At 45.3% G+C, this 288,358-nt stretch overlaps 2 protein-coding genes across 4 annotated transcripts; both read left to right on the top strand.

The window, feature by feature from the left end:
* Positions 1–67,046: 67,046 nt before the first annotated feature.
* Positions 67,047–257,496, top strand: LOC142032810 (glypican-1-like). Of its 3 annotated transcripts, XR_012650998.1 has the most exons (4): positions 67,047–67,630; positions 181,259–181,417; positions 255,037–255,428; positions 256,078–257,494. XR_012650998.1 is itself a non-coding variant. In XM_075031942.1 (3 exons), exons 1-3 carry the CDS (start codon positions 67,474–67,476, stop codon positions 255,354–255,356), a joined length of 636 nt encoding a protein of 211 aa, XP_074888043.1. In that variant the 5' UTR covers positions 67,047–67,473; the 3' UTR covers positions 255,357–257,495. The 3 variants fall into 3 exon arrangements, 2 of the variants coding, with proteins under 2 accessions (XP_074888043.1, XP_074888045.1); XM_075031942.1 differs by having other exon boundaries at positions 255,037–257,495; XM_075031944.1 differs by lacking the exon at positions 181,259–181,417 and having other exon boundaries at positions 255,037–257,496.
* Positions 257,497–264,420: 6,924 nt separating this feature from the next.
* On the top strand, positions 264,421–266,161 carry LOC142032811 (G-protein coupled receptor 35-like). The gene has a single exon (XM_075031945.1). It carries the CDS (start codon positions 264,436–264,438, stop codon positions 265,369–265,371), a length of 936 nt encoding a protein of 311 aa, XP_074888046.1. The 5' UTR covers positions 264,421–264,435; the 3' UTR covers positions 265,372–266,161.
* The last annotated feature ends 22,197 nt before the right edge of the window (positions 266,162–288,358 follow it).

Raw genomic sequence — 288,358 nt, 5'->3', positions numbered from 1 at the left:
TTTCGGAAACAGGCTCTGCCGAGAACGAGCACCGTGAGATATGACATCTCTGGGAAAGCACAGATCCCCAGTGCTGTTGTGCCTGTGAATAGGCTGTCAAGGGAAGGTGAGGACTAGCAACAGCTTTCAGGGCTGGCACATTTCTTGTAGGAGGAATAGCCAGACGTTTGCCTTTTCGGAAACAGGCTCTGCCGAGAACGAGCACCGTGAGATATGACCTCTCTGGGAAAGCACAGATCCCCAGTGCTGTTGTGCCTGTGAATAGACTGCCAAGGGAAGGTGAGGACCAGCAACAGCTTTCAGGGCTGGCACATTTCTTGTAGGAGGAATAGCCAGACGTTTGCCTTTTCGGAAACGTGCTCTGCTGACAACGAGCACCGTGAGATATGACATCTCTGGGAAAGCACAGATCCCGAGTGCTGTTGTGCCTGTGAATAGGCTGCGAAGGGAAGGTGAGGACCAGCAACACCTATCAGGGCTGTCCCCTTCCTTGTGGGAGAAGGATCCGGACGTTTGCCTTTTCGGAAACAGGCTCTGCCGAGAACGAGCACCATGAGATATGACATCTCTGGGAAAGCACAGATCCCCAGTGCTGTTGTGCCTGTGAATAGGCTGCCAAGGGAATGTGAGGACCAGCAACAGCTTTCAGGGCTGGCACATTTCTTGTAGGAGGAATAGCCAGACGTTTGCGTTTTCGGAAACAGGCTGTGCCGAGAACGAGCACCGTGAGATATGACATCTCTGGGAAAGCACAGATCCCCAGTGCTGTTGTGCCTGTGAATAGGCTGCCAAGGGAAGGTGAGGACCAGCAACAGCTTTCAGGGCTGCCACATTTCTTGTAGGAGGAATAGCCAGGCGTCTGCCTTTTCGGACACAGGCTCTGCCGAGAACGAGCACCGTGAGATATGACATCTCTGGGAAAGCACAGATCCCCAGTGCTGTTGTGCCTGTGAATAGGCTGCCAAGGGAAGGTGAGGACCAGCAACAGCTTTCAGGGCTGGCACGTTTCTTGTAGGAGGAATAGCCAGACATTTGCCTTTTCGGAAACAGGCTCTGCCGAGAACGAGCACCGTGAGATATGACATCTCTGGGAAAGCACAGATCCCCAGTGCTGTTGTGCCTGTGAATAGGCTGCCAAGGGAAGGTGAGGACCAGCAACAGCTTTCAGGGCTGGCACACTTCTTGTAGGAGGAATAGCCAGACGTTTGCCTTTTCGGAAACAGGCTCTGCTGAGAACGAGCACCGTGAGATATGACATCTCTGGGAAAGCACAGAACCCCAGTGCTATTGTGCCTGTGAATAGGCTGCCAAGGGAAGCTGAAGATCAGCAACAGCTTTCAGGGCTGGCACATTTCTTGTAGGAGGAATAGCCAGACGTTTGCCTTTTCGGAAACAGGCTCTGCCGAGAACGAGCACCGTGAGATATGACATCTCTGGGAAAGCACAGATCCCCAGTGCTGTTGTGCCTGTGAATAGGCTGCCAAGGGAAGGTGAGGACCAGCAACAGCTTTCAGGGCTGCCACATTTCTTGTAGGAGGAATAGCCAGACGTTTGCCTTTTCGGAAACAGGCTCTGCCGAGAACGAGCACCGTGAGATATGACATCTGTGGGAAAGCACAGATCCCCAGTGCTGTTGTGCCTGTGAATAGGCTGCCAAGGGAAGGTGAGGACCAGCAACAGCTTTCAGGGCTGCCATATTTCTTGTAGGAGGAATAGCCAGACGTTTGCCTTTTCGGAAACAGGCTCTGCCGAGAACGAGCACCGTGAGATATGACATCTCTGGGAAAGCACAGATCCCCAGTGCTGTTGTGCCTGTGAATAGGCTGCCAAGGGAAGGTGAGGACCAGCAACAGCTTTCAGGGCTGGCACATTTCTTATAGGAGGAATAGCCAGACATTTGCCTTTTCGGAAACAGGCTCTGCCGAGAACGAGCACCGTGAGATATGACATCTCTGGGAAAGCACAGATCCCCAGTGCTGTTGTGCCTGTGAATAGGCTGCCAAGGGAAGGTGAGGACTAGCAACAGCTTTCAGGGCTGGCACATTTCTTGTAGGAGGAATAGCCAGACGTTTGCCTTTTCGGAAACAGGCTCTGCCGAGAACGAGCACCGTGAGATATGACATCTCTGGGAAAGCACAGATCCCCAGTGCTGTTGTGCCTGTGAATAGGCTGCCAAGGGAAGGTGAGGACCAGCAACATCTTTCTGGGCTGGCACATTTCTTGTAGGAGGAATAGCCAGACGTTTGCCTTTTCGGAAACAGGCTCTGCCGAGAACGAGCACCGTGAGATATGACATCTCTGGGAAAGCACAGATCCCCAGTGCTGTTGTGCCTGTGAATAGGCTGCCAAGGGAAGGTGAAGACCAGCAACACCTTTCAGGGCTGTCCCCTTCCTTGTGGGAGAAGGATCCGGACGTTTGCGTTTTCGGAAACAGGCTCTGCCGAGAACGAGCACCGTGAGATATGACATCTCTGGGAAAGCACAGATCCCCAGTGCTGTTGTGCCTGTGAATAGGCTGCCAAGGGAAGGTGAGGACCAGCAACAGCTTTCAGGGCTGCCACATTTCTTGTAGGAGGAATAGCCAGACGTTTGCCTTTTTTTGAAACAGGCTCTGCTGAGAACGAGCACCGTGAGATATGACATCTCTGGGAAAGCACAGATCCCCAGTGCTGTTGTGCCTGTGAATAGGCTGCCAAGGGAAGGTGAGGACCAGCAACAGCTTTCAGGGCTGTCCCCTTCCTTGTGGGAGAAGGATCCAGACGTTTCCCTTTTTTTGAAACAGGCTCTGCTGAGAACGAGCACCGTGAGATATGACATCTCTGGGAAAGCACAGATCCCCAGTGCTGTTGTGCCTGTGAATAGGCTGCCAAGGGAAGGTGAGGACCAGCAACAGCTTTCAGGGCTGTCACATTACTTGTAGGAGGAATAGCCAGACTTTTGCCTTTTGGGAAACAGGCTCTGCCGAGAACGAGCACCGTCAGATATGACATCTCTGGGAAAGCACAGATCCCCAGTGCTGTTGTGCCTGTGAATAGGCTGCCAAGGGAAGGTGAAGACCAGCAACACCTTTCAGGGCTGTCCCCTTCCTTGTGGGAGAAGGATCCGGACGTTTGCCTTTTCGGAAAGAGGCTATGCTGAGAACGAGCACCGTGAGATATGACATCTCTGGGAAAGCACAGATCCCCAGTGCTGTTGTGTCTGTGAATAGGCTGCCAAGGGAAGGTGAGGACCAGCAACTGCTTTCAGGGCTGGCACATTTCTTGTAGGAGGAATAGCCAGACGTTTGCCTTTTCGGAAACAGGCTCTGCCGAGAACGAGCACCGTGAGATATGACCTCTCTGGGAAAGCACAGATCCCCAGTGCTGTTGTGCCTGTGAATAGACTGCCAAGGGAAGGTGAGGACCAGCAACAGCTTTCAGGGCTGGCACATTTCTTGTAGGAGGAATAGCCAGACGTTTGCCTTTTCGGAAACGTGCTCTGCTGACAACGAGCACCGTGAGATATGACATCTCTGGGAAAGCACAGATCCCCAGTGCTGTTGTGCCTGTGAATAGGCTGCGAAGGGAAGGTGAGGACCAGCAACACCTATCAGGGCTGTCCCCTTCCTTGTGGGAGAAGGATCCGGACGTTTGCCTTTTCGGAAACAGGCTCTGCCGAGAACGAGCACCATGAGATATGACATCTCTGGGAAAGCACAGATCCCCAGTGCTGTTGTGCCTGTGAATAGGCTGCCAAGGGAAGGTGAGGACCAGCAACTGCTTTCAGGGCTGGCACATTTCTTGTAGGAGGAATAGCCAGACGTTTGCGTTTTCGGAAACAGGCTGTGCCGAGAACGAGCACCGTGAGATATGACATCTCTGGGAAAGCACAGATCCCCAGTGCTGTTGTGCCTGTGAATAGGCTGCCAAGGGAAGGTGAGGACCAGCAACAGCTTTCAGGGCTGCCACATTTCTTGTAGGAGGAATAGCCAGGCGTCTGCCTTTTCGGAAACAGGCTCTGCCGAGAACGAGCACCGTGAGATATGACATCTCTGGGAAAGCACAGATCCCCAGTGCTGTTGTGCCTGTGAATAGGCTGCCAAGGGAAGGTGAGGACCAGCAACAGCTTTCAGGGCTGGCACGTTTCTTGTAGGAGGAATAGCCAGACATTTGCCTTTTCGGAAACAGGCTCTGCCGAGAACGAGCACCGTGAGATATGACATCTCTGGGAAAGCACAGATCCCCAGTGCTGTTGTGCCTGTGAATAGGCTGCCAAGGGAAGGTGAGGACCAGCAACAGCTTTCAGGGCTGGCACACTTCTTGTAGGAGGAATAGCCAGACGTTTGCCTTTTCGGAAACAGGCTCTGCTGAGAACGAGCACCGTGAGATATGACATCTCTGGGAAAGCACAGAACCCCAGTGCTATTGTGCCTGTGAATAGGCTGCCAAGGGAAGCTGAAGATCAGCAACAGCTTTCAGGGCTGGCACATTTCTTGTAGGAGGAATAGCCAGACGTTTGCCTTTTCGGAAACAGGCTCTGCCGAGAACGAGCACCGTGAGATATGACATCTCTGGGAAAGCACAGATCCCCAGTGCTGTTGTGCCTGTGAATAGGCTGCCAAGGGAAGGTGAGGACCAGCAACAGCTTTCAGGGCTGCCACATTTCTTGTAGGAGGAATAGCCAGACGTTTGCCTTTTCGGAAACAGGCTCTGCCGAGAACGAGCACCGTGAGATATGACATCTGTGGGAAAGCACAGATCCCCAGTGCTGTTGTGCCTGTGAATAGGCTGCCAAGGGAAGGTGAGGACCAGCAACAGCTTTCAGGGCTGCCATATTTCTTGTAGGAGGAATAGCCAGACGTTTGCCTTTTCGGAAACAGGCTCTGCCGAGAACGAGCACCGTGAGATATGACATCTCTGGGAAAGCACAGATCCCCAGTGCTGTTGTGCCTGTGAATAGGCTGCCAAGGGAAGGTGAGGACCAGCAACAGCTTTCAGGGCTGGCACATTTCTTATAGGAGGAATAGCCAGACATTTGCCTTTTCGGAAACAGGCTCTGCCGAGAACGAGCACCGTGAGATATGACATCTCTGGGAAAGCACAGATCCCCAGTGCTGTTGTGCCTGTGAATACACAGCCAAGGGAAGGTGAGGACTAGCAACAGCTTTCAGGGCTGGCACATTTCTTGTAGGAGGAATAGCCAGACGTTTGCCTTTTCGGAAACAGGCTCTGCCGAGAACGAGCACCGTGAGATATGACATCTCTGGGAAAGCACAGATCCCCAGTGCTGTTGTGCCTGTGAATAGGCTGCCAAGGGAAGGTGAGGACCAGCAACATCTTTCTGGGCTGGCACATTTCTTGTAGGAGGAATAGCCAGACGTTTGCCTTTTCGGAAACAGGCTCTGCCGAGAACGAGCACCGTGAGATATGACATCTCTGGGAAAGCACAGATCCCCAGTGCTGTTGTGCCTGTGAATAGGCTGCCAAGGGAAGGTGAGGACCAGCAACACCTTTCAGGGCTGTCCCCTTCCTTGTGGGAGAAGGATCCGGACGTTTGCATTTTCGGAAACAGGCTCTGCCGAGAACGAGCACCGTGAGATATGACATCTCTGGGAAAGCACAGATCCCCAGTGCTGTTGTGCCTGTGAATAGGCTGCCAAGGGAAGGTGAGGACCAGCAACAGCTTTCAGGGCTGCCACATTTCTTGTAGGAGGAATAGCCAGACGTTTGCCTTTTTTTGAAACAGGCTCTGCTGAGAACGAGCACCGTGAGATATGACATCTCTGGGAAAGCACAGATCCCCAGTGCTGTTGTGCCTGTGAATAGGCTGCCAAGGGAAGGTGAGGACCAGCAACAGCTTTCAGGGCTGTCCCCTTCCTTGTGGGAGAAGGATCCAGACGTTTCCCTTTTTTTGAAACAGGCTCTGCTGAGAACGAGCACCGTGAGATATGACATCTCTGGGAAAGCACAGATCCCCAGTGCTGTTGTGCCTGTGAATAGGCTGCCAAGGGAAGGTGAGGACCAGCAACAGCTTTCAGGGCTGTCACATTACTTGTAGGAGGAATAGCCAGACTTTTGCCTTTTGGGAAACAGGCTCTGCCGAGAACGAGCACCGTCAGATATGACATCTCTGGGAAAGCACAGATCCCCAGTGCTGTTGTGCCTGTGAATAGGCTGCCAAGGGAAGGTGAAGACCAGCAACACCTTTCAGGGCTGTCCCCTTCCTTGTGGGAGAAGGATCCGGACGTTTGCCTTTTCGGAAAGAGGCTATGCTGAGAACGAGCACCGTGAGATATGACATCTCTGGGAAAGCACAGATCCCCAGTGCTGTTGTGTCTGTGAATAGGCTGCCAAGGGAAGGTGAGGACCAGCAACTGCTTTCAGGGCTGGCACATTTCTTGTAGGAACAATAGCCAGACGTTTGCCTTTTTTTGAAACAGGCTCTGCTGAGAACGAGCACCGTGAGATATGACATCTCTGGGAAAGCACAGATCCCCAGTGCTGTTGTGCCTGTGAATAGGCTGCCAAGGGAAGCTGAGGACCAGCAACACCTTTCAGGGCTGTCCCCTTTCTTGTGGGAGAAGGATCCGGACGTTTGCCTTTTCAGAAACAGGCTCTGCCGAGAACGAGCACCGTGAGATATGACATCTCTGGGAAAGCACAGATCCCCAGTGCTGTTGTGCCTGTGAATAGGCTGCCAAGGGAAGGTGAAGAGCAGCAACAGCTTTCAGGGCTGGCACATTTCTTGTAGGAGGAATAGCCAGACGTTTGCCTTTTTTTGAAACAGGCTCTGCCGAGAACGAGCACCGTGAGATATGACATCACTGGGAAAGCACAGATCCCCAGTGCTGTTGTGCCTGTGAATAGGCTGCCAAGGGAAGGTGAGGACCAGCAACAGCTTTCAGGGCTGGCACATTTCTTGTAGGAGGAATAGCCAGACGTTTGCCTTTTCGGAAACAGGCTCTGCCGAGAATGAGCACCGTGAGATATGACATCTCTGGGAAAGCACAGATCCCCAGTGCTGTTGTGCCTGTGAGTAGGCTGCCAAGGGAAGCTGAAGATCAGCAACATCTTTCAGGGCTGTCCCCTTCCATGTGGGAGAAGGATCCGGACGTTTGCCTTTTCGGAAACAGGCTCTGCCGAGAACGAGCACCGTGAGATATGACATCTGTGGGAAAGCACAGATCCCCAGTGCTGTTTTGCCTGTGAATAGACTGCCAAGGGAAGGTGAAGACCAGCAACACCTTTCAGGGCTGTCCCCTTCCTTGTGGGAGAAGGATCCGGACGTTTGCCTTTTCGGAAACAGGCTCTCCCGAGAACGAGCACCATGAGATATGACATCTCTGGGAAAGCACAGATCCCCAGTGCTGTTGTGCCTGTGAATAGGCTGCCAAGGGAAGGTGAGGACCAGCAACAGCTTTCAGGGCTGGCACATTTCTTGTAGGAGGAATAGCCAGGCATTTGCCTTTTCGGAAACAGGCTCTGCCGAGAACGAGCACCGAGAGATATGACATCTCTGGGAAAGCACAGATCCCCAGTGCTGTTGTGCCTGTGAATAGGCTGCCAAGGGAAGGTGAGGACCAGCAACAGCTTTCAGGGCTGGCACACTTCTTGTAGGAGGAATAGCCAGACGTTTGCCTTTTCGGAAACAGGCTCTGCTGAGAACGAGCACCGTGAGATATGACATCTCTGGGAAAGCACAGATCCCCAGTGCTGTTGTGCCTGTGAATAGGCTGCCAAGGGAAGGTGAGGACCAGCAACATCTTTCAGGGCTGGCACATTTCTTGTAGGAGGAATAGCCAGACGTTTGCCTTTTCGGAAACAGGCTCTGCCGAGAACGAGCACCGTGAGATATGACATCTCTGGGAAAGCACAGATCCCCAGTGCTGTTGTGCCTGTGAATAGGCTGCCAAGGGAAGGTGAGGACCAGCAACAGCTTTCAGGGCTGTCCCCTTCCTTGTGGGAGAAGGATCCGGACGTTTGCCTTTTTTTGAAACAGGCTCTGCTGAGAACGAGCACCGTGAGATATGACATCTCTGGGAAAGCACAGATCCCCAGTGCTGTTGTGCCTGTGAATAGGCTGCCAAGGGAAGGTGAAGACCAGCAACACCTTTCAGGGCTGTCCCCTTCCTTGTGGGAGAAGGATCCGGACGTTTGCCTTTTCGGAAACAGGCTCTGCCGAGAACGAGCACCGTGAGATATGACATCTCTGGGAAAGCACAGATCCCCAGTGCTGTTGTGCCTGTGAATAGGCTGCCAAGGGAAGGTGAAGAGCAGCAACAGCTTTCAGGGCTGGCACATTTCTTGTAGGAGGAATAGCCAGACGTTTGCCTTTTTTTGAAACAGGCTCTGCTGAGAACGAGCACCGTGAGATATGACATCTCTGGGAAAGCACAGATCCCCAGTGCTGTTGTGCCTGTGAATAGGCTGCCAAGGGAAGGTGAAGACCAGCAACACCTTTCAGGGCTGTCCCCTTCCTTGTGGGAGAAGGATCCGGACGTTTGCCTTTTCGGAAACAGGCTCTGCCGAGAACGAGCACCGTGAGATATGACATCTCTGGGAAAGCACAGATCCCCAGTGCTGTTGTGCCTGTGAATAGGCTGCCAAGGGAAGGTGAAGAGCAGCAACAGCTTTCAGAGCTGGCACATTTCTTGTAGGAGGAATAGCCAGACGTTTGCCTTTTTTTGAAACAGGCTCTGCCGAGAACGAGCACCGAGAGATATGACATCACTGGGAAAGCACAGATCCCCAGTGCTGTTGTGCCTGTGAATAGGCTGCCAAGGGAAGGTGAGGACCAGCAACAGCTTTCAGGGCTGGCACATTTCTTGTAGGAGGAATAGCCAGACGTTTGCCTTTTCGGAAACAGGCTCTGCCGAGAATGAGCACCGTGAGATATGACATCTCTGGGAAAGCACAGATCCCCAGTGCTGTTGTGCCTGTGAGTAGGCTGCCAAGGGAAGCTGAAGATCAGCAACATCTTTCAGGGCTGTCCCCTTCCATGTGGGAGAAGGATCCGGACGTTTGCCTTTTCGGAAACAGGCTCTGCCGAGAACGAGCACCGTGAGATATGACATCTCTGGGAAAGCACAGATCCCCAGTGCTGTTGTGCCTGTGAATAGACTGCCAAGGGAAGGTGAAGACCAGCAACACCTTTCAGGGCTGTCCCCTTCCTTGTGGGAGAAGGATCCGGACGTTTGCCTTTTCGGAAACAGGCTCTGCCGAGAACGAGCACCATGAGATATGACATCTCTGGGAAAGCACAGATCCCCAGTGCTGTTGTGCCTGTGAATAGGCTGCCAAGGGAAGGTGAGGACCAGCAACAGCTTTCAGGGCTGCCACATTTCTTGTAGGAGGAATAGCCAGGCGTTTGCCTTTTCGGAAACAGGCTCTGCCGAGAACGAGCACCGTGAGATATGACATCTCTGGGAAAGCACAGATCCCCAGTGCTGTTGTGCCTGTGAATAGGCTGCCAAGGGAAGGTGAGGACCAGCAACAGCTTTCAGGGCTGTCCCCTTCCTTGTGGGAGAAGGATCCGGACGTTTGCCTTTTTTTGAAACAGGCTCTGCCGAGAACGAGCACCGTGAGATATGACATCTCTGGGAAAGCACAGATCCCCAGTGCTGTTGTGCCTGTGAATAGGCTGCCAAGGGAAGGTGAGGACCAGCAACAGCTTTCAGGGCTGGCACATTACTTGTAGGAGGAATAGCCAGACGTTTGCCTTTTGGGAAACAGGCTCTGCCGAGAACGAGCACCGTGAGATATGACATCTCTGGGAAAGCACAGATCCCCAGTGCTGTTGTGCCTGTGAATAGGCTGCCAAGGGAAGGTGAAGACCAGCAACACCTTTCAGGGCTGTCCCCTTCCTTGTGGGAGAAGGATCCGGACGTTTGCGTTTTCGGAAACAGGCTCTGCCGAGAACGAGCACCGTGAGATATGACATCTCTGGGAAAGCACAGATCCCCAGTGCTGTTGTGCCTGTGAATAGGCTGCCAAGGGAAGGTGAGGACCAGCAACTGCTTTCAGGGCTGGCACATTTCTTGTAGGAACAATAGCCAGACGTTTGCCTTTTTTTGAAACAGGCTCTGCTGAGAACGAGCACCGTGAGATATGACATCTCTGGGAAAGCACAGATCCCCAGTGCTGTTGTGCCTGTGAATAGGCTGCCAAGGGAAGGTGAGGACCAGCAACAGCTTTCAGGGCTGTCCCCTTTCTTGTGGGAGAAGGATCCGGACGTTTGCCTTTTCAGAAACAGGCTCTGCCGAGAACGAGCACCGTGAGATATGACATCTCTGGGAAAGCACAGATCCCCAGTGCTGTTGTGCCTGTGAATAGGCTGCCAAGGGAAGGTGAAGAGCAGCAACAGCTTTCAGGGCTGGCACATTTCTTGTAGGAGGAATAGCCAGACGTTTGCCTTTTTTTGAAACAGGCTCTGCCGAGATCGAGCACTGTGAGATATGACATCACTGGGAAAGCACAGATCCCCAGTGCTGTTGTGCCTGTGAATAGGCTGCCAAGGGAAGGTGAGGACCAGCAACAGCTTTCAGGGTTGGCACATTTCTTGTAGGAGGAATAGGCAGATGTTTGCCTTTTCGGAAACAGGCTCTGCCGAGAACGAGCACCGTGAGATATGACATCTCTGGGAAAGCACAGATCCCCAGTGCTGTTGTGCCTGTGAGTAGGCTGCCAAGGGAAGCTGAAGATCAGAAACAGCTTTCAGGGCTGTCCCCTTCCTTGTGGGAGAAGGATCCGGACGTTTGCCTTTTCGGAAACAGGCTCTGCCGAGAACGAGCACCGTGAGATATGACATCTCTGGGAAAGCACAGATCCCCAGTGCTGTTTTGCCTGTGAATAGACTGCCAAGGGAAGGTGAAGACCAGCAACACCTTTCAGGGCTGTCCCCTTCCTTGTGGGAGAAGGATCCGGACGTTTGCCTTTTCGGAAACAGGCTCTGCCGAGAACGAGCACCATGAGATATGACATCTCTGGCAAAGCACAGATCCCCAGTGCTGTTGTGCCTGTGATTAGACTGCCAAGGGAAGGTGAGGACCAGCAACAGCTTTCAGGGCTGGCACATTTCTTGTAGGAGGAATAGCCAGACGTTTGCCTTTTTTTGAAACAGGCTCTGCTGAGAACGAGCACCATGAGATATGACATCTCTGGGAAAGCACAGATCCCGAGTGCTGTTGTGCCTGTAAATAGGCTGCCAAGGGAAGGTGAGGACCAGCAACAGCTTTCAGGGCTGTCCCCTTCCTTGTGGGAGAAGGATCCGGACGTTTGCCTTTTCGGAAACAGGCTCTGCCGAGAACAAGCAACATGAGAAACGACATCTCTGGGAAAGCACAAATCCCCAGTGCTGTTGTGCCTGTGAATAGGCTGCCAAGGGAATGTGAGGACCAGCAACAGCTTTCAGGGCTGGCACATTTCTTGTAGGAGGAATAGCCAGACGTTTGCCTTTTCGGAAAGAGGCTCTGCTGAGAACGAGCACCGTGAGATATGACATCTCTGGGAAAGCACAGATCCCCAGTGCTGTTGTGCCTGTGAATAGGCTGCCAAGGGAAGGTGAGGACCAGCAACAGCTTTCAGGGCTGGCACGTTTCTTGTAGGAGGAATAGCCAGACATTTGCCTTTTCGGAAACAGGCTCTGCCGAGAACGAGCACCGTGAGATATGACATCTCTGGGAAAGCACAGATCCCCAGTGCTGTTGTGCCTGTGAATAGGCTGCCAAGGGAAGGTGAGGACCAGCAACAGCTTTCAGGGCTGGCACGTTTCTTGTAGGAGGAATAGCCAGACGTTTGCCTTTTCGGAAACAGGCTCTGCTGAGAACGAGCACCGTGAGATATGACATCTCTGGGAAAGCACAGAACCCCAGTGCTATTGTGCCTGTGAATAGGCTGCCAAGGGAAGCTGAAGATCAGCAACACCTTTCAGGGCTGGCACATTTCTTGTAGGAGGAATAGCCAGACGTTTGCCTTTTCGGAAACAGGCTCTGCCGAGAACGAGCACCGTGAGATATGACATCTCTGGGAAAGCACAATCCCCAGTGCTGTTGTGCCTGTGAATAGGCTGCCAAGGGAAGGTGAGGACCAGCAACAGCTTTCAGGGCTGCCACATTACTTGTAGGAGGAATAGCCAGACATTTGCCTTTTGGGAAACAGGCTCTGCCGAGAACGAGCACCGTGAGATATGACATCTCTGGGAAAGCACAGATCCCCAGTGCTGTTGTGCCTGTGAATAGGCTGCCAAGGGAAGGTGAGGACCAGCAACAGCTTTCAGGGCTGTCCCCTTCCTTGTGGGAGAAGGATCCGGACGTTTGCCTTTTCAGAAAGAGGCTCTGCCGAGAACGAGCACCGTGAGATATGACATCTCTGGGAAAGCACAGAACCCCAGTGCTGTTGTGCCTGTGAATAGGCTGCCAAGGGAAGGTGAAGACCAGCAACACCTTTCAGGGCTGTCCCCTATCTTGTGGGAGAAGGATCCGGACGTTTGCGTTTTCGGAAACAGGCTCTGCCGAGAACGAGCACCGTGAGATATGACATCTCTGGGAAAGCACAGATCCCCAGTGCTGTTGTGCCTGTGAATAGGCTGCCAAGGGAAGGTGAGGACCAGCAACAGCTTTCAGGGCTGCCACATATCTTGTAGGAGGAATAGCCAGACGTTTGCCTTTTTTTGAAACAGGCTCTGCTGAGAACGAGCACCGTGAGATATGACATCTCTGGGAAAGCACAGATCCCCAGTGCTGTTGTGCCTGTGAATAGGCTGCCAAGGGAAGGTGAGGACCAGCAACAGCTTTCAGGGCTGGCACATTTCTTGTAGGAGGAATAGCCAGACGTTTGCCTTTTCAGAAACAGGCTCTGCCGAGAACGAGCACCGTGAGATATGACATCTCTGGGAAAGCACAGATCCCCAGTGCTGTTGTGCCTGTGAATAGGCTGCCAAGGGAAGGTGAGGACCAGCAACAGCTTTCAGGGCTGTCCCCTTCCTTGTGGGAGAAGGATCCGGACGTTTGCCTTTTTTTGAAACAGGCTCTGCTGAGAACGAGCACCGTAAGATATGACATCTCTGGGAAAGCACAGATCCCCAGTGCTGTTGTGCCTGTGAATAGGCTGACAAGGGAAGGTGAGGACCAGGAACAGCTTTCAGGGCTGGCACATTACTTGTAGGAGGAATAGCCAGACGTTTGCCTTTTCGGAAACAGGCTCTGCCGAGAACGAGCACCGTGAGATATGACATCTCTGGGAAAGCACAGATCCCCAGTGCTGTTGTGCCTGTGAATAGGCTGCCAAGGGAAGGTGAGGACCAGCAACACCTTTCAGGGCTGGCACATTTCTTATAGGAGGAATAGCCAGACGTTTGCCTTTTCGGAAACAGGCTCTGCCGAGAACGAGCACCGTGAGATATGACATCTCTGGGAAAGCACAGAACCCCAGTGCTGTTGTGCCTGTGAATAGGCTGCCAAGGGAAGGTGAGGACCAGCAACATCTTTCTGGGCTGGCACATTTCTTGTAGGAGGAATAGCCAGACGTTTGCCTTTTCGGAAACATGCTCTGCCGAGAACGAGCACCGTGAGATATGACATCTCTGGGAAAGCACAGATCCCCAGTGCTGTTGTGCCTGTGAATAGGCTGCCAAGGGAAGGTGAGGACCAGCAACAGCTTTCAGGGCTGTCCCCTTCCTTGTGGGAGAAGGATCCGGACATTTGCGTTTTCGGAAACAGGCTCTGCCGAGAACGAGCACCGTGAGATATGACATCTCTGGGAAAGCACAGATCCCCAGTGCTGTTGTGCCTGTGAATAGGCTGCCAAGGGAAGGTGAGGACCAGCAACAGCTTTCAGGGCTGTCCCCTTCCTTGTGGGAGAAGGATCCGGACGTTTGCCTTTTTTTGAAACAGGCTCTGCTGAGAACGAGCACCGTGAGATATGACATCTCTGGGAAAGCACAGATCCCCAGTGCTGTTGTGCCTGTGAATAGGCTGCCAAGGGAAGGTGAGGACCAGCAACAGCTTTCAGGGCTGGCACATTTCTTGTAGGAGGAATAGCCAGACGTTTGCCTTTTCGGAAACAGGCTCTGCCGAGAACGAGCACCATGAGATATGACATCTCTGGGAAAGCACAGATCCCCAGTGCTGTTGTGCCTGTGAATAGGCTGCCAAGGGAAGGTGAGGACCAGCAACAGCTTTCAGGGCTGGCACATTTCTTGTAGGAGGAATAGCCAGACGTTTGCCTTTTCGGAAACAGGCTCTGCCTAGAACGAGCACCGTCAGATATGACATCTCTGGGAAAGCACAGAACCCCAGTGCTGTTGTGCCTGTGAATAGGCTGCCAAGGGAAGGTGAGGACCAGCAACATCTTTCTGGGCTGGCACATTACTTGTAGGAGGAATAGCCATACATTTGCCTTTTCGGAAACGTGCTCTGCCGAGAACGAGCACCGTGAGATATGACATCTCTGGGAAAGCACAGATCCCCAGTGCTGTTGTGCCTGTGAATAGGCTGCCAAGGGAAGGTGAGGACCAGCAACAGCTTTCAGGGTTGGCACATTTCTTGTAGGAGGGATAGCCAGACGATTGCCTTTTCGGAAACAGGCTCTGCCGAGAACGAGCACCGTGAGATATGACATCTCTGGGAAAGCACAGATCCCCAGTGCTGTTGTGCCTGTGAATAGGCTGCCAAGGGAAGGTGAAGACCAGCAACACCTTTCAGGGCTGTCCCCTTCCTTGTGGGAGAAGGATCCGGACGTTTGCGTTTTCGGAAACAGGCTCTGCCGAGAACGAGCACCGTGAGATATGACATCTCTGGGAAAGCACAGATCCCCAGTGCTGTTGTGCCTGTGAATAGGCTGCCAAGGGAAGGTGAGGACCAGCAACAGCTTTCAGGGCTGCCACATTTCTTGTAGGAGGAATAGCCAGACGTTTGCCTTTTTTTGAAACAGGCTCTGCTGAGAACGAGCACCGTGAGATATGACATCTCTGGGAAAGCACAGATCCCCAGTGCTGTTGTGCCTGTGAATAGGCTGCCAAGGGAAGGTGAGGACCAGCAACAGCTTTCAGGGCTGGCACATTTCTTATCGGAGGAATAGCCAGACGTTTGCCTTTTCAGAAACAGGCTCTGCCGAGAACGAGCACCGTGAGATATGACATCTCTGGGAAAGCACAGATCCCCAGTGCTGTTGTGCCTGTGAATAGGCTGCCAAGGGAAGGTGAGGACCAGCAACAGCTTTCAGGGCTGTCCCCTTCCTTGTGGGAGAAGGATCCGTACGTTTACCTTTTTTTGAAACAGGCTCTGCTGAGAACGAGCACCATGAGATATGACATCTCTGGGAAAGCACAGATCCCCAGTGCTGTTGTGCCTGTGAATAGGCTGCCAAGGGAAGGTGAGGACCAGCAACAGCTTTCAGGGCTGGCACATTACTTGTAGGAGGAATAGCCAGACGTTTGCCTTTTGGGAAACAGGCTCTGCCGAGAACGAGCACCGTGAGATATGACATCTCTGGGAAAGCACAGATCCCCAGTGCTGTTGTGCCTGTGAATAGACTGCCAAGGGAAGTTGAAGACCAGCAACACCTTTCAGGGCTGTCCCCTTCCTTGTGGGAGAAGGATCCGGACGTTTGCCTTTTGGGAAACAGGCTCTGCCGAGAACGAGCACCGTGAGATATGACATCTCTGGGAAAGCACAGATCCCCAGTGCTGTTGTGCCTGTGAATAGGCTGCCAAGGGAAGGTGAGGACCAGCAACACCTTTCAGGGCTGCCACATTTCTTGTAGGAGGAATAGCCAGGCGTTTGCCTTTTCGGAAACAGGCTCTGCCGAGAACGAGCACCGTGAGATATGACATCTCTGGGAAAGCACAGAACCCCAGTGCTGTTGTGCCTGTGAATAGGCTGCCAAGGGAAGGTGAGGACCAGCAACATTTTTCTGGGCTGGCACATTTCTTGTAGGAGAATAGCCAGACGTTTGCCTTTTCGGAAACATGCTCTGCCGAGAACGAGCACCGTGAGATATGACATCTCTGGGAAAGCACAGATCCCCAGTGCTGTTGTGCCTGTGAATAGGCTGCCAAGGGAAGGTGAGGACCAGCAACAGCTTTCAGGGCTGTCCCCTTCCTTGTGGGAGAAGGATCCGTACGTTTGCGTTTTCAGAAACAGGCTCTGCCGAGAACGAGCACCGTGAGATATGACATCTCTGGGAAAGCACAGATCCCCAGTGCTGTTGTGCCTGTGAATAGGCTGCCAAGGGAAGGTGAGGACCAGCAACAGCTTTCAGGGCTGTCCCCTTCCTTGTGGGAGAAGGATCCGAACGTTTGCCTTTTTTTGAAACAGGCTCTGCTGAGAACGAGCACCGTGAGATATGACATCTCTGGGAAAGCACAGATCCCCAGTGCTGTTGTGCCTGTGAATAGGCTGCCAAGGGAAGCTGAAGACCAGCAACACCTTTCAGGGCTGTCCCCTTCCTTGTGGGAGAAGGATCCGGACGTTTGCCTTTTCGGAAACAGGCTCTGCTGAGAACGAGCACCATGAGATATGACATCTCTGGGAAAGCACAGATCCCCAGTGCTGTTGTGCCTGTGAATAGGCCGCCAAGGGAAGCTGAGGACCAGCAACACCTTTTAGGGCTGCCACATTCCTTGTGGGAGAAGGAGCCGGACGTTTGCCTTTTCGGAAACAGGCTCTGCCGAGAACGAGCACCATGAGATAGGACATCTCTGGGAAAGCACAGATCCCCAGTGCTGTTGTGCCTGTGAATAGGCCGCCAAGGGAAGCTGAGGACCAGCAACACCTTTCAGGGCTGGCACATTCCTTGTGGGAGAAGGAGCCGGACGTTTGCCTTTTCGGAAACAGGCTCTGCCGAGAACGAGCACCATGAGATAGGACATCTCTGGGAAAGCACAGATCCCCAGTGCTGTTATGAATGTGAATAGGCAGCCAAGGGAAGGTGAGGACAAGCAATATCTTTCAGGGCTGGCACTTTTCTTGTAGGAGGAATAGCCAGACGTTTGCCTTTTCGGAAACAGGCTCTGCCGAGAACGAGCACCATGAGATATGACATCTCTGGGAAAGCACAGATCCCCAGTGCTGTTGTGCCTGTGAATAGGCTGCCAAGGGAAAGTGAACACCAGCAACACCTTTTAGGGCTGGCACATTTCTTTTGGGAGAAGGAGCCAGACGTTTGCCTTTTAGGAAACAGGCTCTGCTGAGAACAAGCACCATGAGAAATGACATCTCTGGGAAAGCACAGAACCCCAGTGCTGTTGTGCCTGTGAATAGGCTGCCAAGGGAAGGTGAAGACCAGCAACACCTTTCAGGGCTGTCCCTTTCCTTGTGGGAGAAGGATCCGGACGTTTGCCTTTTCGGAAACAGGCTCTGCTGAGAACGAGCACCATGAGATATGACATCTCTGGGAAAGCACAGATCACCAGTGCTGTTGTGCCTGTGAATACGCAGCCAAGGGAAGGTGAGAACCTGCAACACTTTTTAGGGCTGCCACATTCCTTGTGGGAGAAGAAGCCGGACGTCTGCCTTTTCTGATACAGGCTCTGCCGAGAAGGAGCACCATGATATATGACATCTCTGGGAAAGCACAGATTCCCAATGCTGTTGTGCCTGTGAATAGGCTGCCAAGGGAAGGTGAAGACCACCAACATCTTTCAGGGCTGGCACATTCCTTCTAGGAGGAATAGCCAGACGTTTGCCTTTTCGGAAACAGACTCTGCCGAGAATGAGCACCGTGAGATATGGCATCTCTGGGAAAGCACAGATCCCCAGTGCTGTTGTGCCTGTGAATAGGATGCCAAGGGAAGGTGAAGACCAGCAACACCTTTCAGGGCTGTCCCCTTCCTTGTGGGAGAAGGATCCGGACGTTTGCCTTTTCGGAAACAGGATCTCCTGAGAACGAGCACCATGAGATATGACATCTCTGGGAAAGCACAGATCCCCAGTGCTGTTATGCCTGTGAATAGGCTGCCAAGGGAAGGTGAAGACCAGCAACATCTTTCAGGGCTGGCACATTTCTTGTAGGAGGAATAGCCAGACTTTTGCCTTTTCGGAAACAGGCTCTGCCGAGAACGAGCACCGTGAGATATGACATCTCTGGGAAAGCACAGATCCCCAGTGGTGTTGTGCCTGTGAATAGGCTGCCAAGGGAAAGTGAACACCAGCAACACCTTTTAGGGCTGGCACATTCCTAGTGGGAGAAGGAGCCAGACGTTTGCCTTTTCGGAAACAGGCTCTGCTGAGAACAAGCACCATGAGAAATGACATCTCTGGGAAAGCACAGAACCCCAGTGCTGTTGTGCCTGTGAATAGGCTGCCAAGGGAAGGTGAAGACCAGCAACACCTTTCAGGGCTGTCCCTTTCCTTGTGGGAGAAGGATCCGGACGTTTGCCTTTTCGGAAACAGGCTCTGCTGAGAACGAGCACCATGAGATATGACATCTCTGGGAAAGCACAGATCCCCAGTGCTGTTGTGCCTGTGAATACGCAGCCAAGGGAAGGTGAGAACCTGCAACACTTTTTAGGGCTGCCACATTCCTTGTGGGAGAAGAAGCCGGACGTCTGCCTTTTCTGAAACAGGCTCTGCCGAGAATGAGCACTGTGAGATATGACATCTCTGGGAAAGCACAGATCCCCAGTGCTGTTGTGCCTGTGAATAGGCTGCCAAGGGAACCTGAAGACCAGCAACACCTTTCAGGGCTGGCACATTCCTTGTGGGAGAAGGAGCCAGACGTTTGCCTTTTCGGAAACAGGCTCTGCCGAGAACGAGCACGATGAGATATGACATCTCTGGGAAAGCACAGATTCCCAATGCTGTTGTGCCTGTGAATAGGCCGCCAAGGGAAGGTGAAGACCACCAACATCTTTCAGGGCTGGCACATTCCTTCTAGGAGGAATAGCCAGACGTATGCCTTTTCGGAAACAGGCTCTGCCGAGAACGAGCACCATGAGATATGACATCTCTGGGAAAGCAAAGATCCCCAGTGCTGTTGTGCCTGTGAATAGGCTGCCAAGGGAAGGTGAAGACCAGCAACTCCTTTCAGGGCTGTCCCCTTCCTTGTGGGAGAAGGATCCGGACGTTTGCCTTTTCGGAAACAAGCTCTGCTGAGAACGAGCACCATGAGATATGACATCTCTGGGAAAGCACAGATCCCCAGTGCTGTTGTGCCTGTGAATAGGCTGCCAAGGGAAGCTGAGGACCAGCAACACCTTTTAGGGCTGACACATTCCTTGTGGGAGAAGGGGCCGGACGTTTGCCTTTTCGGAATCAGGCTCTGCCGAGAACGAGCACGATGAGATATGACATCTCTGGGAAAGCACAGATCCCCAGTGCTGTTGTGCCTGTGAATAGGCCGCCAAGGGAAGCTGAGGACCAGGAACACCTTTCAGGGCTGGCACATTCCTTGTGGGAGAAGGAGCCGGACGTTTGCCTTTTCGGAAACAGGATCTGCCGAGAACGAGCACCATTAGATATGACATCTCTGGGAAAGCACAGATCCCCAATGCTGTTGTGCCTGTGAATAGGCTGCCAAGGGAAGGTGAGGACCACCAACATTTTTCAGAGCTGGCACATTTCTTGTAGGAGGAATAGCCAGACGTTTGCCTTTTTGGAAACAGGCTCTGTCGAGAACGAGCACCGTGAGATATGACATCTCTGGGAAAGCACAGATCCCCAGTGCTGTTGTGCCTGTGAATAGGCTGCCAAGGGAAGGTGAAGACCAGCAACACCTTTCAGGGCTGTCCCCTTCCTTGTGGGAGAAGGATCCGGACGTTTGCCTTTTTGGAAACAAGCTCTGCTGAGAACGAGCACCATGAGATATGACATCTCTGGGAAAGCACAGATCCCCAGTGCTGTTATGCCTGTGAATACGCAGCCAAGGGAAGGTGAAGACCAGCAACATCTTTCAGGGCTGGCACATTTCTTGTGGGAGAAGGAGCCGGACGTTTGCCTTTTCGGAAACAGGCTCTGCTGAGAACGAGCACCATGAGATATGACATCTCTGGGAAAGCACAGATCCCCAGTGCTGTTGTGCCTGTGAATAGGCCGCCAAGGGAAGCTGAGGACCAGCAACACCTTTCAGGGCTGGCACATTCCTTGTGGGAGAAGGAGCCGGACGTTTGCCTTTTCGGAAACAGGCTCTGCCGAGAACGAGCACCATGATATATGACATCTCTTGGAAAGCACAGATCCCCAGTGCTGTTGTGCCTGTGAATACGCAGCCAAGGGAAGGTGAGAACCTGCAACACTTTTTAGGGCTGCCACATTCCTTGTGGGAGAAGAAGCCGGACGTCTGCCTTTTCGGAAACAGGCTCTGCCGAGAAGGAGCACCATGATATATGACATCTCTGGGAAAGCACAGATCCCCAGTGCTGTTGTGCCTGTGAATAGGCGGCCAAGGGAAGCTGAGGACCAGCAACACCTTTCAGGGCTGGCACATTCCTTGTGGGAGAAGGAGCCAGACGTTTGCCTTTTCGGAAACAGGCTCTGCCGAGAACGAGCACCATGAGATATGACATCTCTGGGAAAGCACAGATCCCCAGTGCTGTTGTGCCTGTGAATAGGCTGCCAAGGGAAAGTGAACACCAGCAACACCTTTTAGGGCTGGCACATTCCTAGTGGGAGAAGGAGCCAGACGTTTGCCTTTTCGGAAACAGGCTCTGCTGAGAACAAGCACCATGAGAAATGACATCTCTGGGAAAGCACAGAACCCCAGTGCTGTTGTGCCTGTGAATAGGCTGCCAAGGGAAGGTGAAGACCAGCAACACCTTTCAGGGCTGTCCCTTTCCTTGTGGGAGAAGGATCCGGACGTTTGCCTTTTCGGAAACAGGCTCTGCTGAGAACGAGCACCATGAGATATGACATCTCTGGGAAAGCACAGATCCCCAGTGCTGTTGTGCCTGTGAATAGGCTGCCAAGGGAAGGTGAAGACCAGCAACATCTTTCAGGGCTGGCACATTTCTTGTAGGAGGAATAGCCAGACTTTTGCCTTTTCGGAAACAGGCTCTGCCGAGAACGAGCACCGTGAGATATGACATCTCTGGGAAAGCACAGATCCCCAGTGCTATTGTGCCTGTGAATAGGCTACCAAGGGAATCTGAAGACCAGCAACACCTTTTAGGGCTGGCACATTCCTAGTGGGAGAAGGAGCCAGACGTTTGCCTTTTCGGAAACAGGCTCTGCTGAGAACAAGCACCATGAGAAATGACATCTCTGGGAAACCACAGAACCCCAGTGCTGTTGTGCCTGTGAATAGGCCGCCAAGGGAAGGTGAAGACCAGCAACATCTTTCAGGGCTGGTACATTCCTTGTAGGAGGAATAGCCAGACGTTTGCCTTTTCAGAAACAGGATCTGCCGGGAACAAATAACATGAGATGTGACATCTCTGGGAAAGCACAGATTCCCAATGCTGTTGTGCCTGTAAATAGGCCGCCAAGGGAAGGTGAAGACCACCAACATCCTTCAGGGCTGGCACATTCCTTGCAGGAGGAATAACCACACGTTTGCCTTTTTTGGAAACAGGCTCTGCCGAGAACGAGCACCGTGAGATATGACATCTCTGGGAAAGCACAGATCCCCAGTGCTGTTGTGCCTGTGAATAGGCTGCCAAGGGAAGGTGAAGACCAGCAACACCTTTCAGGGCTGTCCCCTATCTTGTGGGACAAGGATCCGGACGTTTGCCTTTGCGGAAACAGGCTCTGCCGAGAACGAGCACCATGAGATATGACATCTCTGGGAAAGCACAGATCCCCAGTGCTGTTGTGCCCGTGAATACGCAGCCAAGGGAAGGTGAGGACCAGCAACACCTTTTAGGGCTGCCACATTCCTTGTGGGAGAAGGAGCCGGACGTTTGCCTTTTCTGAAACAGGCTCTGCCGAGAACGAGCACCGTGAGATATGACATCTCTGGGAAAGCACAGATCCCCAGTGCTGTTGTGCCTGTGAATAGGCTGCCAAGGGAAGCTGAAGACCAGCAACACCTTTTAGGGCTGGCACATTTCTTTTGGGAGAAGGAGCCGGACGTTTGCCTTTTGGAAACAGGCTCTGCCGAGAACGAGCACCATGAGATAGGACATCTCTGGGAAAGCACAGATCCCCAGTGCTGTTATGAATGTGAATAGGCAGCCAAGGGAAGGTGAGGACAAGCAATATCTTTCAGGGCTGGCACATTTCTTGTAGGAGGAATAGCCAGACGTTTGCCTTTTCGGAAACAGGCTCTGCCGAGAACGAGCACCATGAGATATGACATCTCTGGGAAAGCAAAGATCCCCAGTGCTGTTGTGCCTGTGAATAGGCTGCCAAGGGAAGCTGAAGACCAGCAACACCTTTCAGGGCTGTCCCCTTCCTTCTGGGAGAAGGATCCGGACGTTTGCCTTTTCGGAAACAGGCTCTGCTGAGAACGAGCACCATGAGATATGACATCTCTGGGAAAGCACAGATCCCCAGTGCTGTTGTGCCTGTGAATAGGCCGCCAAGGGAAGCTGAGGACCAGCAACACCTTTTAGGGCTGCCACATTCCTTGTGGGAGAAGGAGCCGGACGTTTGCCTTTTCGGAAACAGGCTCTGCCGAGAAGGAGCACCATGATATATGACATCTCTGGGAAAGCACAGATCCCCAGTGCTGTTGTGCCTGTGAATAGGCCGCCAAGGGAAGCTGAGGACCAGCAACACCTTTCAGGGCTGGCACATTCCTTGTGGGAGAAGGAGCCGGACGTTTGCCTTTTCGGAAACAGGCTCTGCCGAGAACGAGCACCATGATATATGACATCTCTTGGAAAGCACAGATCCCCAGTGCTGTTGTGCCTGTGAATAGGCTGCCAAGGGAAGCTGAAGACCAGCAACACCTTTTAGGGCTGGCACATTTCTTTTGGGAGAAGGAGCCGGACGTTTGCCTTTTCGGAAACAGGCTCTGCCGAGAACGAGCACCATGAGATAGGACATCTCTGGGAAAGCACAGATCCCCAATGCTGTTATGAATGTGAATAGGCAGCCAAGGGAAGGTGAGGACAAGCAATATCTTAAAGGGCTGGCACTTTTCTTGTAGGAGGAATAGCCAGACGTTTGCCTTTTCGGAAACAGGCTCTGCCGAGAACGAGCACCATGAGATATGACATCTCTGGGAAAGCACAGATCCCCAGTGCTGTTGTGCCTGTGAATAGTCTGCCAAGGGAAAGTGAACACAAGCAACACCTTTTAGGGCTGGCACATTCCTAGTGGGAGAAGGAGCCAGACGTTTGCCTTTTCGGAAACAGGCTCTGCTGAGAACAAGCACCATGAGAAATGACATCTCTGGGAAAGCACAGAACCCCAGTGCTGTTGTGCCTGTGAATAGGCCGCCAAGGGAAGCTGAGGACCAGCAACACCTTTTAGGGCTGCCACATTCCTTGTGGGAGAAGGAGCCGGACGTTTGCCTTTTCGGAAACAGGCTCTGCCGAGAACGAGCACCATGAGATATGACATCTCTGGGAAAGCACAGATCCCCAGTGCTGTTGTGCCTGTGAATAGGCCGCCAAGGGAAGCTGAGGACCAGCAACACCTTTCAGGGCTGGCACATTCTTTGTGGGAGAAGGAGCCGGACGTTTGCCTTTTCGGAAACAGGCTCTGCCGAGAACGAGCACCATGATATATGACATCTCTTGGAAAGCACAGATCCCCAGTGCTGTTGTGCCTGTGAATACGCAGCCAAGGGAAGGTGAGAACCTGCAACACTTTTTAGGGCTGCCACATTCCTTGTGGGAGAAGAAGCCGGACGTCTGCCTTTTCTGAAACAGGCTCTGCCGAGAACGAGCACCATGAGATATGACATCTCTGGGAAAGCACAGATCCCCAGCGCTGTTGTGCCTGTGAATAGGCTGCCAAGGGAAAGTGAACACCAGCAACACCTTTTAGGGCTGGCACATTCCTAGTGGGAGAAGGAGCCAGACGTTTGCCTTTTCGGAAACAGGCTCTGCTGAGAACAAGCACCATGAGAAATGACATCTCTGGGAAAGCACAGAACCCCAGTGCTGTTGTGCCTGTGAATAGGCTGCCAAGGGAAGGTGAAGACCAGCAACACCTTTCAGGGCTGTCCCTTTCCTTGTGGGAGAAGGATCCGGACGTTTGCCTTTTCGGAAACAGGCTCTGCTGAGAACGAGCACCATGAGATATGACATCTCTGGGAAAGCACAGATCCCCAGTGCTGTTGTGCCTGTGAATACGCAGCCAAGGGAAGGTGAGGACCAGCAACATCTTTCAGGGCTGGCACATTTCTTGTAGGAGGAATAGCCAGACTTTTGCCTTTTCGGAAACAGGCTCTGCCGAGAACGAGCACCGTGAGATATGACATCTCTGGGAAAGCACAGATCCCCAGTGCTATTGTGCCTGTGAATAGGCTACCAAGGGAAGCTGAAGACCAGCAACACCTTTTAGGGCTGGCACATTCCTAGTGGGAGAAGGAGCCAGACGTTTGCCTTTTCGGAAACAGGCTCTGCTGAGAACAAGCACCATGAGAAATGACATCTCTGGGAAACCACAGAACCCCAGTGCTGTTGTGCCTGTGAATAGGCCGCCAAGGGAAGGTGAAGACCAGCAACATCTTTCAGGGCTGGTACATTCCTTGTAGGAGGAATAGCCAGACGTTTGCCTTTTCTGAAACAGGATCTGCCGGGAACAAACAACATGAGATGTGACATCTCTGGGAAAGCACAGATTCCCAATGCTGTTGTGCCTGTAAATAGGCCGCCAAGGGAAGGTGAAGACCACCAACATCCTTCAGGGCTGGCACATTCCTTGCAGGAGGAATAACCACACGTTTGCCTTTTTTGGAAACAGGCTCTGCCGAGAACGAGCACCGTGAGATATGACATCTCTGGGAAAGCACAGATCCCCAGTGCTGTTGTGCCTGTGAATAGGCTGCCAAGGGAAGGTGAAGACCAGCAACACCTTTCAGGGCTGTCCCCTATCTTGTGGGAGAAGGATCCGGACGTTTGCCTTTTCGGAAACAGGCTCTGCTGAGAACGAGCACCATGAGATATGACATCTCTGGGAAAGCACAGATCCCCAGTGCTGTTGTGCCTGTGAATAGGCCGCCAAGGGAAGCTGAGGACCAGCAACACCTTTTAGGGCTGCCACATTCCTTGTGGGAGAAGGAGCCGGACGTTTGCCTTTTCTGAAACAGGCTCTGCCGAGAACGAGCACCGTGAGATATGACATCTCTGGGAAAGCACAGATCCCCAGTGCTGTTGTGCCTGTGAATAGGCTGCCAAGGGAAGCTGAAGACCAGCAACACCTTTTAGGGCTGGCACATTTCTTTTGGGAGAAGGAGCCGGACGTTTGCCTTTTGGAAACAGGCTCTGCCGAGAACGAGCACCATGAGATAGGACATCTCTGGGAAACCACAGATCCCCAGTGCTGTTATGAATGTGAATAGGCAGCCAAGGGAAGGTGAGGACAAGCAATATCTTTCAGGGCTGGCACTTTTCCTGTAGGAGGAATAGCCAGACGTTTGCCTTTTCGGAAACAGGCTCTGCCGAGAACGAGCACCATGAGATATGACATCTCTGGGAAAGCACAGATCCCCAGTGCTGTTGTGCCTGTGAATAGGCTGCCAAGGGAAAGTGAGCACCAGCAACACCTTATAGGGCTGGCACATTCCTAGTGGGAGAAGGAGCCAGACGTTTGCCTTTTCGGAAACAGGCTCTGCTGAGAACAAGCACCATGAGAAATGACATCTCTGGGAAAGCACAGAACCCCAGTGCTGTTGTGCCTGTGAATAGGCTGCCAAGGGAAGGTGAAGACCAGCAACACCTTTCAGGGCTGTCCCATTCCGTGTGGGAGAAGGATCCGGACGTTTGCCTTTTCGGAAACAGGCTCTGCTGACAACAAGCACCATGAGATATGACATCTCTGGGAAAGCACAGATCCCCAGTGCTGTTGTGCCTGTGAATAGGCGGCCAAGGGAAGGTGAAGACCAGCAACATCTTTCAGGGCTGGCACATTTCTTGTAGGAGGAATAGCCAGACGTTTGCCTTTTCAGAAACAGGATCTGCCGGGAACAAACAACATGAGATGTGACATCTCTGGGAAAGCACAGATTCCCAATGCTGTTGTGCCTGTAAATAGGCCGCCAAGGGAAGGTGAAGACCACCAACATCCTTCAGGGCTGGCACATTCCTTGCAGGAGGAATAACCACACGTTTGCCTTTTTCGGAAACAGGCTCTGCTGAGAACGAGCACCGTGAGATATGACATCTCTGGGAAAGCACAGATCCCCAGTGCTGTTGTGCCTGTGAATAGGCTGCCAAGGGAAGGTGAAGACCAGCAACACCTTTCAGGGCTGTCCCCTATCTTGTGGGAGAAGGATCCGGACGTTTGCCTTTTCGGAAACAGGCTCTGCTGAGAACGAGCACCATGAGATATGACATCTCTGGGAAAGCACAGATCCCCAGTGCTGTTGTGCCCGTGAATACACAGCCAAGGGAAGGTGAGGACCAGCAACACCTTTTAGGGCTGCCACATTCCTTGTGGGAGAAGGAGCCGGACGTTTGCCTTTTCTGAAACAGGCTCTGCCGAGAACGAGCACCATGATATATGACATCTCTTGGAAAGCACAGATCCCCAGTGCTGTTGTGCCTGTGAATAGGCCGCCAAGGGAAGCTGAAGACCAGCAACACCTTTTAGGCCTGGCACATTTCTTTTGGGAGAAGGAGCCGGACGTTTGCCTTTTCGGAAACAGGCTCTGCCGAGAACGAGCACCATGAGAAATGACATCTCTGGGAAAGCGCAGATCCCCAGTGCTGTTGTGCCTGTAAATAGGCCGCCAAGGAAAGGTGAAGGTCATCAACATCTTCCAGGGCTGGCACGTTCCTTGTAGGAGGAATAGCCAGACGTTTGCCTTTTCGGAAACAAGCTCTGCCGAGAACGAGCACCATGAGATAGGACATCTCTGGGAAAGCACAGATCCCCAGTGCTGTTGTGCCTGTGAATAGGCTGCCAAGGGAAGGTGAGGACCAGCAACACCTTTCAGGGCTGTCCCCTTCATTGCGGGAGAAGTTTCCGGACGTTTTCCTTTGCGGAAACAGGCTCTACCGGGAACAAACACCATGAGAAATGACATCTCTGGGAAAGCACAGATCCCCAGTGCTGTTCTGAATGTGAATAGGCAGCCAAGGGAAGGTGAGGACAAGCAACATCTTTCAGGGCTGGCACATTTCTTGTAGGAGGAATAGCCAGACTTTTGCCTTTTCGGAAACAGGCTCTGCCGAGAACGAGCACCATGAGATGTGACATCTCTGGGAAAGCACAGATTCCCAATGCTGTTGTGCCTGTAAATAGGCCGCCAAGGGAAGGTGAAGACCACCAACATCCTTCAGGGCTGGCACATTCCTTGCAGGAGGAATAGCCACACATTTGCCTTTTCTGAAACAGGCTCTGCCGAGAACGAGCACCGTGAGATATGACATCTCTGGGAAAGCACAGATCCCCAGTGCTGTTGTGCCTGTGAATAGGCTGCCAAGGGAAGGTGAAGACCAGCAACACCTTTCAAGGCTGTCCCCTATCTTGTGGGAGAAGGATCCGGACGTTTGCCTTTTCGGAAACAGGCTCTGCTGAGAACGAGCACCATGAGATATGACATCTCTGGGAAAGCACAGATCCCCAGTGCTGTTGTGCCCGTGAATACGCAGCCAAGGGAAGGTGAGGACCAGCAACACCTTTTAGGGCTGCCACATTCCTTGTGGGAGAAGGAGCCGGACGTTTGCCTTTTCTGAAACAGGCTCTGCCGAGAACGAGCACCGTGAGATATGACATCTCTTGAAAAGCACAGATCCCCAGTGCTGTTGTGCCTGTGAATAGGCTGCCAAGGGAAGCTGAAGACCAGCAACACCTTTTAGGGCTGGCACATTCCTAGTGGGAGAAGGAGCCAGACGTTTGCCTTTTGGAAACAGGCTCTGCCGAGAACGAGCACCATGAGATATGACATCTCTGGGAAAGCACAGATCCCCAGTGCTGTTATGAATGTGAATAGGCAGCCAAGGGAAGGTGAGGACAAGCAATATCTTTCAGGGCTGGCACATTTCTTGTAGGAGGAATAGCCAGACGTTTGCCTTTTCGGAAACAGGCTCTGCCGAGAACGAGCACCATGAGATATGACATCTCTGGGAAAGCAAAGATCCCCAGTGCTGTTGTGCCTGTGAATAGGCTGCCAAGGGAAGCTGAAGACCAGCAACACCTTTCAGGGCTGTCCCCTTGCTTGTGGGAGAAGGATCCGGACGTTTGCCTTTTCGGAAACAGGCTCTGCTGAGAACGAGCACCATGAGATATGACATCTCTGGGAAAGCACAGATCCCCAGTGCTGTTGTGCCTGTGAATAGGCCGCCAAGGGAAGCTGAGGACCAGCAACACCTTTTAGGGCTGCCACATTCCTTGTGGGAGAAGGAGCCGGACGTTTGCCTTTTCTGAAACAGGCTCTGCCGAGAACGAGCACCATGATATATGACATCTCTTGAAAAGCACAGATCCCCAGTGCTGTTGTGCCTGTGAATAGGCTGCCAAGGGAAGCTGAAGACCAGCAACACCTTTTAGGGCTGGCACATTTCTTTTGGGAGAAGGAGCCGGACGTTTGCCTTTTGGAAACAGGCTCTGCCGAGAACGAGCACCATGAGATAGGACATCTCTGGGAAAGCACAGATCCCCAGTGCTGTTATGAATGTGAATAGGCAGCCAAGGGAAGGTGAGGACAAGCAATATCTTTCAGGGCTGGCACATTTCTTGTAGGAGGAATAGCCAGACGTTTGCCTTTTCGGAAACAGGCTCTGCCGAGAACGAGCACCATGAGATATGACATCTCTGGGAAAGCAAAGATCCCCAGTGCTGTTGTGCCTGTGAATAGGCTGCCAAGGGAAGCTGAAGACCAGCAACACCTTTCAGGGCTGTCCCCTTCCTTGTGGGAGAAGGAGCCGGACGTTTGCCTTTTCGGAAACAGGCTCTGCTGAGAACGAGCACCATGAGATATGACATCTCTGGGAAAGCACAGATCCCCAGTGCTGTTGTGCCTGTGAATAGGCCGCCAAGGGAAGCTGAGGACCAGCAACACCTTTTAGGGCTGCCACATTCCTTGTGGGAGAAGAAGCCGGACGTTTGCCTTTTCGGAAACAGGCTCTGCCGAGAACAAGCACCATGAGATATGACATCTCTGGGAAAGCACAGATCCCCAGTGCTGTTGTGCCTGTGAATAGGCCGCCAAGGGAAGCTGAGGACCAGCAACACCTTTCAGGGCTGGCACATTCCTTGTGGGAGAAGGAGCCGGACGTTTGCCTTTTCGGAAACAGGCTCTGCCGAGAACGAGCACCATGATATATGACATCTCTGGGAAAGCACAGATCCCCAGTGCTGTTGTGCCTGTGAATAGGCTGCCAAGGGAAGCTGAAGACCAGCAACACCTTTTAGGGCTGGCACATTTCTTTTGGGAGAAGGAGCCGGACGTTTGCCTTTTCGGAAACAGGCTCTGCCGAGAACGAGCACCGTGAGATAGGACATCTCTGGGAAAGCACAGATCCCCAGTGCTGTTATGAATGTGAATAGGCAGCCAAGGGAAGGTGAGGACAAGCAATATCTTTCAGGGCTGGCACTTTTCTTGTAGGAGGAATAGCCAGACGTTTGCCTTTTCGGAAACAGGCTCTGCCGAGAACGAGCACCGTGAGATATGACATCTCTGGGAAAGCACAGATCCCCAGTGCTGTTGTGCCTGTGAATAGGCTGCCAAGGGAAAGTGAACACCAGCAACACCTTTTAGGGCTGGCACATTCCTAGTGGGAGAAGGAGCCAGACGTTTGCCTTTTCGGAAACAGGCTCTGCTGAGAACAAGCACCATGAGAAATGACATCTCTGGGAAAGCACAGAACCCCAGTGCTGTTGTGCCTGTGAATAGGCTGCCAAGGGAAGCTGAAGACCAGCAACACCTTTCAGGGCTGTCCATTTCCTTGTGGGAGAAGGATCCGGACGTTTGCCTTTTCGGAAACAGGCTCTGCTGACAACAAGCACCATGAGATATGACATCTCTGGGAAAGCACAGATCCCCAGTGCTGTTGTGCCTGTGAATACGCAGCCAAGGGAAGGTGAGAACCTGCAACACTTTTTAGGGCTGCCACATTCCTTGTGGGAGAAGAAGCCGGACGTCTGCCTTTTCGGAAACAGGCTCTGCCGAGAAGGAGCACCATGATATATGACATCTCTGGGAAAGCACAGATCCCCAGTGCTGTTGTGCCTGTGAATAGGCGGCCAAGGGAAGCTGAGGACCAGCAACACCTTTCAGGGCTGGCACATTCCTTGTGGGAGAAGGAGCCAGACGTTTGCCTTTTCGGAAACAGGATCTGCCGAGAACGAGCACCATGAGATATGACATCTCTGGGAAAGCACAGATCCCCAGTGCTGTTGTGCCTGTGAATAGGCTGCCAAGGGAAAGTGAACACCAGCAACACCTTTTAGGGCTGGCACATTCCTAGTGGGAGAAGGAGCCAGACGTTTGCCTTTTCGGAAACAGGCTCTGCTGAGAACAAGCACCATGAGAAATGACATCTCTGGGAAAGCACAGAACCCCAGTGCTGTTGTGCCTGTGAATAGGCTGCCAAGGGAAGGTGAAGACCAGCAACACCTTTCAGGGCTGTCCCTTTCCTTGTGGGAGAAGGATCCGGACGTTTGCCTTTTCGGAAACAGGCTCTGCTGAGAACGAGCACCATGAGATATGACATCTCTGGGAAAGCACAGATCCCCAGTGCTGTTGTGCCTGTGAATAGGCTGCCAAGGGAAGGTGAAGACCAGCAACACCTTTTAGGGCTGGCACATTCCTAGTGGGAGAAGGAGCCAGACGTTTGCCTTTTCGGAAACAGGCTCTGCTGAGAACAAGCACCATGAGAAATGACATCTCTGGGAAAGCACAGAACCCCAGTGCTGTTGTGCCTGTGAATAGGCCGCCAAGGGAAGGTGAAGACCAGCAACATCTTTCAGGGCTGGTACATTCCTTGTAGGAGGAATAGCCAGACGTTTGCCTTTTCAGAAACAGGATCTGCCGGGAACAAACAACATGAGATGTGACATCTCTCGGAAAGCACAGATTCCCAATGCTGTTGTGCCTGTAAATAGGCCGCCAAGGGAAGGTGAAGACCACCAACATCCTTCAGGGCTGGCACATTCCTTGCAGGAGGAATAACCACACGTTTGCCTTTTTTGGAAACAGGCTCTGCCGAGAACGAGCACCGTGAGATATGACATCTCTGGGAAAGCACAGATCCCCAGTGCTGTTGTGCCTGTGAATAGGCTGCCAAGGGAAGGTGAAGACCAGCAACACCTTTCAGGGCTGTCCCCTATCTTGTGGGAGAAGGAACCGGACGTTTGCCTTTTCGGAAACAGGCTCTGCTGAGAACGAGCACCATGAGATATGACATCTCTGGGAAAGCACAGATCCCCAGTGCTGTTGTGCCCGTGAATACGCAGCCAAGGGAAGGTGAGGACCAGCAACACCTTTTAGGGCTGCCACATTCCTTGTGGGAGAAGGAGCCGGACGTTTGCCTTTTCTGAAACAGGCTCTGCCGAGAACGAGCACCGTGAGATATGACATCTCTGGGAAAGCACAGATCCCCAGTGCTGTTGTGCCTGTGAATAGGCTGCCAAGGGAAGCTGAAGACCAGCAACACCTTTTAGGGCTGGCACATTTCTTTTGGGAGAAGGAGCCGGACGTTTGCCTTTTGGAAACAGGCTCTGCCGAGAACGAGCACCATGAGATAGGACATCTCTGGGAAAGCACAGATCCCCAGTGCTGTTATGAATGTGAATAGGCAGCCAAGGGAAGGTGAGGACAAGCAATATCTTTCAGGGCTGGCACTTTTCTTGTAGGAGGAATAGCCAGACGTTTGCCTTTTCGGAAACAGGCTCTGCCGAGAACGAGCACCATGAGATATGACATCTCTGGGAAAGCACAGATCCCCAGTGCTGTTGTGCCTGTGAATAGGCTGCCAAGGGAAAGTGAACACCAGCAACACCTTTTAGGGCTGGCACATTCCTAGTGGGAGAAGGAGCCAGACGTTTGCCTTTTCGGAAACAGGCTCTGCTGACAACAAGCACCATGAGATATGACATCTCTGGGAAAGCACAGATCCCCAGTGCTGTTGTGCCTGTGAATAGGCCGCCAAGGGAAGCTGAGGACCAGCAACACCTTTTAGGGCTGCCACATTCCTTGTGGGAGAAGGAGCCGGACGTTTGCCTTTTCTGAAACAGGCTCTGCCGAGAACGAGCACCATGATATATGACATCTCTTGAAAAGCACAGATCCCCAGTGCTGTTGTGCCTGTGAATAGGCCGCCAAGGGAAGCTGAGGACCAGCAACACCTTTCAGGGCTGGCACATTCCTTGTGGGAGAAGGAGCCAGACGTTTGCCTTTTCGGAAACAGGATCTGCCGAGAACGAGCACCATGAGATATGACATCTCTGGGAAAGCACAGATCCCCAGTGCTGTTGTGCCTGTGAATAGGCTGCCAAGGGAAAGTGAACACCAGCAACACCTTTTAGGGCTGGCACATTCCTAGTGGGAGAAGGAGCCAGACGTTTGCCTTTTCGGAAACAGGCTCTGCTGAGAACAAGCACCATGAGAAATGACATCTCTGGGAAAGCACAGAACCCCAGTGCTGTTGTGCCTGTGAATAGGCTGCCAAGGGAAGGTGAAGACCAGCAACACCTTTCAGGGCTGTCCCTTTCCTTGTGGGAGAAGGATCCGGACGTTTGCCTTTTCGGAAACAGGCTCTGCTGAGAACGAGCACCATGAGATATGACATCTCTGGGAAAGCACAGATCCCCAGTGCTGTTGTGCCTGTGAATAGGCTGCCAAGGGAAGGTGAAGACCAGCAACATCTTTCAGGGCTGGCACATTTCTTGTAGGAGGAATAGCCAGACTTTTGCCTTTTCGGAAACAGGCTCTGCCGAGAACGAGCTCCGTGAGATATGACATCTCTGGGAAAGCACAGATCCCCAGTGCTATTGTGCCTGTGAATAGGCTACCAAGGGAAGGTGAAGACCAGCAACACCTTTTAGGGCTGGCACATTCCTAGTGGGAGAAGGAGCCAGACGTTTGCCTTTTCGGAAACAGGCTCTGCTGAGAACAAGCACCATGAGAAATGACATCTCTTGGAAACCACAGAACCCCAGTGCTGTTGTGCCTGTGAATAGGCCGCCAAGGGAAGGTGAAGACCAGCAACATCTTTCAGGGCTGGTACATTCCTTGTAGGAGGAATAGCCAGACGTTTGCCTTTTCAGAAACAGGATCTGCCGGGAACAAACAACATGAGATGTGACATCTCTGGGAAAGCACAGATTCCCAATGCTGTTGTGCCTGTAAATAGGCCGCCAAGGGAAGGTGAAGACCACCAACATCCTTCAGGGCTGGCACATTCCTTGCAGGAGGAATAACCACACGTTTGCCTTTTTCGGAAACAGGCTCTGCTGAGAACGAGCACCATGAGATATGACATCTCTGGGAAAGCACAGATCCCCAGTGCTGTTGTGCCTGTGAATAGGCTGCCAAGGGAAGGTGAAGACCAGCAACACCTTTCAGGGCTGTCCCCTTCCTTGTGGGAGAAGGATCCGGACGTTTGCCTTTTCGGAAACAGGCTCTGCTGAGAACGAGCACCATGAGATATGACATCTCTGGGAAAGCACAGATCCCCAGTGCTGTTGTGCCCGTGAATACGCAGCCAAGGGAAGGTGAGGACCAGCAACACCTTTTAGGGCTGCCACATTCCTTGTGGGAGAAGGAGCCGGACGTTTGCCTTTTCTGAAACAGGCTCTGCCGAGAACGAGCACCATGATATATGACATCTCTTGGAAAGCACAGATCCCCAGTGCTGTTGTGCCTGTGAATAGGCCGCCAAGGGAAGCTGAAGACCAGCAACACCTTTTAGGCCTGGCACATTTCTTTTGGGAGAAGGAGCCGGACGTTTGCCTTTTCGGAAACAGGCTCTGCCGAGAACGAGCACCATGAGAAATGACATCTCTGGGAAAGCGCAGATCCCCAGTGCTGTTGTGCCTGTGAATAGGCCGCCAAGGAAAGGTGAAGGTCATCAACATCTTTCAGGGCTGGCACGTTCCTTGTAGGAGGAATAGCCAGACGTTTGCCTTTTCGGAAACAAGCTCTGCTGAGAACGAGCACCATGAGATAGGACATCTCTGGGAAAGCACAGATCCCCAGTGCTGTTGTGCCTGTGAATAGGCTGCCAAGGGAAGGTGAGGACCAGCAACACCTTTCAGGGCTGTCCCCTTCCTTACGGGAGAAGTTTCCGGACGTTTTCCTTTGCGGAAACAGGCTCTACTGGGAACAAACACCATGAGAAATAACATCTCTGGGAAAGCACAGATCCCCAGTGCTGTTATGAATGTGAATAGGCAGCCAAGGGAAGGTGAGGACCAGCAACAGCTTTCAGGGCTGGCACATTTCTTGTAGGAGGAATAGCCAGACGTTTGCCTTTTCGGAAACAGGCTCTGCCGAGAACGAGCACCATGAGATATGACATCTCTGGGAAAGCACAGATCCCCAGTGCTGTTGTGCCTGTGAATAGGCTGCCAAGGGAAGGTGAAGACCAGCAACACCTTTCAGGGCTGTCCCCTATCTTGTGGGAGAAGGATCCTGACGTTTGCCTTTTCGGAAACAGGCTCTGCTGAGAACGAGCACCGTGAGATATGACATCTCTGGGAAAGCACAGATCCCCAGTGCTGTTGTGCCTGTGAATAGGCTGCCAAGGGAAGGTGAAGACCAGCAACACCTTTCAAGGCTGTCCCCTATCTTGTGGGAGAAGGATCCTGACGTTTGCCTTTTCGGAAACAGGCTCTGCTGAGAACGAGCACCATGAGATATGACATCTCTGGGAAAGCACAGATCCCCAGTGCTGTTGTGCCTGTGAATAGGCTGCCAAGGGAAAGTGTGGACCAGCAACACTTTTTAGGGCTGCCACATTCCTTGTGGGAGAAGGATCCGGACGTTTGCCTTTTCGGAAACAGGCTCTGCTGACAACAAGCACCATGAGAAATGACATCTCTGGGAAACCACAGAACCCCAGTGCTGTTGTGCCTGTGAATAGGCCGCCAAGGGAAGGTGAAGACCAGCAACATCTTTCAGGGCTGGTACATTCCTTGTAGGAGGAATAGCCAGACGTTTGCCTTTTCAGAAACAGGATCTGCCGGGAACAAACACCATGAGATGTGACATCTCTGGGAAAGCACAGATTCCCAATGCTGTTGTGCCTGTAAATAGGCCGCCAAGGGAAGGTGAAGACCACCAACATCCTTCAGGGCTGGCACATTTCTTGCAGGAGGAATAGCCACACATTTGCCTTTTCTGAAACAGGCTCTGCCGAGAACGAGCACCGTGAGATATGACATCTCTGGGAAAGCACAGATCCCCAGTGCTGTTGTGCCTGTGAATAGGCTGCCAAGGGAAGGTGAAGACCAGCAACACCTTTCAAGGCTGTCCCCTATCTTGTGGGAGAAGGATCCGGACGTTTGCCTTTTCGGAAACAGGCTCTGCTGAGAACGAGCACCATGAGATATGACATCTCTGGGAAAGCACAGATCCCCAGTGCTGTTGTGCCTGTGAATAGGCTGCCAAGGGAAGGTGAAGACCAGCAACATCTTTCAGGGCTGGCACATTTCTTGTAGGAGGAATAGCCAGACTTTTGCCTTTTCGGAAACAGGCTCTGCCGAGAACGAGCACCGTGAGATATGACATCTCTGGGAAAGCACAGATCCCCAGTGCTGTTGTGCCTGTGAATAGGCTGCCAAGGGAAGCTGAAGACCAGCAACACCTTTTAGGGCTGGCACATTCCTAGTGGGAGAAGGAGCCAGACGTTTGCCTTTTCGGAAACAGGCTCTGCTGAGAACAAGCACCATGAGAAATGACATCTCTGGGAAAGCACAGAACCCCAGTGCTGTTGTGCCTGTGAATAGGCTGCCAAGGGAAGGTGAAGACCAGCAACACCTTTCAGGGCTGTCCCTTTCCTTGTGGGAGAAGGATCCGGACGTTTGCCTTTTCGGAAACAGGCTCTGCTGAGAACGAGCACCATGAGATATGACATCTCTGGGAAAGCACAGATCCCCAGTGCTGTTGTGCCTGTGAATAGGCCGCCAAGGGAAGGTGAAGACCACCAACATCTTTCAGGGCTGGCACATTCCTTCTAGGAGGAATAGCCAGACGTTTGCCTTTTCGGAAACAGACTCTGCCGAGAATGAGCACCATGAGATATGACATCTCTGGGAAAGCACAGATCCCCAGTGCTGTTGTGCCTGTGAATAGGCTGCCAAGGGAAGGTGAAGACCAGCAACACCTTTCAAGGCTGTCCCCTTCCTTGTGGGAGAAGGAGCCGGACGTTTGCCTTTTCGGAAACAGGCTCTGCCGAGAACGAGCGCCATGATATATGACATCTCTGGGAAAGCACAGATCCCCAGTGCTGTTGTGCCTGTGAATAGGCTGCCAAGGGAAGCTGAAGACCAGCAATGCCTTTTAGGGCTGGCACATTCCTTTTGGGAGAAGTATCCAGACGTTTGCCTTTTCGGAAACAGGCTCTACCGGGAACAAGCACCATGATCTATGACATCTCTGGTAAAGCACAGATCCCCAGTGCTGTTGTGCCTGTGAATAGGCCGCCAAGGGAAGCTGAGGACCAGCAACACCTTTCAGGGCTGGCACATTCCTTGTGGGAGAAGGAGCCGGACGTTTGCCTTTTCGGAAACAGGCTCTGCCGAGAACGAGCACCATGATATATGACATCTCTTGGAAAGCACAGATCCCCAGTGCTGTTGTGCCTGTGAATAGGCTGCCAAGGGAAGCTGAAGACCAGCAACACCTTTTAGGGCTGGCACATTTCTTTTGGGAGAAGGAGCCGGACGTTTGCCTTTTCGGAAACAGGCTCTGCCGAGAACGAGCACCATGAGATATGACATCTCTGGGAAAGCACAGATCCCCAGTGCTGTTGTGCCTGTGAATAGGCTGCCAAGGGAAGCTGAAGACCAGCAACACCTTTTAGGGCTGGCACATTCCTTGTGGGAGAAGGAGCCAGACGTTTGCCTTTTCGGAAACAGGCTCTGCCGAGAACGAGCACCATGAGATATGACATCTCTGGGAAAGCACAGATTCCCAATGCTGTTGTGCCTGTGAATAGGCCGCCAAGGGAAGGTGAAGACCACCAACATCTTTCAGGGCTGGCACATTCCTTCTAGGAGGAATAGCCAGACGTTTGCCTTTTCGGAAACAGGCTCTGCTGACAACAAGCACCATGAGATATGACATCTCTGGGAAAGCACAGATCCCCAGTGCTGTTGTGCCTGTGAATACGCAGCCAAGGGAAGGTGAGAACCTGCAACACTTTTTAGGGCTGCCACATTCCTTGTGGGAGAAGAAGCCGGACGTCTGCCTTTTCTGAAACAGGCTCTGCCGAGAAGGAGCACCATGATATATGACATCTCTGGGAAAGCACAGATCCCCAGTGCTGTTGTGCCTGTGAATAGGCTGCCAAGGGAAGGTGAAGACCAGCAACACCTTTTAGGGCTGGCACATTCCTTGTGGGAGAAGGAGCCAGACGTTTGCCTTTTCGGAAACAGGCTCTGCCGAGAACGAGCACCATGAGATATGACATCTCTGGGAAAGCACAGATTCCCAATGCTGTTGTGCCTGTGAATAGGCCGCCAAGGGAAGGTGAAGACCACCAACATCTTTCAGGGCTGGCACATTCCTTCTAGGAGGAATAGCCAGACGTTTGCCTTTTCGGAAACAGACTCTGCCGAGAATGAGCACCGTGAGATATGACATCTCTGGGAAAGCACAGATCCCCAGTGCTGTTGTGCCTGTGAATAGGCTGCCAAGGGAAGCTGAAGACCAGCAATGCCTTTTAGGGCTGGCACATTCCTTTTGGGAGAAGTATCCGGACGTTTGCCTTTTCGAAAACAGGCTCTGCTGAGAACGAGCACCATGAGATATGACATCTCTGGGAAAGCACAGATCCCCAGTGCTGTTGTGCCTGTGAATAGGCCGCCAAGGGAAGCTGAGGACCAGCAACACCTTTCAGGGCTGCCACATTCCTTGTGGGAGAAGGAGCCGGACGTTTGCCTTTTCGGAAACAGGCTCTGCCGAGAACGAGCACCATGATATATGACATCTCTTGGAAAGCACAGATCCCCAGTGCTGTTGTGCCTGTGAATAGGCTGCCAAGGGAAGCTGAAGACCAGCAACACCTTTTAGGGCTGGCACATTTCTTTTGGGAGAAGGAGCCGGACGTTTGCCTTTTCGGAAACAGGCTCTGCCGAGAACGAGCACCATGAGATAGGACATCTCTGGGAAAGCACAGATCCCCAGTGCTGTTATGAATGTGAATAGGCAGCCAAGGGAAGGTGAGGACAAGCAATATCTTTCAGGGCTGGCACATTTCTTGTAGGAGGAATAGCCAGACGTTTGCCTTTTCGGAAACAGGCTCTGCCGAGAACGAGCACCATGAGATATGACATCTCTGGGAAAGCAAAGATCCCCAGTGCTGTTGTGCCTGTGAATAGGCTGCCAAGTGAAGGTGAAGACCAGCAACTCCTTTCAGGGCTGTCCCCTTCCTTGTGGGAGAAGGATCCGGACGTTTGCCTTTTCAGAAACAAGCTCTGCTGAGAACGAGCACCATGAGATATGACATCTCTGGGAAAGCACAGATCCCCAGTGCTGTTGTGCCTGTGAATAGGCCGCCAAGGGAAGCTGAGGACCAGCAACACCTTTTAGGGCTGCCACATTCCTTGTGGGAGAAGGAGCCGGACGTTTGCCTTTTCGGAAACAGGCTCTGCCGAGAACGAGCACCATGAGATAGGACATCTCTGGGAAAGCACAGATCCCCAGTGCTGTTGTGCCTGTGAATAGGCCGCCAAGGGAAGGTGAGGACAAGCAACATCTTTCAGGGCTGGCACATTCCTTGTAGGAGAAGGAGCCGGACGTTTGCCTTTTCTGAAACAGGCTCTGCCGAGAAGGAGCACCATGATATATGACATCTCTGGGAAAGCACAGATCCCCAGTGCTGTTGTGCCTGTGAATAGGCTGCCAAGGGAAGCTGAGGACCACCAACATTTTTCAGAGCTGGCACATTTCTTGTAGGAGGAATAGCCAGACGTTTGCCTTTTCGGAAACAGGCTCTGCCGAGAACGAGCACCGTGAGATATGACATCTCTGGGAAAGCACAGATCCCCAGTGCTGTTGTGCCTGTGAATAGGCTGCCAAGGGAAGGTGAAGACCAGCAACACCTTTCAGGGCTGTCCCCTTCCTTGTGGGAGAAGGATCCGGACGTTTGCCTTTTCGGAAACAGGCTCTGCTGAGAACGAGCACCATGAGATATGACATCTCTGGGAAAGCACAGATCCCCAGTGCTGTTATGCCTGTGAATAGGCTGCCAAGGGAAGGTGAAGACCAGCAACATCTTTCAGGGCTGGCACATTTCTTGTAGGAGGAATAGCCAGACTTTTGCCTTTTCGGAAACAGGCTCTGCCGAGAACGAGCACCGTGAGATATGACATCTCTGGGAAAGCACAGATCCCCAGTGCTGTTGTGCCTGTGAATAGGCTGCCAAGGGAAAGTGAACACCAGCAACACCTTTTAGGGCTGGCCCATTCCTAGTGGGAAAAGGAGCCAGACGTTTGCCTTTTCGGAAACAGGCTCTGCTGAGAACAAGCACCATGAGAAATGACATCTCTGGGAAACCACAGAACCCCAGTGCTGTTGTGCCTGTGAATAGGCTGCCAAGGGAAGGTGAAGACCAGCAACACCTTTCAGGGCTGTCCCTTTCCTTGTGGGAGAAGGATCCGGACGTTTGCCTTTTCGGAAACAGGCTCTGCTGAGAACGAGCACCATGAGATATGACATCTCTGGGAAAGCACAGATCCCCAGTGCTGTTGTGCCTGTGAATACGCAGCCAAGGGAAGGTGAGAACCTGCAACACTTTTTAGGGCTGCCACATTCCTTGTGGGAGAAGAAGCCGGACGTCTGCCTTTTCTGAAACAGGCTCTGCCGAGAATGAGCACCGTGAGATATGACATCTCTGGGAAAGCACAGATCCCCAGTGCTGTTGTGCCTGTGAATAGGATGCCAAGGGAAGGTGAAGACCAGCAACACCTTTCAAGGCTGTCCCCTTCCTTGTGAGAGAAGGAGCCGGACGTTTGCCTTTTCTGAAACAGGCTCTGCCGAGAACGAGCACCATGAGATATGACATCTCTGGGAAAGCACAGATCCCCAGTGCTGTTGTGCCTGTGAATAGGCTGGCAAGGGAAGCTGAAGACCAGCAATGCCTTTTAGGGCTGGCACATTCCTTTTGGGAGAAGTATCCGGACGTTTGCCTTTTCGGAAACAGGCTCTACCGGGAACAAGCACCATGATCTATGACATCTCTGGTAAAGCACAGATCCCCAGTGCTGTTGTGCCTGTGAATAGGCTGCCAAGGGAAGGTGATGACCAGCAACACCTTTCAGGGCTGTCCCTTTCCTTGTGGGAGAAGGATCCTGACGTTTGCCTTTTCGGAAACAGGCTCTGCTGAGAACGAGCACCGTGAGATATGGCATCTCTGGGAAAGCACAGATCCCCAGTGCTGTTGTGCCTGTGAATACGCAGCCAAGGGAAGGTGAGGACCAGCAACACCTTTCAGGGCTGTCCCCTTCCTTGTGGGAGAAGGAGCCGGACGTTTGCCTTTTCGGAAACAGGCTCTGCCGGGAACAAACACCATGAGATATGACATCTCTGGGAAAGCACAGATCCCCAGTGCTGTTGTGCCTGTGAATAGGCCGCCAAGGGAAGGTGAGGACAAGCAACATCTTTCAGGGCTGGCACATTTCTTGTAGGAGGAATAGCCAGACGTTTGCCTTTTCGGAAACTGCCTCTGCCGAGAACGAGCACCGTGAGATATGACATCTCTGGGAAAGCAAAGATCCCCAGTGCTGTTGTGCCTGTGAATAGGCTGCCAAGGGAAGGTGAAGACCAGCAACACCTTTCAGGGCTATCCCCTTCCTTGTGGGAGAAGGATCCGGACGTTTGCCTTTTCAGAAACAGGCTCTGACGAGAACAAGCACCATGATCTATGACATCCCTGGGAAAGCACAGATCCCCAGTGCTGTTGTGCCTGTGAATAGGCCGCCAAGGGAAGGTGAAGACCAGCAACATCTTTCAGGGCTGGTACATTCCTTGTAGGAGGAATAGCCAGACATTTGCCTTTTCGGAAACAGGATCTGCCGGGAACAAACACCATGAGATTTGACATCTCTGGGAAAGCACAGATTCCCAATGCTGTTGTGCCTGTAAATAGGCCGCCAAGGGAAGGTGAAGACCACCAACATCCTTCAGGGCTGGCACATTCCTTGCAGGAGGAATAGCCACACGTTTGCCTTTTCTGAAACAGGCTCTGCCGAGAACGAGCACCGTGAGATATGACATCTCTGGGAAAGCACAGATCCCCAGTGCTCTTGTGCCTGTGAATAGGCTGCCAAGGGAAGGTGAAGACCAGCAACACCTTTCAAGGCTGTCCCCTTCCTTGTGGGAGAACGATCCGGACATTTGCCTTTTCGGAAACAGGCTCTGCTGAGAACGAGCACCATGAGATATGACATCTCTGGGAAAGCACAGATCCCCAGTGCTGTTGTGCCCGTGAATACGCAGCCAAGGGAAGGTGAAGACCAGCAACACCTTTTAGGGCTGCCACATTCCTTGTGGGAGAAGGAGCCGGACGTTTGCCTTTTCTGAAACAGGCTCTGCCGAGAACGAGCACCATGAGATATGACATCTCTGGGAAAGCACAGATCCCCAGTGCTGTTGTGCCTGTGAATAGGCCGCCAAGGGAAGCTGAGGACCAGCAACACCTTTTAGGGCTGCCACATTCCTTGTGGGAGAAGGAGCCGGACGTTTGCCTTTTCGGAAACAGGCTCTGCCGAGAACGAGCACCATGAGATATAACATCTCTGGGAAAGCACAGATCCCCAGTGCTGTTGTGCCTGTGAATAGGCCGCCAAGGGAAGCTGAGGACCAGCAACACCTTTCAGGGCTGGCACATTCCTTGTGGGAGAAGGAGCCGGACGTTTGCCTTTTCGGAAACAGGATCTGCCGAGAACGAGCACCATGAGATATGACATCTCTGGGAAAGCACAGATCCCCAGTGCTGTTGTGCCTGTGAATAGGATGCCAAGGGAAGGTGAGGACCAGCAACATCTTTCAGGGCTCTCCCCTTCCTTTCGGGAGAAGTTTCCGGACATTTTCCTTTGCGGAAACAGGCTCTGCCGGGAACAAACACCATGAGATATGACATCTCTGGGAAAGCACAGATCCCCAGTGCTGTTGTGCCTGTGAATACGCAGCCAAGGGAAGGTGAGGACAAGCAACATCTTTCAGGGCTGGCACATTTCTTGTGGGAGGAATAGCCAGACTTTTGCCTTTTCGGAACCAGGATCTGCCGAGAACGAGCACCATGAGATATGACATCTCTGGGAAAGCACAGATCCCCAGTGCTGTTGTGCCTGTGAATAGGCTGCCAAGGGAAGGTGAGGACCAGCAACAGCTTTCAGGGCTGGCACATTTCTTGTAGGAGGAATAGCCAGACGTTTGCCTTTTCGGAAACAGGCTCTGCCGAGAAAGAGCACCATGAGATATGACATCTCTGGGAAAGCACAGATCCCCACTGCTGTTGTGCCTGTGAATATGGACACTTAGTCTTAGGTAGATATTCATTTAATTACACACCTGACTTTTGCTATGTAAAGTGAAACTGCATACTCTCTGTATTCAACAGAAAATACTTTCCCAGACAAGGGAATACTTGGCCCCAGACAAGGCCAACTTCTATCTTACTGTTCTTACACAAAGGAAGATACTCAAGTGCTTCTTTTGCCAGGTTATTGGCGATTTATAGTCGAAAATGTGACTTCAGGCACCTGAACTGTAGAATGATTAAAGGCCATCTGTGGTGCCAGAGGAGCATGTGGCAGCTTTTGTCCCTGCAAAGGCATCAGCAGTGGGTCTGGTCCCACAGCCCTTATCATGGCTCTGAGAGTCTCCTCCACATGAGGACCTCATTCACAGCCTCAAATTCTTCCTGCATGTCAGGAAGCCGTTGCTAAGCAGTATGAACTTGATCCTGCAAGATGTCTGAAGCTACAAGAGAAGAACAAGCACGTGGACCCTGTCCCAGTGAAAGTATGAAGAAAAGTGACATGTGGAGGAAATATAGCCAAGCCTGAGCTATACTCTTTCAGAGTGAACTGAAATAAGTCACAAAATCCTCACATGCTCACTTCCCTAGTCATAAATAGTGAAATTAGACATTTGTCTGGAGACAAGAATGTAAAAGCGATCCTCAGTGCCCTGGGCATGGGATCATTCTGGTCCTGAAAAGCTTTAAAAGGTTCCTCTTCATTCAGTCCCTGTTACTTCTGCCTACCTGAACACAAACTTCTGCAGCCTCTTCCCAGGCTTCTTGTTTAAACAAAGCCATTTTGATTTAGAGCCCTCCAAGCTCTATCCAACATAAGCTTTTCTTTGACCTGCTGGGTGTGGACAGTTTCCCCAGAGCACGCTGTCCTCCCCACCCTCCCTTTACCAGACATGGTCAACAATTAAGCTAATTAAACTATATGCAGGATTATGTCTACAGGGCCAGATTCACAAAGGGACTTAGGTGTTTGAAATGGGAATTAAGCTGATTATCAGCATATCGGTCTCATTATACAGTCTTTGAAACTTTCATAGCCTTGTGCTTGTGCACATTTCCTCTCAGAGAGTTCCTGCATGCACAGGGAGGGAACAGAATTCCCGTTATGCTGTTCCCTCAGTGAGAACTGCCGCAGGGTGAGTCCTGGGCTGGGGGTAGCCAGCCCCCACCTCACCCATCCAGTGCTCAGAATGTATGAAAAGCTATCTTCCCGAAATCCCTGCGATAAGCTTTGCTTGCTTGATGTAGTAGGAAAGCCTGTTTAAACCATCTTGTTTCACACCTTTATGTACAAAGTTGTCAGGGAACAAAAGACACTTTTGTTAGCAAAGGCTCACAGAGCTTTTCTTTCATGTGTGACAGATGCTTTCAGAATCCATTTGAGGGAATCTGCATAATTGATACACAACACCAGTGACCAATGACTTAAAGTCTTTATTTTCATTTCCGGTGGTTCAGAAGCAGCCAGTGAAATTTGTAAGGCTCCATTAAGATGTTCAGGTCTTCAGGCTCTCTAGCAATGGGGATCATGTGAATACCTGAGGACAAATAGCCTAGGTTTCATTAGCAGGATAAAAACCACAGGGTGAAACATGGGAAATCAAATGTGATAAGGAAGCGATTGTGAGCTGGTTATGCATAGTGTCAGCCACAGCAGGCTGAAGAATAATAAAAAAAGGGAAAATTATGAGCTCTAAACTGCAACAATTGCCCTATGAGCCTTGACTGCTGCAAGACATTTCCTTCTCTCTGTCAGTCCTAGCAAGTGTTAGCAAGCTTTTTAATAAAAAGCCAACATGGAAATTTTTTTGACAATGTACACCGTTCAAAGTGTTGTTTCTGTCAGTAGCATGTTGTACTACCAATCCCTCTTCAGATTTTCATCTTCATCCAAGCATAAAGGCTCATCCCAAAATGAGGACAACTCAGGTGGATTAGTTTCCTCTCATTGAACAGAAAGTTATTTGAATTGCCCAGGCTGTGAGCTTGGTGATTCTGGGCGAGGCTTTTGGAGGAGCTATAAGTTTCCGAGGATGAGATACAGATAAACACTACAGGTTTCATTTTAAAGACATTTTGCAGAACATTTCTTTGCTCATTAATGGTCCTCTCTTTCATCCTCTGATTTTCCTCATTGCCTAAACCCCATGGATCACTATAGTGTCCATGCCTAGGTTTCCAGGGTAGGTGGGATTGCAGCCCTTATGGGCTGGTAGAGATTTGCTCGGGCTCCATAGCATGGCCTGACCTTCCAGAGGGTCCCAATAGTAAAGACTTCAGCAATATTCAGGAGGGACTGAGTGTTCTGAAAATAATATATCCAGCGTTATACAATACTCATTTCCAGTAAAGTGGTGAGAATCATATTGCCAGATTTATCCCATGTTCAGCTCCCTAAGTCACCACAAATTATTGGATGAGTTGCTTATCCTCTCTGCGTCACCATGCTCCATTTAAATTGAGGATAAAGTGTAGTATTTCTTCACCTACCAGGAACACCGGCTCTGTACTGATGACTTTATGTTCTAAAATGGCTATCAACATAAGCACTTCGTTTCTCCCACCTTCCTGTGCTGTTCCTGGTACCTCTGTATGAATGGCTCACACTGGGCACCCTAGAGATGAGCTGCAAGACCACCTGGACTGGATCCAGTATGGCAGGTCCCAAGTTCTTGAACGCTTTGCGGCACCACAGCAATCGTACCGGTTCTTTGTCAAGTATTAGTGTGGTAAGCAGTGCCAGTCTGGAAGACAGTATTTGTTCCCTTTCCCACTCTAGTTTCAGTAAGGTTTCTAAACAGAGTTGTAGATACTGTTCTGTTCCAGCTTTCTGTGTAATTACAGAGCAAAGAAGCATGTCTTACAGAGAGACCTCGCTTTGGGGGGGGGGGGGGTTGCTTAGTGAAGTATGGAAATCCCATTAAAAATTATCATATTAGTAGCCATGAATAAATTGTCAGCACCATTCAGCCTAGCACTAATCACTATAAAGCATTTTAAGACACCTTTATGTTTAGTGGCCAGTAAGAGTGAGAAGCTTATAATTTAGCTCTGATAGACACACTCGTAAATGCCTCTTTAATAAGTGCCCTGGCTATGCAGGGCTCTGCATTACTTGCAGACTCCATTGCCTAAGAAAGCACTAACGTACAGTCATCATTCCCACTGCTGGAACAACATGAGCTCACACTGAGCAAAACAGCATTTAAACAAAGTGACCTCCAAAAACATTAATCCTAATAGTCCATTTTGTAATGAAAACCTACAAGATTATTGCCTGAATTGTGGTTTTGCTGCAAGTTTGATGTATGGTGTAGATTTCTTACAATCATTTGCCTCAGTACAGCAAAGGAGAAGGCAGGTGTGGCTGGCCTTAAACTCTTTGCTTACAACGCCACTTCCAAACAAAGGCATCTGACCTTTTGGTTTCTAGCTTTGTTTGGCATAGAAGCATAACTACAGGGATTTTTCAGTGACATTCACTCATTTTATCTTTCTTTTAATATTGCTGTTCTGAGATTGGTCATATATTGACACTTGAGTAATTAGAACTGTCTGCATGGTGTATTTAGCCTTATAACACAATATTCCTTTCTTTGCTATATGTCACTTTGTATCGCTTGCCTTCTGAAGCCTTTGAATTTTGCTCAGACTTTAAGACTGAAAGCTGTTGATTTCTGAAAGGCAAAAATGAATAAACAAAAACTACTCCAAAGCTCACTAAATCAACATATTTGTTTGCAAGCCAACACCAACAAAAAGGTTGCCAAAGAGACTTGTTTCTTTCTGCTTCATATCTGTGCTGTGTGCTGCATGCCAGTCCTGGTTTTCCCCTTTTAATTTCTTTTTTAGTAGTACATCTTTGTTTCTTCTTTTCCACCTGCTATTGCACTTTTCACCTGCTTTCTGTCTTTGCCTAAGTCTCATATACCTCCTTCAAGTTTCTCTTTCAAGGCACCTTCCATCCTGAAGATAGTATTTTTTGAGAGAACATCTTCCAGTAAAATATCAGCAGACCAGGTTCTTATATGCCCCATAAAGGTGGAAATCACACATCCTACACAGTGAGCAGGATTTACCAAAAGATGTATTCTTTTTCAGCTAGCATTTTACATTTGTACTAACCCACTTAAGCTGGCAAGAATAATTCAAGTGTAAGGCATGATGCAAAGTGTAGTTGGTTCTCAGGCTGGTTTAGTGAGGGAAATACTGTAAATCCACTTCAACAGGTTGGTTGTTTTGAATTTAACAGAGAGAGCATGACACCCTTTTGCGTCCACCTCCGTCATGCTTTGATGAGCCAAGGTGCCCAAATCTGAGTTAAATGTAATCTGCAGTTGGCAGTTGTTGGTGTCTGGATAGGCAGTCTTCATTTTGCATCTGTATTAATGGTTGTGCGTGGACATCATTAGGCAGTTGAAAGCACTTTAGCACTGGTCTAATTATGCTCTTACAAGGGGCAATGGTGAAACTGCTGTTGACCTCAATGGAAAGAAGTTTGACACATGCCAAGTGGTTTTGAAAATCCCACTTAAGTGTTGTCCTGCTATTCTGGAGCCTTAATGGATAAGGACATTAAGAGCACTACTCAACAGCCGTTTTCAGGCACCTCCTGCAGTGATGGCTGCTGCTTTTGCCAAACCCAAGTTGGAGAGTGAGCTTTATACAGGAGTTGCAGCAAATGACCTACCCCTGGTCATGCTCAGATTCTACTTAACACGAGACATTTAAGATTTACTTTTCAAAGTGCTTATAAATGTAGTTTTGTGTTATGCATGTCTAAGGTGCAGTTAGAACTGCACATCAGCAGCATGTTGTTCTGCATCAAACAGGCATGAGAAGCATATGGGAAGTTGAATAAAAATACAGTGACGGAATCTGCTCCTGTAAGAAACTTGTACAGTGGTTGTTCTCCATGTTTCTTAAAAAAATTATAATCTCTTATTAGCCCAAAGTGGAAAAATGCATTATGTTTGTATGCAATAAAATGTGTTTGTCTTTGAAAAATCTATTTATAGGCATTGTCAATGGCAGCCATTCAGCCCACTGTCTAACTGCTACCTGCCAATTTTCTCTTTATGCTTCTATTAACTAGAGCTTTGGGATTCACAATTTATTCTAATTCATTCTTAATGATAGTAAGCCAAAGTCTCTTGTGTCAGTACTTGTGAGTTACACTGAAGCACTGGAGTCAAAATTCTTACAGAGGGGGACTTCTTTTTCTTTTCCTTTTTTCTTTCCTTTTTCTTTTCCTTTTTCTTTTTCTTTTTCTTTTTTTCTTTTTCTTTTTCCTTGATAATTTTTGCAGTGGTATGTTCTGAGTATTAGGATCAAGACTGGTTTAGGATCAAGAACAGAATGTGGCAGTAAAAATTAAAATAAGTTCTGCAATCTGCATTGTCTTAAAGGACTTTGACCCTGTCCGTCTATGAATAATTTCTTGGTCTCAGGGACATTCCTTTAGTCTTTTTAGGTAAGGGCTAAATAAAGGTTACTGTCACTTTTACTGAGGCAAACCTGTGTATTTCTGAGATAGCCATTTGTGATTCTGTTAAAGTTAGTGTTATCTCAGAGATGTTGAAAGAAATAATCTCAAGCCCTCTGGGGAATCAGTTAATATTTAATGCTATTGTACTCTGACGTCAAAATTTCATGAGTAGGTAACCAAGAAATGTGTTTAGCTCACAAATTCCTTGAAGCACAGAGCAGTGTGGAATACACACCACTAACAGTAGGTTAATTCAGCTGTTTTCAATGTCACTTTTCTCTTCCATTAATACAAAACATTATGCTTGCCTAAGGTAACAGTGGCACTGAGCAGCTACCTCCTGGTAACTGTTGTTTGTATTCATTATAGTCCTGAGTTCCCAATAAAGATAGTTCTTCTGGTCCTGCATGCTGTGCAAATACTTAAAAGAGGAAAGACCCCAACTCTGGGATGGTTGCAGTCTCCAAGATGTAATCGAAAGGCAATCCACTGACTTTGTAGATCTCCATAATAAGCTTTAAGTAGAGGGAGGTGCTTTAAATGTGTAGTCTCTCATTTAAAACTAGGCTTAACCTTTAGTATGGTACTGCCTGGCAAAGCCATCTATCCATTAATCATTTAGATTCCCTGCTGACTGTTTTCCATCCATTTCCATCTCTCTGCTCTGGCTTCTCCTGGCTGTAGGGGGAATACACTATTTCTTACTGTCTGGCACAAAATCTTGGCATAAATCTTCCTCAGAGCATGGGATTCAGCATATACCAACGTTTAGAAGTAAACTTCTAAATGGCAACCTTACTCCTAACAATCAGAGTAGTAGTAAAATAGACAGCCCCAAATGTTGCCATCAGATTAATGACAGATATCCACTATGCAAAACAATGCAAATTGGTTCCTGAGAATAACTTCTGTTCTCTGTACCATAATTTAAGAAATGGTTAAGCATAGACAGCTCCTGTGAATGGTGTTTCTGCATCTCCTGGCAAAACGTGCATGCACGCCAACTTCTCATATATTGCGTCACAGACAGTATCTATGACTGTCTGGGGAATACAGTTTCTGTGATGCTAACTAGATCCCATGGTTCTTCCCAAGATACATAATCTCAGCATTTGTGAAATATTAAGTTTATGAAGAACAGTGACTTCTTTTTGTTCAAGAAATAGAGTTGAGCTCTCCCATCTCATTTTTATTGGTGAAGTATTCATTCTCATAAAGGCTAATAATCTTATTTAGTTCCTTGTCTCCACTGTGAAGTACATTTGCAGCTTCTTTAATCTTTTCAGGATAAACAAGCCAGCCGTAGGCTAAATAATTACTGATAGCTGTTAGGTACTGTCTGTCCTATTAGATGTGTTAATCAAATTTTGTAACTGTTTAGAAACTTCAGCATTAGCAGAACAAGGTAGTTTGGTCTTTTTTTCACCAGATTTATCCAGAACTGTGTGTTCTGCACATTTTTTTTCTATACGGTTTCCCAGAAATAACCTAAAATCTTGATCCTTTCCTTTTTTACACAGTCATAGAAAAGACTAGGTTGGAAGGGACCTCATCTGCTCCAACCTTCTATGGAAAGCGGGGCCTACATTAGGGGCATTAGCTATCAGCTTTTCTTCTGACATTGCAGTACGCACGTAGACTCTGGAGGGAGTGATCTCCATCCAAAATATGGGTGGAAGTTCAATACCCAGTGACAACAGCAACAAATGTATCCACTATATTTACACATACTTGATGAGTGCAGTTGCAGCATGCTGCCATTCACGTTGGCTAGCAGAGGTGATGCTAGCTTTACGAGCTAACACAAAATCTCTTTCTTATTGCCAAACTAACATCCCGATGAAAGAGTTTTATAAACTGGACATTTATTTTGGGAACTTGTGCTTAAACTTTTAGCCCTAATGCAAGCATAGCTTGCAGTATTATCTCTTTGCATCAGTCTCCACATCCATATGTGCCATTTATGAAAGTGCAGACATGGCTAAGAGACTTCTGAATGCACACATATATATGTATGTGTGCAACTCGGTGCGGTAACAGTTGAACTTCTCATAGCTGATCTTCATTCCTGTAGCCTTCTAGGTAGCACACCCATTCATCTTCCTCACCCTGAAACTACTGCTGTTGCCTTCCGTGTTCCTTTTGTCTCGCTGCCTATCCATCCTTACCCCCACCAGTGCTCTTGGGCTTCTGCTGTCCCCTCAGTGCCCACATCATCCCCAAACTCACCTGTGGGTCCTGCAGCACTGGAGAAGAACCCAGAGTGGCTCCATCTGCAAAAGGAGCGAGAATGACATATCCCTTTATTCATGCAGCATCTCCTGGAACAGTAGGTGTAAAAATCAGATTTTGGATTTAGGACACAGCAGAGATTAATATGGGTTCTGGCCAGAAAAAATGTACTCTAGGCAGATGCGGTGCTCTAATGGGTTTAGTAGAAGCATGCTCTGCATATGTACGTACATCACCGGGCCAAGTCCCTTGTGCCGTAACTGCTGCTTTCAAAAGCTAATGAGACAAAAATGCTAATTTCATGACCCATGTCCTGGAGTCCTCACAGAGCTCCCTCTCCCTTGAGATCTGGGAGTGAATTGAGTTTTAAGGTTAGACTGCTGTGGAAGTGTTATGAGTTGGGCTGGTGTAGGGAAGAACAAAGTGCTTACAGTGGGTGGCTTACTATTTATATACAGTGACAAAAATAGGTCCTCTCTGCATTTGTCCAGGTGTCCCCAGGCAGGTAGAGCACAAGGAGCTTGGGCCTTGAGCTGTCTCTATAGTCAGATTCCTCTGCACTGAGGGAGCTGCCCCAACGAGCCCCCCAGCCCTGTCACTCTGACAGCCCACCATGACGAGGGCAGGGGGGGAGGGGCTTGGTGCCAGCGCCTCAAACTGTTCCTGACACACTAATGAGCCTCCAACAGGCCAGCAAAACTGATCTTCCGCTGTCTCTGCCTGGTCTCTCATTACCATCACATCAAGTCAGATTTTCTCTGGCCCACCGACATTCCTCAAAGTCCCACCAATCATGTATCTGTTGCTCTGGCTCTAGGAAATAAGAGCGAGTCTAGGGTCTATGGAATAATCCCAGCAAAACTGAGGTTCGTCTGAGCAAGGAGTCTAAACTAGTCATATTTCTATAACAGAGATCACAAAAAGGAGTAAAACCAAAATACCTGTTTACTCCTACATCATCTCAAGGAACATTAAATGTGAAATCAGATCTCAGGGTCAAAACCTGTCACTGCCACTTGTTCCGCTGTCACTCGTCAATTTTTAGCCATTCTCGCAGGATCTCTGTGCTTTGCCATGACAGTTTTGCTGTGGTCCTTGTCAGCTTCACAATAAGGAGCAAGGGGAAAAACTGGCAACCAGCACACAGGGATCAGAGGTGGAATAAATTGAGAAAGAGTGGTTGGAGAAACGTGAAGGCCTTGGAGCTCAAGAGCACTGAAAACCCAACAAGGAATTAAAGATATATTTTAGATGTGCAGTTAAAAACTGCACAAGCTCTGAGACATCAGAAAGGTTCTAAATTATAGCAAAAGGTGAAGAATCTGTAAATATTGCCAAACAAAGTAAAAGATTGGAGATGGTCCTAACCTCCAGCAAAAGGAAGCTGGAAGAGGCAGAAATGATGGTAATCAAACTGAAAGACAGATTACAAATTTCCAGTCAGCTGCGCTGGTTAATACTAGAGCAGGAGCTGTGGGAAGCCATGAGGTTTTGCAGAATAACTGCTGTGTGTCTGTCTGTGATTCCAGAGACACAGAAAAAATTTTGGGAAGCAGGGAGTGAGTTTTGAGTACGTAGTTTAAGCATGTACTAAGCTCATAATCACTACAACTGTTCTGAAACCTCCATAGGCAATCTTCTGCTGCAACCATTTCTTGTGTGGATCAGCCGCCGTCATAGCATTGCTCCTAGTAAAGGAGAGGTTTGGTGTACATAGTAAAAGGGGGAAAAAGTTAGACATCTGACTACTCAAAAAGCAGTAGCCATACGTTTCAGAAAAAAAAATCTCATCCACTTGAAAAGACAGTGGTGGTTATTCAGCATGTTCACTGTGGAAAGAGTAGCATTTGGGGGCAGAAGGGATTCTGTAGCCGACTATCCTCCACAGCTCTGGCCACTGCAGTGGAAGATTCTGGCATTAATCTCCCAGCATCTGTTAGACTCAACATATTTTTAGATGTGTGTCTGCTAGGGATTTTAAAACTTCAAGAAATGGAAATTGTAACATATTCCTGAATGGGCTGCTTTCGTATCTACTTCCCTGGTGGTAAAAAAAGAAGTATCTCATCTCATCTGAATTGCTCCCATTCAAAGGTTTTTGTTATGCCTTTATCTCCCAGGTAATGAAGATCTTTGCTTTGAGAAATTCCCTCTCCACATACACACTCAGCACTAAACTCACTCTTTTAACAGTCTTCGGGATATATAATGGTTGCCTGATGCTTCTCACTGTAGGATTCTTTTTTTCCCCAATTGCTTATCATTTTGCTAAACCGGAACCAGTTAAGTTGATTTTCCAGTCAGGGTTCTTTTGCAAGCTAAATGACTGCTTACAACTTTTTTTTTTTTTTTTTTAAGTTTCAGCCAAAATGATTCGGTCATGTGCAAGAATAAGCAGAGGTAAGCACATCTTTTGGTTGGTTTGTTTGTTTTTAATGGGTTAAAAAAAAAAAGCAGCCTTGGCAAACATTTGGGAAGGTGTATCTTTTGTTGTGGAAATAAATTCTGTGATGTTTTGAAGTGCTCTGATACCATCTTGCCATTTAAAAAAAATAATAATGAAAATAAATTGTTCTGCCTTCAAAGCTGGGCTTGGTTAAAATACAGCAAACAAAGCAGTGTTTGGGGCCTTGCTGAGAACAGCAAGGTTAAACCAAAACATTGAATAACTACCCAAAGCGTATGCACTGTCCATTTTATGTCCCAGCTGAAGCAGATGATTAATACACACAAACATACATACCTAAAGGCTATGGCAGAACATACTGCAGAGGTTATAGGTGTAACCATTCTGGCATTCCTATTTTTGAGTGTCTCTGACCCTTTAAACAGTGTTGTTTTCATGTTGTATTTTGCATGTAATGAGCCAAACAGGTACACTTTATTTAGTCTCTCAGTGACAGGTAGGTTTGCAGTCTTCAAGCCACAGCTGTAGCTCTTTTGCAACCCCCACCTCTGTCTTGCCAGCGCCCTTTCTCTGAAGGATGGTATGGAGTTCCAGTAATGCTCACACAAATAGTTGCTCTGCAATTGCCATAGTTCCTGTGGTACATTTTATTGGCAAACATTGAGTGTGTCTGAGGCCTGCTCCCGATGCCAAGGGTTTTTTAAGATGTGCTGAGCACCTCTCTGTCTCGCCGAGTTCAGCTGGCGTTGACAGCTCCAAATACCTTGCAAGCGTAAGCACTTGGCATATAAGGCAAGTGAGACAATCAGCATTTTATGCATGTCAGGATGCGATCATGCTTGTTTTAATTCACTCTCCAATAAGCTTTCTTGCAGAAAAACAGCTCTTGCACTTAAAGTCCATGCCTTCAACCAAAAGGCAGCAAGTGTAATTACAGACTTTATGAGCAGGCTTTTGCATGAAAGAGTTATCTTCTGCTTTAGCTATGTTCGTAGCCTATTAAATTTTAGATGACTCAAGATTTTCTTTCTCATTCACATAAAAATGGGCACCATCATTTTCATGCAGGTAATTGCATTATTTAAAAATATGGGTTCTTCACATGTTTTAGAACAGAGATGCACTCTTAAAGCCAGGTTAGTGTCACAGTGTGTGTCTGTGCATGCATGCATTTACATAGGAGTGTACATAGAATTTTTATGACGGTGGACCATGCTGACCACAGGTTGAGCATTATAGTATTTTGGAAAGTGTCCCCCACCATAACGGAGGGGTATGGGGGTTGCGGTCAGTCCATTAATGGGGCTTTCATGTGTTATCTGCTGATGAAATATGAACAATGCAATATTGATAGAGAAGGAGGAAAGGGATGACCGTCTGAAGTGAAAATGCAAGGAGACGTAACTATTTTACCACAAATCACATAATCTGTCCCTAAGACAAGCACATTGTGTTGGACAACATGAAAGTGTTACCCTGACATGCCACACGCCATTTCTTTCTGCGGAAGCACTAACAGTGTTAGCAACAGACCCCTGCGATCAGTGAAAAATGTATTGAGTTTGATTCTCTTTGGCACCAGAGAATCATTTGTATTGCCCCACCATGGCAAGTCTGTGCTAGCAACCCTGGCTATGCGTAGAGAGCATTTTATTATTTATCATCTTTAAGTGCGTTCTTCTCTGGAGAAGTGCTGCTTTTAATGATAGATTTTTGGTGATGTGAATGTAAAATACATCACAGTTTCTGGTATCTTTTTAATTTTATGGATGGTACAGCTTAAAGCCAGGAACATCAAATAAAATAACTACTGCTGAGAGTGAATAAAAGTTGGCAGGTATGGCAGTTTAAAATAGCCCTATTTTCACCCTAAATATAGCCTGGTTTAATTGAAATCTAGTGGTAGCTGTGAGACAGCTGCTATATCAAAGACCAGTGCCAGCCTGCCGAGGTTAAAAGAATACAGGCTGCCTGTGTCTCTGCTGAGATAAAGTGGCATCACAAAGAGCAGAGCAGCAGATAGATTGATGAAAAGTTAAGTTTTTAAAACACTGATTTGTAAAGCCCTTATGCAGTTTTATTTATAGTTTGTTTGTCTCTGTCCTCCTAATAAAATAGGTTTCTGCCTGAAACCAGAAACATGATGCAGATCCTCAGTTGCTGTTAACTGCTTTAGCTCAGCTGGAAAGGAAGCCACAGATACAGTAAGTCAGTCAGGTGCCCCCACTGAAATTCTGCCAGTGTAGGAACAATAATGATAGAATTTCCACTTTTTCCATGAGAGAGTTTCTTAGAAACAGGTATTTCAGCTTCATGAGGTCAGCTTAAAACCACCACATGGTTTAGGGGAGAACCCTCAGTACATTAAGGCACAGTCTGATGCTTGCATATGATAAACTAGGTGATCTAACATAGTGATGTTGTTAGTACCCCACTCTGACAGGACCATGTACAGAAAGATCAGAGATTTAATTCTAGGAAGGAGTTGTCTCTGCTGTCACAGGTGAAAAGCAGACATTTCTAGTTATCCTGTTGCTTTCAATATTCTCTAATTAACAAGTACTGCTTTTAATTTCCACGCTTTCTGGTTATTATTAGTTTTTCAGCCTCATACAGTCTAAACCCCAAACTCTCAGACTTATCCTCCCTGGTAGCTATTGTCTTTTTTTTATTTTACTTTCTAGTACTTAATTAATATTTGCCATGTTCTTACTAAGATAAGTCTGTACTTTCTTATTGTATGAAATTAAAAGCAGATGAGCTTAGTTCCCAACTAAGAGAAGCTTTAGAAAGATATAGGGCACCTTCATACCTGGGTTTATTTTCTTTTGATTTTGATTTTCAGGAGGGCCCCTTTAAGACCTTCTATCAACCCTATCAAACAAATGAATTGATGAATCATTGAGTCACAGCTATGGCTACAAGCAGCGCTGCATAGCAAGTTCTGAGGTGAGTTCCTGACTTGCTCGATTATTGCACACAAGCAAAACCTCTTCATGGCTGTGGGTCACTGCTGAGTGAATACAAAATAAGGCAAGCAAAAGCTCATCCACCTCAGTTTTTGTGATTGCTCTTAGGAAGACGTGAGTTCAGTTCCTTTCTGAGCTTCCTGCTCCCTGGACTTGCAGGATTAGAAGGAGCATTAGAAAGGCAAAGCAATCTGCCTAAACAGGAGAAAGAGCATCCTAACAGCAGTCCCTCTAGCTGAGTAAAGAACAAAACCAGCAGGCAGGGAAAGCAGGGAGAGTCATGGAGTATGGGAAAAGAGAAAGAGGATACACAGTGTTATTGGAGGGTTTGCACAAACATGCTAAGGGGTACCATCGTGATGGATGAATTAACTGTTCTTATGAACTTCCTTGGATATCTGTAACTTGTGTCCTTTGTTGGCTTTATTATATGTATGTCATGCAAACAAATATCAATTTGGGAAGGGGAACCACACCAAAGACATTAAGATACCTCAGAGGTTTTTTTTGTATCCGTTATGGCCCCAAATGTATTCGTAGGTATCACATCACACAAGCATACTTCTCTCCTCTGGACTGCCATGAGAGCTGAGACTCCCCACGTGTGTAGGCTCCCTGGAGCTAAGCAGCTTGATCCCGGGAAACCAATGTGCTGCTGCTGAGGCACTTAAGTGCACAAAGAGCCTCACTGGGAGTCACCTGAGTACTTAATGCTGTTGTTTATGTAACTGTAACTTTAAACGGTGTCAGATAACCCAATTAGTAAATTGAGACTCTGTAAAGTGTACATGAGAACGGGTCAGACCAAAGGGCTGTCTCTGACAATGGCCACTAGTGGATTTATAGGGAAGAGCACATAGCAGTGCTTCCACACTGACACTCTCTCCAGCCAAGAGTGGTATCTGTGCTTAATAGCTATGTAAAATTCCCGCTGATGTTAAGGGGAGTTTGTCTGAGAAAAGAGATTCCAGCCATCCCCACTGAGCTAACAAAGATAATTTTGCAGTTTTTCTCTGCATATGGCTATCTCCAATTTTGCTTTTCATACACAAAAGCAACAGTTAAAAGGATGACATCAAAACTTTCAAATCCATATGAACAGACCACTTAATCAAAATCCCTAAATGGAGAAAAATAGGACTTTCTCTTGTGTGCTATGCTGCATCTCTTGAGGAGTAAAGAGTACATTTATTATGTTACTTTTTGGAGGGAAGGATTTTCAGCTCCTTCTCAATAGATAGTTTTGAACAGTTCATTTCACAAAACATTAGGAAGGAAAGATTTGGGGAAAATTGTATTTCTTTGCCTTAAAATTGAGTTATGGGCAGGGTATTTGCCAGCTCATTTTTCTTGTTTGTGTGAAACAGCTATTTGTGAGTTGTACAAAATGAGCAACGGGAGGAGGGAGGAAATTGTCTAAGCCTACATAAGAAGGTTAGATAGTATACTGGTATAATTTATAAGGACTTACAGACACTGCTGTGCTTTGATACCCAAGACGGCCATTGTGGGCACACTGCACAGTGTTTTCACCTTGTGACCCATCAATCCAATGGCAGCCATAGATGGATCAACTTTTGTTTCCCTTGAGGTCGTGGGAGCAACAGCAGCTGTTAAGTGAACAACTCTAAATTCTGATACTTGCTTTTGTAATTGAACTTGAGCTACAAGGCTGATGCTAGCAACATAGACTCACTAATAGAGCCCATAGCATGTATAAGGACTTAAGGGCTCACTGCAGGGTCATCACCACACTCATTCATGTAGCGGAGGACCATTGGAGTGAAAATGGAGATCTTTTAGAATTATTTTCATGATGGATGCTGCATGGACTGGAATCGTTCAGGGTTAATTTTTTTGCCAAACTCTTTGTGCAAGTAACTAATTCAAATAACTCTGAAATATTGGGGGGGGGGGGCGCAGTGAGAAGGACATGCTAAAAGAGCCCTGAACTCCATTCTAAGTTTCAAATGGATTACAGCATTCTCTTTGGAAAAAGAGTGAGTACTTATGGCTGTGAACTGGTCTGGCGGCACTGTGGAGCTTAGCTGCCTATTAGGGTTAACCTGCAACAGGATGTCATAGTGGAAGGCAGGTTACAATTTCATACAGGCAAGTACTTTACAAGCTTCTTAATTGAGACGATTGTGTGTTTATATGTCAAGAGAGTCAGGAGAGAGTCTCCTGATTCCACCAGGCTGGAGTTAGGAAGGACAGGTAGTCAGAGATTGCAAATAGCTCTCTCCTTTGACACTGGATCAGTCTCCTTCTAAGCAAGAACTCTATGGATACACTGGTATCCAGTACAAGTCCTCATTTGGTTAAGCAAATGCATGCAGTTTCTGATAGTGTTTTTTGAATCTGGCTGCCCTGGTTTCGGCTGGAATAAAATTAATTTTCTTCCTAGTAGCTGGTATAGTGCTGTGTTTTGGATTAGTATAAGAATAATGTTGCTAACACACTGATGTTTTCAGTTGTTGCTAAGCACTGTTTATACTAAGTCAAGAAGTTTTCAGCTTCTCACGCTGCCCTGCCAGCGGAGAGTGGGAGTGCACAAGAAACTGTGAGGAGACACAGCAAGAACAGCTGACCCAAATGAGCCAAAGGGGTGTTCCATACCATATGATGTCATGCCCAGCATATAAACTGGGGACAGTTGGCTGGGGGGTACTGCGGCTCAGGGGTTGGCTGGGCACCAGACAACAGGTGGTGAGCAATTGTACTGTGCATCACTTGTTTTGTATATTAATAATAATAATAGTAATAATAATTATTATTACTGTTAGTATTATTATTTCCCTTCCTTTTCTGTCCTGTTAAACTGTCTTTATCCCAACCCGTGAGTTTTACTTTTTTTTTTTTTCTCCTTGATTCTCTCCCCCATCCCACTGGGCAGGGGGGAGTGAAGGAGCAGCTGCGTGGTGCTTAGTTGACAGCTGGAGTTAAACAACAACAGTGTCCCAAGAGTAAATTCTTCTCACTGGTCAGTAAGCTTTACAGGTGCCTTATACTTGGTTACCTTAGAGTTTATGCACCTTGTTAATGTTACAAAAACAAGAGCTAAGAAAGCACAGATATGCAGCATTTTATTATGAAAATTTGGGATGACAGCAAGGCTAAAGTACAGTGCTTCATTGTAGGAGCTGGTCTTTATTTTCTTAAATTCTAAAGACATGAGCTATGAAAGAATAATTTCTTCTCTTATCAATTGCATGTTCTATTAGGAAACCACTTTGTCTTTTTCGTTTTGAGCAGCTATAGTTATAAAGGCACTTGGTGCCTAATTGCTTTGGTTTAATAACAAATTCTCATAGTAAAGATATATCGTTTATATATATTGCATCTACAAGTAATATTTGTTAGCTGATGCTTCACTGGAGGAAAGAGGGAACACAGCACATTAGACCCCTTGTGGTTTTGCAAATCCATTTCTAAATCCAACATTAACATTTTCAGGTTCCTTTATCAAGGAAAGGATGCTGTGCTTCATTTGGAATCTGAAAGAGAGTCTCCACCAGACTGTAATCAGTTTTATATACACCTAATATTGGGAAGAAACGAATAGATTCCTCCTTTGGGGGGAAAAAAAAAAAAAGGCATACTTTGTGGGTTAGCAGTCATTGAAAGGACTCAAAGCCAGAAAATCTGGCCCTGATTTAAGTCTCCAACCTGAATCTGTGTTAAAATCTGTTGAGGGTGCAATCAGTCTAGAGAACACCATGGAAGTAAATTTATTATATTGTAAGCTTTTTTTAAAAAAAATATTTTCCTTTAGCTCTGACAGGGAAAAATCAGGAGACTGGGAAAAGGAAAAGAACAGCGTGGATAGAGCAGAACACAACAACCACAAATAATCCAATATTTCATAATTTAATTTCACACTCACTAGACTGCAGAGCCATTGCAGACTGTGGGGAGAATAATCTAAGAAGGGTGTTGGCTTCACAATGGTAACATCAGAGCTTAAAGAGGTCTGGCAGCTTTCTAAAAGTAAATGTGTGTCCTTCCTTCTCCCTCTCTGCTCAATATAGATTAAAGTGACCTCTGGAGATAAACTCTACTGAACCCCCCCAAGTAGTTCTGCAGTGTAGTTTTTATTTATACAGTATGTGCAAGAAGAGTTCAGATTAAATTCTTAGCCTTTCAGAAAAGTTTGTCTGTTCCTTAAAAAAAGAAACAAAAAGAAAAAAAGCTATTTTATTTTAAAGCCAGAGCCTCTTTCATGGTCCCATGATCTCACGAGTTCTTTGGCTGGCCTGTGACCTTTCAACCTTGCACTACATGTTTCTTTTCTAAATTAGCCAGTGTTGAGACATCAATGGAGGAATATCAATGTTATTATAAAAGGCATCATTCTCTCCCAAAAATGTCAGTGTGAGTGAGTCACTGCACCTAACTGCTTAGCTTTTGTAAAGCAGCAAGGAAGATATGAAAGTGTGATCCAGGCTCCCCTAGTCCACCAACTTCTATTCAAAATGCTTTAAAAAGCAATGTCCCTGGCATCTGCTACAATAGAGGCAAAGGAACTAAGCTTTGCTCCTTTAGTCACAGAAGAAAAGTCCTGCCTAAGGCAAAACTATACATGTGATGTAAAAATACATAGCTATTACAAACAATTTATTTTCAAGGCTATGCTCAGAAGTAGCACTGTAAAAACAAACCAACCAACCAACAGAAAACCCTTTAAGAAAGAACTAAGTGTCCTGTTGAGTTCTACCATTTCTAAAACCCAGTGTCTCTGCACCTCCTCGTATTGATTCTCTCTGGTTTCTAGCAGGTTGAGGAAATGAGATCAGATTAAGAGCTCTATTTTTAATCTTAAGAAGATGGGTTTGCATTGTCTGGCATCTTGAAAAATCCAACACTGGATGTTTATGTGGTCCTGACCAAAGAAACAGTACCCGGAGAGACAGTAGCATTACACGATGAATGTTGGGTTATAAGGCTGCTTAATCCTCAGCCAGGATAAACTGGGGTACCTTCACTGGCATCACAGTATCCTCTGAGGGCTTGGCCTTTGAGCACCTTTACAGTTATGTTGCCATAGTGGATTCATACACTATCTTTGTGTTGCAAAATGCATAGATCTTAAAATGAAAAACACACTGGCCCAAATCCATTCCAGCTGTAACTCTACTCATGTGTACAGTTACATCAGAAGTGAAGCTGGCACACATCAAAAAATGTGTGTCACCTAGTAATTATCTGACTAACAAAGCAGAGAAAAAGGCACGGAAGGACGCATTTCCAAACTCAAAGTCAGGTTTTCTCCCCCGTGGGTGAAAGGCTGCTGAACGTTTGCTGCTAGCTGTCCTGCCAGCTAGCTGGTGTTTAACCCTTGTTTACCTGCACCTCTGGCTGACACCCGCTCAGCACTGGCTATTTTCTTTAGCACAGAAAAAACCTGGAGTGTGAGAGCCTCTGCTCACAACCTGAGGTGTTCAGTGCTTTTCAGTACAATGTGGCCAGTGTTTCCTCATAGTCAGTTTCTCTAGAAAAACAGGTTATGTTGTACCTAACTGGATGTGAGGGAAAAAATAAACACTTGAGCAGAACACAAAATAATTGTATTAATTCATCTAAGTGCTTTAGTCTGTAGTGTTTAATGTAGCAACAGCTGAGGATAAAGTGTCATCTGAGAAGTTCCATTAGCATTGCCAGATGCCTGTATTGTGACTCCACACATTTCTTCCTTCATGGCTGTAACTTTTTTTTCTCACAGAAGTCTAGGATGTCTGTCCCACTTCCATGTGCCTTGGACCAGTGCTCAAGAATGCGCTGTTGAGCTAGCATTCATAGGAACAGAGCGTATTCCTACAGGCATTTCTCTTAAGCCAATGCCCAGAGACAGATGACAGTGAGAATGAGGGGAGATTTTTACTTGAAAAATCCCTTTCAAAAACAGTCAACTTCCAGATACAACCTCTTGAATGCTAAGAGGAAATCATCCGATTGCAACTTCAGCAGGAAGTGGGAGAAATCTCCAATATCACTGTAGTGGCATGTTGAAATGAGACATTTCTAACCGAGTAATTTTGGGGCCAATTTTGAGCCATTTCATACTATTGAGCTAAGCTCTGCTTATCAAACATAAACCAGATTCAGTGCTGTGTCCGTATTCTTTGTTCATTGTTGCATATGTTTTGGGGAGCTGGGAGCGGGCAAAGCTTTATTGAAAGTCGTATCCAGAAAGTATGAAATGTACTTCCTGGGGCAGACCCAGTTAGCAGCAGTTTCTCTAATGAGTTTATGGCATTTATTTATTTTTGGGCCTTTAAGACTTCTTTCTACTGGGAAATCTCTGACTCATATATAATACAAGTACAGTCCTGCAGGGTGGAGTCATTTGTAAGAGGTCATTAAAGCAATACATTCCTTTAAGTCACTGCTGTAAAATTGGGTTGTTCAATTCAAAATATAGCACAGAGTGGCAATTACCTGCATTAGCCTTATTCTCTGTCTGAAATTATTTAGTTGTTCATAATCTCCCTCTGCAGAGTATTAGCTACACACAGGGGAATTAAGCATTGCATTTAAAGGGAATTGGTCTGTTCCACCGAAGGGTCAAACAGCAGGTTGGCCGAGCCTTGGCGTACACTGCTGCACTTGTCCTCAGTGGACCACCCCTCCTCCCCCCTTCACCTTTTCCTCAACAGCCAGAATTGTGATCGTCCTTGCCCTGGGGCCTGAATATGGCTCCCTCACGACCTGGGAAGGATCCCCAACTCTGTACATCTATTGAACACTATTCTTGATTAATTAATCTGGACACACAAATCCCAAGTCTTAGCATTTCTGTAAGGCAAATAGCTTCTTACAAAGTCAACTGAGATCAAGCTGGATTTGTCAGTTGTACATAAATGTCCCAGCAATTCAAAGGGACCGATCTGATACTTCTGGTGACCAAAACAACCAGACACGTGCTTCCTGCACATGTCAGAAAAGCTTCACGGGGGAATGTGTGCAGAGGGGAGGAAGAGGTGCCAGATTTCTAATGAAGGAAGATCCAGTGAAGAAGTAAGCAGCTGTAGATAGCAAGGTGTAATCTAGTAAATCCTCTAAATAACTTAATTAGATTTGATTCAGCAAAATACACCTCTAGCTTCTGCTAAACACCAGTCAATGTTGGGGGTGCAGGGAGCAGGCAGAGAGCTTTCATGAATCCTGCAGGAGACAGATAAAGCACAGATTAAAAGAAACGGGCAGAAAAGGTACTGAGATAGTCCTACTTTGATGAAGATTTTTAATCTAAAGGTGCCAGATTTTCTGATGTTTCCAGAGAATAAAAAGTAGCATAAAACTGGCTAAGGGAAAGGTGCTGAGGGTTTCATTACATGACATTGGTGAGAGGGAAGAAGTTGTAGCCCACTTAGGCTTTGTCCATCTCCTTTCCCTCCCCACTCCCCATTCTGTGCCAGCTCTGTACCTGATGCATAGGGAAAAAGGTAGAAACACCACTGAATTCAAGAGGGAATGCTCTATTCTTTTATGTGGCATCAAAGATACAATACAATTTGATAAGGTTATCTGGGGTTTTCCCTGCTCTTGTTTTGCTGTCAGACTCCAGGTTGCTGTAACTCAGCATAGGTTTCATTTTGGAACCAGCTGGAGGTCTGGTGGGCGTAATTGTGTTGCTGCCTGTACAATTCTTGATTTGCATCAATATGAAAGAGAGAGGCATGTCCACTGCGTTGTGAAACTTGGAAAGTGCTAGAGAAACAAGACATCCCTATGAAAGTCAAGGTTGCACAAAGCCTCTGTTCACATTTTTTTTTTAAAAGGGTAGCTTTCCTCACTTGTGCCAGATGATTTGGCTCTTCTTCACCATTCTTGCTTCTTCGTAACGCTTGGATCAGCTTTTCAGTGGGCAGCACTTTTTGTCAGGACTGTCAAGGGGTGATCTCCACAGCAGGATGGATTTTCTGTCTTCCTCTGGCTGTCTTGCTGGCAGGCTGTGTGCTTTTCTCCTGTGCATTTTGTCCACTCATCTTTGTGTTTTATCGTACTTTTTCTAATCTTCCCCAATTCTAGCTCTTTCTGCCTGTTGTTGGACAATCCTTTGTTCGCTTTTTGCCAAGCTCCATTCTTTTAACTAAGAAAGTTCAGAAAGTGGATCTGGTTCTCAAATATACACAGGAGACATCAAATTTATAATGGGTGCCAAAAATACACTTTCATCATGACACTTTGAAGATGTTTATTTCAATTTGCTTAAAATGTACCTAGCTCAAATCCTGCGTGTGTATACAAACTTAACAGCAAAATTAGTAAATGTGCCTCATAATTTAAGATTTGTTTGCTCAGGATTAGATCCTGTATAGACTTGCAGCTAGCTTCTCTGTTGAAGAGCTTATATCAGCTCAGGTTTATTTTTAATTTGTCATCTTACAAGCTTCTCATTATGATAGTAGGTGAGCATCTCGCAGGCGGTCAGATAAGAAGTGCTCTTATCCCTATTTAGGAGGTAAGTGACCTGATGATGGTCACTTAATCACGGAGGTTTGTGGCAGACCTTGTACTTCAGTTCTAGCTCCTGACGTGTGCTTGGGAGCTAGCAGTGTGAACTGTGCTGGCAGTTGGTAGCCTCGTGTTTCACCATGGGAATAGCAGAGCACATGTGAATACACAGAGTGCATGCTGCAGTCTCTCAGGTTTTTATCAGGAAAGACATGACTCTAGTCCCTGCCGCAGGCACTGTTGTCACCCAGGTTGGGGAAGTGAGATGTATATGAAGAAGGGAAATACCTCAGTGTGTGAAATTATCTACAGCTCAGGGGATGGTTCCAAGGCCAAAACCCAAGGGTTTCAGTCCCAGTTCTTTCCCTGTCAGCAGTTAGTATTTCAGCGCACTTCAGCAGCTGTATGACTGTGGAGGGCTTCGTGCTGCAACCCTGGGGTGCAGCCATGGCTCACACAGAGCTTCCCCAAGGTCGCTTCAGGCAGAGCTGGAAGCAAGCCCTCGATGTACAACAGCCACAAGTATCCAACCCCAGGCTTTGAGAAGGAAAAGAGAAAACTACTTTGGTCCCCTGTGTCATCCCGAGTCATTCTGTAGCAGCCAGACCAGATAAGAGGTTTATGACTCTGTCTTTCTTCTCTGTCAAGTACTTTGTCTCTTTGGAGTTTGCATTCCTGGAGTTCATTAACTGTGTGTCTGTAAGTATTTGATTTTCCCTCTTTGATTTCTTCAGGAGGAGGAGGAACCAAGATCCTAGCGTTCCTGTAGTCCTGGCAATATATGTATGGATTCCTCTAGTGCTTGTTTTCTGCTGTTACTGTAGTTGGATTAATTAGATGAGATCTCTGACACAGGTCTCCAAGTGATGTGTTCAAAGTCTGGGGTGGGGAAAGGGTTATGGCTATAAAATTAGAATAAATACTCAGGAGTAAGGGCTGGAATAGCCTTGTGCCACATAACGTACTTGGTAACCTGTTATGTGTGCGGTACTCTTGCATTCATAAAAGAGATCCCATTTAAAAACAGGGTAGGTCAGACTTTACATTATCCATGGCAGGTTTTTTCCCACATATTTCCAGGAAGAAGACCTATTTCCATGCTCCAAGCTGAGGTGTACCAATTTTTTTGGAGTCTGTAAGCCTTGGGTTTCTAAACCGTGCCAAAAGGCACAATGTCATCTGTAAAAGAATTAAGATTTGGGGTGGTATCTGACTCACAGTTTTTAACTTTTGGTGGTTATGACGTGTCACCGTAGTCATGATCTTCATTACAAAATTCTCCCTGTCTTTGCACTTAGATCCTCTTAATCTGCTTTGTCGTATCTCATAGATGAATTTAATTAGGAAGATTTAATAGGAAATCATTAAGCGATTTCATAGGAAAACAACATCTTTTCTCTTCCCTACTGCCATAGTTCCCCTCCCTCGGGCTCTTTCCACGCCGTCACTTAACTTCTCCCTTACTCATTCTTCAGGAGAGCAAGCAGTTCTGAAGCAGCAAGATGAACGACCCAACTTTCCCATGGTTTTTTGCATGTCTGAGTGACTAGTCCAAAAGACACAATCTCTGATAAATTTTGCTGGGTTTTTTTGGGGGGGGGAGACTGTGGTGGCAGTGGTGTTTCTGTGTGGGATTTCTGATGTCTAGTAAGGTATAAGCTCACACAAGTGCTGCAGCTGAGGCAGGGGCAGATTCCCTCTCCTTTTTCCATAGAAAACAACTGCTCCCAGAAGACTCAGAGGAGTGATCTTTGGGTCCTCTATCTGTTGTGAAACGTGTCAGATACTGGCCAAAGGCCTGCCAGCTCATTTGGGGGGAAACACACGGGCATTATCTTGACACGCAGGTGATCACAGATGCCTCAGTTCTGTGGGAAGCCGTCTAAAACATGGCTGGCGGAGCTGCAGAGCACCAGTTTCAGGAGCCGGCGGGCTGCTGTAGGAACTGAACTCCAAAGCTGAGAACCTGTAGTTGAAAATCGCCTCTCTTCCCACATCTGCCCTTGAAGGGGCGCTTTTAGCCTCCCCAAGGACCTCGGTGGGATTCCCAGGCTCTCAATTAAGATGCTTTCTGCTCACCGGTCTGGCCAAGAGTTTTTTCAAGTCAAGTCTTCTGTGTGGTTGTTTTCCCACCAAATTTGGGGAAACTCGGGGTCTTCCGGTTCCGCACCTGCACCACGACGCAGACACAGATGGGTTTAACGCCCGTTTTCACTGTGTTCTTCCCGAAGGACGGCGTTCGACGCCCCGAGCGCCCCAGCCGTCCGTGCTCCAAGGCCGGTTTGAAACCTGCCCGGGCAGGGGCTGTCCGCGCCGCCGCCGCCGCCACCGCCACCGGGACCTCCCGTCGCAGAGGCGGGGCGGCGATGCTCCTCGCCCTCGGGCTGCTCCGGGGGCCGGGCCGGAGGGAGATCCCGCAGGGAGACCCCGCAGGGAGACCGGCTCTGCCCCGCAGCGCCCGCGCCCGTGCCCGTGCCCGTGCCCGTGCCGCCCTCCGTTCGGCTCGGGGCCGGGCCGGGCCGGGCCGGGCCGGCGGGCGGCGGCGACGCTCGGCGCTGCGCAGCGCCGGCGGCGGGGGCGGAGCCGGGGCCCGGGGCGGGGGGCTGCGCCCTGCGCGGGATTGGCGCCGGGCGGCGTGATGCCACGTCCGGCGGGGGAAGCCCTGCCTCGCTCGGGAGCCTCCCCCGCCGCCCGGCTCGGCGCGCAGGTGGAGCGGTGCCGGCGCACGCACGGACCGAGCCGCCCAGCCCAGCCCAGTCCAGCCCAGCCCAGCCGAGCCACGCCGCGGGAGCAGCCCCGCTGCCCGCCCCGCCCCGCCCCGCCCCGCTCCGCTCCGCCCGGCCCGGCGGCGCCGCAGCCGGCAGCATCGCGGCGGGACTGCCCGGGGATGCAGCCGCGCTAAGAACAAAAGCCCTCTACGCGGTCACGCTCCGGGGCTTTGAAGCGGCCCGGCCGGCCAAACTTGGATCTCTGCCCCCTCCGCCGAGCCGCGGCGGGCGTCCGGATTGAACTCTCCGGCACCTTCCCCGCACGCCGCGGGCAGCGGCAGCGCCTGAGACCCGGGGTTCCCCCGCCTGCCGCCCTCGCCCGCTGCGCGCCGTCCCGCCGAGGCTGCCCGGGGAGGGGGGCCGCACCCCGCGCCGCCCGGCACGGCACCGCGCCGCCCCGGGGACCCCGGCCGCCTCCCCGCCGCGGGACCTTGGCTTTGCCCTTCGCGCGGCAGGTGGCGGGGCCAGCGGAGAAGGATGCGTTTCTTCCCGTGGGGATTTTGGCTGCTGTGTGTCGCCTCCGCCCCGGCTCGCGGTGACAGCGGCAGCAAGGCGAGGAGCTGCGCCGAGGTCCGGCAGCTGTATGGGGCCAAGGGCTTCAGCCTCAGCGGCGTGCCCCAGGCCGAGATCTCCGGTGAGTCCGGCGGAGCGCGGCAGGGCGGTGGGGAGGCGGCCGAAAGCGCGGAGCCCCTGGGCCGGAGCAGCCCGCGGGGCCGCCGCCATCGGGGAGGGGGGGTGCCGCCGCGGGGCGGGGGGTGCGCTACCGACCCGCCGCTGGAGTTTGTCTGGGGCCGTGGGCGGCGGGAGGTCGGAGCCGAGAGGTTTCCCCGAGGGCCGAGCACCCCCTCGCCCCTTGCGGCACCCCTCCTAGCCGCTGCCCGCGCTGGAAGGGGTCTCGCTCCAGCGGTGGCGATGCGAAGGAAGCTGGGAGAGAGGGGGTGATCGCACCAAGTGTTCGGTGGTGGTTGTCTTTTTTGTTTTTTTTTTCTTTCTTTCTTTTCTTTTTTTTTCTCCTCATTGTCTCGTCTCTTCTGTTTTGAGCGCAATTGAAACGGTTTCAGGGTTTTGGTTCAGAAATCGGGATGATCAGACTGTAATGGGTTTTGGTGTTGGAGCTGGAAAATGCCACAAGGTTACCAGAGAGAAGAATTGATTTCTCTTAATCTTCTTTTGGATGCGAAACAAACTGATAAATGGCATTTGTCACTTGTTAAAAATGAAGCAGGAGTAAAATGACCCAGTGTCAAGCTTGTAAAGCGTAGAGGAAACCTGAGCAACCTACATCAGAGTGTGTCCTCTTGCCTTCATTCTGGTTTTGGACAAATCTTGGTTGATTTCCTCCTCTTTGCAGAAAACCACTGAAATGCCAAAGAATATTCAAGGTCTGGTTTATGTTGGGCTGTGTGTTTCTTCTTTTTCTGTTTTTTTCCTGAAAGCTTGAGGGAAATGTGCTGAGGTATTGGGTTTTTGTTGTTGCTGTTGGTTTTTTTTTAATTCTTTTCTAAGTTTTGATACACCAACTCGTGACCCATATCTGAGAGCTTTCTCCTCACTTGTGGGAGCTTCCTCCTTCAGACAAAGCATAAAACATGCAGGCGTACGTGCCAAAGCCAACCTACAGGGACATCCCGGTAAAATTGCAGTTTGTAGTTCACATCTAAGCTACAGAATGCCTTATGTTGAATATTTCATTGTGTAGTTTTCCAGGGAAACCAATTCATTATCTGACCCATGAATGGAAAAGGCTGAACATATACGCGTCTTATAAATGTGAACAAATTAATACTTTCTTTCTCAAGTTGCAACCAAGAGTAAATTTCCAAAATAAAATGAGCAGTCCTTGAAGTTAAACAGTGGGGAATTTCAAAATCATTTGAACATCACTATTAATAGAATAGGAGTTCAGCTGAGCAAGAAAGTGGCTTTTTATAAATTTGCATCTAATTATTACAAGTGTGAATACATTAGCAGTCATGTTTCAAGTGGAAAGTTCTTGGAAGACTAAATGTTTACAAATACTCGTGGAGATGGCTACAGCGTTGTATGCAGGGATAGTACTACAGGGGCAGTCATTCAGGATTGCATGAACTGCAGTTAGAAGTATCACGTATCACCGGTTAGCAGTAAGTAAAAGCATCTTGTGCCTACAAATTGTTGAGGTCCAAAAAGTGACAGAGGACACAAAGATTTCTATGAACCAGGAGTTTTGTTTCCTACTGTTTTTTGCTACGAGCGTGTGTGCTGGCAGCCTTAAGCAACAGTAGCTAAAATTACAGTATCAAACAGGGCATCTCTAGCTGTTACTGTAAACAGGGAAGCTCTATAGGTAAATGCTATAAAAAAACTTGAGGACTACTGCATGGAAAGTAATATGAAGAAGTGCCCGGGGGAAGAAGGTTCCACACATAAACCTGCTGCTGATATTATTAGCCCGGTATTTAAAATGGCTAACGGACTTAATGATTTTCATTGGTAATTTTCATGCGTACCTTCTGACTGATACATATTCAGGAATGCCCTTTTCTATTGCTGCAGTACTTGCCCAGTACAGTGAAAACATTGACGTACATTAATACTAACCTCAGAGATGTTCCTAATAAAGTATAGTGTTGTGTATCGTGCATGCTTTTTAGCAGTTGTGCAGGTTAGTGCAGAAGCTGGCGCCGGTTTTGTTGTCTCCAAAAAGAAGGGTCTTTGAGACCTTTCTGCAGTATCCCCACATGTAGTAAGTACAGGATTGTGCAGTTTATAATTCCACATTTTGTCGAAATATTCAGTCGTCGCTTAAGGCTGGTTTCAACAGCATTAGTTCAGCTTCCTGACCATGGGGGTTGTAATCTGTATGGGAGCCTTGTCAGGTTACACCTGATTGACACCTGTAAATGCATACACATCAACATATGACAACTTTTGGCTAAGTTAAAAAATGCTGGACCTGTGCTGAGGTTTCCTGATGGTGGCCTTCTCCATGTTGTCAGAGAGGTTCAAGAGCTACCCCAAGAACCATGTTTTTGTCTTATTTCCGAGGCATCCAGAGGCAAAAGCCCTTCACTTTCTCCCTCTCCAAGGGGATCTTGCTGTTCCTTCTCTTTCCATTGCTTGCCCTGAAGCAAAGGGGAAGATGCATTTCTTAGCCCTACAGCTTTGTCCCTGAAGCAGTGCTGCCATGCTACGCTGACCTTGCTCCTGTCTGCTTTGAACTGGCTCCAGGCACTGCTTGGTGTGCGTTGCCATCACACCAGCCCGGCACCAGGAGCCAAACCACATGCTGCTTGCACCCCCAGAACTTGACTTCAAAAGGCGTTTAGTAAGCTCCCATGATGCAGGCTCTGACTCAGGCTGAGATGGCTGTGTTTATGTTGGTTTTAGAACACTTATTGCACACTTCACACCTTCTATTCTGTATTCTTTGTTATGATTTAAGAGGATTATGAGTAATAAAAAGTCTCCACAGCTCACCAGAAGGTAGTCCCTGCTTATGACTATACAGAGCAGTTAGAGAAGCAGTTGCGCAGTTATTAGCTGGCTAATAGATAAGCATCTGATTTGGGGGTAGACTCTTGGCTTACCATGAACCACCTAGACAGGGGTTCCTGTTTTTTTTGCTAATGTTGTACAATGCCTTTAACATGTCTAAGCACTTTAAATGTGTCAGGTGCTGTTATTAAGTGTGTTTAGGGAATACGCAAGGTGTTATATCTCACTACTTTGAAGTCAATGGCAAAACTCCCAAACATGAAAGAAGCGTCTGCTCATATTAGTAATCCTGACAGACAGACGTGCACCCAGAGTCTCGGGTGAAGATCTGCCTAGAAGAAAGTTTCTAATGCTGGCGGAAATGCTCCCTACCCCTCGGGTTTGGGAAAGTTATGACACTTGCTTCTATGGGATGTACTAACTTGAGCAAAGTTTTCCTGTGTATTGGGGAGTGTTCCCGCTCACTGGCTGGATGACCTGCACCCCCTTTCTGGGATTGCTACAAAATATGGGCAGTTTGAGAGCTTCCAGTTCTGCTTCCTCTCGAGTCTTCTGGAGGTAGCAAGACTCAATTCCTACTTTCTCATGTTCTTGCTAACCCAGCCACCATCACCCCATCACAGGTCCCCTACTCTGGTGACTGAGGAAGGGGGGTGCCCTGCCCTAGGTGTGCCGCTTCGTGCCTGCACTGAGGGCTGCCCTTCTTGGGCTCACAGTGTGGTTTGTGATGAAAGACAGCGAGCCTGTGGCAGAAAACACCGTGCTTTAGGGAGGATATCCAGCTTTCTCTGCTGACTTGATGGGGTGGCTTAGGATTACTGATGTTGGATGGGTGACTGCTCCCCAGTGTCTGGAGCAGAGGTAGTTCTCTCTTGTACTGGAGAAGACTTGAGATTTGTGAATCAACGTGGATGTGCTTGGACCTTGCTCACTGTTTGGGCTAGGCTTTTGCTTTGGTTGGTTTGTTCCCCAGATTAATCCTTCCTAGACTTGGCTTGCTGCTGGGTTGAGCTTGTTGACACGGGCGATGGGTGTAACACAGCAAAAGGAGGGTGCAGAAAAAAGCCACCTGGACTTTGCCAGGCCATATTGCTGCCCATCCAGTCATAATATCTCACGCATATGCTTCCCTGGTTCCTCAGCTGAAAGGAGTCAGAACAATTTTTTTTAATCTTTTGGTGCTTTTACGCTGCCTAATTTGGTTTTGTAATGAAAACATTGTCAAGTGTATGTGTTAGAGCCATTTGGAGGAGTGTTAGCTAAGCAGAGAACAGGTCTGGCTACAGGATGGGACTTGATGAGGCTCCTAGAGTATGAAGAGGGTAATGAAACCCAGTATTGGAGGGCATTTTAGCTCCTGGCAGTTGCAGTACAGAAGGCATAAATGCAAAGATGGGCAAACCTGCATCTGTGGTATGAAAAATAAAATCGCCTTGGGCTCCTCCGCTTCCAAGGAAAGATCTTTACCCCTTAATTGAAAGGGGACACTCTGCTGCTCCAGCACTTTTTGGGGTGGTTGTTACATTTGGTTTGTAGTTACTCAAGGCAGACGGGATTTCTCAAGGTTAGCTGCTATATGCTGAACTCCTGAATGCAATATCAACCCGTTTATGCTAATGAATTTGTTAGGGGCAAATTGGAATGGCCTTTGTAGCCTGCTTGGTTTAGAATGCTATTTCTGATGAGGCAAAACACAAGGAATTGTGCTTTCTCCTCCATCTGGCAAATATATTGGTGCGAATGTTAGAGGAGGCCATGGCTGAACTGTGTGTCTCCATTTCTGTTTAACTTAAAATATACATAGAAATTTACATATTTTACGCCTTGTGATTGTTTTGTTAATTTGTGACTGCAGAATGTGTGCATACAAAACAATTATGAAAATTAGATTTATGGAAAAAAATGGGCTCCCTCTAGCGGTTAGTTACAGCGCCGGCTTGGAGTCTCAGAGGAGTCTGTGTCTTCTCAGACCCAGTGCTTACCTAAGCTATGTCTGAAATCTGGAAAGCTTTATACTTAGATATTCTTTAGAGTTTTGTGGTGTTGACATTATTTTTAAGAGAATCTGCCTTTCTGTCACTGTGATATGGATGACTAAGCTCTCACCACATAATTATCCTTACAAGCTGTGTCTGACAAAACTATTTCAACAGCTTCTTTTGTTGGTGAAGCAAAAGCCTGGTATTTTCTTTTAAAAAAAAATTTGCGTGCATGTATAGCTGGAGACACCCACCACTGTGTGAAGCTGTAGAGCTCACCTCATCTCTCCTTTTTCTGTTCTGGCCCTGTAAGTGCCCTGCTTTGTTTAAGAACACGTCAGTCAATCTCTGGATACGCTGGATGGGTTTGATAGATATGTGTGGCTTTTGGCAGGGGTTGTGAAACAGTCGGTTTAATGTTCTACTGCTTTTTCAGTACAATTGTCTCACAATGAGGGGACTGGATAGATATATTCCTCTCGGTAATTTCAATAATTAAGTGTGTTTTGACTTAACCAAAGGCGGAGAGGGAGCTGCTAACTTGATTATCAAAAATGTGTATTTAGAGCCAGAGGTTTTATTTTCCTCGCAGGTCACAACAATGATAACTGAAAACAGAGGCTGTGGAGCACCTGCCCATCAGTAGCAGTTGAGCACAGGCTCTGTACCCTACCCACCACTGCCCATCGGACTAGGGAGGGGGAGTTAAGTACCATCTATTTTTATTGCAGCATCAAATTGCATTAGGCATGGTATGGAAAGTGAAGGCAGGATAAAAGGATGGCACCAGCCTCAGAGGGCTGTTGGTCTGAGCAATAATCCTGACCCTGCTCTCTGCAGTAGTCTCAGCACTGTGTGGCTGGGGCTGGTGCGGCAGTTTTGGTTTCCTGGCAGCAGCTCGGGTGTTCCTGTTGCTTGTTTTGTGGGATTGTGGAATTGAGGAGCAGGGTAGGTGGGAGGGCGACTGGCAGGGGTCAGTAGCATGGGGAGAACTTTTGTATCTGCTTTCAGTGTTCAGCTGGAAATACTGGCCGGGAATTTCAGGGGAAAACCAGGGAAATGGAGATCCCAATTCTGTGGGAATTCGCAGGCTTCCTTGGGGGAAACAGCTTTAACTTCTGTTTGCTGTCCCGGCCCCTGCTGAACATAACATATTTCTATATGTTGGGTTTCCTTCTTTATCCCATGAGGTGCTTTAGTGTACATCTAGCAGGCAGGTAGCCTTACAGAGGAGATAGTGTCAAGATAGCATGCTGCGCTGGCCATACAGTTAACTCTGCCTAACTTCTCTAACAGGGTATACATTACCTCCAAATGCAATTGCTTGCTTTCCCACAAGCAGGAAATCAGCAAGCAGCTTCCAAGATGGTATGTGCATGTGTTGCTCCTGCTCAGAGAAGCAGTAACAAAAGCCTCCGCAGAGAGTTGTTTTCAGTGAGGCATCCTGTCCTGCAACGGCAGGGTGTCTGCTGCCAGAAGCGCAGCCAGCTCCCCGGACTCGGTGTGCTGCACAGCTGCCTGTAACAGCAGGGCTTGGCTCTAACTGCCTTTGATACGTGCAAAGGTCCTCCCATATCGCCCTGAATCCTCTGCGCTGCAGCAGGCATGTAGCAAACATGTAGAGTCACCTTTTCGGCTTTTCCCGTGGAAGAGCATCTCCTTATTCGAGTGTTAATTCAGAAAGGAGTTGGCCTTGCTACTTCTGGTTGCGTGACAGTAAAGCTGAGGAAGGTGCTTGATGTTGACTTTCATCTGCCCCTTCTGAACATTCTGCATAGATTGAGTGTTTTCTGAAAATCCTAAGCAAGTCCCTCCTTGTTTCTGCCTGTATAAGTTAGGTCACAGTTGGGCCATCTTTTTCAATGCTTCTCCAAATACTTACTAGCAGGCACAGCTATGAGAAGGAAGGAGAGGTTCAGTGGGCAACTTGATGGGGCAGACACACCACCTGCTCAGGTGGTGGCCTGGAGCAAGTCTGTACAGAGTCTCTTCATCTTTAAACCTCCCTGGAAGAAGTCACATTCTTGCTTTCCTGTCTGTGGAACGAGGATTGACAGTGTCTTCCTGACAGCTGTGAGGATAACTCTGCCCCATCGTGATGGGGAGAGACCTAGGGAAGGGAGGCCCTAAGGCTTGCAGGAACCCTCATAGCAGTTGCTTGAAGATTATACCACTGTGTTTTGTAGTTTGTTTGCACAAAGTTGCTATGGTTGTCATTGCATTAGGACATTTCCCCTCAAAGTTACAAAAAAATAAATAAAATTAAAAACTCTATGAAAGCAGAAATTTTCCTTTTTTCCCCCTCTTACCTGTGAAGGACAGACTGCCCTCACCAGTGATGTCTATATACCCTGACACTTTGTTGCTCAGAATATGTTATATCCATGACAGGTGAAACCTGCCTTTAAGTACCATTTGATTCCCAGGGAATCGAGTTACCTCTGTTGCCAGATTGTTCTGCAAAAAATAACGAAGCTTTAGACTGTAGACATTTAAAATGCTTGTCTATATGTGGCAGAGCTGTGAGCTGGGTTGGTCACTTCTTCCCGGTAGTGCATTCCCGGTTTACTTGGAATTCTTCAGATACAAAAACTTTTTTTTTTTTTTTCTGCTTTACAGTTTGAATAAGCAGAGTGTGCTGTGAGTTATTCACAATGCTCTCGCTCCGAGTTCTAGAAAATATACTAGTCACAATTGTGTTGACTGTACAGAGATTATAAAACTAATTTTATTTTTTGTACCTTTTCATATACAGTGCAGCATGAATCAAAAGTACAGAATTACCCAGCTGTTACAAACTCCTATGCTAGCAACATGAGTAAAACAGGTTTTTTTAATTGCCATGCATTCTTCTGAAGTATTAAAAAGAAGAAAACAACAAAAAAGTTTTACTGTGGTTTCAGGGAGCAACATGATAGTACTTATGCAGACAGTCAATCTCTTATATGACTAAAATGCAAAAACTCTATGACAAATAGCTTTGGCTTGCAAAAAATTGGTATTTTATAGGATTGTAAAACTATACTGTATAATTTAGTTGGAGTGCTTCCACTAGTTTTACCCAAGTCTCTTACCTTTTAGCTGGAGCAGGCAGGCATATTTCTAAAATATGAATATTTTAGGAATTCTTCTAGTTGTAAATTTTGTTCATAAATAAAAATACAATAAAAGCACTGTCAGAAATTAATTTTACATTTTTTAATACAGCTAAAAAGAGGCTATTTCAGTCTCTTCTGCTCTCAGTCCATGTTGTTGCAGTAAAGTTTGCAGCGATTTGATTGTATAATTGATCCTGAAGTGAGGGCCAAGCATAGCGTAGAGTGAATTTTGTATGACTGGCAAAGCAGGGCTGCTGTATTAGCACCTCTTGTCTATTCCTGCTGTCTCCCCAGATAAGCCAAATGGTCAAAACTGGGTGTTGTAATTACCATGCGGGTCTGGCAGGAGGGAGGTCTGGGTCCTAGTCCCTATCTGGATGCAGGTTTTCGCCATGAAGCTGGAAGAGCCATTTCGCTTTTTTCTTTTCAGCAGTTTCCTCTACCATAAACACTAAATTGGAATGAGAGAGCTTGAATAACTCATGGGAAGTTTGGTTTATTAAACTCTAGTCTCTAGATGTAGGAGTGCCTTAAAAGAGAGCAGTGGTCTTCTCCTCTGATGCAGTTGCTATCTGTGCACAGCTGCATGAGCTTAAAACAGTTGTATAACCAGTTTAGATTTTACAAACATCTGTTTGGCTTTGTGACAGAATACCAAACAAGCCCTGCAAACCCCCGCCCCCCCTGCCTCGCTCCCCTTTCATTTGTGGGAGGTCTCATAGAGGCTTCCATGTTGAGGAGGCTGGTATTTTTATTAGAGAGGCTCTCTAAGGCCAAACCATAGCTAGAGACTCATCTGCTGTGAATTTGAGGAAGGGCTGCACAATAGTGGGAACCCGTGGGTAGAAGTCCCACTGACTCAGCCGCAGGCTCCCCAGGGCCTGTGCCCCATCCTGTCTGATGGTGGTAGGATGTAGCAATGTCCCAACTGCTTGTGCTTTGCTGTGTTGCTGCGGAGGAGAGATTGCGAAGCGCCTGGGGAGGTCACAGAGGTGTTCCAGTTTGCCTTTTGCCTTTCATCCTAAATCAGTTTAAGCTCAGATAAGCAAAAAGTGATACGTTGTTATATAAATATATGCATGAATCTCTGTCGCGTGTCAGGTGGTGGAGTCCCTGCACAGACTGCAAGAGTAGGGAAACACCCCGTGTTTCTCAGTGCTGCTATGGAGGTACTGTCCTGGGACCAGCCATCAGATACTATGTTACGTCTTCCCAGGTGAACTTGTGCGAGTTTGTCCTCTTTCTAGGCTTTGCATTAAGCTGATTTAGAGCAGTGCGTGTTGGACTGGCTGTGTCTTGGGAAGTTGTATTTGATATTATCTGATCAGTTAATAGTAAACAATAACTTAATTCTCTCTGCTATGCGGAGACGTTGGGGGCAGAAAAAGGTTGGACGTAGAAAGTGTGGCTTAAATTATTCTGTGTGCTAGAGTTTATACGGGGTGATAATATGTGATACCACTTATTAGACACATTGGTGCAAGGTGGTCAAAATGTTGTTAGACGTGGAGGGTTGGAATTAGTTGTGGGAAAGCAAAGCAGAGTGCTGTAAATTGCTCTTTCGATTAGGTTTACCTGGAAAGTGTTTTACGTGACTAGTTGCAGAGTATGAGAAGGGAGCCAAACCATGCTAGAAAAAGGACTTGCTTAGGTAATTGATGTCCAACCTCAGGCACGTGGTGTGCTGGCAGCCTACTCTTTGCTTCTCTCTCCATGAAGTTTTACAGCCACTCCTTGCTGTGTTGACTATAGCTCTCTACAGCTACCTGAAAGGAGGTTGTGGCGAGGTGGGTGTTGATCTCTTTTCCCAGGTAACAAGTGATAGGATGAGAGGAAATGGCCTCAAGTTGCGGCAGGGGAGGTTTAGATTGGATATTAGGAAAAATTTCTTCACTGAAAGGGTAGTCAGGCATTTGAACAGGCTGCCCAGGGAAGTGGTTGAGTCACTATCTCTGGAGGTGTTTAAAAGATGTGTAGGTGTGGGACTCAGCAGTGTTAGGTTTACAGTTGAACTTGATCTTAAAGGTCTCTTCCAACCTAAATGATCCTATGACTTGTGGCAGGTCTGTTCGGTGCCCAAAATACAAACTTTAGCAGGCGCGTGGTGGATATATACTGGGCTTGTGATGGATGAGAGCATTGTCTGGCCACGCGCCCTGTGTTCACAAGCACACTCGCCTGTCATGCAACTGGATAAGTCACCTATTGAGTATGATGCGATACCTATACTTCGATGTAGCATGCACCTTTGCTCTCGCAGTGCGTAAGGAATCATCGGTATGGCTTTAGATGTATCCATAAATGGAGGAATGACTCATCTCAGTCCAAAGCTGGGGCTCCCTTGCTTTACTTTCAGTGTTTGTGTAAAGATGTCATTTGCATCCAGAAAATTTTCTGTTTGAAAGGGATGGAGCATACAGCTATGTCTTTTTGAAAAGCTGACTGGTGCTGTTGTATGAAGTAACACCATAAGAGAGGTTATGATTTATTGCCAAGAAATTGGAAGCAACTCACGGGTTTTCTATATTTTTATATATATATGTGTGTGTGTGCGCGCGCCTCTACATGGGGTGGTAGCTCTAGAAGGGGAATTTTGACGAGCAGCTCTTCAGCCTGTGCTCTGGGAGATGCATTCTTAGCTTTGGCTGGGAGGGGATGTGGCCTGGTTTGGGCCTGCTTCTTCCTGGTGCTGCTGGTTCAGTCCCAGCTGTGGAGGGGCTGCTCCCACAGCAGCTTGCTTGTGCTGCTGTCCCCAGGGGGTGAGATTTCCCTGCCTGAGCTCAGACGTGCAGCAACTTCCCAAGATGAAGGTGAGCAGTTACATACAGAGCCATGCTTGCTTCTGACACACAACTGGTTTGTCTCATCGTGGACAGCAGCATGGAGGACAGTTTGTTTTGCCATATCCACGTGTACTGCCCTGTTCTGTTGTGGGATCACTTAAAGCCCCAAATGTCTCCATGCCATGCAGATGCCTTTTGTATCAGGATGGCTGCCTGTCACTGAGTGGACTGATTTTGCTGCTCTGTAGGATAGTACGTTCAGGGGAAATCTAAAACAAATGTTGATAGCACTTTTGCAGAACTAATTAAAATTAAATTTTCATTGGTAAATCTTCACAGGTGCGAGCAAATATAAATAAGCAAAGCTCAAGCTGTGACTTTGCTCATATTAAAATAGAGAACAAATACCTTCTGACACAGAGCACATTTCAATAGTAAGAAATAGGAAATAATTTCAATAAAAATTTCAAAAAAAATTTCAATAGGAAAGAAAGCCACTTTTTTTAAATGCAGTATCGTTTTTCCCACTATCCTGGATCAGTTGTCTGGGGGCTTGAGTTTTGTCTTAATAAGTAACATTGCTGCTACTGTTTGTGTTGCACTGAAGCAATCTCCTGTCACAGTCATAAATTAAATATTTTTCTCTGTTACCAATATACTCTGTGACAGGGTTTAGGACTTAAATTCCTAAATATATCTGCTAATGTATGTGTATCCAACAACATGATGTCTTGTGTTATCCTGCTATCACTGATTTATTTTGAGCATGTTACGTCACTCAGGCTGATCTGGCTATCCTTTTTATCAGCTAGAGAAAAAGACATCTGAAATGCCCCTTTCCAGTATTCTTTACGGGAACAGCGGTTGCTTTCGGAGCCCGGTGTACCTGCATGTGCTGAGACCCCTGCAACAGCAAACTTCCAGAAGTGGTGTGCAAAAACAATGTTCCTGTGTTTTGTAAATGAGGGATGCGGGGTTTGTGTAGTTAAAATGCATAAAAATACAATAATTTATTAGAGAAAATTAACTATTTCCATGCTTTATAAAAAAAAAAGTGTGGAGTGCCTTATACCCTTCTGTTCAGTGATCATGAGACTCTTTGTGGAGCATGATGTCCAATTTCAGGCTACCCTGTAAAGGAAAGAGATCGCTATATTGGAGCGAGTCCAGCACATGCCAAGATGGTTAGGGTGCTAGAGAGTACATGGTGTACAAGGGGAAGCTGTGAAATCTGGGTTTGTTCAGCATTGAGAAATAAAGTCTAGAAGAAAGAAGGCTAGGGGAGATGCCATTGCTGTCTCCAACTACTTAATGGGTGGGAATAGAGAAAACAGTGGTAGGCTTGGGTGCACGGAGACAGGATGGGAGGTGGTGGACACAAATAAGAACTGGGAAGATTCTCTTTTCATACATGGAAAGACTTTTTCAACATGAGTGACTGAGTACTGGAACAGGAGCCCAGAGAGGTGGTGGGATTTCCATCTCCATCCTTGATATTCAGAGTTTGAGTGGACAAGGTCCTAGGGCACCGGCGCTAGTTGGCCCTGCTTTAAGCAAGGGCTTGGACTAGATGGTTCCAGAAGACCTTTTGGCTTAAATTATTCTGTGATTCTGTGCTAATGCTGCAATTGTGCCATACACGGACAAATTGGGTGTATGTGTAGGTAAAGCTGTTTTGTTAATAAAGATCTTCAGAGGAGGATGGGAGAAAGGAAATCCTTCCAGTACTGCCATGTAACATTTGTATTTTTTTAACTTATTTATTAGTTTATGAAATATGACAACTAGTGAAATAAAGAGGAGAAGCAATGTTCTCCTACATGAGTAAAAACTTGTGCTGGTACTCCAGAGATCAAAGTTCAATTTTCTGCTCTGGCATATGCGTCTGGCACGACCTTGGGCAAGTTGCTTAATCTGTCTGTATCTCCAATCCCCATCTGTGCATTACTGTCTTTAAATTATAAATCTTGGTTTTGTAATTTGTCTTTAAATTATAAAGTCTTGGAGTACTAAGTCTGACTATTCCTCTGTATTTCACTATACAGTACTTAGCACAATGGGACCATAAATCTTCATCAGTCCTGTGATACATGAATAATAAACAGTAGCACCATAATTTAGGGCCACATTCTGCCTCTGTTCTCATGATGTATAAAGATGGGGGGGGGGGTGTTGATTAAAATGCTGTGCTGTTCAACCTAACAAAGATACATGGGCCTTAGTGAACAGGTTTTTATGAGTCTGTCGTTGGCTCTTTTGGTTTGTTGGGTTTTTATTTTGTTCCATCATTACTCATTGATTGCAGGTATCTAAACAATTTGCTTTGCAGATCAGGGAATAATAAATTCCTTTAATCTGTATCTCTTTCAGTTTAATTATTGTTAAGTCACTGTTTAGTTTGATGGATAATGAGCTCTGTTCACTGTGTGGTGGAAGAGAGTTGGACTAGAGAGACAGAACTGGATTCTCCAGTTCTTTTGAAGATGCAAACCAAAATTGCAGAGCCACTGAACGTTTAACTCCAAGTTAGATTGAAGGTTACCAGTAGGCATATCGCTGTTACCTTTGCAGACTTGGATATAGGTTAACATTATTTCGGCTGGTTCCATGCCTGGCTTTGCGTTACTTTTGTTGCTTTATTTTTAGACAGTTAAGAAACTGGTGACTGCTATGTAGACAGCTATTTTTGTCTTGATTATAAGACAGTGTCTAAAAATCGTATGTAGTGCAATCCTAATTATTGCAGACAGATTTTACATTTGTGCCTGTGGTAATACTTACTGTGTTAAACTACTTCCTGCAAAGTTTAATAGTGTGTTCAGACCTTCCCATTTCAGCTACAGCCGGGGAATAAAAACTTCATTCACTTAGGGGTGCTGTGGTCTCTAGTGCCATGCTGCTGAGCATGTGGGTTGTGTCTGGAGATTACCCATTTCTCTTGTTTCTTCATCCTGTGATTTTTGTTGTCTCTTCATCATAGAAGACTCAGTGAACCACACACAGCAGGCATTGGCCATCCCACCATGTGTCGGTGGCAGCTTCTGGGGCAGTGGTGGTGCTGAGGAGGCTGTTACCGCCCCCAGAGAGTATGCACAGGTCAGGGTCACTCCCATCGCTTCACGTTCACGTCAGCAACTTGGTTTGGCCCCTGAAGCCAACACACACTGTGTGGCATATAACACAAACTAACATACACCAATATATTTTTAAACACCTTGGTTATGTGTGTTCAGCTTTCTTCCTAAGACTGAGGAAAGCTAAACACCAGAATTTAGAGGAGACTAATGTACCAGGGAGGAGAGCAGGGCATGTGGAGTCACTCTAAAAATGAACATCAGATTGTTCATCCATTGCTGCCCACTCTTACACCCTGGCAGGCTGGCTTCATGCATGTCTCCCTCTGTTCTGCAGCTATTCACGTGGGAATTTGAAAGAGTAAAAATACTACCAAGATTTTCCCCTTATCACCAAGGCTGAGACTCTAGAGCAGACCATGAAGCCTGCAAACACAGTTGCCCTTGGTAGAAATGTAACTTTCCCGTCAGGGTATCATCAGCTTTTTCAGCTAGAAAGAAGTGAAGAGAATAGGGATTTCGGTGAGGAAACCATGCTGAATGGTTTCTGACAGTTTGGCAACATGTCACGGAAAGGTTGAGTATGGCTATATGTCAAAGATCAGTGTTGAAATGTTTGTTATGGGCTTGCTACAGTATTCTGCTCAGTCATCAGGAGAAGACAGTTCATAGCACTCTTACTGTCTGACCATTCTCAGCACAAATTTAATGCAATGCACTTTTTTTGCAAAATAAACAAGGAGAGAGATCCTGGGTGCCCTGGAATACTAAGCTGCTGCTCTGGAGATATTTTTCCAGTCCTGGGGAAGGAGTTGTTCTTTGCACAGTGTCCCTCAAAAAAGCCCTCTTAATATGAATGACATTACCCACATTTGTAGAAAGAGAAAATGACACTTGCCAAATTTGCAAATCACAGTTGTGTTTCTGTCAGCTTTGGCAGTTACATGGCTTCTGGTAACGCTAATGAAGGCAATCTGCTTTTAATTTAAAATCCTCCCTGAAGAAGAAAAATAGCTGGCAGTTGAGGGATTCGGCAGTGTCCTTGTGTGAAACTTCTCTTTCCTTATTTTCTATGGTTTGCTTTAGCCAAGGAGAAACTGTTAATTAAAAATTTTTCCTAAAGTAGCCAAATATGCAGGAATGGACTTATGCAACAACTACCTTACCAGTTCTGCAGTAAATCACTTCTTTGTTTTCATTTGATGAGTAATTCTAATTAACCAAATAAAAATACTGCTTACCTTGCACTTAACTCAGCACGTTTGCTGCTTCTCATATGATTGAGGGACTGAGAACGGCAGGTGTTGTTTAGGTGACTTTTTTGGATTCAGCAAGGCCAAGGTGGTCAAGCGGCACAAGAAGGGGGTAATGGCCAGAGGAGGACTCTGGCTGTGGAGCAGTTCCTTCTGGCTGGGATGGGCAGGCGGGGAGCACCAAAGGCTGCAGGCTCTCCAAAAGGCTTGCCTCAAATCTGTGCCTCCCATGGGCACAGGGGAGGGAGACAGAGGAGTGGGGGAAGACAGCATTGGTCAGACTGCATTTGAATGCAGTTTCATTGAAGGCATTTTTCCTTAGTTCAGAAGGTACTGGACCAAATCATGGATCCAGTCAGGTTAATTTTGTGCTTTGCACAACAGTAAATAGTCTGTGCTTGGAGAAGAGTGTAAGGGAAATGTGTCTGTGTGTAAAACATGCACGCATACAGCGATGCTGATGTGGTCCTGCAGCAGAATCATCTAGAAATGATCAAAGTGCCCATGTGTTGTGGTTGCTTGCTTCAGCCCTCGGTCCTACCCTGAATCCTTTGCAGCAGTTCAGAGTTGCTGCAGGCAGGAGCTACACAATGGTATTCTGCCTTTTTCTGCTGTATGGAGCTTAGGACATCTTTGGAGCTGTAGAAATTTGGAGCTTGGGCAGGAGATGTCAGGAGACTTCTTAGCAAGTATAAAGTGATCAGACTGCCTGGTCAACAACTGTGGTGATCCAAGTACAGTATTTTCACGGGTCCCATTTGACAAAGCACCGTCAGCTGCAGCCTGTCTGCCAGCATCTGGAGCAATAGAAATTATTTCATAAATTATTTTTTTTTTAAATGCAGAAAGATAGCAAATTGTCTCTAGCTTTGGAGAACCAAAGTAAAATCTACTGTAGAGTTGTCTTGAGCTACTCCATAACTAGAGTAAGCATTTACGGTGCCAAATGATGAAAGCATTTTGCACTTCATTGGATTGTAGTGGCTTCTTCAGCACTGCATTTCATGTGTGCAGGAAGGAGGGGTTTGGTTTATTTCACAAATATTTCACAATGATTTGAAAAGTATTTGTTCCTTTTTTCATTACAAGTGAAAAATGGCCAAAGCTGTTAGACCTGTAGCTTACTATCCCTTCACACTAACACTTGTTTTGAAAGGGATGGGGAGCTAATGAAAGTGCTCATTCAACCTAAGGCAGAGTATCGCTAGCCTTTGCTGTAATATAAGGAATTATTGTAAGCCAATACCCGGAGGAATTTTTTCTACCCAAAGTTTGGACTTCCAGTGAGAGTCCTAAACACTCCCTTGGTACTGGTGGAGCAGCAGCTGGTACAAAGGGCTGTAGCTACAGCAGTCTTCGAACAGCTGAAAAGCTGGGCACAGCATTTCAGGGCTGCACAAGCAGTGCAGATTGCTCAACAGCACTGACTCCATGCTCCCATCTGCTTTAAGGCTGTACTAGAGGGATGAAATTTGGTCTCATTGCCTCCTCTGGGGGGATTTATCTCGGAATTTTGAAACCTAACCTCCTGCTCCATCACTAAATTTAAATCCATAGCTTCTGACTGAAGACCAAACCATATGTCAGTGAAGCACTGGGGCACAGCTGTCCTCTGTGTATTTATAATGTACTGTTGCATTGGAGTTTGCTGTAGAAACAGGAGCCAGAAGAGGAACCAGCACAGCAAGAGGCGTTGTATGGGATGTGCACTTGGGCTGCCAGCATGCTGCCCTGTTAAGGGGCATGCAATTAGCCTCTTCTGTGCTTGGTGAATGAGCGCTGGGAGTGGTGGAAAGATGGTTGGTGTCTAATCCAAAGGTCACCTGAGGTAATCCAAAAGCACCGTTCTGTTCCATGGAAGTGCCATGGTCATGTTTTCAGAAGCAGTCACGGTCTGAAGCCTTGCTGTGAAAGGAAGTCACTTAAACAGAAAGCTCACCACCCCAGCAGAGCCTTCTTGAGACTGTAGGCCAGTTGCATCTTCCCTGGTGACCTTGGGGAGGGGGCAAATAATCTAACAGATGGAGAAAATGTGTTCTTGTGAGTAGTGGGGGATGGGCTCCTCCTAAGTGGAGGAGGTCTGTTCTTTTAATTAGTTAGCTGCTTAATATGTTTGTGCAGTGGCATGCCTAACTAACATGCAGTTACTATGCATACGCATACAAATGGTAGTAATGGGTGCAGATGGCTGTAATTACCCACGTTGATTTCTGTAGTAATCACACATGCAACACATCAAGTTGGCATAAAAATTGACATCTATTGGGTGATTCGTTTTCCTCCCCTCATTGTGTATGAATGTGCTCACACAACCATCTTCCGTACATCCATATTCCCTAGACTCACTGCTGGGCTGTACTCGCCAAGCTGAGACAGGGCTTTAGATTTTAATGTGTGCACAAAGAACTCAAGCAAGGCGAAGATGATGCTAACTTAGGTTTTCTGTGCAGTGTCCTACACCCAGTGCTTTGGACTACATATTTTGCCTGAGGTGCAGACGCAGGGCTCTAGGGCTTCTGAGGGTTTCATATTAACCATATGCAGTGTCTGGTTGGCCTTCACGGTGCAGGTGGTTCTTGCTCTCACAGCCAGGAGTGGTGTGTCAGGGGCTTTGGTGCCCTGCAGTTGCCTTGTAAGAACATAAGAAATGTCTGACTAGGTCACCCCATGGTCTGTCTAGTCCTGCAAGCTGTGTCTGGTAGTGCTAGCAGAAGGTGATATTTAGGAATGGAGTGTGGCTGTGGCATCTTTCTGAAGCTTCTCACTTTGTACTTCCAAACACCCACAGTTTCTGAAGAGCAGATATCAGAGGGTACATCCCTGCCCAGTCCTTTACAGAACTTTTGTCCATGAATCTGTCTAATCTCTTTTCAAACCTGCTAGATATGTTCTGCCTCCACAAACTCCCATGGCAGCAAGCTCCATAAGTTCACCTCCCACTATGTAAAGAAGCACTTTCTTTTGTCTGTTTTAAACTGGCGAAGTGCTTGAGCTTGCATGGCTGCTCTTCACTTGGATCATCTGGCCAGATGAATCCATAAAAGGACTTTTATTAATAAGCCCTAATACTAAGGAGGAGTTGTATTCAAAAGATGATTCAAGGTTTGGGGAAGTGGTTGCACCTTCTTTTCCCTGGGGGATGCCCAGGGGAAGGGAACGATATCGGATCGTTGTTGTAGTGCAGCTTTCCATAGGAAATTGAGCTGCTTGGACTGACTTGAGGACCTGGGAGATCCTGGTTGGTAACAGGAGTGGGTGCTGCCAAAACCTCTTTTTGCTTACACGCTGAATAGTGCTTGCCTGAATTGGATGATGGGCTCCCTTCGAGCCTAGTGACTGAGGAGCTACGTATCCATGAAGCTGAGTTCTAGTTTAGGAAGTGGCAAAGACAATTTAGGGGAAGTACGCATCAGAAAGCATTTCTGGGATTGCGAAGCACTGCTCCAGGTATAAGCACCGAACACCATCTGCTCTGGGATGGCTCAGCACGGATGCGAAAAAGCTCTAGAAACTGCTATCACTCTGTGCATTGCAGATCCAGAGGGAAGCAAACAGTAAGGGAAAACTGCCGGCTGCCACCCTTCAGTCTAGAGGCGGCTGTGCTGCAGCGGTGGGTTGTGTGTGTGTACCTGCCTTGCAAACTGCTTTGGGCAAAAGGCTCTGTCAGAATGAAAGACGTGTGGATAATTCATGTGTCTGCACTTCTTTGTGGAGTGGCATTAATCTTTGCATCAGGAGACTGCTGCTTTGTCTCTTAGGGTTAAATCTTGAAGGTTCGTGATGGCAGTTAAAAAGCTGGGGGTACGAAGGGAAGTTTAAAGAAGCCTTGTAAAGAGAATTCATGTCAGGGAGTGAATAATCTGAAGACGCTGTGCAGTGTAATGGAGAGCCGATCTCAGGCTGATGACTTTAACGTAGTCAGTAGTGCAGAAAAGAACTGTTAAGTATTTCCAAATCCTGTGGCTGTCCTTTCTTTCTACAGCAAAAACATCTCTTTTGTGATCAGGTTTTTTTCAGGCTTTTTTGTCTTTCTGTTAGCAGGTATGGGCCCTGCTAAATATTTACTTTTCAACTAACATTTTCACTATCTGGTTAATTTGATTTGGGACACTATTACTTGGGGTTTTTTGAAGTTTGTTTTGTTAGGCTGCTGGGTAAAACCTTCCTTTTATGACAGGCTTTTTACTCATTCTTTAAAGCTGCTCTTTGATGTGAGCTCAGAAACACTAATCTTATTCTTTTTATCGTTTTCCCCTGTCAGTTTAAAACCAGTTATGAGTACCACAAACTATTAAAAACAATTTAAGCTAACCTCTCAAGTGACAGATATTCAGGGCCTATCTCTTACTTTCAGGACTCCGTATAATGCAGACTTTAGTTTTGAGGAAACAAGAAAGGATGTTGCTTGGTAAAGAAATATGATTGCAGCAGCTTAAAAAACTGTTTTGTAAAATTCATCTGGAAGAAGGCAGAGCAGTGCAGTGGGATGTCCCAGTGAGTTTAATATACCAAGAAACTAACTATCAATGCAGTCATGCCTATCCTGAATTTTTCTGTTTTCTACACTAATGTAGTTGATCCTTTGCTGATAATCGAGTTACCTGAATTCATTCCTTCTTCAGCAAGAAGGAATAATGGTCTGGCAGGTTAGCCCATATGGATACGGAGTCGGGAAGGAAAGCTGGGTCATGAAAACCAGTCCTCTAATACCTCATGCAGCCTAATGCATGAAGGTCTGCTGAACCACTTCCATGTGTCCCCAGACACCACTAGCCATGAAATGCTGCAAAGGCCAATAATGAGGAGATGGCAGGTGAGATCAAAAGCATCACTGGTGTCCCAGTACACATTAGAAAAGAAGCTGTAAAGAAGAACTCCCCAAACTTTTTGTCTTCCTTCATGAGACAGTGACTGTACAGTTCTCCTAATGGCCCATCTCTGCCACTCCATGGGGCAGAAGTGTATGTTGGTATGAAGTAAGTGAGGTTTTATCACTTGTCTTGTGCAGCAATGGTGTTGCTACTGTTTTTTGCAAATTATACCTGCCATCCTGGAGGCAGGTCTCTTCCTGGAGTCCAGCATGCTGACAACCTCTCATCATGCACACCAGACGGCATCCGTGGGCACCCTGGGGCTGTCCCGGTGCAGCCACCTGCTTCCACTTTGACCTTGGGCTTCTCATTGTAATCCACCCAGGAAACTTGCGGGCACAAATTATCCCATTCAGGTCAGGACAGGCCATCTGCAGTGGATCCTCGGCACTACGGGAGTCAGCTGAGAGTAGGAGAATTAAAGGATTCTTGGCATCTGTGAACCTTAGTAAAATAGTCAGCTGTTTCCAGAGTTTTGTCCATCAGAAGCAGCGATGTCTGCCAGGTCCTGAAGCTGTCTAACTAGTAATGAGAACTGGTAGAAATATCTTGGAGTGAAGGACAAAAGAGCCAAGCATAGTGCTGGCAAAAGGAAACCAGCTATTAAAACTGCTAGTAGAAAACTTGGATGTCTCCTTAACAATAATCTTTCTCACTTCTGCAGCCAGCTCTGACATGGTAGTGCAAGGGGCTGGTGGGAGACAAAAAAAAAAAAAAAAAAAAAGGAACCCACCACCACCTTCTGCTAACTAGATGAAATAATTTAAAAATGCCTTACCTTCACCTTTTTCAACACTGTCATAATTTAAATTTAAAAAGAGGATTTTTTCCCCATATGTATTTTTTAAGTAAATATGATTCATTTTATTTTTTTAACTGGTGGTGTACAGTTATCTGGCATGGCTCAGAGGTTCCTGATGTGCTGGGAAAGCCATGTTTCTCTAGGAGTTCCCTGCTCAAAGGTGCTGCTGTAGCTGTGAACAGCAGCAGCTGGGCTGAACTTGGCTGGTTCAGGGCTCTGGCACACACTATTTTGTGTCTTTTAACTCTATCAGATTGAGTTTCCCAGTATCCAGACTTTCAATAAGTGGTGTTTGTAGCTTTACCCGCAGAAGATCTGCCAAGCTCTTTCGCTCCTGCCTCTCTGGTCTGAATTAACTATTTTCTTATGGGCAATTTCCTCATATTCCTTTTCCACAGCTGCCTGACAGTCCTTCAGAAACATCTGCAAAAGCTGGAGTATTTGTTTGCAGTAATGTAAATGTTTTGAGTTACCAAATCCTGTGGGAACCTTTATCCTCTCTACTGAAAGAGAGGATACTTTCTAAGGCCACTTCTCCATCTCTGAGTCTGTATCATCCCCTGATGGCATATAATATTTTCTGATGGTTTGCCCATGCTGCCTTCTTCCTGCTTGGTTCCCATGGGCAGATTTTGCAAAGCGCTGGGCACCCAGCACCTTGCAGGAGGAATGGGGTCTCTCCCGGCGGCTCCCAGCAGCATCACTGGATGAGGCTACAGAAATGGGAGCAACGGGGCTGGGTGACTCTGACTGAAGCACCGTTGCCAAAGCTTTCCCCAGTGGCCCACGTTCTCTCTCAGCTGTTGTTCTCAGCTGCTTGTGGACACAGCTGCTGTTGTCTCAGCGTGGGTTTTGCTTTGTTTCGTTTTAATCTGTCTGCTTCATTTATGTGCCTGAATTAGAGCTGAGCCCTTTGAAGATCTAATCACTTGTTTAGATACTTATGGGAGTACTGGCCCTTAGCCTCTAAAAATCTTTGATTATAAACTCACACCAGATTGGAGAATGAGGTGTGTCTGCATGGTTTTTCTCCCTCCTCCCCTGCATTTAGCCGAGCATCAGGATATCTGGCATTTGCTACATCAGAGGGCTTATCTATAATTCATAAAGGAAGGCTCTCTACCTTGTCCAATCTGGGAGTTAACAATACCTTTTAAAAAGTGCTGCCGAGATGCAACCTGTTCCTAGGTCCTAAGCTCTGTTGAAGCTCTCAAGGCTGGCTGTCACCACTGTAGCCTCTGCTTTCACTTTGTTTATGTAAACATCACTCTATTGCAAAGAAACCAGAAGTCTAGACAAATTGGAGCTGCTTCCTGCATGTCCAGATCACAGTTTACAGGGCTTCCCAAAACAGCCATCTGTCTGGGTTCCTCTCCTTTCAGCAGTGGTTCTGCAGCATTTGCTAAGGCCCCATGAGGGCTGCCTATGGTGCGCAAGGACAGTCTGTAAAGACCTTTCATCAGTATTGACATGGTGAAAATCTGACTTGTCACACACAGAGGTCAGGGCTCTGAGTTTTATTGAATTTAGTCATGAGGAAATGATATGCACTAGTAGTTCTGGCACTAGAAATCTTCTCTTTGCAACAGAGACACGCAGCCAGGGGGTTATAACTTCCCTGGTAACTCTGAGCAGAGCACAACCTCAGTCTTCATGTTTCTGTTGCATCTTCTTACATACACACCTCTGTCAGCAATCAAGGCTCTGGCCAGGCGGGAGCTTCAGTGCTCAGAACAAATGGGGAAAAGCAATTGGGCTGAAGCCTCAGGGCTTCTCAGTTGGCCAAGTAGCAGCTGCCAGCATGCAAAGGATTTTAAGAGTAGGATTTTCAAAATTACGTGTGTTGACTGAACTGTTTCCATTGAAGCACCTCTTGACTTCACTGGAAACTGTTGGGCTGGGAACAAGTACTTTTGCAATCCCAGTCCAACAGATACCTGTGCCCATTCGCTTGGACCTAACTTGCAGCCCACTGACTGATCTTGCCTCATTCTGTTCTTTGAAAAGCTGCCTGTTCCTTGAAACCAAGGCTGGGGCTGTGTGTGTCAGTTAAGTGTAGGTGAGTCTCTTGTGTGACCTATCTGCAGCAAATCCAGAGCCGCACTCCACAGTCCCAGCCCTGCGCCTGCTGCCAGAGAGACACAATGCACAGATAGGAACCTGCAAATCAATGAGAATCATGTGTGTCTGACTGCTAGTGAAGCATCTTGTCAGTGATGTATAGCAAACACCAAATGCTGTTAACAAATACATACGCTGCTTCACACAAACAAAAAATTTTAAGCCCAAGTTTTCTATATGGTCAATGTTGGATTCAGCATGGGCTGCCCGAGTGTGTCTCGCCAATTGCAGAGCCTGGCTTCACATGGGTTTTGTAGTGACTTTGCTTAGTCGGGTGGGGAGGCATGTGTTTGGGCCTCGGCTCCTGCGAGGGATCAGGTGTGCTGGATCTGTCCGTGCTCAGGGCCTCTGTCTCTGATGAAGGTGGGCAGTGGAAAGAGCTGGGATGTGATTTCATGCTATGGAAGGGCAAGTGAGCAGTAGGAGGCCATGGAAAGGGAAGGAGTGTGAAGTTTTGACCAAAGGAAAACTGATCTTTACAAACCACACTGCCAGGGATGGTACCCTGGTCCATGGAGAAGAAAGGCAGTGCGTGTGTTTGGGTCTGTGCCTTGGGAGAGGAGAGTATGTTTGCATACATGGGTTTGTTCAGCTAGGGCTGCTCCCATCCCTGCTCTGGCAGTGTCCGCCTAACTGGATTCTGGCTGTGTTGTGCAACGGAAGTTTGTCACTATCGCAGGGCTGAGAAACACAGACCAGAGGCTTCTGGCAACAGAGACCTGGTTGTTATTAGGACTGAGCTCTCACCAGAGCAAACTGTCTGTGGTTTGGGTATGTGTGTGTATCAGGAGTGCATTTCCTCTGCCCTGTTCATCAGTGGCAGAAAAAAAAAAAAGCTGGCCCAGTTTGCTACACGTCTGCCAGTAAGGGCCTCCATTTGATCAAGCCTTTGTGGTTTGCAGCACTTGGCAGCTGCACAGCTGCTCCTCTCCTGGATGGGATGGAGCCATCAGCCGAAATTTCTCTTGTGCCTGGGAGAGCCACATCAGTGCTGCTGGTCACTTCCTTCCTGCGCTGCTTGGCTCTGTGGCACACACCTGCCCTGCCGTAAGGACAGCGGGCTGAAAATTGAGCTGAAGTTGGGCTTGGTGCCACCTTTATCGTGCGTGTAAGGAGCCAGACATCAGTAATGGGAGGAGGAGAGCCAAAGAGAAGGGATAACCCATCAGAGCAGACATCTGCATGTTTTGGCAGTCCCTGTCTCTCACAGATACCAAATGCAGGTGTTTGAGGAAGAGTGAAGGACCAGGGTGAGAATATTGTCATCATTTGCCCCAGAACAGTCTCCCAGACTTAACAGATCTGTGGTTTCAGGTATCTAAGGGTTTAACAGCCTTTTTGGGCTTTCTCTTTAGGACTGCAAAATGAAGAGCACGTAGCGTATCAAGGGAGTTTCAAGCACCTTTTCTGTACTACCTCAGGATAGAGAAACATAGCACATGATTTCCTGCACAAATTCTTTCATCCTGTCACAGAGTAAGTAGATGAAGATGTCTGCCTATCTAAAATATCAGATCCCATTTTGTCAAACGGGGTGCAGGAAATAGCGGTGTAGTTCACGTACTCTTCTTCAATTTCAAATCTCCTTGAATTTCATTCCAAGAGATAAATTTGTTGCAGAAAAGCTCGGCTGTTTCTGTATGGCGAGTGCTGCCGGGTGGGTGCTGGCTCCCTGCAGCCTGATGGGGCTGAAGCAGTGCAATTACACCTGGCAGAAGCAATCCTCAGGCTCAGAAGAGTCTGTGTTCATGGCTTTTAAGGGACCTCACCATGTGCCTTACCGCTTAAATGGAATACGTTAAATGGCCTTCTGTAGCCTAAAGGGGGAAATAATGACAGTCTCTTCAGGGCACTTTTGCCCCATGCTGACTGCCTGACTTCTTTACAATTCACATTTCTTTCATTGAGGAAATAGTCCGTCTGGTACACAGTCATTTTGCCCCATTGCCTGCAATTATGACTTCTTCATTCACTTTCTGCTATTGAGACTCCAGTTCCTTGGAATTATTCCTTGTCTAATGACTTCCATTGCTAATTTAGTTTTAAGTGATCCCTGGACAGCCACAACCATAAATGCATGTAGGTGGCTGCATGATTTGTCAGGGCTCTGCCTCTAGGAGATGCTTAGTTTCAGTACTTTTATGAAGTATTTTAAATAGTTATCATCTGTTTTATGCCTGCATTATAAAGCAATCCTGAAGTATTGCTTTTTTCATTTTTAAGTCTAAAGTTGTTGATTTCTATTAGCAGTTCCAATTTTCTGCCCTGCCTAAAACATCCCCATAGGAATGTGGTCCAGGAGCAGAGCTGGTTGTGCCCTGCATAGTGTGAGCCACCCACGGGAGTGCGCTCGCCTTTTGGCCACATAGACATGTCCGTACGGACCTGAGTGAGAAACATACCTCTCACTTGCTCTCCTGACTGGCATAGTTGCTGTAGCAGGCTGGTGGCTTTACCCTCTGTCCTGGTTTCAGCTGGGATAGAGTTAACTGTCTTCCTAGTAGCTAGTATGGTGCTATGTTTTGAGTTCAGTATGTGAAGAATGTTGATAACACTGATGCTTTCAGTTGTTGCTCAGTAGTGTTTAGACTATAGTCAAGGATTTTTCAGCTTCTCATGCCCAGCCAGCGAGAAAGCTGGAGGGGCACAAGAAGTTGGCACAGGACACAACCAGGGCACCTGACCCAAACTGGCCAAAGGGATATTCTATACCGTGGGACGTCCCATCTAGTGTAGGAACTGGGAAGTGGGGGCAGGGAATCGCTGCTCGGGGACTAGCTGGGTGTCAGTCAGCAGGTGGTGAGCAATTGCACTGCGCATCATTTGTACATTCCAATCCTTTTATTATTGCTGTTGTCATTTTATTAGTGTTATCATTATTAGTTTCTTCTTTTCTGTTCTATTAAACCGTTCTTATCTCAACCCACGAGTTTTACTTCTCCCGATTTTCTCCCCTGTCCCACTGGGTGGGGGGGAGTGAGTGAGCGGCTGTGTGGTGCTTAGTTGCTGGCTGGGGTTAAACCACGACACCCTCCAGACACCTCTGGAAAGCCTGGTAAAGACATGCCCCTCGCTGATACTATTTTCACTTTCTGGCCCTCAGCAGTCACCGCATGTGTAACTTTCAAAATCTGTCATCATTATACATTTGAATTGACTATTTCCTTGCTGGAGGTTCTTGCATGGATCTGGGCTTCCTGTCTTTAATAGTTGAGCAAAACACAGAGAAACTCTTCTGGGAGGCAATTTCGATATTAAGCATTTAGGAAATGTGCACCATCCAGAGCTAACAATTTTATCTGGAGACATTTATGCAATGTTTTGCAGACTTATGACCTGTGGGAACAGAGGTCCTAATAAAAATATCTGCTGTCTTCTGCCCTGATAAGGTATTTATTTCCTCCTATTCCTCCAGGTCCTAAAACAGAGAAAGAGGTGTTGCTAGTGACCAGCAATAAGGATGAACTGGTCATAGCTGGTAAAATAAGATCCTGCCTCACTTACCTAGCCATGCTATGGGATGTAATTGCACCTGTGGAAGGAAGGAACTCATGTTGTTATACTTCCAAAGCTACCATCACGAGTTAAACAATATTTTTCACTCTATCATTACCATTGCTGCTTTGCCATTTTGGAAGCTCAGCATGTTGGGGCATATGAATTTTTTATATATGCATATATGTATATATATCTCCTCATCAACTTTTCCATCTGTGAAGCATATCCTAAGAGACTTCGGAACAACCGCTCAAATAAAGCATTTGCTATCCGGTTTTGTGGTTGGGGAAATGAAGTTGCTATGAAGTGGAATGATTTGCTCAAGGTTGCTTTGAGAGCTCGGTGTTCAGAATTGTGTTTCCCGATTTCCTTAATTTTCATTAATATGGTTTTAGTCTTTACTGTATTCTCAAGCTTTATGAGTTTCTACAGATAAAAACAAGTGACACAGGATGGTCAGAGATAAGTGGTTGATTCAACTGCACTAAGAATAAAATGAGACTGTATCTGTTAAATAGACATGACAAAAATGTGATTCCTCTTGCACCAGTGCAGCTTTAGGCTTGCTTTTAATCTTGCTTTGTCTCAGGACAGCAGCATGGTTCTTGCTGGCTGTGTCACCCTACACCAGAGAGGAAAGGTTTGCTGACTGAATTCAGCTGTTGCCAAGCTGGAGACCCAGAACTGGCTGACTGGGATAACCAGGCCAAAACGTTCAGGGGTGCTATAAAGAGCCTGGATGGATAAAACCTGCACTACAAACTAACATGCTGGAATGTTAAATAATGGACATTGTACAGTTACAGTGGAGCTAATTAATGTTAAGTGAGAACCAGCTCTTACGTGATTTATACTTCAGCATGAAATTTATTTTTTTAGTTCTTAAGCGCAGTGCATGAATAGATACAATTTTTTTGCTGGCAATATCGTCAGAATCTAGGTTGTGTTGCTGGCCAGGGTTAGGTCACTGGCAGAACCTGAGCAATTTGTCAGTAAAGACAGCATGAGAGCGTGGGCCACACAGCGCTGTTCAGGTTGGGGTTCATCAACTCTCTGGGGCAGGTGGCTGTAGCATTTTTGTGTGTTGAATGCCTCTTCCAGTTGTGGCTTGGCCAAACAGCAAGCTCACCTCTCAACTGTGCTGGGGCGTTCATTGCTCTGATGAAACACCTTCGAGAGATAGTGCGGATGGCCTTTAGCAAGTCTCCAACATAGCAAAGTGAGGGGGTAGAGGGGTTGCAGAGTGCCGAACTGTCACATAAGCAAGTAGGCGAATTCCTTCCAAACGTGCCAGGTAGCTACAGTGTCTCTGGTTGCTTTGCGTTGTTGGTGTGAGGGCAGAAGAGGAGTCAGGCTGGTGGGTTGGAAGGGAAGGCTGCAGGGGAAAGGGTTGTATTTCCCATTGATACTGTATTGTGCATGGCACACATTAAAGCTGCAGTCTGAAGCTTGGCTGCCAGCCTCCTGGTGACCTACTGCCTGAACTAAAGACAAATTATGTCTTTCTGCTGCTCCTGGAAAAGTGGCTTCCTACAAGGCTTGCTGCTCTCTATCTGCAGCGGAGAGAAGTGTTGGGAATAGTGGTAAAAACTGCACATGTGACCCGTAGAAAGGAGAGGGGCAAAGGTCCTTGTCAGCCTCACATAATCCTCATTTCAGTTACCCTCAAATTACAGACAAAGAAGTAATATACCACATTTTCCTAGAGCATGAGAAAAGCAGATCTTATATCAAGACAAATGTTCAATTTGTCATGTATCTTAATGGGATATCCCCTTCAGTGTAACCTAGTCATTGAGTTGGTTCCAGCTGTTGATCCAGCACTTTATGAAATACCCTTTTTAAAAAAAAAAACAACAAACAAATGCGAAACTGCATGTTTCCTTAGGTTCATATATCCACTATAATATTTTTTAAATGGACCTCCAGGGCAGCACCTTGGTGGGAAAATATCTGCTTTTACACATGGACCTCTCTCATGGTGATAGCCATATAAAATGTGTGGGGTAGAAGGTGCTTCTGATAAGGAGGGAAGCTCTAAAGCCCAGAAGAGACAAGCTGCTGGGTGTTTCAGGGGAATGCCTCCTGTGTGTATATTGAAGCATCTGTATAAGAGCTCATAGATTTTAAGGCCAGGAAGATTGTCCATGTTTCAGACTGTGGATTGTGTCCCCTTTGAGAGTTGCAAAAAGATCCAAAGTATAGTGGGCTGGGAATTATTATTAATAGTTTCATAAGGTGGTTTGTTTAAAAAACCAGAACAAATAACCCTTCCCAATTATTATGAAAAAAAAAAAAAACAAACCAAGAAAAAAATCAAAATCAATAAAGTTAAGTGGTTGCATACACATTCTCTTTCTTACTTAAGTGCTGATCGTGAAATTTTACCCATTGTTTCAGCCTTCAGTGGGTTTTATGAAGACAGATGAGCCATGAAGCAAATCAAGCTTTCAGAAAGTTTGATAAACTCTGCCTTTTTTAATCACCCTGCATAGCTCCGGGTGTAAAATTTACGCAGAATAGAGTTTGTAGGTTCAGGGACTAAGTAATCATTTTTCCCGAGTTGTAGCGCAAGCCCAAGACAGCTGTTAGAAGTCCTAAAATAAATAAATATTGAGCCCAAGGGAGAGATGAGTATGTAATTACCTGAGGTCTGGCTTTTGTGCCCTCTTGGAAAGTTAATTTAAATTTTGGATAGCTGGAAGCTCTGTGCAAGAGACGGCACCAGAACATTGCTGCTGCTGCTGAATTTCTTTGGTGTGGTGTTTTTATCTGTCTGCTTTCTGACAAAAATCTATGTGCATGAAATCGCGTCGTTTGGAGGGGAGGCATATGTGGGGTTTAACTAATAGTTGTGACCATGAATGACAGGAAAGAGGAGGAGAATAAAGGGCTAGTTCTGCACAGCCTTCAACCCAGTGCTTGTTTCAGTTTGCACACCATTTTTTTTGCTGATTTGTTTGGTTGGGTTTTTTGCTTGGTTTTGTTTGGTGCTGATTTACATCATTATGCTTGGGAAAAGATGAACATGTGATAGCTGGGGAGAATCAGACTTCAAGTATGTTCAGTTAAACAAAGGCAAGTCAATGGCATGATACAGGTATTGAGTACAGAAACAAAAAATACTTGTTAGAGAGGAATTGTGTGGTCAGGCCTTGGGACACTTGCTTGACCCAGTTACTCTTGACACTGTCTCACATCATCATGAGCTAATGCTCTCTTACCTTGGAAATCCCATTTGCTTCGGTGGGGTTTCCCTCATCTCAAATTCAGTAGCGCATAGGGAGGTCATGAAGCCTACTGTATGTTTATTTTCAGTCTCTTTAAAAACAGATGTGTTTTGGCAATGTACAAACTGATTCTTTGTAATTCTTATTGAAGTCTTCTGACTGCAGAAGTCACCCCAGAGCTGAAGATCTGAGTAGAGAATTGCAGTGTTGTATTTTCTTTTTCTTGCTGTTTTAAATCCTTCTACCTTTACTGTACTTGAGGGTGGTCCTGGCATGCACAGGAGCTGGGTCGTGTTCTTTGGTGGCTTCCTCTACTGATGTTTAGCCTTCCAGTCTTTTTCTATTTTGTCTACTTGGGGCAAGTAGCAGCTGTAGCTTTGGCCCAGCATGGAGGAGGTGGCAATTTCTGTATATTGGACATATAACTCCTTCTGATCACTTTCCTAAACATTACAGCAAGATATGAGTAACTGGTGTAATGATTCATTACTGCTGTAGCTTTTGAAGCTATGCCCAGGTCTCCGAGTCACACAGCACAGCAGAGCTTGGCTGTAACAGGAACTACTGCAGCTCATGAGCAACGTCCTTGGGGCAGGGAGCCGTGTCTGTCCTGTGCACCTTTGGGATATGCGCAGTGGGATTCACGCTTGTAGTGGAGCTTCTAGATCTTAGGCCAGTAATAATAATAAACCAAATCCTTCTTGGTAGTACTCCATAGCTCCCAGTCCTATAGGAGGGGTGCATACAGCACAAATAGCTGAGTGCTGTGCAGACAAAGCGAGCTGGGGTGCCTGTGAGGAAAAAGAGGTTTCCCCCAGGCCACCAAGTACTGTGTGGCTGGTGGTGTGGCTTGGAAAAGCTGCAGGATTTCTTGTGATACTTAAGTGCATGCCTAGAAGGTGGCAATGAGCGAGCACTGGATCATCTTTCAAATGTGCCATATACAGCAATGTATATGGAGCTCCACCAGGCTGATGCTTTTCTGTTCCTCGTGCTAGTCCCATTTATCTTTTGGACAGCAGAGCCTACACCACCTTTAGAATTTCCGCATTCAGAAATGTGCAAGATTTGCCCATTAGTTTTTCTTTAAGCTGCTGGGGTTTGGAGATTTTCCAGAGGTGTTCTTGTAATTTTGGATGTGAATGTTCTGTACCAACAAAAGAGAAAAAGGTCAGCGAACTGGCATTCCTCTTTCAGCTACTGAAACAAGTGGCAACAGTCCAGTACCTCAGCAGTGATGCTCAGAGGATGTTACTTTTACCTTTTTGCACTTGCAGAATTGCCTTGGTTTTCAGAGGAGGTAGCTAAGTCATTGTAAGCAAGGAGCTCAGATCCAGACTGTACTTCTTGTAACTGTGTCCTGTGCTGTTTTTGGACAATTTGGGGGTTATTACTCATGAGGTTTGTGTCTTTTAGTGGCTTTCACTGCTAGTGGAACTGCATCAGCACTAACTACAGTGGTTTTTATCTTAGGCTTGAACACATCCTAAATCACAGAAAAATATCAAGAAAAACTTGGTAAAAACCCTGTATCTCAACAGGACTACCCAACAAAACTGTGTGAGATTGCTTATTTTGCATTTTTATAATGCAAGAAATCATCTGAAGTTGCTCTGAATTGAAGACAAAACCAGAAGACACATTTGTGCTGTGAAAATACTTCTGTTGCACTTATTCGGTACAGCTGTTAACTGTTGCACTTGAAGGCCTACCTGTAAAACTTGGAGGAATAACTCCACAAATGCAAGTGGTTCCATACTGTGTCCCCCTAGTTTCAACCACATAACTTGGAGTGGGATTTTGACACTTGAATTCCAAAGACACCTAAGAAAATCCTGGTCTTAGGTCATTAGTTATTGAATTAATTGGTTTACTTCATATGCGTACCTTCAGGACTGAAAAAGGTGAAGTGTGCGCATTTTCCTGCATAGATGCTCCTGGCTGTGGTTGGTACGTGGCAGGTACAATCTGGCCTGAACCTACAGATTTTTAAGGCGTTAACTCCTGCAGCCTCCTAATGCTCTTGGACCTTTTTGCATACCTTCCTTGTTTTCAGAAGTAGGGAATTTGAAAGAGTTCTTAAATTGGTTGTTAGACTTTGCTAGTGCATCTTTCACCTGAAAAACAACACCTAATTAAATTCAGGTTGGCAGTATCGAGTTGCAGAAAGCCTTCCTTTTAAAATGCACTTCTTCCATGAGGCACTGAACTTTAAAGCACTGTACACAGATACAGATACAAAATATGAGAGGTTATAAGTCTAGACATAATCACTGTACATAACAGTGTAGAAATAAGGGCAGCTCAAAATGTGTTGCTCCACTGTATGGACTGTTTATAACTGTTCAGTATTGTTTCTGCTTCAGTTAAAATGAAATCTCTCTGGGGAATAGAGAGTATCTTCTTCTTGGTTTCCACTGTAGAAAGCACACCATTGTGGTCTATAAATAACAACTGTTTATATAGTGTTCACCTTTAACCTTTTCATTCCCTTTGCAAATAAATAACTGTATTGCTGTCTTTGCCGTATTCTTTATATTAAGCATAGGGAGAAATAGCATTATTTAAAGACAGGTAAATTGCCGCATAAGGGTATAATATATTTAGTGTGGAAGACCACTGCAGTTGTTTGTGTTTCTGGTTTATAATGAAGGCAGACTAGATTTAAAACTAGCGATTGATGGGTAATAGAAAACTATTGCAGAAATCCTGTGGTTAAAATATACCATTTGCATAGATTTCTCTGGACACTTTCTAGAGTTTCATTTTAGGAGGCACTATTGCTTCTCTATCGCTTATTTTTCCTGGCATCCTTCATTAGAACATAATAAGGTGCTTTGCAGCAAGTATCTTTCATGAAGCTCACAATCAGTACGAAAGCGCGCAGCAAATACCCAACTTCAGCTCCAGAGGCTGGCGGTAACCGCACCAGGATGCTGATACCGACACATGGTGATGCACTACACAGACATCCCTTTTTGCCTTCTCTCATGGGCCCCTTTGAAACCAGCCACCTAGCCAGAGGGCATGCACTAAGGCAGTGATGCCACAGAGTGGGAGATGTTTCTGTTCGCTTTAATTGTATGTGACTATATTGATGATTGTGAGCCCTCAGAGCATGTCCTCATACGGATATCAGCATTCATTGGTACCTTGTCCCTCATCCCATCTCCTTTTTATCTATCGGTTAGGGCTAGCCATGGTCTGTGACAGTGAATTACTTGTATGCAGGGAACTGTGCCTGGCACGTCTGGGCTCCAGTTTCTATTGCCCTGTATACTGTAGACCTATACAGTAAATTTCCGTACTGATTAAGCAGAATCCACAAGTTTGTGTTTCTTAAACTTTCAGGAGTTGTGTTTCTTTAGTACTTTCAGGAGTTGTCATCATCATCATCGTTACCAACTAGAACGAAGTCACTCACCTGAGGATGGGAGGCCCTGAATTTGCAGGGGAATTTCCCCTGCCATTCAGTAAACTTTATGGTCTATTGCTTATGTGGTAAATACCAAGTCTATAAGGCCTTCATGTCAAATATCTCAGCTGAATCTGAGAGCAACTGGCTGAATGATGAGCTTGCATTTCCAAGCTTTTCCAGAGGGCTTGGGAGTTGGAGAGGACTAGTAAGTGATACAGCTGTCCTTTCCACCTACAGAAGTTGAGCTTTGGCAATTTTTAGTGTTTAACCAAATGATGATACACCATGTATGGCGAATATGTGAAATGCTGAACAAGTATTAACTCATTTCCTTTTGCAATCATGCTGGAGGTGCGTGCCCAAAATGTGATTCTGCATGTGGAATTTCTGCATTGTCAGAGAAGGTGGAACTGCAGGATGGTCAGACTGGGCCTTTGGAAAGCTGATCTGGAGCTCGTATGACTTAATGCAATTCCTGCAAAATGTCATACAATACACAGAGAAGTATTCCCAAGGCCAACTTCAGGTATTTTACACAGGCCAAACAGGTGTTTGGCTGTTCTTGCTCTCCAGGTTCTGATCTGTCTCTATCACATATAAGGAAACTAGCCTCCTGAAAGAGCCTTAAAATTTGTCAGGATAAATATTTATGCAAGTGATGGTACCGTGTCTTCATCTTGTACTTAATTATAATGTTTTCACTTTGACTTACTTTCTTGCCCGTGAGAATGAGGAGTAACATGGAAATCTCTTTTCATTAGGTTTCCACATATGTTGTGTGTAATGTGGCTTGCACAGTAATTTAAATGCAAGTATAAATTTGGTCTCCCAGGCATATTGGCTTTTGAAGTCCTGAAATTGCTGCATCTCTACCCACATAGAGCAATCTAACCCCCTTGGTTTGGAGAAGGTTCCTTGAGGTATTTACCCAGAGGCTCCATGTACCAGCATATAAAAAGGGTTCTGTTATTTACCTCCAGTCTTGTTGGAGTGGGAGTTGGTCCCGGAGTAACGATGGAATCTCAATATGAGTATAGTTGTTCTCCTTTATTACAGGTTTTTACAGGGTTTATATAGAAAAAGGTGATAACACGCGCTAACTACAGCGTTATTATTGGCTAAGCTTCTATGTCCACACGCCTTGAGCATTACTCTAATTGGTACAATACCCCACTTCACGCGACACTATCTTATTCTCCATTGGCTGTGCAAGCTTCTTCATGAGATGTCCAACAGTTACTTATCTCATTCTTCAGCATCCAGGTGTTGTTTGTCAGGCTCTTCTTATCTTCTTTTTTCCCAGCGTACAAGGACACAGCGTCCTTGTCCGCTTCAGCACGTTGTAAACTTATGCTTCATTCCCACATGATGGCTGGATTGCTCATATGCCTTTGCCCAGCCAAGAAATCCTCAACACAGTCTGACCTCTAAAGACCCTTATTTCATCTCCCAGAAAGAAACTTATTCGCTGTAGTAAAGAAGTATAGCTTCAGCATCCAGTCCCAAATTGCCTGAAACTGCACAGGGGGACTCCTTTTGCTGAGTACTCTCTAGTGCCATGAGCCACTAAACAGACTTGGAGTTAAATAGACTGACTGTCTTGCTCTAAAACAACTGCCCAAATAAACTCTTTCTTTACAACCAAGAGCAATGTCTCCTAGCATTAATGGCGACTACAGAAAGCAGTAGAGAGGTGTTTTACTTTGAATTTTTGGAACAAATGTTGGAATTAGTGCTTGCAGCTCATAAATAAAATAGCTTTATTTTATATGCAGCTCTATTGATTAGATCAGATGTCTAAAAATACATGTGAAAAAGGTAACTGGTGGCACATACCCAGTTTTCTGGGGGATATTTCCATTAAGTTGAATGACCACATCAAAATCACAGAGGAAAAAAGAAACCAAGAGAGCTAAGAAGTGACGAGAGAGGGGTTTTTGCAGACAATCTGGAAGCAGTTGAAGGATTGATGTGGCTGACAGATAAGAGGGCTGGTCCAGGCAGCAGAGGTAGGTGATGGGGGATGCTTTTTTATTACTAATTGTAAAATAATCTGAAGAGACAGCATAGAGAGTAGTGAGAGGTGAGATAGGAGAATGAGAAACATGTTTTGCATTGAAAACAATAACCCAACTTCCACTGAACAAGCAAATGGGAGCTTCCTGCATATGTCAGCTACCACTGATGGTAGATCCATGGAGGAGAAAACGCTCTGCAAAACACATAATTCTCCTCTGATACTTGCCACATTTTTCTTCATTGCTAAAACTGCTAGGTGTGGATGGAGAAGAGCTGGTGGCCTTACAAATGGTGCTTCTAGTGATAAGCTCTGTTTAAGGGTAGTTTCACTGCTGGTAATTATTTGAGAGTATGCAGCTGTGATAGTAGCACATACAAAGTAATATTAGAGATCAAGTTCAAAGTCTAGCAGGGAGGGTAAAACAAATAACTGTTCTTCCTTTTCCAATACATGAATTAGGCAGCAATGAATGAAAAAAACTAGGTGTCAGGCACACAACAAGTGAGTTGTGGGTTGTTTCTTTTTTTTTCCTTTTCTTTCTCTTCTGCATGGCTAACTCCCAGTTTCAAGTATCAAAATGCAGTTTCTGGTGCACAGGATGGTATTTTCTTGCTGCTATAAAAGTTGTTGTGAACTGTTAAATGGCAGCAGCATTTCACCCCTGAGCTGCCCACACTACAGTGTTGAATGAAGTGACCTGGAAAGAGAATGTGTATTTTATCTTGTTCAACTCTCAAAAAAACAGCCCAGTATTTTATGAATTTAAGTGCTACATGAGTGCAAGATCTGATTATTTTGGGAAAGATGTTGTGGTCCTGATATATATTAGCTCACCTGAGGGCAAAGCGGACCTCTTAAGTCAAAAGAATATGTGCGGAAGACCTTGGGGTTAGTACTGTGGGCAAGGGTCATGCTGTAAAACACCTGAAACCGTTGAACTGATGATTGTGCTAAATGAAGTGCTAACTCTTGATGGTGCTGGTGCACAGCTGCTCCAGGAAAGCAAGTTTGCTCCCTGCAGAAGACAACAGTATTTCATTTAGGTTTTTTCCCTTCTGAGATGCTCTGCTCCATCCAATGAATAGATGAATTGGAGTAACTGACAGGTAAGCATGCAGTGTGTTCATTGTTTTTGTATAACTTTTCCTCTCCTTCCCTCCTGGTTCTTTGCAGCTGGATTTAATGTGTTGGTGAACTCTTGCCTTAGCAGACTTGATCAGCCTGCCTTCTGCCGGATTTGCCTAGCTGGCTTTAGCCATATTCCTGTTTGTGATAATCACTCTGTGCTTGTGTGATAATGCAACAGGGTGACAGTTCTTGTGTTTTGCCTGAAATCAGGTTTTAGGCAGACTTTTTCTCTCCTCAATGGCATCTTTAATAAAAAAAAAAACACAAACAAAAACAAACCAGCACTGAAGCAAATAAGGCCTTCCTTTACACTGAAAAAATGTTGTTTTTAAAGCTGTCACCTAAGTGGCAGGAACAGAAGGGCACCACCAGCTAGGAGAGGAGAAGATAAAAATTTTTTGTCTCAGTAAGTTGTACCTAGGAGCTTTTCAGAAAATTGCACTAATTTCCTTCTACCACCTGAAGCGGTGCACTTCATGCTGACACGGAGCTTGAAACAGAGGTTAATAGTACCAGATGTTGGCTTGTATTATTATTAATTGTTTGTATTACAACAGCACTTGGTGGCCTTGTTTAAAGTGAGTGGTGCTGCATGTGGTTCTGCTGCAGCAAAAGAGGCAGTGGGGGCCTTACCTACTAAGCAGAGGTGGGTAGGCATGACAAGGGACACAGAAATGCCAAAATGCGACTTGCCCCAAGTCATAAAGCAAATCATTGACAAGGCTGAGAATAGAAATCAGTTCTTATGAAACTCAACAGAAATAATATGTAGGTGATATCAGCTTTGGTACTTAATCCCGGTGTAGTGCACTGGTTTATAGGTTTATAAGGTGTCCAGTTTGATGCTCTTTAAAGGTTCAAAATCTTTAATCTCGGTGTCTGTGAGTTTATGGGAAAAACTGGAAATGGAACAGGAAAGTGATAGTCTCTTGAATTTGTCCTAATCCCACAGGTTACAGTAAATTGGTGGTGGAAGCATATTGCATATCATGGTGCTATGTGTTATAAATGCTCGTGACAAATTGGTGGAGCCAATTTGTATTGGATAAAAAAAAAAATCGAATTTATTAGCAAGCGATAAGAGAGCAAAACAGCGCTGGGTGGCCGGGGAGGCAATGCTCCGCCACAAGCTCCCAACTTTATGTTACAGTTACATTCCTTATATACATTTCATGTACCCCTTTCTTGTAAGTCTCCGCCTTGTCCTGCTTCTTCTTTCTTCACTTGTGCAGGTCTGTTACTATGCAGATTCCGTAGATCTTCTCAAGGATGAGTGTCCTTTGATGTAGAATGTCTTTTGATGTGGAGAAATACAGTCTTGGTAATTGCAGTTGTTGTCCTTCCTCTCCTTATCTAGTGAGTCATAGCCATTACTTTTTCCCCCCTTATCTAGTAAGTTATAGCCATTACTTTTCCCCCCGCTTATCTAGTAAGTTATAGCCATTGCCCTCTTCCCGTGACCTTTACGCATCATTTAAGCAAGTCTTGTTATTTACACAAGGCATATGTTAACTCTCAATATGTCTCTTCCCCCTTCTCGATTTTATGAACAAAGTTAACCCGTTCATTACACTATGCATGACTGATGTGCTCTGTCCTTCAAATGTGATTAACTTCAGCCCAGTTAATCTATGTTCCTATATATTGGACACAAAGCAGTGCTGACTGAGGGATTAGGGGAGAATTAAGTATTAGTTCTCTAATCCTGAATGTTTATAAATCAGTATTAATTACTTTAGGTGCTTTTAGAGAGTTTACATCCCAGTTTTTGTAATAATTTCATGATCCATCTGGCTAATAAAAATACTTCACTGCAAGAGAAGAAATAACATCTGTTGCTATGAAGTGTAAACATGCAGATCTTTTGCTTGTTGGGGGCTAATTGCTGCTGTTATGGATTCTGATAAGTTAAAAATAGTAGTGGGGTTAGCCAAATCCCACGTCACTGTCTGTAAACGTGCTGCATAGATTCAGCCCAGCCTGTGGGAGAAGAGAAGAAAGCTGAACCCCCCTGTTTCTAGGAGTAAATTTATGCTTTTGGTGCTTTTAAGGGTGCATGGGTTTCTTGGGGGTGGCATTTGGGGGTGGGGTTTTTGGGGGGGGGCAGGAGGGGGTTGAGTGATAAGTCACAGGGATACCAATGGGAAATGAGCATCCTGCAGTGTTTGTCACCTGGCTGGCACTGGCATTTCAGACACTATGCTGTAGTGCAGCAGGACTGAGGAGTGGTGTGTGTGGGGAAAGGGAGACAGACATTATCTTCAAGGGATCATCTTTCCACTGATAAGGACAATGATCTCGAAGCAAAGGGGTTTTGGCTGGAGCAGGAAATCTTGCACTAAGCATTAGCAGGGCTATTGATTGCCCCAGATTCAGCATTTAATCCTTCCTTTAATCACAAATCAACTCCACTGTGTGTTTGAGTTCTTTAAACTTTTCATCCAAATGCTTCAGATGTCAGAACAACAGTATATGCTGTGCAGGGCTTTGGGGAACTGCAGCCCACCGACACCCTGACACTCCTGCCACTTTGGTGGAATCGGAAGAAAAATATTTGGGGCCAGCACATCTATCAGGGCTTGCTGTGTTTGTGTCTGTCTTGGAAGGAAGGAGTCCTTTCTAATACTTTGTCTCCTTCAAGTCCTTAATCGATTTGGGATTTTGCAAGAAAGAGTATTTGTTTTTCTTTCCCTTGATCTGCATTTAGCTCACAGAATAGATAGGCTGACATGGCTTATGCTCCTGCCTGCGTAACGCTCAATCTTCTCTATTGACTTCTTGCATTTAGTCCCAGAGCTCAGCTTTTGGGCCTGCTGAGAAACAACAGGACTGGAAAATATCATGGATATGTGTGAATGAACATGGCATGCCGTTATGTTTCCATGATCTCCATGTTTGATGCTGCCCCAGCTGTTCCTGGCATTAAGATGCATCCATTGCAACTTATGGGGAAGTGGTATTGTCAAGCCTGCAGAGCATGAGCCTGCGTACCTGTATGTGCATCCTGCTGGCTACACATCTGTGGCCAGCAGAACAGCTACAGTTTTTTAGGGTGCAATGTATCAGCCTACTGATAGCTGTCTTTTAGGATCCTGCTTCTAATGCATGCTTAGCTAATATTCATGTTGTGCATATATGTCATGGAAGTGCTTTATGATGGCTAAATGATAATCTCCACAGAAAGAAGAAAACAAAATGGTCTGAGAGAGAAAAATTATAAAAGCTTTGGTGCACTTTCTTGTTCCTAGTTAAATGTATTTTGTCATAGTATTTTGGGGTATAAATCTGACTGGAACAGCATTATACGAAGGAAGAACTGAAGCTCAAGGCTTCTGAATTGGAATTATTTTTTTTCTTTAAATATAGCTGAATTTTTCTCTTGAACTCTTGGAGTTGCTCAGTGGGAGAGTGGGATTGGTGGCCACATCCCCTTCCCTGGCACCTGCATGCTGCCATTGAAGGGAGGGCATCTTGCCCTGCTTGGAAGGGCGTACCAGCCTTAAGCATGTGTGGGTAGTTCTGTGCACTGGAGGTCGCAGGGCTGCTTTTGGGGTGATTCAGCTCTGCACTGCCCCAAGCCCCAGATGTACAGCAGCACCTTAAACCTTGACACAACACTTGAGTGCCTCCCTGCCTTTCATCACTCTGTAGCACAAATGTGTTGTGTGATCCATTATACTGTCAGTCTCATTTGAGGCATCTTACAGGCCCACTTTTATTTATTTGTTTCTCGTGCAGAGTTTTTAACCACTCTTTTCCGTGATGGTAAAATGTATCTGCCTATGTGCAGAAATATGTAGGGGAGAAAGAGAATGTGATGACTATGGGTGTCAAGAAGCGTTGGATTTGGGTTGTTTTGTTTGGTTTTTGTTTTTTTTTTTAATTGCCATGGTTTTGACAATAGCACGTTAACTCACAGGTGGGACAGCCACTGCTAAGTTAGAGTTGCCCCATTGTAGTAGAACTCCCAAAATTTTACAGTGCCTCATGCTGTCGTGTTTGTGTTTATGCCATATCTATTTTGTGACATAATTTGTCACCTGCTTTTAATATCTTCCTCTAGTCTCCTATACCACAGTAGCAGGCATGTTATTTACTGGGCAAACATTAGTGTTTCTATTAAAATTATGGTGGAGCATAACGTGTCAGTGGAAGATTTATAGATGGGTTGGGGGACTTTCCCAGATGACTTATTTAGCTGCTGGCACAGTGGAAATTTGGACTGCTGTCCCTGAGTTATAAAGCAAGATCCTAGGTGATAGACCACACTCCCTGAGAATCAAAGGTCTTGTTGGGACTGCAATATTACTGTTGGTTTACATCTTTTCTGGCTTAGTATTAAAGAAGATTATCATCTCTGTCTTGTGTTAGGCTATGGAATAGCCTTTAAATGTCAGTCTTGACATCACTGGACACGTCCTAGCCTTTTCTTATTTTCCACTTTTCTGACAATTCTATCTGTACTTGCCATATCACAGTGGCTGGCATAGGGGTGTGCTGGTTTTGGCTGGGATAAGTTAATTTTTTTCACAGTGGCTAGTATGGGACTGTTTTGGATTTGTGCTGAAAACTGTGTTGATAACACAGAGATGTTTTCCTTACTGCTGAGCAGTGCTTACACAGAGTCAACATCTTTTCTGCCTCTTACCCCACCCCACCAGCGAGCAGGCTGGGGGGGTACAAGCAGTTGGGAGGAGGGGACACAGCCAGGACAGCCGATCCCAACTGACCCAAGGGATATTCTAGACCATATGTCGTGCTCAGCATATAAAGCTGAGGGAAGAAGAAGGGGGGGGGGGGGGGGGGCGTTCAGAGTTACGGTGTATGTCTTCCCAAGTAACTGTTACGTGTGATGGAGCCCTGCTTTCCTGGAGATGGCTGAACACCTGCCTCCCCATGCGAAGTAGTGAATAAATTCCTTGTTTTGCTTTGCTTGCGTGCATGGCTTTTGCTTTACTTATTAAACTGTCTCTATCTCAACCCACAAGTTTTCTCACTCTTACTTTTCAGATTCTCTCCCCTATCCTGCTGTGGGGAGTGAGCAATCCGACCAGCTGTGTGGTGCTTAGTTGCCAGCTGGGGTTAACCCATGACAGTCCTTTTTTGGTGCCCAGCATGGGGCTCGAAGGGTTTGAGATAATGACAGGTTTGATTGGAATGTGCTAGATCTGAATTTGTAGCTGTTACTGCCATTTAGCTATTAATTGGCAGGCTCCTGTGCTTGCTTGCATAACTGTATATTAGAGGCTAGTGCTCGTTAGTGACTGCTTTTTGCTTTCGCTGTTTCTGTGCTGCTGTACTGGACAGGCTGGAACTCCAGTGTGAACTTGAGTCAAAAGGACTGTGACTTGTGGATGAGCCCACATGGGAGCAGTATGCCCCAAAGCGTCTGTGGCCGTGATTATGTCTGTGCCACAGCAGGTATACCTCTGAAGGGATTGTGGCCCAAGGATAAATCCAAGAGAGATTAGGGGCAAGTGGAGAAGTTCATTGCAATGTTAAACCCGATGGTCTGGTCCAAAGGGACCAGGGGTGGAGATTGTAATGGAAATACCTTTAAATTATTGTAACCCAGGACTTGAGTTGCATGTTATGGGAATTACTATAGCAGAAAAAGGACATCTATCAGGGTACATCCAAGTTGGTGAGTGAGTTTGGGCATGGGGAGGTTGTTTTCTGGTTAGTGTGAGATTTTTTTTCTGTCTTGTTGAGTTTTCTAATATCCAGCAAATACTTTTTTACATGCTAACACTCCCTTTAGCTCTTGCTTACTCAAACCCTGAACCCTTGAGAAGGTGATTCATTCGGTATCTAATGCCAAGTCACGGTCAACAGAACTCTTGGTCTTGGCTGTAATGAGTTTAATACTGTCTGATCCTGAATGTTCCTGCCTGCACAGCTATCCTAAACAGAGTAATTTTAAGAAATGCCAAATTGACCCTAAATAGGCTCTTGTAGGTCAAGGCTTTCAATTCATTAATGATTCGTCTGCTTCTGCCAGTATTGCTTTGATATTGGAAAGCTTGCTGGAGGAGAAGGTGGGCTCTGAGGACAGAATATCCCTGACATGAAAATAAACACACAAGATGGAAAAAGAAACCATCGTTAGCAATTAACAAAAGAAAGAATGTGAAAGGTGATGAATTGTGGAAGGTATAAAGGGCTGTTTTTCAGCTACTGAATTACTCTGCTAGCATGTGGTACTGTGAGAGAAGCAACGTGATATATGAAAATAAAAACATTGACTATCTGAGCTGGAGACTTCACTTCTGAAGCAGAAAGCTAAGGGCGCCAAATCCTGTTAAATTTTAATGAGATTTTAGATACAACTCCTTGTGTGTCACTGCTTGAAAAACAACACTTGAGACTGATAACAGCAGAGAGCTTGTGAGTTAACACCTGCAACCCAGCATGTGGCTTTCAGAGCTGAAATATTGGCCGCTCTGGAAAGCACTTTGGTCTGCAGTGGTGGGAAGCAATTCCTTTGGCTAAGCCATCCAACCTGCTGTGCAGTTGCTTTTGCTGCCTCCCAGCTACATGAGCTTACACAGCATGTGGGGCCTGTCACCACAAGAAGGCAAGGACTGGTAGAGTCACTGTTCTTCCCCACCCACCTCTCTCTTCCAGCCCTCCATTTCCCAGATGCCATGGAGCAAAGTGATGCCATGGAGCAAAGTGGGAAGGAGGCATTGAACCCTAGCTGTATGTGAACAGAAGAGTGAAGGTTTGGGCTTTTATTACTGCTGTAACCATAGCTTGGCCAATAGGTAATATTTCAGGTTTTGTTCTTGTTTATGGGAGGTGATCATACCTTCTTTTCCTTTTTGGGCATGTTTTCTTAACAGGATACTATTTTTGCACCAGGCCTGCCTCTTTTTCTGGTGGTCGCGGTTGGAAGAACTGAAGTGTTCCTCCAGTCTTCAGGTGTAGAAAGTAGCATGGTAAGAACAACTTCATCATTCAAGTGGATGAGATTTGTGAAAACACCTCTATTTTTACTAAGTTTTGCAAACGAGCTTTCATGAGGTCTGAGAGGAAAGAGAAGGGGGATAAGAAAGCTAAACTATTTCGAAATGTCACTTTGAAGGCTTTAAAGTACCAATACTTATTAATTCCTTTGGCATGTATTAGAATAATATTAATCCTGATGAACTGAAATGGTATTAGTGCAGATGTCATAAGTACTTCTACAGGCATTCAGCTGTAATTTAGCATCAATTAACTAGACCATTATTTAAAAGTGTTATTTTAATATATTAAATTTCCCAGTGTGTCCTCAGGCAGTTGCTAGAGCTGCTGTTAGCTTCTCTTATCACTCTCCATTTTTCTTTCTAGCTGTCATTCCTGTTCTCGTTTACTTGACAGTGTGTGCTTCACACAGCCACAGGACTCCTCAAGGGTGGCTGGCAGTGCGGTCTCATGTTCTGCTTAACCTAATTTAGCTGCAGGAAGCTGCTGCAAGGGATGGTCCTGCCTCTCTCCACATCCCCTCTCTGCATTCTTTTTCCTCCTTTGTAGGCCATCTAACACTTCCAGAGGTAGGATATTGAAAATTTGAGAGCAACTTTTGGTCAATTTTGTGACCTTGAACGTGTCCTCCGGGCCACACAGCTGCTGCTCAGTGCAGTGCCATGCTACAGGTTGTCTAGCCAGTGCCCAGATACGTGGCATTTTTTCCTGTCCCTGCTCAGAGCCTTGCGGAGATGCTCACTCGAGTGCTGGAGGCTCTGTAGCTGTGCTAGTGCCCTGCTGTAAGGGGCTGCATGGCCTTGCCTGTCATGGTGCTGTGACAAAACAGCTGCTTGTTCAAGAGCTGGCAGGGGAACGCCTGTGCCTCCAGCTGGAAAACAGACACAGTGATTGCTCATTTTATCTGCCTGTTCTTGGGGAATGCCCTAAAACCAGCTTCTGCCTTCAAAGGCTGACTCCTGTGATGTAGATGTAAAATGCCCAGTACAACAAAGCCCTCACACAGATTGTTCAGGGTTTCTATACATTTCTATAGTACAAATTAACAAGAATCGGATGTTGGAGAGTGGAACAACCTTTTTCCCCATATAATGTATAAGAGCTAATCTGCGGTCAGCCACTACTGTGGAGTACTCCACTGTTTTGCATGGAAGAGTTTGGGTTGTGTTAGTAGGTGTTTTCACCTCAAGGAAGAAGAGCTGCTGCCTTGCTCTTTCCCCACAGCATGGTAATGGAGATCTTGGCTGGTGTGCAGGGGAGTGGGGACCAGGATACGCTGCAGACGGCAGAGAGCCCTGCAGTCACCTGCACTGGCGATTGGATCCATTTTTGTGGGGCTTGTGACGCTTCCTAAGGAGCCTAGTGAATAAGCTCCTGCCACCAGGGCAGCTCCCACCTAGTAAGCCGTATTTCAGCTCACATGCGACGTGTCAAGACAGGCAAAATTCGCATTTGTAAAAAGTGCTGTTAACAAATGTTTTCTTTAGCCTCTGTCTCCAGTTTGCTATTCCCCTCCACTCCCTCTGGAAGGCAAATTTGTGTATCCTCTGCAAATGACCTTAAGGGTCTACATTAATGCCTGCAGAAGGCAGGGAAATGACTCTATGGAAGCAGCAGCCTTTGGGTCTGGCTCTTACCAATGGGGACAGACCTCTGTCTGTCTCACTTGTCTGCAGCAGTGTTTCTATTTGCATTGTTCTGTCATGGTACAGATACATATATTTTGGACTTGAGTTTCATGGTATCCTTTCTCCCAGCTTTATTGATCTTCACAATCTTCTGTGTTCTTTCAGAATATGCCAGCCAAAGACCATAAGCAGGGCTAGGTTGGCAGAGGAGGTAATACCTCCTGTTAAAACCAGCTGATAAGTTAAGACAATATAGCTCCTAACGCCTTCCTTGGATATAAAGTGGGAGGTCCTCCTACACTTCAATCAATACCCTCGTTGTTACTACAGTTACTACTGTAAGCAATTCTTCTGCAGACCAACAGAGGCTTTTGAGTGTTAGCAGACTGTGCCAATATGGCAAATTCAAAATTTGCAAAACATATGGCAATCACTACCAAGACCTCCTGATTTCAGTAGAACCATCCAAATCACTGGATTCAGACACGTCCTGTACTGCAGTATGTTTTATTTGTTGTACCAGATGCTTTTGTGAGACTGGTGTGGATGCAAGCAAACAACTGAAGAAATCTGAAGTCACTTGTAGAGGATGGAAATATCCATTTACTAATGGGAGAATGTTTTTCACCAAGCATCCACACCATCTTACTCCTCTCAGTAATAAACCTCACAGGAGAGCAATGAAACAAATCTGTAAATGAAAATTTATAACTCCACTAAAGCTCTGATTTTTAGTTGTGGTAAAGATGATGGGGTTTATGTCACAGTAGGATTTTGCGCCACACACTGCCCAGTTTCCTCATTCATCCCAGATCATGGGCAGCATGTGGGTGTCCCTCTTCCTCCTCCTCCTGTTCCACAAGTACTTTCTCTGAAACTAGATCAGAATAAGTAGTGTTCTTAATCTGTACTTAGCTTAATTTATAGCTTCAGTTTTAGACTTTAAGGAAGACCTGTGACCATGAAGTTCATCATTTTCCATCAGTCTGATAATGGTACCTCTCCCTATGGTGTATTCCAATGGTGCATTTAGTTATATTTCACTCAGTGCCAATGTTATGATTTTTGCGTGCTGTATTTTTTCCCTTTTAAGCAGTCAGAATTCTTTAAAGTGTTTTGCAAGTCATTTTCTGCAAAGAGGACATGATTGGTATTTCTTAGTATTTTTGTTCTCCCCCCTCCCCATTCCCTTTATAAGGATGTCAGTTCTGTTGGACATTGCTTAACCTCAGTGCTGTTCATCAGGCTGGGACTTCGGTCTGCCAGTTGGCCTATGCATTTGACCGCATTTTCTGCACAGTGATGTGGACTGAGATGCTTTAAAATGATGGCCTTTTGTGTTGTTTTATATGGATACCTAATCAGTCATTTAGCAATTAAACCCCTATGAGCAATGCCATGGCTTTATGCACTTCTCCTTGGCTTTCATACAAGCTTCTGTGATGTGTTTGTTAAAGTATTTTAGATTTCCCTTTGTAGACCAGCAATATCACCTGTCACTGATGTCATCCCTCCATCTCCCTGCCTCTGAGGTTCCTCCTGTTGGACTCTCATAGCTAAACCAGGCTGATGTTGCATCTTGTGAAGATTTCATCACAGTGAGAGCAGAGTCATTACCTTCCCTCTTTTGTCTTTGTGAACATCAAAGAGTTGCAAGTCCCAGCAAGTGAGATCCCAGGGAGTAAGGTTTGGTTCAAGGTTCCCATAAAGCCAAATTGGCAAGTCTGGTTGTTTTTCCTTCGCAAATTGTATCAGGAGTCTTCTCAGATACCTAAACTGAGCAGTGACTGCTGTTTGGCTGTCTCCTTTTGACCCAGTTGCTTCTGTGCTTCTTGCTGGTGCCCGTAGATGCTAAAGCAGTAGCTGTCAATATAACTCATGCTTTCTGAGACTGGAAAGTTCATATAGTGAAACACCAGGAGCTGATGTTAGTGCGGAGATCCCAAGTGACAGCCACTACCCTGACTGTAGCCATTGGTTATGGCTTTCAGAAATCCTGAAGTAGCTCAAGTGATCAAGAGGTCAAACCCTGGCATTTATGAGGGCAACATGTGCGAGTAAATCAGTATATTATATAAATATGTTGATGCCTGAGGCACAGGGTGCAGAATTAAGGGATTTCCTAGTCCTAGTGTTTGAAAGCAGAATAGATCTTTTGTTCAAATTCTGATACACACAGTCAGCTGAGATATTGTTTATTTATTTTGATGTTGGGCATAGGCTATGCTGTAATGCTCCCTAGAGATGTTCAGCTGTCTCTTCTCTTCTGTTCAGGTTTTGATATTGCTGTCACTGTGGTTTCTGAGTACCTTCCAACCACGTGTTAAGCAATATGACTAGCACATGTCTCATTTAATTTCATCTCCGGTCCTTGGGGATGAAACTGGTTTGGATATATTTTGCTACTTAGTTGGTTTTTTGGTTGTTGTTTTTTTTTTCTTTTAATTTGTCATTTTTAGCAAGCTACAGATGTGGCCATTTAAGCCAGTAAAATTTGACCAGTTGCCTCAACAATGTCAATTTGGAGAGTTGCTATTCCTAAGGGTTAATCCTGAGGCATGCCAAATGCCCGCAACTCCTCTTACCTTCAAGAACAGGCAGTGGGTGCTTGACATCTCTCAAATTCAGGTCCCAAACTTCATACCAACTTACAGCCAATTTGCTGAGATGCTTTCATTATGCAACATTCATGATATGTAAAACTGCATGTTATTCTGAGGGCTTGTTACATTGTGATGAAACAGCTATGACTTTTTATCTTTGAAGAACTTAGGAGGCTGCGTATCCTACTCATCAAATTTAGTAGAATTGTACTTTCCTCGTCTTGTAAATAGTGCTGTAACATGGACTGCAGCTGACTGCTTGAAAATACTTGGGAAAAGAAGTTATGTTGTGGTCCTGTGCATGTCTCTCAGTTCAGCTGTATGCTTATGTTGTCTTATTTACAACAGTCCAACAGCTTTCAAAGTTCAGTTGTTGGAGCTTTTACAAACAGAAACACACATATACTCTGCCCAGCCCAGTGAACAATGTTTTCCCGCAGCCTTTTGTAGTAGAGATTGCAGAGTTTGAAGTTATGTTTTAACTGCTTACATTATAGTGTCAGGATAGATTATATCAGGAGAAAATAATCTCTTTGTGATAAAGTTTGCTGCCTCATTGATACTCAGCTTGAAATAGAAGATTACAGGGAACTGTGCAGGTCTCAACTTTGTGTTTAAACATTCTTGTAATCAGATGTGTGTGTTGAGGGAGAGATCTTGAGTGGGTGTAGGTCACTCCATCTCTGTTGTTTGCTATTGCATTATGGTAGGTTGCAACTTGTTAATTTAAAGAAGAACACTGAGCTGTTGGCTCTCCGTTCTTGTTCTTGCACCAGTTGAGTGTAATCCTTGATACAGAGTCATGTCACTGCCACTTCTCTCAAAGTACCCCTGGAGTCAGTTTGTGCATCTGTTATTTGCTGAGGAAATATGTGGTGGTTCCCCGCAATTTGCCCTTCAGTCAGTCCCTGTTAATCGGCTGGTTCCTGCCAGCTGCAGGCAGGGTGGGCAGCCTTGAGGAGGGCTCTGGGGATGGAGAGGTGTGCAGGGGGAGCAGCACCAGTGTGCAGGGTGCTGGGGAGGAAAGCGTGGGGGTCTTTAGGCAAGGCTCTTACTCAAGGATTTGTTTGGTGTCACTGAAGGAGGGAGAAGGGGATTTAATGAGAAACTGGTAGGTACAAGCAGGGAAGGGCAACACTAATGATGATGGCCAGATGCAATGCAGTGACAGGGAGCCAATTTATGTCTTGGTTATGATGCAAAGCCATGAATGTTTTCTTTGGACTGTGTAGCTATGTAAACAGACTGCAAGGTTTCTCTAGAGGCAACTTAGTTCTGTGTTTGGTGCTTACTCATGGAGCGCTCCAGGACAAACATCAGGAAGATGCTGAATTTCAATCAGCCACAGCGACTTGCCTTCTTGTTTGTGAACTAGATCAGGGTCATGATGTAAAGGTCCTGAAGATGAGAGCTGATGCTTAGTCATGTGGAGGGGTCTGGGTTTGCAGTACCTCTTTGTGGATGGCCACTAGATATGTATCTGCTGGAGTACTTCTCTGAGCCCAGCACTTACTGACACAGAATTTAACTGAAAACTGAGCTGTGGGGTGGAGAAATGCTCTCCACTGACTTTACAGAAATGAAGCACAGACAAGACCCTGTAGGGGAAGGTTTTATAATTAAACAGTTAGAGCTTAGCTCCTACTGTCTTTACACAGATTAAGTTATGTTTGGAGAATCTCAAAGAACTTGCTATTAGGTGGAAATCCCCTCCCTGGACCTGTGACTTGTACCTTTCTGTCTTTAAGGTATCTCCTTAAATGCATCAATACATCAGCTACACAGACGCTGTCAGTGGGGCTGTCCAGCCACAGAGAGCTCTGCCTTTTGGTCTCTCCAGGGATCTGGGAGAGCTCACCAGTGTAGGTACTGTAGTGACTTCACATTTAAGACAAAAGTTCCTCTCTGCACAGCCTGGAAATGCATTTGGGAACATTTGCGGTGAGAATGGAAGTGCAGGAGGGAGGAGAGCGATTGATTAATAGTCTGTGTACCTGGGAGACCAGCATCAACATAAAACTGTCACAGACTTGGGAGGAACCCGCAGCACCTCCTCGGGGACTTCTGGTACCAGTTTCCTGTGGCCCCATCAGTGCTGTTAGCTCTGCGAGGGGACATTTGCTGGAGTGGTACAGTAACTGTGCATTTCATGTTAAGTCATTCAGTCAGTATATCCTGGTTTGCTTTCTTTCCAATTAATGTGTTTTAATGGCTCAAAACCAGACATCTTCTATTTGAGATATGCTTGGCTTTGCAATGTATAAGCTGGGAATCAGTTCAGTTTAGCAATGTTGTCTATGGATATGCCAAAGGAGGTTGTCTTTTTATCCTTTCAAAGGATATGATCAAGAGCATATACTTCAACCAGTTTAATGATACCCCCCCCCCCCTTTTGGTTCAGATTTCTGGTTTGGATCATATCAAAAGATACCACCTCAGATTTAATTGGAACATGTTTTGTTTTGGAGAGGTCATGAAATGCTATTTCCTAATGTGGCAATACTGTTATTGGGCAAAACTCATGTTGCAGGTGCCTTGTTAAGGAGGCCCTCCTCATGAAAGCAAAGAGCAGTTGTGAAAAGTTGTTTAGGTTTACATAAAGTGGCAATATCCATGCATCTGGAGGCTGGCAGAGCGCAAGGCACAAAGAGCAGTCCAGATTTATACATGTACTTAACTGTGCAACTGATAGCCTTGTCATAGCCATGCTGTGGGTGGGATCTGAATGGGAAATTTTTGTGCTCTGCTGCTATATCTAGATCCCAGCGCTGATAACTCATGAGGTCTCATCACAAGCCTGATGATAGGGAATGTTTAGCTGCCAAGAGTGGGCTTTGTGAGAAGTTTGACCCCAATTAAAAAAAATGCAACCTCACACAATAGAGAGCATAACCTCTTTGTGATAAAGAGGAAGAGATAAAAGATACAACCCAAAGCATTAAACTGTGGAAGGCGCATACAAAAGGTATGTATAAAGCATACAATGTTTTGGTTGTTTGGGGATTTTTTTGTAATTTCTTTAAATCCTGTGGTTGGGTTGCTCTAGTTGTTTTCAGGGTCTTGAAGGGGGGCTTTGTTTTTTGAGTTTTTTGGGTTTTTTTATGTCTTGGGATCAGCCTTTCTGAAATACCTGTCTATGTAAAGACACGTCCTGGTGGTCTCCACTGGACTCGTTCTCCTTCCAGAAAAACAACTGAGGCGTGAACAGAGCTAAGCAGGAGGACAGGGTTCAACCTGATCGATTTCAGGCTTTGGTTCAGGTGCCCTTTGCCTCCCATACCAGAGGTGGTTATGAAGTGCAGCATGTCAGTCGTTCATGCTGTAGTGCCTGAGAGGTGACAAGGCAGCATGATGGGGATGCTGCCCCTCCAAGCAGCAGCGTGTCACCACGGCCATTGAACTATGTAGGCACGTGGCCATCCTCTTGTCTCAGAGGAAACCCATCCAGCAGGATGACAGGCAGATGTTCCATGCTGTGTGTACTCCTCTCTTGGGAGTCCTGCCTGAGTCTGAAACAGGGCAGTTTGGTGTCCTTTTAAAGAATCAGGTACAAACACTCCTCTATGACATATCTTGCTGATTGCCTATATTTACTGAATAGCAAAATTCTCATTATATTCCTTTGGTTTTGATCACTGCAATCAAGTGAGGATAATTTTAAAAGGAAAGAGCAGTGTTATGCATTGCTGAACAAATAATGAGAGACTACTGGATGGGAATAATGGGTGGTAGGAGAGTTTTTGAAAAAAACCCTGGATTCAGGAACTAAGTACATGTAATGAATGGTATCTTTCAGAACTCTCTGACACAGCTTTAAATAAAAATCTTCATCTGGCATATGAAATAAGCAAGAATTTCATACAAAAGCCCATAGAGAAATTGAGTTGGACTTTTAGGTTATGTGCCTAGACGTGACATTCTCCCTTCATGCATTCAGACTTCCTTTTATTACTGTGTGATCTTACCATGAACACTGCTGAAGTGGGATCTGCCCACACAGAGCATATTGCAGCTTCGGTGCCCAAGGCAGTATCAGTATCCATCCACATTCATATCTGAATTTGTTTGGGGGGTGGGGGAATCCCTTCCCTTTTGGATAGCAGATGTCAGTCTCCTACTCTCCTGCAGCTCCCAGAAGTGCTCTGTCTTGCTCATGCTGGAGTACAACATGAAGGAAAGGTTCTTCCCTGCAAGCACAGGATGACAAATAAACGTACAGACCTTAAACTACCCTGAGCAACATTAGCGCAGACCTTTGCTCAGTGGGTAACAAATGCTGTATTGGGTTTCTCTCTCTCCTTTCATGTTTTACACTCCATTACAACACCTTTGAAATAAGCGCTTTGGTCAAGAGCAGCAGACGCTTCTGTCTTCAGCTGAAGAGTTCCTCCGTCTCTGAGCAGGACTTGGCAGAGTGTGTGCAGCCTGCAGATGGCCGAGGCCAGCGTTGTTACTGATACGAAAGCTAAGATGGGGCGGGGGAGGGAAGCTTTGGGCAGTTGATAGTGCAGTGTTGGGGGACTGCGTAAGAGCCTGGAAGCTGGCAGAGGAGGAACAAGAATTATCGGTGCTGAATAGAGATGTAGTGGTGGCCTTTTCCAAGTGCTTTGCTTCAGGTTACCTCTCACCCTTGGCACCTGGCACCCATAGGACACTACTGTGATAGCAGTGGATTTTAAACGACTGCTGGTTGTTGAGGTGCATGTGCACACCTGCAGAGCAGGTCATACTTTGGGAAGGAAGACAACCTCTGTAAATAAGGAGAGGGAGCAGGCTGCAGGCCAGAATAAATATTTGAGTGCTGGCCGCCTGCCTCACCTGTCATCTCCCCCTGCAGCCTGGCTGGTCCCAGCACTGGGCCAGTGCCTTCCTCCTGACACCACCCCTGGAGCCAGCAGTCCAGGGCAAACTCTGCTCCCGACAACCAGTCTGTCCCAGAGCTCGCCCTCCCTGTGGTCCTGCGGGGTCAGGGCAGGGGTGGTGGGAGTGGGTGGGGAACAGACGTGCAGCACGGGTAGGCAGCGGTGACCAGCAGGACACGGGTGGAGCAGCCCGGGACACACAGTGAACAGAAACCTGTCTCAGCACTGGCTGTACCAGGGCCTTTGCCCAGCTGCCACTGGGTGCAGGGGACTCCCTGGGACCAGCGTGCCAGGCTGCAACAGCCCTCTTGCAATGCTATTAACTGTGAGCACCAGGCAGGCTGTCAAAAGGCCGTGAATCGTAAGGGGTGTTAGTCCCTGATGGGGCTCTTGGCAAACTGGGAACCACTGGCTTGTTTGATAATCTCAACTATCCCCCAAAGACTGCTGTCTTTGGAAATGAGAACAGATGGTGGCAGTAGTGGTGGCCCCACTGGCACATGCAGCTCAGAGCTTGCACCAGAGCAGCATACTCAAAATGGGTGCTGACCTCCAATGTTTCAAGAGAATAGTAACTTGTGACTTAAGGTGTTCCTGTCGTGGCTTTGCTCAGAACATCATGCTGCAGCTCCACAAGCTTAATTTTGGTTTTGACTGTTCATAAAGGGTTGACACAGGCTGTATCTGCAATACAGCACACTCATGAGCACTGCTGTTGTGGGTGGCAGGGGGCCTGGGCTCTCCTCGCTGGCCCTGACCCAGCCCCGCCAGAGAGCTGGGATCCTTGCGGCCCTGTTCATGGCCCGGCTCTGGCACTGGTGAGTTGCCAGGAGCAGAGCTGAGCTGAGGCACTGCCTGGTTCTCCCTCGCCTATTGAGCACCAGATTCAATCCGCGCTCCCTTGTCCTTCCCCCCGCAAAGCCAGCCGTCTTCATCGTGCCTTCATTGTGTGGGTTTGTCAGAAAAAGGTCCCCTCCTCTGGGGGAGTGGAGAGGGAGAAAAGGGGTTTTGTGCTCCTTTGTTGGATGGACGAATGCAGCCTGATGAAAGGAGCCACGTCCCCAGCTGCCTGCAGTCAGCCTCCAGGAGCACTGCCCAGCACAGGGCGTGAGGGCTTGCAAGCCTCCCGTGGCTGCCCACAGACAAACCCTGGTGTACCAGCACTTTAGGAGACCTATTAATGCTCCACCAGCTCTGCTATGATTTATAAGCTGTTTTGTGGGGTGCAAAATTGCAGAAGGCTGCATATTATAACTGCTCTAGAAACGGTGAAGCATTTTCTGGAATAGCTTTTGGCTGCTCTATTGAATGGGGAATCCTCAAAGTGCTGTGAGTTTGTTCAGAGAGACAAGGTTAAGTGTGTGGCAGATGGGCATCCTTCCTGAGGGGGCTGCTCACACAGGGACCTTGCTGGCCCAGGTAGGCTCATGTCTTCCCTCCCAAGGGGCAGGCTGCCTCTTAGAAGACAAACTGTCTGTCCTGCAAAATCAAAAGGAAAAGGCAGAATTCGTACCTGCAGGGTTTGGGTGTTGGGTTGGGTTCCCCCGCTTCCCGCCCCTTGTAACAAATCATGCCCTGAAGTGCTGAGGTTCTGCATCTGCTAGGCTAAAATTACCTTGTGATCTTAATGACTTGAGGTTTTAAAAATTAAATTCTAGCAGCAATTGATGTGACAGATATAGTTTCTTCAAATAAGGGAGAGATGATGAAAAGTAAAGAAGGATGAATAGATTATTGTTTTTACTAAAGGTATTATGGAGGAAGAAATTCTTCTCATGAACAGGCTTTCTTTTCTTATTCCCAGCCTCTCAATAAATCATTGCCATGGTGTCAGTTAATACTGTTTGAGGATCTTGCTTAGGAATGTTTTAGATTGGAAGAAAGAAATTCATATAACAAAACAAACTGTCTCTGTGATCACCATAAGGGTTACTGTAGTTTAGAGAAAGTAAAATATTTACCATCTGATTGACATAATAGGTAAGATAAAGATTGAATGCTAAGGTGCAGAGAATAGCCCGAGGGCACAAGCCACTCCTACCAATGCCAGCCGGGATTAATGAACGGCTTTCGCTCCTACTAGATTTTCTTTGCTTCGTACTTGAAAGTCTTTGCTGCAATAACTTCAGACTATAATTGGATTGACTGGAAAACTGAATTATCTGCAAAGAACTACTCAGGTCACAAATGAGGTGCGTGAGCTTTATTTGTCCACCCTAAGCGTGTGTCACCTTCAACAAGCAGCAAAATAATTCCAGCATTTAACAAAATAAAAGAAAGATGCGTCCTAGGAAACTGGGTGTAAAGACACAGCAGTGTTAGTCTAGAGAAAGACAGTGTCTGACTTCTTCAGCATGACAGGCTTAAATAAACAGCTTTGATAAGAGTTTTTGGCTGGCAGTGTAGTACAAAGAATAGCGTTTACCTACCTGAAGTTGCAGCGCTTACTGTTGGGATGAATAGATTTCATTGAACATTGTTCTTTGAACTTAATTAAGCAACAGAAAACCTATTTTCTAGGCTTGTAAGCACAGCAGTTTTGATGATCATCTTGGTTTCTTTTTAACATGCATATTTTTTCAAATCGCCTTTATATTTTATGTAATGCTCTAATAGTTTTAGTAAAGTATGTCATAACGCTGTTAGACAAATTGTGTCTCAGTAGGGTCTGAGCATCCCTGTCCCTGGCACTGTCATTAAAGGCATCTGATGTCACTCAGCAGCTCGGGAAGATTGACCTGTAATGCGAGTGCTCTGGAAACTGCAGATGCCTCTAGACACCATACCATAGCGCTTAACTTCCACGGGCTCTGTGGAAAAGAATTGAGTTTGAGGTAACTGAACTAAATGTCTGGAGCAGTTGGTCTTGCAAAACCATGCTCCATGAGGAAGCTTTGCTCATAGGTAATCCAATTTTTGTTTGAACTGAGCTTGAGTTGGCTACAGAGCTGTAGTCTGCCCTGACTTTTCTCTGACAGAAATAGGAGGGCGACCACCAACCTTTTATGCCCACACTACATGTTCCCCTTCCCCTCTGCCAGCATTGCAACTGGTAGGAATGTGTGAGAATTGATTTACTGAACCTCCCCCCCCCCCCCCCATATTGTCTGTGGGGTAAGTTGTCAAAGGGGAAGCTGAAAAATAGGTTTGATCCATTGTTTTCCTGTGCAGTGGGGTAAGCTGGGGGCAGGTCCTGGTGCAGTGTCTGTCTGTCCGCAGCTTGCTGCCGGCTGCACAGTGTAGTGCCAGCATTGCTGTGGACTTGGGCTAAGGTCTCGGATAAGATCTAGCAAATAAGGGCAGGAATTTTACAACTGAATAGAATTGAAGTGTATAAATTTAATGGGGCTTGCATTTTGAATTACAATGGAATAAATTTCCCTCTTAAAAGGAGAAATTGTCTCACTTCTGACTTTCTCCAGTGTTTTACAAGGTTATGAAGGAAAATTCTCAGCATGTTTGGCACGGTTCACATTCTGTGGTCTGTATTCAGAAAATCTTTTTTAATTTCCTTCTACATTTAACTTTCTCTTGGGGCATCTCCCCTGGCTACCTTTTTTGTGTTAAGCCCCTAGGAAGTTGGCAGCATCCTTAAAACTTCAAATGGATTTGTAGCACAGGCTCTTGTTGGGACATATGAGTGTGATCAGATGTGAAACTGAGTTTGACTGACTTCTCTTGAGATCCACTTACCTTCAGTTTAAATGAGACAAGTTATCCTCCAAAGAATCCTTTGAAGAGTTTCTCTTGCACGTTCAGATGAGGTACCTGCAGGAGGAAGAAGAATTAGTTTGGCGGTTGGAAGCCTAAGGTTAGCAGACATATCGTATGTCACTGTGATTATCTTATTTTTTTATTTATTTTTTTTAAATGAGGGTGGAATGCAGGATCAAAATTACCTCATGTGCTTCGCCTTTGAAGTTAATGCTTTTCTTTGGCTGCCATCACAAGTGCCCTTTTAATGAACTAACCAGTGGTGATACTGGCACACACGTGCTGCCCAATCAAAGGCAGCATTAGCACTGTATTGACACTGAGGTCTATGCAACCTGAATTATGGGGCCTATGGCTCCTTAATGCAAACGTGCAACCTGGCCTTTGGGGAAAAAAGAGAATAACATGATCTGTAGGCATTGTGGATGTCTGTATTGAAGAAGGTGACAATGATGGTGTGTTTTGTAGCCCAGTAAGCACTGGCCACTCCTGTCCTCCGAGGAGAGGCAGGGTATTGAATGTAGTATAAGTGCATGGTTTAGGGGGCTGCCACCACCAGTGAGCCTCCCCACAACACACATTTATGAATAGGCCCATTCACTTCTGGCCTCTTGTGGGCTCGACGTTTCCTATTCTCTTTCGGTGCAAGTTCAAATATAAAAGGTCAGCATAAGTTCATGTTACTGTTTTACCACAGGAGTGTTATATGGTTATTGGAAAATAATAAGAAATACAGGGGAATAAGGTTCTTTTCAATACCTGGTTTCCTTCGAGGCGGCATTAATTGTTCTCAGAACGTATCTCGTGATTCTACTGCAATAGTCTTGGTCAGTATGCTCTTACACACGTTTATAAATCTTCTAGCCACTATGCTTGCTAAGCTTTCCCACAATGTTTGGTTTTAGAGTTTGCTTGATTTATTTTTTTTTATTTTTATTTTTTCCATCTTATTTGCACTGTCCCTCCTCTCTGTGGTAAAGCAGAAACAGTGAAACTCTCATACAGCTCTGGTAATAAATTTTTAGTCTCTTATAAACTGCAGTAAAGTTGAAGGAATTAAAATAAATGTGGAGAGCAAGCACTTGTTTTCTCAGGAGGCAGTACTAATATGCTGCTCCTTCCTATAAGTCCAGTGCCTTTGGGTGCCTATGGAAAAACTGGACTATTATGCCTATTTAACGTGCTTAGCGTTAAAGGTTGAAAGAGAGGGCTATAGGTTTCTGGGTTGCCTTCAGCCACAAAATCTGCTTCACTTAGACACCCCATTCCCCACCCAGCTGTGGTAGGAAACCTCAGTCCTCTGCTTAAACACGAGTGTCATTTTGTGGCTTCTTTTGAGAGCACACTGCAAACAAGAGTAACTGCACAGAGGCAGAGGAGTGCTAAGCTCAAGTTGTAAAGTCCTTGTGGTGGAATGAGCTGAATGCTCCATCTTAGTGCACCACCTAGCACTATGGACCTGACCCGTAACTGGGGTTTCCTAACAACAATTAGTCACTCTAAAGCCTTTCTTATAAACAACTGAAATAGCGTAGGAGACTTAGTGAAAACAAAACGGAATAAAAGTCAATGGGGAAAAAAAAAAGGCAAAGACGAAGAACTGAAAGGGATTAGGAGAGTGCAAGGGAGACTAGGAAAATAAATGAGATGAAGAAGAGAAAATGAGAGCAGCATTAGAAGGAATAACGAGGTGGGTAGAAGACAGAAGTAGGAAAGAAGAAAAAAATGTGAGCAGGAAAGTGTAAGAGTAAAACTACAGAAAGAAAAACAGAGAGATGGGCAGAGACCTTACAGCTACATGTGCTATGTGCCCTGTGTGTGGTGCTGTACAACTAACATATATAAAAAGGTCCTGCAGACGGGCAAATTGTAGTTTCCTGCAGGTGTGCACTGCATGACCATAGTGCCGGTGGGCGAGACCCTTGAGGCTGCCTCAGCAGATAACGTGGTGTGTCGGAGCAGAACAGCACACGAACCAAATGTCCACACCATATGCGTTTCGAGGGCTTTTACCACAGACTTTTTCTGACCTGTAGACAGAATGCCTGCTAGCAATGGATGGGTTTCTGCTGTGCTCCTGTGCATGTTTCTCAGTTTAGTTTCAGCCAAAAGAAATCCCCTTCCTGTGTTGTGTGACTGCCATAACCTTGTGAGCCAAAGCATGGTGGGTGGGGATGGTGGGGAGATCGTCTCTGAAGCATGCTTGCCTACAAACTGGAGCTTTAGGGTGGACACACACTGAAATACCCATTATAGAGCTGCTATTTTCCTTAGCTCAGTTGGAGTAAGCAACTGGAATTGAGTCTGCAGGTATTGGATTTATCTTCATTTACATACCTCAATAAATGTGGGACAGAGACTTCAGGACCCTGAGTGTGCTGAGGTGTCAAACTGTTTGGTATTTAAACCACTGCATTAATGCAGGATAGGTGGGTTTTGTCCATTGCAGGATCAAGGACCTGCTTTAGGAAGAGGTAAGTTTAGGGGCAGTGCTGAACACCAAGCACCAGGTAAGACTGAGTGATGTGTAGTGTAAATGGTCTCTGTACTTGCCCACAGCCCAGTGATTTAGTATGCAGGTACAGGCTTGGAAGGTTCAAGTGTGGATTAGAACCTCTTGCATTAGATCTGAAATACCAGGTCCAAAAGTTAGCTCTCTTCAAGCTGGTAGATGATTAGGAGTTGTGTGTGTGCATGCACTAACGCTGGCTGTGTGACTTCATTTCTCTCCAAAGGTTAGTCTCTGTTGCTCAAACCCAACAAAACCAAAAGTAAAAAAAAAATTCAAGCTTTGACTAATACCAGCTTAGTCAGATGAGGGAAGCTGGGCTAAAAGTGGTGTCTAGGTCTTTGGAAAATTACTTTCTTAGTATTTGTAGTGTGGTAGCATGCAAAGGTCCCGGCCACATATGTGTCAGAAGAACTTTTTTTTCCCCCAAGTAAAGGGTGTCAAGGCTACATAATTCTAGAGCTCCTGGACCAATAGTTTGGGAATGGCTTTGTGTACAGCTACCCTCAAACATCTCCGGACTCATTGCCCACTCCCCTGCTCTTCAGTTTCACATAGGCTTATCTTGGGAAATAAATGTTTGAAAACAAACCAACAAAGAACACTATTGTGTAAAAAATTGTCTGGAATGAAGGTTTGTTTTTATTTCTGTGGGTGTGGAACCAGGGATCAGAGGTAATAATATTCCCTATTATTTAAGATTCTTCATCTTGAGAATTGCCCCAGTTCAACTTGGTTTCTAGTCCTTAAAGGTCACTGCTATTATTTTTACATGGGTTTTTTGCATAATATGAACAAGAAGCCAAGGGCCAATCTTGTGTGTTGGGTTTGTCCTGGACTCTGCCAAATTCATTTCCTGTCCTGATCATGACTTTCTTTTCTGAAGCTTATTGCAAGTCAGGTCACACAGTCCTGTCTCATTTCTTTCTGATGGCCTGAATAAATCTCTCCCAGACTGAGAGGTATAATGACTGCACCCAGGCCACTTACCACCTCTGCCTGACTAGCTCTGTAATCATGCAGGACAGCAGATCTCCAGTGAATATTGGGTATTTGCTTCCTGGGTTCCCAGTGTGTTGACGGTAAGAGTCAGCATTTTAAAACTGCCTTCTCGAGCTTCATGTCCCATTTCCTCACAAAGTTCCCCTCTCTTGAGTCAGTTAGCCTCTGCTGGGTATGAAGTGTTTACTTATCCAGTGGTTTGGATCAGATTTGGCTCTTTATTTGGTTCTCAAGTACGGAGCATCCGTGTGTGCGTGTGTCTGTATGTACATAGGAAAAGCACCTCCAAACTATTGATTTGCACTGTTGTGAGCCCCGCTCTTCTCTTACAAAGGCTTTCCTGTGTTTGTGGAATGGCATGGAGAACCGGCATCATCTCCAAGTGAGGAGATGTAAAGCAGTGGAAAACCCACCTCACCTTATACTAATTGGCCTTCACAGTGACTGACTTTATGGAGGGGTCAGGGAGCAAACGGGTAAGGTGATTATATATTTCATAGGCTTCAGAGACAGGAAAGACATAATAAGACCTTCAGGCCATATTGATTTGGAGCAAGACTGTGCTATCTTTTTAGCTCCTCTCCAGCCCAGTTCTAACTAGCTGTGTGTTAGCTGTACTTTGGGGACACTGTTGTGTTTTCTAACACATCTCAGCACTACATTGCCCTGATACTCAGTCTAAATTTACTTTGGCTGGTTGTTTTCATCATATTTTACTTCCTTATAAGACCTGCTATTCCTTCTGAGTTGTTCTTGCCTATCCTGTGAGCCAGCCCGGTTTCCATCTGGGACATGCTGTAAGAAAGCAGTTCATGGAGTCTCACACCAGGCTGTTGCCTGCGTTTTATCGATTGGTATTTCAGCATCGGTTTGGTGGGTTGTGATATTGCAGCTGGAAGTCTAACAAGAGGCTACTCTGATTAGGTGGCAGTATGGGCAAAAGATGCCATACTGAGCAGGGATGAGCTAGTGAAGATACATGCTACCACTCTTGCTGCATTTCTTCCTTTAATAAATAGTATGGGGGGCAGTTCACTGACAGCTATTTCGTATTGTGCTGTATGATTAACTGCAAAACACTCTGCTGGCCTCTGTCCCCCATTTATATAGAGCAAAGCAAACTGCTAAGAGCAGTCTTTGATTATAACAGTTCTGAAAATGACTGTGTGAGGGAGTGCTACATCCCGTAACTGCTAGCTTGTAGGTACTACCATGTTTTTCTCATCAGACTCACTGGCAGGCACAGCTTTAGTCAAAGCCTTCCTGCCTTGACAGCTCTCTGCTCCATCCCTGGGAGATGGAATATTCTTCAGTCGTCAGCACAATCCTGCTGTCATGCTGAGGAGCGGCAAGCCTGCAACACAGCTGAAACTCCAGGAACTGTACTTAGTTCCTGGGAAAATGCATCAAAAGGGAGGGAGATGTTTATCCTGCTCTTTTCTATGGGTGTATAAATATATATATGCTCAAAATACCAAGGTGAGGTACTCTCTTCCCTAGCTAAAAATCTACCCTGTTCTGGTCTGACATAAAAGGAGTTGGTTGTTCCATCACTTGAATATAAAAGTGCTGCTTGCGTTCAAGAGCTACAGTCTCTGGTTTGAATCAGAACCAGACTGCTGGTGACCAAAAGTTTTGCAGTATAATGGCTGTTCATCTGCATCCAGTATGTGCTCTCATTTATTGACCCTGCTCCAGTTCCTAGCAGACAGCCTTCCACATCACGGAAGTACCCAGCTGGCAGTGTTACTGGTAGCCTCAGATGGGAAGTCAGGGAATGGATGAACCTGGAGACTCAGAGGCTTCCGGGCATCAGAAGCGGTTCCTTTGGATCAAAGTTAAAGCAGAGCATTGCAAAGAGTTTTGACTTGATGCTGCCTATGATTTGTGTGTCCTAGGTATTGGTAACTTTACTGCCAGTACGGATTTAATGGGAAGATATTTTTAAAAGTGGTGACTAACATGTCAAAACCTTTGTTGTATTCCTGATATCATTCATCCCTCCTGCACTTTAGCAGGGCTCATGCCAGCCTTCGGTAACCTGAGTCAAGTTCTCATCTGGAGGTCCTTCCTATGCCTTAGCCCCTGTTAGGGGAGATCATGTTTTATGTTCCCCCTTTGGTTGGACATCAGTGGCTCTGTAGCAGGCTTGTGAATGCCAGCTCATTCCAGGGGAGGGGCTGCTGAAGCTAAATTTATTTATCAGTCTCTCAGTGGTGCAGTATTTTGCAGTCAAAAATGTGTTGTTTCAACTTTCTTTCCTTCTGTAAATTCCTCTATGGTTAGCTTTTCCATGTTGGGTAACCAGCCTTATTTTCCAAACATGCATATCAGGAATGGTCCTGCTCTGTGTAATTATAGTGCTGCAGTGTCTCCTGAGGAGTCAGGGCTTGGTGCTTCCAGCACTCCATACAGTAAGGAGTTAGGGGCACAGGGACAGTCTTTTAGTGCAGTGGAACTTAGTACAGAAAGCGTCCGTGATGCCACACAGGCAGAGTGGAGGAAAAGCAGCCCCTTCCACTTCATTTTTTCACCAGTGAAACTAATTCCAGACCCCTGATAGAGAAGTCTCAACCCTTTGTTTGTCATTCCCTTTTATTACTTTTTTTAAGCAAATCTTAAGAAACATGCAGGCACCCACACACATGCACAGAGTTAGATTTCAAGTCCTAACAGGAAATGTGTAATCTGGTTGAAGACTAAATTTAAATTTTCTCCCTTCCTATTACTCAGAATAGTGAAAAAATATGCTTGGCTTTACATTTCAGAAAAAATGAAGTAGTCATAGGCTTTCCTGAGACCAAAGCTAACTTTGGTCTGCAGAGTGATTTCTGTGCTTTTCCCATTTGTAGCTCTGCCTTGAGAGCTGGATTTCCTCGCTGTGTAAATGGGCCATCAGTGCTAATCTGAAAAGCGCTGCATTTGCCAAGCTGCTCTTAAGCCTGTGATTTACACTAATAATTTCACAGAACCACAGAATTGTTGGGGTTGGAAGGGATCTCTGGATGTCATCTTGTCCAACTCCACTGCTCAAGCAGGATCACCTAGAGCAGGCTGCCCAGGACCACATACAGATGGCTTTTGAGTATCTCCAAGGATGGAGACTCCACAGCCTCTCTGGGCAACCTGTGCCAGTGCTCGGCCACCCTCACGGTAAAAAAAAAAGTGTTTCCTGACATTCAGACAGCACCTCCTGTGTTTTGGTTTGTGCCCATTGCCTTTTGTCCTGTCCCTGGGCACCACTGAAAAGAGCCTGGCTCCATCTTCTTTGCACCCTCCCCTCAGGTATTTGTACATATTGATGAGATCCCCCCCCAAGCCTTCCCTCCTCTAGCAGTGATGGCCATGAGGCTGACTGCATCCTCTTTCCTGGCATGTAAGTGGACTTGAATGTGCTTGATCTTCTTACTAATATCTTGATGAACTGGACCAAAACCTAAGCGATGCTTAATTCTGTCATGTGGGAGAAAGGCCAGAAAAAAAGGGAAGAAAAAGTCCTTCTTTCTTTTTAGGATGGATTCGGGTCTGGTCAAGGAAGCCTGGGCCTGAAAGGTCTGAGAGGAGCCTTGAGTACGGCGATGCTATGCCAGAGGCTTTTGCCTCCCTGTCAGCTGTAGGGCTCTGGGCTTGTGCTCTTTCTTTTAACTCGGATGTGTTTAGATTTGCAGAAACCCTTTTCTGCTGATCCACTTGCCCTCCTTGCAACACCCGCCTGTCTGCTTGGTGGCAGTTTGGGCACACAATTAATGCAGGAGCGTGCCTGACACGTGTGTATGTGTGAGCAGGCACCGACAGGGTATATGCCAACCCTCCACACCCCAGCTTATCACAGCCTCTGGCATTTTATCTCACGACACACGTATCACATGTGCGTTATCTTAATGGGATTCTGTTTCTCTGAAACTCTGAAGGGCTATCAGGCAGTTATGTATACAAAGAGTAACAAGCTGTGCTCTCCCTGCTCAGCTGTGTTGGACATCACAGCACGAACGTGGTCAATCAGAGGCAAGGGGTTTGTCTCAGCTACTCTGCAGAGCAGCAGCAGTGATGGGGGGGAAACTGCTGCTTCCCTGTGCAGGCACTGCCCCCTGGCAAAGCAAAGCTGTTCTGTTCCCTGGCCATGAAGGTACCTTTGAGAAAGAAATTTTGTTACCCAACCAGGCGTAAGTAAAACAGAGGTATTTTGTTATTAGTCCTTCTGGTTACCAGGCTCCCTAAGAGCTCTCCTACTCTATGGATTATATATGGAAGAGAGACTGATCTCTGCACTCTCTAGTGTGCTCTTACGTGGGGGGTTTCTGGAACTGCCCGTATTAAGGGGGTGAGAATGGATAAACTGTGGGTGAGGTATGAAGGTATATATTACTGCAACAATGCAGTAATGCAGAGCCACTTGCTTGGAAAGTCTCTATATTTGAAATTACTTTAGAAAATAATTTCCAAAGAGCCAAGAAGTTACAATACTGCTTGGTTTTGCTCTTGGCTTTCTAAATCCGAATATGTGTGCAAGCCGCAAGCTCTCTTCCTCTGAACTGACTGGCAGTACTGCTGTGGGCTCTAAGGACAAACTGACCACTGATTTTAGGAAATGAAAGAGTTTTACCTTAAAAAAACAAACAAACAAACAACACCCCCCCCCAAACCCAAGCAACAACGACCCCCCCCCCCCCAAAACAAAACCAAAAAAACCCCAAACAACAACAACAAACAGAAGGAAGGTTACAAGAGTAAGGATATCTGTTTCTGAAAGAGAAAATGTATGATGAAAGGCTGCAAGACAGTTATCTTGGTTGCCCAAAAGAATTAAGACTGGCTGTAGATCTGCAAGGAAGGAGTCATAGAAATAACATTTAAATAAAGAATTTGGTTCTCAGCCAGGGAAAGGCACTCAGGTTTTGGCACTGGTGCTTCTCATTTAGCAGTGACAGGCAGCATATTGTACTATAGCTGTGAACAGCGGTAGGAAGCTAACCTGTGCATGAGCTCGAGCTCCGTGAAGGGAGGAGTAAGGGAGAGCTGCAGGGTTTCCTTGTGCCCTTCCTGGCAGGTGGCTAATTTGGCTGTGGGGAATTAGCCTTCATGGTGGCACCGGGCTCAGTGTGGCAGTAATTTCCTTCCTTGTAATGACAAGGACAGTCCCTTGATAAGTGCACATCCTGGAATTGCTCTTCTAGAGCAGTTTGCCTACCACGAACTTCACTTAGGGGCCACCTTTCTCTTGGGACACCCACGCTGGCTTGCTTTATTTTGCATTTCTGGTTTTTGCCTTCCCTCTTAGCCCCATTGCGTTCTTGTCCACTTTCACCCAGCCTCCCCTGTAATCTGAAGCAATCCTGAGCAATATGAGGTAGAGGTGAGCTCTGAATTGTGTTTAGTGTGGGTATGATCCATCCCAGGTTTGGTCATTGGGGCCATTCTTGCCTGCTGGATCACCCAGAGATGGGCTGGGCGATGGGCAGTGGGCCCTGGCAGGAACAGGCTAGCTCTTGCTCTTGGGTACCTTCCTTAACCATGGCCCCCAGAGACCTGAAAACCAGCCACATTGCACTGCTTGGCTCATGGACAATGAAGCACTACCACCATACCCTCGCCAGATACCAGGGGAGATGTAGCTGCTGAATGTGTCCTCTCCTCCCTGTTCCCTTTGGCATCACGTCTGGGAAAAGCTGACTTTCTCAATTGCCAAAGAGGGGCTTTAAATTGATGACTGATGTGCATATTGTTGCAGCAGCTCCCTTCCCCTGTTACGTTCCACTATTTATTCTCATAAGGGCAGGATGAACCCAGTCAGCCCCAATAATAGAAATGTCAGAGGCTGCTGAGCATTTGCTTATTAGAATTTTAACATGGCAGGAAGCATCAATTTTTATAGTAATTTCCTTTGTGGAAGAGCTTGCTTGTTTTCTTCTTATTCATGTATGATTTTGTACCATCTAGGCTCCTTTATAAGAGTTTGAAATGTAGAATTTTTAAAAAACATATTAAAAAATTATAAATATTGCAACATGCCAATATTAGTTTGCTGAAGCTGAGCTCCAAGGAAGTGCCAGAGCTGCTGTCATGACTGGGTTTTTTCTGTTTTTTTTTTAACTTGTGAGAGTATTTATTTATTTCCAGAAGCAACAGCGTAAATAATTACTGGGATTTTCAGAAAATATTTAAGGAAAACAAGAAACATGTCACACTTCAGGCCTTTCAACCTTGATTATATATGTGAGAAAACTGTTGTATTAAAATACTGTTGTAAGCTTGCAGCATTTGTTCTTCCCTTAGATGCCTATTGCAAGAGCGCCTCATGGCAAGGGAGGTGGTTTCTGGGATTATTTTTTTATTTATTCTTTCCTGTCTTGGTTTTTTTTTTTCTTTTTTTTAAGAGACAGAATCTGTTTAGAAATATAAATCCTAGTGTCACAGCTCCCTTGCAGCAAAGTAAAGCCAACCTAGCAGTTGTTTTTTTATCAGCTTACATGTTTGGAAAATGAGTACAGAAAGTTTTGATGGTAATTTGTGATGTTGGAGCAACTGGAGAAGCAGCCAAGAGCCAGAATATCTGCCAGGGCGGAAAAAAAGCTGATAAAGATGAAAGAAAACTGATCTCCCTAGACTGGTATGTACTAGTAAACTCGGCTTAAGGCCAAAGTCGGTATCAAAGTATCACACTTCGGGACTAAGCCCACGAGAGACATTTTTAGGATAGCTCTACCAGTTTTCACTGGGTTATTTTTAGGGTCCTTCTAACCCCAGCGCAGAGGGGCTCAGAAGTTCCTTGTGTAGCTAAACGTGCCAGACAAGGCCAATGGAGTGCTGTCGCTTTTCATCCTCTTTCTGAAGGACAATTTTGGGTTTTTTTTCTTGGTCAGGCTGCTTTGTGGATAACTTCAGTGAACAGGAACAGCCTCACCCCTTGGTAGAAGATTTCCAGGGAAATCCTGGAAATTTTTTTCTTCTCTGTGTGATTTTCTTTTTGTTTTTTAAAGCATTTGGACACAGCTGTGGAAATGATCATGTTAAACAGCTTGGGCACAGATCTATGGCATATGCTGTGTAATGCAGTGTGTGCAACCAGTTGTGAAGCTTTTGTGGAAACTTCTCAATACCTGTGAGCACCAAAGAAAAACAGTATCGGCTTTTAGTCTTTCTGATATGTGCTAAATCTCCTGCTGCTGCTCTCCTTTTATTGCATGATTTCGCTCAGGGTCTGTGGTGTCCCTGATATATGGGTAGTTGATGGTGGCAGCATCTTCATATTCCCTTGCTTGTCTTTGCAATGAATCCTGGGGACCTGAGCAGTCATCCATTTCCAGTGATCACAAGCATTGCAGTGTCATCCTTCTTCCATCAAGATAACGGTCTCATTCCCCCCGTGGGATGATTCTTTGGTGACGTGGCAGCAGCAGCATTTTAACTGCCAAGGGACGTACATCCTCCCCTAAGCTTGTGCTGGGCTGATGCATCCTGACAACTGATGGTGGGGCTCTGAAGTTGCTGCCCTGTTTGCAGAGGTCACTGCCTGCCTTGCCTTTGTCCATGGAAGGAGAGCAAACCCTCAGGAGCTTGCTGCTGCTGCCTGACCCTGCTGTGGAGTGCCTGTCTCAAACCTCTGGCCTGCTGTGCTGTCATTGGCATCCTCAAGGTCTCCACCACCAACAGCATGAACCTCGTCCCCATTACCTTTTTTGTGATTGAGCCCAGCATGACCACTGAGGGCTTCTCAGCATTTGTGCCACAGTCCTGCTCGCTAAATGAGGCTAATTTGTTTTGCACTTTGCCGCCTAGCTCAAGTGCTCTCTTGGATGTGAAGGTTAAGTCGCGTTACCAAAGGACTGATTTTTCATAGGCTTACTGGGGAGACATACTAATCATTTGGTTGAGGATTTTTCTGCACATCTCTCCACACAAGCACACCTTAATCAAGTACTCACTTGAATATAAGAAGTGCCTTCGTTAAGAGGGCTGGCATTTCAGAGATGCCCTTTGCTTAATTCCAGTTGTCTGCTTAATTAGACATTTGAGAGTGCCGTTAATTGATTGATGAACAATTAAAACAGCTCCAGCTTCTCTCCTGACTAAGATGCATTCAGCAGCTAACCCTTCTTGTCTTCCCCTCTGGGAATTCGCTCTGCAGTTGGTTAGCTGTTATCTTGCCTGTTTTGGTCTGTAGCTCTAGAAACACACAACACAAACACATTGGAAGTGCCTCTAAATAAACACACATTAATGTTCTGGGCTTGTCATGCACTCAGAGCCACAGTTACACCCTGGGAAAAGAAAGCTGGAATGGGAAAAAGAAAAAGCTACAGAAGTCAGGGTTTTTCTTCCCTCAGATTTTGCATTTGCAGTTCCACATTATATTTTATAATTAGACTGAGGGTCGTGGGGTGTTGTGATAGTCATGCCAACTATAAATTGCCCTTTATCAAAACAAGAAAAAAAAAAAATCTTGAGTGAGCATGTATTTATTAACTCTGGTTCAGGCTATCGGTGACCATCACCCTCACCCCGGTTTCTGTTGCTGGGTGTATTTTAATAACCCTTTTCATTTAATACTTAGAACCCCTGAGGGATTTGGCAATTTGGAGACATTTAACAGATGAAGAGGTGGCATTAAAAGGAATGTCTCGGAGGGGAGCTCGCACAAAGCATGTGTAGCCTAGTCTTGGTCCTGCCTTGGGAGCAGCACAAGTGTGCGGCAGGGACCACAAGGGGCCCGCGATGGCCACAGCGGATGCCAGCATGTGCAGGCAGGTTGTGGCTGGCTGCCCTGGGAAGAGCATGTGCAAAGGGATCTAGGTACCCCAGGCAAAACAAGAAAAAACCTCAATTAAAATTAAGATTAGATAACAGAGAGAGCAGCTGCTCTGAAGTGTGCTCTTCATAACAGCCTTGGGGGCATTTATTCTTTCCTTCTCCCACACAGCTTTGTAACAGAGCCCTTTGCTGTGAAACAAACCCAGTTGGAAGGCTCTTGGTGTTTTTCTGGAGAAAGCAGCGGGCTCCTTGCCCAGCTCTGAGGAGCTTCTCTACTTCTTCGGGTTGTTTCTGCCCACGCTCATAACTGTGACCTGCAGCCACCGTATCCCAGCCTGCAGAGAAGTGAACTGGACATGACCAATGTCTGAAGCATAACGCTGGCAGGGCTCTCGTTTCAGCAATGGAAGATGCCGCCTTCTGCAGGAGCACATAGGGCGCTCGGCTGTGAGTGGTCAGGAGAAACCACATCACTCCTTTGTGCCTTATTTCTCCTCAGTGCACCTTTGTGGTGCATGTTATTTCCAAGGCAAAACAAGCTTTTATGTGGTGGGCAGGAGACATGGTGTATGTACTCCTTCGTTGCGCTTACTGTGCACTGGGTTTGCAGAAGATTTTGCTGCAATGATTTTAGGCCCAAGGAAAAGATGTCTTGTATGCTCATTATTGCTGTGCTGTGATATGGAGGAGAGCAGTGACTCAGGTGGAGATGGGTCATAAGAAGTCTTGGGCAAATACACCACAAATTCCTTGGAGAAAAAATTAATCAAGGAGTACGTGGCCAAGCAAGGTGGGGAGTGCGGGGCTCCAAGGGGCTGGTGGAAACACGTGTACGAAGGTTGTGAAGGAGCAAATCTGCACGCTCCCTGCTGCAGTGAGCAAATCACGGTGTTCGTTTAGGTGAGAAACTATGAGATGCTAAGGTCCTGCCCTTAAGCACATTTGCAGGAGGAGGGTGCTGTGATGGGGGGTGAGAGAGATGAGACCCTCAGTGCCAGAGTGGGAAAGTCTGTGGCCGTGGGTCTCAACGGCACTGTGGGCAGGCCTGCATGGCCTGCCTGCAGCCTCTCTGCAGGCAGAAGTGTATGTGGACTTGTAGCCATTTTTTGAGGGGTGGCTGGAAACGTTGGATCAACCTGGCCCCATTCCTGCCTGCCTCCCCACAGGACTGCCAAATGTGCTCTCCCTCCCTGTTCCCCAGGTGGCTAGGTTTCCAGTCTTTTTACAGATAGGCCGTAAGGGTCTTTTGCTAGAAATAAAAGTGTTTTTAAAAGGCAAGGACGTGCTGGCAGACAGACAAGGGATAGGTTCGTGTCAGTTCCACATCAACAGCTCAGTAGCTGAAGAGCAGCAGACACAGCTGAAGGGTTGGTCTGGTGTTGGAAGGCTTCTCCTCCTTAACTCTGCGTATTTTCATCACGGTGTTTCACATGAAAACAGCATTTGTAGAGTTTTCCACAAAGCCTTGTTTCTGTAGCATTCGGACTGCCCCAGCATGTGCTGGCTCCGTTCCCCAGAAGATTAGAGGTCCTTCCGTCTTTGACAGTAGTGTGAGACTAAGTGAACTACTTGTTCTCTTTTCTCCCAGCAGTGAAAACACAGCCACTGTTTGTGTTACTGCCTTTATCTCCATTTTTGTGCAGACGTGCTGTGCTTTCCTACTGCAGGATACGTCACATGAAGCAGTTGCCAGTTTGGGAATGGCTGTTAGGTTTAGACAGAGCTTCTAAGTGGTTAGAAAACCATCACCTCTGCCTTACGCTATGACCATATGGCCTCGGGGGGCTGTCCCTGTTCCCTAGAACCTGTTAAATTTTGTTTTAATGGCTTTCTTTTCTACAGGATGCTCATGAGTGATTCTTTGCAATTTGTTAAACCTGCCTACATGTTATTAAAAGGCGAAGTGGGTGGTAGGAGACTTGGTTAAAACATTAAGCAAGATCAGAATATGTTTTAATGAATTTCCCTGTTCTGCCAGATGTGATTTAAGTTACTTTTAAGTGGAAAATAAATACATCTGCTATGCTGGGAAAAAATCTCTCAATTATCACAAATGTTGTTGTTAAAGAGAGGAAGGGTATGCTCTCAGTGGTCATAGGTTGTGATGTTACAGTCTGAGCTTGTCTCTGTATAAGGTAAAAAGAGCCATTGCATTTAGAGGTGTTAACTGAAAAGCACAACAGAAGATAAGAAAATAAAGCTTCTGTCTCTCCACCTTTTCTGGCTACTGGGAGCTGACAGGCACAGGGGACTGCACCCATGCCGGCTAATGGTGCTTGGATCTCTGCTCTTGAATGCCTCCCTGGCTGTTTTGATTTCCCTCCTGGCAGTCTCTAGGAGGGAAAGCTTTCACCACAGGCTGTGCTCACTGGTGTGCTGTAAGTTTAGTTATTGTAAGTGGACAATGTGCCCTTCCAATACGGGAGGAAAAAAATAGGAGGTGGGAGAAATCAGGTGGATAGGGAGCTGCCTGTTTGTCAATGAGATAAATGAATATTAAGTTCATGCCTGAAGTATTGCTCATTTTTAGGGCTGGTTAAATCATTCATGTTTCAGTGAAGTTTGAGAAAGTCCAAAGTTGGACTTGGAACCTGGTCTTAATGAGCAATGCTTTCCACTTCTTCCTGCCAGGTGACTCTACCACAGGCACAGCCATAGCATTGTTACCTGATTTTCTTTCCTATTCCTGGTTTTGTCAGACCATCTTCCAGGCTGAAAGTGTAATGGTTTGTGGGAGGTTTGAGAGGGTGGAAGTGATGCTGACTGCAGCTGATACAGTGCTGAGCCTGATGAATACGCTTCAAAAGGATGGATGGATATTCTTATTAGTTAAAATCTCCTACGAGAATTCCCTTCTCATAGTACTGATATTGACATAAAATAGTTAAAGCAGATTTCAGCCTTATATGAAGTCTTGAAGATCTTGATTTTTCAAGTGCTGGGTTTCCGATATCGTCGGTTGTGTTTTCCCAGAGGGTGATTAAGAGTGTCACCATTGCTTCTGGCACAAACGGAGTTGAGGCCAGTGTTTGAGTTTGAGAGATGAGCAAAGCCAGAAGTTGAAAATCCTGTTCCTATGTGACTTCCATTCTTTCTTAGCACTGCACTGGAAGAGCTTGCAGTAGCCTTGACGTAATGAGTATATATAGAGACATCTTCAAACAGAAGAACCTAAACATGGCTCATTCAACCCAACTGGAGGTATTTTTCTCAATTTCAGAAGGGCAGACTACTCAACAGCTTCCAGAAATCTGTGTACCCCTTGGTATGACTCTGATTTTAGACTTTTGCACTCAGAAATCTTCATTGTTCATTTCTGAAACTCCAAGGACCCTGAAGAGGACTGCATTTGGGGAATAAACTTTGTGTTAACCACTGGAAATCTTTCGTTTGCCCTTTCTATATGTACAATAACATGTGCTGATGCTGGAGCCCCATTTCAGTGCCTGGATTTCCAAAATCTCCTGAGATACAGAGGGCTTTCTATCATGGCAAAGCTGCTGTGGGAACAGCCCTTCCTGTGGCCCTTCAGTAGAATCCCCTGAAACATGTTCAGAAATATGAATGGCATTAATGTTTAATTCATACCGCTGAAGTAAATCTCCCCCTTTGGATGAACAGTGCTAGAACTAGTTTTGAAGGAACCCGAGTGCTTCCTCAGATGGACAGATTTCCCCCTAAGTTCTGTGGAGTTTTGCAGATCAGACGCTTGGTAAGATAACAGAGTGAGCAAATGTACTGGTAGTAGTTAGTAGCTCACTTCTAGTATGAGATTTTCTTTTTTTGCAAAAGGAATGGATGTTGATCTAGTATCACCTTTCTCTGTCGAGAGACGATCTTCAGTGCAAGATGACAAATATCATACTAGATACAATTTTGTTTAATTATATGGTGCCACTTTGTAACATTGTGGAAAGCTTAGTTGTTGGCTTAATACGAACTCAAGTTGCAGTGCTTAGTGCAGCAGTGATAGTGCTAACAGAGTCAACAAGTGCAACTTTGGAACAGAGTTTTATTTTATTTATTTATAAAGTGGCTTATGCAAAAGCAAGGAACAGTTTTACAAAGTGGTTGTCGTAGACTAAATACCAGATTCCCCAAACATCTGTTCCAAAAACCCTGTTAAATTCTCTTTCCATTCCATGGGGAAAGCCTGAGAAAAAAACAAGCAGACCTTTCAGTATAAGCTGACGGAAATTAATTGCAGACTAAGGAGGAAGGGAATTGAGGTTCCCAGGAATGCATCCTCTCATTTTTGCTCTGGTGAGCTGTTAGCTGGAAAATTCCAGCTGCCACAGATATAAATGGACAGAAAACTAGTCTATTAAGCACATGCATCTTCCAGAAGAAAATAATTTAGTTAACTTGTATGTAGATCGGAAATGTCTAATTTCTTAAGACAGACACCCACCCTCACACATGTTCCAAGTGAGGCCAAGGTGGCCAGTTGTGCATACATGTGGATATTGGTGGAGAGGCTCTGAAAAGGTGTTTGTGAAGCTAAGGCCAGAGCTTAGTCCCATATATCACTCTGGTTTATGTAGACATGTGCCCTTTGCTTTCTGTTTAGCTGCACAGTTGAATCACCAGTCCTCATTCAGCCTTTTAATGGTTGTGCTTGTTCTTTCATTCCTTAATTTTCTGAGAATATAGCAGTAAAGCTAACTATTATTTCAACTCAAATGGACATGCAGTATGTACAGTGCATACCAAGTGTAGGTCAGGTGGTGCAACCTAGCCAGCTGCTGTAGAGAAATGGTGCATCTAAATTTTCTAAAATCTCTCCTTTTTTAACCCCTATGTCCTGGAGTATTTCTGGAATTTAATAAACAGCATTAGTCTAGTAAACTGGTCCAGATAGTTCCTTTCTCCAGCTTTCAACTTTTAATCATAGTCTGTTTTCATGTTAATACAAGAGCAAGTTATATAAGTAATTTCACTAATATTACCCCCAGGCTTCTCACTGCTGAGAGTTTTGTGGTACAGAGCTATTCTCTGAATCCCAAAGCTATGTGTAATTGTACGATACACAATTCAGGTCACCATAAGCACTTTATATAATTGAGAAAATTTACTTAATTTTATCCACTATTAAAACACAACTTTAAATGAGAAATGAAACAAAATTAATACAATGGACAATTCCGCCTGACTCTAATAATCTCTGTTTATGTTTTGTTGGTATCAAGCAGGTTTATTTTATTATGGAACAATAAATAAGGCTGAGCACCCAGCCATTTGTCAGTGTAATAAAGGACAGACATAATTAAAAGGTAGAGATGACTGACCAAATAAAGTTAGAAAAACAAACACACACACACATTCATATCTCCTTATAAATCTTTGGTAGGTGTCAAGTCCATGCCCCACTTATGTGGATGGAAGGGATAGATCGGATGCTTCCAAAGCAACCTGTGTACAGCAGGAAGGACCGGTGCCGGTAACCCCAGCACCGGCTTTTGCTTTGGTCTAGTGCTGGGCAATGTGTGTGGGTTTGTGAATCTGCTGCAGCCTTACTAGAGCTGGTGCTTAGGTCTTTATTACTCTGGCAGGAGAGGCTCCTGCTTTAGGCTGCTGAGGTTGTGGGTTTGGCCTCATAGATGAACTGTTGCTTCCCAAGCAGTACTGGATCTGTGCTCATGTCCAGTGCTTATCTCCATAAGCATTTATATCACTCATAACTTTCTGGAATTGTTTTTTTTATACCCAATTATTTGTATGCTACAGGATCTCCTCCTAGGCGGTAGTCTAACCAAAAGTAAGAATGGGTATGATCCTGGACTCAGGATTCAGCAGCTAAGACTCCCATTGATATTACTATGAGTCAGATAATGCCCACCATTTCCCCTGCCAAAAGTTATTACAGTCCAATGACATAAGGAGAACAAAGTATTAGGTGTCCCTTGATTCTCTGAGGTTGTAAGGGCCTAGAGCTATGTCAATGTTCCATCCAGTTCGATCACCACTAGAATCTCAAAGCACCTTCTGTATGGCAGGGAGACCAGTCAAGAGGAAAATAAATCTTGTTCTTCAAATGCACTCTCTGCTTTTGAACCACCTTTGGAAAGCAATCAGCTTGCAATGTTGTTGTTACCTGGTGGATCACACAGATGTCCCTGGGTACTCTTGTACAATACCGCTTATCTTGAATATCTGGTCAGGTCGATATCTGACTTTGCCCCAAACAATTTTTTGCGGTTTGGTAGAAGTGGAATTTGTCACACAGGCTGCATGCGAGTCACAATCTACTTTGCCAGTAGCGAGCAGAACAATTTCTTGTAACAACCTTTATCTTTAAACCTGGCCTGCTGTTTCCATTGTTGGACTCCGCAATGAATTACTGGCTTCTCTGCATCTCTCCCCATGCGTGAGTGAGGTTGGTGGCTGGGGTGTGCTGAGCCTGGACGCTGCTGTCAGCTCTCGGTTCTTGCTCCCTTTGTGGAGAACTTGGCGTGGGATAGCAGATGTGGGAGAAGCTGCTTATGTTTCCCCAGATGGCAGATATTTGAACTCGGGGATATTGCAGAGCTGCATTTTTGTTTGCTGACCAGAGCGTGGGCTGAGCTATGAGTCCAGAGCTTCCCCTTCCCCTTCAGTTGCATGTGGTTGCCTGGGTCCCAGGCAGCAACACCGAGCGCTGGCTATGCCCAGTGCAGTTCAGCTGCCTTCACATGCTGAGCTTAGTCCCAGCCAGCGGCAACTGGTTGTCAAGTTTTATGTGAATCTCTTGTTTCCTAGGCTGGGGAAATGCTTGTCCTCGTGACAGATATTGCACCTGTGGGTGGGTGAATGTCTGAGTGATGCACACTTATTGTTCTTATTGCTTAATTAAACCATTTAACTAGAGATATCAGTTAAAATACTTCATAGTGTTTATCTGCAGTGGCAAAGGGTGCCGTTTCTGACTGTTAGGGTGAACAATACTCAGTCACTTTTCCGGTAACAGTAAGCAAATAAAAAGTGTGGGTGATTATGGTCTGAAAAGTTTTCCCAATAAATTAATTTCCTTCACTTCATTAACTCTGAATGGCCACCAAGGGGGCATTGTGAACCCTGCTCTGTGGAATATGTTTTAATTTTGCACTCATGGTCATGACAGGCAAATTTACCTCTCGGTTAGGAACTGATGTAACAAAATAGTGGAAGTAATATCTTTGGCTGAAGTAAGTTCAAAACAGGTTCACTGTTAAGAAAACCCTCAAGTAATTTAGTGCTTGTTAAAGCAGTAAGAAGCTTAAACAAGATTTCAAATCTATATCTGACCTTTAATTTACCTCAGTAAGACAGAGCTGAATTAGCATCATGCATCTAAACAGAGATTTTGATTTCCAGAACTATGTGTGAGCCTTGATATCATTCTCAAATTTCACAAGCCGTGTGGTAGAAATGAGAAATGGTTTGGTGGTTTTTTTCCCCATCTGCCTGTTTGTGGAGTAAATGTTAATGACACATTTTCCCCTCTTTTATGGGCTTTTACTTGTGAGTGCTAGATCTGATCCCTTGCTCCATGGCTGTACTCACTTGGCATATAAATTAGGATTTATAACAGAGTTTAACTCTTCCAAGTGATTGTGGAGTCAGAGGTGACCACTGCTTTATGGTATGGTCTCAAGCACAATATGTTGTGGTATTTTAGTCATGGTAGGAGAGTTTATGGTATGAGCTTCCTGTGGTAACACAGTTTTTAGGAGGAAGATAATTCTGTGCATCCTGGTAACTCTAAGCAAGAAAAAGGGCTTTGCTGAGCAATATGTACGTGGCTGGCTTAAATCTTTGGTACCCCAATAAGGCCTTTAAAATACATGATATTTGGAGGGGGTTGGTCACAGTGATGATGCATGCTATTGAGAGCATTGTCCATGCAGGATGGCCACTTCATTTGCTCTTCGGAGGCATTGGGGCAATCTCAGCAGGTCCAGCGGGAACTGCAATAAGGTGAAGAATAACCTCTTTCTTCTTTATTTGTCAAGGTTGCCTAGTATTATTCCGGGCATAAAGCTTGCATAAATACATGGAGTATAGTCTCAGCCCTCTGGTGCACAGATCCAGGGGTTCATAAGAGGGGGGTTCCCTGCACTGAACTTTCTCTAATGCAGAAAAAATAGGTTATTTCTGCAGGTCTAAAGTGCATGGGACAAGGCATTACAGGTAGGTCTCAGGTTGTAGGATCTTTGTGTCTCCTACAAGCCAGGAGTGTGAGTGAAAACTCCTGTTGGTTTTTCTTCTTTTTTTCCAACTTTTCTGTTTTCTGTTGTAAAGTGGGAGGAGGGAGGGCTTCATTACGTTTCTAAAGCTAACTTGTCTCGCAATCATGTGCGAAGAAAACGTTTGCACTTTCTAACTTGCACATGCGTAATTGCTCTTTGTTAACTTGCATACATTTCTTTAGGTAGGAAGCCTCCAGAAAGGTTTCTTGACATAGCAGGAGGTCCTTGCCAGAATGAGGAGATGGGGAGTGAATATGCTTTAATACATACTGGAAAAATAATGCTACTGCAAAGGTAATGAATGCAGTCTTTTTGGCATTCTGAGCTGGGATTTCCAAAGCAGTTAAAGATGTGAGTTATGTGCCTCACGGTGCTGGTTAGTTGGACAGCTGACTCCCTTCAGTGCCTCTGAAAAGCCAAGCAATAATCTCCACACAGTACAGTAACTGTGAAATATTTGGGGCATATTTCAGCCCCATCCTGCCATGGCCACGTTTCCCTTTACTTTGACTTCTTTGTTTCTCTGTCATCTCCTTCTGCTCTTGTTCCTCATCTGCTCTTACTTACCTGTCGGTTTATTCAGTTTCACTTGTGGCCCTCTAAAGTTGGAGGAATTGGAACAGTTGCTATCCCGATAGTAGGCTTCAAACCATGCCTCTGATGGACAGCCCAGAGCAGAAGCATTCAATATGAACTTTCAGGACTGTAGTGCCTACTTGTCATTGCGAAGAGGAGGACTGAGGCATCTGAATCAGCTTTTTTGATGCTGGAATAACAGTAGGACAGTGCATGGCTTATGGTCCTAAATGAAAAGAAATTCTTGGTGATAACTTACCTGCAAAGATGTTATAAGGGCTTTTCCCAAAATTGAGTGGTAGTGGCAAGAGATTTGCAGATCAAACTTTGCTTTTGTGTCTTACCTTATTTGCAGGGGGCACCTCGCGTGGGCTGAGAGCTAAGGGCTGAGGAGGGGGCTCAGGGCAGTGCCAGCAGATTCCCCAAAATGGTCCCATCCAGGGCAACTGCCAAGCCATGAGGCAGCAGAGCTGGCTTAAATGCTGTAAGTGAGGAAAGAAACGTGATGCAGCTTGGTGCACGCATCAACACGCATATTTTGTTGAGCTGATTTGTGATAAATTTTCTTTTTACCAGGGACAAGGAAACTGATAGAAGGTAGCTAGAAGTGGCCTCTGTAGAGGGTTTATCATTAGAATTTAAGTGCAGTGATAAGAGTCCTGCTTCTGTCTTCATAACTCTTCAGTTTAATTTGCCATCCTTGTTTTTCTGAGCTTTTGTTTAAAAAAATCAGGAGGATGTGAATGTTTATGTAGCCAAGCATAGAGAGGTTTTAAAAATTACTTGCCCAAGCTAAATCCCTTAAATATCAGGAACAGCAAACCCCACAAGGAAGATCAAGTTTTTTTATGATTACTATAGCTTATTTGGGTCAGTGAAGAATGTCTGCTTTTATTTAGAGAAACTGAGACTAGGGCATAAAAAAAAATTGCAGGGACTCTTAAGGGACTTTTAAGTTCCTTATGATATGTAAGGAACACTCAGGAGGCTCTCAGAACTTTTTTTATTACTCTGAAGTTGTTTTATATTGTGCTTGGTCTTTATGTGGAACCCAGAACTGTCAATGCTTCAAGCTCTAATTAAGTCGAAGGCAGTTACTGGGCTCAACAAAGGGAAGTAGTACTTTACAGGTGGTCACATTAAATGATCCAGTGGCCTCCTTCTGGTCATAAAAATGGACAATTTTTTTTTCCATTATCCTCAAATGTAAAATACGCTCTGAGCTCTTTGTTAGCCTTTGAATCAAGCTACAGAAGGTGCTGAAAGCAAACCCAGAGTTTTATACCAGATTATGAGAAGTAGGAAGAGAACAAAAACAGGAAACAAAGCATGTCTAAAATAAGCCAGTGTCCAGCACAGGAGAGCTAAAGCAGTTTATTGTCAGGCCTGAATATAATACAAAGTGTAGCAAACTGTTTTACGTGTTGGAGGGCCTTCTGCTTGCTGCGTTGCTCTGACGTTCTTGGTGGCATGGGATGGTTCCCTTCCGGACTTGCCTCCTATCACAAATGGCACAGCTGGTATTTCTGCTTTTGCTGAGAGGTCAAAGACTTTGCTACTTTGAAGTAGCTGCTGAAATAATGTTGACTGCAGTCCAAGGTGTGAGCAGAATGAGACTCAACCAGTGACTTGGTCTGCGGACAATGGAGACAGGTCACAGATGTTTACACCTGGATTGCTGTCTAGCTGTGACAGGTCCCTGGTGGTGTAGATGGCAGAAGGTTGGCCTCTTGCAATTGCTGTGATGGGTAATAATTTTGCCTTCTCCTCCCCTTTCTTCATCTAGTAATAACTTCTCCACTCAAGAGAGGCTCAAAAAACTGGAAGGCATGTTTAATCTACTGTTTTAAAACCCTTTGCAGGCATTAGGTCTGTCCCTGTGTTGGGGTGTTTTGGCAAAGACTTCACTTTAATTATAATGGCATTACATTGAAGGCTCTGTGCTGCCCTGACGAGAGACAGCACACAGATATTTCAGGCAGCTTTTAGAAATTGGGAGGGGAGGCGGGAGGAGAAAATACTGCACAATTGTTTGATGTGCTGATCAAAAGATAAACTAGAATCAAATTAAACCCCAAGGGTTTATACAACCTTGCTTATGTTTTATGCAAACCCTCCTGTACCAAAGGAAATAAAATGCAGTTGCCTTTCAAGGCAGATGGGGTGCAAATGATGAACAATTTTTCCCTTTTTTGTTCAACTACTCTACGTTGTTGTTTTACAATTACTCCTTACCTGTACCACTTCATTTCTGATCATTAGGAATATGGATATGGTACTTGCTATTTGTTCTATCACTTTGCATCGGGAACACAGGCTCTTTGGATAGTTTAAAGTGGTATAGCAGTGGGTCTCTGTGCTGATTTACAACCCATGAAGGTCTGGCTCATGGTATCCCTTATACTGGGGACTGTAAGCTTTCCACTGTCTCTCGCTAATGCATAGTATATAATCAGAAATACAGCATGCCACTTAATAAAGAGAATAGCCTTATACAATATTTGTGCTCTCTTGTTCTGAAATACGTTCAACATTAATGTAACCTGCCCTCTCTCTCCCCAAACTGAACAGCACAAACGGGATTAGGTCAAGATCCACACAGTAGATTCCCCATCTCATTGCAACACCTGGATTTCGCTGAGGTTTCCCCCAGTGTAAGAGGTTGTTGTACGAGAGAGATGACTCTGCAAAGTCTCAGTGCTGGAATGAGCCATGAAAAATCCTTCCTTTTCCTACCCCCGGGCTTCACAGCCTGCAGGGCATGTGTGCTTGATTGGCATGAGGCTGGGTTTGCATGTCAACTTTGTGGATACTGCAGCAGAGACGACAAGTTTTCCTCATTGCTTCGCTTGCACTGACTGGAGAAAGTGAGCCGTTTGTCTCTTGGCTTCTCATCAGAAGTCCAAAGGTGCATAGCTGGAGGGCAAGGAAGCATGCTTTTTATTCCCTGAAATGAAGGGAGAATTCAAGAAGTGGACTCTGTCAGAGGCAGAGAAAAAAAATTTCAAAATACAGCCAGGTATTTTCTCAAATTAAACACCTCTCAAATGTTCTAGGTCACCTAAAAACACACAGGAAAGCATGTAAGAAACAGCTCGTCTCAGGTATGAACAAGCCCCAAAATATCTTAGAACAAAAACTGACACTGCTGCTGGCAAACGTGAGGCCTCTTGTAAAGCACGAGAGTATTGCTTTTCCAGCTCAAAGTACAGCAAAGTCCTCCCCTGTCTTCCAGTCTGTAGAAGCAATCCTGGGAACAGGAGGTAGTCCTGAACTGTGGAACTGATCCTATCAGCAAGCAATTTTTGTTTTCTTCTCATCCTGCAATTCTTGAGCAAGCAGAGCTCCCCAAGAAGTTGGTAGATGCCATATCTGCTGGCAGGATTGCACGTGTGAGCAAAGAGGCTTGTTTGGCCTCAGCTGGACTAGGATCACCAGTGAAGTCTGCACAGACCCTAGAACAGCTTTAAGTGGTGACAGCTACTGTCCTATCCAGGCTCAGATTAATGGCCTAAAAGTGAGAGACTTCATCACCCATTCCCAGTCCCATGTTTGGCCCACCAGTGTGTTTTGCAACAGCAGAGGCCATTTCAGTGGGCATATTGGTGCTGGCTGCCCTTTGCTTACATCTTGTTTGCTCTTTAGTGAAGTGTTTAGCTGTGGAAGTGAAATGAAGAAATACCTTGGCTCGTGCCAGGAGAACCATATTGAATTTACAGTATGGTTTCTGTCTCAAGAGCTAGACTTCCAGTGAGTCTGCTTGTCTATGTTTCCAAATAGCAGGAGTCAGTGTTTTCTTTGGACAAAGGACAGCATCAGTCAGTCACTGCTTTCAAATTTCTGGTTCTTTATCTTATCATGAAGTAGTGTAAGATGGTTTTATGAAGGTGGCTATTGCCATAACTACTATGATCATTTTACTTGCTTGGCTGTGTTCCTGGCCTTTTGTCTTTTGGTAGCTGGCTAATGAAATACTGAAAAAGCCGCTCATGGTTGAATCCACAAAATGGCAACAAAGTGGGTATGTAGGCAGGGATTTGAGGCACTGTCTCATTTTTCATGATACCCTCTTTATCTCCTTTTTACTGAAGCCAGAATACCCTATGCGTGAGAATACGTCTGTGCTTGCCCTGGGTGTTCTACTCCTCCAGGATAAACACACTGCCAGTGGAGTGCAGCTGATACTCTCTGACACTTTGGTATTGTAGGCTTTGCATCTGTTAAAGCTGCTGTGGCTGGGTGGGTGTGATGGACGTGAGAGGTTAAACACAGATTATGCTTTGTAATACAGTGCAGCAAACACTGGATGCAGGAGACAACCCTCCCCTGTGCTATTAGTGCTATTTTTTTCCCTGGACTGTGATGCTGCAGGGGACATGCAGAAGTGCATTTGTTAGTACAGCACTTCCCTTCCAAGCATCTGAGTTTGTTGAGTGTATTTAAAAGAAAACATTAGATGAATGAAAACTGATGAGAGATGCAAGGGACTGAAACTGCTCAAAACTGTCAACTTTAAACTGGTTTTTATCTTTAAATTGCATTTTTTTCTTTTAAATTCTCACTGCTATGGCAATCTGTGTACAGACAGTGATAATATGGAAATGCTGACATTCACAGAACCTTTTTCTGTCACAAAACTTCTGTATGAAGATGGAGTTTTGAGGTTCTGGAGCTGGATATACTGCATTTTCCTGGCCTATGCAGATGGCCCTTCTTTCTACAAGCCTGTCAGTCATAGCATAAGGATTCACAAAGAAGAATAGCCTGGTGGTTAAAGGGCAAATATGAGACACAGGAGCTGCAGATACAGTTTCTGGCTCTGTTGCAGACTTGCTGCATAAACTTGAGCAAGTCAGTACCCCTTCTGCATGGAGCTTCCTTTGCCTGCCCTTTTCCTGTAATGTCCAGTTAGGCTGTGAATTCTTTGGTGTGTGGAAAGACCTTTTCCAGAGCTAAAAAAGCACCACTGTACATTCATACAAGCATGCAGCCAGAACCCATATAAGGTTGATGGCTGCTGGCAATAGTGAAATAATTGCTAATGAGGAGTGAGCACTTCTCCATCTGCCTTCCTTCCCAGGCTCTGCCCATAGACACATTTGGAGCAAGTCTTGCAAGGACCAGGCTGTGGCCCAGCTCCTTGCAAACCATCTCTCATCTATCCCTTTTCTCTCCAATACATGCCCAGATGCAAGGAGATCAAAAGCTCTTCCTTGACAGTAGCATGGAGAAGGCTTGCTCAGGATTAGCCCTTCAAGCCCAGCAGAAAATGATGCAGTGCAGTCTCTTTGCGTTTGAGCAGCCATTACACATACTCCTCTGCAATAAGGATAATTAATGGATGCTAGCTATTAGCAAATGAGGGTCAGTTGAACTGCTCTGGCTTACACCAGCCAATTCACTGTATCCGAACTACATCCATTAATAATAGGCTGTTGCTTTTGTTACCATAATCGAAGGTTGGATTTGGGCCTCACATCTAACCCAACTCACCTGACTATCCTTGACTTCACTGTTACTGAAAAAAAAAAAAAATTAAAAAAAAAAAATCTTATCAATCCAGGTGTTCCTTGAAGCAAGGACAAGGATGAATTTTTAAAGCAACAGCAAACATGCACTGCTGATGGGGCCAGGCTTCCTGTACCCAATGACTCTCTGCCGACCTTATTTCTCAGCCAAGATGCACCCATGTTGTCCGCTAGGTTAGCCTGCTTATTCTCTGGAACAGGCAGGTTATTGATATGTACAAGAATTGTGCTCTTGTAGCCTTCAACAATCTGTCAGCTAACAGGAGCAGAGCAGACAGGCGTAGGACAGGGGACGCATGATGGAAACCAGGGCTTGCGAGTCTGCTCACCGGTAATGAATAGAAAGAAGGCCACAGGATGGGAGTCCATGGCAGAGGTCAGGCTTTTCTTGGGGGTAAGCTGAGGGGCTTTGCCCTAGTGTGAGTGGTGTGCCAGCTGTCAATCTGCTGCTTCTAAGGGGAAGGTGCAAAGGAAAGAGTGCTTGACAGGGAGTCAAGTCTTGTTTGAAGAACTTTGTGTGCTTCATGCAGGAGAAGTAGGGCACAGAAGTTGCTGAAGGCGGGAGGACACCATAATCTTTCCTTAGGACTGCAAATCTTGACATTTCCCAACCCAGTGTGTTATGTTTCAATTTATGTTAACTGATAGTTTTAGAAAAGTAAAAAATCCACTTCTCAGATGTTTTGGAAATGGAGAAGCACACAGTGGTTTCAGCAAAGTATTTAATGGTCAGGAGTAATCACAATTATCTATCAGCTGTTGCCCTCTTTTGGAGGAGTAAATACAGAACACAAGACCTGCAGTTCAGCAGGGACGTGTGTCCTGTCTGAGCTGAGCTGAGATACTAAGAAGTTGGTAGCTTGCAGTCCCTCAGAATGGCACTGGCTGTATTGAAAGAGGAATGATGAATTCACAAGGAAAAGCAGCGTAACAAGGATTCAGCTTCGCCATCAGTGTTTGTGGACTATAGGATAGCCACCATTTTCAAGCTGGGCTGTCAGGATTGCTGGTTGCAAAAAGCAGCAGAATGTGGTGCTCATATGGCTGAATTTAGATTGGAAACATTTAGCCTTCTATGTCCAGGCCTGTGCTACTAGACTGCCTGCTGTGTTCTCTCTGTCGTTGGGTTGTAATAGTGTTTGACAAGAATTTTTCCCTCTGGAAAACTCCAAAGAACTAGGCTTTCTTGCACATTCATGGAGATCGTTTAGTGACACCAGTGCTGGGACCCTGGTGGAGTTGAAACAGCAAATAAGTAACAGCCCTTAAGTAAGTGCCTAGGTGCATTGCAATTTTGCAGAGAACTCTTCTGTGATTTATTTTAAACAAAACCAATTTGTAAGTTGCGGTTCATTGAAACAGTTGATCCTGAAGAACAGTTCTGCTCTGAAAAATGACTGTGCGCAATAGATGTGCAGGTAGGCTGTATGGAGAGTCTGGCTTGCTGAAGTTACAGCCAAAATAAGCAAATGTTGCTGTTAACATTCCAGATCCAGGCTGAATTGGCAAGGTGACCAGTTAGGGAAAAAATTTAACTGTCAGCTGCACGCGTGCATACATATACATGTCTCGTCCCCTGAGCTTACTGCAGTAATAAGACTACAACAACTGGAATCAATGGGAAGGAGGCTTGGCCCCTAATTGCTTTTCAGCTGCTGTGTGTGAGAAAACAGGAATCACTGGAACACAATAAGCATAAGGCTGCAAACGGCAGTGCGCCGCAGGTAAAACAGCTGGTAAGGAAGGCAATGGCAGAAGTGTATGGAGCACAGATGAACCCTGTTCAACACTTGGAAACTGGGGAATGCAAATGACAGCTTTCATGGTGCCGAGGGAGCGTTTGGGGACTGGGAATTCAGCAGGCAGGCTGTCTCGCTCCTTGCCACTTGAGTGGTTTGGATGAAACATTAAGATACACAGGCTTAACTCCACAGAGTGCTTTTTCAGCTGAATAGGGGCTGTGAGATTGCTCTCGCCGTGGTCAGCAGGGGAGATGAGGAGAGGCTGAAAGCAGGGGGGAGCAGGATGAAGTGTTGGTTCTTGAACTTCTTTAGCTGCCATAGCAGTGAATTGAAAAGGTGTTTTGAAAAGGTTCCTGGTGGGTACTCTCAGGCATGGCTGTGCATGCTGCTGGAAGGAAACTGCCGGGCAGATCATCTGAGCAGAATTTAATCTCATCACTAACCCGGTGAAAAGGGCCACTGGGAAAAAGATGGTGGGGGAGGCAATGTCTTTGGAAACAAGTGGCATGTTTGATCTGCAGTGTGTGTCCTGGGCTGAATGCAAAGCAAAGCAGTTCTAGCCGTGTCCAGACCTTGGATGGGAGGTGGAAAAGAAATTCCGGATCTTGTTGGCACATGCCAAGGAGTCTTGCGGGGGAGAACTAGACCACAGAAATTAAGTGAGTCAAAAGACTGCATTTTGGGTGCTGAGGCTTCTGCAGAGAGGTGGTCGGAAAGGAAGCATATGCTGTAGTCTGGAGTGCCTTAGGTGGTTTAGACAGGGCTTATCAGACACTTCTTCACTCTTCCTCTTGGGTTGTTGAAGCTGCAAGTATATTAAAAGTCCACTTATTGACTTAAATGCTCTCTCGACATGTACCGTAAATTCCTCGCTTTATATACAGGTAAAGCAGGTAAAGCAAAGAACTGATAAAAACATTTAGATATGCAGTGCAGCGTGTCACACACAAGAACCCCTGTCCAGTGGATATATGCTCTCAGAGCTGTTCCTCAAGATAAACCTAAAGAGCAAACAGCAAACTATCCCTTCTGTGTTCTGTTGCACATTTTCTCAAAAGGTAATTTAGAAGGAACCTTGAATACCTTTTGCTGCTAATGGTAGATGGTATCTTAAAAACAGCCTGGGCTCAGGGAACAGCCTGCTATTGTAATGTCAAGAATATGGGGTTTATGACTGCTTAAACCTTCTAGCTGGGAGCCATTGTACTGCATGTGCGCTATCTTTGCAACAGGTTGTAATAGCTACTGTAGCTTGCGATTGTCTATTGTATATTAAAATACTAAACAATAACAAAAAATTAACATCCAACATATCTGGACTTCACATCTTTCCCTCCCATGCCATTCACACTCAATATAGACCTTATGAAAAATCCTAGAGCAGTGTGTATGAGAACTGCTCCTTAAATCAGAAAACCCATTTCAGCTGAATTAAGGGAGTCGGGTACAAATGTCAGTCAGGGATGCTTTACTGGAAAGGTGTTGCCCCCGATCCTCTTTGGCTACGGCTCTGTTTGCTCACTTAGTGCACTTGCTCCATCATGAGAGCTGCACTCGGGCAGCTGAGGCCAAGTTCAGAGGTGCTCCTCAGCTCTGCATGCAGCTAATACCTGTGAGCAGTTAGATACTAAAATGCACTGGTATTTCTGCCCAGACAGTAGAGGCCCAAAGTGCTGAGGGTTTTTTATACCCCAAGAAATGGGGAGAATCTCATTTAGAGGTGAGCCAGTGTATAAAACTGAAACTGCCGGGGAGCAGTGCTCTCTCTGCCAGGGGAGCAGCAGTCAAGATTGCACCAGAGGACACTTGCAGGTGCCTCTGTGGCTTTGCTGCAGGGCAGGGGCTGGCTCTGGGGCTGTGGAGAGCAGCAGGCTCAGCCCTGGGCACTTGGGGAGCTAGCAGTGCTGTTCCTTCTGCGGCTGGGCTCTCCCCACCTGGGCTGGCATTGCTGCCATGGCTCTCCAAACTCTGCCTGCTGGCTCTGCTGGACCAAGCTGCTCTCCACCTCCATCTCTTCTTCCTTTCCCCCTCACGCACCAGTGATAGCATGGCAGACAAAGACAAGAGCGTCAGCCGCTCTTTGTCAGGGGGAGATCAAACACAGCCTTGTTATTGGGAGGTGGCGTGCCGCAACTCGCAGAGTGCCGGTTGCTCACTTGTCTCCCACATGCTGTCAGCAGCCAAGCAGATAAGAGGATAGGGAGATGCACTGCAGAGACCTGGCAGTTGTTTGAGGAAAGTTTCAAGCTTGTCCAAATGATGCAGAAAAGCCACCAGGGCTTGCAGCATCCACCCAGGGTGGCATGGGGAGCGGGAGGTCAGATGGGGAGGGAAGCACGCTTTTGGCTGGCTGGATTTGGCCCCGCACAGTGGGTGATGGCTTCCTTTGATCCCGCAGCTCGGTGTTCTCTCCCCCTGAGCAACTGTAGCTGCTTGGCTCATCGCCTTGTAGTTTGGGCATAGCAGCATCCTTATAAACCTACTGCTGTCCTTAAAGACACCACTTAGCTCCCTGGTGTTTTCAAAAAGGCTTTGTATGGTGATTTTGCTCCCATCTCAGAGCAACATCTGCCATTCTGAATCAGTACAAAACCAAAGCCCTTGCTCACCCTGGGAGCTGTGGCACCCCTGCAAGGTGGAGGTGTGCAGCTCCCAGCGCTGGCTCTGTCCCTCTACACATGCCCCTCTGTGGGACACAGACTGCCCTGGTGTGTCCTGTCCTGGAGGCACAGTTTGAAGCATGTTGCAGCCCCCTGCATGCTCAATGAAGATATGTTTTTACCTCATCTGAGGGACCTCAGTTTTGCTCTCTCAGCAATAGCTGCTCACCGCCTTGCTCTGACATGAGGAAGGAAGGCACTCCCTGCAGGGAACTTGCATCTGCTGGGATTTTGAAGAGGCAAAGCAGAGGTCCTTGCTGGGGAGAGCTGGAAGCTGGACCCCCAGGTAATCTGGCACCTGCTGCGCTGCTTTGTTCTGCTGCACATGGCTCTTGGTGTCACGGGCTCCTGTCTCCTGCGCAGTGTGTTGGAATCAGACCTGTCAGAAGCTCCATGATGGCCTGCCTGCACCCCCTCCCCGGGGATCGCCCCCCTTTGTTTCAGCCATGTCATGCGCTACCTCTCAGCCCTGGGTGAGCATGTGGGTTCTGCTGCAACTGCTCAGACAGGGACTTTCCGTGGGGCAGAGATGCTTCACCTGCTGATGCATCGCATCATGAACTCAACAGGCGACAGGGTAGGTGCCTGAGCTTCGCTGTGCTGCAGGGCCTACAGCTGGCATGAGGAGTGACTTAAGATATTCAGCATTTTTTTCCCCCATGGATACCTCATTATTCTCAACAGAAGGAGAATTTTAAAAGAAACCCAGCTGGATTTGTAACATTGGAAACATGAAAAAAAGGGTGCAGAAAGATGGCTGCTCCTGACTAGCACATGTTCTCCATTTTCTTCATTTACTATCAGATTTTCATAGTTACTTCCATTGCCTTAACTTGCTGCAACAGGAGAGGCTCTGAATTTTGGAAGGCAAGTTTCAGCGCTTTTTGAAAATTAGGCCTCCTTAAGATGCCTGGAGTTAGTCACTCAAAATAACAAAACGTTCATGAAAATATTAATCAGATTATTGTTGAGGATTTCTTGGCTGGGCAAAGGCATATGAGCAATCCAGCAGGTATTTGGAGCGAAGCATAAGTTTACAAAGTGCTGAAACAGACAAGGACGCTGTGTCCTTGTACGCTGGGAAAAAGGAAGATAAGAAGAGCCTGACTAACAACACCTGGATGCTGAAGGATGAGATCAGTAACTGCTGGACACCTCGTGAAGAAGTTTGCACAGCCAATAGAGGATAAGATATCGTCGCGTGAAATGTGGTATTATACCAATTAGAGTAATGCTCAAGGCGCGTGGACATAGAAGCTTAGCCAGTAATAACACTGTAGTTAGCGCGTGTTATCACCTTTTTCTATATAAACCCTGTAAAAACCTGTAATAAGGGAGAACGACTATACTCATATTGAGATTTCATCGTTACTCCGGTACCGACCCCCACTCCGACATCTGGTAGCAGAGGATGGTTGCGCCTGAGTCAATTCTCCGAGACTGCGGTAAGCAGCGAGAGGAGGGGACTGGGGGACTAATCGGCTGGGAGAAGTGCTGCTTGGGTGCATAGTCAGAGCAGACAACGGCGCGAGTTGGCCCCTCGCCTCCCAGAGGGTAAAGCACAGCAAGGGAAATAGAAGCTGTAGCAGGATAAACCGCAGCAATGGAAGTGGAAGCTGCGGCAATGTTGCTCGCAAGTATCCTCTCTAAGAGAGGGATCGAGACAACGGTAAAACAACTCATCAAGTTGATGAAATTAGGACAACGATGAGGTTGCTTTAAAGACACCCACATGTTGTTCTCCGCCACAGAGTGGCGTGAACTGGGAGATAAGTTATGGGACGAGACGATTAAGGGGAGTCGTACCGCAAAAGCTTTCGGACAGACTCGGCGAGAAGTAATAAATCACCTTCTACAAATGATAGCAGAAAAAAAAATGGCCAAGGCTGCCTCCGCAATGTAGGGCACTGAGATTACTACTCCTGAGTCCACACGTATTTTCGACTCGGAAACCACGAAAACCGTTAGAGGGGTTGTTGCCCCTATGAAAGTGTCAGCTACTGAGCTTTTAAATAGTTCACCTGGCCACCCAGAAACAGGACGGCGCAGTCCTAAACAAGGGGGTGCCGATTACCGCCCGAGGGAATCTCAGCCCTGCTCAGTATCGGCAATAGACACTGAGCCTTCCTCCCCTAAAAACGAGGGAAGCCCGGGAAACGATCAAGAACCGCCGCTTTCCCCCTCTCCCGGCCCCCCACCCCGCGCCGCCTCGCAGCGGCCCGTGTCCGCCGGCCGCGGAGCGGCCGCCGCCAGGCGCGGTCGCGACCGGCCCCCGGGCAGAACCATCCACGCCCCCGCCCCCGCCCGTTCATCCATCCCGCCTCTCGGAACCGGAGATGGTGAAACCGACTGCGCCCGCGATAGGCGCGGAGCCGTCTGCAGTAGCCGCTGCAGAAGAAAGGCAGAGACATTGGAGGGGAATAATAAGAGATGCCATTATAGAAGGGACTATGCTCCAAGCATTCCCAGTTATTGCATCAAATGGACAGAAAAAATGGGAAACATTTGACTGGAAGGTCGTTGAGAAATTAAAGAATGCTGTGAGTCAGTACGGAATCAAACCTGCGTTAGCTCACCAAATACTGCGATTCATTTTTTCTGCTGATACCTCAAGATATTAAACAGATAGCACGGTTAGTTTTAGAGCCCTCCGAAATGCTAGTGTTCTTCCGACAGTGGGAGACGCTCTGTGATCGGGAGCAAGCAACACCACGACGACAAACAGATCCCTTATGGGGAGTAACCACGCAGATGCTGATGGGTGCTGGACCCTTCGCATCAGGGAACGCTCAGTTACACTGTATCACGGAGGTTCACCACCTATCACAGATCTTGGCGTATCAAGCTTTTCTTTCCATACCAGACAATATTCGAAACCATACTTTTACTCAGGTGAAACAGGAGCATAATGAACCTTTCGCACAGTTTATTAAGAGACTGCATAGGACAATCTACGACCACCCTGACATGAACGAGGGCATGAAAGAAAACATGCAGCTCCACAAGGAGCTACAAAGAAGCACAAGGCCAGTAAGACACCCTTGGTCAAGTGTTTTAACTGTGGCAAACGTGGACACATTAAGAGGAAATGTACAGCTTCTGCTAAGAAAGATGACAATACCACCAAGAATACAGGAAGAAGAGAAACTTTACACCAACCATGAAAGCCCCTCGCGCGATGACACAAACGCAAGGAGCTTGGGCTGCCAGCCCTCAGGCAGCCTCGCAACTACCAGATCCACCACTACAGGAAGCTCCGGAGTGGATGTGGAAACCGCAGTACACATTCAACATAAAGGGACCATTGGGGTTTGGGCTTAGTGCATTTTTAATGGGACGATCTTCAAGAGCTCTAAAAGGACTTTTGGTACTCCCAGGGCTTATTGATGCAGATTTTTGTGGGACTGTGAACATTCTGATTTTTGTTTTAATTCCTCCTGTTTCTATTCCTAAAGGTACCAGAATAGCACAATTAGTTCCATTCAGGTCGTGTGTTCCAAACCCAGGTGAAGTACAACGTGGGGATGGTGGACTCGGCTCCACAGGGAAACCACAGGTATACCTTGCCATGGACATAACAAAAGGTAAACCAGAAAAGGTAGTGCAATTGGAAGGGCCTGACAGAGTTGTCGTCAACAAACCAATGACATTCAATACAGGAGCTGATGTTACGATTATTTCACGATATATATTTGGCCTCCATCATGGCCATTGATCAATCCAAATTTTGGCATTGCAGGGATAGGGGGCACACAAGCCACCTTAGTAAGTCAGCTACCGATTACATTTGTGTTCCCCGACGGTGAACATGTTACGACACGTCCGTATGTCATGACTGCCCCAACTGAATTGTTTGGCCTCATAGGCCGTGATTTATTGAGCCAAATGAAGGCAATGTTAGTGACCCATCCTTTTTAGGAGCAGTCACTGAGGGGCAGCCAATCCTGAAAATTAGCTGGAAAACGGATGAGCCTGTTTGGATTGGTCAGTAGCCACTAAATTCTGAAAAGCTGCTAAAAATACAAAAGTTAGTTAAGGACCAATTGGGAGCGGGACATGTTGTTCCTTCTACTAGTCCACGGAATACACCAATATTTATAACTCATAAAAAAACCCAACCAACCAAAAAAAAAAAAAAAAAAAAACCACAAACAAACTGGGAAATGGAGACTGTTACATGATCTCAGAGCTGTGAATGTGGTGATGCACAATATGGGAGCTCTGCAGCCAGGTTTGCCGTTTCCAGTTATACTTCCAAAAGAATGGGATTTGTTAATTATAGATCTAAAGGATTGTCTTTTCACCATTCCCTTGCACCCAGGTGACGCTGAACGGTTCGCCATTTCGATACCATCGATTAACAAAGCAGAGCTCTCTAAGAGATACCATTGGGTCGTGTTACCGCAATGAATGCGCAGTTGCCCCACGATGTGTCAGGTGTATGTGGCCTGGGCATTAGAGCCTGTAAGAAAGCAGTTTCCTCAGTTAATCATTTATCATTATACGGATGACATTTTGATAGCGAGAAGGAACTTGCCACAGGATGAAATTTTAACTCAATTACAGGACACCTTAAGCCATCGCGGATTAATAATCGCCCCTGAAAAGGTGCAAATGTCAGCACCTTGGAAGTATTTGGGGTGGCACATAGATGCTAGCAATGTTAAACCTCAGAAGGTTCAAATAACATCAGAAATTTTAACGGTGCATGATGTCCGGAAGCTTGTGGGAGATATCCAGTGGGTGCGGAATCTTTGCGGTATCACTAATGACGGTATGGCCCCTCTGGTAGAACTCTTGGGTTCGAGCACATGTGCAGATGAGAAACAGGAAATGACAGGAGAACAGCAAAAAGCCTTAGAATATATATCAAAGAAAATTGCATCTAGCTTTGCATCCAGATGCAATGAGGATTTACCGATCATGTTGATGATCATTAATACAGGGGACTCTCAGAGGCAACACCCTTATGCGTTAATTTGTCAGTGGGACACAAAGCGCTCAGATCCCTTGAGAATTCTGGAATGGGTCTTCTTGGCCATACGGCCAGGCTAATCTATTGTAACCCGATTGGAATTATTTGCACAACTGATCGTTAGGGGAAGAACGAGGATTGTAGAGATTGCAGGAACAGAACCAGAAATGTTGCTGATACCTCTGGTAAAATGGTATTTGGAATGGGGAATTCGGCATTCTGTAGTGTTACAAGTGGCATTAGCGGGGTTTGGAGGTACAGTAAGTAATCAATATCCAAAGGGTAAGTTGTGGTCACTATTGGAACAGCAAACCTTCGAGCAAAAACCATGGAGGTCGGAAACACCTGTACATGGGGTAACAGTGTTTACTGATGCTGGGAAAAAGACAGGTACGACCGCCTGTACGTGGAAAGATGCTAATGATCAGTGGTGTGAGCATGTTGAAAAAGGAGAACCTGGGGATTCCTTACAGATGCTAGAATTAAAAGCCGTGATTTGGGCACTGCAGCATTGGGCTAAGGAGCCGCTGAATATCGTATCCAATTCTCTTTATGTAGTTGGGGTGGTACAAAGGATGGAAAGAGCAATGGTAAAGGAGGTCACAAACAAAAGATTGGGCATGTTGTTTTTGTCATTACTACGCTGCTTGAACTCTCGGAGTGTAGAGTATTTTATAACACATATAAGAAGTCATCAAAAGCTACCAGGTTTGTCAGAGGGAAATGAAAGAGCTGACCAATTGGTTGCAGTGGCATGGGAGCCTCCTCCAGGGAATTGTTTTCAACAAGCACGGCAATCACATGCGTTCTTGCACCAACCCACTAGGATGTTAGCAAAGCAATTTGACTTACCACTCACTGATGCCCAAGGTGTTGTTAAAGCATGCCCCGATTGTCAAAAGGAAAGGCTGGGCTTGGGCTGTGGGGTTAACCCACAAGGTCTTTTGCCATTGCAGTTGTGGCAAATGGATGTCACCCATGTCACATGGTTTGGTGCAAAGCATTATGTGCATGTGTGTATTGATACCTATCCTGCTGCCATGTGGGCCACGGCACAAACTGGAGAAAAGGCCTTACATGTTGAACGACATCTTCACGCTTCCTTTGCAGTGCTGGGTGTGCCTAAGGAAATTAAGATGGACAACGGCCCGGACTATGGTTCTACACAATTTGCTCGATTTTGTAATTTGTGGGGAATTCACCATGGTACGGGTATTCCACATCTTCCCACAGGACAGGCTATTGTCGAACGAGCCAACCAAACCTAAAAGAGCATGCTGCAAAAACAAAAAGGGGGAACTCACTTCCAGGGGAAGGGCTTACTTCCAGGGGAACAATTGGCCAAAGCCTTATTTGTGCTAAATTATCTTAAATTGACAGGTGATCACAAAGACCCACCAATGGTAGTGCATCATGCTCTTTTACAGGCGAAAAGGACGCATCAAAGTACAGGAATCATGGTAATGTATAAGGACCCAGAGTCCGGGAAATGGTGCGGACCAGCAGAAGTAAAACTTACTGGGAGGGGGTATATGTGTCTGCTTACAGATTGAGGCCTTTGCTGGATCCCAGCTAAGTGGGTCAAGCCATGGCTTCGCAGTGATGCTAGACCCGGAATTGTCCCAGCGGCAACTGGCATGGCACCGGCGGGTGCTGGAGCCATTGATCCGACAGATTCTGACTAATAGAGTATTACACTTTAGAGGACTAGCAGACATTGAGTCCTTCAGAGAGGTTTTTAGAACAGCGTGCCTTACTGTATGTAGAACTTGCTTTAGGTAAAAAGTGTGTTAAGCATAATTTGGTTAAACATAGTGTGATTACGGGAAGACAGTGTGGGGTAAATGTAAAAGTTAGTTAAAGCCAAAACTAGGGGTAAGCTCTATTTCCATTAATAACCTGGGAACGAGGTTGATTGTGTTTCCACAGATACAGGCCCACGACGGACTCCTGTTCGATTTGTACGACCATCATCATCTGGAGCATCATAGATGGTGCGGCAATATGAATACCACCTCAGTCAAAAACTAATGTATAGGTCACCTTGGCTAACATAACAGGTCGAGATTCTCTGTGCATTGCAACCGCATCACAAAGCCCACGAACAAATAGACAAGATGGCTATGACTCGTGCAGCGCGCCTGGCCAGCAAGCGCATGCGTCATAGATTGCAACCGAGGCGGACTTTTGGCACCCACTGGCCACGTGTGCCAAAACCCGTTCCTCTGCAAATGTACAAATACCGGGATTTTCCGAAGAGCATCGGGCTGGTGTATGGTGAGGCCATCGTCGCCTCCGTGGGGACGCCCACATAAAGCTGGCACCTACCTATTGCTGAGCTGAGTTCGCGGAGCAAGATGACACAAGAATGTATGGATAGTTCATCTTCCTCATAGTCCTCATGGTTTGAGTCATTGGGGGTAACAAGTTAACTTAAAGAGTTATGGGCATTGTTGTGGTTATTGTGATTTTAGCTATTGTAATAATTTTACCTTATTCAGCTTGTTGAAAAAAAAATGGCATCCCAAGTTATAAGCAAGCCTGCATTGCTCAAAAACAAAAAGGGGGAATTGTTGAGGATTTCTTGGCTGGGCAAAGGCATATGAGCAATCCAGCAGGTATTTGGGAGCGAAGCATAAGTTTACAAAGTGCTGAAACAGACAAGGACGCTGTGTCCTTGTACGCTGGGAAAAAGGAAGATAAGAAGAGCCTGACTAACAACACCTGGATGCTGAAGGATGAGATCAGTAACTGCTGGACACCTCGTGAAGAAGTTTGCACAGCCAATAGAGGATAAGATATCGTCGCGTGAAATGTGGTATTATACCAATTAGAGTAATGCTCAAGGCGCGTGGACATAGAAGCTTAGCCAGTAATAACACTGTAGTTAGCGCGTGTTATCACCTTTTTCTATATAAACCCTGTAAAAACCTGTAATAAGGGAGAACGACTATACTCATATTGAGATTTCATCGTTACTCCGGTACCGACCCCCACTCCGACAGATTATCTTAATAATTCAACACCCTGGGCAGTAATGGTGGGAGTGGACAGGAAGATAGCCAGACTAAGGGCTTCCCTTATGAGTCACCTGCCCTGACCTCAAGAGACATGTTTAATGACTGCCACGTTTCAGGGCCGCTCAGCTCCTGGTTTGTATCAGTAACTATGTAGTGTCCTGAATCCAAACAGTACAAGTTTTCACAGATCCAGCTTCAGAGTCTTGAGCATGCTCTGGAATCCAGGAGGCAGCAGCCGCTGCTTCACAGTGGGGCGCATCCCTCCCACTGGAGGTGCCAGAAACTTTGGGCAAAGTGAAGAGGAGACAAGGTGGGTCTCCCTGCGGTGTGTTCCCAACCTGGGGCTCTATGGTGGTCTAGCCCCGGCATGTGAATGTGAGCAAAGGTTTGTCTGGTTCCAGCTCTTGGCTATCGATCCCACTTTAGCTGACACTGAACCAAATTTGCAGTGACTGAAAAACATGAGGGATAAGCACACGGGTTGAAAAGCCTGAGTGTTAGTTAGGCCCTGGGGGAAAAAATAGCAGTGACCAGTAAGAGATATAAACACCAGACTCTGCTTCGTTTACTGGCACAGAGGTTCATGGTCTGGGAGCTGAACCAAAAGCAAAACAGTGGATGTGCTGCTGGGAAAGACAAGGGTTATAAGCTCTTGTAAGGGCTTCCCACAATCTTACTTTCATCAGTTAGGATAAAGAAAAAATACAGCCTAGCTGACAGCAACCCTTCACTGCACGGGAAACAAATAGTGATTGCAAGCAGGAATGACAGACAGCCCAGAATTGTGCTTTCTAGGTCTGAATAGAGCTGTTAAGCAGCATCTGAAGGGCTTGAGCAAAGGTGATTAAAAAAGATGCTATCTCCCAACCCTAGCAGGCTACAAAAGGTATATTTTCAATGGCTAAATCCTGAAACAATTATGGCCTAGAGTGTAGTCAGGTTATTTTTTATCTTTCTGATGGCCTGCTAGCAAAATCTGTTTACTTACATGAGGTTTGTAATGTCTAATACTTCCAAAGAAAGATGGTATTGCCGCTTCTACGTGTGTGGTAGTGAGGATCAAAATAAACATAGCAGGCATTGCTAAAACTGCATAGGCTTATAATTAATACCCTGTTCCTCAGGGAAGTGATATTTTCACTTTGGTTATGGAAAGACTTGTTGCTTGTTATGCAGGAGTACTGTGGATTGTGCCTGCTCCACATTATGCCTGTGCTCCCTCTGCCCAGGCAGATTTGACATTTGCAACTGAATTGTTTGGCTTGTTTCACTGGGTTCTCCAGCCGCTTCTCCAGTGGAGGGGGAGTCACTGCATGAGACTATGGCGATGTGCCTGTGTTTGTGCAGAAGTGTGTTGCGTGTGGATGGGTGGGCATGCTGACACCCAGCCCAATGCAGTGGCAGATTTCTATGAATGAGCTGTTTCAGGGGACATGGTGGGTTTTTTTCTCATCCTGGTTCTTGACCATCTTTATCAGCCATTTTGTGTGCACATCCAAGATGGACACAGTGCCAGAGTCCTTTACTGGCATGATACATCTCATCTGAGAACATGGTAGTCTGCGGTTCAGGTGCCAGCAGGCAGCAGTACACTTTGGGGGCTTCCCCAAGCCTGCCTGCAGCTGAGCCTTATGTCTCCAGCTCAAAGTGAAAGAACCAGTGCCTTTGCTTTGGTGGTTTTGTGAAGATAAGCACAATTCATTATTATTATTATAAACCACATGATTGTAAGCCTTGGTGCAACACACACTTTTAGTAAGGCCACTCCACTGAATGTTTCTTTTTCTGAGATACTGAGAGCTTTCCTACGAGAAGTTTGTATTCTTTTAAAAAGAAACACCACAGGGATGCCCATTCTGCCGTGCAGACACAATGAATCCATGGCACTGCAGCTGATGGGGTTTATTTCTTCCTACTAAGCAGGCAACCTCAGCATTGCATTCAGGTAGTTAAAATCCCTAGTGTGCCTTTGTCAAGCTGCTTATCTATGAGATGAGGAAAAAGGACAGATGATGGCAAAGAAGTTCGAATGGGTGAAGTCGGAGGAAGAGATGTGAGAGAAGAACAGACTGCTGAGAAGAGGAAAGGTTGGCTGAATGGCACAGGTCGCTCTAATGCAGAGGTTCCCCAGCAGCAACAGGTCTCAGGAATTTAACTGGTAGGTGGTAAAGCTACAAGGGACTGTGACCTTCTGGAGTGCCCTCCTGCAAAACCCATGCCGTAGGATCACTAGGCATTAATTCCTTTTTAAGGCAAACCCACCCCTTTGACAGCTGATCTCAGCCCCACACAGCTGAGCAGGGAGAGGACTCCTTGGCTTCTCTGAATACTAATCAGCAATGAAAGTGGAATTTGCTAGGAATTAAAGTAGATAATATGAATAAGGGACACATTGAAAATTGCCCATGTTAGAGTGTGATAAGGCTTTGAGATCATTTTCCTGTCCTAAAACTCTTTTACTGTTTTTGTTTTCACATAAAATCTTGGTAGCTTTGAACTGCCTCAGGAAGTATAGGCTAACTTGTTCATGTGACCCTTGGATCCCTTTATTGAAATATAATGTTTCAGGCTAGAAAAAACCAAACCCTAAAATCCATCTAGAAGTCCACATCTTCTAGCAGGCAAAAGCATGAAATCAGAATACTTTCAGGACTTGTGAAGGAAGCTCATCTTTGACAATATCCTTAATTACAGAGTCTAAAGGGTCATAGCTAGGAACTAGTTGGCCATTTGGCGCAGAGTATGCAAAGTCCTCCTTGGAGGAACTGTTGGTTCAGGCCAGTAGGGTCTATAAAGCATCTTACTTGCAGCGTGCTTCACTTCTGAAAAGTGCCACTTCAAGCCAAGGTTCAAGCTCCTGACATCAGGTCAGTCACTGTATAGTGGTTGTGATTAAAGTAATTGAGCAAAAGGCTTTGCCTGTGTTCGGACAAACATCCCTCTGCTGTTCAGAAGAGGACTAATAGATATGAAAGCTCTTCCCAATTTGGCTAACCTGCTGTTAAACACAGGTGGCTTATAAGAGTTGAAAGCACTGGGGGTCCAGTCCCTCTGCTTTTGAAGTCAGCAGGAGTTTTGCCATCGACTTCAGTGAGAGCAGCTTCAGGCCTCAGGTGGGCAACAACCTGAAGTTACAGCAAGTGCCTTGCATCATGTTGAAAAGGAGCTGGATTTCTAACAGCAGCTCCTCTGCAAGGAGATGTGATCCATTCCCATTTGTTCCCCTTGTCAGATGCTGCCCCAGAAGTCAGTAGTTTAGTGTCTCTGCTGGCTTAAGGCAACCGCTGATCAAAGTGCAGGTTTTGTTATTTGTGCACCCTAATAAATATCTTTTTAAGGCACATACAGAACTCTGTAAGCAGCGAGAGGAGCCAGTTGTCAGTGGAAGGTCATGCTGGGATAGAAGCAGGGATGTTTCCTCTGTGTCCCCGGTAAGCCAGGTGATTGCAACTTGCTGTGAGGGAAGTGGGGACTTTCAGGAAAACAAAGGTTTTGTCTCACAGGAGCTGTGGAGTTTAGAGTATAGCTGCTGTGCTGCCAATCCAGCACTGCTCACTTACTCAGCACGAATGTGGGGAACCACAGCATAGGAGTGAAAGGGGTCAAAGAAGAGGAAAAAGAAGGAGGAGCGAGTGGGTGATCTGCATCAGTGAGAAGAGCCTGGGAAGGAGCCAGAAGAGATGACAGTCGACCTGCTGGTCTGCCACACGGTCTTCTCCTTCCTGCAGTAATGCAGTATGGTCCACAGCTGATGAGCCGTATGTGTGCGAGGACGTGTAGAATCTGTTGATTACAGGAGAAGAGTTACATACCTTTCATAAATGTAGCAGAGAACTCTCACGGTCGAATTTCAGAGACAGGGGCTGAAAGACAGGTGGAAGACAGGGACTTTGTTTTATTAAAGGGTTAAGTTCTGTATGCCAAGGGAAGGAGGGCAATCTGGAGTGCTGAGGAAGCTGAGGGAGGCAGTCCTACTCAGAAAGGAGGGGAGGGGACTATTTCATAGCGGGGGAGAGGTATCTGCTGTCTTCCTGCTCCAGTGAGGCTGAGTGATGGGCATCACAAATGCCAGGGGGGACCTCAGCAGGAATGGGACAAACATACTCTGCTGACGGCTAGAATTTTAACTAGATCAAAAATAGACAGTGTGTGAAGTGTATTAATTAAGTGGTTTTCAGCTGTCACAGGGAATGAGGATGCAATTAAAGGTGCAGATCTTGTTGCATCCTCTTATTTCTAATGCTGGATAAGTATAGTTGACTGTCACTCTCACATCCTGATGGATGTGTTGTCCTGATTCCCAGATGAGGTGCAAGAACCTCCCCTACAATCTATACCATTGCCTGACATCCCAGCTAAGGAGACGGACAGGTCATAACATCTTGGGGAAATGGAGGATTGAAAAAGTCCTCTGAGACCATGTGGTCTCAGTGGATACAGCAAATAGGAGTTGCTGAGTACAGTATATTTAGAGCTGTTTGCCCAGCCTGTTTCTAAGCATCCCCAGTGACAACACCTGTTCCTGTGAGATTTCCACTTGGATTTTCTCCAGTGCAGGTTCACTGAGGCTCACCGTGACTGGCATTCAAGCTGTGTGAGCCCATATGGTAGGAGAGGAGCAGTCCCTCAGCAGTACCCTGGGGAAGCCTGAAGGCTGGAACATGGCTTGCTTATAAACACCAAAACCAGGAGAATTGCACAGTGTTTACTTCCATGGGTGCTCAGAGGAGGAAATCCTCTCCAGTTTCCTGCCAAATTGGTCTGTAAAGGCCACATAGTTAGCTGGTGAGAGGCAAGAAACCTGCACACAAGTATGCCAGTGTTCTGCTTTAGGAGCTTTTGCTTCTCTGTGGGTACTACGTTTTATGTAAGTAGCTCAGAAACAAGCCAAGAGGTGGGCAGGGCCGGGGAAAGAATGCTGCAAGGCATTGCTGAAATACATATTGATCTTGGTGGTAGTTATAGTGTCATTTACTTACTGGTCAGACTGGTATTATATTTTTCTTAAGATCTTGCAAAAAGAGGAAGTGCTTTTGAATTACATTCATGACTTACGCTAATAGTGGCCAGACTGGTGAATGTGTGGATGTAGTATATTGCATCTTTAAGAGTGCCAAGAACATTTCCCTGTGGCTTAACTGAATCTGGAAGTGGAGTTGACTTGCAGACTTGATAAAACTGCTTTCTGAATCCTGGGGGTGGTCCCTTCTTTTTTGCTAAGACGAGAAAGAAAAATTTGGTGACAGTATTATTGTGCCGTGATGCACAAAGAATGTGATTATTCAAGAGAAAAGCATCTTAGTGAGAACAGAGGGATCAAAAGGAGAGTTTGCCAGTTTGACTGGGATCCTGGGTTTCGCCCTAGTTAAGTACCTGGGACTTGATGTATGAGATGCACTTTGAAGCACTACAGATTTTCCCAGCTGAGAATAATATGCCTACTTGGATACACTGTATTGGGAGAATTAAATTTAGGTTTTAAAAGTTGCATCTTTTACTGACTGGCCCATGATGTCTTTTACAGTCGCTGCAGAAGACTGAAAGCTTACATTTAAGGGAAAAGAGGTGAAGAAAAAAATTGTGCAGTTTGCATTTAAACTGAACCTGCTACTTCTTAGCAACACTCAAGTGAAAAAGACCCAACAACCAAAACGTCAAGAATGGATCTTTTTCAAGTTATAAATTCCTGAAATTACAGAGCTTTTCCTTCACCCATCTTATGCATTTAGCTGAGTGCTTAATGAATGACAGTTTCTCTAACATATTCCCTAATCATAACGATATTCTATGGAGACCAGTTACAGCATCGTTATCATCTCTTACTCTATGAACATGTTATGTTAGGTTAATAATGGTTGCAGTGGGAAAGCGTGATCCAGCCCTCTGAAGCCAAGATCTTGCTAACATTCCTGTAAATGATTGAAGGTACATGAATAATCTTACTGAGTTCATTTGCCTCTTAATTTCTAACTACCACCTTGAAAAGCAGATTCAAGTAGTATATCTAGGAATTCTGCTTTGTACTGTTTTTAAGACATGGCAGGAGTTCAGATCCTTGCTGTAATACAAATACTGTGGTTGCTACAATTTGTAGCAGAGATAAGTATTTTCATCTAAAAGGAGAATTTTTCTTTTATGGTTTCCACAAATCATAGTGGTCAAGGTGGTGGTGTGTCTGCTTTCCTCCCAATCGGAAGAGATTGTGTTGCTGTTCTAGTCCTCTGAAGAGTGCATTGGGATCGCAGAGAGCTTGGTGACAGCTGCCCTCAGGAATGCTGAGTGGTACCTTGCAAACACTCTCATCTTTGTCACCTCTGCCAAGCTGTCCGAGGGGAAGCTCATTAGTGCTGGGGCGGGAAGCTCAAGGAAGGCATGAGCATTGCAAGGTGGTAGAAGCTCAGAGGTGGCCCAATTTCCCATGTGCCAACATCAAGGTCCAGGAATACACTGTTTGAAGCATGGTGGTGTTACACAGTGGCATCTGTTTCTCTTGAAAATCAAATATGTGAACACTCAGACCATTCACAGTGATCCAGTTCCAGACTGAGACTTGCAAGTCTTCAAGCTCACAGTTTTACACTGTTTTTTTCAAGCTGGGTAACTGTTCCACCACTCTGAGCTGGAACTGCACTTGAAGCAGTTACCTTCTGATATGTGCTGATTGTGGCATGCAGTGACAACCAGGCATAGTGCCCAGAGACTGCTGTACCTTGCTAGCATGTGGTCCATATGTGTGAAAGTAAATCTAATTCATATCCAGGGATGCTGAATCTCTAGAATGCTTCAGACAGAGCCAGTTGGAAAAGAGCAAATGCATTCTTCTGATGTTCAGACAAATGCAAACAGCAGTCTGTTTCTCTTGAGTAGTTGAAAATGTTGTGAAAGGCTCTATTTAATATTGTCTGGGATAAAATGTCCCATTGAGATGTTTTGCCTGTCCCTTTCCCTTCCTCATGCTTCTTCTTAGTGGTCCCAACCATGCCTGTGTATGTGCTGAAATGTGAGCCCTAATGGAAGAGTCGGGTAGGCAGGGAGGAAGTAGCTGGGGAAATGTAGGTCTTAAGGGCAAGTCCAGCAGAAAGTAATCTCTTATAATCCCTGGAAAATGTTATTTCAAAGAAAGAAAGATGTAAAGAAACGTAAAAGAAATCTAACAGCTCTGTCCCATGAAATGTAAACCCATCTTCGGCACTAGATGAATATGCAGGGTTTACTCTGAGTGTAAAGACCCCATAATGCATAGCAATTAACACCATAGATAGTAATACTTATGAATACGTCCAAAGGAAAGTTGAGTTGTAATTGTTGTGGGAATTGCAACTTCAATTTTTTAAGACTTCTATATTTGAAAATGCCCGCTAAATTGATATTTTTGATCCTGTTAACCACACAAAGACATGCACAGAAACTAAACATCAAAGAACATGGGAGAAGTGTTTTTTGTTTCTTTGAGTACTGCTACAGCCTCAGAAGTATGAGGGGACTTGAAAGTGTGTGTGTGGAAATCTTTAAATGGTTTAAAAAAAAATAAAAATCCTTGCTCTAAAATTTCTACTGCCAAATTTCATCACAGACAAATTCCTTGCAGCTGAGCTGCAAACCTCTATGAAAATAGGGGTTTACAGTGGAAACACTGACTAACTATAGCTATGCAGTCCCATGAATAATGACACTCTAATTATGCCTTATGATTTACCAAGACCTGGTTTCTGTAGAGCTCGTGAGCTTTTGCTGGTTGCTGGTTTTGAGAGCAAGGTCTTTTTTTCTTGACTGTGGTTTGCTTCCTTTTGTTCATATTATGTTGGCACATACTTTTTGAAAAGCTTTTCTCTGAAGGGAGCTGGGCAGACAGCTATGATTAAGTATGAAGTGATTGGGTGAGCTGTTTGTCAAAGTTGTAAATAGGATACCACACAAACCCAACACTAATCTCACTGAAAGACAGATACTGGCAACATTTCTTAGTCATCTGTTCCTGACGCTCAGGGGAGAACAGCTACGCTTCCATTAAGTTTTCAAACAGAAGTTGCCTAAAATAAATTTCTCTGGTAAAATTTTGGGCATATGCAGTATGAGCCACACTGAGATCTAGCAGGGCGTTGGAGTTTTAAATGTTTGTCCCAGTTTAAGCCTGGTCCTCTGGGTCACCCCTCTGTGCAGGGGTGAAAGGTGATGGTTTGTGGAAACAGAAATCTGTTTGTGAAACATTTGTGGCAGGACCAGACTGATGCCCTCAACTCCTCATACCACTGGATTAATTTTAAGGGTAGAAGTAGAGCTCTTTATGAATAACCATTGCATCTTTGGGTTTACAGGCAGCTTTCTGTAATCTGCTTTTGGAAGATGAGATGGAGGCATAAAAAGAAGAGCGATGGCACAGGTTTCACCTACGTGCTTCTGCAACCGGAAGTGAAAGGCAGCATATTTAATTCCTTCTGCTGCAGATCTCTCACGTGCAGTGGCCAGAGGCTTCTGCAAGACTCCAGCCTTGATGCTGGTACTCATCCATCCAAGTTCTGCATCAGCTGCATCAGCTTTGTCAAACTGGAGGTCTGCAATTTCATGTTCCTGCAAGATTACCCCATACTTGCCATTTCCTTTCACAGTGGCTCAAATTGTAGGAAAGAGCTCCACAGTTCTTCAGCACTTTTGCTGCTGGCCAAAACATTTATGTGACAAATAAAGCAAAGCAATAGCTGAAGAAGAAAGAAGCATTTCTCAGGCTGATAAAAGCTTCAAGTTGCAAAGTGAAAAAGCCCACAGCAACCCGAATTTGCCCCTCCAATCCTGCACCTTCCCACATCCCTGCCAATACATACAGCAAAGAGATTTAGAGAAAGTATAAGCACTCCTAATTTATGGCACAAGCCAACTCAGCATAGGTAAAGTCTTTTAAATTTTTACAAAGATCTAAAAAAGGGTGATCTTGAATTTGTGGGGTTCAGACAGTTCGTGACATGCATCTTTTTATTTTTGATTTTGAAAAGTGTACACACATTTATGGAATTTAAGATTAATGACTGTCATTAAATGTAATTTCTTAAATTTTTAGGCATAGGCAGTTTGGTTTATGAACTCTCAGAATCAGATTCAGATCCAAGAACTTAGTTTGTTTAATAAGTATTTAAAGACAAGGTTTTTTGCAAACTCAGGAGTCATTTTCATTCTTACCAGCAGACAGAGTGGTTGAGGTTTTTTAGTTTGTTTATTTTCCCTTGGGAGATTTTTGTTGCTAGAAGGCAAGATCCTTCTTGGACACAAACATCCTCCTGCAGGAAGGGAATGAGCCACCCACACAGTCGCCAGTGCTAGTGTCTGTAGCTGTGCTGAGCAGGAGGAGGCAGCGTGCGGTCCTCACTTGGGCGAGCTAGCAACCAGGAGTGTGGCTCATCAAGGTGGGCAGCTGTGGCAGCCCACTTGTGCATCATGCCTAGCCTCCTCCTCCGGTGTGGTACGTCCTGCTCATCACAGCATCCTGTGCGGGGGGCAGAGGGATAAGAAATAGGGGGTGCTCTGTAGGAGCCCAGTGTTGAGATGTGTCTGAGACCCAGAAAGATGGATTTTCATGGTTTTCACACCAGCATCTACTGCTTGAGCAGCTTTGCTGGGGCTAGAAGGAAATGTTCTCTAAATGCTGACTTCTCCATGAGAGGTTAATCCAAGTTTGTTCTTTGCACTGAAATGACTGGGACTGGCTACAAGCCCTCTCCATTCTTAAGCAACAATCTTACAAGCTTGCTGAAGCTCCTTAGTCTCTTTATCCCAAAATAGCCCAAAGTGCAGTATCACCATTTTCCTTGCAGGGCTTCAGCAGTGGGACTGGAAAAGCCTTTTGGTTTTGACCAAACCCTTCATCAAGTTCCTGTCATGGATTTTTTTTTTTTTTTTTAAATGGAGAATAAACCAAAAGCCTTCATCTCTTAAACCTCTTAGTGGGAAATGCATCTTTAATCCTCAATTTACTACTGAGATTCCTTTTCCAGTCTGATCCTTCTGGCAGCAAGCTGCCAGGGCACAGGGAAGAGCTGACAGTTTCTCCAGTAGGTATTTTTCTGAGAAGGAATTGGAAGAAAAGATTCTGCTTAATGAATTGCTCTGCCTCCTATGTAATAACATATTTAAGTTGTTATGAAGCCTCCAACAAAGCTGCATCTGATAAGAGTGATAGGTTTCCAGTTTGATCTTATTTTAGATTGCATCAAACCGAGGATAAAAAGACTCTTTGTTCCAAGAAGAAAAAGAGAAAAAAAAGAACCAAAACATCTGGTGAGAAGCTGATGTGCTCAGGACAACTCTGAAAGAGGTTGATAGTGATGGATTACGACACACAACTTCAATACGTCCCCAGAAGTGTTATGTGAAGAGACAAGATAATTCTTCCCTTGTCTAAGATTCTTTTTAAGAGTTTTCTGTTTTTCAGAGAAGGGGAGAGGAAAGAGTGTAACGGTGAACTCCCTGTGTGTTTCTCCATGATCCTTGCAACTAGTCTAGTCTGAACTGAAGGCTTCTTTCAAGACTCATGTATTTGGAGAGTGCTAATTGTAGACCATATCCCAGCTCCTCTTTGAAGCCTTTCATGATGGATCATCTCCTTTGCTGGAGCAGAGACCTGCTCAGGAGCTCCCCAACGGAGGATCCAGTGCCCAGAAGAGGACCTGAGGAGCGTTGGGTTTTGGTGTGTTCAGTCAGGTCTGCTAGATAGAGGTCCTTCATTGCTGTGGTACCTGAGGATTTGGCCCTTATTCTTTCCTTCCTCTCTCAAACCACTAAAAAAGGTATTTTCTACTGCAAATTATGAAGCGTTTCCTACTTTGTCCTTAAAAACAGGCTTGCATCATTGCACCCTGTGCTGATTCCTGCTGCATGTGCACAGCTTGCAGTTGGAGGTAGAGTCAGACCCATGTAGCTAAGGGCAGATCCTGGTCCTGAGTGAGAAACTGGGGGAGCAGTGTGATGGGAAGGGGTGTTCTGTTTCATTCAGAAATACACTCCCAAAACCCAAAGGAGCAATGCGTGGGTAAAGTGCTTTCATGCAGATCTTTTCAAGTAAGAATCAAGTCTGTTGTCAGCATTTGTGACATTTTCTCTGTTCCCTTCTTTGGGCAGTTTGCCACTGTAGCATACATAGGTGACATTAGGATTTTCAGACTGTCATTTCTGAAGGCACTCTTATCTACTCGGTACTTGATATTTTTCCAGGACACAGAGGTGGCTCTTTCCCCTCTGTTAATTAACTTTTTTTGCCCATGTTTGCCTGCCTTATAAATTCCTCTGACATCAGGTTCTAGGATTAAACAAATTGATACCACATTTCTGGTGTGAGTGTGACACTGAGCTGACCACCTTGGAGCCTGAAAAATTTTGACACATGAACAGAGCAAATACAGAGGAAATTCCCATTCAGCCTCCCCTGCACCCTCCTGCCCGGCTCCCTGGGAACCAGGCTGCTGACTTGAATAGCCTGTGTTGGTAGGAAACAGGGCAGTCCCAAAGCCTTCCCACCCATCAGTGGTTTTCTGTTCCAAGGATGCCAGTTGTGATATTTTTCAGAAATACCTGTATCTATTCACTGTGTCCGGGCTTCGCTGTGATGCAATTACAGAACAGTGCTAACCTGGTAGGGACCCAACTCCACACAGTAGCCAGATTAAGTTGTCTTATTTGGTTAACAGTGTTTTGGTAGTTTGTTAAATCCTGGTAGGAGTAGAAAGGTAAGGAGTGGAAAGAGCAAATCTTACAGATTATCTGCTCTTGGTTGATCACTTCTGTTGCTATAATCCTGGTCTGAATGATGAGCTGTGGGAACAAGCATTTAATGTTTTGCTATTGTCTTGTCTTAAACATGTGCATTGTTTTAACAGAATAAGCATATTCTCTAGCTATTTTTTCCAATTTGCTGTTTTTATCACTGGTGTGGAACGTAGTGCTTGTTTTCTTTATCTGGAACGAAAACATTAGTTCATCTCAGATAGCACAAGCTATTTGATCAGCCATCAGATGATAAGGCATTATAAAAGCTGCTGACACAGGACAAATTCAGACCTGTGGTGTGCAGCTTGAAGAGACTTCATGCTCTTGTTATCAGTCCCTCAAGATACTCAGCTACTCCCTCAGCAGCAGCAAAGAGAAACAGGAGTTGGTTGTGCTAGAGTCAAATCCTTCTTGCCTTACTGAGGCCAGGAGGCAGCAGCAATGTGTGTGGGGAGGCCAGCGTGGATGCAGCAGGTGAGACAGCGCCTGCTTCTTCCCTGCAGTCCTCCATGTGTTAGCTGTGACACTGCTCTGCAGTGGCCTTGGGCTGGCTGAGGTTAACCTGGCTCTTGCTACATAGCACATGCTGAGGTCCATGAGGGGTTTCTGCAGGATGCTGGTGAGGCAGACAGGTTCTCTCTGGCTGTCCTCTCCCCCTCACTGTGTTAGCTCCCAGTCTGACTCATCCAAGATGCTCACCAAGTCCATGGCGGGGCTGGTTCCCAGCTACACCCTGCCACCCCTGTTTCTTATCCTGAGAGTGCTTCTTGGTATGAAAGTGCAGGAAAATCATGACTTCACATGGGCACAGCCCTTCCTCATGACCATATTCTGCCCCTTATTTCTTGGCCAGCCCATAGTCCTGCCCTACCATGCATATCCTCAACCCATGGTATCTCTAAGATTGGGGAGAACATGGCTCAGTGCATTTTTATCAAAGTGTGAATGTTTGCCATACAGTACTTAACATTCAGGCCTGCTATGATTCCTCTGACATTATGCGCAAACTGAAGCCAAAAAAGACGATACTGTCAACACATAATCAGAAAATAGAAGGTATCATAGTTTGCCGACAGTTGACTGCAAATCAAAGAAACAGACTGCACGGTACTTAGCTAACACCTGCCTTTGCAATATGGGAAAATTCCTGATTTGCACTCTCCTTAATAGAGCAGTCTGGTAGTCAGTTCAGTTTGATGTTAGCAGCTACTATGAGAGACCAGCTGTACACCCAGACACCTTATACAAATATTATGGGGTGTCAGTGTTGGGAAGTGGCTTGCCAGCTGATGTTTCTCGGTGCATCTAGAATGAAAAGGGCATGAAGAGCTCTTCCAAGGGCAGTCAGCCAGAACTCTTTCCTTGTCCAAATGTTTTTTGGGTACCCCCATTTCCTCTAGGAGTTATCTGTGACAAGTCTGGGTTTCAGGGTAGCATCGTGGTACTAGTGCTAGAGGCTGTGCTGTCAGATACTTATCAGTATGCACTAAATCATGTTCTCTTTAAAGATATGTATTTCAAGAGAGATGGGGACAGGAACACCTGAAGCAGGAAAAGCTGTGAGGCATAAGGAAGGGGGTTTACTTTCATTGCACTACCTCTTTGCAAGGTATTTTTAACATCTGCACCTCCTCCAGGCTCGTTTTGCATCAGCTGCAGATGCTCTGATACAGTTAAAAAAAAAAGAAGATAAAAAAAAAAAAAGCTATGATCTGAATTACACTGTTTTGTCCTCAGTTCCTGGCTGTGATGCTCATTAGCCTGGATGGGATTTAAGTGTGAAGAGGGAGAGGGCAACAAACTCTAGTGCCTACCAGGGACAGTAGGAGAGGACTGGAGCTCCTCTGTTGCCCAGTGCTGTCGTGCTCACTGGCTGTACCTGGCTGGGGGCTGTGTCTTGGCATCCCTGCTGTGCCTGGCAGGGGGATCTCAGCAGCAAAGGACTTCAGTAAGCCTGATTGCCTGAGACATGTCCACCCAGAAACCCCTGAGGAGGGGGGTTGGGCTGTAGGTGTCCTAGCATGGGGGGCGGGGGGGGGGCTGGACTGAGGCAGCCGGGGCTCAGTTTTGATCTAGGAGCATGAGATGACTTTTTGGAGCAGTTTGGTGAGCGAGTGGGAGGAGGGTTACAAATATGAGGGAAGAATCATGATGGATTTATCACAGCCTGAAATAAATCAACCTCTGGGAGGAATGATTTTGTAATGATTTGCTTTTAGATACTCTGACACATCCAAATAACCCCAAACCTTCTGCAAACATTGTAATGAATTCAATCTCCAACATCCTGTGAGAAGGATAGAAATAGCACTATTTACATGGTTAAAGGAGCCAAGGATGCTTCTCTCAGTATTGCATTTTACACCTCTGGGACTGGCATTCCCTCTTGTTTTCCTGGCTATGGAGCCTCATGGTGGGGTGAAATACAGCAGCAGTGAACAGCTAGAGAGCTTTTCTGAACTCAGCTAGCTGAGATCCTGCAGCCCCAGTGTGTTACACTACATGCCATGGCTGCAGCAGCTCCTGGCACAGCCTGTGGCAGGTGGGCCCACGGCCAAGGGGAGCCTGCATGGGCCAGGGCAGTGAGGCCAGGAACACGTGGGGGAAGAAGCAGGGATCTGAGCCCTGTCTCAGCTCATGTCAGTGGTGGCTGCGGGCATGGCTATTCCCTCTATGGGGACACTGCCACAAAGCAGCCTGGCTCTGTCCCTGAGGGGAAAGTGGTCAAGTGATTTAATATTCAGCACTCTCAAACGCAGTAACGAATTTGATAGCCAAAATGATCTGCTAACCTAGCCAGCTGAGAGGACGTTTGAAGGACAATCCACGCCCATAGACAGGCAGTGTGATATTTTCTTGTCATCAGCCTCCTGCCTATTCCTTTCCACTCCAGGGCAGTTAATCATAAATGAGATGTTTGTTCAATGCTGTTTTCATGCATGCTCTGCCCTGTCTCCATTTCCAAGAGACCATGAAGTTGGTGGGTTACATCCCACCCTGGCTTCGGCAGCATTTGCAAGAGGGCTGGCTCTTTCAGGGATACCTGGATTGAACCACACATTTTGGTTGCTGAAGGCTTGGGCAGGCCAATAGTTTTCTGAAGGGAAGCCGAGCATCCCAAAGTGCATCTTCTCTTACTCACAAATGTATCTTAAATCCAGAGTGCTTAGGACAGTGCGGAGCTTGTATTAGCTCAGCCATCGAATGCACCCTGAGCGCCTCTGTGCTCCACTGCGAGGGCTGCTCAGCTGGGGGTTGCAAGTCAAGGGCTGGGAGAGATGGCTGCGTTTCAGTTACAGACTTCTATGGGATAGTGTAATTCTCTTTGGGCCTGACCCAGAGTTGGCTTGAGTCACTAAGAGTGTATCTGTTATCTTCAAGGAGATTTGGAGCAGCCCTCTGCTTGCTGCTGGTTTGGCTTCTGCCGTGCTCACTTGCTTTCTGTAAAGCTCTTGCAGGGGCTGGGAGCATGTGCTCTCAAGCAAGCGGTTAGCAACACGTCAGCTGTATACAGGGAGAAATTTCTCTGACGCAGCAGTGGAGAGAACATACACTGTCTCTTGCAGATTTACTCTTTGTAAAACACCTCTAGCTCTCCATAGATATCTGCAGATAATCTCCTGCCAAGTGAACCCAGAGATATTTATAGTGCAGTTTCAGCAATGACATAATGTAAAGTTAGCAAACAAATGAACTTTGAAATAAAAGGAGAGCAAAAATACGGTCAAGAGTGCATTTATTTTAGAGTCAATAGAAAAAAGGTTAAATAATAATAGGGAATGTTTCAAGGGTGGGTCAGGTTAAAAAGCAAAGAAAGCAAAGCATTTTCTTAGTGCTGTAAGACTGTTTTGTGTGCACTGACTTTGAATTACAAAGACAAATGATAAAAACTTTGCTTCCCACTGAGATAAAGTGCTGTGGTGCTGAGTACCATACAAATGCCTGCAGAAAGCTAAGATAAATGCTCCTTCAAAAGGGATTGAAACTGCTCTGAATTCAAGCATTTAAAAAATTCTATATTCCATTCACAAAGTTGTGTAAAATTAAGCAATTTTAGCTATGGGTGTGACTTTTCCCTTGCTTTCTGTCTTTTTTTTTCCTCTGTCTCTTTCCTCTGTTCTGTGGTGCCGGCTGGCTGGAGGTTATTTGAAGCTCTGCTAGCACAGCAAGGTGTTGGACTGATGCTGAAACATGCACTCTGCTTTGCCTGGGGTGGGAGTGTGGAGGTTTTTGTCTGGTCATGTCACATTTTAATTAGAGCGCCTCACACTTCTGCTGCTCTTTATTGTTTGTCAGGGAGCTTGGGCCGCAGCACGGGGCTCTTCCTCCCCGTCCATATTCCTCCTGGGGTCAGGCCCTGCTCTTCCTCAGAGGCAATCCCCACGCTTTCCCCCTTTCTTTCGTTTCTAAAGCCTGTGTGGGGGAATGCACCTGACCAGCAGCTTTGACAAACATGTAGGAGTCTCCTTGCTGGGGCGGCCATGTTTGCTCTCCCTAGTTTCAGGCAGGCCTCCCGCACGAATCCTGCTTGAGGAGGTAGGGGAGACCATTGCGCAGCCAGGCCCTGCTTACTGACAGCAGGCCAGGAGATGGGAGTTCCCCAGGCAGTCGGATCCCACTGCCTTATCTTGGTTTACCAAACCAGGAGATTTGTAAAGGGTTGTTCGTGGCTTACACTGAACCTGCAAGCCCTGGTGGGTAACAGCACATGGAGAAGTGGTGGAAGTGCTCATGCTTTTGGGTGCTATCAAGTACAAGGGCTAGCAGGATCAGGACCTCATCTGCAAAATTTATCAGCCACTGAGCTGGTGGTGGTAAAGGCAGTCTTTGGGAACCATTGGGAACCATTGGGATCCATTTCCTTGTTTATAGTCCTTTCAGAGAGGCCGGACACTGGAAAGGCCCTTTGTCCTGAGGGCACCAAGGCAGTGTGGAAGGATGCATACTGCAGTAAAACAACTGTCAACAAAACTTCAATCCTTGTCACAAATCCTGTGGCAGCAGCAATCAGACAGAAGAGGCTGGACAAGAAGAAAGTTTTTAATCTGTCATGACAGGAAACAAAGCTGTGTCTTGTCAAAAATTTCTGCTCCCTTTTTTCTGCCTGCCTGTCACACGTCAGCAATCCTCACAATGACTTTCTTGTACAAATGCAGCTTTACAGAAATGAGCTCAGAGAATGAATTGTAACAACCTGGTTTATAAAGGAAGGAAAGGCTTAGGCAGGCACTGTAACTTAAATTGCATTTGGTATGACAAGTGCTGAGCCACAGGATGTTTATATTTGACTCCTATTTTTTACATTGAAGCAAGTTGCTGTTTTTCCTGTTGCTTTGATGGTGTGGCACAGTGATGCCTGGGTACTCACAGGGACTGGGAGGGGAGTCCCATGGGAGACTGGAGCCCACGGGACACACTGCCCTCCCTGACGCTCCTCTCAGCCAGGAGCATGACACAAGCCTGATGATGGGAGTTATTCTCCTATGAAAGCTGGTGAGCAGCAATTCCCATCACATAGGCAGGAAGACTGCTCTGTCAGTGCAAATGCACGTGATAACCTGTTTTCCAAGAGAAGGCTCACCCCAGCACCCTGCAGAGGTTGCTCCACAGCTGTTTGTGAGCAGGGACCCAAGGGCCAGCAAAATGGAAACTCATCCTGAATGGCTTCTGCCTAAAATACATCAACTACAGAGCACTCTGGTCAAAATTGCTCTTAGTCAAGCTACTAATGACATGGCATTCATGAGGGTAGGACACATGCCCAGTTTCAAAGACCTTTTACCCTAAGGCACCCATTTGCTAAGGGTTCTATCCTGGAAATAGCTAAGGACTTTAATGGGAAACTCTGTAGGACTGTGCAAGTTCAGGATTTGAAGCTGTCAAGACACACAAGATAAAACACGATTTTAAATACATGTTTCAGCTCAGCTATGACGTTAAGACAGCAGTCCTGTAAAACTGCCAGCAAAATCATTGGCAATCCCAATCCAATTATGTTAAGCATGGTAACTTCTTTGTAGTTGGTTTATCTCAGTGCATGCTTGGAACAAGGAGGGTTTTTATTCTTTAAAAAATATAACCCTGATGTTTGATTTCATTTAAATGAATTCTTATTGCTGGGTAAGGAGAAATGTAGGGTGTGTTTGCAGGTGGATGTGTCTTTGTTTGTAAGGACTCATAAGAACTTAGGCAATTATTTTTAAAATGTTGCTGACTCTGCCTATGCAGACGCTTGCTTCTCCACAATAAAGAGATTGCAGAGGACAGGACGAGCTCCCATACTGAAGAATTTTTCATTTGACTACCAAGTCCTCTTGCCTTTCCTGACTTCCCTATAGCACAGTGTATATTCAGTCAGTGATTGTCATAGTAACCCTTTCTTGGGTGGTCTCATCTCTTTCTGGGAGATAAATTTTTCATTGAAAAAATAGTAAATGGGCAGATTTCAAAATGTGTGGAGGGGAATTAGTCACCCAAATTCCACTGGCATTCAGCAAGTCTCTGTCTCACCTCTTTGGTTATGGAAATGCCTTCTCAGGATAGGTTGGGGGGGGGGGGGGTTGGTTTGGGAGGAGGGTGAGTGCATTGGAGTTGGGGGTTTTTCTTGATAAAGTCTTTTCAAATACTTATTCTAATATACATGTTAAGTCTAATGAGAACAACTAGTATGTCATTTAATCAGAGACTTCCATGTCTTCTGGAATTCTAGGCAGAGCTGGAATTCTAGGGCAGACTTTGAGCAGGAGACACTTATACTTCCCTTTTCCTTGCCCCATGTATGAGTTTTATCTCCTTCACTTTTCCTTCCCTCACAATCAGCAGTGAGAAAATTTGTACCTGCATTCACACCAACCACTGTACTAATGCAGGGTAACTCAAATTAGGGGGTAAACATGTAAAGCCTGATGCAGATCCAGGTTACTAGGGAGCTGGAATATTTCTATGCTGAGGTTGTCTGGAGTGAAATCCTTCCTTTTCCAGACCTGGCCATTCAACTACATTTTCTTTCATTTTAGGGGAGCACCTGCAAATCTGCCCACAAGGCTATACCTGCAGCACCAGCGAGATGGAGGAGAACTTTGCAAACAAAAGCCGAAGTGAATTTGAAGCCATGATGAAAGAGGCCGGTCGCTCTGTGCGGACGACCCTAACAGTGCAGCACAAAAGCTTTGACAGTAAGTAAAACCTGCTCGGTTCCCCCCTGCTCAGGATCCAGTCACTACTTAACTTTCCAAGCACTGTTCCATCCAGGGATTCATGCTTGACTTGCCTTCTTCTGCATCTTGCTCAATAATTTGCATGAAATGTTGACCTTCAATAAGAATTGTACCTCTGGCAGTGTTTTTGCAAGACCAAGTCATTTTGAGAACTTCATTTCAGTGAAGCCATTGAAGGATGCTGGTAGGCACTCATACCAACAAATTGCGTACCTTGGCACCGACACAGCTTTTACGAGCATGGCGTAATCAAGTCTTCCACAGCAGCGTAACATTTGAGGTAGTGATGTAAAACTTGGCACTATGCCTTGAGCTGTAAGTTGAACAATATGGTAAAGGTGAGTGGATAACCCTCACTAGGTGGGGAGGGTTTAAGGAGGCATGGATTTTTCTTGTCCTTTCCACATAGATTGCAAATGAAAAGGTGGCTAGTTCACATTCGATGCTTATACCTTTCAGTTTCATACAAATATCAGAAAATGTACAGCAGTGAGGGTTTTAGAGGCTGTGGCACATAAGATGTCATAGAGAAAAATACTCTCCAAAGTACAAGTATCCCTCCTAACGTGCTAAGCAAAGGCTAAGGATGGCTCTCTTACTTTTATTGTTCCCTGAAGAATCCATTTTGCAGTGCACAGTAAGCCTCAAGGTCTGAAGGCCACTGGAAATAAATGGTTGATTGGCAAAATTGAGGTGACCTATGACTCAGAAACTGTATCCATTATCAGATTTTGAAGAAGGTCAGACATTTAGAATCACAGTCCTCCTAACTTTATCAACAGTCATCACATGGAGTTATCGTGAAAAGAATAGGAGTTAGGGAAAGAAGCTGTAATAGCCAGAAAGGTGGAACTGGAAATTTCAAGCAGTAAATAATAGATCTAAAGAAATAAGCCTGACCTTCAGGGAGCTGATAACCAAGATTAAGTGCTTTTGCATTAAATAGAAAGAAAAAGCAGTGCATCTCTGCAAAATGCATTGTAACTGTGTGGCCAAGGTTGACCACAGCAAAGGCATTCCTTTAAAAGCTCAGAACTAATTGATTTTCACCTGCCTTAAAAAGCAATAACCAGGATTTTCAAAAGAGCCTTAAAATGCTGGTTGCTCAGACTAATGTCTGAATGGGACCTGACGTAGCTGCCACTGAGAGTGATCACTGACCTCTGAAATCCAGCCCTTTGCAAGGGTTAATGCAGAACATCCACCAGCCTTGGCACCTTCTCCCTCCACTGCCTGTTGCAGCATTGGCTGGTATATCTGCTCTTTATTTTTTCCACAGACACTCAAAAGAACATAGTCCTATATCTGTCATGTAAGAGAGTGCAAAAATTGATGGAAGCTTTGAGGATTATATTGATGAGCAGAAATTGCCTAGTGAAGAAATGGTTTAGTATGAGTGTGATGTTTTGGGGGATTAATAATAGTAACAGCCATCAGAATAATAGTAAGCAAAACCAAGCATATGAAAGGGGGATGCTTGTGTTGAGATGCCAGTTAGAGCTGTAAGGGCTTTCCTTTTTTTTTTTTTTTTTTATTTTCTCCTTTGTTCCCCAGCATTTTACAAAGAGATCTTTATTTCTGTGATGCATACCTGAGTTTCTTTTAAGCATCAAATAAAGTAAGTGTTCAATAAGCCAAGTATTACTTAAGACCATAATGCACAGATCATTGGTGTTTTGCAGTGGGAATAACCTCACTTGAGCCCACAAGGCCAAGAAGATGTCTCCTGCTCCCATTATACCTTTTTGGTTTGCTTAACTACCCTTGCAATCAATATAGAGTTTATAATTTACGCAAGACATGATTTTAAAAAAATAATCACATTATGTCCGAGTTTCAGGTATGACTTTACCTACAAGCAGTATTATTATTTTTTCTTTAGCTACTGCATAGATGGTTTAAAATTGAGGGAGTTCTGGTGATGGGGCAATGGAATCACCTCAGCTCCTGAAACATTGCCATAGAAACCACCCTATCTTCCAGTTAATGTTATTAGTCTCACAGTTAACAAGACTTGTTGCAGGTAGTGGTGTTTCAAGCTGTTCAATAAAAGAGTTTTTTAATGTCAGATTGATGAGTTCTAGTCTTTCTGGCACTGGCTGCCTGGTTTTGCTGGATTTCCTTAGCAGCAGCTTAGAGTGCAGGTTTTGGTGTTGCAGAGGTATGGATGCACAGCTTGTCTTCATATTAGTGATTTTGTTTGGCCTTAGGAGGACGTAGTGGAGGAGGCTCCACTGGATGGGGATGTCTAACACTTTCTCATAGTATTTGCAGCCTGGAGATCAGATTATTCATATATTCTCTGCTAGCAGGTGTGGTATATTGAACTTTAGGCCCGGAGCTGTCTTTTTTAGATTCATCACGGTAAATCTTGCTTCTGTAATCTCACCACTGATCATGGCAATAGTCTCTACTTGTAAATTGCCCTGAAGCTCCAGCTAGAAAATAGCAAGGCTACAGCAATCTGCCTCTGAAGTAATATTCTCCATGCTAGTGTTCAACATTTTGCTTCAGAGAATAATTCATCCTTGCAGGTTGTGCTCTGTAAAGCCCTAAATTGTCAGAGTGCCTCTACTCTGAGCTATGGCTTTGTCCCGTTGCAAGGAATTATAATCTGTTTTTTCAGTCTCACTGGCTCATGGCTGTCATCTGAAATACAGGTGACATATGATAGGTATAGCCATATATTTAAAAGTGATATATGTGGAACAGGATCCTATGGTTTGAGTGCTCTCTCTGCATAGCAGAGGATACATGCCTTCTGGGATGCCCTTCCTCCAGGATCTGCCAGGGCTAAATTTGAAGTTTAACAGCCTACAGTATTGCTTAGCTGCTTACTAGTGCATTTGTTGTTTTGCTTTAGCTTATTGTAGTTAGCAGGATTTGGGGGCATCAGATTCAAGCTAGACATGTGGTCATTGGCTTGGTGTTAACCTTTTAGCTGAAAAGGTAGAATTTTGCTCTACAACTGATTGGTTTTAATTTAAAAAAGAAAAAAAAAGCACACTGATTGGGATGGGAGAAATGGGATCATACGCTTTTGATAAGTCAGTGTTAGGGAGGACTTTGGGGTCAGGGTAGCAGTATTTCATTAGCAGGTTTATATGCACAAATTCTTTGTTAATTCTGATGTCCCAGGGCTTTTGGTCAGGCGGGGGGGGGGGGGGGGGGGCATGTAGTTACCTGGGTGCACAGCCTGTGGCAGGGACCTACTGAAGGCTGCTAGGTTGGTTTTGGTTAGAGTTTATTTGCCTGGAAAATTGTACATACCCCATATTTTAAGAGAAAAACGAATAATGAAAATGAAAACAACATAGGAGTCTTGGAGGCAGCTGGGACAGTCTCTGTTGAGACTGGTACTAAATATTGTTTTAAAGATGCTACCGACAATTATACATGCCTCAGATTTTAATTGCAGAATGTGCTTGTTTTCAGACTGTTATTATCTCAGTGGATGGGAAATTTTTGGTATCTGTTGTTATAAAATGAAATACTTTGACAAGGAACTTTGTTCAAGCAGATTGTTTCAAGAAACTGATGAGAGTTGCCTGTTGCCCCTTCTGCTGGCTGCAGAATGGGAGTTAGCCAGTGAAATCCTTTGGTTCTTGAGTTGTGCTGAGAGCAAGTTATAAACATTGGGCAGGTTGGGGGGGATTCCTTGGGAAAATGAGCTTTTTTATTTGCATATCACACAACTGTATGTCAGTGTTGCACAAAGTCCTGGGACTTTCAAACTCCTGTCCTTCCCAGTGAAGCTTGTGTCTCCATACTCTATTACAGGGATGAGCCTAGAAAAACCTCTGGACCATGCAGGAAAGGCCAGAGGAGTGATTTGTGATGCCTGGTCAGAGCAGTCGCATTCAGAGCCAGTGCAGCCTGGGAAGGCTGCACGGGCTGGGGTTGTATGGCTGGCAGAGGACACGGAAAGAGGGAGCAAGAGCAAGTGGTGCTTAGAGTGACAGTGAGGGGCTACAAGCAGCAAGGAACAAGGCTGTTTTTCTAGTCTTGATGAAAGCTCCCTTGTTGAGAGTCTAATCCTTGTCCGTCTCTCTCTTTTCTCCCTTTTTCCCCACTTAAATCACTTTTTAATAATACTGCAATGCTGTGCCAATCTTTCCTTCCCAGTCATTTTGGTACACTTAGCAAGCGCTCCCTGTGTGTCTGCTGACCTTTAGCTGTGAGCCAGGAAATCTGTCCTTTCAGAATTGTTTCATGTTTTCAGGAAATATCAACAATCCAAACTGAAAATCTTGGCTTTTATTCCACACTGCACAGTCTAAAAATGATTTGTAGCTCTCATAAATTCTGGGATTTTTAAGCTGTGGCAATCAAATGCAGATTAAAAATTATGTATTTCATAAGTGGCTGCTCATTGGAAAGCTGATGTCATGTAAAAGCTTTCATAATGTCCACTGTTGGTAGCTGGAAATTGAGTATGTTGAAACACAGACTATACAGATAATCTGAGAGTTAGTTTTAGACAGTTACATATTTCTTATGAAGATGAATCATTGTTTTAAATGTTACAAGGTGGGGAATGTCCTAGAAGATGTTACACACTCACTGATGGTTTAGATTTTAGAGATTTCTAAAGATCCCTTCTTTAAAATTCAACCAAATGTGTCTTTGTCAGAGGAACTGACTTAACCCACAGTACCTAATGTTTCAGTCCCTAAAAGGAGTCTTTGGGGAGAGAGGCATATATACATACATTTATTTACATATACTGTGGATGCTTAAGGAAGCTGTTCAGGAGGCTGTGGAGTAAGCCCAGCAGGCAGAGCTCTGTCCTACCCCACTGACTTTAAACCTGGACTACAAAATCCAAACCTGCATCTGAATTTTGCAGGTGTTTTCTCCGTTGATGATAACATGAACCAAACCCTGCCAGCTGGAAAATTTAAGGTATCCCAATTTGGTGGCACACACACCAAAAGATGTGTTCTGAGAGATGTGGGACTACTCCATGCAGAAAATGATTGACACAAGACTAAAGCAATGATTGTCTGGGCCACAGGGACTGCAGTGCCTGTGTCCCCAAACTCATTGCCCAAACACAACTGCTCTGCACTTCCAGCGTCCTGCTGCCACTGCTCTCGGCTGTGGGTGTTTCATGGAGGTATCACGTGGTTTGAGTTTGGTGAGGTGCTGCCTAAAAGATACTGTGTTTATGTAGAAACAGGAAAGAAATCTTCCAGGGGCTGGTTATACCTCAAAATATGGAAATGCTGCTGTGTTTTGAAATAAATTCCTTTGTTTCAAAGGTTGTGGAAAGGAGCACTTCTGGAGTCAGCGGTGTCCCTGTGGCAGTCCCAGCCTGTGCTCAGTGAGCTGGCTACCTCCCGCCACCCTAGCATCGGCACTGGCTGCTCCCTAGGGCCAAGCGTTTGAGTTTGGACTTTAAATGTATTGCTTTTGATCCAGAAGCCCCTAATTAGCCAGGAACACTCTTTTTTGTGGTAAGTCCCCACGCTGGGGCTCTGCCCCTGAAAATGTGGTGTGTGGCCTCAGCTGGTGGCCTTGGCCGTGGGCTCAGCTCTGCGGAAGAGCGCTGACCTCCAGGGCATCCAGGGCAGATGGGAGGTGGCAGCGGGTCCCAGTGCCTGCAGGGCAGCAGGCTTAGCCGTCCCTCCAGGTGGATGGTGGGGACATCGGGATGACTTCCACAGCTCACCTGATGTTAGCTTTTCCAAACATCAATCTTGCATTGGCCTTCCGCTGGTCTCATAACTGAACATCTAATATCAAGCAGTGCCTGTGCACAGGCATCTTTTCCAATCTGAAAATTATAAACAGGCCTAAAATACTTCAGCCCCCAAACAAAAAGCTAGTAGAGCGAGGGAAACTGAGGAAGAGTGGGGAATTAAGGGGAGGAAGGTGTTTGAGATAAGCAGGAAGCTTAAAAATCCTTTTTCCTAGTGACATGACAAAGAAACATGAGGAAAAGAAACCTGGGAGTGAATCACTTTTGCTAAATAAATGTTCATCACCTGCACCTTATTTCTCTGACAGGTCAGGGGTACCCTGTTTGGCAAAATTGTGCTACTCAAAGCAATGTTAATTGTTTTGTGACCCCTCTTGCATGATGCTTGGGCAGCATTATTCAGAAGAAGCCCAGTTGTCCCCCAGCTTTGCCTCTGGGGCACGTTATCAAAAGTACTTACAAGATGGGCTATCAAAGATGATTCCTTTGGCTCCTCTGGACTTCCTGCCCTTAGGGTTGGTTTTGGGATGAGATAGAAAGAGAGAGAATGTCCTTTAACCTGGAAATAAAAAAGCATGGTCCCAGGTGGATCCAGGACAAAGAAACAAGTAAGGGGGTTCCCTTGGAGGCCTCCTTAGGAGGAAGCAGCAAGCACCCATGCTTGCCTCCTTCCTTCTTTCCACCAAGGAACAACCTTAAGAAAACCCCAGCAGGAGGCAGGACTGATGCTAGTCTGGCTGTCACTCCCCCACAATCATGCTCCGCAGAAAGAAGATGCTTTCATGTGTGGTGCTGAGCATCTCGTTTGGTATTTATGGTTTCCTGGAATGGATGTGGCGTCTACTGAGGCGCATTCCTGGGCTCGGCAAGATTAATCCTGACAGGTAGCTGCCTCGGGAAAGCAAACGCTTAGACTCACCTGTAACAGCTCCAGCACCTGGAGTTTTCTCTACCCTTACAGCCACTTCTTTTCACATTTAATCTGTAAGGCTCTGTTGTGTGCTGCAGGGTATATTGCAATGTACGTGCAGCACTTTGCTTAATAGATGGTATAGGCACAATATTCTCTTTTACAGAAAGAAAAGAGAACAAAATAAGGCAGTGGCAGTGGCTGGGATGAGAGCACTGCACTGGGGTGCCTCCTGCAAGGGCTTGCACACCCCAAGAGGTGAGCTGCTTCATCCCTGCAGAAGTCAGATTAGGTAGAAAAGGTAGATCAGGCATCTCAGTGTCAGCACCTGTCACCATGTTTTGTCACACACTCAAAAAAAGCTGCTTCTGAGTGCTCAGAGAACAGTGAAATGTGCATCTGCTTGGGGACATAAAAGAAAGCACCTGCTCCTCTGAGGTACTGGATGACACAGGCATATTTTGCAAGAAATTAGTGATGTCCAGATAGTAATTTCAGAAGAAAATGTTGGCAGAGTTTATTTTAAAGTTCAGGAATCAATGCACGAATCTCTTTGAAAACCTCTGATTTCACAGAGTAAGCAGCCAAGCAGCCAAACTTTTATTACAAGCACTGGATGTTGCCTTCAGTGACTGAAGAAGCATTACACCCAGGTGGCTGGATGGAGGTCAGAGCAGTGAAACGGGGAATGAACAGCTGAGGTTTTTCTGCATGACTCTGCAGAACAGCCTGTGTCTTGAACCAGTTTATGCTCAGCCATCTTCCAACTGGTTTACTGGTTTCCACATGAAGCAGTTTTCACCCTTCAGCTCTCTGATACTCAGTGTTTCTCGTAAAAGGAAAATACTAGGATTTCCTGGGCTGCTCTTATTGCAAAGAAATGTAGGTGCTCTGAATCCGCTCTTGAGTGGGTAATTGCCCCCCAGCTTAGCACTTGCCAGGAATCACATCTTTGTTCCTAGCTGGGTGCTGTGGTAATTTGGGAGCATCAAGGGCTCCAGTAGCAAGGTGCTATCCCTGCTTACAGATTGGCATACACAATAGGCTTGAAAATACACTACTGAAATATGTGGCATGTGCTTACATAGGAGGTTGTGTTATTTTGAGTACTTCACAATATCTGTTCTCATTTGAGATGATAGGAGTACTTTGTTCTCTCTCATCAGAAATGATTGCAGCAAACTGTTGATTCTGCTTTATTAGTTATTGGCACTGAAGTAGCACATTCATAGAGCCAAGAAGCTTCTTGTAACTGTAATGCACTGCAGAGCATCCTGCCTGGCTGAGACTCAACCTGTGGTCCAAGGACTTTGCTTAAACAAAAACAAACAAACCAACAAACTGGTTTGGGTGAGTGGACTGTGGAGGGAAGAGATAAGTGGAAAGTCATATGACAGGTTTGTGCTAGAGGTAGGAACAGAGCTCAAGTCCCTTGGCTTTGGGTAAGATGCAGGAGGACCAGAAGTCCCTCTAGTTCCTAAAATGCAGTGATCCTCTTCTGGTAAGAGAGCAAAAGACATCATGTCATTCTGTGTCTTACAGGCAACCAAGACCTTTCCATATATTCATTCTCAGCACCCTCAACATAAGAGGGAATAGGCAGTGGCTCTAAATGCCACTGGGTCATTGGTATGAGCAGTTTTATGTGTAAGGCTCCTTCCAAGGTGGAAGCAATGATCAAAATCACGAGGGAGGTCTGCAAACAACTTGTATAAATGGGTGCAAGGGTATAACAGAGTTTTTTGGCATGTGGTAACCTGTGTGGTTAGTGGAGTTGGGCTGATTTTTAGAGTGTAGCATGAGCACCAGAGGTATGAATGGGAGCTTGAAGGTGCTCTGTGCCTATGAAAACTAGGCTGAGAATTGATCTATCTACAGGGAGAGTCAAAGATAATCCCTCATTGTGGTAGAAAGAAGCTGAATGCCTTTGCTGACAACATTTCACCTTTGTATTTGCTATGGCTGCTTAAGGATGCTTCACTTCTCCCCCACTTTCCTATTCTCATTTCATTTCCTCCTTTCAGACCAACACAGCTTCTTGCATTTAAAAGCACAGTTAATATGGTGTAGTATGTGCAGAGCTTTTTCCAGTGCCTCACTTTCCTTCCAGGCTGTGTTGGGGTATTTTGATTCTATTTTTTGTATTTTCTGAAATCAGCCAGGTTAGAGGGAAAGAAAACCCTCATTTTACCCAGCAGTTTGTAGCTACTTCTGAAGAAACTGAGTAGTGTTAAGTCATTCTCATTAAACCTGCAGATTTGGCCAAGATGCCAATGAGCTGGGTTTGTTTCACTGTGAAGAGAAATAGAAAGCAGAAGACCCAGCTTCCATAGGACCAGATTCTGCAAAATATGAGTCCAGCATCAGGTGCTTTGAGTCGGTGGAGCCAAGGGTAGGATATACTACGAATTTTACTTCAGCTAGATTCCCATCTTTAGGAGAGGACATGTAAGAATGATAGTTTCATCAAGGGCCCTTAAAGATTTCTCTTAAGTAATACTCATTCTAATCAGCTGCTATCCCAGCAAGATCTGTCTTTTGCAGAACGTTGCTCTACGTTGCTCAGCAATGATTCCTGCTGACCAAGGGGGTAACTTCAGTACATATTTCACCTGAAGGCCAGCATGAAAGCAGCCCATACAAGAGCCCGGGTAGAAAAACAGTGAGGCTGCATTCATTAGTAGAGAAAAGAAATAACGATTCATTTTTTCCCTCCAAAGCACCTTTTTATCAATTACCTAGCTTTATTTTTGCACGTAATGCTCTAACTCTTGTCTCCATTTGTCGTAGCTGCACCTCCAAGAGGGATGCATACATTTCAACATTGATCACTACACCTGCTACTTAAAACAACAACCATAATCTCTTTCCCTGGTTCAACCTGCAAGAGCTGCCAAATGAGAGTCTGAAACAAAATTAAACATAATAGGAAAAATTACCATAAAGAGAGCCATGAAAATTGCTTGGATTTTCATTCTTACATGAAGAATGAGGGCTGTGATATTTTTCAAAGCAGTACAGTCAAGAGCATTAATTCATTGGAACTCAGTGGCTTAGAGATGCTGATTAAGGGAAAGGGTCAAATATATAAATATATATATGTGTATGTGCATATATAGACAGGTGTGTGTATTTCAGTTGAAATGGGGCAAGCTGCAATTTTAGGAATTGCTGTATTCTTTATAGGTATTACTGGGAATGAATATTATAGTATATTTACATGTCAATAGGTAATAAACTAATATTTTGACTTGGGAATGCCATAAATGTGAATGCTAAACTGCGGACTCCAGCTGTTCTTAAACAGAAATGAAGCTCTAAATGAAGGAGAAATCAGATACAGGAAGAGGAGTAGCTTCACTGTGAATACTGGGGTCTTCAAATTCTTGGTTTTCATTTCCAGTAGTGTTTTGCAAGTAATGCACTGCTGAGCACCCCAGTGGTGACTGTCTCTGCTTTGGAGGTTCCCAAGCTGCATGGCAATGATTAAAATAAATAAACAAAGCCAGCACCTCCAATCTCCCTCCCCAAAAGCCCGACACAGCTGCGAGCTGGGGATCAAACTGCTGGTTAATCAAGGCTTGGGGAAATAATGTTTGTTACAATTTAAGATCAGTGTCGAGTCTGGATTCAGCTTTTGACACACTGGAGATAATTGAGCAGCTTCCTACGGCCCCAGCGGTATAGCGATTCACTTGTAAAATGCAACCTCTGTTTTATTGCTGCTAAAAATGAATAAATTGGTCCTCAAGGACTAATGAATGCCAATAAAAGTATTGCGCGGCAGCATGTAGTAAACTTGTCGTGGAGGAAATGGCTGGAATTTACTTTCCTGAGAGCAGGATTTCGGCTCTCTTCTGGTGTGCCCATACATGCCTGTGGCTCTGCTCCTGCCCTCCCAGTCGTTAGGAAAAGCAAGGGCTTAGATGGAAATATCCAAGAATAATATATAGCCATAATTTTTTTCCTTTGTGCTTTATTTGTGACATCTGAGGGCAGAAGTAGAGCATCCTGTTTGTCTTGGTTCACTGTAAATCAAGGACTTGTCTTAATATTTGCTCTCCAATTTTGGCTCCCAGTTAATAACAGTAGAGAGGTAGCATTCCTCCTCCTCCCCCAACACTCACCACTTTGGCTTGCATCAAGAGTCTGGGAGAGCCACTGGTCCTCTTCCTTCACACTTTCAAGTGAATAGGAAGTCTATGCAGTTGGCTGTACCCATGACAAAACCAGCCAGTATTTTAAATGTCAGGCATGCATTTGCTGGAGCTCAGAAAAATCATGGCTATTTCAAACCTGAATTTTGTCCAGCTTGAGGAGCTCTTTGAAAGGATATAATTGTTTTTGTTTCTGCAGGATTTGGCATCCTCTGCTTTTCGTGTCTGTTGCAGTAGTTTTTAGTCAGGTTGGAGAAGCTGTGGTTGAGCTAAGCTGGGTAAGCTTTCCTCTCATCCCCTCACCATGTCAAGCTCCCTGCAGGTTGTGGTAAAGCCCAGCCTGGTAGCACGTTTGCCTTCCTGGTAGTGCCTGACCTGTCACCATCAGGTCCCTGAACTGGTGCACAGTCCAGCTTCTGTTTGACCATGTCTGCTGTATGAAACAGATAAGAAACACTAAATATTTTCATGTTTGCATAGTCCAGCATGAAAAAGCAAGAAGGAGAAAGGCTAGAACTGAGATTTCTCGTGCAGTCTTACTTTGTGCTTTCCTCTCTGGCACAAATAAACTATTGATACTCACTCTTTAATGATGTGATCCTAAACTATTTTTTTTCTCACAGGCCCCTTGCAGGGCATATGATAGATGATGTCTGCTGAATCATCATCATTCATTGGGTAACACGGTACATTATTTACTGTACAGCAGCCAAATCCTGCACTCAGTACATAATTATTAATTTCCTCATAGGCTAATTAAAGATTGTATCATAATGCACACGCATCAGGGAGCTGAATTAAGGTTTCACCAGCAACTTGATTTTTTTCCTTTCCCTAAGTATGGGGATGTTTGGCTTTGCAATTATAAGACAGACTTGACTGTAGTCTTTACAAATCTAACATAAGGCCCCACCTTCACCCTGGAGATTCTGGTTTGTGGCATCAAATGGGCAGCAGCCATTTTGGGAGCCCCATGCTCCGGCAGCTGCCTTCCCCACTTTGCCAGGCAGCTGAGTGTGTGCTGCTAGCCCAGGAGGTGCAGAAAGAGCCACAGCCCTGATTGCTGGGCCAGCCTGCCTCCCTCCCCTTGATCACCGCCTGCTCCAGCGTGCCGTGGCCGGACAGCTTCTGGGGGAAAAAAGCAAAGGCAGGTAGCTGGTCCTGTTGTAAAGCACTGACTCCTTTCCTTAATCTCAGCCTTAGAAACAGTTCACATGTTTGGCTGATCTTCTTCCCCAAAATTCATCTTAAAGCAGATCCCCAGTACGGAAGGTTTGTGTAAGATGTGTAAGGTAAGTTTGCTGTGAGGTATATAATTACAGGAGCAGAGTAGTCCAGGAGCTTTTCAGTCCGCTCAGCAGAAATTTGCATCAAGTATGATTAGTTAAGTGATATCTTTAAAGACCTCTTTATGTGATTACCCCTTTTTTTTGTTGTCTAAAAGAGAGAAAATGACATATTTAGACAGCAAAAGATTTAGAGAGGGGTGATGTTTTTATTACTTGTTTCTTCGGTGTTTGGCACAGTGTGGTTGAGATCTTCCAGTGCTATAATAACAGTTATAATAAATGTGCATTGCTAATGAAATTGTATTTTTGTACTTCCAACATCACAAGTGAACTGATACAGACTCAAACTGTTACCTGAGAAAAAAAAATACCTTATCTTTGTTGTTGCCTTTAAACCGTGATAAGCATTTCTGTTGGAAAACAAACAAGTGCTTTTTTGCATTTTTAAAGTTAATGCACAGAAAGTCTTCGGTTGATTAGCAGAGGTCCTGCGTAGGATGGCTGTTTCATTACCAAAAGTTTAAGTGAGCTATAAATATATTTTATGTCCTTGTACAAGTTCAGAGTACCATGAAATATAATTAAAAGATTCTGGGTACTGCATGCATAGGATCAACATAGGAAATAAATGTTTGACCTTTCTTACCTTTGGTCACCAGTAAGCAATTGCTCTCTATGCTTCCTGCCTACATTACTTACTGTTTTGGCTTAAATACAAGAGGAAGATGCCTACTGAGAATGCTGAATGAACATTCACAATTCAATAGTTCTTCCGTTTGGATTTTTTCTCTTCTCTAGAAGGTGCAGTGGAAAATGCCAAGCTATTAAGAAGCTAACAATTACCTTTCATTAGGCAGGCCAGCTTCAGCTATGAACGAGAGAGATTTGCAGTCTATTGTTATTTCCTTTTATTTCTGAAAACAAAACAAGAAATGCTAATCGAGACATTTTATACAGCTGAAGCACTGTATGTCTGACACAGTTCTGTTTTATTCCTAGCCAAGGAAAACACCATACATGTATCATACTGGAGTCGGATCTGCCTGTGGATTAACATCCCTGAAGATTTACTGGGAAGCTGACTCACCTAAGAGTCTTTTCTGTAAAACTGAGCCAAGTTTTGACACTGAATAAGTTGATGTAACTGGGTTAGGACATGGCCCAATGATTTTCAGGTTTGCACTGCGGAATAAAGCTGTGACAGACTATATAATTCTGAAAAAAAAAACCAGAAAATTAAATACACAGTAACAAATATAAAATTTTATCTCTCGGGGCCAAAGAAAATAGAACAAGCTGTTGTCTGCTGTGTGTAAAACAGGGAAGGAAACCATTGGTCAGTGAAGCTAATGGAAATGAGTTTACAAGATCTGACTATCTGTTATTTGAGTCTGTAGTTACTGAGCTCAGAGTGCGAGCCTGTTGGGCTCACAGCCTCCTGCTTACAATAGCTGCACGCTGCAGTTTTCTCTAAGCTCTTTGGGGCCATTTTCTTGATTTGTTCTGAGTGCTGGTGGGGCTGCCTGTGCAGCCTCACAGCTGGGACCTCTTTGGTCAGCGATGCTGAGGTCAGTAATGCTCCTGGAGGAGCTGGAAGTGTCCGTGGCAGCAGTTTGGGACACTTTTGCTGGAGGTGTTCACAGTAGAGGGTCGGATAGGCACCTGCCTCGTGTATCTTCGCAGGGAAGGGACAAGGTAGCCAGCATGAAATGTGAAATGCTTGCTGTAAACCTACACTCGCTGCCCAGATAACAGCTGCCTCAGGAGTCTGCCCAGGTGAACTGGGTGTGGAATATGAGTCACCCCGAGAACTCATCTCATCAAACTCAACTGCTGAGTGAACAGTCATAACAGAAATATAGCTGTAGCAATAAATGTCTTTATTAGACCAAGGGTAAGCATTGTGGCAAGACTTACTAAAGAAGGGATACATGTAAGGCCATTAAGTGACTGCAGTGCCTGAGGGCAGTGATCCTGGTAGCCACTGCTCTTGTTTCAGCATGGGAGCTGGTGGGGCACAGGAGTGGGGAGGAAGTGCATGCCTCATCCTGCACTGAAGGGCACTGCCAGGCATTGCTGTTGGGGCATCTTTGACTTCTCCCTGAAACAGACAGAGATTAGCACCACCAAAAAAAGGCTATTGAAACAAACTGACTGGCCTGTCCTCAAAACAACTCTTTCCCTGGTATCTCTGCTCTTCATTCCTAAACGAGTAGACATGCTGCTAGTCCCATGGCCCTTCTTATGGAGCGTAAAGCCTCCCTTCTGTTTAAATAAATATGACACGTGGCAAGGATCTGATACAGAGGCTGTTGAAATTGCTGGAGGGGCAATTGCATGGCCACTGAAGTGGACACTGTGTGGATAAGTTGAAAAATCACCTTGAGACATAGGTGCAAAGAAGCTGGAAAGGTTGAGTTTTAACAGGCTGTCCCTTTCTGGGCATCAGGGCTGAGAATTTTGCTGCTTTGCATGCTCCACCTTTGCAGATCAGAAGGATTCTCTGTGGAAGGTGACTCTGCTTTGAAGATGGGGGTAGCTTTACACCAGGAGAGTATATAAATAACCTGTAACCAGTAATACTTGCACACCCTCCATTCAGACTCTTAAGAGGCATATTCCTGAGCACACAGAAGGGAGATGTTGGCAGACAGCTGTCAGGAGGAAATAGCCTGATCAGCAGCGGTCATGTTTGGACATCTAGGGGATGGATAGGGGTATATAGGCAAAGAGAGAAAAGGGATATTTCTTGCTGACATGAATAGCACATTTAAAGGAATTAGGAGTGATACACAGAACTCTGTCAGCAGGCACAGTTTAGGTTTTGTCTTTTTCCATTAAATAAAAGTATGATTATTAATTTTCATCAAAGGGCTAAAAAGGTTGGAATCTGTGCTGTCATAAAACTTGCAGGTCTCTATTGTGCAATATATTTTAAAAGGACAGGCATTTGAGATAGCAGGCGATATCTGTGCAAACCACAATATGGATAAAATGCTTCCCTGCTAGACCCAAGTGATGGGTCACAGTGTGTTGACTGAGCACTTTCATCACGGTAATTGGACTGTTTGATATTTGTTGTGTTCTACACCAGAAGCTTCCCAAGCAACCCAGGAAGCAAGCAGCCACCAACAGCATATTTAAATCTTCCCAGGTCTCTTCTGCAGTCATAGCACTACAGTTAATCCTGCTAATTATTTCACTAGAGTTTTGTCCTCTTTGTATGTAAACCCAGACATTTATCTGTAGAGTTGCAGATTTAGGGTATTTCGTAGCAGTGTTAAACTGGAAATAGAGTACATTTGCTCCATACTTCCAGAGATTCACAATGAACTGAAACAATTTGGAACCTGAAATCGGATACTGGAAGTTCTTTTTCTTCTGATAATAGAAATTCACTGTGTCAAGCTAAGCTGATAAAATACTTCCATCTCAGAATGCTGCAAACAGGCAATTTGGGCAAGCAAGCAGTCACACTTTGATCTCCTATTAGGAATAAAATTATTTTTCAACACTGTCAAATTATCAAAACTAATATCCAAGGAACAATTTGTAATTTCTTATTTACAAGAATTGCTGATCTGATGAATGAGATCTGTGTTCATGCTCTGAGGGACTACCATCATGACCATGCTAGCATCTTAACGTCTTAGACAAAGTGAACAGTGCAAGTCCAAAAACCCAATATAATCCTTTATAGCGGGAGTTCTCATCTTCATCCCTCCTACACCCAACACACATGCAAACGTGGTGTTGTGTTTGTACGCCTAATACAAGCGCCCTGTTTTTAACATCTTAGAGTACCTCAAGTTAATATAAAAATCCACCTAACAGGCTGAAGACACTTTTCACGTATGGGCTAAATAATAAAATATTAATTTGAGTCTGGAAATAGATATTTTTTTTTTTTCTCAGCTTCCACTTTTGGGAATTTAAGTGGTCAATATCCAGACAAAATTCTGTGGCTTTGAAGTAACGAGCGTCAAAGACTGTCTGTTTTTAAGTTGTTGAAAGATGTTGAAAATGTCCAGGTAGCTAGCTTTGGATGATTTAATATTTGGCTTAATTTAAATCCTGGAAAGATTGAACTAACGCATATCTTAAGAGGTAATTGCTTTGAGGAAGTGGAAGATACTCTCTCTTCTTTATTCAAAGGCGTGTGCTGTGCCTGTGGCAGTTAGGATAGAATGGTATTTTGGGGTTACTCTGGGCTCCTTAGTGACCATGGAGGAAAAAATCACGTCTTCTTGTGGTTGCAGTAAGAAAAAATATTCCCCCCGTGCTGTCCTGATGCATATTTGGCCACTAAAGGTCATAGTTCCATTGCATCAAGAGGCCAGGGTGCTTGTAGTAACCCACCCAAGGCAAGAGGTTCAGGGTAGCTGCTTGTCTGACCACCCAAAGGTGCCTGTATAAAGCCCAGTTCTGAGATAGTGAGGTTTTTTTTCTTTATGAAAATTGTGTACTGTTACCTTGTGTCAGACCAGTCCACTGTTTGTAAGCAGAGTATGTTTAGACAAATTCCCAAGCGTGGAGGACAGGAGCTACACTGCTCCTGTTGTGCCATGTGGGCAGGTGGCTTGTGTGTTTTGTACATCTGTTGCTCAGAATTGGGTAGGGAACTGGTGGAGCCACCCAGGAAAGATGGAAATTTCCTTTATAAGCCGTCCGTGCTGGTAAGGGTTCATGTGTACAGACACTGCGCAGCCGCCCAGCCCTCACCTGAGCACGCTCTGCTTTGCAGAAGCAACTGCTCACCAGTGCTTCTGCAGGACAAAGCCAGGTGCAAAGGACAATAAAAGTCTATTTGCTGCTCTGTAGGGAAAGAAGTCAGGAGTGTTGAGCTAAATAAGAGATTTGGTGGTTATTTGTGGATTCTCATGCAGAGCCTTTTGAGAGAAAACCAAGCTGGAGTAAAGCAGAGTACACCAAAGTGCTTGTATCCAGTGTATGCCAACAGTAGAAAGTTTTTAAGGTATGTGTAGACAGAAGAGAATAAGGACATGATTTTTAACTTATCTAGTATCTTCATCTTTTAGCAACATAAGACCAAATTAAAAACGAAAAGCTGGTTCAGAAATGAGACCCCAGCCTAGGTAGCGAGACTCTTAAGAGGTGGTTCCCCACTTCATTTAAGATGTCCTTTGTGATTTTAGGGACATAGTGGAGGCTCTGAGCCAGAAAAGCCGCGGGGCAGCTAATCCCATTTATGTCAGTGGCAGGCCCCTAAATATCTCTGATGTTCTGAACCTGAGACTGTAATAGGACTTTCCCAGCTCCCACAGGTATTACAAAGATAGATAGACTAAAGAGGTGCACACATCCTTTAGTAACAATAGCCACATAAATACCTTAAATGCACTTTATTATGTATGGAAGGAGTAGGATAGAGAGAAGATAACATTATGTGTTAAAAACAGAGATTGGCTCTATTAAAGAGGAGCAGTTGAGAGATAAGCAATAGCCAGGAGAAATCCATGTTAAGAAGCATTTTTGTAGATACGTCTTTGCCTCATTTTTCTTTTCTCTCATTTCTTTTTATTCCAAAATGAAATGACTGAGTCTTTCTTTTCAAAAATCCCTGAACCCAGAAATTAGACTAAAAACTTCCCTGCACATAATGAGAGAGAAGCTGAAGTACATCATCATAACTCCAAGAAGTCATTTCCAGAGCTAGATGGTCCCACATTTGTAAATGTTCATCCTTCAAAGCTGTTCACTTACTGCACTTCCCATGATTGTCTGGGTTACTGGAACTTTACAGTACAGAAATATTGGTTCTTCTCTGTCTAATTTCAGAGGAGAGTAACAGAGCTAATGTACTCACCAGTGTCATTGCTCAGTACTCTGCAGTCCCACCAAAATCAATGGGCATTTGAAGGGAGGCTCAGGATGGTCCAAGACAGGCAGAGTAATTACAATTAAAAGACGTTTCCTAGGCTTTGAAGTGCTTACAATGATGGTATTTGTAAATGGATTTCACTCAACATAAGCATGCTGGCAAGATGAAACTGCAAATCACTAGGAAATACAGCTTTCTATATTCTTAACATTTTAAGGATTTTTTGGGTTAAAAGGCTGACAGACTTATGCATTAGGAAGGAAACCATACGCAGTCAGGCCTTTTTACACAGGAGTGCTTCATAGGGCACTTTTCTGTCTTGCTTCCATGTACTCTGAGAAATAATAAAATGAAGAAGACATTGAATTTAGCATTAATACTGGAAGCAAAACCAAGGGGACTTTAATATTTTCATATACATTCACTTTTGGTAGCTGTTCAGCCTGATGTAAATTATATACAATTCTATCACTCTCTAGCCTTATAAAATGGAGTTGTATGCAAAGATTTGCAAAGCATCCACAGCACAGGCTATATAGACTTTTTCTTAATAGATGCAGAAATCAAGCCACAGTCAAGGTGTCAAAAAATAGCCCTTGAAATATTTCCTCTTCCAGCTTGGAAAGTAATAACATTTCTACCGCTGCTAAGCCCAAGCCTGGGAAATATTTTTCTGTCATTAAAATAAGCATTTCCCAATGCTATTTCCATCCTGTCACACTGAGTATTGGGCTATAATTCTCCCCACTGCTGCTTTTCTTTGTGAGCGGGTGGAGGAGTCTAGACAGGCTGTGGTTTTGAAGGCGCGCTCTTAGCCCTTGTGTCCTGGAAGTGTATAGGTTTGCTATAGGCAGTTTGGTGGTGGTATCTTTTTTGCTGCTCATTTGAGGTTATACATCTTTGCTTTTGAAAATAGCCCCTTGGAGCCAGTGGCAGTAGTTGTGTGCTTAAGGCAAACAAGATTTGACCTTAAAATAACATAAAAGCAAATATACAGGTTCAAATTGATGACCCGGTGGACAGAAGAAGTACCTACAATGATTAGTTGCTCACAGATTAGAAATTTCATGCCCTACAACCCTCACTGTAATCCCATTTATTTTTTCACATATTTCAGGAGAGGTACCATTTAGTTTACATTAGCATGAATGATGAGTGCTAATCTGAGATGACAGAGCAATTTAAAACTGGCAGTAAGTTGCTGAGGTAATATCTAAAATATGAAATGTCTCATTCATTAGGAGAGGTGAAGACGATGAGCTTAATGGCACCCTCTCTCAAACTGGTTTTCTGCTAAAGCAGGTCTGATTTTTGTAGAACCCATACTTTTCTTTGTACTGGCTTCAGTTCAGATTAGAGTTAAGGTCCAAATATCACCTTCTCCACAGTAGCTTAGCAAGGTGGGTATAGAAAACGAGTGCTGTATATATGTCAGCAAAAAATTAAACAAAGAATGTTAACAGGGACCTCACCCTTTCTTCTCCTAGCAACAGGTAAGATAATTTAGGGCGATCTAAGAAAAATTAGGTCTCTTAAGCAAGGCGGTCTTCCTCCTATCTTCAGACAAAGGGAATGACAGCTGTCCTTCTCCTTGAAAACACAAGTGACACTATGGCACAGCTGGCATAATTCGGATTTTTAGGAGGATGCGCAACTTTTTTCATTACAGGCTCCACTAAATTATCTTGGCTGGAAATATATGACCAGATGGCATTAGAGCTGCTTTCCCTATAAGATTACAAAGTGCCACTGTTCACAATCTCAGCAGTTGAGAGATTATAAATTACTGGTGCAACTGGTCATTGCTTTTTCAAGCTCATTTTCTTGATGCATGGGGAGTCTTTAGGTTTCTCATGATAATATCTTCAACTTAAATATGTCAGTTTTTATTAGTTGCCTGTTTCAGCTCTCAAAACCCACCTCTGTTGTGAAATTAGTGCAATGTTGCATCCTCATCTTTTACTCTTTCTTGTGCTTATTGTCTGTCATCTGCGGGCTTTCTCCACATCTTCGCCTTCTTTATTGACTGCAGTGTGTACTTCTGACCTGTGTATTGACTTAAATGAGTATGTTTAGACTCTTGCTAACTGTGAAACTTGCTGTGATGTTCTCGCGTGACAGATACGCCACTGAAGAGGTAGCAGTGCTTTCCTTGCTGTTTGCATGTGCATAGCAATGAAGGCACATGATTTATTCTGGTCTTTGTCCATCCTGGGTACTCGAGTGTCCTGCCAGAGTAATAGCAACCTGTTCTGGAGCCAGCAAGTGTGCGAGTGTCCCTGAGCAGACAGCAGTGAGAGGAAGAGATGCTCATTAATCCTGGGCAGTTTCTGGGCAAGAGGGGGCAGCAGTGCGGAATGAACCTTGCTGGATGGTATTTTTCAGATCATCATTGAGTATCAGCTGTTATTTTAGTAGGCAGTTCTATCAAATTAGCCCAATCTATCCACATGACCCTGCTTTGTAAGACCATGGAAGGCAAGGATGAAAAAACTTTATTGTAGACTCCTGGCTATGTCCATTTTTTGAAAGTCAGCTCCAGAAGTGTTACATGATCCCAGAGAATCAGATAAAGAAGCTCATGGGGTGAGTGAAAGAGGATTTATGGGTGTAACCTTTACTTTGGAGGGATGCCCACTGTCCCTCTGCACTTCCAATGGCATACCAAATGACATTGAGATTTTCTATGGAGGGTGATGCAATTAGTTTGTCTTACAGGTTTAATAGCAGCAGTATTTTGCAAATGCGATCTTTGAAAATATCTGCCTCTGCTGGAACCCTTTGAAGTGGAAATAAAAAATACTGCATTTGCTGGTCCACTAACCCTTGTTAAGTACAGAGCTCACTAAGTCTTAAGAAAATGGTTTTAGAGGACCAGAAATAGGTTTCTCATTAAGTATTCCAAAGAATGTTTTGCAGATACATATTAAAAGACATCGTCTATCTATATACATGTTTATTTATTGTTTGTAATTTTCTTTGCATGGTAACTCTGCTTGCACAGTGCAGCTGGGCATAAATCTCATTTTTAGGAGCCCTGCTCGTGTTATGTTTCTTGACTTTCTATAATAACAAGAAATGGGATGCTTTGAGATAATCCAAACAAAGGAGTGTGCAATGTAATAACATCTAGAAGAGTTACAAAGGGATCATTAATGCTGGTGAACCTAATGACTGAAGCCTGATCGTTGTTGTGATGTGAAGGTGACCTGAACTGGAAATCAGTTGCAGTTGTGCTGGCCAAAATGCCTGTTTGAACTCCAGAGCAGGGTACAAGGATCATAATGTGAATGAGTATCAGCTTGGCCAGCATTCAAGAGACAGTACTGTCCTGTCCAGCCCCTGGCTGTCTGGCCAGTGCTTCTCCTCAATGCAGGAAGGGTAGAGTAGATGGAAGGAAGAATAGAGTGGATGGGGGAACAGTGTACTGGAAGAGGGGGGAGGTGAGTGAGAATAGACTACAGAGCTGCGCTAGATCAGAGCTAGGATGTGCAGAGATGTTGTAGATGGGGGTGTAAGGATCTGTTCAGTGATGGATCCAGGAAAAGGCCAAGAGTGGCCCCTGAGTCAGAGCTACTGCTGAGTAAGTAGATGCTGCAGTTTTTATCACCATAGCATTAGTAGTAGTAGTAGTAGTAGTAGTAGTAGTAGTAGTAGTAGTAGTAGTAGTAGTAGTAGTAGTATTGCTATGGGCTTTACAGTGCAGTAGGGGAATGCCAGACTCTGGAGGGGGTCTGGCCCGCATCTTCACCCATGCTAGCCCTCTGTGTGACCTAAGGCAGATCCTAAGGAAAGAGAAGAAAAGCAACCTTTACATTTGCAAACAGTGATTAATTCTAGCTGTGTTTGAACTGATTATGGAGGAAAAAAGCAATCAAAGCTGGGATTAGAGGCTTAGCAAGCATGAGTGCATCCTTGGGCAGCTACTGCTCTCTTACAACTCTGTTGCACTTGAATGTCACTGTGCTGGTGTTATGCTATTGTCCCAAGTAACCTGCAGAAGTCCGAGTGGCTGCACCCAATGAAAAAAGCATCTTGTGGTTCTTGGCTTCCTGATGCTCTCCCATCATGGCCTGCTGGAGACAGACTTGTCTATTTCCTAATAAGCTTCTGTATTACATTTTATTATCCTTACCATGTTAGACTGATTTTTGCCTGCTGTTGAATATGAAGGATTGGAATTATGTGCACAGGTGAAATCTCAAATGGCTAGAAAAGTTTCTTGACAAGATAATACTCATTGACTGTACCTGTAGCTTACTGGCCTGCTATATCTTTGCAGTAATATTTATTACATTGCATTTAGAGTTGATGTCTCCAGTATTAGCCTGGAAAAGTTGTTGCCTCTTTCTCCTGGACTCTCGGTGCCTTTTTCTATTCAACTAATGAGCTATAGACATCTCCTCACCAGGACAGACAAGGTCTGTCTTTCAGGCCGTACCATGGAGCAGATCTTAGAGCAACTCATGTTAATGAAATGCTGCAGCTGTGCTTCCTGGCCAGGGCCATGTGGCTACTGTGTCAGAAATCACACAAGCCCCTTTTTAGGGAAGCATTTCTGTTTTGGGCAGCCTAGAAACATGGGCTTAAATTGTTTCCCAAGCCAAGATTTGACGGGGTGTAGAGGTTCCCAGGCTTCGTTTGCCTACTACCCTTGTTTTAAGGTAATTAATAATTGTCACATTGGTCTTTGTTCTTTGCAAATATCTCTTCATCAGAAAAATATTAACAAAAACTTACTAAAAGAAGTTTGCTTTAACAGGTAGTTGCCAGTTAATGTTCTGTGTGTATGTACTTTTACATTTGAAGAATATTAGCACTCTGTGTTTAATGAGCCGTGTAACAGCTCTCTGAGGTTGACCTGAACATTTTAAAACATTACTTAAATAGGATCAAGAATCTTGAAAATAAGATTTGTTGTAAGCTTTATATTGTTGCCTCTCATACCCTTGCATGTCTGTTTTTCAAGCAGTGTTTTATAATCTGCAGTAAGACCTGAAGGGTGCTTAGTTGTTATGGTTTGACTTAATATGATCTAAAAATGGCTAGCAATAAATCCAATCATTTCCATGTAAAGGAAATGTAGGATTGGACTGGTGAAACTATTATACCTCACTTGGGGGAAGAGCCAATAAATCCAATACATTTGTTCAACTCCAAAATATCCACCTTAATCTGGTACAAGGGGGGAAGTTAAAAAGCACAAGCCTGTATTTTGAAGTACTAGTACACCAGTAGTGGTAACTGTGTCTTAGCTTGTATTTCCGAGAGGGGGTAAGGGAGAGAAGAATGGGATTTGGTGTGATTAATACCATACCAGAGATTGGGAAAGTTGAAAGGAAAACAGAGCCATCCCCCAAAGGCTGTTGATTTTTGCTCTGGGCTCCTGGCCAGTCTAACTGTCCGCTGAAATGACTGTAATTTCCTGAATTATACAGAGCCAAACTTCCATTTTTGAAAAGGACAAATTAGGCCATAGGAGGATCACTTGTCTTTACAGCTCGTGACAAAGTGCTTCCAACTTAAAGGTTGGCCTCACCTTTCCTTGGTTTTATAGAGGTCTTACTGGCAAGTACTAGTCTTGTTGTGGTTTAATCAATATTAATCTCAGTTGGAAGGATACTTCTTGTTGCTAATTGAGATCAGGTTCAATTCCATCTTGTCATATTTGCTGTATAATTATTAGATGCTTTACATCATGTCAGAAGAGTCTTCGCTAATAGCATCAGTATAACATTCCCATATGCTGGCACAATGTACAGCACAGAAAAAGCTTTTGTGAACTTGTTGCTCTCTATGCAGGGTATAATTCTCTGAAGTTCTCCAAACTGTGGAAAGGTTCACAAAACCTAGCAGCAGCTATCCTGTTTCTGTTCAGCACATGTTGATACTCTCTCATTTATAGTTTAGTTCTTCTAAATACTTAAACATGATGATACGGCTGGATATTTCTGGTATGTGATAAGAGCATTACACCCTTTTCTGTATGTTTCCCTTGAAAAGAGAAACAATTTACCGTGGGAAAAAAAAAATTGATCAATACCACCTCTAAAATATCTGTGATGGGAAAGATGTATGTATAAGAAACAATATTCACCTAAAACCATTTCTTCTCCTCTTTGAAAAAGAGAAGTCCTAGTGGGTATCACGCTGACCAGCTGTGGGCACACCACATGCAGCAGAGATTGTCCACATTACCATTATCCATTCTCAACTGACCATCTACATATCACAGGCAATTTTATTTTGCACAGGTGCTGTTAAAGAATTTTCTTATATCTCAGTAACATCTGTTCCCCAGACTGCACACACACTCCCACTGTGGGCGGCTGCACACCCGGCTGTCAGCTACTGCCCTGCTGCGTAATTTGCTCCCCTGTCCCCATCCCTGTCCAGGCTCTGGCACTGCATTTCTCAGGAGCGCTGCCAGATCCACGGCAGCTTTGTGCAGGTGGTTCAAACGCCTACGCTAGCTGTGCAGATTCAGGAGCGTACAGCAAAGTGGCTGGTGGGGCCTGGGGCAGCCACGAAAAGCCCAGGCTGGAAAGGCTGTCCCCAGGAAAGCTGCTCTCTGCGTAGCTTTGCATCATTGTGCTGTGGTTTGCCTGAAAATATTAAATTAATCCTATTAAGCTCCTGTTCCTGGCACTGGTCTCTTTGATGTCAATGGGACCACTTCAGCCCCAGGAGATTGGGACCAGATCTGGGAATGGGGCGTGGGATGGGAGGAGCAGGTGGGGTTTGTGTCTGCATTGGGTTTGATGCCCTTGACTGAAGGGTGCGATGTTCCCATAGGAAAGGGAGTCAGGTCTGGGGCAGGGGGCTATCAGAGTTGGGGAGAAACGTAGCTGTTCCCTGTGTTCTTGGTCAGTGTCCTACAGTGAGAGTGAACAGCCAGGTTAAAAAAAATGGGGGCAAACATCAATGCACTGAACAATTTCAGTGGGAATTGGAAGGTTTTGACAAAAGTGAGATTCATTTTTCCCCTCTTTGGCACAGCTGCCTAACTGTGGTTCTGCCAACCGCCAAGTCTGGCCTCTGACTGACAAGTTGGCTCTAGCCAAAATGACTGAGATTAACCAAAAAAAGGGAGTGATGTTTGTCATCGTGCAGAGTTGGATACAGCATCAGGCCTGCCGGAACTTCTGGACATGGTGGATGAAACAGGGTGCGAGTACCAGGCCTGGGCAGCAGCTGAAGGCAGCTTTCAGGTGGGAGGGCATTGCCCAGGTGCTGCGAGCAGTGGTGCTGGCATCAGGGTTGGATTTGATGTTCAAAGAGCAGCCTATGGCTCCCGGCAAGACTCACTGTGGAGCAATCTGGCCACGGTCTTAGGGATGCACACATGTATTTTTAGAGCTGTATATTGCAACATGTGCAAATTTATTAGAGCTTGTTAATTAAAATTACTGTGGTGAGTGCTTGTTACTATATCTGACCAAAAAGCTTCCACAGACAGTTAAAAGAAAAAACACCAAACCCCACATTAGAATAAGTGCAGGTTAGTGACTAAAATGGGGTATCTAAAAATAGTTGTGCTGCAAATAAATTTAAGTATTTATGTGGTAGGAATGCTGCTTTTTTTCTGCCTTTCACTTTATGGGTTTCTTTAAAGATTTTCTGGTTTCTTTTTTGTCATATATATTTTTTTATTCATATTTCCAGAATCCATTTTTATTTCCATGATATTGATCCAGATGTACAGCAGACAGCATCGATTTCTGCTTGTATGTAATATATACACATTAGCAATGTCATCCACCTCTGGGAATAGTGAGAACATGGCTGACTGTTGTCCGCAGAAGGATAGAAGTGATTTTCTAGGATGAAATCTAGGTGTAAGAAGGGATACAGAGTGTAGAGTAGGATTTAGCTCACGAGTACGCAGTATTGTAAGTGGGAATATCACACCAATTTCTAAATAGATGCACATGAAAGACAAAAGAGGGTGGAAAATTTAAACTTAGAAGAATAAGGAAGAGAATGCAAATGGATAAGAATATCAGGAGAAAGAAATGGCATTTCAGAAGAAGCTTAGGAAACTATAGAGGGTATAAAGAGGCCAAAGGATCCTCCCTGCAACACCCTCCCAGCCTGCAAATGTTTCTGTGTTGTTAGCTTTTTTCTGAAGCAGGGCATGTGGTTTTTTAAGATGTGGTCCAGACCCCATCTCTCGGGCATGGCCGATTACCAGACTAAGAGGCAAGGGAGAGCTTTTTTTGTGCTTTCACCCGCAAAATCCTGCTCCCACTGGCATGTCTGAGCTGGCCTCACCCTTCCTGTAATGGGGCTTTCAGCTGCAGCCTGTAGAGCAACTCAGGTTATATTTACCCTCACAATTAATAAGTGTGGCTTAATCCTCTTTACCTTCTAGTCACTGGCTATTGTCATGACTTTTTTTCCAGCAGAAGAGCTGTTTGTAGACAATTCCCTGTATTAAGTTGGTTTGACAGGCTGCACACAAGTTATCATCTTCCTTTAATTCCTTACAAGTCAAATACCATGTCAAGCAGGGCACTGGCATTGGGCTGGCAGAGCTGTAGCTGCTCATTTACCTTCTTAAGAATTTGTACAACATTCCGTTTCCTCCTTTTGAAATTTGTCCAGTGTTTTATGGGTCACTAAAAGTAACTATAAAAGCTACAGCAGTTTTAGCACTCACAGATACTATGTAGCTGAAGGTTTGGTTTTTTTAAATGTGCTATTTCAGTTGTTACTGTTTTACTGCTGGAATGAGAAATATATGGTCATCACCCTGTGATAGCACTGCGTTCATCTGAATTTTTTCTAAATAGTGAGCAAATATAATTACTCTCCCCTTTGTGTTATCCTTGGCAAGTCTGCTAATTCTGCATAGAAATATCTCCATGTAATTGTGAAGGTTCTTTTCAGGATTCTTAAGTTTTTTTCTTAAAATCCTTCTCCCTGTCCTTTTTGCTTCTGGCTATAGATTCCCCTCCTTGCTTTCCTCTGCACTGGAGTGTGGGCCTGTCTGGACTATGAAGAGCACAAAAAGTATTCTTCAGAGGGTCTGTAGAAAGACCACTTTGGGACACCTATTTTATTCAGGTCCTGCTCTCCTTCTTCTACAGGAAGTCCATGGTAATCATTATTTTTAATAAGCAGCCACATAGAAGAGACAAGTAAAGAAATTTCTCACTAGCCACTTAGAGGAGGACTGGAGAAGATGGTTCTCTAAGGTCATTCCTACCCTGAGGTAGTGTTGCATTTTAACACTAACTTTGAAGCCTATTCTGTCAGAGGTTTTCGGTTCTGGAGCACAGAAACGTGATGCTGACAGACTGCATCATTCACTGTGCGTGACACTCCTTGAAAGCTCCTCCAAAAGGCAAAGTCCCTGAGCCAGCCCTCCTGCGTGACAGGAGGGAAAGGCTGCCTGTGCCCTGTGGGAAGCCCCTGGTGCTTAAGCAAGAAGAAGGGAGGTGCCCATTCACTTTTAAGGCATGCATTAAATATTAAACAAGGTCTTACTGTTCTCGTGGTGTCAGAAGTAAAGACAAGCCATAACCAAAGCCTCCAGGACTGAATGACCGCAGAACTTGAGAGAAGTATGGCTTTAAATACCAATTCCATGGTGAAGCTCAGCACTGCTTAATGTGAGAAGTTGGGTGGGTTGGTGCTGGTGAGCACAGGTAGGCCTGTGGCCCTTCGCAAGTATTTATCCTGAAGCACTGGAATCTACTGAATGAGAATATGAGAAGTGTTTGTGACTGTGTCTGAAAAGATGTGGAGCGTAGGCTTGTCTTGCAGCTATGTAGTGTTTAAAAATCCTTATTTCTTACAGCACCCAGACATCTGCCAGGCATTTCACAACACAGAGGTAATGCCGTACTGCCTTCCCTGGAAGGATGTGCTGCAACAGTAGAGGATGCAAGAGATATAATAAGAGAGTATCTGTCAGATAACCTGGTAGCTCACTAGAGCTCCGCATAGACATGTACGCCGTAGGGAGAATGTTTTTGAAGAAACAAAATAAATTGCAGGGCAATGGGAGAAGGAAGAGAAGAGGGTGGAGGAAGGGACCAGTGGGGGAAGAAAGCGCGAGACAACTGTGAGAGGAACAAACATCACTTTGAAGATTATGTGCCTTATGCGGCGTTTTCTAAGTTGCCTTCAGGCAGTTCAGGATGCACAAGAGAAATTGGGAGATCAGAAGTGGCTGGGTAAAGGTCTGTGCTTGGCCTCCTTCACCACTAAACACACTCTCCTTGTTTGAGATGAAAAACAAACACTGGGTGCGCAACCTGCTGTTTACGTGTCTGGTGGATTTATTCACACAAGGCTCTTCTTGCAACCAAGGAAAGGGCTTTTTTCATGGCTTCTTTTTAAGGTTTCTTGTTATTTTCACAGAAAGGATAAGTGTGCAATCTAAGTAGGGCTGAGCAAATGACTTGGGAACACGGGCCTGGAAAGGCAGACTGGGTCACTGGGATGGCAGATGTCTCTTATGGCAGCACAGGGTTTCTGAGATAAATGCAGACCAGACCTGAACCACGCAGGTACTGTGGGTGCTGCAGGCAGCCCTGTGCCTGTGTGGAGAGGCCGAGGCAGCCAGGCACAACACCCTGCCCATGCAGTGAGCCATCATGGGGTGCAGCACTGGGCTCTGCAGTGATGCATTTCCAGGATTGCTGGATGCCTGTGTGCACCATCCTGGGCTCATCCTCAGGACATGCTGTGTCTTGAAGCAAACAGGCATGGTGTTACAATACAGCTGATGGGGTTTAGAAGTCCAAATAATTTCTTTCTACAGTATTTCAAAGCATGGACTTGATCCTTGTGTAGTGGTGTGTTTGTAAAAGCTCGCTGCATGCCAGGCACATAGCCTGTATTTTCTCAGGTGTCCTGTGCAAGTGCTCTGTCAGCGGGTAGGACTTCTCCTGGAGGTGTGTGCTATAAATATACTCTAAAATTTAGAGCTAGTTATCAAAAAGAATTGAGAAAGAAGAAAGTTTAAATGTAGGCAGTGCTCTCTTTGGCTGTGTCAGCTTTGTTTCAAAACTGAACTGCATGGGCTGGGGAGCATTTTCTATTACTAAGTATTGGTGTTTTGTAGCAGCTTTTCATTGTCAGATGGATTTTTAGTCTTTATTCACTGTTCTGATCATGTTTCCTCTTCGTGCCATTCATCATGTTGTCTTTTGAAGAAGAAATCCCAATATTACATGTATTCTTGGGAGTTGAAAAAAATTATTAATAGCTGACAATGAAATGCTGATTTCAGTTTCTAGTCCTCCTGTGAGACATCAGACAACTAGGTCTGAGGAACCTTTTGTGGCATGAGGCTGGATGGGACAAGCCTGGTGCAAGCAGCCTGCAGCCCCTCGGTGTTCAGTGGGTGCCCAGCAGGTACAGCACAGGGCTTGTTTGTTGGAAGTGCTTGCCATTAGCTGCCTACTTGGTAAGTAAGCAGGTTGAAGCCTATTAAGCACTGCTTTTTGGTTGTCATTTGACAACAGGCGTGAATTTATGGAATATTACAGTGAACACAGGGAAAAAACTGCATCAGAATTTTCTGTAGACATATTTGTCTTTTCAGCTGCAAATTGAACATTACAAATTTAATTGCAGATTAAACATTTGGACCAAAACCCAGAATGTTATTTGGAAGTGGTGCCAGGAGCTGTGGGTTGTTTCCATTCTTGCTGGCTGGGCTGCCTGCCGGGGCTGCAAGGCTCTGACGCTGTGTCGTGGGAGCAAAGAGCATCCCCAGGGATGTGCTTTGATCAAAAACCCACAGATGGAATGGTGGACATGAGGGAACTGAACTATGGATCCCTCTCACAGACTGTCCAAACTGAAATACCTCAGGTTCAGTCCTTCCTTGGAAAATGATGGTTTGGGCAAAATGCTTTTCTCAAAAGCATTTTTCCAGCCATACAAGTTTCTCTAGAAAATGTTTACCATCCTTTCCTATTTCAAAACAATTTGCCAATTAAAGTAATCCATACTTGTTATTTAATAGAGGGTAATGGTTGCACCAGCCCCAGGCAACATACCCACAGACTGTCTTTAATAGCGATAGTTAGTTGTGTTCTCTTAGTTATAAACTAAATAATTTTTCTTCATTACGATAATGATTAACAATAGGACAAATTTCAATTATGACAGCAAATCATTACAGAATATTAAGATAAAATCAAGCTAAAACCTGTTGTAAATAAGAATCCATAATTTATCAGAATTGCACGAGTAATACATTATTGGATTTTTCCCTTAGTCCCATGGCAAAAAGAGAGAAATTTTATTAAATGTCTTTTTGCTTTTGAAAACTTAAAGTTCACATTGCTTTCATTTCCACTAATAAATTCAAGATGACCATATTAGTTTAACTTGAAATTAATTTGGTTTATTGCTGAAACTGAAATTGCCCTGTGAAAGTCTCAGTGGATTAGATGTATGTTGGTTATATTCTTCCATGATTAAGTTTTTATCGATTTTTTTTTCTTTTAAAGTCAGTCAGTTTATGTATGTTACTCCTCATTGTCCACCTATATTCTGCTGTACTGCCCTTGACATGTCAAAAAGGATGATATGTATTTAATTTACTTGGTTTCTCAAGAAGTTATTAATCATTGTTTAATACTCTTGAAGGTATGCTAATTTGGGATCTAAAATAGATGGTGTCTTATACAGCAGGATTCACCTAACGCTGCTGATCTTTTTGCAAAGGACAGATATTGTAGCCCATTCTTTTTTCCCTCTCCCCTTTGTAAAGTGCAACGAAGAGTAGGTGTTTCTTTTTTTCTTATGCTGTGGCTGTAGCCTCTATGGTGGTGCTGCACCACAAGAAGAGACAGGGCCGTCTGTGTCATCGTGGGTGGCAGTGGGTGGCTCTCGGTATGTATTCTCCAGTAAGGTTTGGTCCATGCTAGGAAGGGATTTGAAACACTGGCCAACGTTCATCTCAGTAGAAAGAATTCCCATTTTGGTAGATAATGATTAAAGTAAGCAATGGTCAAGCTTTTAGGAGGGGAAAAAATAACTGTTACTGTTATAAACATATCTTGTTGCCAAAGTGCTGAAACCAGACCTGCAGAAGCTGGATCAAGTATAGAGCAGTTTGCAGGAGCAACCCATCACAGTATTGTGTACTTAAACACAAGAAATACCAGAAGGAGTCAGATGTTTCTCTGTGTTTGATTTAGATAATCCCTGTTTCTCTCCACTGGCTGAAATTATTTTCTTCCCAAGCAAGTGAAATAGCTAAATTATTTTTTTCCATCAGGTCATGACTCAGTAGCAAGAATTTTCTGATCGCTTTTTTTCATCCCCACCCAGCTAAACTTCCTGCTTTGCTTCAGCACAGAGGTAAACAAAATGACTTTAATCATAACAGGGTCACACCTTGCATTTCACAAAAGTCAAACAGCTGCGCATCTCCCCTAGCTGCATGCGTCGCACAGCATGAGTCCAGACCCTTCAAACATGGGGTCAGCTTTTGGGTTTGGGTTGCTTTTTTTGGTGGTTGTGGTTTGCTTTTTTCCCCTGGAGGATGATGTCAGAAATATTCAAAGTTACTTGAGCAGATCAGTCATCCTAATCATCTCCATCACATTAAATGATTCAGAGGGAGGGGGACTGGCAAGAGATCTGCCCAAAAATACAGTAAAATCCATATAGCTAGGAAGAACAACCATTGGAAATGCAGATACTGTTTTCCTACAATTTGAAGGTGATTTTCACACTGCATGAATATTTTCAAAATGCATCCATGTATAACGTGTTGCCTGTTAGCATTCTGCTGTTGTAACTTTATATTGATTGTCCTCTGCAAAGATTTTTAATAACAGCAGTAACATAAATTCACTCTAATGTGAATAGAGGCTAATTAAGAACAAATGTGCTGGTCATGTTAGGAAGTGATTTATCACTAATTATGTACCCTTCATCTGGGACTTGCCATATATACTCTCATCCAAGCTGACTGTCTAAAAAAGCCAGTCCTACCTGTAGGTATGTGGTCTGCCTTTCCTGCAAGGCAGCCAGGCCCGGAGGAGGAGGAGGAGGAGGAAGGGGGCAGCGGCTGTGGCCAGGGCAGCCCAGCCCCTGGGTGGGAGCGGGAATGTTTGCCAGAAAAATCCAGCTCTGCTGGGAGAGCAGGGGGAAGCTCCACTTCTAACAAGAAGCCCTTTCACAAACTTTCACATACTTTGGCCCTGTAAAACCCCTGAGAAATGTGCACAGATGTGCCTCAGCCCACCGTGAATATCACTAAGTGGTATCCTGGAGTGGCTGTGTTTCAAAGTCATTAAACGTCAGCCATTTTCTCCCTGTGAGTCCTTTGCACAGCTGAGAAAGAGGGGGTTTTTTGCAAAACGGCGATGTGAAAGAATTTTAAACATGCCCACTTGAGCATTTGTATTAGCATTAGTATTTCTCTATGCATCAAGAGACACTGCTTGACAAATACTGCTGAGGTGTCCTGGCATTAAGCAGTTAAATAGTTGAGAGAAGCATCCAAAAGTACTGTGTTCAGGCAGGACCACCCATGCTATGCTGTGACAACAAGGAAACAGGGCGGCGGTGGCATGTTTGCATGGGACGGAACACTGCTTAACAGCAGCACAAGACCAGTGTGTCCCACCCTCTCAGCTCAGGCTGTGGGTATCATGCAGAAGCCTGAAATACGGAGTCTAAATCCAAGCACTAGCTCTTACCTCTCACCCCCTTTCCCTTGGAAAGGTGCCTGTGCCAATGTAGCTGGCCCTGAAAGGAGAGCAGTTTTCTAGTGCTGCTGTTCCACCACTTTTCGCTGAGCTATTGAAAAGCTCCAAAACTTTCTCAAACCCTTTCATCCAGCTTGGGGAACTGAAAGTCCCTCCTGGGGCTGGAGAGACTGGCACTCCTTGGAGCTTATAATACAAAGCAACAGTTGTTCTTTGCAAACAGTTTGTGATAAAGGTCATAAAATGAGAAGTGCCCATGAAAATCATTAGGTACCTTCAAATAAAAAGACGATACGTAAGAAGGATCATTAATTAAATAATCATCTAGTGTCTTCTTGTCTGTAACATGCCTGTCCATCCCATATCACAAATTATTAACTTAAATCAGATTTTCTAAGGGAATAAAATCCATTGTTTAGCTTTTCTCATGAATATGCTTCTGTTCTTGGGAGGTGATGTAATATTACAACATGCCTTCTGCTATCAATTTCTGTATATTTGCTTAGAGTGGAGACATTGTATTTGCTGTTGAAGATAGGCTTTATCATAAGCTCTGTCCTAACTGTTCTAGGATTTCCCATTGTAATGGGGAGGTATTGCATTTCATGTTGGAGAAAGTGCCATCGGCAGGCTCAGCAGCTGAAGGGAGCTGGCTCACCAAATGGATTCTTGAGACTTTCCCACCACAGCTGTATTGACAAGAAATTAAGTTCAGGTTTAAACAACACTGTTCTGTTTTCAAGGGTTGATATATAGTCACTGGTGCAATAACAGAGTGGTATCATATTGTCCAGTGAAATCCCTTAGCAACTGATTCAATATTTACAGAAAAATAGTCAGGATGGCAGAAGCCAAAGCTGCTGAATGACTGACAGTGCCCCAGCTCCAGCTTGCAAAGCTCTTCCCAGTGGGCTGTTTTGCACATTGGATCCTCAGAGCTTCTGGGAAGGTTTTCAGAAGTGATGATTCAGTGGTACCTATAGATAACAAAATGATTATTTATTTCTTTTTTTAACTAACATTTGTTTACTGCTTGAACCTTGGCTGGCAGCTGCTTCTACCAGTTGAAGCGCCCTGGAACTCACATTTCAATGACATGAAGTGGGCAAGGCTGTTCACTGGAGACTGTTATACATTGAAAAGCTCGGGTCTGAGGGAAGTGTTCAGTGTCTGCCTCCGACATTTGCCTTAACAAAGAAGCACTGTTCTATCGTAATAGCCCAGAAGACCGTAATAATGCTTCTCTGATGTTTGAGGCTGCTGTTGTAAGGGATTTCTCTCTATGTAATCTTCGTGTCAGGGGGGTGGTAATTTTTTTTCTTCAGGGGATGTTAGAAAGGGGGCACCAAATTTCCCATGAATCCACGGGGACCACAGCAACTGGTCAAGTTTTAGTGAGCTGTTAAGATTTATTGCACAAACCATTCTGAAAACTATGAAGAGATTTGCTATGCATTTCAGTGTCAAAGGAGCTGTGGGAACAGAAGGGTCGACATTTAATGCTAAGTGACTCCCATAAGAAATGAACCAGTTTCTCCAAGTAGATGAAAGCTTATGCACTGGTTGAAGGCATTCAGTGTGTTCATCATCTTGTGCTGTAACTAGCAAGCCTGTTAATTTGTGATGAGAGCCCAGCTAGGGTCAAACAAACAAACAAACAAACAGACAGGAGAGCTGAGCTGGGGAAGAGGAAACCTTGGAGTCAGCAGCTGAGGCAGCTAGAAATGTGGTACATAAATCCTACCTTTCACCAGGAACTGTCTTCCTTGTCTTCCCTGTCATCTGCTTCTATATTAGTGCTGTCAGCACTTCTGCTTTCCTTACCCTCCAGTTTGTTTTCTTTCTGGCCTAGTCTTCTTTATCTCCTCTCCTCTCCTAAGCTTTCTAAGTGCTTGTCACTCTTCCCCCCCCCCCCCCTCCTTTCAACCCAAGAACATGATATAATTCTGCTTTATCTGATTTCTCTTTGGTGATGTCTGGCTGAGGCAGCTGTCAATAATGCACTTCCATCACAGTGTTCAAACTGTTGGATACAGCAACCAGGCTTAAGTTTAGTATTTCTAAGTTTATATCCTGTCCAGTCACTTTGAGCTGTTTCCTTATCTACTGCTTCTCAAAATGCATATTCCCCATTACCATGGGCTTACTTGCAGTGTCACAATCTGGAATCCAGGAGGAAAAAAATAATAAATAAAAAAATGTCAAACATGAGTATTTAACAGTAAAAGTGAGAGTAGAAAAAATATATAAAACTTTAAAATTGTCTGGTTTCTAAATGCCTTATTTTTGTGCTTGTCTATTTCAGTTATAAGAGGCTGGAATTTGGTTCAGATGTGCCTGTTTTGATATTGGAACTTGACTGGATTTTTAATAGCATGACCCTATATAGGCTTGAACTTCCACAAAAAGGAAGGTTGTGATCTTATCATGAGGCTGGCGTAATAAAGGAGATTAGTTCTCTTTCCAAACCACGTCTTGCTAGAGTGTGGAAGTGTTTGAGCACATTCAGCATTCAGGCTTTTTAATGAATTGTCCTTGATTGCAACCTCTTTAAAAATGCACTGCAAGAGTCATCTAGGGGAATTATTGCTTTACTTTTAACACACATGGAAGGAAAACCTAACCAATATATAATATTTTTATTAGATCTTTTTTATTTGGTTTGGTGCATTTGCTTTTGATTTCATAGGATGTTATGAATGTTTGTGCCATGCGTTTCAATAGTCTGACGTGTTTTCTACCAACCCTTTAGCTGGCATAGGTTGGCAAAGTTACTGGACATCAGCAAAGCTAAGCTGAAGATTGGCCCTCTGATCTAAGCAGTTCCATAGAGCAGCAAAAATTTCTGCTCCACGCATATGGGGAGAAGGCATATTTTTAGGCTTGTCCAGCTGAATACCAGCTGCATTGATTTTGCTCCAACTTTCCAGAAACAGAGAAGGTTGAATAATGAAGCAAAAATAAAGCAAGGCAGGAAGGCTTGGTCAACCAGAAGTACCTCAGGCATATTCTCTGTTTTGTCTCTCCTGTAGTCTCTGAAGAGCCTTTGTTGTTGCATGGATGTTCAGAGAGGGGAATTAACCTATGATGCCCTTGGCAAAAAAGCTGTGCATGTGCCTTCTGCCTTTGTCATGCTGCTCAAAGCAGGCAGCCATGTTACTCGTCCTGCTGGGAAAGCACAGAGTGGTAGGAAGCTGGCATGGAAGAAGTCCTCTGAGGTCTCCTTTCATGGAGATACCATTTTCTCAGGTCAGTGTCTCTCTATGTGCACTCCTATGGGTCCATCTTCAGTGGCTGGCCTCTCAGAGGATCAGCGGGAAATTGGGACCGTTTCCATCGTGGCCATTGATGTCGGCATGGTCTTAGCAAGCTAGGGCTTGCCAACCACGGCAGCTGCCAGGCAGTTCGATGAGCCCAAAATGGGCTTGTGCATGCTTATTTGTACTAGCTGAGGTCCTCGCTTGCTTTCTCTGCTCCTGAAATTTTATGGGCATGTTATGAACAATTGGAATATAAGCATTTGGTTTGGGAAACATACTTCTCCCTTAACTATAGTTCTAGGATCCCAAGTTTATCAAGGCATTTGTCCTGTAACCTTTTCTATTCATAGGTCTACTTTCATTTACACTTTCAGGACTTAAGTTTGCAAACCACCACCAGTATTAATGACTGCTTCTGCCAAGCCTCATATGCTCTTGGACGCCTCCATTTCCACTCACTCTTTGGTGAGTCCTTGGCATCTTCTCACTCCCAAGGCTATTCTTCAGCTCACACCGTAACCAATGGTGAATGCCTTGTTTCTCCTATTGGCACCAGCTCCTTTCAGAAACCTTGTCATTGAAGTCACATTGCTCTTTGTGCAGGGAGTGGAGGCTTTTCAGGTTACCACTGCATTAATAATGTGCCTGAAGCTGAGCACATGGAGCAGGGATGTTTGTACAAATAAAAGAAACACATCCAGAAAACAACAATTTGCAAGAGCTTGCATTGTGTTCTGGTGAGTCTCACTTTGATGGAAGGAGAGTTATACTGCAGAGGCAACTTTCCCATTGGAAAGGAGAAGGGGATTCCTATAGTAGTCTAAGCGTGGTCACCAGGTGGGTTCCCCATTCACACTGCTCCCTGTTGGAGCTTGCATGGTTGAGGTGGCATCACCAGATGACCATATGCGATTCCCCTGCACTTGGTGGTTGAGGCAGGAAGGGGTAGACTTGGAGAAGAGAAAGGTCTAAAAACAGGTACAGTGTATGAAGACAGAAGGTTGAGCATCAGAAATGAAAAATACAGTCCCAAATGCTGTGTACACTTAGCACTGAATCTGCTCATTGGGTAGCATCTACATAGGTAAAATACTGACAGAGTTTTGACACAAGTCACAGGGCTTTGCTAACCTAGTTTTTGTTGAAAGCTGGTTCTGTGGGGATAAGAGCATAGATGTATTAGAGAGGCCAGGGAAATGCTTGCCCGCCATGCAGCCTGCATCTGGAAGGACCAGTCCATTATGAGAAGAGCTGCCAAGAGCTTTTACTTTGCTGTTCTTCCTGTGCAGAGGGGTACAATAGTTCAACATGTTAAGCCTCTGCTTAAACTTGTATTTTTAAATTATTTGATGTTTCTAAACATTTCTACTTCCAACTTAAAACTAGTTTTCTTGCTCGAGTGTCCTGTGAAGTCAGAGAGAGGAGAGGAAAGCTGTTGCTTGCACAGTAGGTCTTGTTAGTTTGACCTGGCAACACGCTTTCTGATCTCTGCAGTGATTAAAGCCCATGCTGCACTGGGAACCAGATGTACCACTGAGCTGTCTCAGTAATACAGGGGTCTTCACAGGGGTCTCATATGGCTCCCCAGGGCAGAGCTGTTGTCCGAAGTAGCTGGCTTGCTACATAGTACCCAGCAGCAGGGTGCGGGGCTCCAGGCAGCTCCCACAAGGGCTGCGTGGAGAGGCTGCACACTTGCTGGGGTCCGTGTAATTTAGCCAAGTGTTCCTTTTCCACTTCCTTCCGGGGCTTTTCTTGGCACTTCTGTCCAACCCTCTCTAAAGATACTGGTCATTTGGGGGAAAATTCCAGTTTCAAGACCAGCCGTGATGAAGGCAACTATTCTTGGCTGTTGGAGAAATAGCACAGTTTTTGGTTATAAGCGCCACTCCCTGGAGCTCTTTCCTGAAAACAAAAATACTATCTTTTTGCTAAAGATAACAATGCACATTTCCAAGAGAAATATAGGGCTGATGTGTTTGTTCATTTTCTTAGAGAGTAAGCCACGTATCTAAAAGCCTGATAACCTCCCCAAAGGAGCCTTGACTTCGGTGAGTTGACTCCAGCTTTTAAAGAAGAAGGCAGTGCAGCCTCCTGAAACAGGAGTGGGTCTTGTCAGCCTTGTGGCTGAAGACCTGGTTATTTTTGGTGACTTACTGTTCCTTTCCATCATGGAGGGTGTTTTTGGATATTACTGCATAGGACAAATTGCTGCAGTTTGCCATAGGTGGCACAGTGTGGATGGGTCAGGCCTTCCCTCTAGCTCAGGAAAAGCAGGTTGGGGTGCATTGCCTGGGCTTGCAGCCAGCCAGGGCTGGGGTCCCCGGCGCCGCTCCCCAAGGCCACACCGGCAGCTGGGAGAGCCGCTGCCCACCGCCACAAACCACAGGGAGCAAAGGGATGGCAGGAGCAAAGCCAGGCTGGGGGTCAGGCACTTTGCTGGGTCACGGCCCAGGCACAGCCATGCGGGTCCTCACCACTCCTGCCACACACGGGAGGCGTGTGGTTAAAATAGAGAGAACAGCTTGTATGAAAGGTGGTCTGAGGGGCAAAATAAGTGCTCATGGAGCAAAGGAAAGTTGTTTTAATTGGGAGGGGAAGGGAAGGGAGAAGAGTGTAAAAACCACACAGACATTCCTTTCCCTACAGGGCTGCCAGTCACCAGCCCGTTCTTCAGGGGAAAAAACCGCGCCTTTGGAAAGGGATTTGAATAATTAAATTACTAGTTAGTAAGACCCTATGGGATTTTGGTTGGTAATATTTCCTAGCATAAAAATTGTCTTGTTGAGAGATTTTTATTTTTGCCCCACTGGAATTTTTTCCTTTGGCGTGTCATGTCCAGCTGCTCCTCCAGATGGAGGCAAGGGAGCAGCCACCAACCCCCTCTGGGATCAGGAGAGGGATGGGAATAATTATCCAGGAGCCGCCATAGTGCAGCTGTTTGGCTGCAGACACGTGAGACACTTGGGCTTCCTGGAGCTGCTCAGCTGCCGCAGCCACAGCTCCCACCGTTGTCACCAAAAGCTTAGAGGCCTCGCTGGATGGCAAGGCTGGTTTCTCAACAGCTGGACACATGGTTTGTGGCCCCTTGGAAAGCGTGCCTGCCTGCCAAACCCCAGCTGGGAGGGTATTTTTGGAGGCACAGTATTTATGCTGGCTCTCTTGGGTTATTCTGTAATCCAGCAGCTCTTCAGAAAAAAAGAAAAAAATAAGGAAACTATGAAGTTCTAGAGAGCTTTCCTAGATGCTGCTCATCTTTTCCATAGTGTGATTTCTGATGTGGAGAAGTCAGTAGTATTCAGTCTTTCTGGGGAGTAGGCAGGGATTTTATCTAGAATATTTTCTGTTGTTTTAACTTCCCATCAGGGACCCAACATGGTATGCGGGGTCCAGCAGGCATTCAGAAGCCTCCCTTGCTCATCCAAAGCTATTTGGTCATGGTCAGTTTGCCAAGATAGTGCAGTTCCCCTTCAACTTGATCCTGTTTCATCCTCATGGTTCCCAAAGGGATAATTTCAAGGTGAAACTTCTTTGGAGTTTGATATCAGTTTTCACCCCTCTAGTCTTCACTTTTAAAGGCTTTCATTTCAAAGAATGATAATACTCTTTCTACCATATAACACTGATACACAGTTATATCACACTTTATGCATCCAAGCTGGCTAATACTCTGTGGTTTGTATCATTCTCTGTACCTTCTGGAAACAGGACGTCCATCCCTGAAAGGTTTTCAGAGGCAGAAGAGATACCACTCAAAATTCTGCCTTTGCATCTGGGTACATGAAGTTTGTCCTGAAATCCCAGACACAGTGAAAGGGATGAGGGCAAGACAAAGCTTGCAGTGATCATCCAAACTTCAAAGTCAACCAGCCTTCCTTTTGCATTCCTGAGAGCTAGGCTGGAGCATGCGGAGCTGCTGAGCAGCAGGGTTAATCTGGGAGTTACTGGGGGAAGAGCCCAGGCGTTAGGACTCAGTCTTGCAACCTTTCACACGTTAAATATTTTTTATTCATTTGTATCACCGCATTACGTTTTGTAGACTGAAGATTACTTCAGCTGGAGACAAGCTTTAATTAGAGAGACCTGAAGCCTTTAGGACTGTGATGGACTTACTCTCCATTTCCAGGTTTCTTTCCCTGGCATTATTTTCCCCTTGATTTTGATTCCATGTTCTGCAAATTTTGCTTATCTAGACTTTACAGGTACCTTTCCCCTTTGATTTAGCTTGATTGCAAATCAAACATGACTGTGGTTTCTACTTGTAATGCTCTCCTATGACTTTAGGCCCAGCCTAGCCTGGATTTCCCCTCTCTGGCACTGCAGGCAGGAGGTTCAGGACACATGAAACCCATCCTTGCTCTGTTCCAGGCTGCCATGTCTTTAGTGTGTTTCTTCTCCTCCATTGACGTGGCAGTAGATTGTTTTCAGGTCATTGTGATTCTTCTTCCAGCATTGCACCATCTGAATAAAGTTCTAGAACTCATTCCTGGGGTAAGACACCAGATTCTCACCTGACAGGAGTCAGCCAAGATCTGCTGAGATCCACCAAGCTGCACCCAGCTGGGGGACCTGGCTCTGAGGCTGGAACTGCATGAACAGAGTTGAATGTAGTGTGTATATGCGGATACGGACACAGATGGTACACAAAGCTCAAAACTTCCTTTAGCCAAAGGCACTTGACAAATAGGACGGCTTTTCTCAGCCTGTCTCATAATATTTATGCATTCTACATATGTGAGATGTTCCAAACTTTCATGTCCAAAATAGCAGGAAGAGGATTGAGTAGTACTGCCAGCCAAAGGAAAATTGAAGTAAATCCCCAAAGAAGTGATTTATAGGATGTAAATCACTTACAATAACGAATGTAATCCTGTCAAACAAGTTCTTCATTATAATAACTTAACAGTCATGTGTTGATTTTTATATCAGATCATAAATGCAGTCTCTGCAATTTTATAAAAGCATTTATTCACAAATGATGTTGAAAACTGTCTGATAGAATAAGTCTCATCTTATACACAAAGGGCAAAGCTCTGCATTCTTTTTAAATTTTTAAGTAACAAGAGCTTGTGAGTCTGCCCTTTCTGCCTGCCTGTGATGAGAACTGAACTGGCTCTGTAAACAGCATCTCCACAGCACAGCTCTCTTGCTGTGAGCTGTAATCGGTGCACGTGTAATAAGATTGTACAGCTTAATGTGCAACAACTTGGTGACCACAGACCCGTCCTGCAGTTTTCAGCAAGGGGGTACGTGTATGTGTGTGGTGGGCAAATAAGTAAGAATGCTGAGAGCTACAATTAGGAGTTAGATATTTATTTTGCAGACTTTACTGTGATGTGCTAATCCCTTTCTTGGTACAGAAGATTATTTGTTTTTTTCTGTACTTAGTGTTTAGCTTTGAAGTTGTTCAATAACATCTGCTGGTGACCACAGAAGATGTTAGAATTCTGGTACATCAATTGCAGCTTAGACTTTTTTTGAGATTCTGTTAGAGGCCCTGGTTTTCTATCAGTTCTCTGGTTCAAATCAACCTTTTTTTTCCTCTGCATACCCTAGCCCTTAAGGCACTGGATAAAAATCTCATATTTTTGGTGCTATGCTATTTAGTTATTTTAATGAGCATTTAATTACCTGCTGGCCTAAAACACTGTTTTCAGTGTCAAGAGAAAACTTCAAGTAAGAAGGAGAAGAAACAATTTAAACAAAATAAGAATCCGTCCCCAGTTCCTAATCGAACTAAACACAAGCAAGTTTGGGGAGTTAGAAATTGGATAACACGCGTATGGCAGTTGTGACAGCTTGTTTTACCACACTTCATCTGGGTACAGAAACACAGAGATCTCAAAAGAGCAAGTAGGAAGAACAAATACAAACAACATAAGGACTTAAGTGATGTGGATGTGTTTGGATAAACGGGCGACAAGCAGCGATTCTTCTGCCTGTTTCTCTGAACCCAAACTTTTGAATAGGTTTCTGTGCAAACCAGGAAGCAAGTGGTTGAATTTTAGTGTCTGAGGGTGTGGGAACCTGAAGCCACAGCTCAGGCTTTCATCTGCCTCTGAGATGTGTTCCTCATCACCAAATTACATAATCAGTCTTAAGAGTGTTAATGATTTGTTTGTTTGCCTTTTTTTTAACCTTGATTTTTCCTTCAGCAATTCCTCTTGCATATCTCCTCCTTTTTTACTCTCTCTCCTATATTTGTCTGTTTATAAAGTACTTTAAAGGTGACATTTTGAGTATTAGTAATGGTATATATTCACATCCATCACATGGTAATGGACAGCATTCAGGACCCACTGGATGTGATCCAAAATCCCACTGAAGTCAGTAGGAACACTTCTTTTAGAGGGTTTTCAGTTAGACCCCTAGCTGCGAATATTGTCTGCCTTTTCACAAAAAAATGCTGAGTAGCTAACTGTGGCTTGTTTCATTCAGCATATTATACTTTCTTCTGTATCTGTTGCATTTCTTTCCTTTCTTGACATGCATAAAGGACCTTCATTGTGATTTGGTTAATGTTTCCTTCTACTGCCTTTATGTAAGACAGTGTGTGTAATGCAAATACAATTAGAGTGTATTCAGCAGAGTACATGTGCACAACAGCATTTGGATTTACATGTGGGTTTTGTTTATTTCTAAGGGCAGGTTGAACATTTTTCTATGGCATTTTTTTTCTGTGCAGCAATTACAAATCAGATTTTGCTGAAAAAAATAACCTTATCTTGAGGGTGCACATTGTGCTGAGGGAGGTATCCATAATCCACTGTTAACTTAAATGGGTTCTGCCATGAATACAGAGTTTATTTTTCTAAGTTGATACATAACAAACTAACTGATTAATCTTGACAGACTGACTTGTGTAGCAGCTCATCATCCAAGTGGTTCCCACTGTGCCATCACTTGGGTTTAATTATAAAGAACTGTTTTGAACGGTTGAGAATGGAAAATGTTGGCTTAAGGAAAGGCTCAAATCCCAGAACATCTCTGAAAAATTAGAAGATCTGAGTTGACATAGGAAGACTCGCGTGCACAGAAGTGTTCCTGAGGTTTAGTCCTCACTGATCATCTGTTACATTCCCAGGAAGCTTTTTTAAATGTTTAGATATAATTAGTTTTCTCAATTGGGTAGAGGATGAGTTCTGAAGAGAAGTCTGAATTATATTAAATACTGTGAAAAGTAAGTAATTTTAATGAAAGTGACCAAGAATTGTTATTCCCTACTATGCAGCCCTGCATGCCCTTGGCTTTCAGTGTGGACAGTGTTCATCTGGCAAGGGAGCAAATTCCAGATTTCCTGCTGACAGAAGGAAAAAAACTAAATGTTGCTGTAGGCAACTTGCCATTCACACATTATTTCTTATGAAACATGTTTTTGTGGTTTGATTTTTGAGTCATGCCATTTTTAAGGAACTTGGAGGGTGTGTCAGGGTAGCAGAACTGGTACTTTGTGTGAGGCTCACCAGCACACCACCAAGCTTCACATTAGCTTATTTTGTTCTATATCTTATCTTTCTGTCACTTGCCTATGGCTTATGAATCACTTGCTTTAAGGGCATTTTCATAAATCCCCCACAACAGGTGTCTAATACTAGATTTAAGTATAACAGGGGTTTGGTTTTGTTTTGTTTGTACTCTAATTTGCTTTTCTCAGTAGCTTTAGGCTTTAATTATGCATCATCACCTGGAGGCTCTTCCGAAGGTTACCACTATGCTTTAGTCATGGCTTTGTATGTAACATATACATTATGTATGTAAGCAGCCCCAAATCCTGGCTCTTAAAGCCCAAATACTTTGATTACTTATCTCTTTGTATCGATGTGCATGTATATAGGCAAGTAAACCAAACTGTATGATGTGTATGAAGTTTAAAAAACAAGAAACAACACCAAAAGCATATACCATGTTGGGAAATATGACTCAAAATTAAATATTGATAAGGCCAAATCTTTCTGTATTTGCACAAAACTCATTGAGCATTACCAGCAAGGCCAGCACCAGGACTGTAATTTCACCACTGCCCGCCTGCCATAAGACTCACCTTGGCCAACCTACACCTGCAGCTTTGTACATAAGGTATATTTGGGTAGGTTCTCAGTCATTCTCTTTTTACCCTTCACCAAGCAGCTTTTATTCCTGGCTCACCAGTTTTTGCTTTGCATAGATAGGTAAGGCAGACCTGTCAAAAGCATCAAGCTGTTATAGGGAAACAGGTCAAGGAGGAGTGCTGGCGACAGCGATACATGCTGCAGGCACCCCTGTAGCCGAGTACGTATTACACATGCATGATCACAGAGTGGCTGAAGATCTCACAGAAGCTATATCGTGGATAAATTACTGCAGATACATAAAACAACAGCTGAAATTAACATTTCTCTATTTTCAAAGGTCACTTTCAGTTGCTCTTTTTTTTAACTTTGTGTACCTTGCTAGATTGTGAAATGCAAGCGTGAGTAGGTATGAAAGGGCAGTGCTTGGGAAGTTTTGCAGTGTTAGTAGCCAAGATTTTCAGTGGCTCCACTATGGGGTTGTGTTAGATATTATATTTTCAATAATCTGTCTGAAGCGAAAAAGATACACAGGATGTTTGCTGTCTGCCTTTAGCTACTGACATCTCTGCTTTTGTTTGCTAGGTCTTAAAGTCAGGCCTAAAAAACCTTTTTGTACAGGTTAGTCCACTACTTTCCTTCTGAAACAGTCTTTCTGTAGTAGTGACCTAGTAAGAAAAAGCCAAGCCTTTGTGATTTATGAGCTGATTGCTAGCAATACTGTATCAGTAAGGTGGTAATTTGCATGACTCGTCCAATGTTAGGTGGAAAAATTATAGCCGAGTGTTAAAATTTAATAAAGGTACCTTTAAAAAGTAAAGAAATAAACAATTTCCAATGCTGTTGCCCAGTCCTCAGAAGTGATTCTCATCCAGCTCTAAATTTACATTTCCCTTGACAGAAACATGCATAGGTAACAGATGAAAATTGTTGATTTGCTGTTTTGGATACAGTAGCAATTAATTACAGAGAACCCTACGATTTTGTTCAGACCTGCCTGTAGCGAAAGGAGACAAGGATGTTCTTATTTTGATTTGCTGTCATTTACAAGGTTTCGAAAGGGAATAGCCCTTCATTTTCCATTTTCTATTCAGGGTAGCCATGAGCTGGTCCCCAAGCCACCAGTACTGGAGTATACAAATGTTATATAGAAGACCGTTTTCCCGCTAAACAGAAACTGAAAAATCACCAGTTTGCTATACCCTGCTGATCATATACTGCCCTGGCACCCTCCATCTCACAGGCTCACAGTGCTCTGGTGCCTTCTGAAACTAGCCCAGCAACACTCCTTTATAAAGCCTTTATCCTTTGGGAGTAGGCAAGCAGAGCTAACAAACTTGCCTCTCTGTGGCTCACAGACAGCAGCAGTGTTGGGCACAGCCAGTTAAAATCCGAGTTAATGTAGTGGGTCTTGTACCTGTTCACTGGGGAGAAGACAAAGAGTGTTAGCTTCTTTCTATGCCTGCTGTCAAAATGGCATTGAAAATCCCGTAATGTCAGAGGAAACCACAGAGCCTGGCAGGGCGAGGACAGTGTGCAATCAGCATATGCGAATAGAAAAGACTGGTGGTGTTTGAGGGGTTCTGTTTTATAGAAAAGGGCACAGATTGGAAGGGGTGGCCCCTGTGGCATCAGTGAAACTGGAATATGTGTGTTGGCCTTTCTTGGCAAAACAGCCCCTGGCAGTTTCCCCAAGTGGAATATGTTTCAGCTTTTTATGGTACTGCAAGATGGTAAATACTCAGTAATAAACAGATGGGAGTTAATTTGTTGGAGGGACTTAGTCTGGGTTGGCAAATCTCTGTTGCTTCTGAATGGCTGCATCTCTTTTTAAAAAGTCGGGCAGTAATTTGGGTTGGTTTCAGCTGAAAGCCAGCTTTCTGTGGGCAAGCACTCTGCATGCTGCCCAGGGATGAGCCCAAGTTTCTGAATTACATGTGGCAGCCTCCCACTGACTATCACTGTGGCCAAGGAGGGCCTGAAAAATATAGGTTTCTTTCATTGGGCTCCAGAGGAACTTGACAAAAAGCCACACTTTTCAGACAAAACATGGAGGATTACATCAGTTTGAAGGCATGCCATGCTGAAACCTCCAACACAAACCAGCTGACTTAAGCATGGCAACATATCCAATTGCACCTAGATTATAGAGCTGTCATCAGCTGTGGTAGGCTGCAGCACTGTGAATATTTCTGTAATGACCATGGGCACCAGTGCTCTCGGATCTTAGAGAGATAGGGGGCTTGTTTGGGAGAGCGAAGAATGGTTGAAGAGGTGTAGGATGAAGAAATGCATTTCTGCCATTCCTTGGCACCATTTGCCCAGGTGTTGGGGTTTTTTTTTATCAATCCTTGGCACCATTTGCCAAGAAACTACAAGCACATGGTTATAAAAAAAAAAAAATCCTTCCAGAGAAAATAAATATAATTGAGTAAACATTCATTCTGTTGCTGAGAGACACTGTAACAACAACAGTACTGAAGACGTGCCTATACGGAGAGATACAGATACAGCACCTATCAAAGCTTTATTCAAAGTTGGTAGGTGCTGTATAAATATGGGACAAAGAGACAGTCCTTGACACTAAAGGCCCTAGTGGCAAATGCTCATCTGAAAAACAGGGAGCAATCACAGCTTCACTGATATTTCTGTAGGATTCATATGATTTAAAAAGAGCTCATTCCATGCATGAGAGGAATTACATGGGTGCCCTTGCAAAACATGCCTTCCATCAGTTCATCCTGGATGCCCAGGTGCTTCAGACAGGATTGCTTCAGAGTATGATTGTGACCCTCAGCTCTGCTGCTGGTGCCTGAAATATTCCACTGTACCCTAAAGAGAGAGAAACTCTATGCTTTCTGCCAAACTCCTGGACAAATGTTTCTCCACTAGAGCTGCTCCTACCCAATGTGTTTCAATGAGCTTGGTCGAGAGGTTCAGCTCTCTACAGGTCCTATCTGTGTTACACTCACAGTTTGCTAGCAGGCCAGCTGAGTGCTAAAATCAGTTCGATGTAAACTAAGGCGCATGTTCTAGTACCCAGGGAGATTAACTGTTGGAACATATTTCTGAGAGGAGCAATGGAGTCTATTTTTTATATACCCTTCTGGAAGATATGCATTATCAAAATGCAAGTTATGGCACTTCTTGCAATGCAACTGATGAAATCTAGCTGCCATGAAAAAATCTTGGTCAGCCTAGATGACCCATAGGCACTTTTGGACTCAGGGTCTCTCCAGCTGTGGAAGTAGAAGCATCATACAAGTGGGGACATGTACTCTGTTGTTAACAGCTTCTTCTTGGAGATGCCTTACTTTCTAGCATCCAGATTAGTCCATGAGGCAGGCTGGGTCTAAGGGACTTGTGTCCCTTAGGATGAGGGTAATGTAATGCTCTGAAAGATCTTGCTATTATGTCTTTGGAGGCAAGTGTAGCAGCTCTAAAGGTTTCCGTTCCTGCACAGCCTTGAGCCTTATCAATACAGCAGAGAGGACTGGTTGCAAGCCTGATCCAAGAGATCCTTGCTCCTTATGAAATATGCCACAGGATCTCCAACTTCTACCATGTCAGCTTCTACATGAAGGAGGTGCATGGAGGCAAACCTGTGTAGCAGGGAAATAAGTGCTTCTCCTTTCCAGCAGCTTCTGAGCCCTGTGGGGTTTGGTTTATATAAGCTGGTGTTTTTTGAAGCTTTTCTTCTCTGAGCAGCATTGTAATGTTTCTGTCTTGCATTTTTGAAGAAAACAAAGGATTGTTCTGTGTGGGGCCCCATAGATTAGGTCAGTTAGGTAATGCAGAAGATGTCTTCTAAGATTATTAAGACAACTGAGTGGAGCTATTAAATTGATGCGCAATCTACTCTACCAAAGCTATGTAAATTCTTTATCAGCAGCTTGTGGTTAAGCTCCTGTACAAGACAGGAGCACTAAGTAGAATGAGTGCATTGAGTGGATCCCATCAAAGATGCCCCCAAGTAGGCAATTCTCATTTTCCTGGTTTAACAACCAGTTATGTTGTACTGCAACATGAAGCATGGGTTTACAGTATGCGTTAGCAGATACTGCACTCTGGGTGTCACTGTTTTTTAGTAGGAGCAGGAAGCTGCACAGGATGGAGCTGGTAAAGGAGACCTGAATCCCACAAGCCAGGCTGAATCAGACCATTTTCTCTGTGGGGCTGGCAGATTTCACTTGCATGGAAGAGAAGCTCCCTGGTTTTGTTTGCAAGTGTGTGTCTTTGCCATTTTTATCAGGTGGGGGAGAGAGCCTCAGGGTGTGACTCAACTGAATCTCTTTGTGCTTCTTGAATGTTGGGTGGACCAAAGGTCCCAATAGGTTGTGGGTGTTTAATAATAAGACTGGGAGTTTTCTGTCTTAGCGGACTGCGCTGAAATTTTGTTGAGTATTTGCACAGAAGCAGCTTGTTGAATGCTGCTAACCATGCTTTGCTGGTTCTGTTGTACAGGAGGAAACCCCTCTGAACTGCAAAAGGGTTGCTTTACTGGGCTGTGACGCTGGTTTGTGGTTCTTCCCCAGGAACACTGGCTGCAGATTGAGTAGAGGACGAGGAGTGTCAAGCATAGAGGAGACTTGTCAGTTTTGGCATAAAAGTCAGACATTTTTTAACTCAATCAGTTCATGCAAAGTCTGGCATGGAGGAACTGTTTGGGTTTTGTGAAAGAGCAAACCTCATTTGAATTTCAGCTCTGGACAAATTCTTCCTGCTTTACTGAACTGCCTGCTGGCTTTTGGCATCGTGTCCTCGGGACCTCTGTGTGTGTTTATTTGATTATTAATTTGAAGTTGACTCTAGGTATTGCTGAATTGAAGCACAGTAACACAAAGAATAACAACAATAAAGTTAATGTCAAGCCTCTTTAAAAATCATATCGCCATATAGAAGGCCCTTGGCTGCAGAATCATGTTTCTTAAGATAGATGTGTACGTATGTAAATTGTCTCTCTTTATGTCCATAAGCAAGTTTTCATGTGGTTTGGGCAAAAACATGGCTCAGTGATAAAGTGTCTTACATAGTAAGGCTGGAGATTGTGTGTCAGCTGCATGGTTTCTAACATGTTCACACTGGTCAGATTTGAGTTTCCAGCTCATTTCTTCAGGGTTAATTTTCTTGAAGAGTTCTCATATTCCCCACAGAGTTCCCCCAGGGCAAGTAATATTTTGCAGTATGTGGGAATTGAAGTGATATGTCTTTATCTAATGTTTTCTTAGTTCCATTGTTTGTATGCATTAGATTGCCTAGGAAACCATAATAATCTTGTTAAAATAAAGATTTAATCTGTGTGCAGTGTTGGGGCTAGTTCAAAAAGCCAGGCTAATACTGGCTGCTTATCACAGTTAGAGCACATTAATTTAGACAGGCTCACTTTCCGGGGAGTGGGCAAGTGCCAGCACCCCACAGCCCTGCCGCGCAGTGCTTATCACAGGCAGCTGCCCAAGGCAGCACCAACAGTTGCTTTCGTATAGCAGAGGCTGGGCACCAGGGCAGACCAGCTGCACCAGGCAGCCATGGCTGGTGTGCAAGCCTTGCTGGCAGTGCCACAAGCAGATAGAGTGAGCCTCGAAGAGAGCCCTGGATTAGCATCTCTCGTGCAGGACTAGCACTGTAGTTTGTGTGGTGGCAGCTCCCAAGAAAACAGAGCCAGCTGCAGCAGTTGCCAGCTGATAGCTGTCTCTCCTAACCTCTTCTACTCCCAGAAGAACTGGAAGTGGGAATAAGCTGCATTTCCCTGTGTTTCATGGGTTATGGCCAGCTCATTTGATATCTGAATGGCCAATGCATTGCCACTTTTAAAAGCTCTATTCTGTTTAGTGTTTCCCCAGTTGCACACGCTATTATGTATTTTAGCAAAAGAATAGGCTGGCCTCTCCTGCTCACTGGGATATCCCATTGGTGTAGGCTTTCCAGGAGGGAATCTGCTGTGGCCTCTGTCATCTCCTCCGCAAAACTGTCCCAGTGGCTGGGGCTGGCGTGGCCAGATCTGTCATCCACTGCTCAGGAAGCTGAAACACTGTAGTTGACTGTTCCTCCTCTCTTGGTCATAGCTTTTAGTTTTGGATTGCATTAGGTCATTTGTACATATGTAGTTAAGAAATAAAAACCAAAGCGCTGACCTCTGTTGACATCCAGCAACTCTTTCAAACAACTCCATCCTTTCTTCTCTTCCCTGGTTCTTAATTTGCACTTTAAAGAGCAGGCTGTTGCTCGGAAGGCAACTGACTTGCTGATGGAATAAAACCTGTCACAGTTTGAAGATAATCAACAAAGTTAGTCCATGAAACAATTTCTAAGATATAAACAAGATCAAAGCACTATCAGATGTGGACATTAAGAGACTAGGCTTTGATAATTTAATCTACCAAATTACCAATTTTAAGGCATTTGATTTGTTATTTCTGCAAATTAGGGGCCAGATGCTGCTGTACTTTCATCATTTTTAATCTCTTAAAAATAGAAGAGAATACTGCCGGAGGAATGTGCCACTCAGGCGGAGTGGTGCTGGTTAACCCTTTCTTTTAAACATTTTTAAGTGCAATTTGCTGTTTCTTTCTATGATAATATAACTGTGTGCTCAGTGCGGTTGTTCCAGATAGATGAACACACGGAAGCTTCCTGATGCAGTAGAATGACCTGTTGTGGTTTTGGCAACTTCTTCCTTTGGTTTATATTGTTCTGTCTCATATTTTTCTGCTCGTACTCCCGCACTCAGCCCAAGTGGGTACATCCTGCATTTTCACAGTCTTTTCATTTCAGCCTATCTCTGGTGCCTTCAGTTCATCTCCTCATTCTCCTTTCTGCCTGTCCAGTCTCATGCCAACCTCCCACTCCTACTTTTTCCACCTCCAAGAAAATCTATATCCACTGACCCATATTCTCCTGCCCAAGAGGAATAAGCAAGGTTTGTGTCGGTGCCGGAGCAGGTGGAAGGAGGAAGAGAAGCCATGCGGGTTGGTGGGTGGGATCACCGCAGCCTTGGAGAGAGGGGCTGTGAGAGGTGAGCAGTGCTGCTCATCAGCTGGGCTTTCAACAGTCATCTCAGCTGAGCTCTGCAGGGTGTCCTCCAGAGTGGCGGGAGGCACTGCATGGACGGTGTCCACTGGAGGAAAGATAATGAATCTGGCACTGGTAAAAGCTTCACCTTATGCTTCTGGGTGGAGGAGGCTTGATTATGTGATGGGCAAGCCTGTGTGTCTCTATTTCTGATGGGATTAAAGAGATGGTGTTTGACCGGGATGCTTCCCATCCCTTAGGCTGTTTGAAAAACCTCCCCTGGGGAAGGAAAGCGTCTTCAAGTGGCAGAGTTTTCTTTTATATAAAATAATACAGAATAAGCTCTCATGTTATAAGTCTGTTTTATTGTCTATATTTGCTCAGCCCAAATTAATTCAGCGTGTTTTCAAGCCAAGAGAGGCTAGCTGAGCCCTGCCAGAAGTCAAGAGCAAATTTGGTAGTAGACACATTCTTTTCTTTCAGCAATGAAAACACATCACATATCAGGAAGAACAGCCTCCTGGGGAGTGGGGGGAATTTTATCCTGGAAGGGAGACTTGGAAGAATTTCTAACCTTGGGGCAGAGAGCCTGGGAGAAACAATGAGATGACACATCTCCTGCTGCTGCTCTGCTCCCTTCCCACTCTCCTGAAAGCTGGTGTTGAAACACTTTTTCCTCTTCTGCTGACAAGTGCTTATTATGACCTGATTTTTGGTGAGAGAAAGTTTGAAAGTGAGCATTTTTGTTTCTCATTATCAGTGCAGGCCTTTTCCCAACTGCATACCATCCAGCACCCTCCTACCAATTAATCTGCTTGGTACTTCCATCCCATGCAAACACTGCCATTAGGTGGTGACAGGCCAGCACATGTGTCACCACACAGCTGTGGCCTTGCAGAAGAGCAGGCATCAACACACTGACTATTTGCACCAGCTTACAAAGAAAAAAGGAATTATTGCATCCTGCAGTGTTGCAAAGGACACCTACCTTTGAGCAGTGCTGTTTTAATAAGGGATATGGCCTAACATGCAGCCTCCTGCCATAAAATCAAGGCAAGCTGTGTGTTTCAAGGAAATAAGGCATTCCTGCCAGCAGGTGCATCAGCGGGGATTACCTGGCCTCCTTACCAGTCTTCCAGTTAATGGAGGGCCGAAGAACCGGGGAGATATCACTGGGGAAATGTGGTCTACTTTCCTCTTAGCAGGAACAGGACAAACCTGAAACAAAGAGCTTGTTCAGGACAGCACTTCTGTCCTCACATCACTGAAGTGTGTCACTGAGCACTCTCCTGAGCTGGTGCCTCTTTTAGTACCAGCCATTCAATTTGCCCACCATCCCTGTGAGCAGAGTGGCACAAGGACTTTATTTAACCACATCACCAGAGTTGGCAGCACGGGATTCTGGGGTTTTTTATTTTAAAAAAAGCAGATAGTTCACAGGCCTTTAGAGTCTGTCTCATCTGTTCAGCAAACACACATAAAAATAACAACCCTGCTGGTTTTTGAGATCCCAAGGGAGCTACCTGAGCTAAAACCCAACACAACAGTAGATAACACTGAAGGAATGCACAGAAGGGTTTCACAACATGAAGATGAAATGATTAACCACTGTGGCTGATCATCACTGGAATCTGGCAGCCTGGGGCTACATGCCGAGCTGCTGAATTTTATATCTGAGGAGCTGCAAATTGTGTATTGGCTGAATGATGGAGCTCTGCTGCAATGCCATCCCTTGGTGTGGTGTGAAAACCTACTGCCTGTTCCTTCACAGTGATAAGAAAAATGAATGCCTAGATATACTAGATCGGTTAACATTCAGTTTTCTGTATATTCATAACAGTAAATTAACCAGAGATAAAAACCTGAATACATTCATTTTTATATCAGGATCCTCTCTCACACAGCCATTATGCTGCAGAAGGTTTCCCTTCGTTCATGCCTGGAGGGGCAGCCACCACTGGGGTGGACAGAGCATCTGTGGGACTCCACACACCTGTGGTTTTATGGCTGGGTACGACAGGGAATGCCACGTTCAGCTGCAATGGCAGCGGCAGGGTTGCAGGTAGAATGTAAATGACTACAATTAGCTGGCACCAGGGTTGATCATGTGATTTATAGTCCCATTAATAATAACTGTTTATTTGTTATTGCAGTATATCAACAGTGCTGCAATCCATCAGGTCTATACCAGATGTGAAATTATAGGAAAAAGGAGGAAGGAATGATTTGTAAAATCTCCTGATCTTACACATATAACAAATTTTCTTGGGGGCAGTTTTGTATCTATTATTTGCTGTATGAAAGCAGCAATATACCCTTCGAGCCACTAGGGACCTCTTCTCTTTCATGCTTGCCACTGAAAAGCTTTTCCCTGTGTTGCTCAGGTTTGATGTACAAAGCCACACCACACATAACCACTCTGAACAGCAGGTCAGTTAATGTTTGCCTCTGGATGGAGGCACATGGAGGTGCAGCGCTGCCGTGGGGCTCTGCAGGATGAACCCTGATGAATGTAGCTGTGGTGATCCCAGGTGTCCCTGCCCGGTCAGCAGGATGTTCCCGACACCAGAGGACTTTCACCCTGCCAGGTAATAACCAGGTGAAGAAAACTAATTTAATTGAAGTCAAACAGGAAAATACAGGGCAGGACCAAATACTACTTTAGAAAGCAATTCAGTATATTCAGCTGATCTTATTCTAGCAGGGGTTTTATTTTTAACTTTATGATTATGGATTTTTATAGAGTCACTTCAACATAAAGGGCTTTTCTTCACAGCAAGAGCAGAACAGAGGAAGTCCAAGTAAATGAGATCCAATGTCCTTCAAAGAGGCAGTGGTAAACATGTTCTCAAAGATGGAAAAGTTCAAATATAAGCTAACTATGCTTGCTATGGGGAGAGAAAAGAATACAATAGCTTGATTATATTTGAGAAGACAGTTGGTTGAAGACCAAAATCAGTAGTTATCCCCAAAGTCTGCCACAGTGGTATTTCAGAAACCCATTCAAACCTCATGAGGCACAGATAGACAAAAATAAACCTGGTAATGATAACTCAGTGTCCTGTTCTGTGGTATCTGTTTAATACCAGACAGCAGAAGCCCTTCAGATCCATTCAGAGCCACAGTAGGAAAATTTAAAAGGTGAGGGGAAAAGAAAGGAGAGCATTTGGAGGGAGAAAGTTCCACAAAAGCTAATAAGGCAAATGGCTGTGGTTATGCAAGTGAAATTCCCAGGTGGGTAGGGCATTTGCCTGGGCTTGGGGATCTGTGCAGGATTCTCCCCACCTGACTGCCACAGGGAGCCGAAGGAGCCTCTCTCCCCCCCCTCCACTGTCTGTGGCTTGGTGTCCCTAGGACCTTCAGATAAAATTAGGATGGAGCCATGAGTCCTGTGATTCAAGCTACACTTGTTTTTCAGCTAATTGTCATCCTGCTAATGAACACCAAATAGCTTTGCTCATAACAACAGCACCTTAGCCTCACGCTCTAAGTGTCAGCTTGAATAAACCTTTAAAATAGCCTATTTTAAGAGGATTAGGAAAAGGAGTGCTATTAGATCAAATCAAGTGATAGAAATGCCATGGGCCAAAAACATTAATTAGTCTTAGTTAAAACTTTCAGTATTGCAACTGAAGTTAGTTACAAAGCGCACACTGCTTTTGATTGTGTGTGCATTCTCTAAGTGATCTCATCTCAATGTCTGTCATACAGCCCATGTATCTGGAGGCAGAGGAGCAGGGTGGAAAGACATGGCTTTCTCTGGTTAAAACTGAACCCACATTTCTCTCTCCCACAGTCACGCTGAAGCACAAACTGTTGCTGTGACTGAAAAAAGTTGAAAATCCAGCAGATATTCCTTCCCCTTCCATGGTCAGCAGGGAAGTCTAACACTAGTTAACACTGGGCTCCACCTACTTTAGCAGAGAAGTGTTCACACCTGATCAACAGGATTTGTGCTGTTGGTGTCAGTGATCATGGACCCATCAGAGACTAATTGCGCCATCCCTACTCAGGCGCAGAGCAGCTTCACTTCACACCTCTGCTGTTGTATTTGCAGGCAAACACAGATAATTTTTGTTCCCAGCCACTTGTATTCAAGGTGCTTTCCCATGCAATTTGCTGAATTAGAAATATGTCAGTAAGATTGCAACAGGTCCTGCCCATCCTCCAAGGTTAGCTGTTAGACTTGAAAAAGTAGTACTGCATAATTTAAAAAAAAAAAAAAAATCACAAATATGGTCTGCTTTAATATTGCTACAGGTTATTTCATTCTAAGGCAGTTCTTTGAGGAAACAGCTTTTGCTTTCTCATTTGTTGAAGATGAATTGGTACAGTAGTTCCCAAGGCCATTCATTCAATAGATCACTAATAAATAAGTTGCAGCTGTTTGGCTTCTCTTTCTTGTTCTGACTTGTTGTAGCTTCTGGACACGTAGCTCCATTCTGCCGATATTTTATGACTGGTTTTTCTATTGTTATTTTTTAACGTATTGTGCAAGTCGTTCCATGAGCACTAGAACTACTGAAGTCCGTTTTTCTAGGGCTTTGTATTTCATGCACAATTGACTTTCATGTCAAAGAAGGTGTAGGATCCCACTGGAGCTTTTCCTGGACTCAGAACATTTGTATTGGCTGTCTCCTGCATGCATTCTCCAGGAGTCAGTAAGCTGAAGGCTCACTAAGGCTTTCCCATGCAGACAGCATGCTGAGGGTCCCTCTCCTCTTCCTCATTTCACAAGACTGGTAGGACCTGTGTTACTACCCACTTTGTTCCTTCTCTCTGTTAATGTTGGTTTGAATCCGCAAGCACATTCCAGCTCCGTCCTAGATGATGGACCAGCATAGATAGGAAACCCTGCGCTTTTTTTTTCCTACTTCTTTTTTACTTGTTCAGTCCACTTGCACAGATTTCTAGGTGCACATACGGGCTTCTGTGACACTTCATCTCATTTGAGAGACACTGCAGACACATTGCACACTGTCAGCAATGTGAGACCGCACACGAAAAACCTTACCAAGGAGCATCAAAGCCTGTGTCATGAATGGAACAGCTGCAAAGATCCTAAATGACTTCGTCCCTGTTGTCAGCACCACAAAGCAGCAGTGGTTTGTGTCACTATAGGACACTGATTAAAGCAGAAGCAAGTTTGTAAATGCTAGGGGTTTCCTTCCCCAAGCATTTATAATGAAGGGCAGGGAGGTGGTCCCAGAAGCATAACATATTAATTTAATTAATTGAATGGGAGACTGAAGACTGGGGGTGAGTTTCATCTCACCTCAGCTGAGGCCTCCAGGTGTCTAATCTATGCAATTGCCTATGAGTCAGTGAAAAGAGACATCTCTGCATCACTGGTAGAACTACCGTTAGGTGACGAAGGAGGACTTGGGCAGATAGAGATCATGCAGAGCAGTTCCTCCACTCATTATGTGAGAGAACAGTAATGGCAAAAGATCGAGACAGCAATGTCAAATGCTTTGAAGGCTGAAGGTTTGGTTATCCATTGTGTGAAATGGGGGGAGGAGGGGGGTGCGGGTCTCTTTTCTTTGACTTAATGATAGTGGCACACAAATGCCACCCCTTCATTATAGTCCTTATTCTTTTCTGTGTGAGGAATCCAGTGCCGTGAGCCTTGGAGCATATCAGAGGGATATGCAGGAGCTCTAAATGAAGTAAGATAGCACTTTACCTGATAATGAGGAGTTGAGCTGCTTTTTCCCTCTTTAAAGAGAGTGGAGCAGCATAAACAGAAATCTGCCAAGCATGTAGTTGAAATCAGAATTAAAAGCCTAGGAAATCAGCTACATAAGTTGCTGGTTACATGCAGCAGTTAAATGGCATAAATGGGGATTTAAGAAAAGGTACTGTGAGAGCATGCCTAGTCAAGGGCTTGGTCCTCTTCCAGGTCCCCTCTGGCTGGTACCTTCCACGTCTGCAGCGTTTTAGGGCTGGGAGCAATTCTTCAGCTCCTTCAAACATTGGGAAAGGTCTTTTCAGCTTGCTTTGTCCTATCAAAACTGCACAGAAAAGTACTTGAGTCCTTTTGAAAAGCTCGCACAACCCGAAGTTGGTTCCTCCGGACACAAATTGGCTTACTCCAATGAAACTCTCTGGGGAATGTGCATCACTTGACCACTAGTATTTTTTCTTGTGCACACCAGAAATTTTATAGCCAGTAAGTTAAAAACAGACTTCAGCTGAAACAGCTGGGTGGGCCATTGATATGAACCCAGATGGAGCATCCTAAGGGAATCAAAGGTGAATTGTCAAATTACCCCCCACCACAACAGGTGTGGAAAAGTCAATATGTAGGATAGGTTCTCCTTACCAGAGCGCCCTAACGATGGTACTGCTCAGATTGTCTGTTATCTATTGCCGCTGCCCAGGGCTGACAGTAAGCTACATTTATTATTATTGTTGCAGTGGTAGTATAAGACATCCTTGTAGGTTTACTTACTTCATTTACATGCAAAGGAGGTTTTCAGGTCTCACTTGCCAGTGTGTTTATGAAGAAAAGGCTGCATCTGTGTTGCCTGGACAAGCTGTCTATTAATGAGTTGGGTTATAACATGGTCTGCTTCATCCAGTCTGAGCTTGTGTTCAGAAAGCACATCTGCCCATCATCAGCTAGTGGTGTATCACATGGCTTTTCATTAAGAGGAGATACATAAGTTGCTATCCTAATTAAGTTAGATCACTGAGCTTCTGGGTTATGGAAGATCCCTGGGAATACATTTAGGCACAACAAGGTCACAGAAGGGGATTTGCGTCAAGAATAGGATTCTGGTTTAGGGGGACAGTGCCAGGAAGAAGAGCTTGTCCAAGCCCTGGGTCCCAGTTGTCGTAGGCTGCAGAGTGCCTTGTCCCCAGTGAGCTGAGCAGGACCCAGAGGTGGATCTGGGGAGCGGTCCATGGCTAGGATGGTGTGGGTTTGCTGTGGTTCCTTGGGTCTGTGTTCTGAGTCTAGCGACCAGTTTCTTAACTTTCTTTTCCCAGAGAATAAAATTTGCTTTGATTCTTACCTTAGTCTTGACAGCATCCCAGGGTAATTAGGGTAATGGCAATTAGTAAGGTGTACCCTTGCTTACAAAGGAAGCACTAAAGTTATCTCGTGTGCCTTCTGCCCTATGAATGTTTTGTGGTTCCTCTGCTACCCTGGATGTCTTGTTCATTTTGTTTCATGTCCACAAAATGGAGTTTTGTTTTTCTGATTTGATCATCTTTTGAGTCTATTTTAGTCTTCAGCATCCAGGACATTTGTCTGCAGTCAGTGTGGTTAGCATTTAGGTTCTCAGCTAATATTTTGCTTAACTTGCATTTTTGATCTCTGTTCTGTAAGTATGATGACAACCCATGGTGGATGCAGGTGTTTTCAGTCATTGATGTATGCAGCTGGTAGTCCTGAGAGGCACAAGGCGCCCAAGCAGGTTGTCTTCCAAGGTTTTGTAATGCTTGCAGTTTCTAAGGTGATTTATGTTTGATTCATATAAATTATAAATACATGTATTATACGTACATCTTAAAATGGAATTAGTGAGGATGGGAGATGAGAGACATTTCTCAACTTCTTGTAGACTCTTTCCCAAGCCTTCAAAATTATATTTCCTCCAGATGAGGTTCTGATGAGGTTTAAATGGCTACAAATACTGTGGAAGTGACTGCTGGTCTATAAGTCAGCCCTGGCTGAAGGAAGCATGCTTGACTGGGAGGAGTGAGACATCCCAAGCAAAAATTGGTTTCTGCTTTGTTTTACTTTGGCCCCTAAATAAGGACTATATTGTGTTCATGGTGGTTCAGGTTTGTGGTACTCACAGAGAGTGAAGATGCCATATGGGTCAGTGAAAATGCTGATGTCCCCTGGCTGTCCTGTTCATATAGAATGAAGGCAGAGGGTGCAGAAGTGACCACTAGCCATGTATTTATAGATTGCTGCTGCATTATGCACCACTGTCAGGTGTAGCCTATGTGGCAATCCACAGGGATTTAGCTGAATTGTTGGACTGGGAATGTTCATTCAGTTACTGTGTCTCAGCTGAAAACTGGCAGTGAACAGCTGAGGGGCTGGGGGGGTTCAAGCTGTAGTTAGGATTGAACAGTGGCTTCCTCCGTCCTACAGTTTTCCAAAGCAAATAGATTTTGTGGCAGATTTTCCATGCTGGTCACAGTCACTAGGCGATTTTACTTTAAAGACTTGTACACAAGTAGTAAATCAAACTAGTAATATGTAATGTGGATAGTCCACAAACAAACAAAAATATGTTTTGTACCCATTTATGCCAGTTAGAAAATATATTCAGACATAATTGAAAAAGGCCTAAATACTGGACAATGTCTTTTACTTTTGTGAATCTCAATGAAATACAGTGAAATCAGCCAGTAGTAACTCAGTAGTAGTACAGTTATCTTTACAACTTAGGTGTCCGTAGCTGGTGGTGTCTCAGTATTTTGACTCATTCTGGATTTGAACTGATCTCTTCATAAGGCTTTCAACACCAAGTCAAGGCTTAGGACACTTGAGCTATTGCACCTCCTGGTCTGGTGCCACGTTTTCATCCATCCATCCATCCATTCAGAAGAGACGACAGGGCTGAATGAAGTCTTTCTACTTGTTTGATTTTCTGATCAACCACATCTCCTTGGCTAGAGCCAGTGCTACCTGGGGGTCACAGGTGGGCTCGAGCCAAGCAAGGCTCCTGAGCTCAGACAGAGAATCCAGTGGTTTTATCAACATGGCTATAGACTAATATAAGCTTAGCAGCCTTTAAAAAACAAACAAACAAACAAACAAAAAAACCCACCAACTTAAAAGGGTAGGTAAGCTAAGCTTAAATCTCTCTTTAGGACTGCTTTATAAGTGACTTTGTATTTTAAAATAGAAGTAGTTGAATGATGCTCAGGATTTTTGAAATTCAAGCTATATCTAAGTTTTTATCATTGGACAAGGTGAAAAGTTAGCGATATTTAACAAAACAGATGCCATCAGATGGGAGGGAAACTAAAATTTGCTACTGGATTTATTATTTTAATATTTGCCAGGGAACATGAATTCCTTTTCCTTAACAATTGATAAAATTTGCTTCTTTTGAAGCAGGTGCCTAAAATTTGGGAAGAGGACATGCTTCTCTGTCCTCTGGGGAAAGAAGTACCATGTGGTTATACCTAGTATAACTGCCATGCGTTGAAAGGTTGAGGGAGTGCTGTGTAACCCACCATCCTTCTGATTTTTCCTGATTTCTGGAAGTGTGTTGTAATGTCTTAATATTATTTTAGGGTAGCTGTACATAATATAACCATATTTCAGCTATATTAAAATAGCAATTGATATTAATTTGCCTATTATTCAAATAACAGACACGCATATGATTTTATATGTGTACATTCTTAGCACCAGCTGTCAGATACACATACATATTGCATACTTTGGGTTGCCTGCTAATAGTAGCTGTCTTCTCTCATCTTTACCTATTGCTCCTTCTCATACTGGTGCCATGGGTGGGAATGTCATAAGCAAATTACTTTTACAAAGAGTCAAGTTCCTTTCTGATGGCATTGGAAGAGAAAAAACAAGAGATGAGGAGCTTTATACAAACTTAGATAAACTCCTGCAATGTAATAACAGGGGAAATTTTCCTATCTAGAATATTATCGCCACAGCTGGTAATTTCTCTCCTTGTTCCTATGAGAAAGCTTGTGTGTCAGATACTCAGGATACTTAGATATCTAAGGACCATGTGTATTAGATACTTTATACTGCAAAAATGCACTGGCAAGCATAGATTCAAATCATCTAATTAAGCCAACAATAAATAGTTTGTCTAGAGGCTGTTTTGAGTGGAGGGCAACACTAAAGAAAAAGATAAAAAGCCAAAGTCAGTATGAAGCCTACAGCTTTTGAAAACTTAAGCAAGGAGTTTTGATCTTGAAAAACATGCAGTGTGGATGCTTGAGTGCGTAAGTCCGTCTTTGAATGTGAAAAGTGTCAAAGATAGGCACAAAGTATGGAGTTTTTTTCTTCAACTGTTTTGCAGAGATGATGAAATACATTTAATTTTAAAGAGATAATAATTCACTGATGTTTTGCTCAATTAAAATATTACTGCAAAGAGCCTGACTTGAGTGACAAATTGCTTCAAGATAATGGTATATTTTATAAGTAAGGAAGACATTAGATGTGTATCAAAAGTTATAAGGGCTTAATTATTTTCAACCTTCAGCAGTGTAGATTTGAAGCAAGGGAAGGAGGCTGAGATGTGCTCTGGCAGGTTAACATACAAAGTGGCAGCTGTCTGGCGCTTGCTGAAAGAGAGGGAAAATCAAACTCAACCTCAGTGAGGCTGATCAGGAAGGTGTTGTTGGAAATGTGACAACCTGCACGGGCACCTGCTGAGCAGATCCCTTGCTTCTCTCTTTCATGCCATGTCTCTGCAGTTTGTCACCAGCCCCAGTATGTGGGCATGCAGCTGGGGCATCAGGAGGTTACCTTGGCTGTCTCCCTTTTATCTGCATCTGGGAGAGCACATTTCTGCATGACCAGCTGTTTATTTCAGCTGGAGGAAAGGAACACTTTTCTTTCTGGAGTGAAAAATACCTCTGCTCTATAGGTATGTACTGTGCATTTAGCCAGGGTGTATATTGTACCTTTTAAAACTGCCAGCAACCCTCAACATTGTAAGATACTTCTGAGTTTATTTTACTGTTAGAGAAATCGAGCCCTTCAGGTCTTACTGAGTAAACCTGGAAAGGAACAGGCAGTATTAGCAATTACTTTTACCACCTTTCATGTTCCTGTCAGTGATAGCTATGATGCTTGTTGGTTTGCCTTTAAATGCAGGCTTTCTTAGAGCAAAAAAAATGAGAGTGGAATTCACCTCGCAAAATTTCATTTATCCAAAAGCTCAGCCTGCTCTAGCTTAGTTATCCTAGCTCCTACTACAGTCTGTAGAGAGAGATGAGCACTCTAAAGAGCTCTTGCTAAAAAGGGAGGTGCCTTTTCTTCCTTGAGCAAGGACTAAGCCGCCAGATCAGACTTGACTCCTGTTTGATGAATCCCACCCATGTGCCTTCCCTGTCCTTATCTTGCACAGAGGTTGCAGTGAAATCTGTTTGGTAAGAGCCCGCTGGGGCAATACTTGCAGTTCATCATTTGCTGCAAGTCTGTAGTTGTAGCACAAATATATTTAGAAGGAGCCATGATTAAAATCCCTTGCCAGCTGAGATCCCAGGAACACACATGGGGAAAATAATCTTAAGATTCATGTCTCTTGTATTTGCTTACCCCACCCTGGATGCAAACAGACCAAATCCCATCTGCAAGGGCTTTCAGCCTGCGGCAGGTTTCCCCACAGCAGGACCTTGCAGCACAGCTGTTTGCTCTCCACCAAGCAGGCTGGAGCACAAGGCTCCTCAGCATGGAGCATAGGACCTCAGACCACAAGAGTCTTCTCAGCTGGATACACTGGCAAAAGGAGCCTGTGCTGAGGAGGAAAAGGGTAATGACAAAGAAAATGAAAGAACACAGTTACTTTTTATAGATAAGACTCTTCAGCATAGCAAAGACATGTAGGTATGATAGAGGTCTGTGAAACACTTAGAGATGGCAAATGAGGAGTGAGTGTACTGTATTTCTTGCACTAGAAGGTTTATGGCTGTTGTACTGTAGAGATTTAAAACCAGTGGAGGGAAGTTCTTTTCCCCAGAAAATATAGCTAAATGTGCGGCTCATTGCAAGAGCCCAATTGTGTACCTAAGCTCAAAAAGGGTCTGACAAGTCCACGGAAGCTGGTGACCAGCAGTGACTCTTAAACATTGAGGCTTGGCCAGGAAACGTTTTAGTGGGTGGGCTTTGAGGGGTAAGATCATCCCTTGTCCTGTTGTTAGTGCCTTTCCTAAGTACACAGTATTGCCTTGCCTCTAGGATTGCATGCTTGCCTGTAACTCTTTAACTAACTGTATGGCTTTGGTATGACCCAGTATAGCCTCATATGTAAATATTCAGAGTATCCAGAAGAGACACATGTTTCTGTGGCTTGTTGCACCGTGTTGGATTATAGGCTTCCATCAAAAAAAGGTATCGAGAGATGTACAGGGAACAGGGTTGAAATTTGATGGAGGCCCAAATTTGTGAAAACCATGTGAAAAATCTAGCCTACATGCAGCTTGTCTTTCAGTCTCATACGCAGACACAGAGCCACAGTCATATACAGCTTTTGAATATTTCCGCCATGAGTGTGCAAGGGAGCATCTGCCTGCATGCACCACTGGAGGCCATTTGATCTTGTCATTGCGCACATGAACCTTTGGCACACCTTAATTGCTGACTCCTGCTCAATCATTTCAACCTTTGGAGCACAGCTGCACACACAGCACACACGTGCTTCCACATGTGCAGCCCAGAGCGGCTGCCAGGCCACCCTTGCCCTGAGCACCCCTCCTCCTGCCCTGGGTGTTGCACTGCATCAAGCTTCCTAACATGGAAGCCTAAACCATAGAGGAGCTACCAGGCGAATGGCTTGGGTGTCAGCTGCATTACATTTCGTGGCATTTAATATCCTGGGGTCTGCAAGGGTGTTGTGTGGCACCTGGAATCACTTTCCGAGCAGGTGCGTGTCACTTGCTCCTGCTCCCTCCTTGCTATTTTTCCACTAGGCAAAAGGGAATACTGCAGCGGGCTTGGGCGCTCCAGCATGGGGATGCTGACTCCTGTTAACACTGCAGTGTACACGCAGGCTTTGCTTATATGTCCTGCCAGTCATACAGACTATTTAGTCTTCTTTGCCCCCCAGCCCCAAGTGATTCTTGTCTTTCAGAGTTGTTATATGAAGTTGAATTCAGGGGTGTCTTAAGTTTTGCACAGATCTGTTTCCGAGGGACGTTAGGAAGGTAATGCTGAGTGCATCAGGATCATCAAAGCCTAAAGCGGTTTCTTCACTAGTCATGTTTTGGGGAGAGGTGCTGCTGGGGCTGGGGAGGGTCTCGGTGGGTGTGCTCATGACACCCAGGCTTGTTGCTGTCACCTTAGGTGGCTTTTCTTGTGTCCCCAGTAGTTGTATAGTGTTCAGCAGGAGCACAAGCTTCAGGCTGTTTCTCAAGTGAGGGTCACCTTTTCCCTCTGGGGAACTTTCCTGCCAGGGAACATCCTCCACTCCCTTATTTTGATAGCTGGATCCAGTCCTGCTTGCCTTAGATAAAAGCAAACTATCTTGGAAAATTGTAGAAACAGAGGAGGGGGAATATGCAGAAGAAAAAATAGGTGTAAATAATTACATCTCTCTGCCATTCAAAACAGTGTCAAATGGGCACAATGCTTGTATTATAAAGTATGAAAATGTTATCCAAGTCCTGGCAGAAAAAGTGCACTTTCTTTGGAGTGACTGGAGGTGCTTCCTCAGGGGCTTCTCACTAGCAGAGCCATGTTCCAAAATGGATTTTCATGCAACAGCAACTTTCTTTTGCAGGAAAAAGTTTTTGTTTCTCAAAAAGCTCTTATTTACCCTGACAAAAGAAACAAGCTGTCTGCTGTATATCCCAGTCTAAAACCAGTTTAAGGTAGGCCATCTTTTGCTCTTACCCAAAGCCAGCTGTTGTAGAGATTAGGTCAAATTCTATATAGCTATCTGCTTTCACTGTTGCTCATGGTGTGTCTCTTCTATCAACTAATCTCATCTCAGGAGACTTCAAAGACATTTGCATCTGTACCTTGAGTAGTTAATTAAGCTGAAGAAGATGGAAATTAGTGAAGGAATTAGGTGAACTATCTAAGGGGGAGGTAGTAATACATTGTGTTGAAAGAAGAGCTCCTGGGCTGGAGGGAGGTCCAAGTTGTGGTTCTCAGAGAGAAGTCTAGACCCCAGCCTGGTTAACAGTCCCATTAAAAACCTGCACAAATGCTAAGAAATGTGTTCATGAGATTAATTGATGACACAGTGCTGGGAAAAGTTGTCACTATTGAAGAGGATAGTGGGTAACCATGATGACCAAAATAATAGAAACAGGGTGGAATTCAATATTCCAGAGTGAGGCATACAGCTGGGAACTAATTGATTGGAAACAGCAAAGGGGAGAGCTGGGGATGTACCAGTTAGTGGCAGAAAGTCTGTGAAATGCTAATGTGATGCATTCCTAAAAATGGTAAGTGCAGTCCTTGCAGTATTCACAGTGTTATTTCCAGTGAAGAAAAGGAGATGTTCTTTGTAGTTCTGACCACCCAGAGTTAAGAAAAGTTAATGCCAACCAGAATAGGTGAAGAGAAGAGTTAGTGGAACAATCAAGAGGACTTGAGAGTCTGTCAGGTGTGAAGAGGGAAAGTACCTTCGCTTGTGTAGCAAGGTAGCATGGATGCTGAGAAAATATGGGACTCTGTGTATAAATGTCTCAGAGAGTAAGCACCAGGAAACAAAAACAACGATTGAAACTGCAGGACCACATTGGCAAAGACCAAGTGGAAAAAGAATGAACTTAGACCAGAAATTAAGAAAAGGAGTCCACCCAGTTGAGGAGATGTTCTGGACCAGCCTTCCAGTAGGAGTGAGGGCAAGATCTCTAACTTCTCTTGCTCTGGGCACTGAGCAGGTTTAGGAGAGTACAAAATCAATGATTACATGGCAGAGCTGGCACTAGTCTCATTGACTTACAACATCTCTTCAGTCCTGTGTTCCTACACTGTTCTCAATACACACACAGAGGATGCAGTGTGCAGAGGATAAATCAGTGAAGTGGGTCTTTGGAGAGAATTGTAAAAATTTTGAAGTTATATTACCAAAAGCATCATAATTCTTGCATCCTGGCACATTCATTCACACTGTTCATCCTTTAGCTTCTAGGTAGAAGCTAATTTTGTCTCCAGTTGTTTGGGCTTTTTTGCACTCTGAGACTTGGTTAGTCATGATGCTTCTTAGGTCGCAGCCACCAAACAGGGGCAACGTGGGAGTGATGGGAGGGATGTTGTAGATGAGAGTGATCCAGAATATAGCAGGGAGGGACTGCATTCTCCAGGGTGGATCGTGACTGAGGAAACAGCTACACAAGAGCAGCTGTTTCACAGGAGTGTGAAACTGTGAGGAAACAGGTAACCCCCTAGGAAAATGCCATCAGGATTGCTACATGCAGGGCTATTTGCACGTGGAGTCTAAGCCACTTGGTCTCACTGTGGTTATTTCCTTTGGCAGCACCCAGCTAAGGTACAAACCAGAGCCTATCACTGCTGTTGTACTGATATCAACTCTTCAGCACAGCCATGGGTAGTACTTAAATTAATAACGAGTAATAACAATTGTATAAATAAAATACCATCGTACTTGCTGAAGTGAATAAAACAGACATGAATGCATTAGATTTGGATTTTAATGACTTAAATCTGTTGCTGAATTATTCTCTTCTAATAGTAGTTTGACTGCAAGGACAGCATTAAAACCAACTGGAGAAGCAAATAGGTACTTGGATGTGCAGCAGTGTATTAAATGGGAACTCAGCCCAGGAAAATACTGTGTCTCAGACTGGCAGGGCTGGCACTGAGAGGGAGCTCTGCTCTAGTAGATGTCCCCATGCTACTTCTTACCCTGCTTTTACTGGTGTTTAGGACACCACAGACTCAGCTCTTTTTTCTCTCCTGTTCGTAGTCCGGTCTTCTTGAAACCCAGTAGCAGTGTTAATGGTGAACATATTTCACTCAGCCTCCCTCCCGAGCTGCAGAGACTCTCCATGGCTCTGGCCCTGTGTGAATTCCACCACAGGCTCATGTGCTTGCTCAAACTGGAGAAATTACGATACAGTATTTGATACTTCTTCCTCCACGCATTTTTGCCCCCACCTCCAGCTGTCCAGGCAGTTTATGGCTGAACTGCAAGGCCCTTGGACCACAAACCTAGCTCGCCATGCAAAGCTGTCTAACCAGCCAGGAGGGTTTTCATCTTTCCCCATTGCTGAAAAACTTTTGTAGCATTTGCACAAGAACAACACTTTTGTAGCTGTGGAGCACTGCCACACTACATGGTTGCAGCATAAGTCATTAGGAGTTCCTGCAGGGACTACTCAAGGCTTTTTGGAAGCATAAGCGAAGTTGAATTTTGCCATCCTGGGGTGGAGCAGTCTGCTCTTGTATTAAGAAAGGAAGAAGTAGGGGAGAGCTTGGAGCTGGAAGGTGGAGACAAGGTAGAGCCCGGGTGCTGCTTCTGCTGCTCCAAGGGAAAGTGAAGGGTTGGAGATATAACCTGCCATGGGCTTCCTTCCTCCTGGAGCCCTGCACCCTGATGCTGTTCTCCTCCTCTTATGACTGACTTCCAGATGTAGGTAGAAGTGGTTGCCCAGAGTCTCACCAAATCCAATCATCCAATGCTAAACCTGCCTTTAGGAACAGATTTCTTCTTAAAATATGATTTTGGAATTAATGGCATCATCTAAGCAATGTGTTTTCCTCCCTCATCTCCTCTGATCTGGTACTATTCTTTCCAGTTAAGGCTTTTTGTACTGCAGTTTCCTGCTTAAGGCTTTAATAATATTCAGACTGAAAGTAACAGTCACCTTTCTCCAGTTCTCATATTTTTTCTCATATGCCTCTAAAATTTGATGGGTTTTGAAGAAAGCCTGGTCTACTGCATGCCCAAAGAGCATTTGGATGTTCTTCCTTTAACCTCTTAATTCCCTCTTACATCCATTCCATCATTACATTAGTTGAAGAAACCCCAGTGTGTTTCAGATGTTGAGTGATCAAATGGTGTCAAAGAGCTTGGATAAAGTACTTGGTGCTGGGGGGAGGTGGGGAAGGGGGAACTCAAAACTTTCCATCTTCAGAGAGAAACTGCCAGTCCCTGCCTTGCTGTTCACAGCTTTCTAATTTGAATCCAGAGTCGTGAAAATGTGGAAACTGTGAAAATATGAGCTGCGAACACTGGGAAGCTGTGAAGCAGGGGAATGGGTGGGGATTTACAATCTCACTTGAATGCAAAGGTTATAGATTCCGGTTGAAAATTTAATTCTTGAGAAGTAAGTTTTTGTTACTACAACAACAAGAGAAACAGCGGCCAAGGTTGCAGAATTGTCTCAGTTGTAAAAACTTTTCATTTCTTTGCTCATAACTTTCTGGCATTTTTGTATTTGAGGCAGAAGTTTTTCAGACCTGGCCTCTGCCAAAAGGCAAATCTCATTTGAGCAAAGCCGGTTGTCTTGTTTCTGAGCCTGGAAGTGAGAGGCAGTAATAGTAATAAAAAAACAGACTCCCATTTCATTTTTTTTTCTTTTGAATACTTTTGCAGTGAGTGTGAAAGGTGGTGTTTCATGTAGGAACAGCCTTGACTGAGGAGCTGTGCCTTTCACTGACCCAGGGAAAATTGAGTTTGATTTGCCTGAATTACTGGCATTAGAAAATCACCTTCTGGGCTTTGCAGTGTTGTGAAGCCCTTAGCGAGCAGCAATGAGGAAGGACTCACCTGTTCAATGGCTCTTTGAGAAAACTTTTTGAAAGAGGGAAAACTGAGTCATGGATTTATCAGGTGACTTGCAGGAAGCTATCTCTGGCTAGTACACCCCCATTGTAAAATTTCTGAGGCTGGCAGAAGCTGAGAACATCCACAGTTTTTCAGCATTGGTCCAGAAAATACATAACTGCTTTCTTGTGTCTCAGAGTGGAAACAAATGCATCATTTCAGAGGGAAGCTGGCCCTCTGCAGAGCCACCTCAGCTGTTTGTGTACCTGCTCCAAGGGATGGGAGCGCAGTGGTGACTCCTGGAGTCAGAAGGGCTTTATAGCTCCAGTGCTAGCTCCTCAGGAGCCCCTTCGCTCCATCTCTGCCATTCCCAGGGCTAATGAAGCCACATGCTACAGTGCATGAATGCAGACATAGGTTGAGCCTGTTGCTACTGGCCTGGAGAACATGGTGTCAGCAGAGCTCAGGGGCCTTGCAGAAGTGTGCAGGATGTGACCTGGATGAAGCTGCCTCCATGTGCTCGTGCCGTGACTGAGCTAATGACTCTAATCATCCTTTGAGAGCCGGGGCAGACCCAGCAGTGGTGGACCAAGTGCAAGTTACTAAATCCAAAGGGACCCACTGGGTGGTTATTTTTAACCTCTTATAGAAATAGTGGGACAGTTGTATTATTAGAGGTTTCCAATCACCCAGGTTACCTAAGGGTCCCCCACTCACCATGGCTACAGATAATGGGGTGCTTCCCCTAGAATAAATAATTGCTTCTACCTGAAATCAAGAACAACAGATGCCTGGACTGTGGTTCAGTAAGTTGTTTTACCCTGAGGCCCTGCATATCCTTAATCTATGACACCTGTGTAAATACATTGAAAGGTTGAATATTAGTAGGCAGGGACTGTTAAGGAGAAGATACAGTGTTAACTGGAGATACTTGTGCTAAGTGTACAAGTGCTGCAGGCTGAGATCCTGCCGAGGACCAGGGCAGTTAGCACAAGCTTCTGTGCATCCCTCTTGATAAACCCCACTTCTTAGTGCCTTCTAATGCTGCAAAATGGGCATTTAAATTCCCTGCCAGGTCAGCCATTCATCACAAACACATTTAGACTTAATTGCTAATTAATTTTCCCTAGATAATATAGATATCTCTTTTTTTTCTCAGTGTGTGAAATCTGGAAGAACTTTCTGAGAACCAGCCACAAATGAATTGACTGTAATTGGTGTTCTCTCACTTAGGTGAATAGTAACAGTTCATCAACTCTTAATTAGCTTGGACTTTCTTGAGAGCAGTTTCCAATTTTTTGACAGGAAGATATACATCTTGTTTCTCCTGTAGCAATACAAAGAAAGTCATTTTACCTTGAACTGAAATATTGGGCTGCGTTTGTTGGTGTTTTCTTCCTCTAGATGGTGAGTGCCAAGCTGCATGTCGTACCTGAATTGCTGAGCAATTTATTCAGTTAGTGTCGCTTGTCACAGAGAAAAGAACACTGATTATACAAGAAAGAGAATTTGAGCTCAGTTTAATTAAATTGTGAATGGGTAACCTGCAGTGCTTGGAGTGATACATTAAGCTATGAAGTAGCTTTTAGATATCAGCATAAGAGAAACTTTGTATTTTGTGTCTGTTGTGGGTGAATGCTATTTCTGTTCATTGTACAGGTAGGAAGGCTGTGGCAACAGAAAAATGAAGCCACCTCAGATTAGTCAGACCCAAAAAGTGTCCTGCCAGGACAAATAGTCTGCCTGGCAGTTATCTGCTTGGCTTCTGAGCCCAGGAGTGAGTCCCTTCAGGAGGTGCTGCAGGGGAGAGTGACTATACAACAAGAAATGGTGACACTGCAGCAGGATCAGCTCAGACTCAGCTCACAGCAAGCAGTGCCAGAGCAGGTGGGCTGGCAGCTCAGGGCTGCAGCAGCCCTGACGTGGGCTTGCCCTGCTGTGATCTTCATAGCCCAGGCTCACGTGTGATGCTAGGGCCAGAGAGAAGTGCTGGATAAGAAACTCCCAGATAGTAAATCACCCTCTTGCAGCTTCTCACTCGTTGGTGGGGTAGCCAAAATTTCCTGTAAGTAGGCGCACACAACTGCTCTGCCGGGGACAGAGCCATGGCTGTGAGAGGGGATACCTGAGCGCTTTGCAGAAGCAGAGCAGTCTGCGTAGAGGCCAATGAATCAGGGTTACCAGGATGGGTGCTATGTATGTGCCAGTAACACTGCCAAGTTTTGATTACATATAGTACAATTATTCAGTGTAGGTGAGGCCTTTTGGTAAAAGGAAAGCTCTCACCTGTGTTAGCACCCTGCAGTTCACAGTGATAATTTTGTCAGTAGGAAAAATTGCCATGTGCTGCTGACTTTGGGACTAGCAATGGCTGAACTGTTTGAGTGGGGGGAAATACAGACCCAAAGGATTCCCTTGGGCTGGGATGAGAGGTCCCGGGCTTTGCAGAAAGCTTGTCCTACCTTGGGAGAGAGCTTCTCTCTGGCAGCTGGGGCAGGGGAGTAGGAGTTGGGACCCAGGGAGAGGGCAGGGGTCAAATCGCCCTTTGTCTTGAGATTCCACAGGAGAGGCTTTGATAAGCTGTGTTAGGACAGCACATGCTGCAGGCATCCCTTCTTATTAAACTGGGGTCCTTTAGTAAAGTACTTGTTGATGGGATCAGCTTTTGACTTTTTTTCGTATTAGGAACCCCCCATTACAAGGTAATTTTATAGGTGGTTTGGGTGCCCTGACAGCTTGCTGGCAGCACACTTATACCTACTGGTGTCTGTAGGAAGAAATCCAGTTTTAATAGGAAAGATGGAGAAACACATGCAGATCAGTCATTTGAGAGACGGAGAGATCCCAGTACAAACGTTTGGAGATACAAACTGCCACCCAGGTCAGGTTGACTAAGAATACATTTCTTCCAAAAGTGCAGTTGGAAACCACAGTTTTTATTCAACATTTTAGATAACATGTTTTCATTTTCTGAAACCAGGACATGCATAAGTGATTAAACCAAACTTCTGCTAAGACCTAGTTTGCTTATGATCTTTTAAAAGCAATTAAATCAAATTTTAAACTATTAAGCAGTACATGATTGTGGCTGGAGGAAGCCAGGCTATTAATGCTGGATATTGGTTTGTTAAAATACAAGAAGTTTCAATATTAGCAGCCTGTGGCGCAGATGCAGAGAGTGTTTTCACTTGCTCAATCTGCTTGTTGACTTTTAGCTTTGTTCAAATCTGAGAAGCCAATGAGAGATTGGTAATGCAGGAAGGCTTGAATGGCCTTTCCAGTGTGTGAATATAAACAAGACACATGGAAATGAGCTTAACTAGTTCTAAAATTTCAGAGCTCTTTAATTGTAGTCAGTGCTGTTCCCTCAAAAAATACTTTGTTTAATAAAGTTTTGTACATGCAATATGCATTTTTCAGAAGTTTTTCTTTCTTTTCTTATATGCCTAGCACTGTGAAGTTAATTTACATACCTAAATACATGCTTTTTTATTTTAATTGAATAACGGTTTCCCTCCAACTAGAGCTTATCACACATCACCAAAAAAAAAATAATAGTAATTTAGATTTAAAGAATAGTATAATCAGGTTTGCTTCAAAAAGGCCCTAAAAAGTACATATGTAATTGAAATGAAAATGATTATTTAAATCATTTTCCTCTCACTGACTTAAATGATGATAAAAGTTGCTTATGTAAATCCGTAAATTGAATCAGGCCAGTCCTGCTATGAGTTCCCCACTGTACAGTCTCAGAGGGCCTGAAGGTAGCTGTCAAGAGGATGGAAGTACCTAAAGATGTTGGTAAGGGAGGAGCTGAATCTGTCATCTTTACCTTGCTATATGTAGCAAGAGAGTCGCACTTCTGTCACTTCTACGACCACTGAACCTAGGGTGTAAAACCATTTAGTTGTTTATACCTAAACAAAAGCAGGATGCAAATCCAAATGAGCAAATGGGAAGAGAACCTCGAACATGATAATGTTGGCCTCAGTTCAAAACACTTGAGTACAGCCCTGTCTTTAAAAACGTAGTAAGACGTGCCTGTTCCTGTCAGCTTGGGACTCTGGCACACACTTTACAGGTTACAGGCTGTGCCTCAGAGCCAGGCTGGCTGCGATGACTAGGCTTGATGGGGGCATCTCTGTGAAGGAATGGCACCATCGCTGGTGTAGCCCTGCTCCATCTCACCAGGGCTCTGGAAATAACACATTGGAAAATAAGCAGTGAGGCAGGAAAGAAAGGCGACTCGGACAAGTTGCAGTGATCTCTCCAAAGGCAGCTTCAAATTGTGCATTGGATCATGGTGGTTTTGGGTCGGTAGGTCTGACAGCTAGTCAGAGTAAAGCCACGTCCTCTTCAAGTAAATGTGCTGCCCCAAAGAAGAGCTTGTGCCTGCAGGGACCTTGTCTTAGACTGCTGTGCTTTGTGCTTCAGACACGTATGTTGTACTGGAGTCCTGCTGGCTTCCCTAAATTATCAGTGCCTCAGCCAGGAATGGCAGCCTTCCAAGAAAAAAGGAAAATGGTGGGGGCACGCAGTTCTGTTTTAAAATTAAAGTTGCAGTCTTCTCCAGAAGAGCCATCACTTTTTTGTGATGGTAAGAGCAGACAATGCTGGAGGAATAACAACCTTTCACGTGATGAAATGGAAGACTTCAGGTTATCTTCTAGATTAAATCTTTATCTTGCTTCATTCTGGTATGGATGCTAATATTGATACACTAGTCTGACTCCAACAGCAGTCATTACAGGATAAGGCCTCCATTGTCTGAGCAGCATCCAAGCAGCCTTTGTGTGTTTACGTTTTCTAGTGATGTTTAACAAGTGTCAACTTCTGTGCCAGAAGCAGCTGGTTCTTGATTCAGGGTTGAGTTTCTCGTAAGGTGTTGGCTGACAACTGTGGCGAGTTACGGTATATATAAGCAATGCCAGTTGATGCATTCTGAAAAGAAAACCTATGACCAACACTACAGTACCTTAACATGCTTAGAGAAGAGCCTCAATTTTGGTTCTAGGTGAGGCCACCAGAAAAGGCAGAGAGGCCCAGACCATGGTTCTCTGGCACTGAGGGATTCCTCCTTCAACCTTATCAGCTAAGGCTCAGGTTTGAGAGTATGGGTAAGGTTTGTTGGAGGAAAAGCTCTGTTAGGGCCCTTCTCTTTTCTCAGGGCATTTGGTTGTGCTGCCAAACAGCACAGCCTGTTGGTTTCCTGCTTGTCCAACTGATGCATCACCATCTCCTTTTTCTTCTTTCTTCAGGTTATTTCCAGGATTTGTTGAACAAGTCAGAAAAGGCCCTTTATGATGCTTTTCCAAGCATATACGGTGAATTGTACACTCAAAACATGAAGGTCCTCAAGGACTTGTATGGCGAGCTACACTGCTATTACCGGGGCTCCAACATCAACTTGGAAGAGGCCCTCGATGAGTTCTGGACACGCTTGCTGGAGCGGCTCTTCAAGCTGATGAATCCCCAGTACCATATCATAGATGAGTACCTGGACTGCATGGTGAAACATGCAGAGCAGCACAAACCCTTCAGGGAAGTTCCCAGGGACCTGAAGGTGAAGGCAACCTGAGCCTTCATCGCGGCACACTCCTATGCACAGGGCTTTCTTGTGGGCAGTGATGTGGTCAAAAAGGTGTCTCAGGTATGTTGGGGTTCTTCCTTCTCCTCTATCCACACATTGGCAGGAGCCAGTCTGTTGGGGAGAGGGGGGCGTTATTTCCCCTTATGTTTTCATTACAAAGCAAGCAGATATTTTTCACTTCTATAAAACAAACTGCTTGAGGGTCACCCATCAGTGGAAGGGAGCAACAAGCCTGGACTTCTACAGGCACTGATAGCGCAGAAGTGAGGTATAATTCACCACAAATCAGACTTTACCTCATTTTAACCTATGCAGCAGAGTGCCAAGGAGATGTCAGTCACCCAGGCTGTAAAGCCATTCTATTGCTTGCCTCGATTCCCCGCACTTCCTCGACAGGGAAATGGCATGCCTCTAAATCACGCTGCCTTATTTTCCTCCTTGATGGCGATATGACGTAGGGTGTGCAGAGTTGACTTGCCACGAGTGTGCTGGGAATACGTGCAGAGAGATGCATTTCAGCGGTCGGTGATGGGATTGCTGTGTCTGTTTATGTAGCCATGTATATTTGTACAGCTTCTGTGTACAGAGAGGGTGAGTTTTTAAAGTTCATTGGGATATTCAGGGATGAAAGGTGCTATATAAATGTAAATTAACATGACTGAATCCAGGGTTTCAGGAAGAAGGAAATTGTCTGTATTCTTTACTGCAGAAGCAGCCAGAAGAAGGTGATTGTCCTGAAACAAGATATTCAGGCTTTTCACACAGGTAGTGAGGAGAAAATCCATACTAAAAAAATGACTTGCATACTGCATGTGGAGATGGCAATCAGCAGGTGTGAGAATCAGGGTGTGATTAAACTGTGAATGTAAAAATATAGAATTGCAATTAATTTCCTCACAAGGTAATGCATAGCAGAGGACGGTACTATTCGATGCAGCAAATCCAGACTTTGATCTCAGGAAGAAACATTAATGTGGTAACAGTGACAAATGCTTTAATTTATCAATGTGGGACTATAAAACTGTTCAGCTACCCAAAAGCCTTTGTACATCTCATTAACATGACACTCTCCTGACACTTAAGACAGATGAAAGAGGAGAATGATATAATTTCAGGGGGAACCAAAGTAAAATATTTTTCATAAATATTCTGAATGGCAGAGATTTCCAGCTCGATGTGCGTGATTCTGGCTGTAGCCGAGTTTGGTGGGTAAAGCAGGCTGGCAGGGCAACTGCAGTCATGGTATCAGCAGAATGGAAGGACCTGAGATAACGACATTCAGCATATTTTTCCCCCATCTTCATGTAGGCTTCTGACCCACTGGATTTTGATTCTGGTCCACAGTTTCTGAATTCTCCTCCTCTTGGCATTGCTTATCAAACAGAATGTGGCATACACAACCAGTCACAGATCCTCCTCTTCCCTCTGCCTTCCCCCAACCTGTTCCTCCAGCATGGAGGGTCTTCCAGGAGGGTCCAAACCATTCCTCTCACTCACAAGAGCCCTCCTTGGGGTTGCAGTTAACCCAGCATGTTGCTGTTGTAGCACAATCTGCATGAACTGAGTCAGGAAACCTCAGCAAAGCCTCTCTGACAGCTGATTTTGTAACGAAGGCCAAAACTGGTCCATTTCCCCTGTCTTCAGTGTAGGATTCAATTATATAGAACTTAGTTGTCGGGCCTGAAAGTAGCTCATGGTCACAAGAGTGTTCCAGATGCCTTTAGAAGGCTTTGAACAGACTAAACAAGAAGATAGAAAAAGAAAGATCCCAGTTAGAAAAACACAGGTGCACATTCCACGATAAAGGGAACTTGGCACAAACAACCTCAATTCAGGGACTTATCTCAACCAATTGGACTAAGACAAGTCTTGCATGCTCTAACAAACATAGCCAATTATGTCCTGTGTTTATGCGCGTGTACAGAGTGAGTATAACTAACTTTATCTTATGTTTATACGCGTGGACAGTATCGATGTAACCAATCACCGCTTATGCTTGTGCGCGTGGACACCAAATGCTTGCATGCAGCAGCCAATCAAAGCTTCTAAACAACTTAGAGAATTGTATAAAAATGATCGGCTAAGCTCAATAAAGTGATGACTTGACTTTAATCATCATATTGGTGTTCTATCGTCCGGGCCCCGCACGGAATAATCCCTAAACCCTACACTTCAGGAATGGGTTTAGTGCTTTAGGTAAGAGGGGGTGAGAATGCTGAGGTGGGAAATCCATTTTACAGATGCCCTCAGCTGTGTCTAAAATAAAAGGCCTGGTTTACCTACTTTCCCTGATGTGCATTTACACTAGTGCCAAATGGATGTGAAGTGCTGAACTCGGTCTGCAACTGGTGCTTTCGTTTTAGTTGTTTTTCATGTTGCTATATACTTATGACATTAGGAGAAAGTATGTAAGACTTTTAAGATCAGAGACTGGGAATTGAGTTTTTCTGTCAGCTGGTAGCAGCTGTCTTAAAAAAGTAACTCTTTGAGCTGAAATTTTGTACAGAGTAGCAGTGAGTGTTTTGGTCAGGAAATCTAGGAAAGCCTGTTTAAATGGACACTTAGAAATAAATTACCTAGCCTTGGGCTTCTGAAAAATTAGATTACTTCGGTTTTATTTATTTTCAAATCCCAGAAAAGCTACTGCTTTCTATTAAAACCCTCCTGGTTTTGGCTTCTCAGACACTTCCAGTTCAGTGTTTGTCACCTGTATCCTATCGCTGTTTCAGGTCCTTGTGCCAAGTCTGCATTACTGGGCATTCTAGAGAAAGACTGGTGCTGTTTGCCAGATTTTCTGGCTGTCTTAAAATGGGGAAGGGCCTGCCCTGACTGAGCTACAGGTGGGGACTTTGTGAGATTACTTTAATTCCTGCTGCCATTCCGCTGTGCCCAGGGGGGCCTTTCTTCCCCAGCTTCCAGCTGCCTGATCTCATAGGAAGCCATCGCTTCGGGCAGCCCTTGGCTGGTGTCTGGTGGGCGCGCAGGGCTAGGAACAGGAGCGTTGTGCCAGGAGCAGGCGTTCTGCATATCCTACTGGCAATAAATAGTTTGAGGCAGCTGGGGAGAAAATGGCAAAACCATTTTTCATCTTTACTGCCATCCTAGCTTGTAAGGCAAAGTCACCCTGACAGACTGCAGGCTCTGACACCAAGATCTAAAGCTTTTAATGCTGCGGTTCCTGCCACCACGCTGACAGCGGCGGAAGCGCTGCCATCTGCATGGCAGCTGTGGGAGGTGGCCTGGGGCACACGCGTGGCTGGTGCGGCTCCTCGCAGCCCGGGTGGAGCGGCAGGCCTGGGGATGGATGTGCGGGTCGGTGCCCTGCCCCGGTACAGGGTTAGGGGCTACTGATGTGCCACATGTGGGTGGGGGTGTTGGGGCAGCATCTCTGTGTTCACATTCAGGTTGTATGTTTCTGTACCTATTCTTTCAGCACAAATTGCAGGTTTTCATTTAAGTTGCACAATGCCAAGTGCGTTTTTCATCGTCTGCGTGAAGTAGCAGCTACCAAAATGGCAGCAGCCACAAAAGCCTTAGTGAAGGGCACACAGAGAAGGGGCTCCCCCAGAGATGCACACCTCGTGCTGCATGCCAGGGCAAGAGAAAAAAAATATCCCAGTTTTGTTTAGGATCCTTTTCTTTGGTTGCAAGATTGGCACCTGCCCAAAAATAGTGTTTGCTGCAACAATGAGCTTCATGTGAACAGGTGAAGGCCTTGCGCTGGGAGACTTGCTGCCTGCCAGCTGCTGCTCAGAGATCCACACTTGGTGTGAGCAATTGCCAGCTTTGGCAACAAGAGCGAGAATGTGCTTCTGTGAAGTACGTGGTGTAGGTGAATTGAAATACGGGGAGGGGGGGAGCAAAACTATGATAGTAAAAATGGCAAGGGCTGAGAGATAACCCCTTATAAAACAAAAGGAAAAAATCCTCAGAGAGGTGCAGCATGATAAACAGGAATATCTTGGCTGGTTTTGTTATCTATTACTCACATTACAATACTGCTGAGGCATCTAAGTCTTAGGTTAGAACTATTGCACAAAGTGCTGTGGGGTCAGGTAGCAGAGGTGATCCTGTCCACACCAGGGCACCCAGACAGGACAGTGAAATCATGCACGGGTCCTTGCTGGCCTCGTGCATCTCAGCGCCATGCCCATGCTGCACCAAGGGGCAGGGAGGAGAGCTGCCCCATGCACGTCAAAAAATGTCCAGAGTCCTCAAATTCCCCTCGGAGGCCTGACAACCTGCGAATCTCAGATGAAAGCACAGAAAAAGTAAATAAATTATGTTTCATTTCCAAAGGCAGGGAGAGGAGGTGTTTTAAAATGAATTTTGCTCATCAGTCAGGACAATCTTTCCTTTGCTGGATCGTAGTTGCTTCTTGCTCCTGAATTCTAAGTTTCCCCATGGCAGTGGGGATTGATGTGATGCAACACCAGCTACATAAGCAAGAAACACTTACTTAAATAATCAATTTGAATAGTTCTTTGCATTTCCTTTTCTCAGTAGATGTTCTTAAGGCTGATTCTCATTTGAGTTTGAAATTAAATATGATTAATTTCTTTACTAATTATAAGCTTTTTCACTAAATCCTGTATTTCATTTCACTGATGAAGGTTGTCTATCACTACATTTTTATTGAAGCAATACTGTGTCTCGCAATACATTTCAGCCTTATTTTTTAAACTTTTATGTTAGTATAAGGTAAATGGCAGCTTTCCTGTTTACCATATGAGTAGTTTTTAAACACATGGTGGGTCAAGCTGCATTTGGATGGGAACTGAATTCCAATTAAAAAGGCCCAAAAATAGAATTTTTATAAATGTTTTAAATAGTTAATTGAATGTGCTGGACACATATGGAAAATAATGTTTATCTAAACATGCTTTACATTTCCAACAAGTCAATAATATAACAAAGACAGTATGGTCATTCCTGGTCCTCATGTCCTTTAAGATTAAGGCCATTTCTCATAACCCACTTTTTTCTGTAGCCTGGAAAGACATAGTTGAGTTCTGTCTGTCTGCTTCCAGTTGCTTTTTGGGTGAAGTAGTGTCATGGTTTAACCCCAGCTGGCAATTAAGCACCACATAGCCAGTTGCTCACTCCTCCCCCACCCAGTGGGATGGTGGAGAGAATCTGAAAAAAAAGTAAAACTCATGGGTTGAGATAAATACAGTTTAATAGGACAGAAAGGAAGAAAATAATGATAATAATAATAAAATGACAATAATAATAATAAAAGAATTGGAATACACAAAACAAGTGATACACAATGCAATTGCTCACCACTCACTGACCGATGCCCAGTTAGTTCCCAAGCAGCAATCCACACCGCCACTCCCGGGCCAGCTCCCCTCAGTTTATATACTGGGCATGACATCACATGGTATGGAATACCCCTTTGGCCAGTTGGGGTCAGCTGTCCCAGCTGTGTCCCCTCCCAACTCCTTGTGCCCCTCCAGCCTTCTTGCTGGCTGGCATGACGGGCTGAAAAATCCTTGACTTAGTCTAAACACGACTTAGCAACAACTGAAAACATCAGTGTGTTATCCACATTATTCTCATACTAAATCCAAAACATAACACTATACTAGCTACTAGGAAGAAAATTAACTCTATCCCAACTAAGAAAATCACTTTTCCAGCCAAGGTGTGGTAGACACTGGTGTCAGTAAAAGGTCCTTTGGAGCACATTGAGAGCGGTAATGCACTTTGTACAGGCACTGGTACTCAGCAGTGCCGTAGGCCCCTGGACTATCCTGCCAGAGAGCTGTCAGCGAGTAAGTAAGCAGCACATGTGTTACCTGCACTGCACCACATGGTGACAGCACTCACGGGGCTGAGACAGGCTAAGAACTGCAGAGGCAGAGGAAAATACCAAGTGAGCATCATTGGTCCATGGCAGAGGTGATAAAACCGGCGACTGGGTGGAAGAAGGGGGCCATAAGCAGCTGCAAGAGCCTAAAGGGTGGCTGATGGGGAGCCAATGTGCAGAGAAGCGAAGCATGAGGATCCTGACCCAGAAGTGTCCAGGAATCAGACAAGGACCTGAGAGCCACACCAGGAGACACGTAAGTTCTCTGCAAATAATACATCATTGTAGCTTTGCATACGAGTATCTGGTGCTGAGTTGCTCTGACCTGAACTGGTCTGGTGCTCTGGTGAACCTGCTGATCACAGCCAGCTGCTTTGTGCTTGGTGACATGGTTTGTCCCTCACTGGGCTGATGGGAGGTATAGCTGCCCTTGTCTGGTGACCACAGCACCAAGCTGTGGATGGGAAGCCTCACACTGGAGAGATGCTATGAGCTGAGCTCCCTCCAGGCTTAATTTTGACTGCTCATGGTTAATGCCAGTAGTGATTGCCTTGACATAGACAATAGGAATGTGTGGACAACACTTGAGGATGATGCAAAGTGAGGTGTTTTCTGTACAGTGGTGAAAGCATCACAACCCAGGAGCTGGATGACTTAGAAAACTAAAGTACTAACGAGCACCATGACATGAAAATGATGGTGGGTGGGGATCAATGAGCTCGATGTACTAATAGATGAGTAACTACTTATAGGCATCCGCCAAGAAGCAGCCACAAGAAAGGCAAAAGCAGTTCCTGGAAACTCAGGAGAAGTATTTAAGCTAAGCTCTATACTGACTATACACTGGCAAGGAATTAATCGCATAGGCTGGTTTGCAATGCACAGACAATGCAGAAATAGTCCTGAAGCTGCTCTAGACGACCTGGAAAGTGGGAAGGGGAGATGTGTTTGCCCAAGACAGCAATTCAAGGTACTAACAGCAGGACCTTTGAGCTTGTTGGTCAACTTGTTTGACCTCTTCTTGTAAATGGGTTGCAACGGACAGCCAAGGAGGAGCCCCTGGCCAGCAGGCACATGCGACCACAGAGCAGTCACAAAGTCAGCAGGTCACAGGGTCACAGTGTCACATTTTCTCAGAATTACTGGCTGATGAGAACTATGGAAGATGAGAGAATTACCATGATTCAGAGTGAAACCCATTATAATAATCACAAAACTGCCTGCAAACCACAGCCCTCACCTCTCCAACAGCTCTGTGAATGGGACTGGGGGCCTGCCAGGGCTACTCTGTCCTGGGGCTCAGTGGCGTGACAGCAGGTGGAAGTCCCCGCTCCAGCCCCAGCAGGAGTGGCAGTCTAGAAGGCAGAGAGAAGACCTCAGGATCCTCCAGGGCAACGGGTCCCCTCCAAGCAATGTGCACAGCCTGTTGGGTGAGGAAGGTCAATGGGCATTGCCCAGGGAGACATCAGGCACTGGAAAGTAAATCAAAGGAAAAACCCAAAGCCATTCCATTGCCGGAGGAACTGCTGCAGGGCCACATGGCAGATGAGTATTTCACCTCGCTGCAGGGCTATTGCAGGCTCCTTAGTCAACAGGGGGTGGTACGAGCCACACCAGTGGTGACAGAGGAAGCTCAACCCCGGGCAAATGCATTGAGGAGAGGCGGGGGTGCTTCCTCCACCAGCGTTGCTGCCATCACAGCCACTGGCAAATGGTCCTTGCAGGACACCTCACTGATTGAGTGCCAGGGGCACTGCTAGGAGGGCTCATTGTGCCTGCACATCGCACCGCAGCTGGAACGTTCACCCTCTCCAAGGACAGCGAGCGAGCAGGTAATTCCTCTTGGCTATTTCCTGACCTGGTTGCTTGAGCTCTGCAAGGCACTGCCTTTCCCCAGCCATGGTGGAACACCAAAATGGTGGTGGAGAAACTGAGAGAGGGCTGGAGCCTGTGTATTTTCAAAGACTCATTTTGATACTGGTCACATTAGACACATTTTAGATGCTTAAGGGTTGTCTCAGCCTTTGCTAGATCTCTCTGTTGTCTGTTATGATTTACCCTTATATCTTCTGGGCTCATAACTCATTCCTTGTGTCCAAAGCACAGACCTGCTGCAAGTATCGGCTGTAGCATATTCCCTCACCTCCAAAGAGGTGTCCTGGCATGATTCCTCAGCAGCATGATTTTCAAAGCTAGCCAAGAGCTGCAGATACATACAGATGCTGCAGCACTGTGCTATGGTTTGCTTGCTCGGGATGCTTTTAAGCCCCAGGAACCTGCTGCCGTGAAGCCATGATCCCCTTGCAGGGAAAATCCAAAGACATCTCAGACTTCCCAGGTCTTTTCTGTCCATGAACAGTTGCACCTGGAATACACTCCTGCATTAACTCCTCCAAAGCAGGAGGGAAAACAGCAATATTGCCCTTAGACCCAAGGTGATAAAACCACCCACTAGACCAGATACAGCTCATCTCTCTATTTCATGTGGCTGCTGACCACATTTCTTGCCATGGCATTGGTTTTTTTGTCTTCGAATTGTGGCAGATGATTGCTCTAACACTTCTGAGACAAAGACCAACTTTCACAATCCTTGAAAGACAGCATGCAGACCCCAGTACTCTGATTCTTGCTGCATACCACTAAATGCTACCACTGAGTACAGGATTCAATGGCAGCTAAAAATAATGAGAGATGTACTAATAATTGCTCTTACCACTAATGAGAAGTGATGCAGAGACAACTCAGGACTTAGGGAGAGGACAGCTGTCCTTTTGCTGCACATCTGGAGCACTTTGAGCTGTGGGGATGCTGGCTGGCTTCTTCTCAGCACCACTATAAGGGAAGGGATGAGAGCTGGGTTTAGGCATCCTCTTTCCATTATCAGATAGTTTTAATAGCTCACATAACTCCTAGCTGCAGGATACCTGCTGCTGCCTGCGCTGAGTCTGGCCCAAAAAAGAGGCCCAAGCATTTTCCCCTGCTGCCCTCCACGAGCAGTCTTCCCCGCATGGGACCCAGTGAGAACCTGCGCTTTTCTCTTTTCCACAACTGATCAGGCTCATGCCCCACTCCCTCCCCTTCCCACCAGGTACCCTACAGCCAGCTCTGCTCTGCAGAGTCATCTACACAGTCTGGTTTTCACTGTTGGTAAAGCCCTGAACTATCTGAATTAATCACCGATTCAGTCAAGAGTCTAGCTTCTAAAAGGTTTAATCTGCTTTTGCAGGAGCTGTGCCTCTTAATATCCCCAAAATGAACCTCAGCAGCTGCAGTATCACAGCCTATGAAAGCTTTCCACTTGTCCAGCTGTGTGTTTACATCCTGGTTTTGCTTTTGGGCATTTTGCTGAATGTGTTGGCGCTGTGGGTATTCTGCTGCAAACTTGGCAAATGGACAGAAACCAGAGTATACATGGTCAACTTGGCTGTGGCTGACTGCTTGCTGCTCTTTACTTTGCCTTTTAAAACTTTATCCCAGTTCCATCAGCTGAAGGTAGGTAGATGGTGCCTGGCTCTGGAAGGTGGCTATTTCATAAACCGCTTAATGAGCATCGGTATCATCACTGTTGTAGCAGCTGATAGGTACCTTGCAATCAAGTACCCTTTGAAAGCCAAGGTGCTGCAGTCACCGCAGAAGGCAGCTTTTGCCTCTGGATTTCTTTGGATAGTCATTATCTGTGTGATGTCCCTCATTAAAAAGTTAGAGGATCGAGGACAAGATGAACTTTGCTTTGAAAAATCTTCCGTTAAGCCCTCAGTGATTACACTGTGTGCTATTATTGTAGGGTTTTTCATACCATTGATCATCTTGAGTTATTGCTCCATACAAGTCATTGCAGAACTCACGAGAAAGAAGAATGAAAACTGTCACAAGGAAAAGTTAATCAGAAAGGCCGTCTACATCGTGTCTGCAAACATGACTGTGTTCATCATATGCTTTTTACCTCTTCACGTCGGGCATCTCCTTCGCTTTATAGTGGACTCCATCAGCTCCAACTGCTCTGCACTACAGAGGGTTAATTATTTTGTTCACCTCGCCTCAGTCCTCGCAAACACAAACTGCTGCCTGGTTGCTATTTGTTACTACTTTGTCAACAAGGAATTTAAGGAAGCATCTCCCAAGCTAGCAAAGTCCAGATCTGAAGCCAGTGAAGAAGCTGAAATTCAGCTTCCACACGTAACACATTAGTGCAAAACACATGCAGCACACATTTTATGCTTGCTACATTCAAGTTCAACTGGGACTCAACAGCAGGCTTGCGCACTTTCTTTTTCTGTGAGTGGGATGGAGGGACTTTCTGCTAATGGGAAGGATTCAGACATGTGAATATTAGCCCCGATTCAGACAACCACAGCAGTCCAGATCCTGATGTAATGACCTAGGTTGCCACTGATAATTTTCTGCCGTATGCAAATTTGAGTAAAATGATAGTTTTCCCCTGCAAAAACTGTCTTTCATTTTCCAGAAAATGCAAAACAAGTACAGCCATTGGTAAAGGGTTTGGGGTTTTTTTTGTCCCTTGCCCCCACCTTGGATCAGTTTTTATGCAGTGACAAAGAAACGGAGGTTATTCCGAACATCAAAAAAGAAAAAAGTCGAAGTGAAGCCACTGCAGAAAAAGAAAGGAGGATGTTTTTGTAAGTCACAAACATCTTGTTTTCAGTTGGTAATGCACGATCACAGTAGTAGAGGCAGATTTAACCTGCTTTAGACAACTTTACAGCACTATTCATACTACACAACAGCTGCAAAATGGTTATCAGTTGCAATACAAGGTCAGAGGAAATTGCAATTACTTATACTGGGGAAAAAATTTACATCAAAAGTGTTTGAGTCAAATGGCATTAAAACTACTATCCAAAGAGTTGGGGTGGGGCAGTGGGAATAAGGGGTCTGTATTAAGGGTCTATTCAACCTTATAATGTAAAGGACTGTCTAAAGAAAGTGGCAGCAAGCTGTTCCAAAGAAACTAACATAAATAAAGTCACATTACTGGCACAGAGCTCAGTCTCTTAATGAGTTAAATGGAAAAGGTGGGAGATCGGGCAGTACAGGACCTGCTCTGCTGTCTGTCCCCAAGAGGGACAGCTCATCTCCCCGCTGAGTAATTGAGGGGCAGGGGGTGTGATCCACAACAGAGACTGGGATTTTCAAAGGCAGAGTGGTGCATGCCACCCTGTGATGCACTTACCCACAAACAGCTAAGTAGGTAAAAACCACTAACTAGCCCCAGGCCACATGCCCTTGGACGGGACGTACCAGGCATACACCTCCACTCACACTTCCCAACCCCAGGCTGAGCTTCCATCCGCTTGCACGTGCTGGGCCAAACCCTGCTGCCACCTAAGCAGCCTTACAGCCCCCATGTCCAGCTTGGCCTTTGCATCTCCTCCTACTCAAGGAAAATGCCAAAAGGAAGAAACCCCTCAAGAAGAGACCCTGCTGCAGACAACTGTTGAGCAGAGCTCTCCATCCACCAGGGCAGTGGCTGCGCTGCTGCCCAGCAAAGCCCATGCCATCTACACAGGACAGTAGCAAAGCCCTGACAGCTTCCCAAGGGGATATAGGCTTCTCATGCTTGCCAGAGATTTGGGTAGAAATGGGGAAATCTGCTCTGTCATCAGCAAAATCTGAAAGCAGGATCTCACCTTCGCTTACTGCACAATGGGGAGGGGATTAGGAGACGCTCTGGCTGCAAAAAAGACCTTTTAAGGAGGTTGATGTCTCCTCTTTTCTACCTCTACATTTTCTTTGAAAAAATCAAAGCAGCAACTAATAGCGCTGTGCATGCAAAGATGGGTATCTCATCCTGGCTCAGCCCAAGGTGCGGCATGGCCCTGGCACCAATTTCACACTTCCTAGCCTGGCTCAGCAGGGCTCACACTTTGCCTTCCCCAGCCCTGGGTGCTGATGGGTCTCCTGCTCTGCTGTAGTAACATAGGCACCTTTGTGACTTTAATTTGATGGACTGTTCCCCAATAATGCTAAACATACCTTTAAGATTTTCTCCCTGGTATGGGATTTGTGTGCTGAGACCGCAGTGATTTGAGAGATGACCTGATGCCAGTGTGTTTTTTCTACACCCCCAGTCTCACCTACGTGGGTGCAAGCTCTTTAGATGTGAAAGGGCTGCAGCAGCCTACAAACAAAGCATTTCTGAGCAGATTCTGCTAAGCCACCTCACTCTGAGTAATGCCCCTTGCTCTACCAGCTATTCACCCAGAAATACATACCATGAACCCTTGGCCAAAGATAGCGAAACTTCATCACCACAGAAACCTCACACCAAAGCCCCTGTACAGCAGCGAGTCCTCAGGTGCTTACTGAGATTTGGAGGGGGAGGGAGCCTCGAAAGGGCCATGAAGGAGACAGTCAGGCTGAGCCAGTGCAGGATGGTGCTGGGCAGGGAGTGCAGGGATGGTCCTCACTGCCACAGCCAGCCGCAGCAGCAGCTGTGAGCAGGACCACTGCCGCTCCTAATGACTGCCCAGGAGAGGCTGGTTAATGAGGGCAAAGAGGCAGGAGACCATGTTTCACACTCAGAAAAGAGGTGTGATAAACTATCCCTTTGACATAGAACAAAAACCTGTTCTTCACCATTTGAGCAGGGTCTCCAAGTACAGCACAGTCAGGGATTTGCACGTGCTGTGGCTGAACTATGTGGCACAAGGACCAAGATATTCCCTCAGGCTCCCCAGCTAGAAAACTGGATTATGGTATTCTGTTTACTCACTTTTTTTTTGCTTTTTCCACCTGGAGCTCTTGGGATGACTGACTTAGTAGAAGGAGTGTCCTCTAAATTCATAACCCATCTGGCCAAGCTCTCCTACACCATATAGAGAAATGCTAAGAAGGGATGAATTAAGCAGTGAAGAGGCAGCAGCAGCCTACAGCAGTAGACATTTCTGGTGAGCTCAGCAACCTCCAGGAGACAAGGGGGATCTAAGCACTTGCCAACAAGATACTGATTCTTTCACCATTGCCTGGAAGGCAGACAGCCCCCACCCCACGCACAGACAGATCGTAACTATCCAGGTGGAGCAGACCTTGCCTGGCTTGCTTTGATCTTGCTGCAAAAACCTATATATCTCATCACATCCACCCAGCTTTCAAATATGTGCAACTTAACCTTCTTAGCATAGGACACACTCTGTCTTTCAGACTTCCCAGATTTCTCTGGAGCCAAGCCTGGACAACATCAACCTCATGTTTTCCAAGTGATGAGGGTACAGGTGTGAGGAGGGCTGGAACCTACACTTTGTAGGCTGGCCAAGGCAGGTATCTCCCACCATGCATGACCACACCCTGCCCTCATCAGGCCACACTGCCCTCCCAGCAGCTGCAGGACACAGGTAGACACAAACATCTTGCGCTGGCATCTCCTACATTATATCAATTCTAATTCTATGGACTGATGACAGAGCTGGATACAGCCAGTCTAAACCCCTTCGTAAGCACTGAACGGACTTGTTACAAAAACAGATCACTTGAAAGCACAAGTGGAGCTGCTGCAGCACACTGGAGGTGGCTGCACAGGCAGGACACACACACGGAGTGTAGGAACACATCCAAAACTCACTCTAACTTTCATGTTGTTGCTCACAGAGGTCTGGTAATGTCTCACACCAGTTTTATTGCTTGTGGCTTTCCATTTCTGTTGCTGTCACATTTTAAATGAACCCTGCTGCCAAGTACTGAACCAAGGCAGCTGACCAAAAAATGAGAGTTCAGCTGAGTGTCAAGTGTGGGGGGAAAGTGTGAAAGCTGTCACCAAAAAACTATGACATACTTCAAAGATACTTTCATCGAAGACAGAAAAAGAGGGAACTTCTGGGGGAGTGAAAGTCAGGGTGGCTTATTATCGTTATCTTGAGATAGAAGCATTCTTATGTCTCTCAATTTCTGAATGGAGGCTCAGAAACATCACCAACTCACTCCAATGGGATGAGCTGTCCCGAGTGGGCACTGCACGCACCAGCTGGGGAAAGCATCTGACACCATGCACTCCTCATCCTCAAAGGTGCTAAAAGGCTGCAGCATCTGCAACACTGTCCATCAGAAACCCCAGCAGCAGTCTGCCAGCAGCTTCCCAACTTCAAAACTCCCACTTCACTTCTGTCTGCTGACTTTCGTCTACCAAGATGAACACTTAATTCTTCTGCCTTTCTGGCCCTTGGCTTGCAAGCCAGGCTCCCTGCTTTGGTTTGGTAAAAATTTGGCACTGATATTTCAAGCCTGACTTTTATCAGCCTCAAAATTGCCAGAGCAAGTCTGTAGGTCTCTTGCCCTTGGTGGGTGCCATAACCTACAGTCACTTGTTTAACTCTTGCCCTATGTTGCTGTATAAAAATGGGCTCCAGAAACATCACGTTTCCACCAAAAGTCACATTACATCAACCAGGGACCGAAGGACCAGCTTTCCTCAGTGCCCCAGCAGAGACACTCCGCATCATGTCTCCACCACAGAGCTGTCACATTTCAGAAGGGCAGGACACCATCATGCACACCTCATGTGGGTCACACAGCTCCTCCATATTGCTGCAGCTATTTCGTGACCTGCTTAAGTTAACACATTTACACTTCTGCTTTTCACAAATGTTATTCAATAATTTCTTCTGAGAAGAGCCCCAGGAAGTGGAAAGAAAGCGACTGCATAATCTAATCTGGTTTCACAGCAGAGAGGCAGCAATGGACAATTGCTTACCAGCCACTGCAGACAGGGCAGGCAGAAGGAGGTCAGGAAGAGATTCTTGTTTAAGCTATAATTTAATGGTAAATTAGATCTTTTACTGCTGCTCACTTCCTTTCCTTGCTATTATTCTGGTCAATGGAAGAATGTGGCTGATGTTAAATACCTTTCTACTCTCCCAATGGCAACTGAGTAATCATGAAGAATTAAGCCCTTTATTTTATCACTTCAAGGTTGCTATCTTTCATGTTCTGGGCACCGACCATGTCAGACTTGAGTGGCATTTAACATGTCCTTAGGGGCTGGCTCCCAGTCCCCGCTACCTGTCAGCCCCCAGTAACCTCCAGTGCCACTCTGTGCCCAGAGGCCAGGGCGGAAGAGCAAGCTCTGTGCCTGGGAGGAGTGCACCTGCCAGCCGTGGCCCTTCGCCATCACTGGGATCTTTGCTCTCTGCCACTGCAGTTACACATTTTCATCTCAAGTGACATGGCTATATTCACAGTGTTTTAGCAATTTTTGAGAGGGGGTGGGTTTCGGCTTCTGTTTTGTTTTTAAAGGAACAGAACTTTGAAAAATTTCAAATGTGCAATAAACTGTGCAATGATAAAAGATATATCTGACTTTAATATCATACCTGGAATTTTTCTGTTTTACCAAATGGCTGGACCCAAATGGTGGATTTTGTCCCTTTGGGAAGAGCAGATGATATTTTCAGTAGGCAGAAAGCAGCATGGGGGATCTCACTTCCTGCTTTCTGGAGGGATGGTGGTCTCCAGTGGTGCCAGCTTTGGAAGAAGAGACAGGAGAGCTCAAATACAACAGCAGTGCTCCAGGTATGAACGTTTGGGGTTTTTTTATTTTGTGGGTGGTTTTTTTTTTTACGATTCTTCTGTTCTCACCTCTCATATCAGGGACCTCAGAGCTATTTTAGTCCCATCAGGAAGGTCTCAATAGAGGCGGATGCTTGACCAACTTCCCCACTAGGTAAAGCAAAATCTAGGAAAAGGAGGCCCTGCCAAAAAGTTTCCGTGGAGGCAATGCACTCCCCTGCATCCAGGTGCCCACCTCCTGCTGTGCTACCCAGGGCAGGGCCAGCCCAGCACCTGCCTCCCTGACACCCACTGCTTTCCCCCAGCAAAAGGGAAGTGGACCCCACCACCTGCCTGCCTGGGACAGGGATCCTAACCAGGCAACATCCCCCACTGGTTTTCAAATAAATAAAGTTTAAAAAAAAGAGAAAAGCCTCCCATGGAGATGAGAGCACAGCAGAAAAAGCACTCTGTTTCAAAAAGGGGGTTCCCACATTTTGCATTTAAAGGCACACCCTAGGTTCAGGCTGTGCTGCTGGTGACAATTTATCCACATGATCATTGTGAGGCAGATTTAAGGTAACAATACGGAAACCAGTTAAAAATTCCAGCACATTTCTGGTTTTTGACTAATTCACATTGGCTTTATTTTTTTGCCACTGAACCCTAAGCTAATTCATTTCCACTGGTGTATTTCAACACTTTCCTCTTCCTCATAAACACACAAACCCCTCACATCTTACTCTAGTTCTGGATCTTCACTGGTGACATCCCACAAATCTCTCCTCCACCCCTCACCTCTGTGTATCACATTTTTAAGAACTATCATTAAAATCTACATTCATCACACAAAATCTTCACTCACATCAACAAAAAGAATTCCCCACACCAAAATCAAAATAATATCATCACAAAACCGACAAAAAGTGGACAATTTACACACAATCCACCCCTCGTCCGTTCACCACGATTACAACAATAAAAATTCCCCACTTATCAAGCAGCTCTTAACTCTCTAGCTGCGTTCAGTCCATGTTTTGCCCATTACCTCTCTCAGTTACTATCCTTATCTCAAATTCCTCACACTGCCCGCATTGTCCACCAAAAAGACTGTGATGGGTTGACCCTGGCTGGACGCCAGGTGCCCACCAAAGCCATTCTATCACTCCCCCATCCTCAGCGGGACAGGGGAGAGAAAAATATAACAAAAACTTGCGGGTCGAGATAAGGACAGGAGAGATCATTCACTAATTACCGTCATGGGCAAAACAGACTCAGCTTACGGAAAATTAGCTCAATTTATTACAAATCAGCCAGGGTAAGGTAATGAGAAATAAAACGAAATCTCAGAACACCTTCCCACCACCCCTCCCTTCTTCCTGGGCACAACTTCACTCCCAGATTTCTTCACCAAGCCCCCCCAGCGGCACAAGGGGGACAGGGATGGGGTTTACGGTCATCACACGTTATTTTCTGCCGCTTCACCTCCTCAGGGTAAGGGCTCATCACACTCTTCCCCCGCTCCAGCGTGGGGTCCCACCCACGGGAGACAGTCCTCCATGAACGTCTCCAACGTGGGCCATTCCCACGGGCTGCAGTTCTTCACGAACTGCTCCAGCATGGGTCCTTTCCACGGTGTGCAGTCCTTCAGGAGCACACTGCTCCAGCGCGGGTCCCCCACGGGGTCACAAGTCCTGCCAGAAAACCTGCTCCACGGGCTCCTCTCTCCACAGATCCGCAGGTCTTGCCAGGAACCTGCTCCAGCGCGGGCTTCCCACGGGGTCACAGCCTCCTTCGGGAACCCACCTGCTCCGGCGTGGGGTCCTCCACGGGCTGCAGGTGGAGATCTGCTCCACCGTGGACCTCCCTGGACTGCAGGGGGACAGCCTGCCTCACCAGGGTCTTCACCACAGGCTGCAGGGGAATCTTCGCTCCGGCGCCTGGAGCATCTCCTCCCCCTCCTTCTTCACTGATCTTGGTGTCCGCAGGCTTGTTTCTCTTACATGTTCTCACTCCTCTCTCCGGCGCCTGTTTCTCACTCTCCCAACTTTTTTCCTTCTTAAAAATGTTATCACAGAGGCGTTACCACTATCACTGATTGGCTCAGCCTTGGCCGGCGGCGGGTCCGTCTTAGAGCCGGCTGGTATGGGCTCGCTCTCTCTCGAACACAGGGGAAGCTTCCAGCAGCTTCTTACAGAAGCCACCCCTGTAACCCCCCCGCTACCAAAACCATGCCACATAAAACCAATACAGGAGGTCTAGGAGTCTTTCAGGCCCATCTGTGATGCAAGAAATGCTCTTCCTTGGCTCCAGGAAGTGTGCATATACCTCCCCTTCCTCCTCCAGACTCTCTGGCATGGGAATCCCCCACCCCAGCGCTACCCCCCATACCCAGCCTGCCGCAGGAGCCTGCTGCAACTGGAAACTGCCTTCACACCTAATATTGCTGTGATGGAGGAAAGAAAGCATGAAAATCTAGCTTTAGAAATTGCTGTATTGGCAATTACCCTTTCCAGAGAGTGAACTGTGCTGCACAGCTCTGCTTTCTTTTTACCTTTCAGAGGCTTTCCCTCCTCAGATGGCTCCATTCTCAGCAAAACCCAGTGCTTGGCAGGATCACCCAAAGTCTCTGTCCAATGTCACTGCAATATACCACAAGCTGGACTGGCCTGCCTGTGAATGGCCACACAGAATGCAGCTGCTTAGCAAAACCACCCACCCTCCCCTGCCATCAGCTGCAGAAACAATGGGTTTCCCCTCCTCTGGGAAAGGCTGGACATGATGAGGGTGAGGTGATGAAAGAGGACAGGCTACCGTGGCTGGAAGAGGCAGGGAAGGTCCCATGCCTCCAGGGCAAACTTTTTCCAGAAGCCCTGTAATAACCCCAACCCAGCCTGACAGTACCCAGCACAGCTCTCAGTGAGGAAGCACATGCACCACAAGAGTTTCTGTAAGTGCAAGGAAAAGAGGGAAAGAAAGAAAAAAAAATAGAAAAACAAATAAAACCCAAAACAACACACAAACCCCCAAAACCTCAACAACAAGCAAATTAACCAGTCTACCGGCCATAGAAAAGGTGACTCGTGACAAATTCTTGGGTGCACAGAGATGTGGCCACCTAAGAGGGAGGAAGGAGGTGTGCCTTAGAAAACACACCACTATTTCCATCAGCCATTTGGACTCATCCTTTCCAGGTCTTAGGGATTTTTTTTCTCTTTTTTTATTGTCGTCTTCTCGTGTAAATGACCCCAGAAGCAGCTCACCAGCAGTCATAGGGGCACATTCTGATGACCAGAGCTGGTTCCTGCCACTCTGAGTTATCTTGACCAGTGCTGAGCATCCAGGCCCAGTATGGGCCAGTCATCCTTGCCCAGGGCATTTTTTGTTGTGTTATCAGCTACAGCAAAAATGATCTGATAGAAAGCCTAAAAAAAACCCTAAAACCAAGCAAACAAACAAAAACACACACACACACAAAAAAACTTTCTGCAAGAAGTACCCAACTCTTATCTGTGTCTTTGGCATTGTCTTTTCCTTTCCCTTTTTAAGAAAAAACATTCCTAATCTAAAGCCAAGATGCAATGGTCAGAATAAGTTTATTACAAAAAGGACCACCAAAGTCAGGGATCTTTCCATAAGGCCTGGCTGCCCTGTGTACCTACCACCCCAGCTGTCAAACACCTATTGGAGGTGTGAGCATGCTTACAGACTGAATCATCACACTGAATTTATGCCAGGGCAGAAGTTGAAACCACAGCATGAGGACATTTTTTTAACTGAACTTGCAAAATACTAATCTGTGCAACCACATTCCTTTCTGCAGCACCTTTTGCTGCCCAGCCACCAGGTGCTCCACTGATGCTGTAGATTGTGGCACTGCTGTGAGGCAGGGGTGTAATGAAGAATAAGCAGCAGGCTTGGCAAACAGCAATATTCTGGGAAAAATGCATAAAAGTTAAAAACATATACTTTCTCTTATCAGTAAGATGAATTCATGGATAAAAGCAGCAGGTGCCAGAGCTTTTCCTCAGGCCTGTATTTACCCTCTTGTTGTTAAACATGTTTATAAGCTGTGCTGACACGGGTGGTAGGGAGCCTTGGTTTCATGAAAACCCAGTGCTTTTCTCTAAAAGCATCATTTACTGCTAATTCTGACGCAACCTCACCCACCTTTCCAGTGACAGCAAAGGCCGGTCTAACCCCTCCCAACAGGTGCCAACACAGGGCCAGTGTGGTTTTGCAAGACCACTAATCACCCTTGGCTCAAGCAGGCACTGGGAAAGCTGGGACTGGGCAATCAGACTGGCTTGGTGCTCGGTGAAGTCCCTTCACTGCTACAGCTTAACAAAACAGCCCATGACTGAAGAGAAGAAAGGTATCCAAGAGAAGAAGGTGAGTGGCTAATAGACCCCAACCAGCAATCCTCTCCCCCAAAGGGAGCAATGATTATTCAAGGTCTGCTCCGCCAATCCATCCATGCAGGAGTGACAAGCCCAACAGGAGAAAGTCCCTAGCCCCAGGGGCCAGGTTCCACCCTCTGCACCAGCATCCCTCACTGACCCATTTTATTACCAAGCTTCATAGACAACTTGGCACCAACCTGCAAAATGCAGGATGAAACATCTTTCACCTTGCTCATCTGACCTTTTGCTTCTCCACCTTGTGCCAGAGTAGGCTGTCTCTGATCAACAAAGCATATGCCATTAAATGATTTCTAGCCTATCATCTGACTCAATAAATGACCCGTACAAGAGCAACAAACCCTAGAAGTCAGTAACTTAGGGAAGGTCACAAAAAAAGGAAGGAAGAGGAAAATAATTGAAGATACATTTTAAGACAACAGCTAAAGAAAAAGGCTCCGTGTGTCATCCTCTATCATTTCTAAAACCCTGATTTGAGAAGAAACATTGTGAACACAACCCGCAGCCTCCAGTTGAAAATTAAATAACATATCAGTCAGCACAGAGAGAATATACTCCCTTTTTCTGCTTTCTTCCCTGTGCTGGTGACACAAAGTAGCAGTGTGACATAAAGGACATAGGGGGAACAGAAAGCAAGTAAGCATCTAGGAGAGACACAGTGATGGAGAAGTGGCAGTGGCTGTGGCATGCAGGAGGGGAAAGCAAAAACTTCTTCATAAATTTAGTTCCTGATGCATTAGGCTTGTAAAACTAGAGGAATTAGGAATTCTCCATGACCAATATTTCTGAGCAGAAAGCATGGATAGTTTACTATATATCTTCTTTTTTTTGTATAAACTGCTTTATTTTCTTGAACTCCTGATTCTAAAATGTTCCACATGAATGAGAAGGTTTAGCAAATATTCTCCAGATGGGACTTCCAGACTTAAAGTAGGGTTTTGGGGGGTTTGGGGGGTTTGTTTGGTGGTTTTTTTTTTTTCAATACAGTGATTAATCTCTGTGCTAAGCTCCCTTTTCAAGCATCTGAAGGAGTTATGTTCCCATACTTCTCTCTGGGTCTTCTGCAAACAACTGTCTTCAGTCACTGGTAGCCAGAGCTTCTTCCTTTGGCTCAGATTTAGCTCTGCTGCACAGTATTAGCGATTTCTGTGAGCTTCTGGGCTCCCCTATCAGTACAGAGCTCTTGTTTGTAGGCAGCCAGAGAAAAAGTGCAAGTGCCCGAACTCAGCGCCTCTTCCACGCATCATGAGCAAGAGAGTCTCACATGGAAATCAGCCTCTCGCAGTACAGGTCACCTCCCCACAAGCTTTTTTCCAGTTGTAGTCAGGGTGATAGGAAGCAGAAACCCAGCACACCCCATGCTGTCCCAGTCCTTGCTGCAGCTGCAGTGCTGCCTGTCTACAGCATCTGAGCCCAGGGAAGGTTGGATTTGCAGGGCCCTGGCACTACACAGCAAAGCTGGAAGACCAACCTTGCTGTGGCAGGCTGGAAGTCCACCAGATACTTTCCCAGGTTACTGCAGCCTGTAGTTTAGAAACCTCCTAAACCAGAGATTGCTTCTTTATGTAAAATGGCCCATCGGGGCTTTTCTGCCTTCCATGAGCACACAGAATCACTTTTTATACCTGTAAAATTATTTAAAAAAATTAAAAATCTAAGCACACCATCGACATCTCTTTTGCAGCATAGTCAGCATGTCCCTGTACCTGCCAGCACTTGGTGCAGCATCGCACAGAGCAAGCAGCAGAGCAAGAGGAGCCACCTGCAGCCAGCGCCCAGCAGGTAAATCCTGAGCTGGATATTGCTCTGAATGGAAAACCTCTGCACCCATCTAGACCTGCCAAAACTAAACACTACTCTGAAACTTCAAAAGGCCCAAGCTAACAGTAGTACTACAGGGCTGCACAGAATGTGTCAAACCACTAGAGGGAAACGTGACCTTTGTCTGCAACAAACTCTCCAGCACACCTGGGAGAGGAAGGGCAGAAGGTGGGTGGCCTTAGAAAGCAGGAAAAGGTGTTTTGGGCCAGACTTCTGCTGGGCTGCCCAAGGGAGAGTCCCTAGGAACTTAGACCTTTGCTCGGATGTCTACAAAGACATTTAAAAACACTCATGCAGCAGTATGTCTAACACATCTGGAAGAGAAAAATAACTTGGAAACTTATTTGCTAAATGCTTTTCCTTATCCTTCTTTAGCCAGTTTCTTCATTCCCACAGGTGTTTATGCAGGTAGCCTGGGAGACCTCAGCTCACCTCAAAGCCAAACAAATGGGATTTGGAGGAAGAAGGAAACGCAATTTGGGGTTAAATGAAAGGGAGAAGGGAAAGAAATACAAGTGGGAGGCAAACTATCCATTAGTATCAGTTTTGATACTTTTGAAATGCATTCAGCTCCTCTGAAATGCCTTTATACTCATGCTCTTACTGTGCTCACTTCCATGGGGGACAGGATGGGAAGCAGGGACTAACCTTAACCAGGAGATGTCATTTTTCAGTGGAATTCCGATTCTGCTTCAGAAGGCTGATCTAAAAAAAGAACAACTCTCACAGACATTTTTCCACCCTTGGTCATAAGCAGGAAGGTGCTAAGTCCCCAGCTCCCCATCGCTCTCTGGGGATGGGCAGTTACTGCAGGGGCAGCCCTCCTCCTGCAGCACTGCGACTCCCCGGGGCAATTCTACTTTTGGAGACAGCCTCCTGGAAGGATGCAGCCTTTCATCAGGTCAACACCTCTCCCATGTGCCAGCGTTGCAACCTGGCCACACACTTCCCCTTTGTTGGGGGAAGAGAGGGAAACTGATGTGTTTGGCTTCTGGAAAAGCTTTGGTCTGTGATGAAAAACGTCCTGCACACAGAAAAAGAAACAGTGAAGTAGTTTTGGGAAGGCCTGGCATGTTGCTGTATCTCAAGAAGAGCCTCACAGAAATGGTACTTTCCTGTTATTGTCAGTCATATGGGCTGTGTAGGCTATTAGAGATATCAGGGATGTTGGATTTGAAGGTAGTATTTCAACCCGGCTGCTCTCCTCAGCTGAAACCACTGCAGCAAGCTGAAGTGATACATGCAGCACTCAGCTAGCAACTGCACCAGCAGCAGCTTGGGCCAGAGGCAACAGCACTGGCTCTGAAGGGCTGGGACCACCAGACCCAGGCACCTTTGGCCACAAGTGAGTGCACTGAATTGCAAAAGCACCTGGCCACAGGGGTGCTTTGTGCAAGCAACTTCACAGGATGAACACTCAAGTCAGTGAGGTGGTATCATGTCCTTTATAAGTGCCTAAGGTGACATTGATGGGGTTAACAACTGACAATGCATGTAACACCTGCTTCTATCTCATAGTCTGTAAGCTTTTTAAAAATATAAGTAAATAAAAGAAGTCTTCTTTCTTGGCTTCACAAGTTAACAGGGGAAACACTGGCAGTGATATTTCCAAGCATACAAAGATGCTGGCTTGACATCTAACACCTGAGACCCCAGATACCCACCCCAGACAGACAGACAGACATCATCCCCAGATTTGGCCTGCCTGCAGCCAGACACCTGCCATCCCTGCCCATGGCAATGCCTGGCCTCAGTGCTCACAGCAGCCTGCGCTTGCCCATAACTTAATGCAGCATGGCTCTTGGTTAAAACTTCCAGGTGAGCTATTAAAGTGCCTTTTTCACAGTGTTGCATCACCAGCCCTAAGCCTTAATCAGCTCTCAGCGCTGTAAACCAGTGATCCCTGCTGACAACAGCCCTGCACCACACACTGCTAGCACCAACACAGCCTCTGCTGCTGCACCTTTCCCTTCCCAAACACTCACCCCAGCTCTAAGACTGGCTCTCCCACACATTTGCCTGATAGCTCTTGTGCCTATGACACTCCCTCATGTGGTCTAGATCTGGAGGTATCGTGAAGATGCTGCTCAAACACTAGATGAAAGGGCAACGCTTAAAAGTAATGCACTGTCCACTGTTAATTTACCTGCAATGCAAGCAGCACACTGGGGCAAGCTCTCATTGTTAAATCTCAGTACAGCAGAGCAGAATCTCACAGTGTTTGTCATAAGTGATTCTCCTAAACAGTAAAAATAAGTGATTCTTTTACTGTTAAGCAGGTATCTTGTTTGTATCTATTTACTAGATTTTTTTTCCATGTTAGATAAAATAAACTGTGGACAACCATGAGAAGAGTGACCTAGTCAACAACTAGTAAGCCCCAGGTTTGTCATCTATGTTAACTGCAGCTGGATGGTATTTCTACCCTTTTATTTTACAGCACAAGTGATTTTGGCAGCAGAATAATGTCTTTAAAAACATTTAGACATTGCTTAGTCAAATGATACAAAATTACATAAAAATATTCTACGTTCTTTTGCCAGACAAAGCTCCACGCAATGGATATTACCTTTTTTGATATCAGATTTAACAGTGAAACTTAGAATACCCTTTAGGCAGCTCCTGAAAATTATAACATAAGATACGAGCTCCCTCACCTCAATTTCCAGCCAATAACCCAGAGAGGACTGCTTTAGTGGTGCTCACCCTTGCCTACAGATGACACATGGCAAAGAAGCATCTGAATAAAATTACATTAATTCTTTTCATGTCCTTTTTTCTTTTTCCCCCTTTTTTTGTAGCACTCTGTTGCTGGGTTTCTTTTTAGAGAGTGCAATGATGTATGGGGGAGTTCCTGACTTTCAGCCAGCTGTGGCCCCCGCTGAGATCAGGGAACAAATCTGTGCTAAATTAGGCATGGAGTAAAGCAATCTAGTGATTATACCACCTGATAAAGGGCTCATAATAAGGCAATAATAAGGAGGACTCATACCAAGGTAAGGGTTTATGCCACTCTGGGATTACATTGATTTGTACTCAAAGTGTGCAATCAGTTAGGGTCTTCTCTGCCCCCTCCAATGCTAACACATGTGTAGATGTCACATTATCCAAGGTGATTTCTAATTCACCTCAATCTTTTGTATGTGAAAGCACAGACCTGCAGAAAAGGCAGGAAGAGACTATCTAATGAAAGGCCAGCTCAAGTATTCCTATGTTATAATTAGCAGAATTTTGTCTAACCTGCTTTTAGTAACACCTCACAGCAAGCAGTATTTCTAGTTTCATCTATCTTCAGCATTAGAAGGGTTTATTTTAATTTCCAGCTGCAGTGTAAACCCATTATTTCTTTTCCCATCCACAGTGGATATAGCAAACTATTTATTCCCTTCATAGCTACGATTTATGTATTTGAAGACTTATTTATGTCCTCCACACTTCAACATCTGTGCTCTAAGTACACCCAGCTACTTCTGCACTTCAGATGTAGCACACTATGTTTGCTCCTGTTTTCTAGGCTCTCTTGGATTGGGCTGGTTTTTTTCTTTCTTTCTTTCATTTTTTTAGAGAGGCACCCAAGACTGAATATAGTTCTTCTAAAGTCTTAAATAATTGCATACCCCATAATCATGTTGACTTCTTTCTACAACAGCATAATCTTCCATTTAATTTCCAGATACTCCATTTGCAATCTACTCTCAGGCCCAGATCCACTTTTTCAGTTCTGCAGCATATCAAGCTCACCCACATCTCACATTTGTTCTCACAACTATTCCTATGTATGTGCAAAACTTCACATACGTCTTTATGGCCCATTGAATTCTTTATTTTCCAAACAATTTATCCAACTTGCCAACACCATTTGGAATACTAAATTTGACTTCCACTGTCTTGTAGATTCTGTCATTCCTGCAACAGTTAATCATGTTGTAGAGTTAAGTCTTAAGTTAGGAGGCCGCAAACAGAGAAAGTAATTTTTGTAACACTTATAATAATATAGGGAAATATCATTCTAAAAGAGTATGTTCATACAGTCATAAACTACATCCATTTGTTTTGTACCAGTATGAATTATTCTAGTCCCTATTAGTAGACAGCCTACACAAAAATCTGGAAACACTACTGCTTTCTAATGAAAACTCTATTTCATGCACCAGCTTCTTGACTGTAAGTTGTCAGAGATCTATGAAAGGCAGCGGGAAGGTAAAGCCCCTTTCCACTGGCTGCAAAATCTAGGCGTCAGAGAGACACAACAGATGCTGTGCCTCTACAAGCTGCAAGCTATGCAAACACAAGCAATGCTGCTGCCGTGCTTCAGAATACCAAAGCTGAGAGGCAACATGGTTTGGTTTTAAATTAAACCTCTGTTTAAGACTTTTTTGTTAAACAACAGGGAATTAAATGCATCACACAGAGGTGAAGTGTAATGTCACAGCCAGGCACCCCAGGGCCCCTCAAGTGGCTCCTATTTCACCCCACGCCTGACAGGATAACTCTGTCAGGCTAAAGTGATGACCAAATTGTGCCTTTATGTTTCACTAGTGACTGATTAACACATCTCCCAGGTGAAAACTGCCCTCTGCTGCTCAGCACCAGGTGAGGCCCTGAACACTCTCCCACCATGGCCCCAGGCAGAGCTCTGTGGGGCTCCATCATGCTGGCCTTCTCTGGCAGCACTGCAGGCTGCAGCATCATCACCCCATGGGAGCAGAGGGTCTGACCCTGAGAAAAGCCCCAGCACCCATTCTGGCAGAGTGGCAAAGGCCTGAGGTGTGACTGGGCTCTGGTGGACTGCAAGTCCCAGGCTCGCTGGTTGAAGGCATCTCCAGGGAAGCTTTGCTCTTTCAATCTGGGAGGTGACTCTCAGGCTGTGATCCGGAGTATAAAGGCTTGTGGTTTGAAGAATACTGCAGGTTTAAGGTGGAACTGGAGAAATATCTGCACATCTGGCCAGTTGCCATTGTATATCTGCATGCTCAAGAAAAATCCCAACTGGAGGTCTAGGATCAGTGAAATGATTTGCAAAGGAACTTCTTCTTCTGGCCTAGAAAATTTAAGCCCAGCATGACATCTAAAGCCCCTTTTTGCAAAGGCCAAAATAGGTCACACTTGGTGTATGCATATAAGGTAATCCCTGGGATCAGTGAGGAGTCCAAAAGCACAAGACTTCAAGGCAACAATACAATTAAATTCCTACATGATGACCTACTTTCACAAGTTTCTCGGCCACCTCAGAACAATCCCTGTACAACTGCCATGGTTTTAACAATGACTCCTCCCACTCAACACAGGAAGAAATGGGGTTTATTCAGAGCAGCCTACCATAAGAGCACGAGAGGTTTTTAGTAGAGGCTGGCACTTGCACTCAGCTCATGCACCGTTCATCCCGCTCCAAACAGATGAGGCCTTTAAGACAAGCCTGGTTTGTAGCACAAAACCCAGAATCGGTCCTTCCTGGAGAAAGCTAACTAGTCAGCATACATTGAGGGCCTTTATCTGACTCCCTGAAGGCCCCCATGCCCAGGCCACTGCAGCACAACAAAGCCCTACATATCATACGGCAAGAATCATCCCTGGGAGCAGTCACGTCGGCATCTGGCCTTCACACCTAACTCAGGCCAACACACCTTTAGCTGGATGCAGTGATAAAATGCATTTTTAAAGTGCAGAGCATCCTGGCTACCACAGATACAGACACGTACACACACCCCCACCCCTGCAGGCATGCTGGACCACTCTGAGCTTCAGATAATCGCTGGGTCTTTCAGCGGCTGCCTGTCAGACCCACAACAGGCTGTGTTCACAGAAGTTCAAAAGTTGTCATCTCAGACTGATATTTCAGTAACCTGGTAAAGTTACTTGCCAAAGTTTCTGTCCCCTAAGATTTTTTTAAAACCTTAGCTTTTCTCTTTGTTCATGTCGTGGTTTAACCCCAGCCAGCAACCAAGCACCACGCAGCTGCTCACTCACCCCCCCCCCACCCAGTGGGATGGGGGAGAAAATCAGGAGAAGAAGTAAAACCCCCGGGTTGAGATAAGAACGGTTTAATAGAACAGAAAAGAAGAAACTAATAATGATAATGATAACAGTAGTAATAAAAGGATTGAAATGTACAAATGATGCGCAGGGCAATTGCTCACCACCCACCGACCAACACCCAGCCAGTCCCCGAGCGGCGATTCCCCCCCCCCCCCCCTTCCCAGTTCCTAAACTAGATGGGACGTCACATGGTATGGAATACACCGTTGGCCAGTTTGGGTCAGGTGCCCTGGCTGGGCATGAGAAGCTGAAAAATCCCCGACCATAGTCTAAACACTACTGAGCAACAACTGAAAACATCAGTGTTATCAACATTCTTCTCATACTGAACTCAAAACATAGCACTGTACCAGCTACTAGGAAGACAGTTAACTCCATCCCGGCTGAAACCAGGACAGTTCAGAAAAGTCTGCATCTGATTGTGTGATAGTTTCTGCCATTCTAGCATTAGTTAATTTGAGAGGTTTTCATCTGTTTGAGGTTTTCCACTTTCCTACAAATTGCTTTCTTGATCCCTTTCATGTTATGAGGCTTATCTATACAGGCTATTTAAGGAATGCACCTGTGCTAAAGCAAAGGGACCTTTTCAGCATTTCAAATAAATCTCCAGCACTTGGTTTGAAGCAGAAAGCTAGAAGATTATCATTGTAAGTGGCATGATTATACTCAGTGAAGTGCAGTTTTATTTCCAAAGCCATTCACTCTAACTTTTGTGTAAAAACACTTGTCTATGGCAGGCAGGCAGAACGAAGACAACTATGGACTCAGCTAGACTAACATTACATATCAGAAGGACATAAGTATCTAGCTGCCATTAGGCTCAAACACCACAACTTTTCTGCACACAAAGAAGGATGAACTCTCACTCTCAGTGAAACAAGCCAGAGTGCTTTTGTCCCTTTGGAGCCAGCTGGGCTGGCAGCACATTGCAGCATCCCCACCTTGCCCCCACTTCTGCAGCATCCAAGAACCTGAGACCAATACCCACCATTTATATTATAAATACTTATCATATGTTGATAGCAAGGCCAGATGACCTACATACAAAGAAGAAACAAGCTACCGGTGATTGAACTTACCTCCATTACTGTCCTCTTCAGATGCCAGATTCAAGGATGGTCAATTCTCTTCAGAGCAGAGACGCTTTCTGCACAAGAATAAATAAGGAAACTTGCTCGGTTGCTCTTTCCAAGGGAGAACAGAGAAAGCTGTGTTTTCACAAAGAGTCATTTTTTCAGCAGCATAAAACAGAGCTCTCTCTCTCAAAGGCTGGCTATCTTATTAAAATAAAAAGCAGTCAGCCAGGACAGATTAGGACAGATGACAACAAAATAAAGCTCATAAAAGTGTGCATGCAACCCACATGTACAACATAATGACTCTTAGTAAGTCATTATGACATTGATACACACACAAATATATACACACACATATATATATATTTATATATACACATATGGGGAGAGGGCGCACCACACAAAGGAAGAGTCAAGCTCCTCCTTGACGCCCCTTGTCCAATTTATAGATATTAAACTACCCCAAGATGGCACTGTCGGGTAGCGTTTCCTCTACCAGCACCGGCAACCCCTCAGAACTGTCTTTGAAGTAATCACAGGGATCCCTGTAAGCATTTCCTTAAACTTTTTTTTTTTTTGGTCTGTCTGACAAGCTCTTCCTGGGCACTTTCTATTTCTCACCAGCACTCATTGCATCTCCATCTTAAGTTACTCAGTGATTCAAGTTGGGACTTTGATGCTCTGGGATCTGTCAGAACACCTTACAGCAGCAGCAAGGTTGACAGCAATTCTCATACCCTCAGATCTAAGTGCCAACATGAGGGGACACAGGCTGGAGAGTCTGCACTGACAAGTGCACCCTGCCAGTAGACTTCGCAGTGATGGAGCAATTCGTGCTATAGGCCGCAGAAACCTCAAGAAAAACACCAAGCTAAGCAAACACGCGAGCCATGGGCATGCTAACTGCCATTACTGAGGTGAGACAATACCAGTATGAGAAACAGTCCCCAACTTACGTCTCAAATAGCCTTGTCCGTGGGACAGCAACATCCATTTTGGCCATACTGCGAGGGGCCAGAGCTGGTCCCACTTCTCTGCAGTCCTTTGAGACATTCCTTATTAATGCACAGCTGAATACACACTGGTCTGAAAACAATAAAGAGGTAGTGGCAACTTGGCAACATATCAGCTAAAATGGGAAAGACCCAGAGTGCAAAGCTGACATGCATTAATGAAACAGGCTACATCTCATATCTGGAAAATATTACTTTTAGGCCAATCCGTGATTTTCATTTGACTCTAAACATAGAATTACAGAATTGTTTAGGTTGGAAAAGACCTTTAAGATCATAGAGTCCAACCGTCAACCCAACACCACCATGTCCACTAAACCATGTCTTGAAGTGCCACATCTACATGTTTTATGAACACCTCCAGGGATGGTGACTCCACCACTTCCCTAGGCAGCCTGTTCCAATGCCTCACAACCCTTTCAGTAAAGAAATTTTTCCTAATATCCAACCTAAACCTCCCCTGCTGCAACCTGAGGCCATTTCCTCTCGTCCTATTACTAGTTACTTGATTGAAGAGACCAGTACCCACCTCACTACAACCTCCTTTCAGGTAAGCTGTATAGAGAGGGATAAGGTCTCCCCTCAGCCTCCTCTTCTCCAGACTAAACAACACCAGCTCCCTCAGCTGCTCCTCATAAGACCTTCACCAACTTGGTTGCCCTTCTCTGGACACACTCCAGCACCTCCATGTCTTTCCTGTAGTGAGGGGCCAAAAACTGAACACAGTACTTGAGGTGCGGCCTCACCAGTGTCGACTACGGGGGAACAATCACTTCCCTGCTCCTGCTGGCCACACTATTTCTGATGCAGGCCAGGATGCCGTTGGCCTTCTTGGCCACCTGGGCACGCTGCCGGCTCATATTCAGCTGGCTGTCAACCAGCATCCCCAGGTCTTTTTCTGCCAGGCAGCTTTCCAGCCACTCTTCCCCAAGCCTGTAGCGCTGCATGGGGTTGTTGTGACCAAAGTGCAGGACCCAGCACTTGGCCTTGTTGAACTTCATACAATTGGCCTCGGCCCATTGATCCAGCCTGTCCAGATCCCTCTGTAGAGCCTCCCTACCCTCAAGCAGATCAACCCTCCTTCCCAGCTTACTGTCATTGGCAAACTTACTGAGGGTGCATTCAATCCCCTTGTCCAGATCATTGATAAAGATATTAAAGAAAACTGGCCCAAACACAGAGCCCTGGGGAACACCACCTGTGACCAGCCACCAACTGAATTTAACTCCATTCACCACAACTCTCTGGGCTCAGCCATCCAGCCAGTTTTTTACCCAGCGAAGTATACACCTGTCTAAGCCATGAGCTGCCAGCTTCTCAAGGAGTAAATCCATTGCAGTTACAAGCTTGAGTGTGTAGGGCTTCCTTTCCAGAAATGTCAGTCCCTACACTGAGGAGAGATAGATGAAGAGTTAAAAGAAATTGAAAAAATGCAGTTTCCACACAAGTCAGCTCTTTTTCAGTCCAAGCCATTGGACAGAAATGGGTCTTTCAGAAAGTTGTAGTATTGAGAGTGCATAAATCCTGCAGATGAGGCAGCTTCTACCCCTTTGTGCATGGCCATCTGTGTGAAGGTACAGGAATGACTGTGCAAGGCACAAGCGTGCAGTGCAGCTGCTGCTGCTTTCCTGCACTGGCGTCCCTCTGCGCCAGACTGTAGTGATGGTTGTTGACTTCCATCATCCAGAAGGAAGATGGTGATGCTCCAGTCAACAGTGCTCAGGTAACACTCAGTATAATGAAAATACACAGAAAATAATTTTCATTATGTGTTTTGTTTTGCCCAAATGCAAGGCAAAGGCTGAGAAGATGTTTTTCTATGAAAAAAAAGTAGATCTAGATACATCATTTATCAGAGTATTATGTTATATGGTATAGATGGGTGAGCATAATGTGGTGCTCTGATCTGATCACTGCCTGTGTCAGGAAAAAGAATAGTGTGCAATAACAATACACTGCCACTGGAGTGGTAAGACAGAGCACAGAAATATCGTATTTCACTGCAATATGATGTTATAACCCACAGGAGCTTGAGTGCTCAGCAGGCCTGCTAAGGAGCCATGTGGTCTCCCTGCTCGGGTCCCAGGTTTGTATCCACACTGCTTCTAACCGTTAGTTTCTTCTACTGGATGACTGTGAAATTAGTTGATGGTTTCATTTGAAACCTTAGTTTTGTGCACACCTACCATTTCCTTTGGTAGTGCCACTGCTCAGTGAGCACATCATCTTCATTAAACAAAATCTTTTCTCTGTTTTAAGAGATCAACACAGCAGCCTTGCATTTTTCCCTTTCCAGGCGTCTCCTCAAAAGACATAGTCTGTATATGTCCCATGGAAACACCTGTAAGAATTGCATGCATCTTGGTGGATGGCAATTGCTTGGGCTGTGCTTCATCAGCACCAGCCCAGCTATGCTGAGCAACCACAAACCCTCTCGACTGGCTGGGTGGCACAGGTGGGGTGTGCTGGTGAATCTCATGGAGCAGACTGCAAAGCACATTCATGCAGGAAACTGTGTCTATTCTTACACAGTTTCACTAAAGCTGAGCTCACAGCTTGACTGGCTGCTCCTTCCTACAAATACCCAAGAAAATTTATAGCTTATTGGTATGCCCACGACGAGAATTGCTTTTGGCCAGACACAGGCTGCTCTGTCCCTGCCTTGGAGGAGGGGTGGACTGGCCATGAAATGCATGTCCTCACTGGCACCTGGCTGACACTGGCCATGTCTAAGTGGCCTTTTTGGCTCTGGAATTGAACTATGGTGAATTAGACAACTTCAGCTCAGCTGTAGACTGTGGGTGTCTGAAGTTACAAAGGAGATGCATGCTTGGTGTTTTGGTGAATTTCTGATTTAGATACAGCTGAAAATATTCTGTACATTAAAATATTACTCCCACAGTTCTGCTCACTCAACCATACTAGCATGAAACTGGCTGCTCACCAGACTGGCCAGTTCCTTTCCTCTCAACATACAACCCTAAAAAACCTTTGTAAGGTTTCTCAAATGCAGTCAGCAACAAATCTACACTCATAGCTGGCCAGCTCCAAGAACAACTGCACTTTTTGCTCTGTCCTGGGCTGCCTTTAAAGTTCTCTGCCTCATCTTGGAAAGGCTGAATGTGGCTGTTCCCCATAAAATACAGCAGTTGCCAGGTTTCCCGATTTCCAGTTTTGCAGTCTCCTGCACTTTCTGCAAAAAAGTGGCTCTGTGAGAAAAACACAAGCCCCTAGCCATCCAAAGTTCGCAACTGCACAATTAAGATAGCTCACTGTAAGCCAGGCTTTGATTGCTTATGAAGATGAGGAA

This window comes from Buteo buteo, chromosome 7 (assembly GCF_964188355.1).
Source record: "Buteo buteo chromosome 7, bButBut1.hap1.1, whole genome shotgun sequence".
NCBI classification, from domain to species: Eukaryota; Metazoa; Chordata; class Aves; order Accipitriformes; family Accipitridae; genus Buteo; species Buteo buteo.
This window is presented reverse-complemented; position numbering and strand designations above follow the sequence as displayed.

What these genes read in the sequence shown, in the direction of transcription:
- LOC142032810 (XM_075031942.1), top strand. Translation starts at nt 67,474, where the DNA reads ATGCGTTTCTTCCCGTGGGGATTTTGGCTGCTGTGTGTCGCCTCCGCC. An exon ending in GCCCCAGGCCGAGATCTCCG is followed by an intron (nt 67,631 to 181,258) that starts GTGAGTCCGGCG and finishes CTTTCATTTTAG; the next exon opens with GGGAGCACCTGCAAATCTGC. An exon ending in GCAGCACAAAAGCTTTGACA is followed by an intron (nt 181,418 to 255,036) that starts GTAAGTAAAACC and finishes TTCTTTCTTCAG; the next exon opens with GTTATTTCCAGGATTTGTTG.
- LOC142032811 (XM_075031945.1), top strand. Translation starts at nt 264,436, where the DNA reads ATGAACCTCAGCAGCTGCAGTATCACAGCCTATGAAAGCTTTCCACTT.